The sequence below is a fragment of the Bacillus rossius genome, chromosome 6 (assembly GCF_032445375.1).
Source record: "Bacillus rossius redtenbacheri isolate Brsri chromosome 6, Brsri_v3, whole genome shotgun sequence".
Lineage (NCBI taxonomy): Eukaryota > Metazoa > Arthropoda > Insecta > Phasmatodea > Bacillidae > Bacillus > Bacillus rossius.
This window is the reverse complement of record NC_086334.1, coordinates 11,433,537-11,666,118: the sequence shown is the minus strand read 5'-3', so window position 1 is coordinate 11,666,118 and position 232,582 is coordinate 11,433,537. Positions and strand designations below refer to the sequence as shown.

The window sequence follows — 232,582 nt, the reverse complement described above, 5'->3', positions numbered from 1 at the left end:
GGGCGGCCATGCCAGAAAAATTGCGACACTAAACCGCGACAAACTCGGCCCATCGCTCACAACCAGTAGCGTAGCCAGGATTTGTGTATGGGAGGGGTTAAGAAGCTTGGTTCCTCCCCCCCCCCAACCTCTATTAAAGCGGGTTGGATTTTAAGGTGTAAAATAGTGCTATTTGAGCAGTTTTCGGTACTTAATTTTAAATATTGTAATGGTAAAAATATATATAAATTTTTAATAAAAAAAATTGTTTGAATGATGAAGTAAGAAATTAATTAAAGATATTTTAATCAATCCTAGTGCCTTGTCCACGTCCACTCAAAATCATTAATCATGCTCGAAGCTCGACAATATAAAAACAAATGTTGGGTTTCGGCAGAACTGGCCTATTCCTGGAAACAATTAGCTTTAGCTTGAAGAGTTAACCAGTCACCACCTGCTTATAATTACCGCGCTGGTTAAATACAATAGGTGTAAGATATTTGAAAACTTGGGACCCGTCACGGCGTCACAACCTTATAGCTTCTGCTCGCGACAGGGGTGGGGGAAGGGCAGGAGAATCGGTAGGGCTCGCTTACTCTTCCCCTCCAGTGCAGTGGCCGGTGATAGCAGTAAGACACCCAGGCTTTTAGCTAACCTGCTTTCAGTTAAGAAAAATAATTGGCGCTAAGGGGGGGGGGGGGGTGTGTGTGTGTTAGAATCCCTAACCACCACCACCCCCCCCCCTCCCTCCCTGGCTACGCTCTTGCTCGCAACCACTGGCTCAACTGACTCCAAATCAACAGCTTAGCATACAACAGCAGAGAGCACATCCCCGGTCATTACCAAACAATTGTCTGCATTCCCCGTCGCTTCTCGCGAGGCGGACGGCCGAGGCTCGCTGCGGTGCTCGGTCTTCCCCACGGCTCGCATCTCTCGGCTACATTCGGCCTCACTCGATACCTACGACACTTCCCTGCTCGGGCGATTTCGCTTGTTTTTACCTTCTTTTCTCCAGCATGACCTGTTTTCGTTTAGGCATTTCGTGATTGAATGGCTCCAGAACCGAAGTTGGTAAAACTTTATAGTTAATTCCACTCAACTAGAACCACTCGGTGCTTCACTCACGAGCGACTTTTAAAAGGTTCAAATCACGCAACTCGGTCTATTACTTTTCGGGGTTCACAGCTCTCACTGACTTCAATTCGACGGTCATTACGCCCTGCGAATGTTGACCGGGTGAGTCAAACGTTAACGACCACGAGCAAAGTCTCCTCTACTAAGATACATACATACAGTAGCGGATCCAGAGGGGGGGGGGGGGGGGGCTAAGGGGCTCAAGCCCCCTCCAAAAGCATCTGGGTCCACTATTGTTTTAGTGTTTGCCTTGATAAAGCCTAGCCTCAGCCGGGTCAAGCCCTTCCCAAACCAAAATCCTGGATCCGCCACTGCATACATATACGTACATACTTCAACCATGGAGCTTTTACGTTTTGCGACTTTCAAGCCGTGTGTAATCCTCGTCAGTGGTGACACCCAGCCCGATGTTCGTGTGAAAGACCAGACGGACAGACAGTAGTGAGTGTACGAGACGCGGTGAGGCATGGCGTGTGCTCGGGGCGGGCCGCGGCGGGCTGGGTGGTCGCGCGCGCGACGTGTGTGGCCGGCCCTCTGCTCCTCTGCTCTCTCGCGGCCTTGGACCGCCACTTGCGCCACGCTCCACTCCACTTCCTGCTCAGCCCCGGCCGCGCGGCGGGGGTGCTCCACCCCCCTCCTGCACATCTGTCCGCGTCCCGCTCCTGCGGAGGGCTGTGGCGAATTCGGTTTTTTTTTTTGACGTGTGAAATCTTAGCTCTCGGGTACATGCGGCATCTGGCGGGCGTAATTATTGCGTGACTGCGACGGAAATGCGTAACAGGCAGCAGGGAGAAGCGACCTGAAGTTGGCGCTGGAGGCGCAGCGTGTCAGCGAGCGCGAACATTTCCGTGGCGTTTGAAAAAAAAATGGAGAAAGAGAAAATAAGACAAAGCTGACTACCATTCGTTACGCTAACGGTCGTCTTTAACAGTGCAATGCATTGCCATTTGGATTTTTTTAAATACATTAAAAATACGTTGTGAAATAATGTGTCATAAGCGTGGTACTAAAATACGTGTTTTATTAATACGTACATTGTGATACGATAGGTTAGATGTTATACATCACTGGCAGGTAATTTTTCGATTAACTTCTATGATGTCATGGTGGCTCGTCTAGAATTTTTTTTTGTTGTAGTTGTTGGCCGTTTAAAAAAAAAATTGGTTATAACTGAAATCTTTGGAACTGTCAGTAACTGTTTTCCTCATACAACCATTAGAGAACGCTTTGCACATTACCCAAAATCAGCCCATTTCAACTCCCAACAACCAACAATATATGATCCTCAATGTGAGCGCTCAGTAGACGAGCTAAGGTGATGCGCTGCAGTGGCACTGGAGGCTCGACTACACTGGACAGCCCGCGAGCCGCGACTACACTGGACAGCCTCGTTCCGGACCCGCGCCCGCACCGACACGACACAACGCAACACCGTCCCCCGCGCATTCATTCTCATCCTCGACGAAGCTTCTTCGGAAAGGAATATAAAGCACAGCTCAGGGATAATGTTGTTGCAGTCTAAACAATTTTTTTTTCACACTCAAGTACTTTTAAGACATGAGATTCAGTGAAATTTAAGATTGTGCATAAACGATTTTCTGAAGTCTGAAGACTAAATACAAAAAAAAAAAAAGTTTCATTAGTTGCAGAAGACGACAAATTCAAAAAATAAATAGAAATGTAAATCATTAAAAACAATTTTATTACATGGATCAAGTTTTGTAAATACAATTTTTTCATACAATACATATATATTTTAAATTTAATACACATATGTTACAAAAAATACATCATAAGAAAGACCTTTTGTGCATAACTGAAATAAAATTACAAAAAAAAAAAGTGCAAAAATATTGCTGTGATGCAATAGACATATAATACAATATTCAGTTTATCAGCTCTGCGTGTGATTGTGAGTGCCCAACACATCTAATATCAGGGTAAATAACAATACAAATTTGTACCTTTCATCTGTTCTGTAAAGTAAATGAGTAAGGGGACTTCAGGTAATATGGAATACCATGATTTCTCATCCATCCAGCGGTGCTGCCACGATCCGTCGCCGTAAGCCTCTACTGACGACGTAACGGTCGCATCAGAGAAAAAGTATTACTACTTTTTCAAGAGTTTTTAGTTGGTAGTAAAATAGAGAGTTGTAGATTTTAATGCAATACTCACTCTTTTAAAGCTCTGGCTTCACTTGTTCTAAAAATGTGTGTGGGGCAATATGAAATACTATGTATTCCATAAAACCTGACATAAAAGCAAAGTATCAACCCGAACAAATATTTAACAGTAAGTAATATTACATTTATGCACCAAAAATAATATATATATATATAACTTTTTTTTATTGGTACAATAAAAAACAAAATTTTTGTATGCTTATCAAATATATACATACATATAAATAAGAAAACTTGTGTTTACTTTACTAATATTATATAATATACTAGCTGCAGTATCCGGTGTTGCCCGGGTTGAACAGTGATGTACTGCCGCGAGTTAAAGCAAAATGGATAGCGCTATATGACAGTGTGGTGGAGATAGAGAAATGACACAATTGCTGTTTGTCTATGACCCATGATTTTCTGTTTACTCATGGCGATCGGTTTAGAAGTAGATGCGCTGCAGCGCCATCTAGCGGCGAGTTACAAAAAAATGGATAGCATACATAAATACCATCGCCATGAAAAAACACTTCAATGTGCCAACTTTCATGGTGGTCGATCAAAATGGCGTCTGAGTTTTACGTCATACATACTAACATCCAATTATATATTTATAGATTATATGTAATTAATATAACAAAAAGAGCATATTACTAACAGAATTTTGGAGAAAAAAAATGTTGGGCTTATTACTGAGTTTTTTTAGGTGGTATGCCCAAGAAAAAAAAGACGGAAAGACGTAGCGGAGTGATGGGAAGACGAGGATATGGAGAACGCAATAACAGCTGTCCGTGAGAAAAACAGATTACAAATTAGAATGTAAGCCAAATGGAGGCCATGTTCTATGGGCTTACTGGAAAATACGTTTTCCCGCTAGCATTTAAAATTTGTTCGGAATAATGTAGCACTTCCTTTTGGAAGAGAATATATATTAAAAAAATGGGTGCGATACTTATGTATGCGCGTGAAACGTTATACTTTTTTGGCATCATTAAAAAATAGTTTTTAATTGCATGCAAATAATTAATTACAGTAAAATAATAAAAGGGCTGGAAAAAAATAGTCAACACAGTCAATAAAGTTCAATTTAAATTTGAAAAATTAATAAATAAAATTTAGAGAATAATAAATATATGACAATTTGTACTAAATATTATGATTCTTCATTTTAAATATTTATTATTGATTATTTAATATTTTGAAAGAAAATAAATAAGTTTAATAATATATTTAAAAATTTAATTTTATATTATTCATTTTTTAAATATTTATTATTTTCTTAATTAAATATTTACTTTTCATTTTTATCAAAAAGTTTTTATTAAATTGGTTCATTTATTTTTATAAATATTTATTATTTATTCAATTTAATAATAAATATTAAAAATTAATATTTTAATTTGATGTTCAATTTTAATTTTTATCACAAATTTTATTTTATTATATTAAATAATATTTTCATTTATATCAATAAATAATACATACGAATAGTTAACCTCAATTATATTGGAGCACTTGAAAAAGTATAAAGGCACAATTTTTTTTACTAATATTTACGAATAGGTAGTAAATAATATTATTCAAATTATTCAGTTTAAATCACTACTGAATATAATTTATTAGCACATATATAATTCGCAATTGTATGAAACTAAAACACGTGTTGTGAATGTAGAAACTAGAAACATGTGGATAAATATTATAAATATGAAAACAGTGATAAGAGGCGACGAGCGTGCCAACATGCGCGACTAATAGAGGTTCTATTTCTATTTTGTTGGTAGCTTTTTTTCGAGACTTAATGAGCGATTTAGCGGGCAGCTTCGACCTGTTAATTTTGTGTTACAGTGATGCGCGCGCATCTTAAAATTTCACTCTCATGAAGGGTAATCATTCGTAAGCCGGAAGACACTTCATTTTCAAGCGCTAAAGGGTTCAGAAAAAAAGAGCGACTAATTCTTTGTCATACACGAAAGTGTATTTAAAATAAACAAATACCTGCTAACAAAATCTATAATGAAGAAGAGACTGGTTTGTCTGTTGTACAAAGCAAATCCCACACGTTATTGGTCTTAGGGGAAAAGACAAATAGGGTCGTTAACATCAGCCGAAAGACACTGTGACTGTATGGGTGCTGGGGGTGATTGGTTTATCCATCGTCTAGTAACATTTCCAAGGAATAATATTAGCGATCAACTTCTGAGATGTGCTCCGCAAGTTACTGTGGCTTCATGCCATCCATCTGGTTGGGTTTAGACTAATATTTTTGCTTAATAGTTTTAAGCATATTGTAGCTACCTACTACAAATTCCGTAGCAGAAACACCTGTTCTGTACGACTTGATGGGGATTCAACTCAGAAGAGCAACGTACAGGTATTAAAGTTAGCCAGGGAGAAAAATAGTCTGCTTACCTTTCAGCTAGCAAAATGGCAGCCTCTTGCCGGAACGCTCATGGACTCTTTGAAATCGCACAACAGCAAAGAAAGGTTTTTGAGAGTAAAGACCTTTGATTGCATTTGACAGGATGGAACTTTTTGGACGAGCTAACCTTTAAGTTTAAAGAGGCGGTATTGCTGTAAATGACTTTAGGGTAACGAAATTTTCCCTGTGATTATGCATGATTTCAGTATTGTGTATATTGTTGCTGTCTCATTCACAATTAGTCCCGAGTCTTGTCACCAACACAAGAAAAAGGTCCCACTGAAGATAATGCAAATTATGAGTAAGATATATCTAGAAAAAGGACTAAAATTTGCTCAGTCACTTACTCCGTTTCCTCTACACACTGTTTTGAAAATCCAGTTCCTAATTTTCCTTAGACCACCTTTGAACCCATTCCCAATACATCAAATATGGAAGTTAAGTTCTATATTTCCATATTTCACCACGACTACCTAAAATTGTAACATCTAATAGAGGAAGAAAACCTAGAGCACATTCTCTACTAACCCAGTTACCATACAAAAACCAATTGGAGGCAGCGGTAAAAGCTAAGATGAAGACCAAAAACACTAAACAACAAAGTAACGCCATAAAAGGCAAAAGGTAACAGACGGGAATCTGCTCACAAAATGAAAACATACATAGCATGACAGAGATGCAAAATATCAGAAAACAGAAGTTGAGTCCAAGGTAGAGACTAGTAGCAATACGAATCTTTTCACTCACATGTATAATCTGAACCAGATAATGACGAATCATGTTTACTCTGTGTTGGAAAGTTTTCGTAAGACTGAACCAGGGAAGTCAGGGGTAGATGCATCGACTGTAATGTGGCCCACCAGGGACAGAGAAAGACTGCAAATAGACTCTCTCTCTTCAAGAGAGAGAGAGTGGTGAGAAGGGGAAGAGGGAGAGAAGGAAAGCGGGTGAATGTGGACTTTTGCATCATTCCGTGAAAGAATATTTAGCTTTCTTTCGTAATGTAGCTCTTTCCTAGCAAAATAATGTGTTCTCTGTTGATAAACGTAGTAAATTTTCTTAGCATAGGTATGTATAATCAATACTCAAGAAAGACCAAATAACATCTTAAAATAAAGTTAAATATAAATCAAGTTAAACATATTATTGTTTTGATGTATTAATTTATTACTGCACTATCAATAATGTCTGTGAATTGATTGACAATTTCACAGAATAATACTGTAAATCAATCTTAATTACGAAAGTTTTGTGTTTATGGTCGCTTCAAGAGTTAATTTCCTCTCCCTTTATACTTACATTTACTGAGAGAGCAAATTTTTAAAAATACTGTCTTGTAAGTGTACGTAGACTGAAAATATGTTTTATTTGTCGCGTACATGATTTGTCAATAATTTCACAAAAAGTAAAATGTTAAAAATATTAGAAATATTAATGACCTGGTTAGTAATTACAACAAAAATATTTAATTTTAAATACAAATTAACACTTTTTTTACAAAAATAGTAAACCATAACAGTTACAAAAAACACGGCATTAGTAACTACATATTATAAAGATAAAAATTTAATAAATATATATAACAAAAACTGTTTTAAAATTCACATATATACTTTTACAAACTAAAATATGTACCAGATTAATAAAAATATGTGATATTAATGCTAGGAACAATTTTTGTACCACAATTAAATTATATCTTTTTAATTAGTTATTACCATAAAATCAATATAATCTTCAATGCACTTTCAAAATAAAGCCTGAATAGTTGCTAGTTGAAAATAATACCAAGTTTTACTTTTTAAAAGTACTGAACTGACACTTAAGATCGACTAACAAGCAAGCCTCTAAACCATCAGTTCTCTGACTGTAGTGGCTATAGGCAAGCTGCTTTTTTTAAAAACCACCCTGTGGCTACAACCATTTCATAAACGTTCATGTGGTCGGCCCAAAACCTCCTAGGAAAATCAGCAAGAAATAATAAATAAGGGCCACATGAGGAAAAAAAATTTTTCAAGGAAGCAAGGCGAGGAGAGAATGTCCTATAAGAGAATAATAGGACACAAAGTGACACTTAAACAATGTCCAAAGACAAAGTGCTGGAGGTTATGGCCGAAGTTGGGCGCAGGCCCGATTGGAAGAGAATATGTAGACATATCAAGGATGCATGTTGGCAGTCGTGCAAGCCCAGAATCCAGCGGGTGTGGCAGTGAGCGACCACTATGCCCAGCATGTGTAGAGCGTGCACAGCAAGTCTTAGATGCAGCAAACACATGATCAAGCATGGCAGCGAGCATGCCCAGCATGTGAAGAGATTGGGCCGGGAATCCTAGGTCCAGCAAAATCATGATCAAGCATGGCAGAGAGCGAACTATGCCCAGAATTCAGTGAGCAACCAGTACATTCAGCATGTGATGAACGCACCTGCATTCTCATGCACGTAACGCCCATGATCAAGTGTAACAGTAAGCGAATAATATGCCCAGTGCTTAGAGAGTGTGCTGAAAGGCTTAGGTGCAGCTGGCCCAGGAACTAGATTGCTAGTTACTCGACTAGTCGATGATTATGTGTGAACATATAACTCATATTCTGGTCTCTGGATCTGAAAGATGAGAGTTGCATGTGTTGCCATTATAATACACCTATTGTTAATAAAATATACCATTGTTTAGAAAACAGTTTGTCATGTAGTATAGTATGCAATAGTAGAAAACATCAGTGTAAAAACTAAGGCACTGAAAAACTATTCACATTTAAAACCAAATGTTATATATCTGATTAAAAACAGTAGCCTTGATAAACTTTTAAAATGATAATTTTTTTTATTTCGCTAACCAAACCTAATACAGTTTACAAAATAAGCTAAAAGTCTGGTCTTGAGATATGTACAGACAGATGGTTGGTAGCATCTACTTCCAATTATAAAGTATATATTTAATATTCCTAGCAAACCAATACACACAATAAGTTCTTAAAAATCTAATTTTATTATAAACATATTTTAAAAAATTGGAAATAATTGAAACTATCTAAACGGGGTATGACTCAGGATCACATTTGCTTGACTTGTCATTTGTATATAGCATGCATTATAGGCAATGATTGCCAAGTCTAAAGCCCGGTATAACGCTCCATTTTATTTAATTTTATTGTCATAACTATTATTTTAGTGGTTTTCCTGAAAATTTGTCACAATAGCATTCTTATTTCAGTTTCATCTCAATTTTCTCTACATATATTTACTAAGTATAGTCAAAGAGTGGGAAAGAGTCACCCAAGTATTCATAATTATGATAACTTCCAAAGGCTTTTAACAGATTGAAAATATGAGCCAACCACAATATCAAGACAGCTATCGAATTGTATTTACAGAACAATATCAGCTAATATCAATAAAATTAAAATCATCAACACTAAGTATGTGACAGGTGACACCGAACCTTAAGAGACCATATAAACATCTACTTAATTTATAACGTTGGCTACCGACCAAACAAAATCAAGCTAAGTACTGAATATCACATGTGGCAGATGCTACCATCTTTATGGTTGATATAATATGCTTTGTGGTGTGAGGGCAGCTAACGCTGCTTGAGGTAGATGGGTGAATGTGCGGTTGTTGTCGCCACTGTAGCATTCGCCTCGAGACACACTGCACATTACGACAAACCTGGGGGACGAGTCACTCTACAGGGTACATACGTGTGGCCACAGAGTGTCATAGTGTCGTAAAGACAGCCAGCGGTGCTTGAGGTAGAAGTGCGAGTGTGCAGTTTTCGCTGCTGAAGTATCCGCCCTGAAACACAAAACACATTAACTCCTTACCAGTGGGGCAAGTCATTCAAAACAAGACAACATACTCATACATGGTGCCACACAATCACTTACGTCATAAAGTGCAACCAGCTGTGCTAGGGGTAGCCATTTGTAGTATACAACCTGAGACACTGTTCATTATGACTAACCAGCTGGACTAATTTCCTCCACTTCAAACAAGAAGAGGTTGTCTACACAACACTATAACATTAATTATTAATATTTCAGTACACTGCAACTGAATAGAATGTTGGAAATATGCATACTTGTAATTTTTTATTCCTAAACACAAATACTTTTATAGAGTCTACCTATTACAGGAGAGCTAACACTATGTGATTAACCATTATAGACAATGGATGACTAGTACTACAGAGGTCCTACATAAGGCATATGGAAAATTAATTTTAACTATGCTTACCAAAACTATTTTCATTATTAAGATATATCTATAGTATACAACCCAAAAATGGGGCCAAATACGATGCCTATATATTTATAATTACTTCTATCCCTATAGGTATATGTGCAAAAACAATATTTTTCTTATGTGTGCTTCTAATGCACATTAGGGAACGTATTCTTAGATGCACTATGCCACTCCATCCAAGATGGCATCTTTTTTCAATCCAAGATGGCGAGAGATTATTGGTATGCTCTGTGCGCATACATGAATGAGTCCTAGCAGATGTCAACAAGATGGCGGGGAATATAGCGCATTGCTTGTGCATATTGTGCATGTAAAGGAACGAGTCCCAGCAGACAACAATACGATGAGTCCTCTATTTTTAAATGTGGCATCCTCTGGGAGCGAGATGTGGAATTAAAGATGGCACCAACCATTTTTTTTTTTTTAAATTTAAACATAGCTAGTAGTTATAGCCTTATAGACACACTTTATAGTCCTTATTTATTTATTTACTGTTCAAATGACCTTGTAGTCTAGTGGCTTTCTAACCTCGATGTACTCACGTCTCCTGGATCGAATCCCAGCCACCAACAGGATTTTTGTACAAACACCTGTCTTCGGAAACAAAATGGCGGACGTCAACAAGATGGCGGCCACCAGCAGAAATCTTGTTTGAATACCCACATGCCATTACAACACTGTACCCTTCCCTACCCTCTCAAGGGGGCTCTATTTATCTTTACTGATCATTACCCCTTCCCCCCCAGAGTAGCCCATGTCCTAGGATTCCCCCTCTTCCACTACTAACCTCTACCATTTTATTTACTCCTTGAGATTTTGGATTTTCGATTCCATAACATAAACCTGTAAATATTATGTTAAGCTTTGTTAACTTTTCATTTATGCTCTGTAACAGGATTTTGTAAACAAGCTTTTAATGGCTAAATGGTACGTTTTTTGTGCGGGAATATGTTGTAAATATTACAGTACGCTTGGTATCGCATGCCAAAATACTATAATAATTCTCTGCTTGGAATAAATACAAGAGTAAATGTTAACTATTTTAGGAGCTAGTTGACTATTATACATAGCATAACAGCGGTTTTATTTAACCAATTTCATGATGGTTGAAGGCAAACATACAGATTTTTTCGTATTTCAAATAATTTTAAATCCCTTTGTGTACCAATCTTTGATAGTGCTAGAAACTTGTGTGCCGATTTTTTCTGAGAATAAAATCCAGATTGTTTTTGATCATTTTTAAAAGTAATAACATCTTTATTGACTTAATCTACGACATAGTTAAAATGCATAGCACCTTTACTAGCCAATATTTAGTATGCTTTGCTAACACTTTTAAACCACTCTGAGCTCATAACAGAATGAGTATTTATCTATTCTTCACATGTGACAGTTAAATTTAATACAGTTATTATCTAGTGCTGCACATGTTAGGAGGCTGTTTTTAACCAGGTGTCCAACCAGGTTCTTTTCAACGCCTGCTCCCATGGGGTGTTCTCGATGAGATCTGGCAGCTGCAACTGTCCTGGGTCAAGTGGCAAGACAGCACACCAGCAACAGCAGTGTGAACAAGACCATGTCTGAAGGGAGAGTTCCCATCCCTTGGGCGGTTCCCATGGGAGGCGGAGGCTGAGACTGACCTGGGTCAAGTGACGAGGCAGCACACCAGCACCAGCAGTGTGAACAAGACCATGTCTGAAGGGAGAGTTCCCATCCCTTGGGCGGTTCCCATGGGAGGCGGAGGCTGAGACTGACCTGGGTCAAGTGACGAGGCAGCACACCAGCACCAGCAGTGTGAACAAGACCATGTCTGAAGGGAGAGTTCCCATCCCTTGGGCGGTTCCCATGGGAGGCGGAGGCTGAGACTGACCTGGGTCAAGTGACGAGGCAGCACACCAGCACCAGCAGTGTGAACAAGACCATGTCTGAAGGGAGAGTTCCCATCCCTTGGGCGGTTCCCATGGGAGGCGGAGGCTGAGACTGACCTGGGTCAAGTGACGAGGCAGCACACCAGCACCAGCAGTGTGAACAAGACCATGTCTGAAGGGAGAGTTCCCATCCCTTGGGCGGTTCCCATGGGAGGCGGAGGCTGAGACTGACCTGGGTCAAGTGACGAGGCAGCACACCAGCACCAGCAGTGTGAACAAGACCATGTCTGAAGGGAGAGTTCCCATCCCTTGGGCGGTTCCCATGGGAGGCGGAGGCTGAGACTGACCTGGGTCAAGTGACGAGGCAGCACGCCAGCACCAGCAGTGTGAACAAGACCATGTCTGAAGGGAGAGTTCCCATCCCTTGGGCGGTTCCCATGGGAGGCGGAGGCTGAGACTGACCTGGGTCAAGTGACGAGGCAGCACACCAGCACCAGCAGTGTGAACAAGACCATGTCTGAAGGGAGAGTTCCCATCCCTTGGGCGGTTCCCATGGGAGGCGGAGGCTGAGACTGACCTGGGTCAAGTGACGAGGCAGCACACCAGCACCAGAAGCGCGGACCAGATGGTGGCCGAAGGGCGAGCACCACTTCCTTGGGCGGTCCTCGCAGGCGTCGGCGGCAGAGACTCGGCCTGCTGCTCGTGGTGGAAGCACAGGCGCGCCATGTTGGCTTGGATGCGCGGGCAGTCGTACTCCTCGCGGCCGTCGCAGCGGCAGCTGCCCAGCTTGGCCGCCTTCTCCTGGCGCCGCAGGATGGAGATGCTGTTGTTGCAGCGCGGCGTGCACTTGCGGCCGTGGAACATGGGGCGGCAGAAGCGGTGGTAGTAGTCCAGCGCCGTGGAGCAGAGCGCGTCGGCGGCGCAGATCCACTGTGCCACGTGGCAGCTCACCACAGTTTCATTGCGGGTGGCGACCAGCACTTGCGGTCGGCATATCTCCGCCCGTTGCTTCGAGTCGTGGCACAGGTCGTCCGAGCAGTCGCACTGCAACAACCACACACGCATTATACACCGACCTCCTTCAAGCAGGGCCGGTGCAAGGTAAATTGGCGCCCTAGGCGAAAAACCTTAATCCCCCCCCCCCGCCGGACCCCCCAAATTTTTTTTTTCCTTGCCTCAAAATACATCACGTAAGCTTAAGAGTTTTTCAACAATCATATGTAAGCAGACTTGTGTTTTTTTTTTACTGTTTTTCTTATTACAAATCATAAACAGGTCATCGTGGACTTTAAATAATTTCTTATATCAATATAAACATTCCAAACAGTTACAAAAATCCATTTTCATCTAGTTTGAATAATCGTTAAACATATTATATGAGCTGTTATGTGTCGTGCTGCGCCGCCCCCAGCTACTTGGCGCCCTAGGCGGTTGTCTAGTTCGCCTGTATGGACGTTCCGGCCCTGCCTTCAAGTCATCATCACACCTGACACACCTTCGTTTGACCCTCATACAGGGACAAGCAACGTACATTCACCAAATACTCTCATGAATATTCGGACAATTTTACAAAATTTTCGTAACTTTTCCATTAAAATTTGTCTTAGAAATCATGTGTGCGCCCGGCAACAAAAATTGCTTTAACGGAAATATGTAGAACTTTCTCAACTTTTGACTGTAATGTCCGGGCATAGAAAAAATAGTGTTAAATTTTACATAGCAGATTATGTAAGGTCATGTGAGATTTATTATTGTGGTCTTTGTTTTTAATATAATTTTTAATCTATCAATTTGTACAATTTTATCAAGCATGCACGCTTCTAGCCTTCCTTATCTGACTTTTTATAAAGTTAAAGAGAGATTTACTAAAACTTCATACTCATTATTTCCACTTTGTATTGAATGTAAATTTACCACGCTCTAGTCAGTTTGAAAGTTAAAAATAAATATTGTAACTATAATTCTGCTAACCTTACTTTTCAATTTTGTCAATTTTTTTCTATTTTGCTAACATCTTAAATTTTATGACATCCTTTTTGACGGAGTGAGCGGGTTTGATCACGGGTTTGGTTTAAGAATAATTTAATAAAGTTCAAGCAGGTGGTCACTCACTCGGGAAGCGAGTAGTTTCTACACTGTTACAGCAGTATGTGAAGTTGAAACTTTCCAGGGTTGTCGACGTCGCTGACCTCGATATCTCCGATTAAGATGCTACTCCTTACATTGAAGACTAAATTGGCAATGCTGATCATGCTGTCTGTTAAAAACAGTATCGAGAACATTTTCCTATATAAAAAAAAGACTAAACGAGAAAAGGATCTGGCTGGACACTGTCTTCAGTGAAACATTTCGAACTGAGAATTAGTTTACGCCAATACAGAATTAAATATATAGCCTACCTATACTGTGTCACTAACTTTTGCAAGTTTTGTTGTAGAATAGATTTTACATTATATGTCATTATGAAGTTATGTTTAGTTTTATCCCCAGGACTCCGGATTCCAGGACTCCGGCTTTTTTTTATTGTAAATCAATTTATATGAAGCGAAGTGATTTTACGGATATTTTTAAGGCTAAAAATTACTCAGCATTATTATTTATCGTTTATTTAAAAAAAAAATTATAATTTTTTGATATAAAACGTTTGAACAGAACGTCTGTCGGGTCCGCTAGTGTGTGTGTGTGTGTGTGTGTGTGTGTATAGTGTATATATATTAACTTAGTCAACTTCGGCTAATTTTAAATCAATTTTGAAGATTAAGGTTGCAGGTGATCCAAAATGGCAGCAATGGCGTTACAAGAGATGGCGGACCCCGTCTTCAGCTCCACACTCAAGACTCCAGGGCTCGCATCCCTCGATATATACTACTATAGAGTTTAACGTGTAGACAGTGAGGTCATCAGAGACAACTCACAATAATGACTTACAACATGCACAGGCCATGGCCTATAGTAAAGGAACCATTCCAGCATTCTTATTCTACTTCACCATTGTTTATCGAAATAAGCATACAATTACAGTGCATTTAACTTATATTGCCTCTTCTGTTTTTTTTTCTTTCGCTGAATTGTTTTTGGTATCATTACTTCGTTATAACCGACTTGATTTGATTTGTGTGTAAAACCAAGCCGAGTTGTGGATGTGAATGTGGATCCAGAACGGTTCAGCACCAGTTGCGAGCTGGCTTGGCTCCAGTCCACAGACACGGCCGACAGCTGGTACCATCGGCTACGCGGAGCAGGCCAAGCCAATAAATCACCGTCAAGTGAAGAAAGGACCGGCGACTGTAAGGTCCCGCGAAGAAGGACGGGGGCAGGCTAGGGATCGCCCTCCCATTCTCAAGGAGTGGTGAGGTCTCAGACCCTTCGGAGCAAACAACTATCGCCGTTAGTACGGACGTTACGTGTTAACTTCCTTCAGTAAAACGAAATGGATTTAGGGAAATAGTTCCTACGTACTTCGAAGTATATAAACTTTTTTCTTTGTAATTTAAATGATAAAAACTATTTTTTTTTTACATTTTAATACTTTACTAACACCACGAATCATAATATGAAACGCAAATGTGCCGTTGTAAAACATAAGCTCGGATTCCGTAGTAGTACGTATTTTTGTTGTGTTGTGTGTGTGTCTATGTGTGGAAATTTTCTAGTGATGAGGAGAATGATATGCAACGTTGTTAAATGAGCTACGAAAGAAAAAAAAAACAATGTCTGCCTTTTTGGCATTTGGGAAGTCTAGTATACGCTTACTGAACTTGACAAGAAAGAACTACTTTACTTACCAAAACATTTTTTTTTTTTTTTTTTTTTTGCTGGTGGACGCAACCAATCAAACACAGCGGGTACTTAACAAATTACTAGCTAACGCGAAAAAAAAAAAAAAAAAAAAAAAAAAAAAAGATCGTGTCAGGACTGCTTACCGTGCACCGAGCCAATGTTGGACCTGGCCACAACATACCTTCCAACACCACACAGTCGTGCCCGGTGCAAGAAAACTACATACTTCATTAACTATTTTAGATCATGTATATTGTCAAATAATTTTTTCAGTTTGTAAAATTTTTCGCTACAGTGAGGAATGCAGACTATTTCATTTTACTAAAGGGCTATATAGTTTGTATGGACATATCTTTTAAAAAAAATTGGTTGTCTGTAAAGTCAGTTTACGGACGATAGTTTAACGTGACAACGTCATAACAAAACATTGTAGAAATGATTGCATACTTTTATGAATAAAATTAAATCATTTTTATTGAATTATCACTATTTTGTATGGATACAAAGAAGGGGTGAAATGAAATCTACAATTTAATTGATAAATTTACTTCTATTTGCACCCATTAATTCAAATTACTTTAACGAAGAGATTATTTTAACTATAACTTTTATACATGTTTTCTATTTAACTTGTTCCAATCTGTGTTATTCTGTTAAGGATAGGACGATGATAGGAAAAGTAAGAAACGAATGGGAGTGTTTCAAGTTTAATGTGCCTCGAAAAAGTCAAATAGATGGTTGTTCCAATCGAGTGGAAGAGAGATAGATGCGGCGCAAGCGTACAATGAGCGTAACGGGACACAGCGTGTAACGGGACAATGAGTCATCCTTTTTCGTGCGTGCAGCCTGCGTTCATCGATTTATTAGACGTTGTCACGTCAATAAGTTAAACATTTTAAATACATGATTTCCATCAAAATATAACACAAACGTCTACGGAATATCTAAATCGCCTAACACCTATTGATGCACGAGCACTGACGGACTGTCTCGTGTGGGAGGTGTGCTGACGCACCGTCATGAGCTGCTGGCCCTCCTCGGACGACGTGAGCGCGATGAGCGCCAGCTGGCACGCCTCGGGGCAGAGGGGGGAGTCGCCGTGCAGCACGGCCGAGCAGCCCACCACGTACTTGCTGAGCGCCATGCCGCAGCCGCGGCGGTAGGCGCAGCGCAGCCGGGCCTCCTCGCACGAGACGGCGGCGGCCGGCCGCAGCGCTGACCACAAGCACGCCGCCAGCGACACCAGCGCGAACATCACCTGCGCACACGGACACAGTTGCCGTCACACCGCCTTCATGCCACGTGCTGCACATGCCAATGTTAGGTTTTCCTCCAGTGCTTTTTTGACGTGACGTCTAATAAATCGATGAACGCTGGCTGCACTCACGTTTTTTTTTCCTAACCTAACTATTTACTAAGTGTATTTGGGAGGGGTCTGGGTAGGGAAGACTCTAAGTGCGTCTCAGGCCGAAGCCTATACGCTCTAAGCATGCAGGTTATGAACCATGCAGGAGAGGAAGCATGCATCATGTGCTAGGAGGGGATTGGCCAGCCATGGCAACGTTTTAGCCATGACTAACTCCCCTCACTGACTATTCTAGACTATAACTAGATAAGATGGGCCCAGGTAAAACCTGCATAGACACAGGGAAAACCCTGGGCACTGACATGCGGGATGCAAAATTTCATGCATTAATTACAAGCAGGTTGGTTACAGGAACAGAAGGATGGTTCTGGAAGAAGAGTTGGACAGAGTAGAAATGCTACTATGCAAATGTGCGGGAGCTTGGACATTTTGTCCGCATTTGGTTTTGGTGGCACTGGTTGTTTTGGGGGCGACTTTAGTCGTTTCCCGCCAGGCTGCCAGCCAGCCGAATAGTTGAAGTATTATATTATAACTATACGACCGCAGCGCCCAGGTTGCCCCAGTTGCCGCGGTCGTGTGTGTCGACTCATTGTGCTGCCAGCCTGAGCATGTCAATCATCGGCTAGTCCAATGTTGCATATTTGCGCCGCAGGACGTGGTCAGGCACATGGTCAGACACCTATTATTCAATAGTGAGGCTGCTCACTGAATATATTTTAATCTAAGGGTCAGTAAATGTCAGGACACATGTGTGTAATTCATTAGAGCCCCGCTGGGCCAAAACGCGACGGCTGCACTCACTACGCATGCGTGGCATCTCTCTGGTATGTTGCGGACGGTACAGAGAACTCGGCCGACACGTGGCGGCGTACTGCTCAGGTTTCACCGCGCCATGCTGCAGGGATAGGCGGGTCGCGCCGGTTGGATCACGCCTGCGCATGTCGCCACACACGGCTTCGGGCAGACGACAACATAGCGGGGTTCGAGGTTATTGTTGTGCACCGCGCCACGGGAGTATATTCGCAAGGAAATGGCGTTCTTACAATTACGTATTATTTTAATTACTAGTGTAAATCAGTATATTTAAACAGTGTTGTATGAGTATTTTTTTAGCTGTGTAACTAAATATTTATTGCTGGTATGATACTTTTCATGCTTTAGTTTGACATTGATAATTATTTGTCATGAGTTCTTATTTGATCAACCTAATCACACACCGTATTATAGTTATGAGCCCACGAGCGTGTAAATATTTCGAGTCCAACAGAGAATATTCTAGTTAAAAGAAATTCAAACAAATATCGTGAGTGGAATATTATTAATTTATAACATCTGAAACAATTAATTCCAATATGGCCTCGTGGCTATGCAGTTAGCATCGCTGACTACCAATCGATAGGTTGACTGGTCAAATCCCGGCGGCTGAATTTTTTTTGTACTTGTAAAAATAAATACGGCGCGCACGACACTTCAAAAATAATAAATATATTTGAATTAATAAATGCAAATAAAAGTATATTTATTAATTAAATTGTAGATTTCATTTCACTACTTCTTTGTATCCATACAAAATAGTGATAATTCAATAAAAATGATTCAATTTTATTCATAAAAGTATGCAGAGGTAGATTTTATCATACAAAAGATAGAAAAATTTTTAAAAAATTTCTTCCTCAAAGAATATAATATTTTTAATGCCTAAATGGTTTGGTTGCAAAAACCTATTACGGCTCAGTCTCAGGCCGAATATGATATTTCATTTTTTCTTCTGGATCAACCATTTCATCAATGTTTTGTTATAACGTTGTCACGTTAAACTATCGTCCGTAAACCGACTTTACAGACAACCAATTTTTTTTATAGAGTTTTGTAGTTTTCAACTATTCTTCCCTTTCTGTTCTTGATGAGGAATTTGTTGCTGTTTAGTACAAGCTAATTTCCATTTGGTTAATTTTTTTAGGCTGTTGACCAAACTCTTTGGCGGGAAGGGGGAATGTTGTGACCATTGTAGCAGTCATATTTGGCCGTTAATATTTTACTGTGTATGATTAGTTTTAAGTTTGTTGGTTCTACGTTTTTATTAAATTAAGTTAACTATTTTTGTTAAAAGTAGGATCCAACCTTTGAGTTAAGTGGTTTTAAATGGCTTAAAACTTTCTACAATATCGCAATTTTTTGGATTTATTCTTTGGGCGATTCGGCGAATAGTTCAAGTGGAGTCAGTATTATAAATGGACTTTGTAAATAACAAACAAAAAAAGACTGCTTCATTTCCGACGTAAGTTGAAAAGGGTTTATTTTAAAATATACGCGACTATCGATACCAGAGACTTAAATTTTTTTGAAAATAAATGAGAGTACCTAGTTAAAAATGCATTCTAATCCTAAATGTATTTTTTTTTTCAAGAAAAATTCAATTTTTATTTCTGCTCGGGCCCAGCGTAAGATAATAATTTTTAACATATCATAAATAATATATTTGTATTAACTTATTTCAAGGTATAGTATTAATTATTAATTATATTTGTTTGTTACCGCTGTCCAATGACACCGGAACGAAACACTAGCCAAACGTGTGTGTTTCCAATACTGGACGTGTCTAATCCGCGATGTGCCCGCAAAGTTATACACCGACTTAGAGCGCTTCAACCCTGCGAGTTAGAAGTTACTTCCACGTGGTCCGGAAGTGTTTGTGCTCCGAGCGAGGCTCTAATGGATCCATCTAGAAGCTACGAACCGCTGGGAAGGGGGGGGGGGTATGTGTACCGCCTCGGCTGCAGTAAGGAGGGAGCTGAAGGCTTCGCTGACCCCCACCAGCGAGACCAACACGCCACGCCTCTGCCCGCCTGCCTGTGACGTCATGCTGCCCGAACGCGTCACACTTCGACGCGGAAGCCTTGGTCTGCAGTGGTAAGGTGCCACGCTCCCGGAGCGAGAGACCGTGATTACACAAGACGCTGTTGGGAGTCTTGGTAGTGATCATGCGCGGGTGACGAGTCGGGTCGGACTTGGAGCCAGAGGACTGAAGAGGCGCACGTGGCGCGGCCTACTCCAAGTGGGTGTTGGAACTGTTATGCCCGTGCGATTACAATGTTTCCCCCTTGCTGTGAACTGACGACTGCCGGTGTGTTGCGTCGCATGGATGACATGGCGGTACTCGTACTCCGTACTACATGCGACGGAGCGAGTTGTACTCGTGGCTGTAATTGTAAAGGCGTGTTCGGTTTGTTGGGAACACTTTAAAACCATATTTTTGGTTGTTAAAGAGTTCGTTCACAATCGGCAACTGGGAGTCCTGCCGAGGTTCTCGCTACTCGCAGAGACGGTCGGGAGCGAGTGCGGAACTCGTCCTGGTTGGTTGTTCGCCACGTGTGTTGGGTCGTGGACGGCGGAGCAGCTGCGTGCGAGCCACAAGCGTGGCAGCTGCACCGGGTGTGGCTGGGGACCACGCCTAGTCGCCTGCCTCGCGCCCCTGGGCGCTGCAGCGCGGGTCGCGGAGTCGGTGCATCGCGCATTGGCAAAGCGGGTTGCGGCTTTCTTTTGAAACCCTTTGTTTTGTAGTGGTATTTCTATGATACCACTTTGAAAAAATGTTACTATTCGCAATGTTTCAGCGGTATTGCCAAAATACCTCGCGTGAGTAAGCCTTGTGCTGCTATCTGGCGATCCTAACAAGAACAAGCAACATTGCGGCTGCTTTAATTTTTTCCTTCCGCCACGTCTGCTAAAAGTTACACAATAGATTCTAATTTATTTTAAATATATTTCTGTGTGCCTCAAAGGGTTAATTCGCGTCCAGTTGGCGGGACCGCGTGCAGCATGACGTCACAGGCAGGCGGGCAGAGGCGTGGCGTGTTGGTCTCGCTGGTGGGGGTCAGCGAAGCCTTCAGCTCCCTCCTTACTGCAGCCGAGGCGGTACACATACCCCCCCCCCCCCCCTCCCAGCGGTTCTTAGCTTCTAGATGGATCCATTAGAGCCTCGCTCGGAGCACAAACACTTCCGGACCACGTGGAAGTAACTTCTAACTCGCAGGGTTGAAGCGCTCTAAGTCGGTGTATAACTTTGCGGGCACATCGCGGATTAGACACGTCCAGTATTGGAAACACACACGTTGCTACAAATAATAGTAATTCTCAGGTGGCTGTCGTTTAATGCATTTTTTTTACGCTATTTCATGTTAAAATTATTATGTTTTAAGGATCAGTAAGTTTGTTTGCAATTTTTTCGTTAATTTTGGCAAGCCAATTCAAGTGTATGTGTATTGTGATAATATTGCCCGTTTTCATTTTGGCCCATTTTTTATATTTTACGGCACGGGCAATTTCGATGTTTAAATGTTACGTGATTCCAGCTAATCAGTTCTGGAGTTTTCCCTTGTGAGCCTAAGTATTCATGAAGGCACTTCGGTTTTGTTTTTTGAAATTATGTCTTTTTTACGTCGCAGTACTATTATAATGTTGTTTTGCCATGCTATCTCTGCGCCAATAATTTTGAAATGTGAGGAATCTTTTGTAATTGATTACTCACAGTGAATAGCGGAGGCCATTTTGAAAACTGCGAGTGACACGCGAAACCCATGATGTTAGCTAGATTCTGTTACTATCCTCTATTTGTGTAGTGATAATAATGTGTGATGATATGTTTTTGGCACAGCGCGCCCATTGTTTGTACTTGGGTAGTTGAGTCCCCCAATGTGTCCCAACATTTCAATCTTTCAAGTAAGTAGTTCTGTGTGGATAATTCTGGCTATGAAAAATTTGGCTCATCACCATTTGATGATTTTTATATGCTTTTGAAAACAATTTTTTTTAGTAATAATAAATTATAAAAAAAAGATAGCATTAGACAAGATTTTTAAGCTTAATTATAACCTCTAAATATTCAGTAACTCTACTGTGTTGGTTTACCTGGTTGACACCTAGACGTGGTATTTCGGTAGAAGTGATTTTCAATTTAATTTTAATTTTTGGAAAAATATTGCTTTACCAATCGGGCGTTACACTTGTACTAGCTTGGAGGCAAAGAGCCAAGGTATCGAAAAACTAATCTTGATCATTTTTATTAAAATGAGATTGTTTTTTTCTTCTTCTTTTTTCTTTTCGCTTTGAACCCTTTTAGGAAGTAATAATCCTGTGTCAAATTTAAGTTTGTTTTTCTTCGAGATACTCCCTTTAATAACGCATAGCAGTAGCCACTAGTTATTGCCAACGCATTAGCGCAAGTAGGTGGACTATAGAATATCTATCTATTTGCATAAAATTAAATATTGACAAAACTTATTTTAATATATAACTGAACTGTATTTTCTAGAGCTAAAACAATACAAAATCACCACCCCTTATAGGAATTCAATGATCTTATTATTTATGTAATTTAGTTGCTTCAAACACTTTTTCTAACCAACACATCTATAAGAAAGTCCAAAAATAAATAAAAAATAAATTTTAACGATAGCACAATTTCGTTAAAATAGTGTTCAAAATTTTCATTGATATTTTGATAAAATGTGTGTGCTCATATTGTTTTATCAAATAATGTCTGTTTAAATTATAATTGTAATATTTTGATATCTTCTTCGTTAGAAATACTCACAATAGTACACATAGCACATTAAAATCAATTTAGGTTAAAAAAAAATTACAATTTATATTTTATGAAGGTTACGAAAATATTTGTAGCTTACCTATGCCAAAATCTATTGTATTAAAAAAAGAAAAAGAAACCAAAAATGTATTTTCAAAACAGAATCCAAATGAAATGCAATATTTTATCCTGCCTTGCCATTCCTTATCGAGTTTTTAAAACGGCTATGCAGTGGATAACATTTTCCACAAAACATTATAATTATTTTTTTTCTCTTGGCATTTTTATAACTCTAGAAAAAAATATTTGATGAAAAGGAAACTATATCTAAATATGAGAAACACTATAAATCAAAAACAACGTTTAATACAATAGTACGAAATTGTACTGTAGGCTTTAATTTACTTACTGCCCAGTATTTGCTTTTACAGCGTAATTTTTATTCTTGCTTCAAAAAACACTCGGAACTGAAGTGATAATGTTACACTACACTAGGCAAACGCCAAAAAATCCATAAATTATTACGTATTTCAAAATCACAAGTATCGTGCCGGATATCACAGAAAATAAGCACCTAACGGAGAGAGAGGTTGACAATTTGTTACGGATTTTGACGCCTAAAATGTTTCTCCTTCTCGGCTTTAAGGGGCCCGCCTACCTGGGCACACATACGGTGTGCAGAGCTTCAGGAAAAACAACGCGATTTCACAACTACTCAAGATATCCCAGTGGGGCCTATTTACGAATAGCATTTAAGAGTTCGCTGAGGACCGAAAAGTACTTTTAATTTCGGATTAAGTTTTTAAACTGTATTTTTAGAAGCGTTAAAATGCCTAAAACGCGTGTTTTCAGAGTAATTTTTAGGCATAAAACAATCAGTACAGATTCTTGAAAGCACTTAAGGGGCTTGCATAACACCTTTATCTTCATTTATCCGCCATATAATGTTACGGTCACCGCTCAAATTTCACAGTTATCCTGTGACGACGAGACGAATACGCGCCAGTTCAGAGACTTGCGCTTAGAGGCTATACCGCGCTGGAAGCACCAGCGAGCGTCGCGCTTATCATCCCGCCTCACTAACACACATACACCCCTGACGAGGCGGGCCCCTTAATAGCGCAGGCCTCAAAATTAAGTCACTTGCGCTGGGTTATTTACTGTGTGTTGTTAACTTGACTAGGTGTGCACGCGAACAACAACGTTGGCGAGGAAAAAAAAAATTATGTATATACGTGTACAACAAGTAACCAACGCAAAACATTCTAGTCAATGAACGAAATGAGATGGATCAGAATGAAAACATCCGGTCTGACAGTGTCGACTGCAGCAATAGAACTACTGAATGGCTGACAGTCCTCACCTGTTGCGGCCTCTGGTCGTGTCACATGTCGCACAGCAGACGGCAGCTCGCAACTCCGCACAACTACGACGCGCAACAGCACGCACCAACACGCACATCCACGCTCCTTGGCGGCCGGCTGCCGTTTGGATTGAGTTGTGGCCGGCACGAGATGACAGGCGGCTCGTTCCTCCGCTCCTCCTCCCTTGTCCGCCCCTCCCCCCAACCGTCTCTCTCAGAGTCCTTCTTCATCGCCCCTCAGCGGCGTTGCCAGCTCTCCCCTCCCCCGGACAGAGCGCTGCTGCCACGTCCAGGCCACGGAGAGAGCAATCAGCCGTGGCTCCCGGGTCAACGACTGTCGAATTCAGCCATGTGGGGTTTCTAGTCAGGGGTGTATCCGTGTCAGTGAGGCGACGCTCGCTGGTGGCTTCTAGCGCGGCATCGCCTCTAGGCGCAAAGGCTGTGAACTGACGCGCAGTCTTCTCGTCATCCATAGAACAACTGTCAAATCTTAGATGTGACCGTTACATTATATAGCGGAGAAATGAAGATAAATGCGTAAAGAAAATCCCTTGAGTGCTTTCAAGAATCTGTACCGGTTGTTTTTATGCCCAAAAATTACTTTAAAAACACGCCTGTTTAAAAATTCAATCAGATATAAAAAGTGCTTTTCGGCCCTTAGCGAATTATTAATGATGTTCGTAAACAGACTCCACTCCGATATCTCGAGTAGTTTCCAAATCGCTTTGTTTTTCCTGAAGCTCTGCTCACTGGGTTGGCGGGGTCTTAAGTGTTCATAATTTTGTGATTTTTTTTTCTGATAAGTAAATTTTATAGTGTAGTCATAACTTTTCATATACATAATTATTTAAGTAATTATTTCTAGGTGTGACTTGTTATGTGCTGAGAATTTTAGTTAATTTAAACAAATGATAATTATGATGGCACTTGATTCAAATTCTCGAGCTTGTTACATTTAAGAAATGTTAGCATGTTACAAAGATAACATAAATTTGATTTTCTTCCCCCCTTGAGATCTTTTGAAGCGCCATCCGACACATTGCTGCATTCTGTCGCAAAGCCTTGAGCGTGGTGCGCAATTAAAATAATAATAATAATAATAATAATAATAATAATAATAATAATAATAATAATAATAATAATAATAATAATAACAGTAACAGCAGTGGCAGGTCGTCCGCATAAGATTTGACCGCCATGTTTTCGAATCTACTGATTCACAATAGCGCATGCAACGGTCGTGTGGATGGGAGACAGTTCGTGCAGATAGAAGGGAAATGAACATATTTTATTTCTGTTAAAGACGCAAGACCCAACAACTAATGAGAGTACGGTAGGAAGCCATCTTACCGGGACTAAAGAACTCTTAACAATCATACAGTAGCAAAAAGTGTCGAGATATTACAATGCTCAGTTATAATTATTGCTTTAAAATTTGATCAATGATATTACTGATAAGTCACTAGCAAAACATTGTAAATAAAAATAAAGTGTCATGGTTAGATTGGTTAACTAAAAATTTTATATAACCCTTATTTAGTTATATGTTTAAAACTATGCTCACAAATTGCTGGTCAGATGTCACGGGATAATCATTTGGTAGTTACCCTAGTAGTTACTTACTGACGCTGCCAACAGATGTCGGATACATCGCGATATTTCACTGGTTGAAATTAACAGTAATATTTCAAGTGTGCATGGCCTGCTATGCACATGTTTATGTTGAAATTGTTGACGCAGATTTTTGTACTCGCTGACCTGAACCTTCGAGGACGATACAGAGTCTTAATCGACGTATCGTGTGATCCACGTTTTCCCCCGCCGCGCCGCATCAAGTGGCTGGAGTTTACGGAGAGGTCGAGATGCTTCAGCCCGGGTAGTAGCTGCCACGCGCGAGTGTTTGCACAGAGGCCGCGACTGTTTGTTGTCGCCGAGCCGTGGGTCGCGCTCTTGTTGATACTTGCTCCTTGTGATCTCGCCGCACCACGTCGGCACGGATGAAGGGGCTCTGCCGTCGCGACGCGGCGATGTCTCTGGTCGAGTGCCGACAGCTGGTTCAGTACGGCGACGGTCACTACCACACATTCCAGTCGGCGCGCGCCTCCCACTGGCTTCCACGGCCTCGCGCATGCGCGCGTGTCCCGGGATATACGCCAAGCCGAGAACGGCTCTGGATCAAAAAAAATAAACATGAAATAATAATTACCGATGGTGAGGACTAAGAGGATGGCAGCAAAGAGCCGCCCAAAATGTTGAGACCTACCAGGATCATGGCCCCCACAAGGGTGGGGCTGGGTGGACCCCTGGGTCCAGAGCCCAGCCCTGTTTATTTTCATCTTGGTGTGTGAAATAAATATACATACTCACTATGGTTATTTTAAAGTAAAATAATTTTATAATTAAAGCTTAGTTTCGGACTTATAAAATAGTAACCATAATTTTATCCTGTATCTTCAGGTTAAACAACATCCTAAAAAGATTGTAGGTAAGAAATAACCATGCAATTTTAATTTAGCACGTGACTGTAAAATTGTTTGTGTTAGGGGGGGGGGGGGATGGGGGCGATCCAGGGTCCAGGGCCCGTAATCGAATGTGTGGAGGTCATGACCAGGATGGTAGCAAGGTGTCGCTCATCTGACGGAGTGGACTTACCACGATGTCAGCCAGGAACCGTCTAAGAAGATGCCACCGCCCGTGGTCGAACCCAGGAGTCAGACGTGCGATCGTCGGTCAACATAGTTTCTTATCTGCCCGAGATCAGACGATGAATGCACCATAGAGGTCAAACATGGTTCAGATAGGAACTAGGTAAATCTACACTATGTCGTTGAGCTCTGCTCGTACAGTAAGTAGTCTTATAACTCATTCATGTAAAGGTTAGACAAATAATTTTTTTATATAAAACTATTAATGCTAACTATTTCAATCTTCAATCATCGCTCGGTTAAAAATAACATTCCCATGAATAAACTTTAAAAAATATATGAAAAATATCTCAGACGCTGCGCATCGTAACTTCCGGCATTCCAATAAACGAAACGCCGCATTTTCAAATAAACTCCACCGTCAATAAGAAGTTTCATTTGAACCAATGTATTTTTAAAACGCGGTGTTCGTTGGAAGCGAACGCGAACACGTGAACGAGAGGGGTCTCAGCGACGCGGCGAGCAATATGGCGGTGGAAGGGTGTTCGGGAACATACCATGAACCATAATTTTTTAGTCACTAAATACAAATTTTAACAATTAATTAAGATTATATTTCAAATAAAAAATACTTACAGCTTATCTCGCTGTCATGTACATATTAAAAATATTACTATATTATTATTTTTTGATTCCATAAATTCTAAACAATGACTAGAAATAATAAAGCACTTACTTAGGGAAATAGGTGTTCTTACCTATATCATAATTGTAATTTCGTAATTTAAAAAACAATTCGTGTTGTATGAGCATGAACAGCAGATTAAAAACACAACATCCTAGCTGGAAGCACACAAAACATAAAATTCACAAAAAGAAAATTATCTTTCCTTGTTGACAACAGCAATTTTTTGCTTTTTTTGTCTTTTTTGGGTATTTTTTATTTTTTTATTTTTTAGTTTTTCGTCAACAGAAAAAGTTCTTAACAATGGCGTATGTCCAAAAACTTACATCATATCAAGTACTAAATAAATAGGAACACAAAAGAAAAAAAGATGTACAAGGGTTTTAATGTATTATTGGAGTGTACAGATGAAGTATCCAAGCAGGATGAGGTTGTTCAGCAGTGTTGCCACATGCCACGGCGACTAGCCGCGCCTCAGGGCGAACTTCAGCACCCTGTTGGGCATGATCTCGGTGACGTAGAGCGCGGAGCCATTGGGCGACACCGCCAGGGCGTGCGGATTGCGCAGCGCCTGCAATCACCGCGCGCCATGCCTATTAGCAGGGCCATGCATATTTCGCGGATTCATTCGGTGATAGGCTAGAATTCAAACACATGTACCTCTTAGATAATTTTGCTATTTGGCTTACTGTTCATCTGGACGAATCTCAAACCAGTTACAAACCCTCAACCAAATAAGGATCGAATCACAGAAGACAAACCAGCTGAGACGACTTGCAAGTCGGCAGCCAATTAACTTGCGTTACTTGCCCGAGTGTACAGGGGTATTTGCAGTCTATCCTGAAGGCCATCGAAACCGCGAATTTTGCAGGTGTCTAGCCCATGCCTATATGTAGGGCCATGCATATTTCGCGGAAAAGATTCCGAGAATATTTATAAGTTAAAACACTGTAAAATCGGTCTGTGTTTCGTGACTGGGTGAATTTATTTCAGGTACATGTCGACTATTACAACGCCAATCACAGTAATCTAGTGCGGAAGCAAACGCGTCCTGGGTGGCTCGGTCAAACAAGGCAACGACTTATCTCGCAGACGGCCGCCAATCACAAGGAAGAAACCGCTGCTGAGGGTTATACCTCGTTGCAGTCTAATAGGCGTTCAGATTTATTCGCAAAAAATGCCTGCCCCTACCTATTAGCATAGCTCAAGTCCCTGCTTCTCGTGAAAGGGAGTTGTTAAAACCTCACATCAAGCAATGGGACCTGCAAGTCAGGCTGCCCAGGCACTTGACCACTTCCAGTACCTGCATCGCCTTGGGTGAGAGTGTTAACGCTGGTTACACCTGAACCCAACACTCAACTGCAAAGAAACAACTATATTTACCCAAGTTTCAACATTTAGGGCAAAACTTGCTTGCCCAAATAGGGGGCCTGACCCGAATATTTTATTCAATAACCTATTGGTAGGGACCGGGAAAATTCGCTGGTTCAATGACCTGTAGGATGTACTCCATAGTTCTACGTACACTCGGTCAAATGCCTCCCACTCATTGGCTGCTGTCTTATGAGACGTTCCAGCGTAGCAGCCTGTGATTCGATAAAGCTTTGGTTGGGTGTTTCTCATTGGCCCAGAGTCATCCAGGTGAGTTGTTAACCAATAGCAGAGGCAGCACTGAGGTATAACGATTTGCATTTTAGCCTATCGCGAAATGTATTCGCGAATTTTTCCAGTCTCTACCTATTGGAAAATAATCTTAGTCAAAAAAAAACTCTTAAGAGGTGGCAGAACATTAACAAAAAGATAAAGTATGTTTGATCAGGTTTTATTTTTATCTTTCTCTTAGCAAAAATATACGTATCACAAATATAACTGACTTTACAATACTTATAGTTTTTATCTTGGTAGATTTAAAATCTCAGGTACATAAGATTTGTTTTTGTTACACACATAAAAATATATTTTTTTAACAAGATAAGTAAGAAAATTTAAGACTGTGATGGTAATTACACAAAAATCAAACTAATTCTATTGATAGCCTGTATAAAAAAAGTGGTCAAGAAAACAAATTAATTAAGTACCTATATAATTTATAAATAAGGTTAAGGTATTTGAAGAGCTAAAGTATTTTTCCAGAAACATTGATGGCCACTAAAACAACTTGAAATCTTTAGTGAAAAAGGTACAGAAAAGTGCCGACAGTGCAACATGAAATCTAACTTTATCAGCACCCATTAAAAAAAAATCTCTAAATTTTAACCCACACATCACATAAGAAAAATTCATAGAAAACTTCCATCATTACAACTGAACAAATAACCTCTGAAATACTACTGGCCATTATAGAAAAAATAACTATACATCATCATTATTATTATTAGCTCTCCTTTCAGTGTAACCCCCTCCCCCTTTTTTCTCTCCCCCCCCCCCCTCTCTCTCTCAACGCTGTTTATCGTGTGTTTGCATCATGATTATGTGCCTAACCTGCTCAAAAGCCGAGCATATATAATCTCAATCCCTCTTCCTTCCTCCCATTGCCACTTAAAACCCATGGAAATTAGAACATCTGAGAAGCAACTAAAACCTTCTAGAACATCTTCACAAGTCTGTGGGCACAAGCCCGTTTGCCTAGTCATATCTAGTGAGTACTTATAGTATGTACATTTCTTGGGATTATTGTTTTACTTTATGTCTGGAAATGACGTACAAGCCATAGTTTCACGGAATTTTTAGTGAGCACTTCTAGTAGCTACATATCCTTTGTGGAGTTTTAAACCTCATGTCTGGCACAGACCTACGAGCCAGATCGCTCAATTATAATTAATGAGTACTTCAAGTACATCTCTTTTGGGGAGTAGTTATAATTCACGTCTATCACAGACCTAAACATGAGATTTCCCAGGCATTTTCTATTCTTCTATTCTTCATTTCTGGCACAGACCTGCAAGTGAGCTTGCCCTAGCATCTTCAGTGAGTATTCTAGTAGCTGCATTTCCTTAGGAGAGTTGGTTTAACTCATGACTAGCAAGGGAACTTCAAGTCTGGTTGCCCAGGCATATTCACTAAGCATTCCTAGTACCTACATCTCCTCAGGGAAGTTGGCATAACTAACAACAAAATAAAGCTGTTAGTTTGGACACTATTGTGAATAATACAAGTTTGTCCCACACAGTACCGAACTCATGGGTCGTGGCCGCCACACGGGTGGGGCTGGGTGGACCCCCGGGTACAGGGCCCTGGTCTGGAGGGGCCCCGGGCCCAGCCTAATTTTAATGCTGTCATCATTTGTGTTTGTTTTTTTCGTTTTCTTCTGTTTTGTAAAACTATTGTGTTTGTTTCGTCTTTTCGTTTTGTCGTTTTTTTTTTTGTCTCGTTACAACTGTTATGCTGACTTTTTTTTTGGGTTCAATATTTTTGGGTTCAATATTTTTGTGTTGTCATCATCTGTGGGGGTTTTTCCGTTCTCTTAGTCAATTTTCTTTGTTTTTCTTTGTTTGTTCACCATATTCCTGTTATGGAATATTATGTGGTGTTTATATCCTGTTGACAACAGCAATTTTTTTGCTTAATTTGTGTTTTTGTCTTTTGGGTATATTTTAGTTTTCTTTTACAGACATACATGTGCTTAGCAATGGCGTATGAATAAAAGCTTACATCAAGTCAAATATACAAACACGCTGTGGTTATTTTCAAGTAAAATAATTTTACAAATAAAGCTTAGCGTGAACTCATAAAATAGTAACCATAATTATACCCCGTATTTTCAGGTTAAATAACATTCTAGAGTGTAGGTAATAAATAACCATGCAATTATAATGTAGCACGTGACTGTAAAATTGAGGGGGGGGGGAAGAGTCTCCGATCCTGGGTCCAGGGCCCGTAATCGAAAGTGGGGGCATGACCGGACTTAAAAAAAGGGCTGTACTCACTGTGGAGGTGGGCTGCCAGTGGTCAACAATGCTCTCTGACAGCGGGTCCACGGTGAAGCCTCGCACCGGAATCATGGGCGACGTCGGTCCGTTTACAGCATACACGTAGCTACCTGCACCCACATGACACACTGTTTATACCACTTACTGCAACTACAAGGCTGATATCCCAAGACACAAAAATAATCTTATCAAATTAGTGTATTGTCATCGGTCCTCGATAAAACTACAAAGTTTGAATTAAATCTGGCCGTTTAAAGTGGGTTAAAATCGCACCCAAAGGAGTCGGTTACAAACATACAAACAAACAAACATACAGGTGAATCTAATATAAAGCGTGTAATAAGGATTTATGTGTTGAACATGGTACAGTTAAATAAACAGTTTAAATGCGTTGATTTCTCGCAAATTTGATCGGATTTTACAATCGGGCAAGGAAAAATCAATACTTCGTATACACAGCTTACGGTACAAATTTTTTTATGATACACAGAAGCTTAAGCTCACTCAGCCTCTATGTTCAGTCTGCGATTCAAACTAACAATAACGAATAGCCATTGTTTATTTATCGTAAGATGCAAAGGTTTGCACTTTGAACTAATACTGCCTGTATCAGTCAGTACTTCTGTAGAATTTCCCCAGCCCCAGAGCAGCTAAAGAAATGCAAAGCTCAGCAGTGTAATTCTTTCAGGAAAAAAAAAAATAGTTTAGAAAAAAAAAGAACAAGCCAGTAACTAGTTATCAGTACGTTTAGAAACTGTAGTGACTTAGCTGTAACTTCACAATCCTCTTAGTGTTTTTACGTACTGAAATTTTCGAATGATTAAATTGCTCTTTATATGGTCATGTATTAATTTCTTAGGTTGCTAAAACAGTGCCTTTTAATGTTGTATTGTATACATGCATATATTGTAGACATGCAAAATTCGCGGATTCATTTAGCGATAGGCTATCATCAAAACAACTATACCTTCGTACCGCTTCTGCGATTGGCCTACATTTTATCCGGGGAACTGTGAGCCAATGGGAAACACTAAACCAAAAAGTGCCGAATTTTACGGACAGCCTGGTTGAGACGTCTCACGCGTCAGTAGCCAATGAACAGGTGTCATTTCAACCGAGTATTTAAAGGACTGTGGAGTCTATCCTAGAGGTCAATGAATCCGCGAATTTCGCAGGTCTCTATAAGTATTGATCTGTGCTCCGTCGGACGAGATGCATCCGTTCACGCGGATCCTTGAAAGTTGATATTCGCTGCCGACAACACTGCGGACCGACGATGATAGCTGCGGGACGAGTCGGGAACAAGGGTTCAAGGCACTGCAGTTGGCATCTCGACGACCTCGGGGGAGACAGCCCGCATGACCTCTCGTGGGGAAACTATTCAACCAACACCCCTCGCCGCGGTACAGTCTGCGAGGAAACACCCGATACTCAGTACAGTCCGCAAAGGAACTACCCTTGCTACCGCACAGTCAGTACAGCCCGTGAAGCAACATCCTTCACTTAATACAGTCCGGAACAGAACACATCTTAAACGTGTAGCTTACTTAAAACTTTCGCTGCGGTACTATCGTTAGTTGATAACGTAAGAGTAAATTCAGGGGCGCAACAACTAAATTTCCAAAGGGGGGGCAATATATCTACCTTTTTATAAAGAATCATCGATCCCCCCTATTAAAGTGGGTGGTCCGGGGGTCCTCCCCCGGGAAAATTTGTATTTCAAGGTGGAAAATGGTGCTATTTAAGCAGTTATATTTATCTAAAAATTGATTACACAGCACTTTCTTTGCCCCAGTTTGCCCCCACTTCAAGGTTTCAGAGGGGGGGGGGGCAAAATACCCTTGCCCCCCCCCCTTGTTGTTGCGCCCCTGAGTACATTAGTACATTAGTATCAGTTATAAAAAAAACAATAAGAAACAGCAATGTTCATGGTTTAGAATTCAAATTATACTTTATTTTTGTCTTTTTTTCTAAGCTACTGAATGAACTTGATAAAATATTTATAGTAATAAGATTTGTAGCTATCTTAAACATTATGGTATGAATATAGTTTAAATTCTCCCTAAAGAGGTAAAAGATGGAAAATATGGTTTTACAGTAATCGTATCTGCGAAGCTAACAAAACAAAAGTAAATTTATGGTCATGGATAATAAACATATCAAAACTAGCAATTAACAAATTATAATATTTGTACATGTAGCTAATTTAAATTTGTCACATAATTTACAAATTCTATTATAGTTGATAACTATGGTATAAGTAATCATGACTTAGGAAGTCTACAGAGATAACACCAAAAGCTCACAATAAGATTATTTAAAGGTGGGAAATGCCAAAAGAAAAATTTGACAAAATTGGACCAATGACGTACAATCACATAATTTTATAACTGCCCACCACAGTAACACGTTTACAGAAAAAATTTACAGATATTCACAACCGAACAAGTTAACTCCTCACATGCACATACAGAGTCTTAAACATATATCTCTGTTATATTCTACGTCCTGAACGAGATCAAGACAAGAGGTTCTCAGCTTTAAACTTTATTTTAGCACCAACCCCAAAAGTGCAAATTACAGAATCAAAAAAGAATCAGTGTCAGAAGCACACAGTCGCAGAAAACTAATCAAAGCAGCGAAAATTCAAAGGAAGAAGGAAGTAAGCAAACCCACATGTCGGTATAAAAGATTCTTAAACTATAGTCGACCGAAAATTACTTATTAATCGAATCAGTACTGATATAATTGATGAAATGATACTAGCTTTGACTGAAAAAACGGAAATTGATGGCCACCACAGATTTCATATATCAAGAGTAAAGAAGAGAACATGGTGTTATGACTCGCTCTGAGCACTCTGGCAAGCGGCTTCGAGGCTCGCCCTGAGTCAAACACGGGTTGTCAGCAATTTCAACACCGCCAGCGAAACAGCGACGCGGGTCGCCGCTGCGAGAGAAAAGAGGGACAACACGGAACATCAACACGGACGCGGACAGAAGGATAAAAACGACAGCCCCCGTCGAGAAGGGGCTTCTTCTGGTCACCGGCGACTGGACGGCTGAAGTCGCGACACCGGAACCACGGAGCGCCGTGGTCCTCGGCCGCCGCAGTCCGTCGTCGAGAACCTGCCGCGAGCGCGACCCAGCACAGCGCGGGTAAGGAACCTGCCGAGGTGTGGTAGCGAGGCTCCCCGATCATTGTCGGAATTAGGTGACAGCTAACACTGTAATAGTACGTGACAGTAAATCAAGTCTCTATATTGAATTGTCTTTCATTCTTAGGCTTGATCCTCCTATCACCCTGTCTTGGAAAAGTCAAGAATTGAAATCAACTTATATTTGAATCATAACAAAGTGCTACTGGTGACATTGGCGACGACTGACCGCAGGTAGCGACAGCGAACACCCGCCCCAGGTCGGGCTCCTGCACGGTCACGGCGGGCGGCTCCCTTCTTGAGCGACCCTCCAGACCAGCGCGAGGACACACCACCCTCATGTTCTCCCTGTCGGCGATACACAGCAGGTCCAGGGACTCCACCAGAGCCAGGCTGTGTGGCACATGGAGCGACAGGAACTCTGCAACACAGCACTACAGGGTCTCCAGACCACCCTCATGTTCTCCCTGTCGGCGATACACAGCAGGTCCAGGGACTCCACCAGAGCCAGGCTGTGTGGCACATGGAGCGACAGGAACTCTGCAACACAGCACTACAGGGTCTCCAGACCACCCTCATGTTCTCCCTGTCGGCGATACACAGCAGGTCCAGGGACTCCACCAGAGCCAGGCTGTGTGGCACATGGAGCGACAGGAACTCTGCAACACAGCACTACAGGGTCTCCAGACCACCCTCATGTTCTCCCTGTCGGCGATACACAGCAGGTCCAGGGACTCCACCAGAGCCAGGCTGTGTGGCACATGGAGCGACAGGAACTCTGCAACACAGCACTACAGGGTCTCCAGACCACCCTCATGTTCTCCCTGTCGGCGATACACAGCAGGTCCAGGGACTCCACCAGAGCCAGGCTGTGTGGCACATGGAGCGACAGGAACTCTGCAACACAGCACTACAGGGTCTCCAGACCACCCTCATGTTCTCCCTGTCGGCGATACACAGCAGGTCCAGGGACTCCACCAGAGCCAGGCTGTGTGGCACATGGAGCGACAGGAACTCTGCAACACAGCACTACAGGGTCTCCAGACCACCCTCATGTTCTCCCTGTCGGCGATACACAGCAGGTCCAGGGACTCCACCAGAGCCAGGCTGTGTGGCACATGGAGCGACAGGAACTCTGCAACACAGCACTACAGGGTCTCCAGACCACCCTCATGTTCTCCCTGTCGGCGATACACAGCAGGTCCAGGGACTCCACCAGAGCCAGGCTGTGTGGCACATGGAGCGACAGGAACTCTGCAACACAGCACTACAGGGTCTCCAGACCACCCTCATGTTCTCCCTGTCGGCGATACACAGCAGGTCCAGGGACTCCACCAGAGCCAGGCTGTGTGGCACATGGAGCGACAGGAACTCTGCAACACAGCACTACAGGGTCTCCAGACCACCCTCATGTTCTCCCTGTCGGCGATACACAGCAGGTCCAGGGACTCCACCAGAGCCAGGCTGTGTGGCACATGGAGCGACAGGAACTCTGCAACACAGCACTACAGGGTCTCCAGACCACCCTCATGTTCTCCCTGTCGGCGATACACAGCAGGTCCAGGGACTCCACCAGAGCCAGGCTGTGTGGCACATGGAGCGACAGGAACTCTGCAACACAGCACTACAGGGTCTCCAGACCACCCTCATGTTCTCCCTGTCGGCGATACACAGCAGGTACAGAGAGTCCATGCGCGCACACCATGCAACGAAATTTTCACGGGATGAAAAAAAAAAAAAAAAAAAAGGCTACAAATAAAAATTATATTTTTGCTTTTAAATACTTTACTTTAGTAATTGATATTGAATACTTGTCCATATAATTAAAAACATTTTTTATTGTGATTTATATTGATCCAAATTGTTTTATACTTTTTTTTAGCGTATTTTAAAGTTTAATTACATTCGTGAGTTTGTTTCATTATTTATAATTTATTTTATTTATAAATTACTATATTTTAATAACTATTATATAATAAATAATTAAATTCTTATTTATAAGAAATATCGGTATATTTATTATGTTCTTTATTAATTCAAATTTAACTCAATTATCATTAAATTAAATATTTAATTTTATTCACGTGTTTATGTTAATATGTAATACTGTAAATATATTGTTTTTTTTTTTTGTTTTTTTTACTTCACCAACCCTATTTATAATACTCTCCCATCCTTTTATTTTATTTCTATGAATAATTTGCATGTAAAATTAGAGTTTTTTTTATATTACGCTAAGTAATTATAACTTTTAACACGCATACATAAGCACTCGCACTCATTTTTTAAAAATAAATAGTAAACGTTAAAAATGAGTCCAGGAACATCAGACTTGGATGTAAGCTTTTGGACATACGCCATTGCTAAGCACGTGTATGTCTGTAGAAGAAAACTACAAAAACCCCAAAAGACAAAAACACAAATTAAGCAAAAAATGGCTGTTGTCAACAGGATATAAACACCACATAATATTCCATAACAGAGTCGCACCTGTGTTTTCGTACCATGTGCGTCTCTGCCTGAGGACGGGAGCAGATAGCAGTTCCCGAAACGTCGCTTGTTTTGTTTTGGAAAACTATTGTGTTTGTTTCGTCTTTTCGTTTTGTCGTGTTTTTGTATCGTTTCAACTGTTGTGCTGAATTATTTTGAGTTCAATATTTTTGTGGTGTCATCATTTGTGGGTTGTTTTTTTTCTCGTTATCTTAGTCCATTTTTCTTTGTTTTTCTTTGTTTGTTGACCATATTCCTATTATGGAATATTATGTGGTGTTTATATCCTGTTGACAACAGCAATTTTTTTGCTTAATTTGTGTTTTTGTCTTTTGGGTTTTTTGTAGTTTTCTTCTACAGACATACATGTGCTTAGCAATGGCGTATGTCCAAAAGCTTACATCAAGAACATCAGTGAATATTTCTGACAAAACATTTAATTGGATGTTTTTTTCCCTGCTTATGTTACTGCGGCAATGAGAACTGATTGTCCGGGAATATCTGGTGGAGCGAACACGCAATGAGCAGCCAGAGCCCTCTCACCGGGAGGCTGCGGAACCACGCGCAGCAGGACCCCCTGCGGGCTGAACTCCAGCACGCGCGAGTTGCAGTAGCCGTCGGCGATGAACACGACGCCGCTGGAGGCGACGGCGACGGCGGTCGGCTGGCACAGGTGCCCCAGGCCGCTGCCCGGCTGCAGGCGCTGTCCGAACACCATGGAGGGCGCCACGCCGCCCGGCTCCCACTGCGACATCGCGGAACAACCCTGGTCGAGAAGCCTGCCCGAACACGCACGAATATTCACCTTCGGCCAACCTCGGAATTTGTTTTATTTTTGCGCCGCGAGTTGAAACTTAAATTATAGACATTAACGAATAATTTGCTTATTCAAAATGGTCCGAAGCACGCAGGTGTAGGTTCGGCTCCCGGGAGTTCACTGCCTGTTGTGTTAGGGCTGACTCCCTATGTACGATGGGCATGGCCCGCCTGGCAGGCTTCACCTCCAGTGCCGGTTGTGTTTCTGAAAGACATGGGATTTTGAATTACAAGCTTGCAACCATGCCAGAATACGAATAGGTCTTGACTTAATTCACCTGTAACTTTATACACCGACAGTTCCTCTATATATAACTAGTAGTATAGTAGTAGATATTAGAGATTTGTAAATTAGTAATAAGCCCTAGATACTAAGTAATAGTCATCAAAAATATATATTTCTAAAATAATAATAAAAAACTAAAAAAAAAATAAAAAAAAATTAAAAATATATATATATATTTTTAGTTCTTATTTTAGTTTTATCTTAAGCACTGCACGTCCATCCCTGAGTTGGGTGTTTGCATATTTCGTAACGAAATGCCTAGTTTGTAAGTCATTTATCTTTTTCTGTTTTAGTTTCTTAGTTTTTTAGGTGCTGACTGGCGGCGGAGTGAGTGGTCAGTGCAACCACTCACCACCAGGAGCGCTTGCATCCCTGGTCACTAAATCCAGTCCTGGATAAAAAGCAAAGCGGACTACGAGTCCAAGTTCCCAACCCCCGCATGGTAGACTCTTTTCTACTCTGTCCAACACTTCATCCAGACCATCCTCTGTCTCCTGTAAACTCCTACACGTAATGCATGCCAATTTGCATCCCGCATGAATGTGCCCAGGGTTTTCCCTGTGTCTATGCAGGTTTTACCTGGGCCCAACCTATCTCTAGTTATAGTCTAGATTTAAGAGTGAGGGGAGTTAGTCATGGCGCCAATCGCTGCCATGGCTGGCCAATCCCCTCCTAGCACATGATGCATGCGACCCTCTCCTTGCATGGCTAATCCCAGCATGACTAGGCGTATAGGCTTCGGCCTGAGACGCACCTAGGTCCCTCCCTAACCCGGACCCCTCCAAAATACACTTAGTTTTAGTTAGGTTAGGAAAAAAAAAAAAATAATCGCGCAGGAAAAATGAATTCAAATATTAAAAGTGGTATGTTAGGTTAGCTACATTAAAACACTTTAAAACACTATGGACGGTTAGTTAGGTTAGTATAGCTACATTAAAATAAACAGAGAAATATAAATATATATAAATAAACCCGAGGTTGGCCGAAGGTGAATATTCGGGCGTGTTCGCGGGCAGGGACAGAACTTGATGTAGGTACATCTTAGGCTTCCCTGGCAAGGTCGTGGCAACGGCTTGCCACGTCGTTTTTTTTTATTCTGTTTAGTTTGGTACTATATTTCCACTATTCACTTAGGTTTTTTTTTTTTTGACGCAGTTTGTTTTTAGCTTTGACTTTGTACCTTAAAATTTCCTTAATTTTGCAGAACCGTATTTTTCATTCGTGGCTTTAACGTTGCTGGTTTAGGCTTAGATTATTTGCAAATTTCACTAAAATAAATTCTATAACATTAAGTTGGTTATTTTCTGTATTATAGTCTTTTTTTTAATTTTTAAATGGTGGCAAGAACAGGTAAATACTTGCAGTTATTTTTTTTATTAGTAATGATATTTAATGTTATTTAGAGACAAAAAAATCAGTGAATCAGTGCTTTCATAAATATTTTGTCTGTTGTTTAACTCCCAATTTACATCTCATAAAAACTTTTAAAAAATGGGCTTAAATGCGTTTCTGAGCAAAACTCGAAGTGTGCTAAGCCAGGTCCAAATCGAACAACAGACGATATGAACAGTTTACAGTTTTCAATGAGCAAAAAATACAGTAATTTGTATCTTATTTATAAAAATTCAAATAAACACGTTACAATTTATAGGTATATAGTTATCAGTAAATTATAATCAGATTCGGTGTTACTATATTTTAAGATGTAGTCGGCGGATTATTTGATTCTTGAAGACATTGATAATTACTTTCCGAAATGTTCATTTTAAATACTTTCCTCGTTGAAAATATCCTGGTTACATTGTAATATGGAATTTCAAGGGTTTAATGAATTCAATACAAGATCGAAATACGGTACAAATAAATGTTAAGCAAAGAGCTTGACATCATTTTAAGACGCCGTCACGACAAAAATAAGCTAAGACAGCTGATTATGGGGCTAAGAAGACTTCTTATGTCGTATTAAATGCGCCGAAAAACTTAAATGCTTTACGTAAGTCTAACTTGGCTGTAGGCTAATTCTCTTTGCACGGCGTGATTTGAAAAAAACTGAAATATTTCCAAAAATTTTCACTTTAAAAAAAAAAATTCAGCTTGGAAGAGTTAAAACACGTTAATTGCGTGGATATAATTTTTTTTTTAACTGTTTGTAAATCTAATAAAGTTCGTATAGAAAATACCTCAACACTGCCGAGTAGATATTTCACAAAATTAATAACAGGTTTACATTACTCATAAGATGAAGTCTGTGATCCATGTTTGCTTATAAAAGTACATGTAGGTATGCATTGAAATACGGAATGCGTGGTGGGACAGGCGTGTATACGACGGAGACGTGTTACCTTGAAGACCTGATGAAGCGCGACGTCAGTAAGCCACATGTCACCTCGGGGAGATATCGTTATGCCGTGCGGCATGTAGAACAGACTGCGACCCCAACTGGCCCGCACCGAGCCGTGCTCCGGATCCAGAACCAGCACAGTGTCCACGGGAATGGGGCCTTCAGACACGTGCTGGAAGTGGTTCGTGCTGTTGAAGGAGCTGCGACAACCACACAACCATGTTTAGGCTCGTACTGCCCGTAGAAATCGTGCCTATACGAGAAAACTCGTAAAAGCACAAATTGACTGAGAATCCTCAAGTTGAGGGTGTGACATTTTAGTATGCACCAGAAATGCATTGAAATAATCGCGCATTACACAAAGGAAATTTAGCAGATTAGTAGTATAGGAATGTATGTCCGGCGGCTGGCTTCTGGCTGCGGTGCTGTGTGTCCTTTCCGCCATCTTGGATTTTGACGTCACGGCGGCCATCTTGGACGAGCGTAACGTGACAATATGCGTAACGTGACACTTTTTCGTGCGTGCAGCCGGCGTAACGGGACACAGCGTAACGGGACACAGCGTAACGGGACATAACGTAACGGGACAAGTATATCACGGCGGCCATTTTGGATCCGACATCTTTGATGATGCCATTTTGTTTTCTAGAAAATTCCGGCGATGTGTTTTCCGCCATTTTGAATCATGTCGTCACCGTTGCAATTTTCGTTACGGCAGCCATCTTTAACTTTTTTATTTATTATCCGATTTTAACGAATTTTTTTTAAAATTTATAAAAAAATTAAATTAATAAAATTTTAATAAATTATTAATAAAAAATTACATAAACGACACGGAGCTCGGAGTCCTCGGTTCGAACCCGACGAGGTCAAAAAAAAAATTAAAAATGGCTACCGTTCCTTCCCTCACAGTGGACGCAGACAGACTGTCCCCCACCACTTATGTCAAAGTATACATATCTTCACCTAGTATGACGTCATGTCCGTCATCTTGAAATTTGGACGCCATCTTGGAAATCCGTAATTTTTATGTTAGAAAATCGGGAAAAATTCCAAAATTCATCAAAAAATTAACGTAATAGAATTCTGATTGATTATATCGATGTTCGTCCTTGGTTCGAAACCGGTGAGGGCAAAAAATAAAAAAAAATCAGATCCTTCCTCCACAGAAGCCACCTACAGACTGACCTACCACCACCAATAACTAGGTATTTACCATCAGCTGGTATGACATCATGTCCGCCATCTTGTCTTTGTCCGCTGGAGGGAACCATCTTGTTTTCGTCTGCTAGAGTGTGCTGGAGTCATGTTAGTATAATGTTCTGTTCACCATAACTTTGACCTTGACCTTGGACTTTGACCTTGACCATGAAATTTGACCTTGACCTTGAACTTTGACCTTGACCTTAAACTTTGACCTTGACCTTGAAAATTGACCTTAGCCTTTGACCTTGACCTTGAACTTTGACCTTGACCTTGAACTTTGACCTTGACCTTGAAATTTGACCTTGACCTTGAAATTTGACCTTGACCTTGATGTCCATCACGGATCCGTCATTTTATGTTCAGTACATGTTACCAGGAGCTGCCACATGCTAGTGGTCATTGCCACCATCATGTTTTCGTCTGCTGGAGGACTCCATATTGTGTGTACTCGTCTTACCATCATGATAATTTTTTAATAACATGCTACAGTGCAGTAATCATTTATTATTACTCAGGTGCCCGACATCTTGAAATTCGGCCGACATCTTGAAATCATGTAATTATTTAGTTAGAAATGCGGGAAAAATTCCAATAGTCTCCGTAAAAATCAATTATTAATTTACAAATTGAATCGATGGATCCCTGTCCACGGTTCGATTCTTGACCAGAGACAGTTGTAACTAATTATTAAATAAATGTTAGGTTCTGTTTTCCATAACCTTTCGCGGAGTTAATTAATCATTCACTCTACGAAAAAAAAACTCAAGTCAATATACCGGACCAACGAATTAAATCAGTGCCGATTAGCCTATTATGAAAGTCTAATTTTTCAATAATCTGAATAACATATAAACCGTTCATGTACAAAGCCACACATATAGATCAATTGTCTTCAGTCCATGAGACCGAGTCATGTCATTATCAGACGTATAGGCTAGTCATTTCAGGACCACATGACCTTCGTAATCCATCGTGACATTTTTATACATTCTAAAGGACCAAGTGACCTTGAAAAATATTTTAGTAACACCAAGAGGTTGACGACAGTCGTCGTACCCTCCCAGATACAGAGGCCGTACCTGGCCACCGACGCGGGCCTGAGGGGGCCTATTTTCCCCCCCAGTGAACCCCAGTGTGTGCGACGGCCAGGGACGCACCCGCGTGCGCCCTAGCATGCCAACGAGTGTTTTTTCTATGTGACTTTATCTTTTATTTCAGTGTGTATATATTTGTAAACGATTAAGGGATTTGAATGTGTGTAATTAACTTATTTTATTTATTATTCATTGTGCAAGTTCGCTGTGTAATTAATGTCTCGTGTATGTCTTTGTAAATAATTCAATAACTTTTTCTGAAGTGTTTCGCCGTAGTATGTAATTGCAGCCTGGCGCGCCGCGGGACGGAGCTCTCTCCCACGCCGGCCGATTTTCCCCTCCCTCCCCGCCACCCGCGGGCGCCGGCCCGCGGGCGAGCGGGGAGAGGCAGTCGCGTCCTGGTCTCGAGCGGAGACAGACGTGTTCGTTGCTCCGCGAGCCGCGCACGTTGCGCTCGGGATTGAACGTTCGCTCAGTCCGCAGTCGGTCACGGCAGCTGAGCTGCCACCGCGAATCAGCTTAGCATTGTTAACTTACGAGTCATCGGGAGACGTGTCTAGCGGGCAGTTTCTACAACGCGAACGTGGTGCTACGAGTCTCTGAACTTTTCGCCGTCCACGGAACATTACGTAACGGGCCGCGTATGTACAGCGTTCCGTCTTCGGGCCCTTTCTCACTGGGTCAGCCTAGCATTAATAAACTTTACGATTCGCGCCGAAACGTATTTGAGAACCGCCCCGTCATCAGGGAGTCCGTGTCGCCGTGGTAGGGCACTTGTTCCGCGACGGTTCCGCCAGGCTGCGGCAGGACTTTATAAGCGTTAATAAAAGACGGCTCGTGAAATTCGTTAATGCCGTGTTCTGCTTGCGACAACCTACCAACATTCCTCGCAATCACTTCACTCTCCCTCCAGGTCCCGCCTTTCCCGGTCCCGGCCACGTTGGCCTGGACCCACACCTCTCCGACGAGGGCAGTACGGGCATAACAGGACATTTATTTCAACGGGAAAACGGGGACCTGAAGCCGAGGGACGTCATTTGGCGCCCAACGTGGGGCCGTAAGCATACGCAAGCGCACGCAAGCGCACGCAAGCGCACGCAAGCGCGCAGGTGCAGGACAGAACGGAAGCAGGTGCGGCTGCGCGGCGTGGGAGCGGCTCGAATTCGAGACGTCGCGCCGGCGCGCCGGCGGGAGATAACGCAGCGCGGGAACGGCGCGAACACGAGACGTTTCGGCGAGAGATAGCGCGTCGTGGGGGACAGAAATACAAGACGGCGGTGCAGCGGTATCCCGGACTGAAGATAACGCGCTGGGGAGGATCGTATTGTATTACTGGGGGAGATTGTGTTCACGATCCGCGGATCAGTAGCACAGGAGGACAGGATGGCGTGGAAACAGGCGGGACAAGAAAGATACGATCTAATCAGTTTCGAAACGGACTTGTGTGAGGAGGGAGACTCCGCGAAAATGGACGTAAAGAACGAGGTTTGCGGGTCCGGCGGCGCGGCCGAGGGCGCAAACAGCACGGACAGCACAGTTGAGGACAGTAAACGGGAACAGGGGGACAGGCACGCGGACGCAGATGGGCCGGTAGTGCGGTACGTGAGCACGCAGTTTGAGTTGCCAGAGTTTGCGGGGAGAGACAACGAGGACCCGCGGGAGTTTTTGCGGGAGTGTGAACACCTCCTAAAACTGTACGAAGTGCGACGGGCGGAGTGGACGCCGCGAGTGGCGGGACAGCTCCGCGGCGAGGCAAGGAACTGGTGGTCAATGGCCGGGAGTTTTGATACCGAGTGGGGACATTTTGTGCGCCAAGTCAAAACTAGGTTTGATAACGATCAGGCGCGGGCAATGTGTTTGCGGACATTTTATTGCCGAAACCAGGAGGAGGACGAGAGTGCAGAGCAGTTCATTTACGAGAAGTTACGCATGTTCCGCCGATTGGGGACAAGTGGGGACGTGAGTGCGGCGTTGCCAACCATTGTCGAACAATTGCTGCCAGAGTTTCGCCCCTTCATGAGGACGGCTGCTGGTCGTGACACGGAGGAGTTCGTGGCCCTCGCCCGCGTGATCGAACGTGACATGTCGCAGTGGAGGACGGCACTCAGGGGCGCGAGAGCTCCCCGTGCTCGCTCGGGGCCGCGAGGGGTCACCGTCACAGAGGTCACGGACAGTGACTTGACCGTGGTGAGCTACGCCGGCGGCGCGGGACCGCGCAGGACAACAGACCGCGGTGGCACCAGGGAACGCCCGGAACCAGCTGCGACAGGAGGAGGACGTCACGAGCGGACAGATACGAGAGAGAGGGACGAACGTCCGCCGCGATGCCGTTTTTGCCCGGACGCGTACCATTGGCATCGCCTCTGCCCCACCAGAGCCGCGTGGGAGGAGGCGCGCGAAGGCAACACGTCGCAGGCGGGAAACGCAGGACCGGGGGCGGAGGGACAACTGGGTGCCGCTCCCCGGCCCGCCAGCCACCGGCAGTCCCAGTAACTGACAGAACACGTCGACCACCACCGGCGCCTACCGCACTAACGTCCTGTATGCCGCCGGGAAGCAGGGGACAACGGGACTACTCCTCATCAGCTGTCCCCATGCCGAGGCAACTGCGGGGACAGCTGACTGCCGGCGCCACCACCGCGGCCCTGAGGCCGGGTATACCAGGGCCGGACCAGCCGCCTCGTCGACACGCCGTCGACGGGGTGGACAACCAGAGCGTCAGCGCAGGCATCCCGCCGGCCATCTCCGTGCAGGGACAGCTGACTGCCGGCGCCACCACCGCGGCCCTGAGGCCGGTTATACCAGGGCCGGACCAGCCGCCTCGTCGACACGCCGTCGACGGGGTGGACAATCAGAGCATCAGCGCAGGCGTCCCGCCGGCCATCTCCGGGCAGGGACAGCTGACTGCCGGCGCCACCACCGCGGCCCTGAGGCCGGGTGTACCAGGGCCGGACCAGCCGCCTCGTCGACACGCCGTCGACGGGGTGGACAATCAGAGCATCAGCGCAGGCGTCCCGCCGGCCATCTCCGGGCAGGGACAGCTGACTGCCGGCGCCACCACCGCGGCCCTGAGGCCGGGTGTACCAGGGCCGGACCAGCCGCCTCGTCGACACGCCGTCGACGGGGTGGACAATCAGAGCATCAGCGCAGGCATCCCGCCGACCATCTCCGGGCAGGGACAGCTGACTGCCGGCGCCACCACCGCGGCCCTGAGGCCGGGTATACCAGGGCCGGACCAGCCGCCTCGTCGATACGCCGTCGACGGGGCGGACAACCAGAGCATCAGCGCAGGCATCCCGCCGGCCATCTCCGTGCAGGGACAGCTGACTGCCGGCGCCACCGCCGCGGCCCTGAGGCCGGTTATACCAGGGCCGGACCAGCCGCCTCGTCGACCTGTCGTCGACGAGGTGGACCACCGGAACGTCAACACGTCGGCGCCGGAGCGAGCCGCGGACCTCGCCGCGAGTTCCCCACGCCCGGACGGCCAGGTGGCCGGGGGCGGTGGGGGACAGACGACTGCACAGCTGGGGCAGGTCGGCCCCGAGGAGCCGGAGCTGCTGCGAATTCCTGTCCGCGCTAACGGGCGGGAGATGCTGGCCCTGGTGGACACCGCCGCCAGCCGAACCTACATCGCGGCCCACCTGGTGGGAGCGGAGGCAGTGACACCGCGGAGGGAGCTGGTGCAGCTGGCCACCAGGGATGCCGTCGTTGCAGCAGGGGGCATCACTCAGGTAACAATGAGCATCGTTGGTCACGTTAGCCACGTCGAGGCCTGGGTGGTCCCCGAGCTCCGCGAGGGGCTGATTCTGGGGGTCCCATGGCTGCACGAGGTCGACGCCACCGTGGAAGTACGAGCTGGCCGGATGCACTTCGGCACCCAGGGGCGCTGGACGGTGTACGGCGTGCACCAGGTTCCCCCCAGTCCCCCTCAGTCAGTCATTCGCCTAGAAGACCTTCAGCACGGTGTTCCAGAGGAGTACGTCGATGTCATCAACCATGTCCTCACCTCTCAGGCACAGGTATTTGCGGCCGCGGACCGGCTACGACGGACAAACGTGACGGAGCACCGGATACCGATGGTACCGCACCGCCCTCCCTTTGAGAAGGTATACGGATTTGGCATCCGGGAACGGGAGGCCATACAGACTCAAATTGACGAGATGTTACGTGACGGGGTAGTGGAACCCAGCACCTCCCCGTATAACTCACGGGTGGTGCTGGCCACCAAGAAAGACGGAAGTCTACGCTTTTGCGTAAACTTCAAGGCGATAAACAAACTGACCATTCCCGCCCCGCCCCCGCAGATCAATATCACAGACGCACTGGCAGGACTGGGGGACGCCACTATTTTCACGACACTAGACTTAAAATCAGGCTACTGGCAGGTGCCGGTATGTCTGGAGGACCGCCCTAAGACGGCATTTACGGCACCAGACGGTCGACGTTACCAGTTCTGCGCCATGCCGTTTGGTCTCATGGACGCCCCTGCCACGTTCCAGGCCCTGATGGTACGTGTTCTGGATGGGTACATTGGTGAGTTCGCCAGTGCCTATCTGGACGACGTTATCATCTGGTCCAGGACGTGGGAGGAACACGCGCACCATCTGGCATTGGTGCTAGAACGTATGGCCAGACACGGACTGACGTGCGCCCCAAAGAAATGCCACATTGGGGCCACGGAAATAGAGTTCCTAGGACACATAGTGACGGCGGAGGGGTGCCGCCCCCGACCTGAGCAGTTGGAGCTAATAGAGGGAAAGGGGGCACCGAAGACCAGGAAGCAGCTCCAGAAGCTGCTGGGGCTGCTCAACTGGCTGCGGTCCTTCGTCCCCGACTTCGCCACGGTGACGGCCCCGATGACGGACCTACTGTCGCCGAAGACTAAGTTCCGGTGGACCCCCGCCGCGGACGAGGCCTTGCGACAGGTGAAGCGCCGGTTCAGGAACTGTCACACGCTCTCACGCCTGGTGCCCAGCCGCCCCATCTTCATCCAGACGGATGCGAGTCAGGAGGGGATGGGGGCGGTGTTGTACCAGATGGATGACCGGGGCGAGAGGCGCGTGATCGAGTACGCCAGCGCCAAGTTTGGGCAGGCTGAGCGGAAGTATCACGTGAATGAGCAAGAGTGCCTTGCGGTGGTCTGGGCCCTACAGAGGTACCGTCACCACGTCGAGGGCCGCTCATTCACGCTGAGAACCGACAGCCAATGCCTCCGCTGGTTGGACTCCGCTCAGGGCCGGAAGTCTAAGTTCACTCGGTGGGCCATGCTGATCCAGGAATTCTCGTTCACGGTCGAGCACATTCCTGGACGTGAAAATCAGTTGGCCGACGAGTTGTCCCGGAATCCGGACCCTGAGAATGAGTTCCACGACGACCAGGGCTGGGAGGAAGTGCTCCTCCCTGAGCGTGAGCGCGGGGTAGAGGACTCGGTGCCGCGACCGTGCGCGTTGTATGCGCTGACAAGCCCCACTGCTCCTGCACCTGACGCGCGACCCGAGACTATGACTGACCTGCTGGCGTGGGTCCACGCGGCGCAACTCCGGGACCCCGACACCCGGACCCGACTGACAGAGTGTGGGGAGGGGGTGATACCGGGCTGCCGGAGCCTGAACGGGGTGCTCCAGACCAGGGGGGCTCACAGGTCGAGCGGGTGGCGGACCCACGTGCCGCCCGAGGCCAGGCGCTGGGTCCTGAGCTACCTGCATGACCACCCCCTGGCGGGACACCCGGGCGCGGAGCAGACGCTGCGTGAGGTCAGACGGACGTTCCGCTGGCCTGGTGACGCGGCAGAAGTAAGACGCTACGTGCGGGCCTGCCTGCGTTGCCAGGAGCGGAAGTCCAGGCGACCCGACGGCAAGGAGCAGCAGGTCCCACGACGGCCCCGGAATCCCTTCCACACTGTGGCGGTGGATATTATGGGGCCGTATCCTCGCACGTCCCGTGGTCGGCGATTCATTGTTGTGGTCACGGATGTCTTCACCCGCTGGGCGGAGGCGTTCGCAGTACCAAACGTGAAGGCCGGCACCGTGATTGCCCTGCTCGAGCGCGAGTTCTTCCCGCGATACGGGTACCCCGCGGTCCTGCTGACGGACAACGGGGTGCAGTTCACGGGGAGAAGCTGGCGAGTGTCCTGCGCGGGTTGGGGGGTGGAGCATCACACGACGCCCACCTACCATCCGCGCGCGAATCCGACCGAAAGGCGGAATCAGGACATTAAAACTCAGCTGCGCATCCGGTTGGACGAGGACCACACCAAGTGGGACCTGCACCTGCCGACGCTGCTGTTTTGCCTGCGCCGTCGGACGAACGCGGTCACGGGCCATTCCCCCGCTGAACTGGTGCAGGGCCGGAACCTCGCCCTGCCCGGGGAAGCGCGCGCAACCCCCGACTTGCACAACATGACCACGGACGATCTGCGCGAAGACGCCCGACGTCGCCAAGCTGACTACCTGACTAGACGTACGCCGCAGACGCACCAGCCCCCAGCACGACTAGAGCCTGGCCAGCAGGTGTTTGTTAAGTGTCATCACCTGTCGGCTGGCGAGCGGGGCTTTTGCGCCAGTCTGGCTCCTAAGTGGGCGGGGCCACAGGAGATCGTAGACAGACTGGGCACCACCTCGTACCTCGTGCGTCGCGCCGACGGACGGACAACTAAGGTGCACAGGGACGACATTCGACTGATAGGCGACCCGCACGACGAGTACGACCACGACGACAGCGGACCAGTGGACGGTGACGAGGCCGAGGATGACGTCACCGAAGGTGTACTGGCCGACCTCGGCGCCCCTGTGGTGGTACCGCCGGAGCCGGACCTGGGACGTCGACGGGGACACGCCCACCCCAGGTCACTGCGGGGGGTTGGCAGGGACGTTGACAGGGACGACGACACACGGGACGGGACCGATGACAACGTCGCAGTAGGAGTCCTGGTCGACCTCGATGACCCCGTGGTGACGCCACCGGAACCGGATCAGGGACGTCGACGGGGACACGCCTACCCCGGGTCACGGCGAGTGGCAGGCGAGAACGCTGACGGGGACGGTGACACACGGGACAGGACCGATGACAACGTCGCAGTAGGAGTCCTGGTCGACCTCGGTGACCCCGTGGTGACGCCACCGGAGCCGGATCAGGGACGTCGACGAGGACACGCCCACCCCAAGTCACTGCGGGGGGTTGGCAGGAACGTTGACAGGGACGACGACACACGGGACGGGACCGATGACAACGTCGCAGTAGGAGTCCTGGTCGACCTCGATGACCCCGTGGTGACGCCACCGGAACCGGATCAGGGACGTCGACGGGGACACGCCTACCCCGGGTCACGGCGAGTGGCAGGCGAGAACGCTGACGGGGACGGTGACACACGGGACAGGACCGATGACAACGTCGCAGTAGGAGTCCTGGTCGACCTCGGTGACCCCGTGGTGACGCCACCGGAGCCGGATCAGGGACGTCGACGAGGACACGCCCACCCCAAGTCACTGCGGGGGGTTGGCAGGAACGTTGACAGGGACGACGACACCTGGGGCACGACACATGGACGGGCCCCCACGACGACACCGACTCAGCCTCCTACGGGGGGACAGCAAAAGGGGAACGGTGGTTGGCAGCTGGCAAGAGGGGGCGGGGAACGGACGCCCGTCAGAAGGGGCGGAAGGGGTCCGCGTGGCGCAAGCATGGCAGAGCTGGAGCGCTTTGTGGACCGGGTGCTCCCGCCTGATGACGTCAGCGCCTACGCCAACGACACTGATGGACCGCTCATCGAGGACGTAACACATGACAACACTGCTCAGGGCGACCTGGTCGACCTGAGTGAACCAGTGGTGACGTTGCCGGAGCCTACCCAGAGACGTGGACGGAGGTACGTCCACTCCTGGGAACGGCGGGTGACGGGGACGGACGTGAGCAAGGACGTGACAGACGGGGTAACGGTCCGGCTCCTCAGTGGGGAGGGCGATGTCGACAGGGCCCAGCAGGTGGTCCTGGACTTGCCTTCCGGGGAGCCGAGGATGACCGCTCACGCGGGGAGGGGACCGGCGTTGCGCCGGTCCACGCGTGAGAAGACGGCCCCCCACTACCTCCGGGACTACGAGTGGGGGAGTCAGCGCAAACCCCGCGACGTAAGACAAACGACCGACGGGGGGTTACGCTGCAGCGTGATGCAGCTCCTGCCCCAGTTTGCCCGACCCGGACGGAATGACGTGACGAGCTCCGACGACCAGACAAGTGGCCGGACGCGGACGCAGCTGCCGGTCTAGGTCGGCGTCGGGGGCCAGGACGGCCTCGGGAGAGGGGGGGCATATGACGACAGTCGTCGTACCCTCCCAGATACAGAGGCCGTACCTGGCCACCGACGCGGGCCTGAGGGGGCCTATTTTCCCCCCCAGTGAACCCCAGTGTGTGCGACGGCCAGGGACGCACCCGCGTGCGCCCTAGCATGCCAACGAGTGTTTTTTCTATGTGACTTTATCTTTTATTTCAGTGTGTATATATTTGTAAACGATTAAGGGATTTGAATGTGTGTAATTAACTTATTTTATTTATTATTCATTGTGCAAGTTCGCTGTGTAATTAATGTCTCGTGTATGTCTTTGTAAATAATTCAATAACTTTTTCTGAAGTGTTTCGCCGTAGTATGTAATTGCAGCCTGGCGCGCCGCGGGACGGAGCTCTCTCCCACGCCGGCCGATTTTCCCCTCCCTCCCCGCCACCCGCGGGCGCCGGCCCGCGGGCGAGCGGGGAGAGGCAGTCGCGTCCTGGTCTCGAGCGGAGACAGACGTGTTCGTTGCTCCGCGAGCCGCGCACGTTGCGCTCGGGATTGAACGTTCGCTCAGTCCGCAGTCGGTCACGGCAGCTGAGCTGCCACCGCGAATCAGCTTAGCATTGTTAACTTACGAGTCATCGGGAGACGTGTCTAGCGGGCAGTTTCTACAACGCGAACGTGGTGCTACGAGTCTCTGAACTTTTCGCCGTCCACGGAACATTACGTAACGGGCCGCGTATGTACAGCGTTCCGTCTTCGGGCCCTTTCTCACTGGGTCAGCCTAGCATTAATAAACTTTACGATTCGCGCCGAAACGTATTTGAGAACCGCCCCGTCATCAGGGAGTCCGTGTCGCCGTGGTAGGGCACTTGTTCCGCGACGGTTCCGCCAGGCTGCGGCAGGACTTTATAAGCGTTAATAAAAGACGGCTCGTGAAATTCGTTAATGCCGTGTTCTGCTTGCGACAACCTACCAACATTCCTCGCAATCACTTCACTCTCCCTCCAGGTCCCGCCTTTCCCGGTCCCGGCCACGTTGGCCTGGACCCACACCTCTCCGACGAGGGCAGTACGGGCATAACAGGACATTTATTTCAACGGGAAAACGGGGACCTGAAGCCGAGGGACGTCAAGGTGATAAACTAGTATATATTCAATCACTACATTTTGTACTACGTGCAATCAACAAAAAAGGAAGCACCAACAACGAAAAGGCAGCACCGACAACGAAAAGAAAGCACATTTGGAAGCACTGACAACGAAAAGGCAGCACCGACAACGAAAAGGAAGCACATTTGGAAGCACCGGCAAAGAAAAGGCAGCACCGCCAACGAAAAGGAAGCACATTTGGAAGCACCGACAAAGAAAAGACAGCACTGACAACGAAAAGGAAGCACATTTGGAAGCACCGTCAACGAAAAGGCAGCACCGACAACGAAAAGGAAGCACATTTGGAAGCACCGACAACGAAAAGGCAGCACCGACAACGAAAAGGAAGCACATTTGGAAGCACTGACAACGAAAAGGCAGCACCGACAACGAAAAGGAAGCACATTTGGAAGCACTGACAACGAAAAGGCAGCACCGACAACGAAAAGGAAGCACATTTGGAAGCACCGACAAAGAAAAGGCAGCACCGCCAACGAAAAGGAAGCACATTTGGAAGCACCGACAAAGAAAAGACAGCACTGACAACGAAAAGGAAGCACATTTGGAAGCACCGTCAACGAAAAGGCAGCACCGACAACGAAAAGGAAGCACATTTGGAAGCACTGACAACGAAAAGACAGCACCGACAACGAAAAGGCAGCACATTTGGAAGCACTGACAACGAAAAGGCAGCACAGGCATCGAAAAGGAAGCACATTTGGAAGCACCGACAACGAAAAGGCAGCACCGCCAACGAAAATGCAGCTCATTTGGAAGCACCGACATCGAAAAGGAAGCACCATCAACGAAAAGGCCGCACCATCAACGAAAAGGAAGCACATTTGGAAGCACAAGTTACGAGAACTTAGTCTTAGTTAGAAATCTGTATACAAGAAAAAAAAACATTAAATTTTTATAATTGCAATTATTTATTTCTTTACATTATACAAATACAAGTAAAACAAGCCATTATTATATGTAGCCAGCTTTCCTCAGTTCTTTGAGTATGATTGATATTTCTTTGATGCACGAATAATTTCCTGCACAAAGCGAGTCATGTAGAAGTCTTAGCCGGTCAACCAATATGTTTGGATCGTTCCATGAAGTGTAATCAGTCTCTTCTACCACCATCTTACTTGTTTGATTATTATAAATATTATTTTCTCTGGTGTCTTCCGTTTTAACTCCATCCTCAGGGTTACTTTCATTATCGAGACAATGATCATCACAAGCTTGATCCGATTTATTTAATATATCACGTTGTTTCCATCGTTTCGGTCTCAGGACACCACCACAGTCTTCGATCTTGCCTGCTTTAGTTGCTTCATCACAGTCTATACCTTTGTCAACAGCCGCAGAGTCACTGTAGCAATCACCGTAGAAGGCATCATCTTCACCCAGATTACCGTAAGAATTCGATGTCGATGATGTCGAAGCGTCTTCATCGTCTTCATGCTTCCTTTTTAGGAGTCCATCATTTTTACAAAGTAGGAAAGATCTTTTTGAATTCGGCTGGAATGTATTCTCACTTTTTACGTTAAAGATTCTTCCATTGTCTTCATTCTTCCATAAATCATAATCGTCCTTCAATTTAAGTTCTTTGTCGAGATCGGAAGAACCGCGATCATAATCTCTCCCAAGACAAGGAAAATTATTGTCGTAATGCAGATCACTCTTTCTTAGTCTAGTAGAGCCATCGTTGTCCTCTAGCTTGTACACAGGCTTGACGTTACAAGTTCTGTCATGTCTTTTTAAGCTCTCTCTCCGCGTAAACGACTTGCTACATCGAACACAACTTATCATATTACGTAGTGGATTTTTATCACAGTCATTCTTCTCGTGTTGTCTTCCATTCTTTCTCAAGATAAATTCTTTGCTGCAAAACTTACACCTGTGTCCTTTCGTTACACCATCAGTCACCGAATCAGGATTCATATTAGTTACTGAGACTATGGTCAGATGCAAACTGAATTAATTAAATTAGATACATTACTTAAATATAATTTTTAATATTTCATCTGCAAGAATTAAGTTACATCATACAAAAGAAATTGTTACATGTGGTCTCGATTATTAGCATGTGATGTCGCCACGTGTTGTGTTGAGTCATAATTTATTTAGTTGTTTTATGTGGTATGCGGGAAGCTCACTAACGATCGCAAAACAAGGATGGCTTCGCTAGACATCTAGGAGAAGGAAGTTCATCTTACATGTTAGTGCTCCACGGATGTCTCATGACATATTATTTGACTGAGTAATGGTTGCTTAATTTTTATTTCCACCTGGTAAAAAAATTACAAGTGCTGATTTAGTAACAGATATTCTCGAATTAAATGTAACTCTAAATAACACGTCATGACTCATTAGGTAAAAAATCCGTCATGCAGAGAGCGGTTTCTCATAATAGACAGAAACACTTGAAGAATCCACAGGAATAATCAGGAGTTCATGGAGAAATCCATCATAATATTGAAAAAATAATAGGGAGCACACGGAGAAAACCATCACACGTTTCTTTGTTATCATATAAATACAGAAAAAATATTTAATAATAAAATAAATTAATAAAAAAATTTAAATTGAAAAAAAAATTAAATTGAAAGCAGGAATAATCAGGAGCACACGGAGAAAACCATCATAATATTGACATGGATAATCAGATGCACTCGGAGAAAACCACCACACGTTTTCTTTGATATCATAAAATTACAGGGAAAATTTTTTTTAAAAATAAATAAAAAAAATTCAAAAAAGGAAAAAATTACCAAAATACATAAAATTCTGGCTTGTACTAGAACTCTATCTTTGTTACACAATGAGAAGTTCACAAGCTAGCAGAATCTATTTATGTATTTTGGTAATTTTTTCCTTTTTTGAATTTTTTTTATTTATTTTTAAAAAAATTTTTCCCTGTAATTTTATGATATCAAAGAAAACGTGTGGTGGTTTTCTCCGAGTGCATCTGATTATCCATGTCAATATTATGATGGTTTTCTCCGTGTGCTCCTGATTATTCCTGCTTTCAATTTAATTTTTTTTTCAATTTAAATTTTTTTATTAATTTATTTTATTATTAAATATTTTTTCTGTATTTATATGATAACAAAGAAACGTGTGATGGTTTTCTCCGTGTGCTCCCTATTATTTTTTCAATATTATGATGGATTTCTCCATGAACTCCTGATTATTCCTGTGGATTCTTCAAGTGTTTCTGTCTATTATGAGAAACCGCTCTCTGCATGACGGATTTTTTACCTAATGAGTCATGACGTGTTATTTAGAGTTACATTTAATTCGAGAATATCTGTTACTAAATCAGCACTTGTAATTTTTTTACCAGGTGGAAATAAAAATTAAGCAACCATTACTCAGTCAAATAATATGTCATGAGACATCCGTGGAGCACTAACATGTAAGATGAACTTCCTTCTCCTAGATGTCTAGCGAAGCCATCCTTGTTTTGCGATCGTTAGTGAGCTTCCCGCATACCACATAAAACAACTAAATAAATTATGACTCAACACAACACGTGGCGACATCACATGCTAATAATCGAGACCACATGTAACAATTTCTTTTGTATGATGTAACTTAATTCTTGCAGATGAAATATTAAAAATTATATTTAAGTAATGTATCTAATTTAATTAATTCAGTTTGCATCTGACCATAGTCTCAGTAACTAATATGAATCCTGATTCGGTGACTGATGGTGTAACGAAAGGACACAGGTGTAAGTTTTGCAGCAAAGAATTTATCTTGAGAAAGAATGGAAGACAACACGAGAAGAATGACTGTGATAAAAATCCACTACGTAATATGATAAGTTGTGTTCGATGTAGCAAGTCGTTTACGCGGAGAGAGAGCTTAAAAAGACATGACAGAACTTGTAACGTCAAGCCTGTGTACAAGCTAGAGGACAACGATGGCTCTACTAGACTAAGAAAGAGTGATCTGCATTACGACAATAATTTTCCTTGTCTTGGGAAAGATTATGATCGCGGTTCTTCCGATCTCGACAAAGAACTTAAATTGAAGGACGATTATGATTTATGGAAGAATGAAGACAATGGAAGAATCTTTAACGTAAAAAGTGAGAATACATTCCAGCCGAATTCAAAAAGATCTTTCCTACTTTGTAAAAATGATGGACTCCTAAAAAGGAAGCATGAAGACGATGAAGACGCTTCGACATCATCGACATCGAATTCTTACGGTAATCTGGGTGAAGATGAAGCCTTCTACGGTGATTGCTACAGTGACTCTGCGGCTGTTGACAAAGGTATAGACTGTGATGAAGCAACTAAAGCAGGCAAGATCGAAGACTGTGGTGGTGTCCTGAGACCGAAACGATGGAAACAACGTGATATATTAAATAAATCGGATCAAGCTTGTGATGATCATTGTCTCGATAATGAAAGTAACCCTGAGGATGGAGTTAAAACGGAAGACACCAGAGAAAATAATATTTATAATAATCAAACAAGTAAGATGGTGGTAGAAGAGACTGATTACACTTCATGGAACGATCCAAACATATTGGTTGACCGGCTAAGACTTCTACATGACTCGCTTTGTGCAGGAAATTATTCGTGCATCAAAGAAATATCAATCATACTCAAAGAACTGAGGAAAGCTGGCTACATATAATAATGGCTTGTTTTACTTGTATTTGTATAATGTAAAGAAATAAATAATTGCAATTATAAAAATTTAATGTTTTTTTTTCTTGTATACAGATTTCTAACTAAGACTAAGTTCTCGTAACTTGTGCTTCCAAATGTGCTTCCTTTTCGTTGATGGTGCGGCCTTTTCGTTGATGGTGCTTCCTTTTCGATGTCGGTGCTTCCAAATGAGCTGCATTTTCGTTGGCGGTGCTGCCTTTTCGTTGTCGGTGCTTCCAAATGTGCTTCCTTTTCGATGCCTGTGCTGACTTTTCGTTGTCAGTGCTTCCAAATGTGCTGCCTTTTCGTTGTCGGTGCTGTCTTTTCGTTGTCAGTGCTTCCAAATGTGCTTCCTTTTCGTTGTCGGTGCTGCCTTTTCGTTGACGGTGCTTCCAAATGTGCTTCCTTTTCGTTGTCAGTGCTGTCTTTTCTTTGTCGGTGCTTCCAAATGTGCTTCCTTTTCGTTGGCGGTGCTGCCTTTTCTTTGTCGGTGCTTCCAAATGTGCTTCCTTTTCGTTGTCGGTGCTGCCTTTTCGTTGTCAGTGCTTCCAAATGTGCTTCCTTTTCGTTGTCGGTGCTGCCTTTTCGTTGTCAGTGCTTCCAAATGTGCTTCCTTTTCGTTGTCGGTGCTGCCTTTTCGTTGTCGGTGCTTCCAAATGTGCTTCCTTTTCGTTGTCGGTGCTGCCTTTTCGTTGACGGTGCTTCCAAATGTGCTTCCTTTTCGTTGTCAGTGCTGTCTTTTCTTTGTCGGTGCTTCCAAATGTGCTTCCTTTTCGTTGGCGGTGCTGCCTTTTCTTTGCCGGTGCTTCCAAATGTGCTTCCTTTTCGTTGTCGGTGCTGCCTTTTCGTTGTCAGTGCTTCCAAATGTGCTTTCTTTTCGTTGTCGGTGCTGCCTTTTCGTTGTTGGTGCTTCCTTTTTTGTTGATTGCACGTAGTACAAAATGTAGTGATTGAATATATACTAGTTTATCACCTCTTGGTGTTACTAAAATATTTTTCAAGGTCACTTGGTCCTTTAGAATGTATAAAAATGTCACGATGGATTACGAAGGTCATGTGGTCCTGAAATGACTAGCCTATACGTCTGATAATGACATGACTCGGTCTCATGGACTGAAGACAATTGATCTATATGTGTGGCTTTGTACATGAACGGTTTATATGTTATTCAGATTATTGAAAAATTAGACTTTCATAATAGGCTAATCGGCACTGATTTAATTCGTTGGTCCGGTATATTGACTTGAGTTTTTTTTTCGTAGAGTGAATGATTAATTAACTCCGCGAAAGGTTATGGAAAACAGAACCTAACATTTATTTAATAATTAGTTACAACTGTCTCTGGTCAAGAATCGAACCGTGGACAGGGATCCATCGATTCAATTTGTAAATTAATAATTGATTTTTACGGAGACTATTGGAATTTTTCCCGCATTTCTAACTAAATAATTACATGATTTCAAGATGTCGGCCGAATTTCAAGATGTCGGGCACCTGAGTAATAATAAATGATTACTGCACTGTAGCATGTTATTAAAAAATTATCATGATGGTAAGACGAGTACACACAATATGGAGTCCTCCAGCAGACGAAAACATGATGGTGGCAATGACCACTAGCATGTGGCAGCTCCTGGTAACATGTACTGAACATAAAATGACGGATCCGTGATGGACATCAAGGTCAAGGTCAAATTTCAAGGTCAAGGTCAAATTTCAAGGTCAAGGTCAAAGTTCAAGGTCAAGGTCAAAGTTCAAGGTCAAGGTCAAAGGCTAAGGTCAATTTTCAAGGTCAAGGTCAAAGTTTAAGGTCAAGGTCAAAGTTCAAGGTCAAGGTCAAATTTCAAGGTCAAGGTCAAAGTCCAAGGTCAAGGTCAAAGTTATGGTGAACAGAACATTATACTAACATGACTCCAGCACACTCTAGCAGACGAAAACAAGATGGTTCCCTCCAGCGGACAAAGACAAGATGGCGGACATGATGTCATACCAGCTGATGGTAAATACCTAGTTATTGGTGGTGGTAGGTCAGTCTGTAGGTGGCTTCTGTGGAGGAAGGATCTGATTTTTTTTTATTTTTTGCCCTCACCGGTTTCGAACCAAGGACGAACATCGATATAATCAATCAGAATTCTATTACGTTAATTTTTTGATGAATTTTGGAATTTTTCCCGATTTTCTAACATAAAAATTACGGATTTCCAAGATGGCGTCCAAATTTCAAGATGACGGACATGACGTCATACTACCTGATGGTATATGTGCATTGACATAAGTGGTGGGGGTCATTCTGCTTGCATCCACCGTGGGGGAAGGATTGGTCGTCATTTTATATTTTTTTTTGCCTCTGTCGGGTTCGAACCGAGGACTCCGAGCTCCGTGTCGTTTATGTAATTTTTTATTAATAATTTATTAAAATTTTATTAATTTAATTTTTTTATAAATTTTAAAAAAAAATTCGTTAAAATCGGATAATAAATAAAAAAGTTAAAGATGGCTGCCGTAACGAAAATTGCAACGGTGACGACATGATTCAAAATGGCGGAAAACACATCGCCGGAATTTTCGAGAACACAATGACGTCATAAAAATGTCGGATCCAAAATGGCCGCCATGATATACTTGTCCCGTTACGTTATGTCCCGTTACGCTGTGTCCCGTTACGCTGTGTCCCGTTACGCCGGCTGCACGCACGAAAAAGTGTCACGTTACGCATATTGTCACGTTACGCTCGTCCAAGATGGCCGCCGTGATGTCAAAATCCAAGATGGCGGAAAGGACACACAGCACCGCAGCCAGAAGCCAGCCGCCGGACATACATTCCTATACTACTCAGATTGAAAGTCCAATGCGCATCCATGCAGAAACTGCTATGGCCACGTGCCGAAGAGTTGAAGATGGCGGACCCACGTGTGCATTCTTGCAGCCGTGTACACTAACTTTCGCGAACATCAATGGTCACATTAACGAAGTCTAGCAAATTTACTGCATTTGATATTAAGTAATTTAAAATGATTTGTTATTTAAATTTAAAATTTTTGGTTGGTCGTGCAAGTACCTTATGTCATGCAGAAAGTTGGTGGAAAAATGTATTACATTTATATTGTTGCGCAAAGTATTCATCTGGAATCCCACGCATGTGGCCCACGGTTGAAGATTGTGGGCTTTGTGGGCTGGCCGGAAGGGTTGCCGGAGATGTTTCCTTGAGGTATGCGGGGGAGCTGAATTGTTGCCCCTTGGAAGGGCAGCCCTTCAGGATTTTTCTGGCAAATGGTTTGTTTGTACAGCGACTGGAAGGGCAGCCCATGAGGATTTTTCTAACAGTAGTGTTTTTGAAAGGTTGTCTGAATTGTTGCACCTTGGATGGGCAGCCCTTCAGGATTTTTCTGACAGTGCCTTGTCTTGTCTAGTCTAGTCTAGTCTAGTCTAGTTTAGTCTAGTCTAGTTTACTTTAGTTTAGTTTAGTTTATGTTAGGTTAGGTTATGTTAGGTTGTCACTTTACAAACTAACCCCTGTCAGAAAAATCCTAAGGGCTGCCCATCCAAGGGGCAACAATTCAGACAACCTTTCAAAAACACTACTGTCAGAAAAATCCTGAAGGGCTGCCCTTCCAAGGGTCAGCATTTCAGTCGCCCCAGGGGTGCGACGGAGGAAGGCTGCTCACCTGGCGTCCCACACGCGTGGTCCGCGGTGGAAGATGACGGGCTGGCCGGCGGGGTTGACAGACACGCCGCTCACCTCGCCCAGGTGGGGCAGATCCCGGGGCCAGCCCTCCACGTGTTGGGGTCTGGCTGGAACTGGTGCGATGTCTTCTTCATACTAAAACACGCAACCACGTCCGATGCTCTCTTTTCCTAAAATTGTTGTCTGAAATTTTTTTCCGAACCTCTTGAACACATTTCTCCAAACTTTAAGCCACACATATTTTTGACGTGACAACGTCTAATAAATCGATGAATGCCGGCTGCACGCACGAAAAAGTGTCCCGTTACTCACATTGTCCCGTTACGCTGTGTCCCGTTACCCTCATTGTACGCTTGCGCCGCATCTATCTCTCTTCCAGTCGATTGGAACAACCATCGATTTGACTTTTTCGAGGCACATTAAACTTGAAACACTCCCATTCGTTTCCTACTTTTCCTATCGTCGTCATATCCTTAACAGAATAACACAGATTGGAAGAAGTTAAATAGCGAACATGTATAAAAGTTATAGTTAAAATAATTTCTTTGTTAAAGTAAAAACATATTTGAAATAATGAGTGCAAATAAAAGTAAATTTATCAATTAAATTGTAGATTTCATTTCACTCCTTTGTATCCATACAAAACAGTGATAATTCAATAAAAATGATTCAATTTTATTCATAAAAGTATGCAATCATTTCATCAATGTTTTGCTATGACGTTGTCACGTTAAACTATCGTCCGTAAATTGACTTTACAGACAACCAATTTTTTATCTCTATCCTTTTGATTGTGCTTCCAAATGAGCTTTTTTTATTGTGCTTCCAAAAGGGCCTCCTTTTTTATTGTGCTTCCAAGTGTGCTTACTTAATTTACTGTGCTTCCAAATGTGTTTCCTTTTTTAAAATGTGTTTCCAAATGTGCTTCCTTTTATTTATTGAGCTTCCAAATGTGATTCCTTTTTTTTTAATGTGCTTCCTTTTATGACTGTGCTTTTAAATGTGTTTTTTTTTTTAATGTGCTTCCTTTTCGTTGATTGTGGATCGTTAAAGTTGTACTCAGGACTGATTACTTAATGTTTCGGAGATGCCTGGTCTAAAAGGCCTGACATTGGTAATGCCTGGCCACTTACTGGATGTGGCTGGCCACAAACTGAAAGTGCCTAACCGCCAACTTGGCATGCCTAACTGCCACAAACTGAATGTGTCTGGCCACGGAATAGACATGCCTGGCCACCAAGGCGGCTGACAAGATGGCGGACGTCACGATAGCGGGTAAAGATAAACTAATATGGCAGCAGAGCCCTTTAGCAGATGATGTGTGTACTACACGACACTAGCGCTCCTTGTATCAACAAGAAAACAAGATGGCGGCAGCACTCTATAGACGACGATGTGTGCACTAGCGCTCCTGATAAGTACTGGAAATGTATATGGCGGCAGCGCCCTCTCGCAAGTGACGCTATTAATCCTACATTAAAAAAATATATAAGTCCGATTATGTGTTTTATTTGTATAAACCTTTTTTAAAATTCTCAGTCTGGTAAATGTCTCGATGGCCGTGCGGTCAAAGACATATGTTTTCCATTACAGAGGTTCAAGGTGTCATGGTAGAAGTGGCCAATACCAACAAGCGCCGGCGCGGGGGTGTGTACCAACCAAATGAGCCAATATGTGCGCTTTAATGCAATCGGACGTATTTGGCGGCCGGGCAGTGCGTGACTTTGAGGACTGCAAACTTCCTAAACTCTTTTGCAAACTGGGCTTGCAATGTTGCTCAATGGCACTGAGTTAATGGTGCACGTCTCTTCATCATCTTACAAGGTAAACGAGTCGTCTGAAATGACTATTAGGCCCCCGGCGGAAAAAAAAAAATTACCGCAATCATTGAGAAACTTTTGTCAGTTCCAGAACTTAATTTTTTCAGTGCCAATTTACTACCCACTGCAGAAACATCTATTAAACTTGTGCAACAAACGCCCATTGAAGTACCTACTGTTTATGTGTACGCAAATTTGTAGCTGACGTATTTTTCTTCTGTGCTAAGTTAATGCCTATAAATAGGTGTTATTTGTAGATTAAACATTTGGAGAGAGCTGAAGTTCTGTTGGTTAAGAATTTTTAGCCAAGTTGATAAAAGAGAGGTAAGTTACCGTTTGAAAACGAATAAAGGAACTTAAGTGCAATTGGCGAGTGGACAAACTTATCAGGTTAAGATGAAGGCTCGTCGCATTTTAAAATAGAGCATTTCTTGTGTACACGGGAATTTTTTGGTAACTACAAATTTCATCCAAGATTCAGTACTGTGGATGGGTTATTTGATGGAGAGTCAAGCCATTAATGATTGTGAAGTAATAAGAGATTTGTTGCGTACCCCGTGGCTTTAAAAGTGTTTTAAATTATACTTAAAGCTTTGAACTAGACAATATTTTGAGTGAAATATACGTCTCCAAGGCCATAAGTTCTAAGATGACGTTTTAAATGCTCTATTGAACTGAGTTTGTTGGTAAATAATATAATTTTACCATGAGAAACAATCTAGCCGAATTTGCTGCAATATTGAATTGTTTGAATTTATTTATTCCTGAAAATAAAGATGCTTGATATTTTATGTGCCTATCGTATTGGTAACTATCTAGGCCTAATAAATTTATGTTTTGTTTCAAGGACTGTGATGGAATAGTTTACGTTTAAAATGTGTCACGAGTGTTCATGTGCAGAGTATTTAAACATATAAATAAAGTTGTCAGTTTTCCTAAGTGTCTTTTTTTTGCACGCAAATTAATACTTGCTCTATAAAGGTTAATATTGAGTGCACTTTTACCTTGTTTACTGTTCACGGATTCAATCATTTCCGTTCAGACTAACACTATAGAAATGTGTAAGTGAATGTGTGGCAAATAAATTCGAGACCACCGCGCAATTAGAACACATAGTTATAAAACAGAGTGGCTGCGCAGTGGAGCATTAAAATTGTATAAGTACATACCAATACAGAGTATATTATAGTACCGAGTGGAATGTAAATAAACTTACAGAGTGGCACCCAGACGGTGGAGCCATTTCCGTCATTCATTCACTTAGTAATTGAGAGACACTATGTACCCCTGCTATGGTGCGCCGACCTTCTAAGTGCAGTAGTATGCAGACCGGCCCTAAGGCGTGGGTGTGAATTTGAAAGAAGATATTAGGATTTATAAATTTATAGTACAGAGTTTCAATCAAGAGTTTAAGTTTGGTCGTTGGCGTAAGCTGTAGACCATATAATTAATTTTAAAAAAATACTTATATGATGCGATGTAGCCTGATAGTCAATTTGCATTCGATCTACTGTCAATGAGGAATTTAGAAGAGGAACTTTGAAACTTCGAAACCCTAAACTGCAAGATGGACATGAAACTGAAGAAGAAAGCAAAGATGAATCTGAAGAGGATTAAGAAGAAGAGGAATTTAGAAGATGAACTTTGGAGTTTTCGAAGGTTTTAAGATTATTATTATTATGTATAATCATAATTATTTAATCATATTCATATTCATATCTATAACTATATAAACAAATATATATTTTATTTTATGTTATGTTATGAATTGAGGAGTCCTATGTTTCACTCCTAAGAAGAAAAATAAAGAATTCATTTAAATTATTATTATTTATTTATATATAGTATATATATATATTATTAGTATAGAAGAAAAAGTTAAAACCCAAGAAAAACCCAACACTTATCAGGATAAAGGAAGAACATAATACTTTCTGAATTAAAGAATCTACAAGAATTAATTTCTTCAAGTATACCCCTAGAGGGTTTACATCTTGAAGAGGATCTAGAGAACGAATCTAATTTTCGCCAACATATGGTTGGATAACATCTGTCAATGTCTTTGAAGTGCTGATGAGTGTCAAATGTCATTAAAATTTACGTTTTCTTTTTTGTAGATAGCAGCACACACAGGTTTCATCTGCTGAAATATTGAGCCCAGGCTATCTACACAGCATCGCTTCAAAGCCATAACCTATACTGAAATGATTTCCTCCTCTTAGAAAAAAAGTAAAATTCTCGTCCTTATTAGCAGCAGAGCTGGTGTCACAGTTGTTGCCATGTATCAGTCCCGTGCTTGCGCAGGTCGGGAGGCGACACTGGTCTACGGAGCGAGTGTAAACGACCCATAGATAGTAACGCAGCACGAGTAGAGGCCGCGGGGGACAGTAGCCCCTCGCAGTCCTGGGGCCCACACACTCACCTGGACAAGGCGCTGGTCCCCGGAACACGCCCCCAGCAGGCAGGTCGCGGCCCACAGCAGGCGCCTCGCCGCCATCTTGTGCTGCTGTCCGGCCGACTCGCCGCTCGATAGTGGCGCCGCAACGTCAGAGGCGGAGTTATCGACCCGCCAACTCGCTCGCACCTCCTCCGTCCCGCCCACAGATAAGAGGCTGCTCTATAGCGTGTAGCAACCACAACCACACACCTGCTCTACTGCGGCAACATCCCTTAGCGTTCGACAAGCAGCGTGGCAGTCCGCTCTGCGTGGCTCCAGTATTAGACAGCGAGGTCTGCGCGCAACAATGACTGCTTGACGCGCGGTTCATCCAGCAAGCCCAGCGGCGCATGTGACGTCACCAGAACTCTGTATGTGGTGTAAGGGTTCACCCGAAGAAGTTATGAATGCAGGCTACCCGCGTGGGGATCTGTCGTTACGCTGGTCGCGTGTCGTACTTCTGAATATGTACCGTACTAGACTCAACTCAACTCAACTCGTCGCGGAGAGCTACGAAAGAAACTATGAAAAGTAGGATTTAAAAAAAAACGGATTTTCGATATGGCGGATGTGATTTCACTATTTAAAATGATGGAATCCAAGATGCCGGGTGTGATGTTACCAAGTTTTTTTATTAAAATTTTATTTTAAAATTATTTTTTTTGTTAATGAATTACATGTTTACTCTTGCTGGGAATAGAAATGAGGACTGAAATTGATTAAGTAACGTAACATTTGAATTAAACTTTTTTTTTTAATTTTTTGAGAATTATTTCGGTTTTTTTTTGTTAAAACTTAAAGAAAATTCAAGTTTACGGTCAAGATCATGACCTCGGCGACTTAAAGTGGCTAGTCGATGTGGAATTTAAGACGCTTTTAGGAATTTTAGTTTTTTTTAAGTAAAAATATTTAGAAATTTTCGAAGTTTGGGAAATAAAGCGAGAATTTTTCCCTCAAAACGGTAATTTTTCCCTTGAAATTCTAGGAATTTTGAGGAATCTTTACACCAAAATGGCCGCTGTGAAGTCATGGTGGTCGGTCATTGAACCCACCACACCACCACGACCCAGACCCATGTCCCCGGACCGACATTCATATACTACTCACCTGCTCCTTTGTTGGACGCGACTATTTGTTAATATGGTAAAACGTCGGCCCTTGAACTTAGGTTTGCCCCTCAGCAAAGAAACTGTTTGAGAAGTCAATGTGAAAATATTTAAGAAGTGTTTAAACTAACTGTTTAATGTTTTGTAACATAGAACTTGCAAGTCCCACGAAGTGCTGAACCCGTCTGTGATCAATCATGCTGTGTGGTAATATACCTATTAATGCATTTTATTTTACTGCATCCTAAAACGCTTAACTGAAGTTTTAATGTTTGTAAGCCTTTACAGTAAATTGCAGGTAGTAGGAAAGTGACATAGAATGAAACAACGGCCATGCTAATTATAGTGTTTTTACGTCACGCAACGCCAAGCAATGTCACGTAAGATGGTTCAAGGTTGTGCATTAGCTAATCTTATCGTAAACTTGTGGAACTCAGCTGTAAATTTGTTTAAATACATCAGGAACATTTTTCAATACCACTCTCATTTTGGTAGTACAGAAAAGGACACAGAACTCTCAAAACGACGTTTCTTTTTAATTTTACTAAGAGTGTTGCATACAGGAAATTTAAAAAAAAAAAAATTAGGCCCACCCAAAATTTTTATACTAATTTTATTTAAGTATCTAATATATTGTTAATAAATTAACTTTTTATAATTTAATTGTTTTCAATACCCAGAGTTTTAAGGTTACTCGTTATGTAATACACACATTAACATAAAATGATTGATTCGATGCACAGTTTATGACTTTTATTTACGCTCTAATACAGTCCAGCTTGTATTTAATCTCTGCTATTTCTGTTCATTGCTGATACCACATATCTAAATGGGTTGCGATTAAGTTTGGGTAATACTTTATTTGTATTAAATTTGTCATTGATCTTGATTGAACCTACCTCCAAGCGAGCGTTGCGGATGTGGGCCCTCGTTAAATGCAGTGTAATCAGAGCCTACAGCTTCCCTGTAGAATAATGGGGTATCTCGCCGATCTGTTATCTGATTGCTGGGCGAGTTTGGAGGGTATTGGGAGTGAGTGAATCTCGATACGGTTCAGAGTGCACGTGACTACAAGATTTCCTCGTACACACTATGCACGACTCGGAAATATTCCTTAGGCGTAACGTGCTATCCAAGATGGTTGGTTGTGTTGAGCGACGCTAACGCTCTCTAGCAAAAATGCCACGAACATTGAATATGGCCGACAGTGGTGCTCTCCACCCGATACTTTTTTTTTTTTTTTAATTTTTAAATATGGCGCCCTGTGGCCTACAACGAGAAATAAAGATAGCACCCCCTACCGGGAATATTTGAAACTAAGGAGGCCAACCCTAGCAGACGACACTGCCAATACCAAAGGAGTTAACATAATTTCAAAACACTATTTTAGAGTACATAGTCCTTATTTATTTTATCCAACCTGAACTCTTAGCCTAGTGGCTAAGGTTTCTTGAAATGGATCTTTAAGATTATGGTTCGAACCCGAGTCACCACATGTAAGATTATTTTTTGTACAAAATAAATATCGGCGCTGTTGGCGTAACCTACCTGCAATCCTCGGAACCAAGATGTCGGCCGACAGCAGACAAGATGGCCACCTACTGCAGACAACGTAGGCTCGTCGTAACTCTTCATCACCCCCCCCCCCCCCCGGCCGGCGCGTCCACACAGGCGAACTAGGCAACCGCCTAGGGCGCCAAGTAGCTGGGGGAGGCGCAGCACGACACACTACAGCTGATATAATATGTTTAACGATTATTGAAACTAGATGAAAATGGATTTTTGTAACAGTTCGGAATGTTTATATTGATATAAGTAATTATTTAAAGTCCACGGTGACCTGTTCATGATTTGTAATAAGTAAAAAAGTAAAAAAAAACACAAGACTGCTTACATTTGATCGTTGACAAAATCTTAGGCTTACGTGATGTATTTTGAGGCAAGGAAAAAATTTTTGGGGTGTCCGGGGGGGGGGGGGACATTAAGGTTTTTCGCCTAGGGCGCCAATTTACCTTGCACCGGCCCTGCCCCCCCCCCCCCCCTCATGAAAGAGGAAGTGGTGGGAGGAAAGGTACGCTAAAGCCGAGAAAGCCACGAAATCGTAGTCCCATAAGTAGGAACCGGAAAAATTCGCTGGTTCAATGACCTGTAGGACGTACTCCATAGTTCTACGTACACTCGGTCAAATGCCTCCCACTCATTGGCTGCTGTCTTGTGAGACGTTCCAGCGTAGCAGCCTGTGATTAGATAAAGCTTTGGTTGGGTGTTTCTCATTGGCCCAGAGTCATCCAGGTGAGTTGTTAACCAATAGCAGAGGCAGCACTGAGGTATAACGATTTGCATTTTAGCCTATCGCGAAATGTATTCGCGAATTTTTCCAGTCTCTACCCATAAGAAATGCAATGTGCCCCATTCATACACAACTGTGGAAGCCAAGGCACACCTGGGGTTTAATGTCAGGGTGATTCTGAGATGGGTTGCTATTGCCTTACATGAAAGGACAACACAACACACAGTCCCGGGGCTGGCAAAGAAATGTTAGAACAAGTGTTCGTTCCCCGGCCCGACTGGGAATCGAACCACAGACCCTTGGATGACGAGCCAGAAGCTTTGAGCCGACAGGTCTGGCATGATCGTGTTAGGTAGCGACAGAGTAACAGGCGATTTGCCTAGCGGCGGTTTGCCTAAACATGTATTCGTTACGGCGATTTGCCTAAAGTCATTTCGCCTAAAGGCGTTTTGCCTAACGGCGATTTGCCTAACGGCGTTTTGCCTAACGGCGTTTTGCCTAACGGCGATTTGCCTAACAACGTTTTGCCATCCTAACCTAACCTAGCCTAACCTAAACTAACCTAACCTAAGCTAACCTAACCTAAAGGCGTTTTGCCTATCAGCGGTTTGCCTAACGGCGATTTGCCTAACGGCGATTTGCCTAACGGCGTTTTGCCTAACGGCGATTTGTCTAACAGCGTTTTGCCTAACGGCGTTTTGCCTAACTGCTATTTGGCCAACGGCGTTTTGCCTAACGGCGTTTTGCCTAAACGGCGTTTTGCCTAAAATTAGGCAAAACGCCTTTAGGCAAAACGACACATGCCCTAGCGACACAGTAGCGAGTGTTTGCGACACTGTAACAATATTTATATCGTTTTTACCTTTTCAGCAAAAAATTAAGAAGACAATTTTATTGTTAAAATTTTTATTAATGAAAAATATTGTAAAATAATTGTTTCATATATAATTTTCCTTTATATAAGATGTATGTAAACGAGATTATTAAAAAAAAACATGTTTTAGGATAGTTTTGTATACAGCCAGTAAAAGCTGTATTTAAGAATGTTTCCCGTAGTGCAATGTGTTGTGATACGATGCAACTAGCAACATGTTAGAGCTTATGAATGAATAAATGAATGAATGAATGAATGAATGAATGAATGAGTGGACAAATGAAGGGATAAAAAATGGCCTTAGGGTGTCTTACACTTTGAGGTTTCTAGAGACGTTGAGAGATGACGTGTCGAGATTGGAGCATTGATGGAATGAATAGTGGGTAGAAACAAGAGTACCCCGAGAAAACCCACCGACAAAGCAGTGTCCACCACGTGTCGCCTTGGTCGCTGTGTTGACAGGCGATTGTGTTGTCCACTGTTCCACCGTGGTCCCACAACTACCACGTAACGTGAGTCGAGCAAGAAATGGGATGTCGCACGCGAAATCCAAGAAATCTTTTACGTTTAACAAGAAACCACTTGAATGGTTAAGGTTACAAAATGCATGCGATTTAATAGCTTGTACACTACTTCAGGTGAAAATCAAATAAAAATGTGATCCATGTTCATGAAGTCGTGCAGTGGCATACTTTTTTCTCCAGGAGTAGTTCGTGGGTGTTCGGTACTTGTCGATTGCTATTTCCTCATCCTTTGAAAAAAACATTTCACCCACACCACTGTACTCTCTTTCAGTGTTTCAGTTGTTTTTAATCCTGTTACAAGTGAATATTGGGTTTTTCGCTTCCTCGTCGCAGCACTGTAAAATATTGTTGTTTTGTTCATTCTACAAGATGAATCCATGTAAAGTTGTGTTATTGTTGCATGCTAGCATCCCGCTCCAGCTCGTTCTGTCGACTAAATGTGCCTACACAATGTTTTTGCAACGGCATGATTCTGCACGAACACGGCCTCCCTTCTTGGTAGTGCCCCGCGCCACGCCTTTCCACCCTCTATGACGTACGGTGCAGACAATATGGTTGCTTTTGAAATTTGTGCGTGCATTGTTTACTAATAAAGTGTGTTGCTAACAAGTTGCAACAAGGGATTCTGTATAAAATATATGGGGTCAATCTTCGAAAAACCTCCTAAAATACACACAAATCAATTTAAACACAAACATTTATATTTTATTATGGAAGTTTATATGGTAGTAAAACTGTTTAAAAATTTTACGTATTTCCTGAAGGTTGATATTGTTGGATTGAATGTGCTAGTAAAGCAATAATATATGTATATTGTTTATCCCTTAAATCCTTAAATCTTCGTATTTTCAAATCCCCTATTTATATGACACCTCGAATACAAGGACAATATGTTTAGTACATAATAAATATATTTAACACTATCTAATTATATAAATTAGTTAATAAAATAGTAGGTACTTTTAAGCAAAGTAAGAAATACATACATTCATTAGTTTTTGAAGCATATGCAACATATTATTTAATTTTAAATAATCTCTAAAAAAACACTCATTTCTAATCTCGTACATACCATTGTAAGGGTAAGTAATATGTACAATAATAAGTAGAAACTAGTGATATTAAAACACATACTATGTTAAAAGTTAAAGAGTACGTAACGAGTTATTGTTTCTATGAAGTACTATAACACAACTGCTAACACCAGCCGGCCGCCAAACAGTCAAAACAAGAGTCACATAAAGATATTTGTAACTTCAACGGGTCACACAAATTGAAAGAAACATCCAGTTTGCAATACGCCTGCAGGATGTTGACACGCGCGGCAGATTCGCGAGTTGTTGGCGCACAAGGGCAGGCAGTGGGACTACTCTCATGGGCCTAGATGTAAGCCGACCAGAGAGGTGGCAGCAGCCATGGAAGGGAGCAGCTGCTTGGATCGCGCGCCTCTGACTGCCACCTGCAGCGACCCCCAGCTGCGGTCAGGCTGGGCCCAGATGTATCCCGTGCCTGTCATCGTACAGAAGGCGTTGTAGTAGCGTCCAGGACTCCGGCAGTACGACCACATGGGGCACTTGCAGCGGAACAACAGCTGGAACTCCTCCTTGCAAACCTCGTTCCACCAGCATGTCCTCTGCCAGGCACACAACACGTCAACAAATAAACAGCATGGCAACAAGGGGCAGTTGCAGCGGAACAACAGCTGGAACTCCCCCTTGCAAACCTCGTTCCACCAGCATGTCCTCTGTCAGGCACACAACACGTCAACAAATAAACGGCATGGCAACAAGGGGCAGTTGCAGCGGAACAACAGCTGGAACTCCCCCTTGCAAACCTCGTTCCACCAGCATGTCCTCTGTCAGGCACACAACACGTCAACAAATAAACGACATGGCAACAAGGGGCACTTGCAGCGGAACAACAGCTGGAACTCCTCCTTGCAAACCTCGTTCCACCAGCATGTCCTCTTCCGGCACACAACACGTCAACAAATAAACGGCATGGCAACAAGGGGCAGTTGCAGCAGAACAACAGCTAGAACTCCTCCTTGCAAACCTCGTTACACCAGCATGTATACTGCTGACCACATAACATCACATCAAAAACGAAAACAAATTACCACCATGGAGCACTAATAGTTAACAGTGGAATTCCTCCTTGCAAACCTAGTTTCAGCAGCATGTCTCCTGCCGAAACACAACAAAACACATCAACAACTTAAAAGTTTGATTACAATGAAAAAAGTTGGAACTCTTTCATGGTAACCTTTGTGGGGTTATTATCATCAAATTTTAAATAAGGCAAGTAGAAATATCAACACATTATTTCAACAACATAACACCACACCATATTATATTTTATACACACTACAAAATTCCCGACCGTCCTCGCCACATAGAAGTACACACAGGGCCTGGACAAATATGAATTTTATCGTTTACATGTAGGCCTACACGAATGTTAACACAATAATTTATTATTCAGCAGTCACCAATGGTTTCATAAAAAACAGAATTTTTTTTTTGCACTCCAGTAGACAAACATAACATTACTGATAAAGATTACTTGCTCTGAACGGAATTAACAAAAAAAAATCTTTGTTAATATATTATGTCTTGCTTTTACACAAAAGTCCTTGACTCTAATCAGAAATTAAACTCATATTGATAATAATTAACAATAACTGATCCTGATGTCCTAAGTTTCTTCTACAACAGGGGCTATCAGACATGTAGGCATAAATTCTACACCCCGTTTGATCGAGTCTTTTACTGGTGCTGAAAACCCTCACACCAGAAGATTACTCTCCTTATGTTTTCTGCCTTATAACACTCGCTGCTCCGCGCTTGTTTAGCTCGCCTAGCGAGTTGGCCGTTCTTCTGCATTCACCCTCAATACTGGACAACTCGCAACCCAACTCATACTTGCACATCCTGGTCGCTCCCTTGGGCGGCGTTCCTCTCTATCTGGTGACTCACCCTGAATGACAAGACTCACTGCGAGTGTGAGTCGCCCGTGTAGTTGTCGTCCGCCATTACTGTTATTTCTCCGGCTGGTGCCTGCTCGCTGACCGAGTAAGCGGTGCTCGGTCTCGCCAACCAGGCTGGCTCAAAAGGGATCAGGGGAGAGCGGGTGTGTGATCACACTCGCAGATCCACTAGCCGCACACCTCATACACTTGCTCGACCAATAGGCCGGGTATTCCGACCAAAGCCCCATTCAGTGGATTTATAGTGGCATCCCCCAGCATGCTGTTCTTCGTCGAATCGTCATTGTTTCTCTCCCCCTATCATTAAGGCATATATATTCTGGTGCTCCGTAACGCTTGAAAAGTTTAGCCCCATCAGGAAAGAAGTCTCACTTCAATTTAAAAAAAAAGTTAGTTTATAACGTTTTAAAGTTATGATTTTTAAACATTAATAGTAATCATGTTTACGACATATATTCCAGGGAGGCTTCACTATGCCCAAGTTTTATTTGGCACACCAAAATTTTCTGGTGAATCCTCCAAAAAGTTCACGAATGCGATCATATACAGACGGGTGTATGCTGTCACATGCACGAGTCCGCCAACTTGACGACTTCCGACTCGTGGATATAGATGAAAACAAGAATATTATTTCCCAGCATTCAACAGTAGTGGTAGTGCGGCAACACTGGGAAGCTACGACAAGTGAGCGAGAGTCTTTATGTCGCCCACCCATGTTTTTGGAATTTGAGAATACCGATAATCGCGGAAGGCAGGTTGTTATGAGTGGCAGACACGATAAGACGAGGCTAGCGCACTCAGAATCGCAACCCATGTACCTAACGCTGCGGTTGGCCAAACCTAGTTATTAAAGTTTTCAAACCAATACTAGCTGCTTAAATTTTCAGCCTCACCAATTCCTATAGTGAAAAATTGAGCAGATTTCAGGAATAATAAAGTGGAAGAACCTTTGAACTTGCCAACCTTCTAAACAAGGACTCTAATAAACAGTTATTTCAAAACTACTTGCATGTGTGTATATTACAACCAAACGAAACAAATATGGATGCTGAAGACTAACCTCTGTTAGATATGATTGCACCGATTGGTCACTGAAGGGCCTCTTGACTACAGCACGGCTTTCAACATCGTTACGGTGTATAGTTACAACTACTGCCACCAGAAGCGCCACCTGTACAATGAAAACAGTGGCATAAGATATACAATTTATTTATATGTAGCCTACAAATCTTGTGGCAATTTTTCACTTAATTTATTTTATTCAATTAGACAATTGCAGACACAGAAGAAGAGTGCGAGGGAGGTGCGGGCTATATCCGTTACCCCAAGTTATGAAAAACATGGCAAAATATCAGTGAAGACATAATGCTATTGGAGAAGCCACGTTGCCTATAGGTACTACCGTACACCTTCATGTCGCGTTGTGTTAGTGTTAATAGTTTTTGTGAATACAAATGTATAAATTTTATTTTATTTTATTTTTTTTTTACAAAATAATACCCCGAAAGATGTCCCGTATCCACCACTACATAGAGATACTAATCATTTAACTGGGTACAATTTTTTTTTGCTGACATTAGTGTCATCTGTCGTGCTTCCGGCTGAAGGTACCTTGCAGGACTGAGGTATGTTTACATTGGTTTTATTTGGATGAAGGTAGCGCTCATCGGAAGGGGCAGCCTGCCTGTGTGATGGCTTGGTGCTCTTCTTACTTGATCACCACCGGCTTCTCAGCTCTGTGTCGTCCATTTGGTAGACCGTCGCCTCCCTAACTCAGATCCGGTGAGGCCGGATTATGCTCATGTAGTAAAGGGGCGAAGTTCTGTAAGTGTTAACAACTGTAATTTGCACTGAGGGAGTATTCGCCGGTTTTACTAAAGCAAGAGAAATGCCTAAATAATACTATCGTCCACTGAGTAACAAAAACGACTGAATGACTGGCCATTCCCTGCCATGGCCTTATTTTACATAAGTCCATTCAATCCAGGTGACAATAAAACCCCACTAGCACACAAATTGTGCACGAGTGCGAAGATATATTACAATAGCTCTACGTCTATCAAACAAAAATATATTGAATAAAAAATTTCAACAGTCCTTTTTGGAATAAATTTCATTACACAACTGCAATGCAGATGATACAACCACAGGGACTAACAAATTTTTTCATGACAAAATACTTTACATAACAGTTTTACGTAAAATCCTCCTTAATTATAAATTAACAAACAACCACAGAAAAAAGAAAATATTTGAAGTCATGTTCAAACTTAATTTGTGGAGATCAACTGCGTGAGCACAAATTATACTATTTTTAATACCCGACCATCATGCTATCAGTTTTTGTTTTAATTTGCTGTCCTGTAATGAACTAAACACTAACCACTAGAAATGTAGGGCCTAAATGCAGAACTGTCTGCCTCGCGCAGTGCCGGTGCAAGGTAGGCGAAAAACCTTTATTGCCCCCCCCCCCCCCCCTCGGATACCCCCAAAAAAATTGACCATGCTTCAAAATACATCACGTAAGCCTAATATTCTGTCAACAATCAAATGTATGCAGGCTTGTGTTTTTTTTCTTTTTTACTTATTACAAATCATAAACAGGTCACCGTGGACTTTAAATAATTACTTATATCAATATAAACATTCCAAACTGTTACAAAAATCAATTTTCATCTAGTTCCAATAATCGTTAAACATATTATATGAGCTGTTATGTGTCGTGCTGCGCCGCCCCCAGTTACTTGGCGCCCTAGGCGGTTGCCTATTTCGCGCTCCGGCCAGGCGTGAGGGGTTGACACACGCCCTGTCTCCCTCGCTCAATGACGCGAGGGTGTGGGTGACCTTCCAGGGAGCTGGCAACACTGGAGCCTGCATTCGCCCCCGCTGTCATACTCCCCTCCTCCCTTAATCATACTCACACTTCCTTGTGCTCCAAGCGCGCGTCTTCGTTTCGATTACAAAAAAAAAAAAAAAAAAAACTTGCCATGTCGTAATTTTATAATCAGCCCAACCGACGTTTATAATGAATTCAACTCGATCAAGAGTTTTGTGTTGCTCTTTAAGTGATTAAATGAACAACATAAAATCTATAACACTTTCAATATTGTACAATATTATATCGCCACCTTGAAGTAAAATATTAAAACTTTTAAAGCCATATCACCAAGGTGATCAAAATCTACAACATGGTTTTTATTTGGCACTGTTATCATAAAATTTGTGAAAATCGCGCCAAATTTCTTTTTTGCATTTAAATGCCTATCCGCCTATCCCGCGGTCTGGCTGAATTTTGTTGAAGCTCGGCCTTAATTTTGTCCCAGCAAAACAAACTGCAATAAACTTACAAATCTAGATTTTCAGTTTAAAGATTTGACTTTTTCACATTAAATAAAAATTGGTTTCCAAACACGGTCACTTTACTTAGGTACTTTATAAAAATTCCCGCCGATACTTGGAACATTTTCAACATTTTAAATTATTTACAAAAACAAATTAATTATCTATAAGAACAAAATAAAAATTAAATTAAGGATACTAACCACCTGATGTTTTGGCAATATTAACTCAACTCATTTATTTATCATTAATGCATATGTAAATTTCCGCCATTAAGCATTCACAATAAAATCATTTTGGTAACATTTAGTTCTCATACATACGCTATTACTTTACTTAAGGCCCTAATTACATATCCATAGTTTAAAAATATAACTTTGCTAAAAGTTTAGATTTTTGGCTCTCTACAAAAATAACTAGAATGAATAATTATTTTGAGGCATTGCTAGTTTTACCCCCTCCCCCCCCCCCTCTTTTTTTTCTCTCTCTCACTCCTCTCTCTATATATAATTTCTACTAATTTATTTTATTTTGTTACTGAAAATCAATATATAGAATAATGATATTACAAAAAAAAAGTCCAGAACATATGAAGATAACTTTACAGAAAGACCAGAGCTACTAGTGTTTGTGTGTGTTCATGTGGTCAAATGCCCCGGGAGGAGCAATAAAGGCGACACTTGTGTGCTCAGCATGTGACTCGTGATCTCTATGCGCCTGTTGCAGCGGCGGTCGGCAAATGCTAGGGAAGAGACTTGATGGAGGGGGTGGAAAGGGGGTAATTCATATCAATAAAGCAAGATGTTCATGTTGGATTTGATTTGTGAAAAATATACAATTTGCACACATGATCATGTTCAATAACTTAAATGTTTTAGTAAAAAAAAATGCGTCTTGAGATAACAGTGCCTGGAAATAATATTATTTTTCACGTAAATTACGATCAAGGATAATTTTGTCAAAACTGTAGGTCAGAATCTCTTCAGCACTGTCATGCGCAATACGCCCAACATAGTATAGTTTCAAAAGGGCATAATCTAAAATTTCAATTCATAAACAAAATTATAAATATATACATTTTTTAACGTGCTGAAGCGGGATCAAACCATGCGTGTGACTCGGAGAACATAAACAATCATAACGCATTTCAAATAATTAGAATGAAGATATCGGTAAGCAATCACAAGCGGTTGTCGGGCTCGCACGATCGATCCAGCCCCGCTACTCACCGGAGCCTTCATTCCGGGCAACAATCAAATCCCAACTACGCAGTCAGTTGTCCACCTTTCCTCAGCGCTACACTGCTGCTGCCACCTGCCCTCGTCACTAGCAACACTGCTCTCCCTTAGTGCAGTCACTGTCCACCCTTCCTGCAGCGCCACGATGCACTGCCACTCATGTAGTTTCACGACCCTCCCGAGCAGTTCCTCGCTCGTGCAGTTTCCGTAGCAAAAATTTTTAAATGTAAGAGCGCGGGTAGGAAACGGAAGAAACAATTTCAGGGTATTTCGATACACAAAGAGCACATGATAATTTTTCATGATCTGGAAATAATACAATGCTTTGAAAAAATGTTAGGATATTCTTATTCAGTTCGTGAAAGTAAAGCACACGAGACAGCAGATAAGTTAACTTCAGTATAAAATGTAAATTTAACTCTAAAAATTATAATAGCTAAATTTATGACATATGCTGGAGAAAAATTTTTGCTCTGTGTGTACGGTGTGTGTAAGTCAGTGGCGAATAAAATAATTTTTTTCAGGGGAATAAAAGTGTGTGTGTGTTTGTGTGTGGGAGAGGGGGGGGGGACTATTAGAAGGAAAAAAAATAGAACTTTTTAAATTTGGGCATGTGTTGTGTATTCAAAAAATCTACATTCCTATTGTCTAGCACACAAACACACATGGGCCTTAGAGGTAGCGATATGCAACGTGACTTTTACCACAGTACCGTAACATGCTGTCATCACTGATTTTTTGTATATTTTTTCCCCCCATAACCCCTAAATGCATCTGCCAGTGTAGGCACTGCTGCCGTATGGGCTGTCTCGTGGTTGAAGTATTATGCTCACAGAGCTCTCAAAGGGGAGATTCCTGGCCACGTGGCTGGATACAGCAGTGATTGAGTGAAAGTGGAAGAAATAACTCCAAAACTCATGAATGTAAGTTATAATGCGTCCTGCATCCTGTACATCTCCCACCCAATGGTTTGTCACTGTGTCATGGACGACTGCCTCCGTCATCAGCCGCCAGGAATGGGAACAAATATGTACCCATGAAGGTTAGAAGAGTCGCAATGAACGCGTGCAGCGACCATCGGACTCCGAGCTCTTCCGGCTGCCTGCACGTCAGACCTTCCTGACGACCCGGTAAGGAACAAGGCACTATGTTCCTGTCACGCCCCGAGACGTACGTTTTCTCTGCGGCCCTGTCCGTGGTGCCCAGGACATTATCTTCGAATCAGGGGTACGTCACATTAATACACACTCCAAAATAAAAATAAATTAATTTCAGAATGTGGGAGGGGGGGGGGGGGGGGGGGGGAGGTGTTTCCATTGCCCCTACCGCAACAATGGAGCCACGCTTGTTCTACTTTCTTGAAAAATTCAGTTAAAATATTTCCAGTGTCACTAACAACCATTCACATAAAATTTGATTATTCTTGACGTAATTAACCTAACCTATCTTGTAACCAATTATACAGTATTTTTTTTTATGAAATTTACACTATTACTTTTAATGTAGTTGACTTACCAACTGTTAAAAACTATTTTACAGAATTTAAAATGAAGCAACCGTTCTAACTATACATTACTGCTTGGACAGGTGCTTAGGAGGGGCAGCAGCATTGTAAAGCAATTTAAAGGAAAAGATTTTGGGGCATTGTATGCCCCATGATGGAGTATGCTGCAGCGGTATGGGATCCATGCATGGCAGTGCTTGAGATGGATCTAGGGTGTAGGGAGCAACTAGGTGGGAGAAGGGAAAGTGGAGGAGAATTGATAGAAATTAAAAAAGAGAGTATTTTAACAGCCCAACATAGTTGATAAATAGTAGTGGGAAAGAATGCCCGATGTTTGCTTTCAGATTCTTCCCTTTTGTTGATGGGAATAACAGTTTTTTTTAAATTTATGATTTCAGGTGGAGAGGTAGAAATATAACTACCCCTGCCCCCCTCAAATAGGCCCCTGCAGACAGTAGCGGATCCAGAGGGGGGGCTAAGGGGCTCAAGCCCCCCCCCAAAAGCATCTGGGTCCACTATTGTTTTAGTGTTTGCCTTGATAAAGCCTAGCCTCAGCTGGGTCAAGCCCCTCCCAAACCAAAATCCTGGATCCCCCACTGCCTGCAGATAAAGAAAATGGGGTGGAACATCACAAGTACAGAAGGCAGATGAAAAGGCTAGTGAAAGTGCATCAAGTATTGAGCGGAGTGAGGTGGTGGGGAATCTGGGGCAACAAGTAAAAAGTGAGAACTCTTGTAAAGTTTTTAAGGAGAAAAGGAGAATGTGAATTTGGAAAAATGGAATAATTATATATGACATATAAACAGATAAGGAAATGGTAACATGGAATGAAAAATCACAGTAGTTAGATGGTAAGAATCATGGGAAAGGTGTGGTACAGATTGTAAACAAGGTAGGAACAGGTGAGAGGAAAAGTATTTGTGGGTGAAGAGACAGTGTTGTAAATCATGTTTTGCAAACACACGATAATGAGAGTTTAATGTGGAAAGCCCTAAGTTGCAGAGTAATGGTAGTGTTGGCAAATTTCCTGTCAGGAGTGGCAAAAATGGTAATGTTGATAGTTGCAAGCATTTGAGATTGGTGCAGTATGGGCTGGCAGAGCTGCAGCATTATCTTGAAGACCCTATTGAGAGGTTTTTTGTGACATAATGTTGAATTAGTACCGTACTTACCCGCAGAAGGGTCATCCCTGCGTATGGGTTGCACCTATAATTTTGGGCAAATAAATCAAACATTATCACTGTAAGGGTCGCCTTCGAATAAGGACCGCACCATATATCTGTCTTCACTGGAGTTTCATGGATACAAGTGAAGTCTTTGTGTTCCGGGTCTCAGCTTATTGGCACTTAAGAAATACAGCACTGGTGTTGATCGTCAGTTCGCCTGTTTACTACTGCAGAGTGTGAGGTAGCCAACTTATGCCCACCCTCCCACATTTACATTTTCCAGTTTTAAAAATACCTACAGACAGACAAAGAAGAAGACTACTATTTTTTATACTCTTGTTTCCCTTTTGTCTATTAGTTTTATTTTTTTACCTATCCCTTTGCCACAGAGAACAGGTGGCAAGCTACCCTTTGTCAGTTCTTACTATAAAAACTAGCATTCATGGTTACCTGCATACTTGTGCAAGGCTTGAGGAATATAAAAGGTGTACTTATAAAAACCAACGATGGCTGCAGTTTTGTCACAGAATGTGCAGCTGCAAGCGTGGGAAATCTCGTGCAAAAATAATGATGTTTGGGCACAGTTGCACTATAAACACCTGTCAAGATAGTCATGTTAATTGTTTGGGTACTAGTTTACGGACTTTCAAACTATGAGAGGGAGGTAGAACCGTCAACAATTCCACATGGCCTCACGCACACTTGCTCTCTCTCTGGCCGGTTTATTTTAAGATTTTTCCCCCTCCCCCTCCTCACCTATGCAGTGCAGCAGACACATCACTTACCAATGCCAACTGGGCAGGAGGCAGTTTTCTTGTGTGTTTGGAGCCCTTCTCCTTGGCTGTTCCCCCTTCATGTTGAAGCAGCAGTTGATGTTGAAGTTGTTTAAGAGATGTTCTTTGTAGACCAGAGAGGTCCAGTTTGAAGTTTATGAGGACAGTGTTGAAATGAGTTGTATTATGCATTGATGAAATGGAGATGATGATAGTGGATTTTGGCACATTTGAAAAAAAAAGTTGATAATCTAAAGGTATGAAACTTTAATTCAGCATTTATTTCAAGAATTTTAGAAATTAAATTAGGAGATGAAAATCAAATTGACAATCTACTTCAAATAATGTGTTAAATTTGTGTAAAAACTATTTACTCAATTTGTTTTTCTAAACCAAAACTGTGAAAAATATGATTTTCTCAAGAAAAGGTCACACCGAATTTAATTTAAAAAATTGCAGTTTAATACTGTGTTGCGAGTTGGGAGTGTAGAAGGATCATAAGGGTGGGTGCAACCAAGTACACACGATTTCTTCAGTTACGCAGCAAGTTCAGCACCACGGTGATACACTCTCTTGTGGTGGATCAGAGTTTTGTCCAAAACTGCACACGAGCTTGCTTTTGCCAGTAACAAGAACGCCCTTACACTCTCAAAGCGACGACACAGCAGAGAGTGAACTACTGGGGGGCCTCGCTGCGAGGCTTGATCTGGTTGAAGAGCCGGTCCTTGATCATCTGCGCCATGAGACCGTGGATGAGCTCGATGGTGGTTTTGCAGCTGTCCTTGGTCGCCTTCAGCAGCTTGTCCTCGGTGCGCTTCTCGTGGGGGTCGCTGGCGCCCAGCAGGAAGCCCACGCGCCCCAGGGACGCCAGGGACGCCTCCGACTGCTCCAGCTTGTCGGACAGGTCGAAGATCTGGCACGTGGCGTAGTCGGCGTTGGTGAGCAGGCTGGACGAGCTGAGCGTGTTCACCCAGTACTTGTTCCACAGCGAGTCCAGCAGGCGGCGGTCCAGCGACGACTTGAAGTACGACACCTCCAGCGAGTAGTACTGCTTGCAGTGCACCCCAAAGTCCTCTATCTTGTTGAGCGGGATAGTTTGATACTCTGAGGGCTCCTCATTGGCAGGCTTGTACCCCTGCAACATGACACGCACTTTCCTCACTCCCGTGAGCCAGCACGCTAGCATCGCCAACATTCGAGAAACATATCTACTTTACAATTAATTATGCCTAGAGTACAAACTAAAAAGAAAAAGTGTAAACTCATGTGACTTTAATGTCAACAAACATCAATGTATGACTAAATGTTTGTATATCCATAAACCTATATACAACACATACTTATAAACATTATGCTGAGTTTATCAGGACAAGAGACTTAGCCGAAAGACTATTACTTTCAAACTCAATAATCCAGATGACCGCTACTTGCTGAGGCAGATTCGACAACAGTTTGCAAGTGCAGAGGGAAGAAAAACCAAAATGGTTGGTGATGCATATATCCATATGATGTTAAGAGGAAATGCTGTTGGAAATATTTAAGTATTATTATAAAACCCAAATTGTCACCTCTCCACTTTACCACAAATTATCATGATTAATATCATACCAATAATTAAATAATAAAAATAATTAAAAATAAACACTGACTATAAATTTCAAAATTATAAATTTTATAACATAAAGAACATAAATGGTAGTCCTGATTTATCAGCTTACATGTCGTTCATTGTTTCATTCATATCTGCATACCACCTCAAACTAAACTTCACTCTTTCCAAATCAGATTTAACATCTCCTCCTCTAACATCACACAGCTGCAATCTTGCTCGCTCTCTCCACAAGCATATCTACCTATTCCCTTAACACCCCCACACTCCACTAGCAAATACACTCTACACCAATATTAAATCCTTTCCAAGCATATATAAGCCCCTATTCCATTTACAGTACAACCCTACCCTATAAAACACACTCTAAATTGATATAACAACTTCTTTCCAGACATTAAATAACCCATATAGCTTAATCAAACCACATTTTAGTAAAAACCTCTACTGTGAAATAACTCTCTCCTTACAGTCATATATAACACCTCTATTTACTAGCTAAACACTTTTCCTCTAGATTCCTACCACACTACAATTAAGCACATGACACAGATAACAACAGAATCAGTATCTTGACATAACATTCTAACTTGAGGCAGGTGTGATGCAGAGCTACCAACTGAGGCACACCTTAGGGTAGGTGCGGAATGCTCCAATGCAGACTTTGCCGGCAGATATAGTGCGTACTGGGTCAATGACGATTGCTACGAATGGCTCCTGGAAGTTCTGGTTGAGCATCTGGGTGGAGACGTCGATGCCAGAGAGCCAGCACCCGTATCCCGGGTGGCTGTGGTACCAGCCAATGGCGTTCTCCTGCCGCCCCACCTGTCAAACAACCCTGTGCCTTAACCTTAGGGTAGGTTCCACCCCCCCTGTAACTTAATTTACATGAACTTTATCCTCCGGCTAAACACAGTGCAGCTTCCCACGAGCCGACCCCAGCCCTGGCGCTGTGGATGGCTGAGAGAACTCTGCTTTATGCTTTAACATTGAGCCTGACAGTGTGTGCATGTATTTCATCATAAATATATCGGTGAACTTAATACAAGTATGCTGGCAGTTCATAAACCTAGATTATGCTTCTCTTCAGCTCATACAACACTGCAGATGAACAGTTCCCAAAAGGTGTTCTGCGGAAACTTGGGGTTCCATGGCAGGGACACATAGGTTCCACGAGTCAGGACGAATATCATATAAAGTAGGTACAATTAATGCCAAATAACTTTCTTTGAAGCAGTTGGGGTTCTGCCAAAAGAAAAGTTGATCAGAGGGTTCCCTGGCTGAAAATAATTGGGAACCACTGCCATTGATCACAATGCATAGAAGTTGAGGCTAAGGCCTCATGATAGAGAACTGTATAATTTCTCTAATACAGTAATCAGTAATACAATTTACTGGAGAAGCTTATATGTACATAAAGATTGTTGGAGCTTAACGCCGCTACCCACTTTAAAATCTGGGGTGAAATACATGATTGTCATTATTGATTAAATTTTAAGAACCGGAACCCAACAGAGAACCGGGAAAAACGTAGAACCAACACATCACTACCACCAATACTGCTATGCAGCCTCAATGTAGGCAGTCATGTACTCGTAGTCCTGGGACTGAAGACAGATATGCGTCTCTGTGCCTTCTACAGGCAGTGCACATCACTGGTTAGTGACTTACCTGCTTAGCAGCCTCGATGTAGGCAGTCATGTACTCGTAGGCCTGGGACTGGGCATTGACGCGTGTCTCTGTGCCTTCCACAGGCAATGCGAATGAGTCCATCACGATCATGGTGTTTGCGTCCACCTTGCCCAGAAGCAGCCCCATCACCTCGAGTGTGCCCCCCGAGCGAGCATGCATCACCATCTTGAGCAGGGCCAATGCCGATATGCGGATCTCCTTGAAGAAGTGTGGGCTGCAACGTTACCATCAATCCCACACTTTCACAGCGACAGTGCATTTATTAAACAACAGGAAGCTATTACAAAATGTAACCTAACTAATTTTCAAGTTTTCTCCTAACAAAACATTTATTGTGCGAGTTTTACACTCTGTGATAAGGGTAACCTTCTCTAGCATATGATCTACATAGTCAAATGATTCTACATCAAGGAATACTTAAGGGGGAGAGATGGGTATGACCTACATTTTATTAACATTGATTTTTGTAAATAATCTTGTAGAAGCTTCATAGGACATGTAAAAATTTATATTTTCTTTTTTAAGCAATTCCATCACTTTTTTTTTTAATAATATTTTATTTTCGTAAGACTGGGATTATTTTACAGAAAAATTTTGGTTCTTTTTTTTTAAATACAACCTAAAAAGTATGAATGATATCTGAACTATGCTGCACTGTAGGATTTTTTATAGTAAAAAAAATTTGATTAATTAAGTTTTTTTTATTTTTATGGATGCTAGAATGGCAAATTTCTCATTTTCAAGACCAAATTATTTAGGTAAGTATTTTCACGCTATTTACAGTTTAGATATAATTTTACTAATAAAAAGCACCCTTCACGATTTCTAGATTATAAAACTACAGTGCTTCTTCGTGGGCAGAGGCTACACAATGTGCCACAGCCCTAAAAATTTGACGATTGCTGAAGCAGGAGGAGGCAGTACCAGCAGGCACATCCAGTTGTCCCACCAGTACTTCAATACCACTGTATCAAGATGGCCTGTCAGTACGTTACTGTTAGTGTATCACGCAGGTATTCACCTGCCTAGTATTTTTATATGGGCATTTGAATAATTAATGAAGAATCAGTCATTAATGTCTTAATATCTTAATAATTATAAATGTAATGAATTCATTAATTTTTTTTAGGAAGTTCTGGAGGCTTTCATTTTAAATTTAATTTACTATTTTCCAGACACATTGGTCATTTATAAACATACTTAACCAATGCAACAAGCAGTAATGCAAACTAGCCAAAAATGAAAATAATTTGTTTCTTTAACTGTCACTAATGCTTTATATTATGTTATATTTAAACAGATTTTAACTGAATAAAGTTTTTTTTTTTGATAATTTAGCAAGTATAGAAACTTAATTTTGAGCACTTTATTTTATTTGAATTTACTTATTTTTGGTATAAGTATAATGTATTTCAGGAGCACTACACGACCACACACTTACTCCTTGTCCCACGGCCGGGCGGCCAAGATGTCTTGTTGTTGCTGTCTGTCGTAGCGATACACCTCATCCAGGCTGCTGATAGTCTCCACGTTATTGGCCATCTCCCAGGTGCGCTGGGCAATGGTCGCCTGCGACTCGCTACTGCTGGAAGCCGCCATGTCTGGCGTTCTGCACACACACACTCTTCCTACCAAGATGCTGCAACAATGTTTTCTCATTCCCTTCTCCCTCTGAACCCCCTCTCTTCTATGAAGCTTGTTTACCCCCTCCCCCTTAACCGCCTGAAACTTTCCACTCACCTGCAGCATTCCCCAGCTTAGATATGACCATCACAGCTTCACTGATAATTAAATAGTTTGTCTAATGCGATGCCAGCTTAACTGATTCATCATATTAATCAGCAGTATTCAAAAGTAATTCTGGAACACTGTAACTTTCCACTAAAAATAATAATTTATTCATGCATATTTTACTTCCTGACATGTTTTCCAATCATTGTCTTAGGAGCTTTTTGGGATAATAATAGTTTACTGTAAATTTAACATTTTAAGTTTTTTTTATGTACACATTAAATAAACCGTTCAAACAACTTCACAGTATTGTTAACATAGTTAACCTAACCAATTATTTAAACTATTTTTCACACTTTAAATTTGTAGCTTAGCTAACCACACCTGCTCACAATTAATGGCTTGTTAGGTTGGGTACAATATAAAAAAAACACAAAATAGTGTGAATGGTTGATTAGATTAGCTAATATGTGTGAATGGTTGGTTAGGCTGGCTAAATTTAAAATACTGTAAAATGGTGTTAATGTTCAGTAAAGATAGGTCAGTTACCTACTCTAACTAAGTATCCCCTCTAATTTCTATACTTAAAAATGTTGTCAACCTAACCTAAACAATCATTTAATCCTACAATTTAACAGTGGGCCTATTTATAATGTAGAAAATTTAACTTAAAATGTAAATTACTGGTCATTATTTTTGAAGTATATAGCAGCACACTCTTACAGAATGGTTGGAAAACATGCCAAGTAAGAAATTTTTTTTAAAATTACTTTGATACTGAGCGACTCCACCAGATCCCACAGCTGCCAGCCATCCATGTATTGCAGGGAAACATCCTATTGTTTTTTTTTCTGGCGAGCCCCAATATCTCACGCCAGCGTGAGCCCCTTCAAAGTCATGTGGGCCTCCGGCATGCATGTTAGTAGGTAACTAAGTTTGGTTTGAGCATGGATGGATTTCAGTCGCGGTTTTCATTGTTAAAAGGTCTCATGCATCTTGGCTGTTTGCAAGGTGGGTCACACCCCGAAGTTTGACAGGTCAGATTGAAGGGTACAGGAAAATCAACACAGACAGAAAGAGTGTTGGGAAAATCTAGAGTTGTGAATGGAAAAACTTCATTACATTATTACAGCAGGCAGTGGCGGATCTAGGATTTTGGTTTGGGAGGGGCTTGACCAAGCTGAGGCTAGGCTTTATCAAGGCAAACACTAAAACAATAGTGGACCCAGATGCTTTTGGAGGGGGCTTGAGCCCCTTAGCCAGAGGTGCTCACCCCCCCAAACACTATGACCCCCCCCCCCCCCCCAAATTTTTTTATGCCATTTTATCAATGATTTACTCAATTATTTTATAATATTATACTTTTTTAGTATTATATTTTATCACATATTGCATTAATTAAAACTGATTTTCTAATAATAATTTTGGTCATATCAGGTAATATTTCCATCCTGAACCGACAGATGCCAAACTGCTTTTGTTGAGGAAAGTGCGGGGTTGCCAATTTGATTTACAAGATCCCTTTCAATTATCAAAGAACCAGAAATGTATTTTCACATTAGAAGCTATAATTATGTAAATAATATATACATTTTTCTCGTCTTTTAACCACCCCCCCCCCCCCCCTGAAATTTTAATGACGCAGTCTGCATCATTAGCCCCCCTTGTGGGCACCCCTGCCTTAGCCCCCCCTTTGGATCTGCTACTGACAGCAAGCAGGGTTTGGAAACAGTATGGTGTGTTTGTGCCCAAGCGAAATGGCAGTTCTGAGAGGGTTATACACAGTGATAACATCAGTCCATGCAGATACATCAAACTTCACCCATCACAGATCTGATTATCCGTCTCTTTATTACCATACCCACACTAGCTGCCAGGCTAACTGCTATGTAGACACTCCTAATGCCTACTTCTGCTGCTTAATTAACTTCCCCTTTTCAACAACTGAACAAACAGTACCCAGATACATACTTCCAGCATCCCAGCTTGAGGTGCTGTTCCCAATACCATCTAGCTCAGCCCCCTCTTCTTCCTTTTAGCCTCCCAACCTCCCCCATTCCCTCTTGAAAAACATTTTGAGTGATAATAAAGAAACATTTTTACTGCATAAAAATTTTTATTATTTTTTTGAAACACTGTTGTTATCATCAATTATTAGTTTCTGTAAAGGCGGGAAAGCCAGTAAATAAACAAGATGGCTGAACGGCCTAGTGAAGTACTACTGATCTGTGTTATTTCCTTTCCTAGCATAAGATAACAGTACATGGTGGCAGCGGTAGTTCTTCGGACCTAAAGACGAGTAAGGAACACGTCGTTGTAGCAACCAGAATCGTGGAGAACACTTAAAGAATGGAAAGAGAAGGGGGAGACCAGCAGGCTGGGCGAACGCCTAACCTCCATCCACCAGTTGAAACCAGAATTAATAAGGGACAGAATAGTCGTGGGTATGGCGGATACCAAAACAAGTGAGCAGTTACAGCTGAGGCCAGATTTAACACTGGAGCAAGCGATTCTAGCAGCAAAGCAAGCGGAACTGCAGAGTAGCCATTCTGCGGTGTTATACAAGGAACAGCAGAATCGTCGTGGGGAGGTTCACCGAGTTCAAGTGGACAATAGACATCGCCAAGAGGACAATAGACATCAACAGCCCATTTCCTTTAAGCATCAGTCAACAGCCAGGGGTGAGATCCGGCCCTCAGGTCAGTGCCAGTTTTGCGGTTTGACAGACCACGAGCGTTCTAAGTGTCCAGCAAGAAATGTCAAGACCTTTAAGTGTGATAAAGGCGGTCACTGGGCGGTGGTATGTAAAGCAAGCCAGCCAGGTGGCAGTTCTCAAGTGCGTCTGGTGTCAGAAACAGGCACAGTACCGGAAATGGAGAAAGAATGTTTCTTGGGTAGTTTAGTACTTGGGTCTGGGGGCACCAACAAGTGGACTGCCTCGGTTAGCATCACTAATTTTAAGTCCACAGTAGAATTCCTAATTGACACGGGGGCAGACATAACCTGTGTTCCTCCAGAAACAGTTCCAGAAGAGTTCAGAAAACGGTTGAAACAGTGCACGAAAACTCTTTCAGGACCGGATGGCAGTATGTTGTCAGTTCTGGGGTGGTTGGTTCTGGAACTACAATGTAGCAGTAAAAAATGTATGTCAGAGGTTTATGTAATAGAGGGGTTAAGAACACCTATCTTAGGAAGAAGGTCTTTGATAAGTCTTGAAATTGTTCAGTTCACGGGTGAGCAATGCATGTTATCACAAATATCGGCACCCGATAAAGCAGTATACACTGAAGTACAGGTGTCTAGGGAGTTTCCAGGAGTGATCAAGGGACTAGGGAAAATGAAGGGGGAAGTGAAGTTAGCAGTAAAAAAGAATGCTCAACCTTTTGTACAGTCACTACCAAGGGTGGTGGCTTTGCCCCTATTTGATAAACTCAAAAAGGAGCTGGACAGACTGATTAAATTAGACATCATAGAACAAGTAACTGAGCCAACGGATTGGGTGGCTCCTATTGTGGTTGTTCCCAAGGGTGACTCAGTGCGCATTTGTGGTGATTATTCAGAATTAAATAAATATGTCAGTCGTCCTCATTTTCCAATAACAGGGGTAGAAATCAAGCTAGCACAACTCAAAGGGGCAAGGTTTTTCTCAAAAATTGATTGCAACTCCGGGTTCTACCAAATGGCACTAGACAAAGAAAGTCAGCCTTTAACAACTTTCATCACGCCATTCGGAAGGTATATGTTCAAGAGGCTCCCATTCGGGCTTACAAGTGCACCGGAAAACTTTTCTCTAAAAATTGCTCAGGTGTTAGAGGGTATAGCTGGGGTGGTCTTTCACATGGATGACATATTGGTATTCGGGGCAACTATAAGGGAACACGATAACATTTTGAGACAGGTTTTGGGGAGGCTGGAGACAGAAGGAATCACGCTAAATACCAGCAAGAGTTGTTTCGGGGTCACTAAGGTAAAGTATTTAGGATTTTCGTTGTCGGCGGAGGGTATTCAAATAGACTCTGAAAGAGTCGAGGGTATAAGTAACTTCCCTCAACCTACTACAAAGAATGAACTTCAGCAGTTTTTAGGGCTAGTAAATTTTTCAGCGCAGTTTCTTTCAAACAAATCGCAGGTGTTAGAGCCATTGTTCGTACTTCTAAAAAAAGATGTGGATTTTGTGTGGGAAGAAGCCCAGAAAACGTCATTTAGCAAAATCAAGCAAATGCTTTCCAATGCACCCACCTTGGCCTTTTTTAATCCCAACATGCAGATCATCTTGAGTGCAGATGCCAGCTCTTTTGGGCTGGGGTGCTGTGTTCTTCAGCAATCGGGAGATTTACGCCAGGTTATAGCATATGGTTCGCGTACACTCACAGCAACAGAAAAACGGTACTCGCAGATAGAAAAGGAGGCTCTAGCTTTGACTTGGGGGGCGGAAAAGTTCAGGCAGTACCTGACAGGCATACCCATTATTTTGGAAACTGACCACAAGCCGTTATTACAAATCTTGCATACGAAACCCTTAGATGAGTTGTCACTTAGATTGCAGCGTTTTCGGATCCGCTTAATGCGGTATGACTACACAGTCCAGTATGTGCCAGGAAAAAATTTAGTGGTAGCTGACTCCTTATCCCGTAATCCGGGGAATTCATCCCAGAGGGAACAAGAGCAAGAACTGACACATGAGGTAGAGGCTTTTGTAAGGTACATGATAGAGGCGTGTCCGGTAAAGGATGAATTTTTGCAGGTTATCAGACAAGAACAGGGACGGGACCCCACCTGTAGAAAACTACGGCAATATGCTGAGACAGGATGGCCGGAGAAGAGGGAAGTATCGGAAGAAATGAGGTCATATTATCAGTTCAGGCACGAGATTACGGTAGAAGAGGAGTTGTTAGTGAAAGGTACCCGTCTGGTTATACCACTCCCTCTTCAGCAGAAATGTTTACAGTTCATACATGCAGGACATCAGGGGATAACAAAATGTCGGGAAAGGGCCAAAATGTCGGTGTGGTGGATAGGATTGTCCACGCAGCTAGAGGAACTGTTAAGAAGTTGCCCTAGATGCATAGAGAAAAGGGTGAACCCAAGGGAACCATTATTGCAGGAGCATTTTCCGTCCAGGGCATGGGAGAAAGTGGGGATTGACTTCTTTAAGCAGCAGCGATGGTACATGTTAGTTACTGACTACTACTCGCGTTACTTTGAAATCATACCTATGTCTTCATTGGGGGATGAATTGGTCATCAAGAGTCTCGCGGAAGTCTTTGCAAGGTTTGGTATCCCGAACGTCGTTAGAGCGGACAGTGGATCACAGTTTCTCTCAGAGAAATTCAGAAAATTCAGCTCCTCATACAACTTTAGTATCATCACATCATCTCCACACTATCACCAGTCTAATGGGGAAGTGGAGTCGGCGGTGAAAGTGGCCAAGCAATTAATAAAGAAGAATGAGGATCTTACTTTGGCACTGTTGGCATACCGTACAACGCCATTAGCTAATGGATTCAGCCCAGGCAAATTACTCATGGGACGGCGCTTGCGATCTACCCTTCCGATGATGCCATCTAAGCTATCTAGGCAGATCAACCATGAGCAGGTGGTACAGAAGGAAAAACAGAGACAAATCCAACAGGCGGACAGTTATGACCACAGGCACAAGGCTAGAAAATTACCGGACCTAGTAGTAGGAGAGAGGGTTTGGGTTTCTGATCGCAGAGAGTATGGGGAAATTGAAGCAGTGGGGCAGGAACCCAGATCTTACATAGTGAAATTAGGCCAGCGAAAGTATAGGCGAAACAGAAGGTTTTTAGTGCCAGCACCATTCCCAGGGAAAATTACACAGGCAGAGAAGGGACGAGAAGGGGGGTCGAACATAGAGTTCAAGGAAAATCAGGGGCCGAACATAGAGTTCAAGGAAAATCATAGGGAAGTAGTACAAGAGCAAGAGGGACGAGAAGGGGGGTCAAACATAGAGTTCAAGGAAAATCATAGGGACGTAGTACAAGAGCAAGATAAATCCAGCAGGAGGGACGAAAGGGAAGGAGAAGAGGAGTTTAGAGGATTTGGGGAGGAGGACTTGCAGGGGCTACAGGGTGAGAAATATGGGCCACCCAGAAATTCACAGAATCATGCAAGGGGGTTAATAGAGGATAATTCTGGAGGGATAGAGTTAAGGGAGATGGATGCAAGGACATCAAAAAGACAGAGGAAGCCACCCAGTTGGTTGAGTAATTTTCATTGGAAAGGAGAGAACAGTCTGGACAGCTAAGTAATGTATCAGGTTAAAGCTAAGTAATGTATCAGGTTAATATGTATCAGGTTAATTGTAAAGAGTATTGTGTCATATAAGGGACTGCTTGAGAGGAAGGATGTAAAGGCGGGAAAGCCAGTAAATAAAAGCTAAGTAATGTATCAGGTTAATATGTATCAGGTTAATTGTAAAGAGTATTGTGTCATATAAGGGACTGCTTGAGAGGAAGGATGTAAAGGCGGGAAAGCCAGTAAATAAACAAGATGGCTGAACGGCCTAGTGAAGTACTACTGATCTGTGTTATTTCCTTTCCTAGCATAAGATAACAGTACAGTTTCACAAGCATTATTTTGTCTTGTGTATGGGTAAGGCCCAGTTTATAAAGTACGCAAGACGCAAACATGCATTGCAAGCATTGGCCAACTTTCAACTTCTTTTTTTTTTTTGTTTCTGCCTTTTATACTTGAATTGAAGTAGAAGTTTTCCAAACACAGGGTGTCTACCAGATCTAGTAAATGAAATTCCCTGATTTTTCCAGGTTTTCCAGGTCTAAAACTGAATTTTTCCAGGTTTTCTGTAACACAATTACGACATTCCACAAAACTGAAAAAACTGCATAACAGTACATTTACAGGTTTCAAAATATTTCAACTCACTTAAATTATTAAAAAAAAATACCTTCTTCCAGACGTGGCCAAAGTGACTCAATTGATGGCAAATAAAACATGCTGCTACAAATATTTCACACACTTACTTTTGCAAAAACATAAGTAAAATGAAGCTCCCATCAATTTCGCAGTGACTCAACTTTTGCGTCTATTGCACTTGCTTCAGAACGAGCCAAATCCAACACTCGAGCCTTCTTCAACTGCAATGCCTTGATCTCCTCTTCAACTCTTCTTTTTCTGCCTTCTTGTCTGTAGCTTCCTTTTCTTTTTGTTTTGTTTGCAGGGCTTCCTTACGCCTACAACTAGCATTTATTACATACTGTAACATGGACTTGTTGATATCAACATGCTCTACACCTCCAGAACGTTGAACAAAGTCGTACATCTGTCTTAGTGCGTTCAGTATTTCTTCCTGCAAGTTTTCAGTCAGCAGATTAGAATTCACTGAAAATCCTCTTTCCAATGATGCATTTCCATTGGAAAGTACCAACATCATACTCACAAACTTTAGAAGGCCTGTTTTGGCAGCTACTGTATGGGCCTTAAGGATGAGCATCCACAATTGATCAAAGCGCCAGTCTTCTCGAGAAAAAGACAAGAATCTTCAGAATCTTGCGAGGAACATACCAACTGATATGATCACTCAATGTTATCAGCTTCTAGTCCTTATAGCCACTTGTTTTGAAGACAACATTCTAAACTGTAATTCACACGCTGTTTCCTCACACCCGAATTTAAAGCCACAGACGGACATAAGCAGGAAATTCCCTTGGTAAGTTTGTACTTCAGGGGACTTTTGTCTTGAGTTTTTTTACCATAACCTTTAGACAAGTCCTAACATCATTTTTCAGTAACAGGACAGACTTTAATGGTTCTTTCTCTTTCTTGATGGCATGGCATACTGCATAACCCAACTTGATATTGTTAGCAGTCAATAGATTTTCCTGGTTATCTACATCCAATTGAGATACATTTCGTTTCTCCCTAAAGCTCTTCAGTACCTCTGGTTTCAAAAACTTTCCTGCCAAAGCTAATAAAATGTCTACCAGTGAATCATAGAGAAAAGGTGCCATGGGTGCTTCACTTTGGAACATTGTGAGAAACAATTCCAGCTCTGATGCCAGAGTAGAAGAATGTCAATTTTACTTCTAGAAGATTATCTTCAAGAGCACTTTTCACTATACTGAAAGACACAGATGAAATAGAAACTTCACTAACAAATTTCTTTTCTTTAGGTGGGATAAAGTTTTCATGGCATGCTCAGCAACTGCAGTATTCCATCTGACTGCACAAAATTTCTTGGAAAGTTATTCTAATGTAATCTGCCCTCCTTGCAGGTACATGCATAAACAAATAGTAACTGTGCCTGAAAAAACTAACAACATCCAATTGTATAGCAGAAATTCCAGTTTTGAAAGCACCACGGACCATATGAAGTCCACAGCTACCAATTTCTAGCAACGATGGCGAATCTTCACCAAAAGTGTCTGTGATATGTATTTTCAAAGCTAACAAAAATGCCCAGTTTACGTTGAGGGCATCCATAGATACTTAAAATTAAATGCACCTGTCGGTATAATCCGAACGTGGGAAGCACATGCTGCAGTACGTACATCAGCAGGATAACAGACCAGCTTGAACCAGTTTGTATCACGTGATTTAACGCCACTTCCGAATTTGATGGTAAATAAAAGAAAATGGACGTGGGAACTGTTCGTTATTTTCCATCCAAAAATAAAATAATAGGACGCGATACACTTGATGCTACGTCAATGCAAGCAGATCAATAAACAAAAAACGTTTTGACAACTACAACCTACCAAACAAAAATTCCCTGATTTTTAACAAAATTCCCTGATTTTTCCCTGATTATTCCCTGATTACAATATTCCCTGATTTTTCCAGGTTTTCCAGGTTTTCCAGGGTCAGTAGACACCCTGCAAACAGCACTTTTGAATCAAACTATAGGCAGTTTCATATGTTTTTATAATAAACATAAATTATAAACAGAATCCCAGGAAATATATTTGTTTATACTGTTTTTTTTTTCAATTTCAAGTTGTAAGTTGAGTGACATCTTGCCACTTTTGAACTTAATAAATGACAGTGTTTTTCTTGTGTTGGATGAGTATTGCGTTCTTACGACGTTGCACACTATTGCGTGGTTTATAAACCTGGCCTAAGCAAAGATCTATTTTGTCCGTCCAACTTTTTTTTACCAAACCATCCTTTGTCATTCATCTATCCTGCTTGCTTTAATGCATGCCACACTGCCACCTGCATGACCGAGCCCAGGGTTTTTTCTGTGTCTATGCAGATTTTACCTGTGCCAACCTGGCTAGATTAAGGCTTGAGCTAAGATAGGAGAGTTGGTCATGCAACAGTAAATTTCTGCTGTGGCTGGCCAATCTCTCTTTAAAAAAAAAACTAAAAAAAAAAAAAAACCTCAATTGCATGTGACCTTTTCTGCACAACTGATACTAGCATGATTAGACAGGCCCTGGGCATTCTAGGGCGGCTGCTCAGGGTTCGCCCCATGCTGAAGTACGCAGCAGCAGTGTAGGACCCACATACAGCAGTGCTCGAGAGGAAGCTGGAGGGGGTATGGCGGAGGGTGGGTAGGAGGGTGAAGGGAAGGCGGAGGAGTACTGATAGTGATGAAAAGGAATGTTTAACAGCCCAACAGAGATGATGAAAGAAATGGGGTGGGAGAACCTAAAGGACAGATGGCAGAAGGAAAGGCTAGTTGAGATGTCTCGAAGTGCTGAGCGGTGGGAGAACACTCGGAAGGTCTTAAAGGAACAAAGGAAGGAAAGGGAAAGAAAGCCTATGGTTCTGAGAACGATAGGGGAATGAAATTTATTGGAGGAGTGTGTGTTGGATAGGAATGTAACGCTGTTTAGAAGAAATGAGAGAGGAAAGTAGGGGGAATGCTCGCCACCAGAAAATCAATAAATACTTTAACATCCAGGATAGCTGTACCTACAAAGTCGCCACACAGTGGCGTCAACAGTACACAGTAGCCTACCCTGAAATTAATCTAGCTATACCTAAATGACCTCCATATAGTGTCTGCCAACAGGATAAAGCCTAAGACGCAGATTCCTTTCTGACATATTACAATTAAGCTTTAAATTAGGTTAGGGGGAAAATTATGGCCCATTATTTAACATTGACACCCTGAAATTTTTCAATCACGTAATGATGCAATACAGAAATGTAGTGAAAAACAACAGTGTATTCTCTCTAACCTTAGAAATAGTAAGAAAAACCCTCTTAAATATATCTTAATTTTAAACTAACCAAAAATCTACCGGGCTCACTGTTTCCACTGCTTTCAATTTTCTTCTGACAGTCAATGCAAATATTGTCAATGTTCACTTCTAGTTTCACTCGTTATTCCACTTTGCACTGCCCTGCACTTCTGTGTTCCCAGTTCCTTTGCCGTGTACACAAAACAAGGAGGAAGTGTTTATATATGATAAACTGTTTAGCCAACTGCACAATGTAAAAACTAATTCTCAAAAATAATGTTTCTATCAACGTTGCTGTGCAAATAAACGTAATCCACAGAATACAGAGGGAAACGTAATCTGAACGCTTAATAAATCCTATCTCTCTTGCTAGATTATGCGCCAATCAGCTATATCTATAATTTTAAGAAGTATGCCACGCATGCGCGCTGAGCGAGATAAATTTGTCAGCGGATCAGATTGGTCTGTATATTTAGGTGGACAGGTGGATAATCTTTGATGTAGGCCACGAGCCTGTAATAGAGTCTTTGACGTTGAGTAAAATGGTATCGAACGGTTAAATTGTGTTGCTATTGGCTGTAAAGTTGATCTCGGGGAATCTAAAGACTGATATGTCATTCAATACGATAATACCTTGGATGCCAAATTTATTACAATCGATGGGCCGTGGCGCTTTTCCAGGCTTCACGCGATTGTGTTTGTTATCGGGATGTGTTCCTTTACTCCACGAGGTCGGCGTTCTTCGCAATGTGCAGAGCGCGCGTAGTTTAAAAGTGAGTGGCATACGAACGTGCGGTTCTAGTTCGCAAGCAGCACGCGGGCGTCTGCCGACTGCCGTGACGTTCCCCGCGTGGAAGTCACGTGACGTGAAGCGGCGGACGTCGTTCAGCACGGCCTCGCCTTCGGAACCCCTGACGAAGCTGCAAGCTCAAGATTTGATTCTTCGGCTCACCGATGAGGAACGACGCATTTTGTTATCGGCTTTGCAAGAATTCCATTCTGAAAAAATGAAAGCCGAATTCGAGGGTTGGTCAATTCGTAGTTTATATTAAACATTATGTTAAGTATAGCAGTCAATAATTCTTATTATTTTTTTCAATTAATGATTAGGTATAATTAAGTAGCCACCATTAAGTTTAAGTGGACTTTGTACTTATTATCTGTAAAATTGGTATTTGCTCCTGGACTTTTCTGGGTTAATACTGCTAACTAAATACTACTAAATACTAGATAAAAACTATTTTATTAAGGATTAAAAACAAGTAATTAACTTTGCTCTAATTTTTTTTTTTTTTAATATTTGTCATGGAATTAAAACATTTTATGAGAAGAAATACTAAATTGTCTAAAATACCAATATTACACTCGGATGTCTTGAGCAGTTTTCAAATGGTGTGGTTTCTTTTGAAGCTCTGCATACCGTATGTGTGTCCCTTAACAGAAATAGGTGTTTGGAAAAAAGACTGGGTGGAAAAGAGTGAGAAAGTATCAGATGTAGAGGAAATGCTCATGTTTGTATTTGATTTGTCTCAATGGTTATACATTATACTAGCATTTAGGAATACCCAGGCTAAAATCGGTCCATGCCACTCTGATTTTGGCGACCCATGTTTTCTTAAGATTACAGGAATAATTCTTTACTTCGGTTCATTGCCAGTTCTACCCTATCTCTAAAAAGTAGTTCTATATCAGTGCTGCTTTTCTATTAAAAATCTGTAAAACATTCTAAAATGGTATTACTATCAAAATTGTACCTTTCTTTCTGAAAAAAAAAAAAAAAAATTGTATTTTGCTGCTGGATTCAAAAAAAAACTCCTCAGCATGTGATAAAGTCGAGGAATATTGTGCATTAACAAACAGTAAAAAGAAAAATATTGATATAAAAATTATTAAGATTGTTGTAAAAATAATTAATTTACGTAAGATGTCAATAATTTATGATCACTCTTATTCCTTTCAAACTACTTGAACCGCACATTTTCTCCTAATTTGAAGGCCTGCAAACTCTACTGAATTATCAAGTGGAACTGAAGAACATATTGGTTAAAATATTAGAATTTCTTCGTGAAATCACAAATTTCAGCAGAAATTTTGTAGCTAAAAACATTTGTGCTGACTACCAAAGACAAATCGCAACTAAACTGGCATGGAGTCACACTCACTAATCCTTACAACTACCTACATCTAGAGTTCAGAGTTTGTGGTTCGAAAAAATTTCATTTCTACAATACTTAAATATTCCTTATTTTTTAAATTTAAACCAGTTCTTTCTACTTCTGTATTTTTTCTGTTTATAAAATTTATGCAGCTGGTTTTGGTGGTATTTTATGCCAAGTTTATTTGCTTCCAACCAGTGATTTAAATGGCAGAGGATTAATTTGTTGTAGGTATGACATTATCTGCACTGTTTCCTTTCACTATTATTCAAGAATCTTTACTTTGTTTCGAATAAAAGAAGAAGAAAAAGAGTCCTCAGACTAACGGCATGGTTTCAAAACCAGAAAATAACAATTACAAACTTTTTAACTTTTCTTATCCCTATTTATGCTGAAGAAACAAGGTCAGTTATATTTGGCAAATGCTTATGAAACTATCATAACAAATCACTTGATAAACTTTCAAATCCTGGGAGGTGTAAGTAGTGCCTAGATGCTGTGGGTGACGACAGTTATTGTTGGTAGTTGCAGGTACAGTTTGTTGTGTCTGCGTTGTGTTGCTGACAGGTGATCTGGCTGGGGTGACGTGGAGATCAAGGTTCGGCCGTCCCAGCAAACTGCCTGGCCTGGGAGAAGTAGATGTTACGGGTGCCTACTGCCTTGTTCCTGAAGAGTGGCTCAAGCGTAAATATGGTTGGTTCTTGAAGTACTCTCTCAAATAAATAATTTTTGTCCAACCAATATGTTTTTGTGTTTTATCTATACCCAAATAATTTTTTTTTTATGTTATCAATATAAATTTACCAAAAAATAGTTACTAATGAACTAGAAACAATGTTTGTTGTTAGTCGGTAGGTACAAGTTTATTTCCCCCAATTCAAATAAAGCTGATATATGAAAAAAACACTGACTTGGTTTGAACATGAATATTTTTTTTTATCTAGGCCTACTTAGTACACAAAATTTAAAAGGATTCAGTTCAATTAGATTTTTAGGCAGTTAGATTATTTTGGCTTTTTTTACATACAGTCAGAATAAGAATGATTTTGTAGGTACATTTAAGTCAGTTAATTTTTTTATTATGATTAAAAATGTTTATTTACAAATTTGTTGCAGAAGCCTTTACCTTTACTTTTGTAGAGCACACACTGCATATTTCCACTTCACTTATTATGCTATATTTTTAGTCATTTTTAAAGTCTTGACTTCTAAACCCATTATTTTAAATTTTTAATTCCTAACAATAATTTTTTTTTACCTGAAATTTTGTGTTAAGTCTCATTATCATTTTAAGTTTGATTTACTAAAAGTTTACCACTGTATGATTAAAATTAAATTTTACATTTGATGTTAGTGAAATCAAATTAAACTAACTATAAAATTAAAATTATAATAGCAGATATAATTGACTATAATATAGAACCTTGGGAAATTTTTTTCATGGTTGTAATCAAAACAATGCAGTAAAATATAAATTAATCCTGTCCCACATTAATTCCAATAATTTATTTACAATCACTAAAATGAAAGGATACAAAAAAACCAGCTCACTTGCTTAAAATTCAGAAGACTATTAATGATAACCAGAAATACAATTACACGTTACCTGAGCAGGTGTGTATGGTTGCATGTCTGTGTTCTCCACATGCTAGTGGAGGTAGGCTTGCATCGTGTGCCACTGGCTAAGTAGTTGCTATCTCGCGAGTAGGGGGTAGGTCTGTATCATGTGCCATGAGTTGGTCACTCTCGTAGAACGTGGTATCATGGAAGGGTGTAGGCCTGCATCATTCAGGAGTTGGACACACTCCTGTGGAAGGGCGTAGGTCAGTATCATGTGCCATGAGCTGGTTAGGAAGTGTGTAGGCTTGCAACATGCGCCACCAGCTAGTTGCTCTCAAACGGGAAAGAAGGTAGACCTGAATTATATTCCAAGGGCTGGTTATTTTCTAGTGAAAGGAAGTAGAACTGCAATATGTACTATGAGCTGGACACTTTTCCATTGAAGGGTGTATATAGGTCTGCATCCTATTCCATGGGCTAGGTTCTCTGTCTGTGGATGGGTGTAGACTTGCATTATGTTTCATGGGCTTAGTTATTCCCCTGTGGAAGGGGGTTGGTATGTATCATGTTCCATTAAATGGTTACTTCCTCGTGGAAGTGGGTAGGTCTGCATCACATTCCATTACCTGGTCACGCTTCTGAGGAAGGGGATAGGTCTGCATCATGTGCCATGGGCTGGTTACATTCCTGTGAAAGGGGGTAGGCCTGCTACATTAGCTGGAACTCAACTGTGGAAGGATGTAGGCCTACTTGATGTTCCGTGGGCTGGTTATTCTCTCGTGGAAGGGGATAGAATTGTATTCGTACTATAGTAGGGTTTACTTGGGTTAGAATTTCTAAAAATGGTAGAAGCACCTTACAAAAATATTTTATATATATATAAAGAGAGAGAGAGAGAGGTTATTAATTCTTAGTTTCTTACATCTCCCTTGATTTTTTGCATACCCAGAAAACAATATAAATTAAGCTGCAGGATTGTTGGTGTCTGGGTCAAGGAAACTTTTTGATCCAGATCTGGAAAACCTTGAAAAGTCAGGGAATTTTGGAATTCCAAGCTTGTAGTAACTTGGACTAATGCAAGACTACACAAACAACATGTGGAGCTCTGCCACTACTCCACACCTCGACTGCACACTGATGTTTGCAGCATGTACCTTATGTTGGAATGTACTTGGTGCCAGAGTTTCTCTTGATCTCATTGGTTGCTCTTGTGTTACAGCCGAGGCAGTCCCACCACCTACTGCCAGGGACCTGTGGCAAGGTGAGGCCATTTTTATCCTATCGTACAATTAGGTGCCCCTTTTTCAAAGAATGGGGGTTGAATTTTGCAAAGTAATAAAATTTTAGTTGGTAGTTTTTGTATGTTTATTGGTAGGTACCCAATATACTTTCTTATGCTTGATTTGATTCGATTCAGAGATATTATTAACTATCTAAAATCAATGTTTAACCCTTTTTCATCCCCTTGGGGTTGGAATAATGTAATAATATATAGCCTAGTTTTTAAGTTAGCCAAAGGAAAAAAGTTTCATCAAAATCCATCAAATAGTTTTTTCAATTGATGCTGGAACAGACAGACAAAAATTTTAAAAACTATATTTTTGAGTTGTGATGATGTAAATACCCATTTCCAATAGTTTTTTTTTTGTTTTATTTAATCTAATATACAAAAATTTTACCTTGGACAGTTTTATTATTAGTATGGATAAAAGTTTCAGAAAATATTCCAGTTTCTTTTTAATGCCTTCAATAAAATCCAGCTCTGATTTTACATTTTATGAACTATATTGTCCTGGGTTAAAGTCCTTCTTAAGACTGCGATATTGTGCCATCATCTTTATACTTGTTAACTGTATGGACGAGAAATGTATGTGAGTATTCGCATGTGTGTGAGTGAGAATGCAAGCAGGTACAAAGAGTTCTGATGCGTAATTTGGTGAAGACTGTACATTGTGCCGTGTTCTTGCCTGCTGTAACGTAGTTTTCATTTGTTTGTTCACAGTAAGCATCCACAACGCTGTGCCGTTCGTGGGCTTTGGCTTCCTTGACAACTTCTTCATGATCTTGGCGGTACGTGTGCACTGTATCTTTCTCCCACAATTTCTGCGATACTCCAAACTCTAGTAGCCGCCGGGACCTGGACCGTCTGAGCTCGGCGTGATGGGGCTACCACTTAGCACTGGCTAATACCTAGCAACTCGAGTGCGCAAGCCTCCAAGTTAAGCACTTCAGAGAATCATGAACACATTAATTTTTCAAGTATCATATACATCTGAATATTTTGAGAACCATGATGATCAAGATGGTAGGTTAGAGCAGCATCGTATTGCATTCGTGAAGAAAATGTGTACACTAAGAAAAACTTATTGCCTCACTGCAATGTTTTTGTTTGAACCCATAAGGAATTATGCCATGACTAGAGACCGGAAAAATTTGCAGATTCATTTCGTGATAGGCTGAAATTCAAACATGAGTACAATTCTGCTGGTTCTGCTATTGGCTCGCAGTTTAACTGGAGCTCTCTGGGACCAATGAGAGACTATCGACCAACGAGAATCACAAGCTACCCAGTGGAGACGCCTCACAATTTAGTACCCAATGAACACGCGTGTTTACTTGAGAAGTGCAGAGGATAATGGAGGCTATCCTAGAGGTCATTGAATCCGCAAATTTTTCCGGTCCCTAGCCATGACCACTGAGGAGGGAGAGAGAAACGGTGATTGTTACATCTAGCGTAAAAAAAAAAGGTGTAAATGTTGTTAGTATCAATCATTAAATAATATCACTCTGATATATATCAAAATAAGTCTCATCACATATATCAAAGCAACTACCTATTTTGGTTCACCTACACTTGCGATCGTCAGGAGAGAACTTGTTGTCGTTAGGGGGGGGGGGGGCAGGAGTGGAGGGGGTAGAGGAACATGATGAGTTAGGAAACCTTCTGATCATGTGTGTTATTTTCTCAGTAAAAGTTGAGAAATAATGTCAACTTTAAAGTTGTAACATGTGTCTTATTCATACCACAGAAAAGTAGTGAGAATGAAAATTGTAGGTAGGAGAATGGATAGTCAATCGTTTCGGAAATTTTTTTAATCAAAAAAAGTAATATATTTTTTAATTTTTTTGCCGCCAAAAGTTGTCTCAAGACTATCCATGTTGGATAACTTGGTTTTTTCTTATTGGCATCAATATATATAAATACAAAAATTTATTTACTCCATCTTTTGCAAGGCAAACATATTTTTCTATACCCACTTAGTGGAATATCTGTCTATTTTGTATATTTATCAGTTGTTGGTAACAATTCAGATAAATAAGATAGTAGTATGTATATATAAGTCAACTGTTTGCGTTGTCCTGTGATCATAAAATAATATTCGTTGTCTTAGTGCGGTATAATTTTTTGAGTGCCTGCCACTTGGGAGCTTTGACAGCTGCCAGAACATTAAATGTAACTAAAACAAAATTTTTAATGTCACTATTTCGGTTCTACTTTTATTACCATTTCTCAGTAAAAAATCTGTTTTCAGTTCTAGGTTAACCTCTACCAGAGATTCATTATGCCCTAATAAAGAGTGTGTTTGTATAATGTGACTTATCAGCGCCCTACTTTACAATAAACCGACCAAAAACAAGTCACTTACTCACAGACAGCTCTTTTTCCTGACGTATACTTTTAGTTGAAATCGTTATCCCCGTCTGCTATTGAAAAGAGGGACAAAAAGAGGGTTGGGATCTCAGCACAAAGAACCCTTTTTGTTTACCGTCCAACCCTTCCTGCCAGCATTGTCTTTCCATGTAGGCGGGGCTAGCACAAGTGGATTTGCTAAGAACCGGTGGAACAGAGAACCAGGGCCGAAACATCACTAATAATTACCTATGTGTGACATCAAAATCATGTAAAATGTTGATATGTATGTGTTGCCTCTGGACTCTACTCCAAATCTTTCAAGGAAAATTTCCACGTGCATCCTTCAAGATACCCTGTGTCACATTGTGACAATGCGCTTGTCTGCTAGGCACTGAGCGACTCTGCCTGTGCAGGGCGAGTACATAGAGGCGACCATCGGTAGCCTAGTGGTCATATCCACCATGACGGCAGCGGCACTCGGCAACACCATTTCCGACATTGCGGGCATTGGCTCTGCGTGGTACGTGGAGCGACTTGCGGCACGAGTCGGCATCAGAGCACCCAAGTTGACACCACTGCAGCTGGATCTGCACGTGACTAGGCGCTCCGCGAATCTGGTAGGTGTCCCGGCTCACAGGTACCACTCTGCACCTCCTCCTCACAGCTGCCACTCTGCACTTCCTCACAGCTGCCACTCTGCACTTCCTCCTCACAGCTGCCACTTTGCACTTCTCCTCACAGCTGCCACTCTGCCCTTCCTTCTCACAGCTGCCACTCTGCACTTCCTCCTCACAGCTGCCACTCTGCACTTCCTCCTCACAGCTGCCACTCTGCACTTCCTCCTCACAGCTGCCACTCTGCACTTCCTCCTCACAGCTGCCACTCTGCACCTCCTCCTCACAGCTGCCACTCTGCACCTCCTCCTCACAGCTGCCACTCAGCACTTCCTCCTCACAGCTGCCACTCTGCCCTTCCTTCTCACAGCTGCCACTCTGCACTTCCTCCTCACAGCTGCCACTCTGCACTTCCTCCTCACAGCTGCCACTCTGCACTTCCTCCTCACAGCTGCCACTCTGCACCTCCTCCTCACAGCTGCCACACTGCCCTTCCTTCTCACAGCTGCCACTCTGCACTTCCTCCTCACAGCTGCCACTCTGCACTTCCTTCTCACAGCTGCCACTTTGCACTTCCTCCTCACAGCTGCCACTCTGCACCTCCTCCTCACAGCTGCCACTCAGCACTTCCTCCTCACAGCTGCCACTCTGCACCTTCTCACAGCTGCCACTCTGCACTTCCTCCTCACAGCTGCCACTCTGCACCTCCTCCTCACAGCTGCCACTCAGCACTTCCTCCTCACAGCTGCCACTCTGCACCTCCTCACAGCTGCCACTCTGCACTTCCTCCTCACAGCTGCCACTCTGTATCTACGTCCTCTCAGCTGTAATTCGGCACTTCCTCTTAAGTATTCAATAGATTTATTTCTTAGGCCTCTGACAGTTTGATAAAGTAATTACCACTCCTTAGGATTAGAAATCACATAGGTAATTTACAACGCTCCTCCAGGCACCCGGGATGTTTTAGCAGTCACACAAGCTGGGACAGGTTTGGGACTAGCCCTTCCCATATCACTGAGATTTCCAGATGTAGTCTCGTCACCAGCAATTTGTTCTAGATGTAGTTTCCCGTACAAACGGGCTAATTAAGCACTCGCTAGATTCTATTCAAATCTTCTTCAAGAATGGAAATGTGCAAGGAAGCACACAGATTAAATTTTGTACATAGTATGGCTACTTTATCATGAGAGAGGTTGAGTTCATTAGAAACATAATCTAGAATCTCGTACCCTGGACTGATGTATAAAAAAAATGTGTTTAGTTTTTTTAGGAATACGTTTCTGACAGCTTTGTGAGGAGGGATAATCCTCATGTTGACAATCGTAATTTTGCACATTTTGCTGTAATTGTTAACTCATGTTTCATTAAATCAACCAAATTGAAGCCCTATTCATCCCCAAAAAGAACGGTAGCCATCATTTTTTGACTCTAGCACGGATATTGCTTTAACTTTTTAGTTTTTATGGATATGTTTTAAGAGCCTGTACTTTAGGCTGCACGTATTGCGTTTTTGAAGTCCATGATGCCTATGGACGAGGCATCTGTTCATTCCCAGGTGGAAAACATATGTATATGCAGAGGGGTTAAAGAAACTAGTAGAGCGTTACAAATAGTTCTTGTAACTGAATGGTGACTATGTGGAAATGTGATGTAGACATGCAGTAAACTATAACTTTCAATAAAACTTTTTTTTCCCATTATTTTTTATTTTTATTGACCAAACAATACTTAGTTCCCGGACATGCCTCTAACATTAAGTTTAACTGTTATGTATAATACTGTTTGGGTTTATGAATAGCTTACATTGGGTGCAGGCTTTAAGTTTGCACCAGGATAAACATGGTATAACATTACCCCTATTCAGCCTTATTGAATGTCCTAAAACAATTTACAAAATAATTTTTATTCGGAAGTCTCTGAAGCCCACAAAATGTTCATTAGCACAGACTACGTAGAAGTACACTCAAATCAAACGAATATCTTTGTCAGCAAGTTAACATATAATTTTCTTTACGATGCTGTTTTGTGTTAAATTTTGTAAAGAATAACTATCTAGAGCATATAGTACTAGTTCTGCTAAAACAGAATTGTTACTTGCCATTTTATAAACCAAATACATATTGTTCAGGAAAGTTTTTCGAAATTCAAAAACACATTCTTTAAATGGAATGAAGTCTTTTCCAAATATCATAAAATTTTCATTAAAATACTACACAAATAGTTTTTTTTTTTAATATATATTGTGTATAAAAGAAATCCAGATTATTCGTATTGCCACTTACAGAAACTGCCGAATGGATAAAATCAGTTTTTAAAAGTTACTGAAAATAAAATGTTTTCGGGTTAAACATATGCTGTGAGTGAAGAAGGGAATGAAGGCAATGGAATGGTGCTGGCAAGCAGGCATCATAAATAAGTGCATAAAATACAAATGTGTTAATAATTAATAATAAATAATTGCGCATTCCTTTACTAACTACCACATCTGGTCCAGACGTAGGGTTCCAGCGTGGTGTGTTGTCGCAGGGCCGTGTCATCGGCGTGTCGCTTGGCTGCATCCTGGGCATGTCGCCACTGCTGTTCCTCAGCAAGAGCGGCTCCAGCGATCAGGAGACCATCGCAACCTGAGCAGGACCTCGCCCCTTTCCCCCCTGCGTAGTAACTGTCGCCGGCGATGTTTGTGTGATGCCTCAGGCAAGTCTTCTTCTACGTGCCTTGCAAGGAGGCAACAAACCCGTTGCCACCTTTCACACAAGCATGCAGGCATTGGAGGGGCGGAAAAAAAAACATGGTAAGATTTTATTACTCTTTTCAATATAAGGTGAGGCATTTTTAGCAGGTGCTTCAACAAACATCCGAGACCTTGGCAGCTGGACATTTATATAAGTCCGACAAAATAAATACGATTACACCATTCTAGTCGGGTGACAATATAGAGCTTTCAGTCCGAACGTTTGCTGAAGCACCGGTCAGAAAAGTCTCGCCTTATTGTGAAATGAGCACATACAGTTTTTTTTCCTGCATGTAAGTTATAAAAAATAAAAACCATTCATTGTATGTTGATTTATTCACTTGTTATATATTTGCTTCAGTTTCACCTTTTTTCATTGTCACCAACAGAATTTGTTTTTACCTGCAACTTAGCAAAAGATGATAATGTACAGACAATTGTTCCAACCCAATACATTGCTACCTCCCCCCTCCCTCACCATATGCCTTGTTTATGGGGATGGATCACTAATAGCAGAAGGAATCCTTACACAGAAACTACTGTGGCCAAATTATACATTTAAGCTGAATCTACACAGTACGTGTGTAGAAAAGTAGGATTCTCTTTAAGTGCATTTAACTGTTAATATTGCTTGATTTTTTTTAAGTTGTACATACATAACCCAAGAGAGAGAAAAAATTTAATTGGTACATTTTATGATTTTTGGGTGTTACATGCTTATGCATTTAACAAATAAGTTCCTTTTTGTTGTTTTTCAGAACTGACACAGCAGCCTGTTAAGATTTTTGTATTACATAAGTAGAGTCCCGTAAAAATGGTTTTATTTTTCCTTAAATTTCGTTTTGAAAAAATCAAATTTCGGTTTTATTTCGCTGTTTTGGTTTTTCATGTTTACTTTAACTTTTGAGAATGGTTTTATGACCTACAAGTTTTGCTTGGCTAAATAATAGTGGCACGGCGTATACTCGTATACTGCACTCTAAAGTCAACACTATTGGCAAACACTATTGGCAAATAAAAATTGTAGGCTTGAAACAGCTCGGCACGGCCCGGTGCCGCCTAGCGCGCTGCCTCGGCACGGCCCGGTGTCGCCTAGCGCGCTGCCTCGGCACGGCATGTCTCAACTTAGTATTCTTTTAATATTTCTTGCTGCTGTTCTTTGTCCCGTTGACGCCGTATTCACTTGCTCTGCGGTCGTATTGCATTTGCTGAGAAGTGTAGTTACGGCAGTTAAAGGTCACTGATTTTGCTTATCAATCGGCGTAGTGCCATGTGTTCATGTTTACGAGTAGTAGAGGTGTAAAAGTAACGAAAAAAAGTGTACCCGTATGTATTCGTTACTATAACAATTAGTACTCGTTACTATCGTGTCGCTACGTTACTCGTTACTTCTGATACCGCATAACATGCAATGTTATTTTGCAGCAACGAATCGAGTCGTATTGCGTACGCGTACAGTATGACGTCACGTAAATAATAATAAATAGAATATAAACAATTAACAATATTTGATAATTAACAGTTTTTGTTAACCAAGAAACAATTAAATCTCATTAGAGCGGTTTTATTATCTCTTTTAAGATAAAAACAACAAAAAAAGTGAAAATACGCGATAATAAATAACAAAAACATACATATTTCTAATTTGTAAAAAATACTTTCTTATAAACAGTAAAAAACTTGGACGACAAATTTCCATATTATACTTAATAAACAAACATCGTTCTTTGTAACGTAAATTCATCGAATATGCGCGCGCATGCGTAAAGCATACGAAAAATGCGAGTAACGAAATCCAGCCGTGTGTAACGTTTCGTTACTCGATACTAGATGGCGCACCCGTCACTCAGTCAGTACCGAATACATACGGTTTGCTACACCTACAGCTCTAACGAGTAGGTTGCCAAGCCAGTCAAACGTAGTTGAAAGCATGAGGTTGTTAACTGTTCAACATGAAAGGAAGAATTAAAATTTTATATTTCTCTACAAGATTAATGTGTAAATACAGCGGGTTGAAAATCATGGCAGCTATATTGTGTTGAAAACATCGCCGGTATTTTTTATTAACTTTGTGTTGATGCTCAGGTACATTTTTCTCTTTTTAATTAGTTTATGATTGCAATTACTGCTTTCGTTTCAAATTGTAATGATTACGTGACGGGAATACTGTAAATCATTATTTACTTTCATTACTACAAAGCGGCCATGTTGAAACTTAGAAAAATGGCGATGTGCCGTCAACGTCGTGTTTACTTGTTTTTCGCGATGTCTTGCATGGGTGGTCTAATTCATTATTATCAGTTTTATTTCTCGATGCTGTGCGATTTCGGTGTTTTGTCGCGAATTAAGGTAAATTGCGGTGTTATTTCGCGATATCGCGATTCGCGAAATTTCCGTGTCTCTATACATAAGTAATTTTATTGTTTGCAATTCCTTCTTTATTTTTGCAAAATATTTAAGTATTTTCCTCTTAATGCTTTTTTCACATAAAGGTCGCACCCCTACTTTTTAAAAAACTTGATTTTAGTATAAAATGTCAGACGATTATGTGATAAAACACGGTAAATCTTATAACTAGAGGCACTGGAAAATAGCGTTTATAATGGCTGTTCGTAGCATTTATATCGCTTTAATTTTAATAGACTAGAAAATTCTTACATGATTCTTCTCCCAGTTTATGCGGATGTTGCAAGCTTTGCACATAAGTATGTTAGTGTCACTAACATTGAAATGGTGCGACTTGTATTGTTCTGCACGTGAATGCACGGTAAAAGATTTTGTCCGTCCCATAATGGTAAAAAAAAAAATTAATCTAACTGCATTGCACGCGAACGCGATACAGAAAACCAACTTTAATAACCTTAATTTTATTGTGAATAGCAGCGCAATATTTTAGTTTCACAGATTACCGTTTGTTTTTCGGGTAAGGAAATTAGGAAAACACTATGTACGTTCAACACATGAGCGACACAGGCATAGAGCTACATTGCTGCCATATTTTCCCCCCCGTTAAAGTGCTAACGAATTTGACTGAAGTAGATTTTCGTATTTTTTATTTGTAGTTGCCAAATATAAGCTGCGTGTGTTGTAAACTTAAATAAATGCATTTTTATATTTTAGTTGTCATTAAACAGTAAATAATTTGATTGCTTGTGTTAATATCACACACGCACGCACACGTTGGCAAACATGGCCGCTTCAATGTTTTCACTTTCTTTCCCGTGAAAATAATTATGCATGTAAATAAACGTCTCTCTTAAATCATTTACATCTGTTTGGGTTCGTACGTTACGTTTGCCGTTAACAAAGTTTCCGTGCGATCCTATGCGTATTTAAATTGTGTTTCGTGTTATTTACAAGATTCATAGATTGTGTTGATTGTTTACATGGCTCGCCATCGTCACGGTTTATTAGGTAATCTTCAAACATGGTAAGAATATGCGTAAAATAAAGAATGTTCTTTATTGTATGAGGTTAGTCCGTTAATAATAAGAAATGGTTTATTTAAGACATATAAATGTACTGGAAATTTAAATAGTACTTGAAATTTTAATAATTACTTCTAAAAATGGGATTGTAGTGTTTATTCGTTGGTAAACCATTTTGTCGCTTTTATTCGCGCCTATATCGTTTTTACGATTTTCCAGTGCCTCTACTTAGAACATATCTAATAGATCACTAAGGAGTTGTAGCAACATACCACACAAAATTGTAAATAATTTTGTGTTAACTTTTATATAGCCCAACCATGTTTTTACTTGAAAGAATGTTCTTATGTGGGTCTGTAGCACATATTTTTCTTTTGTTCTGACATTATGTATGGGTAACATGGTGAAGTATGGTTATTACAAAGTGGATAAATTTCTATACCCTTTGGGTTTGTATTGAGGTTTCACTGTAATTGTAATATTTTTTTCTTAGTTTGTTTAAATCATGGCAAGCTAATGTTAACATTATTTTTAGCTGATAAACCTGAAGCTCATATTGGGAGGTGAATTTTATTAGTTCTTTTAATTTTCATATTTGTAAAATCCTATAAAAAGGCAATATTATGATCGCTAATTTTGCCTGGTTGTTATGTACAATAAATTTATGCGTCATCTCACCATGCTTAAGGCTCAAGTTTAAGTCTATCAATGAAAAAGTGAAAGTAAATAAAGATAACTTAGAAAAAATCAATATGTTTAAACTCTACTTCATAATTTCTCTCAGCTAAACTTAGATTTTGGAACATTCAGTGAGGTTGAGCACAGCGGGTTAAGCATTGTGTGTAATGTGCAAAACTTATGTGCATTTGTTTGGATACTGCTTCTGACTGGGTGTTTACATTGTGGTAAGGCCCATAAGGTCCGGTTTTGGCTACAATTTGTTTCCTGTATCACAAATCAGTCATGTGTTCATAAATTGCATTGAATAAACGCATTAAAATAGTAGTATTATATGTTAACCTCTGTTTTTCAACAAAAAAGTAATTTTACACCTTACCATTTATTTTGTTTTTTCCTATAAATTATTAATCTCATACTTGTAAGGAAAACGTTTGTCAAAAAATTGTCTCCTGGGAGGTTATAGGCTAAGATCACATTGTATTTTACATTTACAATCACTAAGAATTTTATGCCAACACTTTGATATTGATTTATTGTAAAGCTACACTTAATGCAGACAATATTTGCTTAACATAGAGGTTCAAACCACCACACTTGTCACTATATCCTCTGACAAACCACACAGAAAAACTAACGTGTATGGAGTAAAACTCAAGCAGTCTATTTTTAGTGTCAGTTTTTTATTACTGCTGTGTTAGATTTTCAGCCCAACCTTGGTCAAAACAAATGTAAGTTAAGAAAATGATAAATTTAATTTCTGTTAAAATCTAAACATATGTATTACTGGACTGTAAAAATTCGAATCTCCTTTCTAGTTTACAAAAATTAAATTCATCTGTTACTGACATCAAAACATTTCTGGATCTATACACTACAGATTTCCAAAATTTCTTCATAATGTTGATTAGTACTGATCATCTGACGTATGGTAGAGAGAAAAACCAGTGTGTTAGACAATGATTTACAATATCAAATGAATGCCAAAGAAGAGGAGCAGCGACAGTCCAGGGGCACAGACAGTGTGCTACACACGAGCCTCGTGTCATGCAACGGAGGCAGCGAGCGACAGTCGAAGGGCGTGCAAACACCTGTCGAGGGATGTCCTACGCAGCCAGCTGTGCAGCACAGGTAGCCATGCCAGCATATCCGCCACTTCGACTGTCTCATTCACAAACAACTGCTCGTCCTGTAGTCTTTTGCAGCAGGAGACAGATTCTGGGATGAAGACACCGGCAGTGCTGTTGGGGTCTTCGTCGCTGGGAGGGTCGCCTGGGCCATGCAGCAGATTGCCGTGTGCGGTGGTAGAGAGTGCGAACTGCCGTGCACCCAGGCTTGTGCCAGGGACACGGCTTGCTATGAGCACAGAGTCCAGCAGCGTCAGCACGCTGGCAGTGCTGTTGGGGTCTTCGTCGCTGGGAGGGTCGCCTGGGCCATGCAGCAGATTGCCGTGTGCGGTGGTAGAGAGTGCGAACTGCCGTGCACCCAGGCTTGTGCCAGGGACACGGCTTGCTATGAGCACAGAGTCCAGCAGCGTCAGCACGCTGGCAGTGCTGTTGGAGTCCTCGTCACTGGGAGGGTCGCCTGGACCATGCAGCAGATCGCAGTGCGCGGTGGTAGACAGTGCAGAGGGCTGTGCACCCAGGCTCGTGCCAGGGACATGGCTTGCTATGAGCACAGAGCCCAGTAGTGTCAGCACGCCAGCAGTGTAGCTGGTGAAGAACACTGTTGACACCTGAAGCAAGCACATTACTTACACTTCCCAATGAATCAACAATGCACAATAAGAGTCTTTCTGATACCTAAATGTTTTTATATGGAAGGTATAAGCGAATATGACTCAACTTGCATAGATTGGCAATCTTAATTATCACATTTTTGTCGCACCTGCTTGTGGGTCGCACACTCGCACCTAATATTTGGGTCATAAAAATCCAATATTTTCACCTTAATGGTCGCCCTCAAATATGAGTCTCACCACATCACAGTTTTCAGTAAAATTAAATAGATACAAGTCTTTTCCGTGTCTCAGCTTAATGGTGTTAGCCTTTTGTCCTCTTTTTGTCTGCTTTCTGTATTACTTTATTACTGTAGGAACAAGTGAGATGACTCTCTCTCTCTCTCTCTCTCCCCCAAATTCCTACAATATTGGCGAGTGCACATGTGTAGTCACAAATAAAATCTGGATTTTGAAAACACTAATTTCCCACACAAATTTCGGGAAAGACACAATTGTATTTTTTCTCGAAAATCGGAATTTTCCTGGTATCTATTATTCCCACAGATATCCCGATGTACCTAAGTCTATCAAGTATTGATTGAAAAAAAAATAAAACCAGATTTCTTGACACTTACTAAACTAAAAGAAGGCAAAGACAAAATCCCATGTCTGGCAAATTAAGGCCTTGTGTCACGACTAAAGCCTTAAATAGGATGTGGTAAAGAGCCTCATGAACAGTGCATAGAATAGGTGCCAAAACTACAGCCATGAAAACGGCACATAGGGAGAGGCGACACTGCAAATGACTTGAAGAAGGGCTGGACCAGACACACAGGAGCCAGTGTGGTAAGGAGAGGTGTCACTACTACAGACTTTGAAGTGGGCAAGAGACACATGGTCCAGCATGATAGGGAGATGTGCCACTAGTGCTGACCTTGAAGAGGGTGTGAGCCACAGAAAGTAGGTCCAACTCGTCCAGCAGTTTGTCGAGGTCGGCATACGTGAACCAGCCCCGGCGCCAGCCCTCACGGTTCGCCACGCCTGCCTCCAGCTTACGCAGTTTCTTCCAGAACGTCTGCTCGCTAACGAACACCTCCCAGTTCTGTTGACAATCCAGTAATTTTCTCACCTTTCCGCTGTGGCGTACTCGGTTTAACAAAACAGGGTGCTGTTTTACGAACAATAAACAGAAATGCAATCAGAATATTGAAAAAAACTTGAATCATTTAGCATATGACCTCCAACCCTATTTAGAATTTTTTCAAGTTATGTTTCTGCAGAATCTGTGTCATAGTATTTTCTGAATGCTCAACTAGGTATTAAAACTAAGGCTTATTAATTTATATTGAATAGAATTGCATGTTCAGCTGTATAACCTAGAAATTTTTTAATTGGGTACAGAAACTTAACACCTTTTTTTTTTTTGAGCGGGGGTATATTATTTTTGGGATTGAATAAAAGTCATAGAAAAATTCTTTAGTTATCAAATGGTCACTTAAAAATATGGTTTTCCCTAATGGACCAAATCATGTGTGTTTTTATTAGTGGTGCACCGATGCGGATACCGATGAATCGTAATCTGCGATTATGGGTACTTACAGATTAATCGTAATCTTAACGATTACTTTGCCGATTATTTACGTCCCGGCGTAATTAAGTAGGTTTTTACCGTGTAATATTTTGTTACACATTTTAGGACGAAATACGGTAATATTTGTATATATTACAAAATTCATCTAACTGTGTCATATCATAATTACAGATATTTCGTTAAGTTTAATAAATCTCATTGCCTCAAACAATAAAAAATGCATTTTTCTTACACGTTTATTTACGTTTCGTCTTTTGTTTAGTGGCCTTGTACATTACGTACAGCCAGAGAAGTAAAATAGATGGCACGCATTCAAAATACCACAAACAGTTGCAGTGGATTCTATGACAATCAATCTTTTCGAGTCATAGTAGCGGTTCAAAATCGTGGTCCCGATACCTTCTAGTTTTTATCACTGCGTTTTACAAACTCGTTATGGGCGTCTTTGGTAACATTATCCGTTTGTTATTTGTATGTGACGTGAAAAGTGAAAAAGTATTTATAATTTTATATATTCAGTCAACATAAATAAAATCACATGTGCTAAAATTGGTTTTTAGTCATTTTTATATAATTATAGTGAGATGGCGAGTAGGGAGAAAAAAAGTGAAGTGTGGAAACATTTTTCTAAAAACTCAAGTGAACAAAATAAAGCAGCATGTTTACATTGTTAAACGGTAATTTCTTGATGCAACCTTATGTGATAGTTGATAATAATGCTAGTTTTCCGCAACAAAAACTTACCCATTGTAAATTACAATTATTAGACTGTAGTTCAAGTTGTTTACAATAGCAAATATTTAAAAAAGAATTTAATTTAATTTCCCCTTTCAATGACTTAATAGTGTATTTTATATATTTTTATACTGTTATTATAACTGTATTCTCAATTTTACCTAATCTTGTTATTAAATTCACATGGGAATAAAAAAATTTTGTGTGCATTATTACACTTAAAAAAATTTATTCATTATAATCGGTAACTGAATCGGTATGTGCCGATTATTGCTCTCAGAATCGGTAATCAGTAAAGTCATATCGGTGCACCACTAGTTTTTATCTAGTATTTTTATTTTGTGCAGTAGTGAGAATAGTTTTGATTGGTGGAGAAAGTGTCGTGACATCAGAATTACCACTCCCATTGGCTGGTGTGTTGGCAATTGATGCATCCCACATTTCTGAGCACCAGACTGCCAATATTTGTACCTTGTGTTCAGAATTTGAAGAGAGCAAAGTGGAATCGAAAGACTGATTAATTGACAAGCCATTCCCTATTAAATAGTGCTACAGTAGAGCTTCATTATAAAGAACACGAAGGGACCAAAATTATGGCAGTTTGTTATAATGAAGTTCTTTATACCGAAATCACAATGATTGCCTGTTTTGGGGTATTGAACATAACTCGATCTTGTTAAAAAACAAAGTAGAAAATCTAATACCAATATGAGTGGTACAAGCATCAATTACTTTAACAGCTATACTTTGGGTAAATATGTATTGTACGGATTAGCGCCAAAAAAAATCGTACAAATATGAAATAACTTTAATTATATGCTATCTTACGTCCTCTTTTCAGAACCGCCTGCGGGGATAAAAAATTCCAATTACTTTTGGAGATATGGAATTTTTTAATATTCATTTTTTGGCGATTTTTTTAAAAAAAAACATTAAAAATCCGAAAATACCTTTATTCTGTGCTCTTTAACTTCCTCTTTTCAATAAACCCGGCGGAGATCAGAAATTCCAAATACTTTAGGAGATATGGAATTTTATAATTTTCATGCTGTGCACTGATGCGTCCCTCAGCGGGAAGCCTACGATTCACACGTCCTTCTGGACATACCCGAATATACTCACGTTGGCAAGCCTTCTTTTCTTAAAATTAGCAAGAATTAATTAAAAATACTTTAAAACATTGTGGATGGTTGGTTATATTAGGTAAGTATAGGTACATTAAAAAAACTGTAAAATCATTTTATGGTTGCTTAGCCAATAACTTTTAATATGTAGCTATCCAGCACTAGGAAACCGTTTACATGATTTCACAGTATTTTTAATGTAGCTATCCTAACCAAATCAACCATCCACAATGTTTTCAAGTATTTATAATGTAGCTAACAATACCTAATTGACCATTAGTTTTCATGAGTTGCATATTTATTTACAATAAACCAAAAAAAAAAAAAAACCGAAGATGCATGATCGGGCGTTTGCCTCTCGTCTGTTGAAAGAAGGCTTGCCAACGTGAGTATTCGGGTATGTCCAGAAGGCTGAGTGAATCGTAGGCTTCCCGCGTTCCCATTGTTGCTTGTTTACAAGTATGATTTTTTTTTTTTCGCGATGTAGTTGACCGACTACATCACGTAAAAAGAAAATTACGTGAGTTCCTACTGTTCATCCTTTTTCCCGGTTTGTTAGGTCAGGTCAGCTACATTATAAATACTTTAAAACTAAACAACCATTAAAATTAATTGTTATTATTTTTAATGTCCGTTCAGTTTCAAAGTATTTATACTGTAGGTGACCTGACCTAATCTACCTTTGTCCTGTTTTGTTAGGTCAGGTCAGTTACATTATAAATACTTAAAACTATACAAGTAAAATTAATTGATATTTTTAATTTCCGTTTATTTTGAAGTATTTATCATGTAACTAACCTTACATAATGGAAAATTTCTGTTATTTATGCATTCACGCACACACGGCAAAATATAAAATGGCGTCTGTTGAATGATTACATAGGGCTTGTATTGCAAAATAAGAACGGCGATATCTCCAAAAGTAATTGGAATTTTTAATCTCCGCAGGCGGTTTTGAAAAGAGGACGTAAAAGAGCATTTAATGAAAGTTATTTCATATTTGTACGATTTTTTTTGGCGCTAATCCGTACAATACATATTTACCATACTTTGGGATCTAGATACATACTACATACATACATACATACATACTAGTATGTATATGTACAATACAGAAATACGTAGGTAAGTTTTTTTGCCAAAGCAGTAAGCCTACCTTTGGAATCAAGACAAGCTGTTTGCAAAAATGCTGTAATAAATCAAAAATATAAAATTTAAAAGTTAGGAATTTTTTTTTACATTTTATTGTCTTCCAAACTGGATCGCTGGGTGAGAATTGTGGATAATGTTGATTTGGAGATACCTAACTTTTTAGCCACATCAGTCTTTTTATTTTCTTTATCTACTGCTTTTAACATTTCAAGTCGTTTCCTAGAAGACATGTTCAGTAGTACGGTTTTTTAAACTATAAAAACAAATGCACCCTACACATGTAAAAATAAGTTATACATGTAGTATAGCCACGTTTCTGGGAAGCCTACAACTCACGTAGTTTCGGTTCCCTGCAAGAATTTGCAAAGATTTCCGAAGTTTTGCGTTTTGGTATTAACGCCCCTTCAGCCGCTAAATCAGAAGATCAAGCATGTTGTGACTAACCTAACACAACCCTTCGATTTTTATAATTTCAATTTTTGAGAGAAATCCGAAATTGCACGAACGTGCTAGCGGTGCTAGGGAACCGAAACTATGTGAGTTGTAGGCTACCGCACGTTTCTCAAACAATAAACAAGAAAACGACCAGAGATGTGTGTGTAGCAATACTTTATGATGTAGCACTTCGCATCGGTTAAACACGTCGTGCGAGCATAGAACAGAGAGTAATGTCAGCGAACACCACAATGCAGTGCTTTAGTCGCTACACTAGTTTTGTGCATTAATTTCAACACTAGTCCATTGCAGTCATCTATGGCGCATATCAAAATTAATAAGATGGCAGTTTGTGGGTGAATGGCGACGATTTTATCCGTTTGTCGTTTACCGTGCCGGGCAGAAAAGTGTTCGTTCAAATGAATATTTATAGAATATTTAAAAAATTTGAACGAGAAAATTCGTACTAGTGAAATTTTTTTACGTTATGTTATATGGACGTCTGACGGGACCAAAGGCATAGTTCGTAGTAATGAATTGTTCGCTCTAATGAAGTTCGTTAAAACGGTGTTTTACTGTATATTCAATTACAACCAAATATATAAATGGTAAAAGCAGGAATTAATTGTCTTTGTGCTCAAGTTTAGAAAACCAAAAACAGTTTAAACAATAGCACTTGGTTCCAGCAGCATTTACATGGGATTGTGAATATGCTCTGATATGTTAAAGCATTGCTGAGTATTGACAGCGGTTTAATATTGAAAAAGGTGTACGGCGAGGCGCTCCGAAGGGGTGGACAGAGTGCAGCTGGAATAACTAGCAGCACAGCATTGTCAGATCTGGACTCACGATGGCTTGCAGGAAGTCGTGCTCTATCCTGTTCAGGTCCTTGAGCGACAGTCCCGTGGCGGCCGCCCACTCGTCGTTGAACACCTCGTCCTCCTCCCCGTCATCGTTCAGGAACTTGCTGGCCACCATCTGCCACACCCAACGCACATCACTCACCCTCATCTTCCTTGAGCTTGGTTCAAATACAATTATCAATACATCATTCTCTTTCAGCTTTCGTTTGAATACAAATTGTTTTTGAAAGACTGGGTTTAGATGTCACTAGCTGTCTTAAATTTTGGAAGGGCCAAGCTCTTGTGACGTGTTGGATGTATGCATAACCAAAGGAAAATTATTTTCCTTAGCAAAGCATTACATTCCTTAGGAAACTGTCAACGATTTCTAACTGGGACCTTTGAAGAAGTTGAGGAAATAAGGAATGTGATAAACCAGGACTCCAGAGCTCCCCAAGTACATATGTGCATATGCAAGGATATTAAGTCACATCTGTACCTTTCTTGCCTGAGTTACATCTTTTTCATTCAAGACATCAGTTTCTAATGCAAAATCGTAAACTCCATATTTTCACATATGGCAGATGTCTGGAATATGTCTACAACCCAAAACAACCTCTGGTCCTTAGTTTTGTGCTTTTGAATAATCTTCCATACACAATAGCTGCGAGGAGGACACAGGCGCAGGTAGCCAGGGTCGCAAGGGTTGAGATGTCTAATAGAATGTTGTATTAAGTTAAAGGTTACCATAGAGACCACGAAGAGCTGCGAAGAGGGCACAGTTCGCAGGTAGCCGGGGTTGCACGAGTTGAGACGCTCCACGTAGAGCAGTGCCAGCACCAGGGAGCACGGCGATGCACAGGAGTTTCGCGAGATGGCGGCAGTATCTGCCAGTGGCAAGTGGTCCAGGCTGTGGCTTTCCTTCACGCGTGTGAACAACTCTGCTGCCAATTCTGCAACAGTGTACCGGGCATGCTGTTCATGTGATTCATTTTATGTACTATCATTCCCTACAATGCTGGTTAGATTTAAGCACTGTTTGCTTTGCGTAACTAAATGTGCATCCTTTTAAAAAAACTTAGCTTATTGATACACATACCCTTCCTATGGCAATTATGCTTGCATTCTCTTTTAAAACGTCTAACTGGTAAATGTGCTGTTTACAAAATATTTTGAAAAAAATTTAAAAATTGTAATTTAATTTTTTTAAAAATTTAATTGTAATCAGTGAGAAAACAATTTCTACAAGCAGGAAGTTTCCTACGGTGCTTTGCCTGCTAGGGACTAAGTTATTATTAATGGAGGTGCTTGGATCGAAAATTTACCCAGAAGAATTACCTGATGAAAAAGTAGATGGCAAGTACAAAAAGGATGAGGTCCTGAAAGATCTCAAAGCAGACCTATGTATGGCACAGAATAGTTGGAGGAAGTTTGCGATGTTACAGCTGTCAAAAAGTGAAGCCATATCCAGTAAAATTGCTAGATGACAGGATGGTATCGCACATGGACAACAGCAGTACATTGTTACCTGTTTAGGACAAATAGGTTTATTGAAGAAGCAGAGTTTAGAGTATAATGCGAATTAGTTGTGCTAAGTGAGGGATAGGTGTACTGATATGCAAAGATGCTGAAAGATTACCTGAAACAGGCAGACTGAACCTGTCTGTGAGAGGCAGCTTCCCGTAGTACAGGCTCTTCTCTATTCGCGACAGAAACCTATCACGGTCGCCCGCAACCTGCAACACACACGCGCACAGGGCTGGTCAAAAGGCATCAGCAATACAAACTGCTTCATCTGAAGAACAGCGATGCCTAGTCATGACTGTGTACTCTATAATTGCTTTTCACAACTGGCAGTATTAATTTATTCATTCGTACTAGTGGTGTATTATTGCTGCAGCTTGGAGATGGACTACTACCTACAGTCTCTCTCCACTGGACCAGCAACACACACTGCACAAACAGTCCAGTACTTAATGCAGAGGAAAATTTATTCATACATTTAGCAGATGTGGGAAATATATGCCAGCATGGCATGAAACCATAACATAGTAACATTGTTTCTATTGGGACAAAGTCTGGGGGTATTCAGTCCCTCCTGTGTCCTCATGCCACGTGGCCACATCACGACTACTCCAGAGACCATGAGTTCATACACGGCCCTCCCCAATAATGAGAACAGGTGCCCGGCACCATCCATCCCACTCAGAATTTGCATCTGTTCATATTCTGTATAAGAATTACAAATTTGTTACACTGCACGAATGGTCATTTAGATTAGGTTAGCTCCAATAAAAATGCTTTAAAATATTGTGGATGGTTGGTTATGTTACTATAGCTCATTAAAAATACTTAAAAATAGTTTTAAGTGGTTACTTAGGAATTTCAATGTAGCATAGCAATCAGTTCACACAAACACGTCCATTCCATTCAGAGACCCAAACAATTCCAAAGTTCACCGAATGTTACCTTAAGTTTAGACATTGTACAAGAAACTTTAGATAACGTGCATATATGATGTCCATTTCATCTTTCCAAGACTTGAGTGAAGGAGAAATTAGACAATAGCCTAGCTACAATTAAAATACTTTAAAAAAAAATAAAAAATAAAAAAAAAAGTGGTCCGTTGATTATGCAAGGTTAGTTACATTATAAATAATGTGAAATCAAGTGAATGGTTGGTTGGGTCATGTTAGCTACATCTTAAATTGGTAATTCATAAACAACCATTCAAACCATTTAACAGTATTTTTAATGCAAGCTATAAAAGGTGATTTATGAACAACCAGTAAGAATTTATCAACACTGTTTAAAGGTAACTAAAGGAACATATTTAGTAATTGAAAACAATATTTTCTGAATTTTATAATTGATTTACATTAAAGCCAGATAATAATAATTTTCACACAATAATTGTTTACTGTCAATATTGATCTTGTATACATTATATTGGGCCAAAAACATTTTGCCATTCCACCATTCAAATTCATTCCATATCACAAAATACGAACAGCCACTTTCCTGATCATTACTAAAATTCCATCCACACATTATTTTGTCTAAACTGTATCATATTAATCCAATATAATTAAACACAACCTTGAATTTTTATGCATGACTACTTCAACCTATACATGTTTTCTATTGTTTTTTCATTACCTAATTATTAATATTACCTAATGAATACCTATTGTGTACTTATTTATGCAATTTATAAAAATTATTCCACTTATTATTCCAATTTTACTTGTACCAAAACTGCCACTATAGCCCCAAAACATTTTTTTTTTTCACGGCACAATTTAGTCTTTTACCATTAACAATATTACATACATACATACATACTATATTTTCCTTCGTTACAAAATTCAAATTTGTTTTCACTTGCCACCTTCTATAAAGTCAAACATTTCGCCTACATTCTTTCCAACCAATAGTAAAGAAAGGTATCGTTAAGTTAACATGACCCAAAACAACTTTTGTATGTTTTTTTATATAATTATTGTTAAACTAACTACTTTTGCAAACACAAATTTTCAAATAAATGTAAGCCTCCTAGTAATTTGCCAGCATTGAAAGGAAAAAGTATAATGAAGTTCGTACGGCTACTTAATGAAGGTTATGCATGCTGATAATTCAATATATTTTAACATACACTTACTTTAAATTTGCTCTTCGACAAATAACGCTTTCTTTTTGCAGCAGCGGAAAATACTGGCATTTTCAAATGTTACTTTACAACCAAAAACACAACAGAACAGCCAAAAAACGAAGAATATCGAAGTTGTAACAAAATTGTTTTCAGTTTTCCACTGAATAAAGACAGGGAGGACCAAAGACTATATAAGGGGAGGACTTCTTAGTCACTTATTGTTGAGTAACCTACTATCAGTGTTGCCAACCATAGCACACACAAATTGAGTACGCTTATCTCTACATTCGAGTTATTTCGGTAAACAGAAATTTCTCTTTTCGGGAACATTAACATACACAAAAAAGTAAGAAAAAAATCTGCTTTAATATAAATATTATTTATTGCAGGGAACATTATGTCAATATGTTAAATGAACAAAATATACAGCACCTAATGTCTTAAAATGTTACAAAAGTTTACTGTGTAATTTTTACTCTAAACATTCATTGTTCAACTAAAACAAATATAAACTCAGCAATAGTAAAATATAATGTCTTATGCTCTAGGCAGTAAGCAAAGTGTCAGCTCCAAGTAACATCGGTCGCTCGTGACAACTAACAAAAAACACCACTTCAAGGGCCGTATTTCAAGACACAAAAATAAAGGTTTAGATGTTGAATATGCAATTCCAGTACCCTAACCATAATCCAAGTGAACGATAGGACACGGCTAGTCCTATATTTTTAGAGTACTGATTTTGGTGTCCTATCTGTTGCCGATTTGATCCATAACTGTATATATATTTTTTCCTTTTTAATGAACTTTAACGGAACTTTTACGATTACAAACCCCCCACCACCCTGGCCGATTCCCTAATATCTTAAAAAACAGCAAACATATATACAGACAAAAATTCCTCGTTTTTTCTTGTACAACCAAAATTAAATATTTTATTACACATTATAATTCCATAGTTTTAAAAAATAAGCTAAAATTACGATGGATTCCACCAAGTACAACTGTTTATAGCCACGCACAAGTCCTCGTTTATTAAAACGGCTGCCGATCTGATAACTTACAGGGGTTGAGTTAGGACACGTTTTGGAAAATGACCCGAGAGTTAGGGTACGGCAGTTGCCCAACAAGGCAGTACATATTCGCTACCTTACTCAACCGTCTTGGAATACGGCCCTAAGACCAACACTCGAATTTTGTAGTGTGTTAATTCACTGCTATAGTCGAAAAGAACATAGCATGACGTATTTTATTACAGCCATCCCATATAACATAGCCTTTATTGTACTACTATAGTTGCCGTCACCCGCGGTCTTGGCTTCGAGACCTGGGCGGGGCCTAGTGGGAAGTGGTGGTGTGTGGGTATGTTCCGGTGGGCGCCAGGCTAGCACAGTCGCTAACCAATGGTTTTGGGCGTGGATACTTTCTGCCCCGGCGTGGCCCAGTAGGCCTTCGGCTGTGATTGAATTTAAGAGGGGGGTTTTCGTAGAGCTAGTTATCCAGTACTGACGTGCCCCAGCCAGAGACCGTAGGTGATGGAGGGCTTTAAGGTGGGGTTTGAAAACCCCCGAGGTGTAGCGGGTTCAGGCGCTACCGAAGAGTTCCTTCTTGTCCGGCTGGTGATTGCCCTGCCTGGAATGTCGTCTGCCTGCCCTCTTGCTGGGCATGAGCGAAGATAGGGGAGAGGGGGGGAGGGAACAGGAGCCTAGAGCGAATACCCCGAAAGGCCACTCGAGAGAGAGAGAGAGAGAGAGAGAGAGAGAATAAAAAAAAACGCTAATCCAATTTTACTGCTGTATTTCCTCAGATTTCTCTGGGGTAAGGATCCCGCCAGGCCAACATTGCTGGAGTAATATATCCCCCAGCCTGGTACAATGGTCAGTGGCATACAGTGGCAAAATACAGTTACCCATAAGATCTCGGCACACTTCCCTAATTTAACAAATACTTTACAACATTACTATATTACACATGAATGCTAATTGGTGCCACAGTTTAATAGAGGCCAAGACACACCATTGTTTAGTCTGTATGTGTATAAATTATACTTGCCATCTATGGGCGCTGGCTGAACTAACATTCCATAGAAGCACCAGGTCGGAGACATGTACAATGTCTTTCAGACAAGGGTCTGTTCCGGAAAGAGGTGGGTTTACTGGCGGGCGGTTGCAAGTCGGGTTTGAATCGGCCTCCGGCCGGACGACGTCATAGTGCTCAGCCACTTTCCACCCCCACCAGAGCCAGGTGGGTGAGACGATAGCTTGTCAGGCCATGCAGCTATGGGCGGGAGTTGCACCGAAGGCTGGTGAGCGTCCTGTGATAGTAATGCCCAGTCCCCATAGCTGGAAGGCACCCTCCAACCAGCATGCACAAGTCGAAAACAATAAGATGACGTCGTACCGACCATGGCCTTTAAGCCCGTGCTCCGCACCGCCAGTACCGTATCCCGTTTTCGGAGCGCGCCCCTTGCCCAGCCGGATTGAGTCAGGCGAGCATCCCGGGCGTGACCACAATAGACAACAAACCTTATTAAAAGTCACCGCGGCCACGGGCCTTAATTAAAATGTCCGTGACTAGGATCGTGTCAGATTAGAAGAAATCCAACTATTACAGCTCACAGTGAGACAATATGTTGATAAATACAGTCGCCAACTTGATGTCACATTTTAAATAATTAAATACATTAAAACTATTGTTAAGCCTTAAGCACCCAATTACCAGGTGCTACATTTTAATTGGGCACCTGGAACATGTTTTAACTGGTAATATAGTAAATTAAATTAATATATGTTTTTTGACGCCGACTCACGAAGAAGAGAAAGTTTCTTTTCCTTACGAGGCGGCCATGTCCGGCAGTCTCGAACCACTCCGCGCCGGGAACATACGTGTGTCCGTGGGCAGCGTCCAAGTTTCTTTCATTTTATTACTTTTTATTCTATACTAAATCTTTAAATTTAAACCTCATTAATTCATAGCTGCCCACGTCGACTCGGAGCGTATTTTACGGAACCGGGCCTATCCCGACCGTCTTCACCGTGATACCGTGCTGCAGACCGTATCACTCACGTAAGTGTTTCGCCTAATTTAGGAGCCCGCACGTAGAGCCCCCCCTGCACCCGTTAATGTTCGGCGCTGGCCGTCTCCAGCGAGCATCGACCCGCGCCCCGCGAGACTGCTGCGGTAACCATTAATGTCGAGTAGCGTTGTTTTTTCTGTGTTAATCGTGTAACGGCTAGACGTCGCCAAGTGTTGGTGAGAGTGTTTTGTAGCGGGACTAGATTAAAGGTAATTCTCACCAACTCGTGTATACTAATTTTCCGGAGTCTCCCGTCCTCCACATGGCCGAGCGGCCTTCACAGTCAAGGGAGAACCATTCAGGGTAGATTCAAGCCGTGTACCTGGCGGGGCACGCGGGGGAAGAGTACCCACGACCCAACATCAACGGCCTAGCAGTCCGCTAGCCTGGCGCCCCTCCGGACAACAAGAGCACCGCGACGCCCGTAGCGCCCGTCAGGTACCCCCCGGGCCTTTCACAGAGGTCGGGTGACGGCAAATGGCGCCCTTGCGTTGGGCATAACTACAGCCGAAAATCAGACAAAGGGGACAGAAGACGGCCATTTTGGACTGGCGCAGTGGAATTTGGGACACAGGAGGGCAGCGACAAAGGGACCACCCGGAAGCGCGCGTCACCGCGCGCGCCGACCCTCGCCAACTTTCACTTTCACCCCCACCCCCCCTCTTTAGGCCTTCAGCGAACATCCTCGCCCGCACACCACCCCCCCCCCCCCCCATCCATCTTCACATCCTCGCGCTCTCCGCTTTGTGCGGCTGTCCGGGCGCTCTCGGCCGCCGCTACACACGGCTATCCACATCCCCCCTTCGCAGTGGCCAGTCTCGGCTCTCCCTTTTGTGCGGCTGTCCGGGCGCCTCTCGGCCAGCAGCCCGAATCAGCGCGCGCGCCAACCCCCCTCACCAATCTTCATTCATCGGGAGTCTGTTTGTAAACAGAGCCACGTGCGCGCACGAAGCGACTGTCAACACCGACGCGCCGCGCGACGCAATGGCAGACAGACTCAAGATGAACACCTGTCGAGTCTGCTACTGGCCACAGGGCAGGGACCTGGTAACGGGGAAAGCGAACCCTCTACAGACATGTAAATGCGCACCGGATTACAACTTGCCGGCAATCAAGGTCGAAGCGCTCATAGAACCGTGGCATGACAGCACGGAGACAGAATTACAGGCGCGAACACCACCGGTGGACCACACACCCCTACCAAGCCGTACCACCCCGGCCATCACCGCCCCCCCAACCACCCACGCCAGCGACTGGAGCTCGCACCCTGGCCGCGCGACGCACGTGCTGGACATCACCGAGGCCAAGTGCGTGTGGCCTGGCCTGGAAGACCTGGCACGAGCCCTGCCGACCCGCAGAGCGACTCTGCCAGAGTTCGCCGGAGCCCCGCACGAGGACCCAGGGGAATTCCTGACGCAGTGCGAGGCGCGCCTGACCGGGTGCCGGACGCACCAATCGGAGTGGGCAGAGCGGGTCAGCGAGCAGCTGCGAGGGACCGCTCGGAGCTGGTGGAGCATGTGGGGCCGGTTTACCATGCCATTGGGCGAGTTTACGGACACGTTCCGACACCGGTTCGACACAGGATCGCCCCTCGTCGAGTGTTCCGCCTCATTCTATGGGGCTCGGCAGAAGGATAGCGAGGCAGTGGAGGCGTTCATCGCCACTAAACTACAATTGTTTCGCCGCATCTCGCCTGGCACCCCCCTGTCCGGGGCACTGCCCATCATCACGGGCTTAGTGAGGGACAAGCTGCAGCCCTTCCTGCGTCGCTGCCACACCGGCGGTGTAGCGGAGTACGTGCAGGAAGCACGCGAGACGGAACGCAACTTCCAGAGAGCCTGCAAGCGCGGCCCGACCACGAGCACCCGAGGGGGTGACAGCCCACCAGAAGCCCGGCGGAACACCGCACTACGGGACTCACCCTCACACCAACACCGAGGACTACGAGCCATCGAGGCGCCGCCAACTTGGCGAGCGGAGCGACCACGGGACGCCGGAGCACGAGAGCAAGTCCCCCTGTGTCGCTTGGGTTGCCCGCGTGGCGAACGTCACTGGCACAGCGAGTGCCCGCGGGGATTCCGGGCGGCGCGACCCGCCACACCGCCGCGCCAGGAGACGCACGTGGTACCACTTCCGCCACAGCGCACCAGCCCGGCCCAGTCGGGAAACGGCCCCGGGGGGGCCGGGATTAGAGCCCCCTCCCCCCGCACAGACCATCAACCCCGCGCCTGGCGGGGTGCGCGCCCTCCCGACCTTGGGACAGCTGGGCCGCCCGCGGGACAACCTGTTCCGCATCCCCGTGGAGGTGAACGGCCGGCCAGCTGCCGCGCTCGTCGACACCGGAGCGAGCGACGTGTTCGTACGCCCCGCGTTCGTGCCCGCAGGTGCGTTGCGTCCGGGCAGCGGCGAGCTGCGCCTGGCTACGACCACACACACCGGGCGGATGCTGGGGCATGCTGAGATTGTGGTGAGTACGCAGGAATTGAACAGTAGTGTGTCCGCAGTAGTCGTGCAAGACTTGTGTGAGGAGGTGGTGCTAGGACTCCCCTGGTTGGTCCAGCAAGATGCGGTCTTGGAGCTAAGACCCCCCCGCCTCAACCTGGGAAGTGCCGAGAGGTACGTGGTGTACGCACTAGGACAGACGCCCCCCCGACAGGACGCGGTGCTGACCCTGGCGGACGTGCGCCACGACGTCCCCCCCTCCTACCAGGCTGAGGTAAACAAGGTCCTCGCCGCCCGACCGGAAGTGTTTGCCGTAGACGGAACCTTGAGGCGGACCACCGTCACCAAACACTGCATCCCCACCCTGACTGATGACCCAGTGTTCGACCCGCCCCGCGGCTACGGGTTTCGCGAGCAGCGAATCATCCGGGAACAGGTGGACGAGATGCTGCACGACGGAGTCATCGAGCCGTCCCACAGCCGGTACAATGCGTGCATTGTGCTGGCCAACAAGAAAGACGGGACAAGCCGATTCTGTGTGGACTTCCGGCCGTTAAATGCCGTGACCGTCAGCGCCCCGCCCCCCCAGATTAGCGTCGAGGCCGCCGTAGCCGGCTTGGGAAGGGCCCAGGTCTTCAGCACCTTAGACCTGAAGTCCGGGTACTGGCAAGTGCCCATACGACGCGGGGACCGGGAGAAGACGGCGTTCACGGTGCCAGACGGACGGAGGTTCCAGTTCAGAGCCATGCCGTTCGGCCTAAAGTGCGCCCCGTCCACCTTTCAGTGCATGATGACCCGTGTGCTGGAGGGCTACATCGGGTAGTTCGCCCTAGCATACCTGGACGACGTCATAGAGTACTCAGACACCTGGGAGGACCACTGCCGCCATCTGGCCTTGGTGATGTAGCGGTTGGCCACAAACCACCTGACAGCCAACCCAGCCAAATGCCATCTCGGAGCCGCCGAGGTCGACTTCCTGGGCCACGTGGTCAACGCGGAGGGTAAACGCCCCCAACTAGGTCACCTCCAGCAGATCGCGATGGCCGAAGTCCCACGCACCCGGAAGCAACTGCAGCGCTTCATAGGGCTGCTGAACTGGATCCGGAACTATATTCCGAATTTTTCACAAATTATCGCGCCTCTGACGGACCTGTTGTCGCCCCAAGTCCGCTACCACTGGGGCTCGCCCGCTCAGACGGCATTCGAGGCCGTCAAGAGCGCGTTCACCCGGTGCCACACACTGGCCCGCATCGACCCCGAGCGCCCACTCGTCCTCCAGACGGACGCAAGCGCCCTGGGAACCGGAGCCGTGCTGTACCAGGTGAACGACCACGGAGAACGGCAGGTGGTGGACTACGCCAGCGCGAAGTTCGGCGTGGTGGAGAGGCGGTACCACAGCAACGAACAGGAGTGCTTGGCGGTGGTGTGGGCCGTGAAGAAATACCGTCCACACCTGGAGGGCAGGCATTTCACCCTCCGCACCGACAACCGCTGCCTCACCTGGCTCCACACCATGCAGGGGAGGAAGGGGAAGCTGATTCGCTGGGCGCTGCTCTTACAGTCGTTCGACTTTACGGTCGAGCACGTGCCAGGCACGGAAAATCAGCTCCCCGACCTGCTCTCGCGCGAGCCAGACGGCAGACGGGAGGTGCTGGACGAGGAGGAGTGGGACGAAATCCTGCCTCCATCCCACACCAGCACGACTGCCGACGGACACCCTACCTGCACCCGCCTCACACTCGGCGTAGAAGGGACCGAAGCCCCTCCCAGTACCGAGGCCGACCTGGAGAAGCGCGTCCTCACGGCCCAGCGCCGCTCGCCGGACGCCGACCGGCGCCACGAGACAGCGCGCGGAGGAGAGCACCCCGCCTGGCAGCTCCGGGGCGACCGGGTCATGAACAGACCGCCGGGGGAAGAGGACGAGTGGAAGACCTACGTCCTACCCGAAGCAAGCGAGGCAACACTGCGATTCTACCACGATCATGACCTCGCCGGACACCCGGGCTCGGACCAGACCCGGAGAGCCGTCTGCCAGTACTACCACTGGCTGGGGGTGAACCGGGATGTCCGGGTCTACGTCCGGGAGTGCGAGATCTGCCAGCGCCGCAAGGCCCGCAGAGGCGACGGCACGCAGCAACAGCAGCCTCGCCAGCCGTCAACACCGTTCCAGACGCTCGCGCTGGACGTGATGGGGCCGTACCCCCGCTCGCCGCGGGGTAAGCGCTTCCTAGTGGTCGTGACCGACATGTTCACCCGCTGGACAGAAGCCTACCCCTGCGGCAACGCACGGGCGGCCACCATCATCGAAGTCCTGATGCGCGAGTTCCTCACTCGGTTCGGCTACCCGGAGTCCGTCTTGACGGACAACAGCAGCCAGTTCCTGGGGGCCCGGTGGAGAGGGTGGTGTCAAGAGGCACACATCATCCACCACACCACACCCTCATACCACCCCAGGGCCAATCCGACCGAGCGCAGGAATCAGGATCTAAAAAATTCAACTGCGGCTCTGCCTAGGGGAGGACCACACCCAGTGGGACCGCCACGTCGCCGACGCACTGTTCTGCGTTCGGCGGCGCGTGAACGCAGCCACTGGGATGACCCCCGCCGAGATGATCCAGGGGCGTAACCTGCCGCTGCCCGGCGAGCTGGCAACACACGGCGTACCGCACCCAGGAGAGCAACCGGAGGAGCGCGACGAGCGACGAACCCAGGAGCACGACGCAGCACGCGCAAGACAAGCCTGCTACAGTCAGGGAATCACGCCCCAGACAGCACGACCCCCGGCACAACTGCGGGCCGGCGATCGGTTGTACGCCCGAGCGTACCCCCTGTCAGCAGCGCCGCGCAATTACTGCGCCGGACTCGCTCCCCGCAGGGAGGGGCCCTACACCGTGACGCGGCGCCTGGGGGCGACATTCTACATGGTGGCCTTGGGTGGCCGCCGCGTGCAGAAGATCCACCGGGACCACCTGCGAGTGGCGGCGACCCCCGGGGAACCACTCCCGGCCGAACCCGAACATGGGTACACGGCAGACGGACCAGACATCCCCCTTGATACACTCCCTCCTGGAGGACTGGAGCAACAGCGAGAGGAAGCCGAGGACACCGCTCCAGACGAGACCGAGTACCTCAGCGACGGGGAACTGGACGCGGACGCACCCCACGACCCCGGCGAGGCACCCTGTCCCGCAGAAACCGCGCCACGAGGGGAGGCCCCCGAGAGCGAGCCGCCCCCGCGGCATGATTCACCTACGGAGACTCACACCACGCCGCGTCGGCGGAGAAGGGGCCGGCCCCGCCACGCCAGGTGCCGGGTGACAGAAGTCGCGGCGGACGACTCCGATGACCCCGCCAGAGCGACCCCTGACCCCTGAACCCATCATATCCGACCCAGACGAGGACGAAGAGGAATCGCCCCCCAGCCCGACCAGAGGTGGTTGGGGGCACGGGGCCTACCTTGCCGACGCAACTTTCCGCGTCACCGTCACACAACCGCGCGAGGAGGGGGCTGGACTGCGGGAGTTCGTCCTGAACACCACCCCGGGGCGGAACTCACCCAGCCCGGCGCTGATACCCGAGCGGGAACGCCAGCCCTACGGACGGCAAGGCCCGACGAGCCCCGCGGAGAGTAGCCCGCGAGAGCGCCCCCGACGGGAACGCCGACCCCCGGCCCACCTGGCCGAGTACGTCCTGGGCAGTCTCGTCACGCCGCCCCACACATCACGCGCCGCGGCGCCGCCTCCCGGCCCAGCTGCCCACGCAGCGACCGAGGCGGCGACCGCCTGTGCCCGCACCTCATGCGCCGCGGCGCCGCCTCCCGGCCCAGCTGCCCACGCAGCGACAGAGGCGGCGTCCGCCTGCGCCAGCACCTCATGCGCCGCGGCGCCGCCTCCCGGCCCAGTTGCCCACGCAGCGACCGAGGCGGCGTCCGCCTGCGCCGACACTCCATGCGCCGCGGCGCCGCCTCCCGGCCCAGCTGCCCACCCAGCGACCGAGGCGGCGTCCGCCTGCGCCAGCACCTCATGCGCCGCGGCGCCGCCTCCCGGCCCAGCTGCCCATGCAGCGACCGAGGCGGCGTCCGCCTGCGCCAGCACTTCATGCGCCGCGGCGCCGCCTCCAGGCCCAGCTGCCCACGCAGCGATTGAGGCGGCGTCCGCCTGCGCCGACACTCCATGCGCCGCGGCGCCGCCTCCCGGCCCAGCAGCCCACGCAGCGACCGAGGCGGCGTCCGCCTGCGCCGACACTCGATGCGCCGCCGCGGCGCCGCCTCCCGGCCCAGCTGCCCACGCAGCGGCCGAGGCGGCGTCCGCCTGCGCCAGCACTTCATGCGCCGCGGCGCCTCCTCCCGGCCCAGCTGCCCACGCAGGGATAGACGCGGCGTCCGCCTGCGCCAGCACTTCATGCGCCGCGGCGCCGCCTCCCGGCCCAGCTGCCCACGCAGCGACCGAGGCGGCGTCCGCCTGCGCCGACACTCCATGCGCCGCGGGCGCTAAGGCGCCACACGCTATGGGATCGCGTGTCGAAGTGTGCCGGCTGAGCTAGAGGGTCGTCTTACCGCGGGAGCGGGAACACGGGGCGGAGACGGGCATCCACTGGGGAGGGGGCATTTGACGTCGTACCGACCATGGCCTTTAAGCCCGTGCTCCGCACCGCCAGTACCGTATCCCGTTTTCGTAGCGCGCCCCTTGCCCAGCTGTATTGAGTCAGGCGAGCGTCCCGGGCGTTACCCCAATAGACAACAAACCTTATTAAAAGTCACCGCGGCCACGGGCCTTAATTAAAATGTCCGTGACTAGGATCGTGTCAGATTAGAAGAAATCCAACTATTACAGCTCACAGTGAGACAATATGTTGATAAATACAGTCGCCAACTTGATGTCACATTTTAAATAATTAAATACATTAAAACTATTGTTAAGCCTTAAGCACCCAATTACCAGGTGCTACATTTTAATTGGGCACCTGGAACATGTTTTAACTGGTAATATAGTAAATTAAATTAATATATGTTTTTTGACGCCGACTCACAAAGAAGAGAAAGTTTCTCTTCCTTGCGAGCCGGCCATGTCCGGCAGTCTCGAACCACTCCGCGCCGGGAACAGACGTGTGTCAGTGGGCAGCGTATAAGTTTCTTTCATTTTATTACTTTTTATTCTATACTAAATCTTTAAATTTAAACCTCATTAATTCATAGCTGCCCACGTCGACTCGGCGCGTATTTTACGGAACCGGGCCTATCCCGACCGTCTTCACCGTGATACCGTGCTGCAGACCGTATCACTCACGTAAGTGTTTCGCCTAATTTAGGAGCCCGCACGTAGAGCCCCCCCTGCACCCGTTAATGTTCGGCGCTGGCCGTCTCCAGCAAGCTTCGACCCGCGCCCCGCGAGACTGCCGCGGTAACCATTAATGTCGAGTAGCGTTGTTTTTTCTGTGTTAATCGTGTAACGGCTAGACGTCGCCAAGTGTTGGTGAGAGTGTTTTGTAGCGGGACTAGATTAAAGTTAATTCTCACCAACTCGTGTATACTAATTTTCCGGAGTCTCCCGTCCTCCACACGGCCGAGCGGCCTTCACAGTCAAGGGAGAACCATTCAGGGTAGATTCAAGCCGTGTACCTGGCGGGGCACGCGGGGGCAGAGTACCCACGACCCAACATCAACGGCCTAGCAGTCCGCTAGCCTGGCGCCCCTCCGGACAACAAGAGCACCGCGACGCCCGTAGCGCCCGTCAGGTACCCCCCGGGCCTTTCACAGAGGTCGGGTGACGGCAAAGAGTTAACATGCAAGTAACTATCGGTGTCATGTGTTGTTTGTCCCTAATTCTCTGTTTAAGTTTCTTATTTAATATATATTGCCAAGTGTGTTTTCTAATGACAGGTTAGCCAATAGTAATAAATGGAGTAGATATGAGAAGAAACATTCTCCATTTAGCCTAATATTTTTTTAACTAATTATTCATATTAAAATTTAACCTTTATTTTTCCTTCCGCCAATTGTTTTTCAATCAAAGAATTCAATGAAAATAATTGCTTGACGCGAACCCCGCTACCTCTATGTGAATTTGCTGTCACCTGACCTCTGTGAAAGGTCCGGGGGGTACCTGACGGGCGCTACGGGCGTCGCGATGCTCTTGTTGTCCGGAGGGGCGCCAGGCTAGCGGGCTGCTAGGCCGTTGGTGTTTGGTCGTGGGTACTCTGCCCCCGCGTGCCCCGCTAGGTACACGGCTTGAATGTAACCTGAATGGCTCTCCCTTGACTGTGAAGGCTGCTCGGCCGTGTGGAGGACGGGAGATTACGGATAATGATCGTATACGAGTTGGTGAGAATACATTTAATTTGGGAGTTTCACCGGGGGTCCATGTGGGTACATGGTACACTCTACAAGTCCGCTCCGCGGTTCAGTCCCGCTACAAAAATTCTCACCAACACTTGGCGACGTCTAGCGGTTACACAGTTAACAAGGAAAAAAACACAACACTACGTGACAATGGTTACCGCGGCAGTCTCGCGGGACGTGGGTCGATGCTCGCTGGAGACGGCCAGCGCTGAAAGTTAACTGGAACAGGGGGGGGGGGGGTTCGATGAGTGGGCTCCTAAGTTCGGCGAAACACTTACGTGAGTGATACGCTACGCAGCGCGGTATCACAATGGAGACTGTCGGGATAGGCCCGGTTCCGCAAAATACGCGCCGAGTCGACGTGGGCAGCGATGAATTAATAAGAGGTTTTAAATTTAAAGATTTAGTACAGAATAAAAATAATCAGTGAAAGAAACTTGGATGCTGCCCACGGACACACGTCTGTTCCCGGCGCGGAGTGGTTGGAGACTGCCGAACATGGCCGCCTCGCAAGGAAGAGAAACTTTCTCTTCTTTGTGAGTCGGCGTCAAAAAACTTATATTAATTGAATTTACTCTATTACCAGTTAAAACATGTTTCAGGTGCCCAATTATAATGTAGCACCTGGTAATTGGGTGCTTAAGGCTTAACAATGGTTTTAATGTATTTAATTATTTAAATTGTGACATCAAGTTGGCGACTGTAAATTTACTAACATATTGTCCCACTGCGAATTGTTTTAGAGGGATTTCTCCTATTCAGACTTGATCATAGTCACGGGAATTTTAATTAAGGCCAGTGGCCGCAGTGACTGTTAATGAGGTTTGTTGTCTGCTCCGTGCGTGGTGTACTCGCCCGGAGTGGCTACGACGCACTTATTACATGTCGGGTAATTATTAATTTCGTACTAATGGCTTTTCCCTTAATTGAATTATGGGTTCGAGCCTCCGGGGTTCCGTACTTTTAAATTTCATTATGTCTGTTGGGGTCACGCCCGAGGCGCTCCCCTGACTCATTCCGGCTGGGCAAAGGGGCGCACTCCGAAAACGGGATACGGTACTGGCGGTGCGGAGCACGGGCTTAACGGCCATGGTCGGTACGACGTCAAATTTAAGTCACTTAAGTATTGTTCGGAATCTCAGGGTAGGTTCGGCCTTGTGGCTAGAGGCAGTGGTTCGACACAGTAGGGCCCCCCGAGCTGTTTCGGCCACTCGGGATGCCAGAAAAGAACAAGAAAATACCGTGAACCAGGTGGGGCAAGAGTCACCCATCTGACTGCCTCAAACGTCACAAGACACAATTACAAAAGAGAACAAGTAAGTAAATAAATAAATAGTGCAGAAATCCATTTGTATAATGTGAACATTAATTAGTACATTTGTTAATACTGAATACATTAGTTAATACTGAAGTGGCATATTCATCATACATTATATAAGGTGCTTTACATAACATTAATACAAACAAGTATAACAGGTCGTAAACTCAATAACAATTTAACATTTAAATTATAAATTATAAAAGACAAAATCATAAAAATGAGTCGCCCCTGTGGACCTGGTAAGGCATAGTAACAATCCAGAAAAAAAAAACGAGATGGCAAATAAAAAAGGGCAGAAGGCCTGAATCATGCAGCCAAGAGGTGGCAAGGCATCAAAAATTAATCAAAACCAGCTCGGCCGCAGGGCGAACAGGGCAAAACAAGTGGGCAAACGAGCAAAAGCGAACATTAAGGCCAAAGGCAATAACAAGGCCCGACAACAGGCAGCAGCGCCTGGAGTGGAAGAGACATAAATAACTCTGAAATGGGCATGGCCCAGCACGCCTGCAGAAATGCCTTACCAGACACAGGGGCGACGGGAACCACGACCGCTGCCGGCTGACAGACGAGTGAAGCGGCCTGCTCACAAACGGTAAACATGTGGGCGGGCGAGTTGATGAAGGGAGAGGGGGGAAGGGGTGGTAAGGAAGATTTAGAAAGCCGGAACGATCTGGAAGGTCGGAGGAGGAGGAGGAAGGAGGGATGGAAAGGGGAGAGGAAGAAAGGGTGGGCTTGGCATGAAAAAGAGGGGAAGGAAGGGAGGAGAAGGAAGAATGGATTGTAAGAAGGGGGGGGGGCGAGCCAAGGACGGGAGGGGAAGGAAGGGAGGAGAGGTGAGAACGGACTAGAAGAATCTGGCCATTCTTCAACCGGCTGATTTCTTATTAAATTATTCCGGCATAGCCCTATACATAGTGCTGCCCATCCTGGCCGTAACGGTTTTCCCGAAACGAATCATCACACACGCAACCACTCACTCAGTGGCGGCTCACGATTTTACTACCCGGTAAGGTCATTCACTTTGGACACGATGCGATGATTACAAAACAAACCCTAACATAACACACTAGAATCCTGAAGAAGATACACTTCACAATTATAATTACGTAGTACACTGGGCTAAGAACATGTAGGCCCGTAACTCCGGCGACTCTACATGAATCTTAGGACTGTTCCAGAAATTGACGCGTTAGTAAGATTGTTTGTTACGTGTTTTGCTTCTGGCTGCCCCGTGTGGGCTGCAACTAATTAGCCTATTGGCTAGGATATCGCGTGAAGCACCGACGTATCATCTCGCAGTTCGTACATAGTACTTACATATCACATCGATCTCTCGTCTTGGAGCTCTGAATAATTAGGTTACATACCACTCGGTAAGTCGTGGCCGACCACGGGACTGGAAGAAAATGTTTACGGAATTATACAACTATTGAGAACTACATATCAGTGAAAATAAGAAATGCTGGTCCCGTGTCGCGCGGAGGCTGCTGGCCTCTGTGAGCTCCGGAAGGATACTGCCGCTCTCACCACGTGTGACCCCCCTCCTCGCCAGCCCTCCCGCACAAAATGCGTGATTTTTGCGGGGAACTGAACTGGCCAGGTTCGGGACAAGGCACATGGTGAAACATGATTTTGAAAGAAATAAAGTGTTAAACAATGACAATAAAGTCTAATATGTTCCTGTAGAAAAATACATAAACATTTGTTGTAGTTCGGTGGAGGGATATGCCACACCCAGCCAGATCCTTCTGCCGACGTGGCACTTGTTACATGGCGTTCGTCCCATTAAACTTTCTACACTCCGGTGCACACGCCTTCGTGAGACGTTGATGAGGCATAGCGGTCTATGCAACATAGAGAAGCATTGGAGGTCGGCGTCATGCTATTTGTTTAGTTTGTGAGTTTAACGTATACATATTTACAGTTTCTTTAATGGGTTTTCCACGAGATGGTGCTGTTTCCCCTTTCTCATGCCGCCCTCCGGTTGTCTTCATCAGGTCGAAGTCCGGAGTGGACGCCATCATGGTTGTACCACTCTCTATGTAAAATCACGGCTCGTGCAGTAGAGACCGATCTACATTTGTTTTTATCTAAGCCATTCACAGGACTGACGAATTCCAATCAGAACTACCTCGTACCCTACCAATATTACCAAGAATTTGACACCAGTCCGGCTGCCTCCCCGTCAAAGCTATCAAATTTTTGCGGAATGGGTCTCAAGGTTTGGGTTCGGCCAAGTCACGGGAGGCAGGGACGTGTCTGTAGAGGTGATCCTTGGGCTGTTTAGGTCACCCAAGACGCCTTACACTACAAATGATACACTCCGCTACATGAAGTGTGTTTTTTGTTACATATCAACCTTTACATTGTGCTATCCATCCCCTGGCCGCGACTGTTCGAGGTTGATGAGCTCTGCGCGTGCACGGATGTTCAGTGATGACCCTGCTTATAATGGTGCGAGGGGGAGTTTGATGGAGAACAATATGTGGTGGACGTTGCTGCTGTGATGGCGCTAGGCGGGCGACGGCTTTTAAGACCTGCGCGGTGACGCACGGCCAGTGGGGGTCATAACTCACGTTCTAGATGAAGCTGCGGAATTGGCGCAAAGTTGACCTCTCAACGTTGCACGAAGACGACCAGCCTCTCCGAGCTCCCGATGGATACTGCCGACTCCGTGTAGCGCGGCGCTACAGCGGGCCTGCTAATTGCGCGCCAACAAAGTAGCTGTAGCTGGTATATGTGCTCATTACTTAGTTTGTCAGCTGTGAAATTTTTAAAATATAATAACTTTTGAGGTGCAAGGGTGTTTATTAATGTAGTATTTTTAAAAACATATTCTCTAAAAAAGTAAATAAATATAAGTTTGATAAGGACAGACATTGTGTGAAGTAGTTTTATACATTTATTGGTCTTAATTAACCCAATAAAAATTAATAAAATGTTGGCTTCAAAAAATTTTTGGCGCAGCTTACTGCCAGTTTTTCATGAACCGAGTAGTTGCTAAAAGAATGTACCTACTGAAAATCAGTCGACCCATTTAGAAAAAGTTTAAGAGTACTTTTTGTAGAGAAAGCTTGACGCCGTCCCCGCTACCTCCGATTATATAGACGTGATTTTGTTAGGTTCGTGTTCTCAGGGAAGGTTCGGCCTTGTGGCTAGAGGTAGGGGTCAACGCAGTAGGGCCCCCCGAGCTGTTGAGGCCACTCGGGACGCCTGAATAATAACACAAAACCTCTTCAGATAGTTGGTGAATTTAATACAGCACAGTCCAATACATGGTGCTGCCCGTTCTGGCCGTAACGGTTTGCCCGACGCGACTAGTCACACGCGCAGCTCACTTCCTCAGTGGCGGCTCACGATTCTTATGCGCGTGAGGGGCAGACTCGTATACGTGACGCGAAAGTTACAAAAGACACTGACATGGCACACGATATTTTGAAGCACAATACACTACACTAATACCTAGCTCTGGATAAACTGGGCTAGCAACACGTAGGCCCGTGTCTCCGGCGACTCTACGTGGTGACTAGGTGTGTCCCAGGGACTGAATCGTTATTAAGTTTGGTGGCGCACTGCCGTACGACGGTGATACATAAGCCCTGACATGACGAATTACACTTAGGCGAACAACTATTCCACTAACACATTACACTTGATAAACTGGGCTAGCAACACGTAGGCCCGTGTCTCCGGCGACTCTACGTGGTGTCTAGGTGTGTCCCAGGGACTGAATCGTTATTAAGTTGGATGGCACGTGTCGCCTGCTGGCTGCCCCGTGCGGGCCAAAACTAAGTAGCCTGTAGGCTAGGTTGGGCGTGAAGCGCCGACGTAAAAACACATACTCTCCCCACAGTACTTACGTATGACGTAAAACACTCATCTCGGAGCACTGATTGAATTAAGTTAAGTACCTCATGGTAAATTTAGGCCGACCGCGGAACTGTACAAAAAGTTGAAAAGAAATTACACTATGGAAAACTACATGTCGGTGAATGCAAAGGTTGAAGGTTCCGCGTTGCGCGCAGGCTGCCGGCCTGGTTGAGCTCTCGAAGGACACTGGCGGTGTCGCCGCGCACGACCCCCCTCCCCCGCCAGCCCTCCCGCGGAAACGTGTGAATTTCGCGGGAAACTGAACCGGCCAGGTTCGGGACAAATCGCACATTGAAACATGATTTTGCAAAGACTTAATTATTAATTAATAAAAAATGTTTAATAAAATCCTTTGGAAAAACATAATTATAACGATTTGTTGTAGTGCGGCGGAAGGATATGCCACACCCGGCCGGATCCTTGCGCCGGTGTAGCACTCGTTGTATGGCGTTCGCCTCGTCGCACGAACTGCACTTTGCTGCGCGCACGGGCGCGTTCGGTGCACACGCTTTTGCGAGACGCTGATGAGGCATAGCGGTCTATGCGACAGAGGAGCATTGGCGGTCGGCGTCAAGCTTAAGTATACATATTTTTAATATTGTATTAATAAGACTTAATTTTTATATTTAATAAAGAGTCCGGCCTTTAAAAGGTTTAGGGCGGATGTGTTTGTCTAGAGGTTTTTTTCTTGGAAACCATCATGGTTGATTACTGTATGTATTGTGTTGCTGTTTCGCATATACAAGTCTTTGGCATATACATAATATGGAAGTTGACCGAGGTTACCCATGAAGGGTAATTAATAGTTGAGCAATTGGGAACATAAGTATCATTTAACGATTTGTTTGTTTATTAGAAAAGTGTAAACATGTTTGTGTGAATTTTCGGTCAATGATTCTATATGTTTGGGTAACAGGTAAGCTTGCTTTTTTTTATGTTAGTTATGTTTTGATAGCTGTTTTCAATCAGCTGTTAAGATGTCAACTATACTTTAAAACTTCGATCATATGTACTAATAGATAGCGTATTGGATATAGCTGTCGTGTTGTTTGTTAATGCTTGGATCTTAATCGACCTTTATTAAGTTACTCGGACGGGAATTTACATAAGAATCAATCATGCTTGATATTTTGTGTTGTATTCGCTTTTTTACAAAAATAAATGTGTTAACAAACAAATGTAGATGTAAATTTCTGATAAAACTTGTTTACAAATAGTCTGAGATATAAGTTATTTACATCCGTGAATGGACTATTCATTCTGTATAGCCTCAAATCCAAAAATATTGTAATCATTGTGTTTGAATGAATACAGTTTTAGTAATATTTCCCATGGTATTGTATTCTTTATTTCAGTTATATCTATTCAGTTATAGAACTTTCGGGAATCGTTTTCTATTCTAAAGCCCTACCTATTCTAGTATTGTACATGATACGGAAGTAATATTTAATATAGTGTCATGTTCTATACTTTAGTCCTACCTATTATAGTATAGGACACAATACCGAAATAATATTTTCCATGGTAGCGTGTTCTATTTTTAGTCCTACATATTCAATTTCAGAACACGATACTGAATATACATTTCCTACAATATCGTGTTATGCACTATAATCCCGCCCTGTTTATTATATTTTGCCATCCAAGTTTTATTATTTAATTATAGAACATGATACAGATATTTTTTTGTACACTTATTTACTTTTATCAACTTTTTTTTTCAAACAATCTTTTTTTTTCCTCACTGCACTACCAAATATTGGCGCTACTTTAGAATTTGCTGTTTCCAATGTTACACACTATATGTTTCTTCATTTAGCAATACAATTTGTTGTCCTTAGCAAACTTCCATTACTTCATACATTTCCCGTATTTTATATCCAACCATTAGTAAGGGCGGTATATTTAGAACTTGATCCGACTTGTTTAGTTAATTAAATACAAGTCACTATTTGTCTTAGCAGTGAATATATTTCTAACCACAAAAATATACTTTTACTACCTAGGTAGATTTTGTTATTTTAAAAAGGATTTGATACCTATTAATGATTTAGTTTCAGTAATGTTTAAACTGTTGGTATGAGTTAAATTAAAGATTAAGGTAGTAAACAATGACCAATGTTCTGAATATGGTTGAATGTATGCAAATTGAGAAATGAGCGGCTTCTTGTAAATACATGAAAAAGTAATTCAATTCCTTTGGCATTTAGTATTACAGTGTGAAAAAAAAAAATAGTGCACCAATGAGTTTGATGTAATTATAGAACTTTTAATATATTAACTATCATGAAAGACTACAATATAACGTATTTAGGTATACTCTTTAATTTTTATAAACTACAGTTTATGATATATGTTTATTGAGTGGTTGAGTTATATCTGATCATTGCTTTGGAGTAGGTGGGTTGAATGATCTTAAGCAAACAAATTGTAGCTAGGGCTAACGTCTAATCTTAAATACATTTTGAATAATAATCTTATTTTTAATTACTTCAGCATCAACCTGATTTTTCAGAATGCTGCACACTTGAACTATTTTGTTTCCACTCCATTCTCCACAAAAGCATTTTGTATACTCAAAATTATACTACCATCTATAGGTCAACTCTTTAGTTTGCAGTTCCTGTAGAAACATAGAATTAATTTAATCCAGCACTTTTTATGATACTTATACTAACTCCATTCTTACACTTTAGTAAGATCAAAATTAGAACATGGTTAATTCAGTTGCAATTACATTAACAAATCAAAAAGAATCAAATTTGAAAATATTCAAAACAAATGTCAAGAACACAATCCTCAACCTAACTTAGCTTCCTTGTCTGAATGCAAAGTATACTTAGATTCCATGTTTGTTAGTACCTAACTCTTACAGTTTTTAACTGAACTGTAAATACCGTCTTTACAATACTGATATAAGAGTACCACATTTTAATAGTTGCTTACATTATACATTTTTTACAAAACACAATAAAAATGTCATCTCACATGAATTAGTAACAAACTTTAATAAATTAGACAAACACATATATTTTTCAGAGTATATATTGTGTTAAAAACAATAAATAAAAAATAAAAACAAATATTTATACAAAATAATTCTTATGTGTAAAATACTTTATTTTTTTTATTTTCAGGTAATATTATAGATTGGTATAGCGTTTATTTTTATTTCCATTGTGCCTCTGTGCTATAAAATTGTATGTTTATTTTCCAGTGCAGGGGCGTAGCCAGGGGGGGTTTTAGGGGTTAACCCCCCCCCCCCCCCCTCCTCAGCACCAAATCTTTAATTAATTTCTTACTCTTCACTCAAACAAATTTCATATTAAAATTAATAAAAATTTTACCATTACAATATTTTAATTTAAGAACCGACAACTGCTAAAATAGCACTATTTTACACCTTAAAATCCAAATTTTCTCGGGGGAGGACCCTCGGACCCCCCGCTGTAATACGCGGGGGGGGGGGGGGGAACCATGCTTCTTAACACCCCCCATACACAAATCCTGGCTACGCCACTGGTCCAGTATATTATGTTTCATAGCATCGGGAAGAACGTGCGTTGTCAGAATGCTTGGCCAGGTGCACGGGTGTTGTGTTGGCAGCACCGGGATGCAGTGCCCAGGCGTGCCCGCGATGCAGCGCGACCAGTTCTCGCTGGGAACTCGCGCCTGCGAGGGCCGCTCCCAGCCCGGCACGGACCGCCTCTTCTCGCATCACAAGCACGCGTCGCACGTGATGGCCAGCCTCGGCGCGCTGCGCGAAGACGCGCGCTTCTGCGACGTGGAGCTGGTGGCGCAAGGCACGGCCGTGAAGGTGAGCTGTGCCCCTCGGCAGCTGGAGAGGCCAGCCGGGGACATTCTTAGCGACGAATTAAAAATAAAAAAATAATTACGTTTTAAGAAATTCTTCTGTGTTTTCAATCGGCAACTTAACCTACAAATTAAAACCTTTCTTTTAATATTTCAAAGCATCTTTCTTATTCAGTGCCCAACTGCACATTAGTAGTTGTTTCAAGTGTTGTTTAGAACTTGGTACTTTTGGATTGCCTTGCCGAGTCAGTCTGAAATGTCACAGATAGTTTAAGAATGAACAATGTAACCTTACCGACGGTCCTTACTATTTTACAGTATTTTTAATGTAACTAATTAACCATTAACACAATTCAAAAGTATATCTAATATAGGTAACCAGTAACTTATTTTAAAAGTATTTTAAATGTCTCTAACCTAACCTAATCAGCTGCCACACTATTATAAAGAATTTTCAATGTAGTTAACTTTACCAAACCATTCTAATTATTTTACGCTATTTTTAATATACCTCCCAAACTAAACCGCTGTTAAAAAGGGTCAGTTACTGGTAAACTACTTCAAGTATCACAGCCCAATGTAACTACTACCCTTCACACTGTTGGAATGAATTTTATTAACAATTTATTATGATCTCTCATCATATTCAGTATTTGGTTAGGTTGGCCCATAATATGTAAATAGCAGCTTTTTATTCCTATTTAGAATTTTCTTATAGCTGTCTTAATTTATTTGATGAAAAGTCATTGGACTGGATTTTACTTAATTTGGCCTACTTATTTGAGTTCACAGATGTTTTTATGTATTTCTCTAGTATTGCTTATTTGTCTTTGTTCGTAAAATGTGCAGTAACTTAATTTTTGATTATCATTTTTGTAGCATGGCCAGTTCTTGGGGTGAGGGCAGGGTGTTGACTGTTGCAATAGTTTCATTCATTGTGTCATCATTGGAGGGACATATATGTATAGGTTGTGTGGGAATTTCTGAAGTACTGTTGCCATGCTTCATGATTGGTTGTTAATTTTCTGTGTAATTTTGTGATTGGGCGGTAAGAGCTCACACCTGCGTTTCCGCCACGGAATGATACGCAGTTGCGTGCTAGCCAAGATAGTAATTGTCTGTACGAGGTACCGATAGGCCGTGTGTTCGGCAGAGGCTCACAAATTATAAAGTTTTATAGTTGAAGAGAGCATTTCACGACTTTGGTCCAGGCGCCACCGTACAAGATCTACCTTTTTTTTTTGGACTTTTTTTCAACTCAAAACTTGATCACAGTCATCAGTGAAGCCCACAACGAGACTTTAAACTTCGTTTTTAGTCGTTGTTCCCAAGGACGGAGTCTTTTGGCGGTACTGTAAGTTCGTGAGTAACCACGGGACATTAGTGTGAACTGTCTTTTAAAGTAATAGCTATCCTTTGGTATTTGCGAACAGTCAACATTTGTGTTGCGTGGAAGTCTGGGAAGAGGTTACACATTTTTCTGTGCTTGTTCCTGTCGAAGTATCTACAATTTTTAGCAAGGCGTATTATGTGCAGTAATCTAGATTTGTTAAGATTTAAATAGTCGAGCCATTTGTCTTCGTCAAGCTGGCATAATGACTTCCTAGCCCATGGCTCTTCCTGGAGTCCAGTAGGTGCGGTAATCTGGTCGTGTTAGTTTGTAATAATCTGCCATGGCCTTCGCCAAGCTTGCTCCTGTGCTCCAGCTGCCCAACTTCTGCGTGATTTGCTGTGTAGCGCCTCGTCTCGCACAGTGTCGCTTGCACACTGCAGTCCCCCAGCAGCCGTGACGTGTGTGCGCAGGCCCACCGCGCAGTGCTGTGTGCCAGCAGTCCGTACTTCCACGCCATGTTCACGGCCGGACTGTCGGAGGAGCAAAAAGACACGGTCGAGCTGCATGCTGTGTCGGCCAGCAGTTTGAAGAGCCTGGTGGAGTTTATTTATACTGGTGAGTATTTATGTAAATGCTTGATAGTAACATAGAGCTTAGTTCTACGTTTGTTAGGATCACAACATTTAAGGCTGAATCAAAGACATAGTATGTTAAGACATGAAATAGAAAGAAAAAATTTACTAATTTTTCCATTCAGTTTTGACTTTCTGGTTACCACTAATGAGCAGCGGAGCCACGGTTTCCGAGCATAGAACAAAATATATTTATCAACCATAAATAAAAACATCCACTGCACTCACTCCTGCTACAATGCCATGGTAAATGGATTTTTATAAACTGTGTAAAATAAGCAAGTTATTAATTTACAGTGACCTACGATTCCTCCGACATGGCGAGATGAGGCAGCTAAAACAAGGTTATCAATACCATAGCTTAATAGAAGAGCTCTCTGCAGCAGATAAAACAAATACCAAACTAAGTCTCTACGTCCCCTCCAGTATACATCACTGTCACCTCTTCCCCCTTCTTAACCCCACACACCTTAGATGATGAAGGTCCTGGGCAAGAGAGGACAAGGCCCCCCGGTAGGGGTGAGGAGGGGGAGGGGAACTTGCCCCACTCAGTAGTTACAATAGGGTGTATTTTTTATAAATATAATTTTATTTTGTGGAGAGAGCTTGTTAACCAATACTCAGGAAAGGTTTTTTTTTTATTTAAGCACCAAGAAGATAAGAAGTGAGGAAGTAGTTGTCTGATATATATGGTAAAGTCACTTTGTTCTCGACGTGATGCTACTCTGGGTGGCAAAACAGGCTGTATCTGCATAAAGGCTTATGTTAATTGCAGTATTCTATAATGGCTTAAGTAATTTTGTGAAGACATGCTGCAACTGCGGGAGGTCGTGCTGGGCTGCTGTGTGAGGTACAGTGCGATTGCTTGCAGGCGAGACCGTCATCAACCAGGACAACGTGCAGGAGCTGATGGTTGCGGCAGACATGCTGCAACTGCGGGAGGTCGTGCTGGGCTGCTGCGAGTACCTGCGGCAGGAGTTGCACTGCTCCAATGCGCTTGGCATATTCAGGTGACCATCTTATAACCACAGTTGTGCTGATGCTATTCATAGCAAAATTACTAAATATGTTCATGAAAAATAACTTCTACATAATTTATTAAAATGTCACAATTCATCCATAATTTTTTTATTTTTTTTTTTAAGGAGTGTTGATTGTTCAGGGTGTTATGCATATTGAATTACAAATCTTGGGGAACGCTGCGACGGCCTATTAAATTGTGGCAGACGTTTACACTTCGTGGTAGATGACACTAACAAGGCTCTGTGCGAGAGGTCTGGGGGAATAAAAATAGTTCACTGACAGTTGTGGAGAGTAAGGACTTCAGATGCAAAATGCAGCTAGTGCATTCATTCTCGGTACTTGGTGTAGCCTGTGTGTGTGCAGCTGAGACTGAACGCCAACATAGTTTAACTTGCTTAAAACTTTCCGCATAATACATTTTCCCACCTTCTTTTTTCTAGTTGCTTGCTGATTTAAAAAACGGCCATGAATCACTTTACTGCCAAAAGTAGCACCAGAAAAACAGTTGTAGATATGGTATCAATTTACTAACTTACATAATTTTTAACTTCTTTGTGTTTAGATTGTGATTTTTACCCCGTAAAGTATTTTTCATAAACTCATAATCAAAAAGTTTGGGGTCACAAATTTCAGAGTTGCATTATTTTCCGGTAAATATAGCAATTTGTTTGTAAATCAACCTTCTTTTTCAATGGACCCCTAGGGTCGAAAATTACTCAGGACTGTGTTGTAGGTTTGCAGAGGCCCACAACTTCACAGAGCTGGCGAGTGAGGCGGAGGCCTTCATCCGCACCCATTTCCCAGGCGTCAGCGGGGAGCAGGAGTTCCTTGACCTGCCCAGGGATCTGGTCGTCAGGTTCCTGGAGTGCGAACACTTGCGAGTGGACTCTGAGTCGCAGGTAAGCAAGAAGGTATCGCAGGTCTGTATGTTTCCATCCGTCTTGCACTTCCCAGGTGACAGCAAGGAGCAGGGGTCTGGTCGTTCAGGTTCCTTGAGTGCGAACACTTGCAAGTGGATTCTGAGTCACAGGTAAGCAAGAAGGTATTGCAGGTTCTCGTCATCCCGAACTTGAATGACACTTTCCATTGCCACCATGTGGCACACATGGATAAAACATAGAAAGAAACAGTGTTGTAGTTTTACGGAACAATATTTATCTTTCCACTCTTTGCTTGTAGTTTTACTTTTAGTTCAATTAATTGCATTTTATTAGTTTTTGTGAGTGTTTGTTGCAAGCTCTTTGCTGTTTTTTTTCTTCGCAGTTTAATTTGCAATTTGTAGGCCAATGTCGGGCGATAAAAAATGTGTATTTAGCGTTCCCTCTGTAAAGTACCGTCCCTGGCCGCAGGTGTTCAGGGCCGCGCTACGCTGGCTTCTGCATGACGTGAGCCAGCGACGAGGCTTTGTGTTCCACATCTTGCCTCTGGTGCGACTGCCACTGCTGTCGATGCGAGAGCTGGAACAAGCCATCGACTCGTGCCAGGACGAGAGCCTGAAGGTGGCCTTGAGCTCCGCTCGTAAGAACATACTCTCGAAGGGCAGCCCGCTGAACTGGAGCGTGGAGCCGCGTCTGGGAGCCAGGAGGGACATCTTCGTGATAGGCGGATCGAAGCGCGAGCTGGTGAGATCGTGGACACGCTCTTGCGAGTGCACCTTCGACTCGGTGGAGCGGTTCGACCCGTACCGGCGCAAGTGGCACGGCGCTGCGCCGATGGGCGTGGGGCGCATCCTGCCCGGCGTGGCGCTGCTGCGGGGGAACATCTTCGCGGTGGGAGGGGAGCTGGACAGCCAGATCCTGGCGGACGTGGAGAGCTACAGTCCACGCGAGGACCGGTGGACGCGGGTGGCCAGCATGGTGGTGCCACGCTGCGAGTTCGGGCTGTGTGCGTTGGAGGACAGACTGTACGCACTGGGGGGCTGGGTGGGCGAGGACATAGGGGCGTCCATCGAGCAGTACGACCCCTGCCTGGACGAGTGGACGCTGCAGAGCTCTATGCCTGAGCCGCGGTTCAGCATGGGTGTCGTCTCTCACCAAGGTGAGTAACCCTCTCACGACGGTCATCATCCTTCTTTCAAGCCCATGTTATTACTGTTCGACACTGGATTAGTGCAAGCCACTCACCTCTTATTCTTTTATCTGACTTATACTGCAGATGAACAGAGAATCAAATACTTGGAGTCAAGTCAAACAAGTAGCTTTTGTTAGGTACGGTTCTAATCGAGTTTATTGTCCTACAGGAGATGAGACTCTTTAGTATTTTTCTACAACCTTAGTTCATATTGAGATATCCAATGATTTAAAATACTTTTTTGGATATGGGCCATTGCTGGTTACATTGCATGGCATAGATAAACCTAAATAACAGCGTTGTAGTGAATGAATGATTATGCAAGAGGCTCGGTGCAGATTTATTACAAACACAAAAATGACCATGACCATACAGGATTCACAACAATCCCTTAATCAAGAATTGGTAGGTATCTGTTTGCTGTACTCAAATGGCTGTTATCAGAATTAATATGCTTTAATACCATTACATAAAACCGTAAGGCTTGCAAAGCTGAATTATTTGTAATCAGTTAAATTCACTCGTGTTCAAATTGATACAATACTCGTTAATGTCACCTTTAAGCGAATTAAATAATATTACTTGGTGTACAACACATCTAGCCATGAAATCAAATTATTTGTATGGAATATATTAAATGAAACATTATTACAAAACTCATGCCTAAAACTAATATAAAAACTGCAGACAAATATTTAAATTACAAGGCTCATGGCTAAAGCCAATACTGAAGTTAATACCATACAAGAGAACGATGTCATTACTGGGCCTAATGGTAAAAACAAAAAAGCTACTTAAATATACTCCAAAATTAATGAAATTAGGTTGACAATACTTAGCAGGTATATGTCATAATTCATTATAAATTGTGATGTAACTTAAGAAAAAAGGTTAGTTGAGACAGTAAATGGTTAACAAAAATTTTTTTTTCCATCAATTTTTCTATTGGTAGACTTGATCAAAGTGGGTGATGCGTAAAACTAAGGTAAGTTATAGAGGTCTCACAAATAATGCCAACCTTAACAACTTCATGGCACAAAACAAGTTAAAGCAAAGAATCGCCAAAATTAAATCAAATATCAAGACATTTTAGTGTGATGACACTGTTATTAAAATATAATTATTAATGTGGCAAATAATTGGATTTTACAATGATAAATAAAAAAATTATAACACTTAGTGGTAGCTACTCCTACCTCCACTCCGCTACCTCTACTATATCTTTCAAACACCAACTATAAGTGGTGTCTGTCTCGAGAAGAGTGGCTCAAGCTAGGACTCGCAAATCAAGGCACAGCTCAAGAACCACAAATGTGTGTAAAACAGGCTGATGCACAGCACAGCCAACAGACAATACTTTATTCATTATTTGGTAGGTTTGTTAACATCCAAGAAACAGTGCAGGGATTAAGATTTTCATTTTACTAATACAATAATCAACTTGTATACAGCAATTAACATGTCGATAACACCAGTGTACTTTTTTTTGGCGGTTGATTGGAAACAGTGATGAATTTGTGAAACACTCAATAAGTGAAAAAAGAGAAATATTAAAAAAAAGTTGATAAAGTTTTTTGAAGTTATTATATATATTTTTGCTTGCTTATTTTATGTTTTTAATTGGTTTCATTTTTTTTAAGGTATTGTTTGCCATATTTTACAAATGCTTGGATACAGGATGTTTCTAGAATGATGCTGAGACTGATGTATGTACTTGTACATGAGGAAAGGAATCTAGTAATGTTCACTTGAACAAGAACTGCAAAGAATCATAGTCCATTGTCTCTTTGGTTTTTTGTTATTGGTCTTAATTGTAAGGTGCTCTGTGGTCTGTGATTGGCTTACAAATCCAAATAGTTAAAGAAGTAAAGGTTGTGGATTCGTAGGTCACCATTGTTCAGTCGTATCTTGGGCACTAACTAAGTAAGATGTGTCGGGTGACATCTTGCCAAAGTTAACATTTATGTAGTTGAGAATTTCATGCCTGTGGTTTGGGTTGTGTTTTGTAACCTTAATTTTGGACATTTGCTTTAATTAGAGGATTCGATCACAGGTGACAGTTCTGATCAGAGTTGCTTTTTTTCGTAAAATTTGGGAGTCATGCCGAGAAGACAGTGGCGCTGCCATTTGTACCGTGAGTTTAAATGACAGCAGGAATTTCATAGCATCTTTTAAAGATTTTAAAAATAAAGATCATATAATTCCTGAGCGACAAACTGTTTTTGTTGAGTAAGAGAAGTTATTATTTTGTGATATTTTGTGGTTTCATTGTATACATTTTTTCCTGGTCATAAGATGGTGGCCGTTGTGAAATATGGATGTTCATATGCTTATTCTACGAGGACTAATTGATCTGTACTGGGTTTGATTATAGAGACTTGAGGTTCATCGATGATATTGCTCCTCTAAATCCAAGTGAGATCTAATCTTGTTGCTTTGTATATTATTGTAAGTAAATTTTACATAAACACTTCGCAGACTATACTTGATAATATTGTCAGAAGATAGTGCTGACTATTCCTTAATTTGAAGTTTGTGTAAATGAATGTACATTAAAACCCTGTTGTTATTACCCCATTTATTACGGCCACCTGTCTATTATGACCACTTTTCGAGGAATTGTAAAAAAAAAAATTTGAAGGAAATCAGCAGAAGATTTATTGGAAGTGTGTTTGGCTGCATTTCCCTTGGCGAGCAATGTACTGAATGTGGTGTCGTGGACACCCCCTCCTCCTGTTCGATCCTCTCCTCTCTCCTTCCCCAGGTAACAGTTCCATGGCACCAGGAGTCTTCCATTTGCCCGGCTCGCTCTTGTTTACTTCTGTTATTACTTGACACCTGAAAATTTCATGATTGTACTTGAAAAATATGATTTTTAATATTTTGAAGTTGAAATGCGACTCCCTCCCCCTCCCTTCCCACCAATATATAATATGAATTCCTCCAAAAATAAGCTCTCGTTTTGTGAATTATGTTTCACGGTTTTATTGGCTCAGAAGATTCATAAATTCCACTTTGCACGCACACAAAATTGCCATGCCCTATAATTAATTAAAAAAATAATATATGCAATTACTTAGTTAATTCATTTTGAATTATTAAGTTGTGGGCTTAGAAAATTCTATGTGATCATCAGCAGGGACCACCATGGTGATCACCATCTCTAGGTCCCATATCACTGAGACAACCAGGTAATTCACTAATACTATTATCATTGATACCAACTTCACCAAGACTACTACAGGCACCACCACAGATACCAACAGAACCACTGCTAGGACAACAACCACCACTGCTGTTATCACCATCACCACAAAAAAACCAATACCACTAAAACTGACCACTACCATGAAAAACAACCTATTCTGAATTCCATGTATAGCAAGTTGCAGGCACAGCTAGTATAGTAACAAATGGAAAATACCGTGTTTTATCGCATAATGGTCGCGCGCGCGTAATCGTCGCAACCATATTTTTGGCCGTCAAAATTGGGATAAAAAAACTTCTCGCGTAAACGTCACATGATGTTTTTGGTCCCGTTAGTAGATGCCAAGCGCTTTGTGTAGGTATCTTTTCCGTATAAAACAATGTATTTTAAAGTAGAAATGTAATATTTATTTGGTCATTACCACTTACTTAATAGATTAACAAAAAATACGAAGTTGTCTGACGTGTAAATTTTCTTTTAAAGACGTTTTTAAATGGTATTTTCTTGATCTGATTGTCTGCGTTACCGCGGCGTACCGCTAATAAAAATGTAGCCAGCGCATCATTCATGTTTGGTTATGTTTCTTCCCGTATAGAGCGCGCGCACGTAGTCGAATATCGATATCTCGCCGATTGGATGCAACGCGCGCTCTTTGTCAGGTGGCTTGCGTTCACGTTAGTTTTGGTTTTTCTATTTAAAGTTGAAGAAATGTTTTTGTTTAAGGAATTATTAATATAGATTGTTGGGCATGCTATTGTATACTCCACCTTTTTTTAAATAAACGTACTTTCCATGAACGGGTTTTGTTTTTATGAATAACTTTACCTAACAATTTTTTTTTTTCCGCACAATCGTCGCACCCCTACTTTTCAAACCTGATTTTAGAATAAAATGTGAGACGATTATACGAGAAAAGACAGTACTGTGTACTAAGTTGGTTAATCTTTGTTTTTTGATTGGGAGCTTTATATTTGCAATCCACAAAACATTGTTTATATTTGCAGTATGAATATGTGAAGTCACAATATTAAACTACAATTGGATTAGTTATTTTTATTACATAAAATACACATATAAACAATACCATTACTGAATATGTATGTATGTTGATTCCTTTCTTGTTATCATAAATGCTTAGAGCTCAGAACCAAATACTGTATGTCTATTTGATTACTACAATTTACACCATTGCCTTCAAAAACTCCATTTCTTACAATGTGGTATCATGAATTAATATTTAGTTTGTAGTAAAGTGTAGTTGATAGGGAAGCCTTCATTTCACACAAACGAGAGAGCCACACCCGAAGTTTCCTGAAGTTCATGCTCACTTTTTTTTTGTTCTATCTCATTGTATAAACCGGTGTGGCATTAAATTTTGCGGTCTATTAGGATAGTTTAGCTACATTATAAATACTTTAAAACATTGCGGATGGTTGGTTGGTTATATTAGGTAAGTATAGTTACATTAAAAATACTGAAAAATAATTTTATGGTTGCTTAGCAAATAACTTTTTAATATGTAGCTATCCAGGGCTAGGAAACCGTTTACATGATTTCACAGTATCTTTAATGTAGCTATCCTAACCAAATCAACCGTCCACAATGTTTTAAAGTATTTATAATGTAGCTAACCTAACCTTTTACAATGAACAAAAAGAAAAACCCGAGGATGCACGATCGAGCGTTTGGCTCTCTCGTCTGTGAAAAGAAGGCTTCCTGTAGTTGATAGGTGATTGTTTTTATTTCCCTGACCAACAGCGCAGTGAAGGTGCTGGTGTTGCTGTCAGTGTGTGTGAGAGGCGCAGGTGACGTTGGGACGGCCCGTGGTGTGCGCAGGGCTGATCTACGTGGTGGGCGGCTGCACGCACGCGCACAGGCAGATGCAAGACCTGCTGAGCTTCAACCCGGTGACAGGAGAGTGGACGACGCTGGCGCCCATGACGGTGTCACGCAGCCAGATGGGCGTTGCTGTGCTGCACGACCACCTGTACGTGGTGGGGGGCCACCGCAACCACCACGAGGTGCTCCAGTGTGTGGAGCGCTACTCCTTTCACCAGGTGCGTGGCACTAGTCCATATGAGGTGCTGATACTCCTTTCACAAGGTGCATGGCACTAGCCCATCTTACATCTCTGCAATGAGGTGCTGATACTCCTTTCACCAGGTGTGTGGCACTAGTCCATATTCATATTACATTTCAGCAATGAGTTGCTGATACTCCTTTCACCAGGTGTGTGATACTAGTCCATATTCATATTACATCTCAGCAATGAGATGCTGATACTCCTTTCACCAGATGTGCGCCACTAGTCCATCTTACATCTCAGTCATCAGGTGCTGATACTCCTTTCACCAGGTGTGTGGCACTAGTCCATATTCATATGCCATCTCAGCAATGAGGTGCTGATACTTCTTTCACCAGGTGTGTGGCACTAGCCCAAATAACATCTCAGCAATGAGGTACTGATACTCCTTTCATCAGGTGTGTGGTACTAGTCCAAACTACAGCTCCACCACGAGTGCTCTTCTCCATTTATTATCATGGATTTTGGCCTATGTAATTAAATTAAAACTTATAAAATTGAAAATTATAAAAAAATATCAAGAATTTGTAAAACCTCATAATCTCTGAAGTTTTTATCTTGTGTAACATTTCCCAGAGCCAAAATATCTTATCCTGCTCTGCTCTGCTCTGCTCTGCTCTGTTCTACTTAATTAACATCAAACAATAATTTGGTCTTTCAGTTTAGTTATAAAGAAAAAGAGGTGTTACTGTCGTACTTGAAAGCATGGCAGCAACTTGATCATACAAAGTTGCATTATGGACTTGCTAGTTTACATGACATGGCCACATCCATTTGTAAAATGGCAACTGCAATTTATCAAAATGTAAGGTTTATGTAATTATACTAATTAATAGTGTCACACCAAAAAAAAAGCCAATGGAACTTGCATTGATTCATTAGTTAAAATCCAGGTAACACAGTAGTTGCACATTCATCCTAATTGTTTCATTACCAAATGCTAATCTGTCAGGAGTTAGTACTGATTGGTGGTTTCGATCTCCAACAGCAACCTGGTTGCAAGCTCTCGCAGTTGATCTGATGCAGTGATGCTGCACGGGCAGACAACCAATGGCTGTGAACTGTGATTGTTAACCAATGAGTAATTGTTTGTTGGGTTCCTCAGTAGAAGTCAGGAATGGAGCTGCAGAGTGTTTGTAAGCTGATCTTAATGAGCTTCTTCACTACGACTACTACTGTTGATGTAAGATCTTGGAAGTGTTATGGCTTCACACTTCATGGGAGTTGTTTGCCATTAGTACAACAGTAAAATGTAAATATTTAGAAAGAAATAGTTTAAATTTTAAATGATAGTCATGGTCCTTGTAAATATCCGTGAATGTCACTTTTTGACATGATAAAGTCATATAAATCAATGAACGCCAGCTGCACGCACAAAAAAGCATGACTCATTGTCACGTTCCGCCTGAGCGGAGCATGCAAGAACTGGCCAACCACCGTGCGAGAAAATCTTCTATAATATCAAACAGGTTAATGCGGGCTTTTTAAAAGCAGCAATTTAAATTTTTTTATTTATTTGTCCAATTTTGTCATTTCAAATTAACAATTTATTGACATTGATTTGATTTCAGTTTATTTCTATAACTAATTGTTCGTGATTATATTTAAACAAATTATTTAAATTAAATTTGCAAAAAATCTGTAAATAATATTTGAAAATTAAAAAGTATGCAATTTTTCATTGTTTTCTTATGACGTCATCACGTATAATTATTGTCCGTAAACCGACTTTACAGACAAACCCCCCCCCCCCCCCCTTTTTTTATTTTTTCGTCAGTCTGATTTCATTTTCAAATATCCGTAAAAACGGGTCATAAACGTTTCTCAGCAATAGCCAATAAGACAACCGTTACCGTCTGCCAGTTCCTTGTAAAGATTGTTTGCGCATGAGCGCGACAATTGGCTTAGCAGTGATGGCGCACATTGCAGAACAAGTGGAGCGAGGTGCCGCCCATGAAGGTGCCACGAGCCAGCCCCGCGGTGGCGGCGGTGGATGGTCTGCTCTACGTCATCGGCGGGGACCAGAACCACGACATCAACTTGTACCGCGCGCACGTCACGGTCGACACCGTCGAGTGCTACGACCCCGCCACGCAGACCTGGGACACGTGTCCTCCACTTCCAGAGAGTCGTAGCGAGGCGGGCGCGGTGGTGGTCTGACGCCTAGCGTCTAGGTTTTTGTTGCACTGTCGTTTTAATTGGTTTAATTTTTATAAAAAATAATTTGCATGAACTCTGAAACTGGGTGTGACTGCAGTTATCTTCTCAATCCAGTCTCAGCTCATGTGTGGCTAATGTTTGTGAATGTCAATGTGGCCACTTTGTGCATATACATGTTCTGCCATTATCCCAGAATAAGAGCAAATGCAGTCTGGAACAAGCCAACTAACAGTTTTATAGACAAAAATATGTAGCAATATTAATATTTGTTTTGTAACCATGTTTCATTTTGTCGCTTTGTATTTTAGTTAGGCTGTGAGTCAGATATGCTATTTTATTTACGTTGTAATATAGCATGTACCTGTTAAGCTTGTAAATATATTATAGTTACTTATCAGTTTGATTACACAAGCAACAAGGCACCTTTGAAGAGCACTTTGCTTTTATGAATAATCAAGGTACCGGTCTTCAAGGATCATGTTATCTTTGAGGCATGCCTGGCAGTCTACAGTCGGGAGTTGTGTCCGTTTCACGTAGATCCATCACACAAAAGCCCTTTTGACATATTGGAAGTTCCCACAAACTACTGTGAGCTGGTGCAACTCCCCTTCTCAACCCACCAGCTGGTGCCCAAACTTCATTTCCTTTTCTTACCATTCCAACCTCAATTTCACCCATACCAAGGGCTGTGGTGCAATAGTTTCAAAGAATTTTTAATTTAAATGTTGCTAAGTTAACTAATTGATAGTCTTTAAATGCAATGCAACTGCACATATTTATTTTAGATTTTGGTTATTTCTTTGAGGAGGGATACAAAGTGAAAGATGCTCTCTTGTTTTCAACAGTTTTCAGGCTATAACACTGTTCTGTTGTTAGGCTTATGTTTGGCTTTGTTAAAGCATAGTTAGAGGCCTGTTCTTTTCGCGAACGCGATTAAACGGCGATAAATGCAAAATCACAGTAAAAATACAGTGTTTACGCGAAATCCCCATAACACAGCGTTATTACACAAAATTTAGTATTAAAACGCGAAGTAGCAGTGTTTTTACGCAAAATTTAAATACTGGGTAAAAGACTTGTCTCGTCACTGGTAAAAAAACACCACAACATGGCCGCCACTGAACATTAGCCATAAATGCACTAAAGCAAACAAAAGCTTACACACGCTCACGTTATAATGTTAAACCCAAAAATATACTATAAAAATACGAAAAACTACGGAGTTTATTTTCCTTTCAGGCATAATGTTTGGATAGATAAGACAAACAAGCGAAGTTTTAAAGCCTACGCACACCGCTCGGGGCACTGACGTCAGCTTGGAACAGCGACACCGGATAAATACAAAAGCAAGCAGATGATTGGGCGAACGGTGTTTGGAACAGCCTTACGTGAGTGGCCATACCACGTCAACCGGGGGGGGGGGGGGCGCTGGCAAATAGTTGGAACAGCGTCGTAATATCAAGCAGAAAGAATTTTAAATTGCTCCACAAAGTGTAAAAATGTAAACAAACATTCATTTTCGAATGGTGTGACGATGATTAGTTGGTCAACAGTGTGTAGTTTTCCAGATTAGTTTATGGGAACGAACTAATTAATAATCAGTGTCTAAATCAAAAGTTTGACATATAAATAAATATATGTAACCTATTTGTTTAGGGTATTCAGTAATGAGTAGGTTCAAGTAAAATTATTTAACTTAAATGATTTCAGATATATTTACAGTAACACACACTTTTTTTCAAGTTTTTTTTGCGCTGCTTTTGTGTTTTTAAGTGAATTTTAACACTGCTTTTGCTAATTTTTTAATTACGAAATCTGAAAATTTTATTTACCGCTTTCAGGGGGCCCTAAGCATAGTACATAATTAAGTGGAATGCCTGCAGTTGATACTGACTGGCTACTATGAATACTTTGTCGCTGTTTGATAAGAAATTTTCCTCTCTAACAGTGGTGTGTCAAAACTATTTTAAATTCCAAAATAGCAGAGCAAACAATTTTTTGGAAACAAAGGATATTAGAGTCCAAATAGAAAAATAAAAGATTTATTTTTTTCAAACAATGAGCACATTTATTTTCTTTAACAAATATGAATCTCAAAATATGGTAGTACACTGGCATGTAAAAGCAAAAGCCATTATATAAACTTTGAAAATTATTAAAAGAAATTTACATAAAATTCTGCTCCACAATATTATACTATTCTTAAAAATAAGCATGCCAGCATGTCATGACATTACATAACGTTTTCCACCAATATAGTAGAATGTAGCATCGTTAAAAATTAAGCGTCATAGAAATGTGTCATTCTCCATTTCTAGCACATCACCACAAAATCCAATAGGCTATTCTTCATCATTCTTAAGGAGAGCCTGCACAAGTTGTGCGCTGTAGGACTTGCACAGCAAATGCCATCTCAAAACTCGCCACACGGTTCATTGGGGAATTCCTAGTTCTCTGCTAACTCTATTGGTTGACTTTCTTGGACTACGAACTAAACTGTCTTCTATTCGTCTAACATCATCATCTGACACACGCAAACAGCTTGGGTTTTTTTATTTTGCAGAGACATCCAGTTTGTTGAAATTGTTTAAATCAACAGTTTATGCTCTTTTCCTAGTTGGTGACGAAATGCTTGCTGCAGTTACAGTGGACTTACTTCTTGCAAACTCAAGAACACAGTAAGCCTTATGCTGCATAGTAGCCAACTTACAACTGACAGTGACAGGAAATGTCTGCCTATTGCCGCCAGTACCCTAACAGCCGTTTATGCAACTATCACTGTCTAAGCAGTGGTACACAAAACTTTTATTTTGTACAGATCGCCAACATGTGCTCTAGCAACCCTTAAATTTCAGACTCAAATTTGCATCTATTCTTATATGTAGCATTTGCCAATATTGATTATATAATAGTCTTCCACCAAAGACAGGTACCGAGGATGTACATAAAAGTAATTAGATGATAATATAAACAAACAAGTAAAAGTAAAAAAACAATGAATCCAATGGTGTGGTGAGAAGCCTGCCTCGGTGGATTAAGCACACAATGGTGACTGGTCAGAGCCTTCGCGCCCATGCTCAATGTTAAAGCACAATTGTACCAATGAATTTTTCAACTTTGATTTATTTGATTACCGTGATAGGAGTGTATGTCAGCTTAATTGTGATGCGTTTTCTGGTACTGTTCCACCACGCAACCAATCAGGGCGCAGCGCGAGGCAATACAGTCGCAGGGTATTGGATGTGGTTCTGTGTCGGGGTCCAGCAAGGACAGCTGGATGTTGTAGTGTCGTGTGTCATCGCTACTCCTCGCCAGGACCAGCTCCCATGCCACACACTCAAACGCCTCCACGGGGTGTGTGCTGGGCAGCACCAGCGCAGTCTGCTGCCAGTGGGTGCGCGGGGCAGCCGGCCCAGTCGACAGCACTCCGCCCTGCCCCGGGAAACGGCACTCGAACCACAGGCACAGACCTTCGAAGCTGCCCTCACGGTTCAAAAGTACCACGCGTCGATCACGCAGACAGTCCAGGTCTGCACACTTTGCCTGGAACAAAAAAACACATGTCGATAAAAATATGTATTCCACTGAAGAGACAACTTCAGTCCAAGACCAAGTCAAGGTGTAGTGCCAACTGTCTGAGGGTGACGGGCTCCGAGGTCTTACCTGCTGCAAGTCCAACTGCCAGATGGTTATGGGCTCTGCCAACAGGTCCTCAGGATGCACGTCAGTAACAAGAGGTTGGGTGCCTCGAGATGAGCGTTCCAGCTCTCCGAAAAGAGACAGGTCAAGACCGTAGAAATCTTCCCGCCAATGAGAATGGTAGCGCGGAAGACTGCAGGGGCAGGCTACCAGCGTTGCCATTTCGGGCAGAATCTTGCCTCCCGGCGCTAGGAAACGGTCTCTGGCGACCAGCACAGAGTCCAGCATGCTCTCGTGCAGCAGGTAGAAGCCCATCCACTCTGATACTATGGCGTCCACCTTCTCTCCTTCAGGCAGCTCTAACTCCTCTACTTTGCTTTGCAGCACCTGCGACACAATGGAAGATGTTGCCTGTTTAGTAAAAGGCTGTCAAGACAAGTACTCTTCCTGGTCTCCAGGTTGCTTAGTAAAATTTTGTGAAATAGTGGTGAAAGAAATTACGAAGTTAAGTTGTTTGGCCACTAGCTAACCTCAGAAATAAGAATAAATATAGGAAAATAGGGAGGTATGAGTAGGAGGGTGGGGAAAAGGTATTCTACTTCACTCTGCTGTAGACCATAAAACCACAATTATTTCCTACCATCCATACACAGATGATGGTGACTGTGGGACAGGTTTGTAATGACTGACCATCACAGTCAAACACAGCTGCATATCTGTTCTTTTACCTGAACGACATGCGACAAGTTGTTGGCTTCCACCAGCCGGCTAGCGACGGACGCAATCCCGGACGCCTCCACTGCATACACCTTCCTCGCACCCGCTTGGGCACACAGCATTGACAAGATTCCTGCAACACGGGTAGTTCCCTTTCTTCCAACGAGCAAGCAAACGACTGTTGCATTCTGCAACGATGCCACTCACACTACTACCAGCGAGACCTTACGAAGGCATGTTGATCTCGCCAGCGATACGGAGTGGGTCGTAAAGCAATGACGCCTGTTTGCATCTATTATATTAAATATTAGGAATGGCCAAATTAAAGATTAACATTTTATGCCAAATTTTTTATAACAAATTAATTCCTTTATTTTTCGTGATTCTTACTGACTGCAACTCTGAGTGGTTTAGAGTTTGGTTCAATCCCAGACATCTGCACATCGGGTAATTATAGGTGAACTTCCCTGATTCTCTCCTGTCTCCTCAACCAGCAGCACTGCAACACATGTATGTTTAAAATAAATTTTTTAAAAAATAAACACCGCTTGTGTTATATTTTCTGATCTTCATAAGCAATGGCATGAAACTATCACCTTCCACTTATTGACAAATCAAATATATCACAGATATTAGATATTTAAACTTTATCAGTAACAACTATGATACAAGAACGAACTTGCTCTTTCACCAATACCTGTTACACAGTATGAACCAACACACAACTTGTCTTATTTGTCTTGGGTTTAATAACTGTCCTGCTCAGTGTTGAAAGATTGCTCAGTGTTGAAAGATTACTCAGTAATCGGCAAACATTCTTCTTGTTGCCTGGTGTCCAGCTGGTTACATTATCAATGAACTGGGATGCATAGTGGCAGGGCCGGTGCAAGGAGTTTTTTCGGCACATGCGAGATCTGGATTTGGCGCATATATATATATATATATATATATATACACACACACACACACACACACACATATTAGTGACTTCATATATTGGTGCAAACGCACATATATATATATACTTATACACACTAGCCTACTGTAGTAATAAAAACAAAGGAAATAAAGACTAAAAATTTATGATACAACTATCTTATTTTATTTACAGTTTCTTGAACAGTCAATAACAAAACAATTAATAAGGTCATCATCATCAACATACTCATAACTTCCTAACTACACTCGTTCATCAGCAGTGTTCTACTTCAGAAAACCTTTCTTTCTTGATTTAGCTTTTGCAAAATCCTTTAAAATCGTATCTGTATCTATTGTGTTCAATATTTCATTTTCAATGGCCAATGTGGCAAGACCACTAAGACGTTCTTGTGAAATGCTAGATCGAAGGTAGTTTTTTATTCTTTTTAGTTTTGAGAAGCTCCTTTCTCCACTGGCCACTGATATTGGTAATGTTAGTAGAATCCTCAACGCGATGAAAACATTTGGAAATATGTCTATTAATCTGTTTGTTGTGAGATAGCTCAGTGTTGTGTGAGGGGAGCTCTCTTCTTGTGACAACATTGGAATTAATATTGATATTTCCTTAAAAAGATCTTCTGCGTTAATGTCTCTTTCATCAGTACTTCGCTCAAACGTTGACAATTTCCTTTGATAGTTTTTTCTTCACCATTTTCTAATTTTTTCAAGTCATAAAGAAATTGGAAATGTTGGCTATGGTTGTGCATAAGATCAAATCTCTCGGACAATGAACTGATGGCTGTATCGAGAATCACAAAAAAGAAATTTATTTTGAAAGAATCTTTTCCTGTCTCTGTCTTAATTGGTTCATCGACACCTTCATACAAAAATTGACGTTTAACCTTTCTTGCCCTTACTACCGTTTCATTAGGAAACTCAGAGCTGATTCCGAGTGTATCAGCCAACTCCTTTGCGTCTGTAACAACATTATTAAATCCATTTTCTGTTCTCAATTTGATCAAAAACGACTTTACGCTTTCAATTAGGGTCATGGCACTCTGCAGGTTGACTTCTTTTGCCTGAAGGGTTTTGCTTACCAAATTTATTTTGAACAAAACCTCATACCATGTGATCAAGCAACAAAGGAACCGAAAATCTGTTATTTTTTTGGCAATACCAGTGGCTGTATTTTTTCCAAAAACATCAATCTTGGCATCAGTAGAGGCTGCGTAAACAGCGTCGTATATTTCATCAATATGGTAGCGCAGAGGTTCAAGAGCGTCAATCCTACTTTCCCATTGGGTTTCACTTAAAGGTTTTACTGTTAAATTTGTTACGTGATGTTTCAATATGTCCCATCTATGGATGGATGCCGAAAAATAGTTATAAATCTCTTGAACGTTACTGAAAAAGTTCACGGCTACAGTACAGGAAAGAGCAGCGTCGTTTACTACTAGGTTTAGTGAGTGACTTCCACAAGGGACAAAGAAGGCTCTTGGGTTGAGGTCTAGGATCCTTTTTTGAACCCCATGTTTTCCCTTCATGTTAGACCCGTTATCATACCCCTGGCCTCGCATGTTGTTTAAAGCTATTCCTCTTTTTGACAACTCATCCAACAAAAGAGCTGTTAGTCCTTCTCCAGATGTATCAAGCGCTTGCAGAAACCCAAGGAAGTATTCTTTGATTATTGCGTTTTCTCCTGGTATAGCGTGAACAAATCTGACTACTAGAGTCATCTGTTCTTGGTGGCTAACGTCAGGTGTACAGTCAAGAATGATGGAATAGTAGGTAGCTTTATGCAATTCACTTAAGATGAATTCATTAACTTTACGAGCAAGTACATCTATGAACTCATTTTGTATCTCTTTGCTTAAATAGTGTACATGAGTTTCTTTCGAAGTTATCCTGCGAAGATGTTCAGAGAGAACAGCGTCAAATCTGGAAATGTGCTCCACTAGTTTCAAAAAGTTTCCGTTATTTTCTTGGAAAATCTTATCATTAGTGCCACGAAAAGCTAATCCTTGAGCTCCAAAGAACTGCACTACAGTAAGAAGTCGCTTCAAAACTTCATACCAATGCTCTGTTTCTGATTTTATGATGCGTTGGTTTTCGTCGTCAATGGTTTTCCCTGACTTCAATCTCTGGGAAAGTTCTCGATAAGAAATGGCAGCTGTTATATGATGAGGTGACTTTTCGTGTTGGCGTAAGAATGTTGACATGTTTTGCCAATCAGAGTAACCCTCTGTTCCAGAAACAGATATAACTTCATTACTGAAGAGTTTACAAAAGAAACAAAATACTGAATTTTTCGATTTTGAGTACACGAGCCATTCTCTGTCGATTTCTTCTCCATTTGACAATTTTTGTTTATAATTGGCAACTGTGAAGCATCTGCCAGATTTATGGTCAACAGGAAATTTAAAATGTTTAACCTGCACAGGGCCTTTCTCGACGAGAACTTGACGGATGTCATCGGTGATTTTAGCCGGCCATTCTCCACAGTCGTCAAGATCGTTCCTGTTTTCCTTGAGATGAAAATCCTGAAAACACATCAACACAGTGGTTAATTTCAGTGGGAACGCAACATAACGGCGTTCCCTTACCTCCCAAGAGTGCCGGAACGCAAGGGAACGCACGTAATTCGTAACTTGTAAAACTACAAATAAAAAAAAGTATATGGTTAGGATCAATTTTAGGCTTTGCTCGCGATCAGGGAGGGAAGTCAGTCATCTCGCCCGCGCTACACAATAACAAAACAAAACCCCCCGCCACTCTATTAAAACAGCTGTTTGTAAATGTTTGTTAGAAGTCTAGTCGGAAACCGAGAGGGTCAAAATCAGCACTTTAAGTATGTGTAATAATATAAAAATTGTTGTGATAATTTTACATCGTTTTTTGATTTGGATTAACATTAATAATAAAGTTAAAAACGAATTTTGAAAAAATAATTTTTGTTCATCCTCCCTTAATGGTGTGCTATAAGCTACGATTTCATGATCGGCTACTTACCAAATATAGAAACAATTGAACAAAAAGCACCTAAAATATATTCAAATTTACCTGCAGTGGATGTTGTTCGATGTTCTCAGATTCAATTTGAACAGTTGGTCTAGATGATTTGGGTAATGGAATAACCAAAGTTTCCTCGGAATCAGAATCCTGAAACACGTGTAACACATGTTGGATACTAAATCATCCCATAGAAAATGCACAACAAAAGTTGAGAAAATTTGTAAGTAAGATGGAGAAAACTTAATTTTTCGTTTAGTTTAAAAGTACAGATAAATATAATAATTGCTCTCTTACCTGCATTGTTTGTTGTTCTGCGGTGTCGTTCTTATGAGACTCAGACTCTACGGAAGAGCCAACTTCAGATCTAACAAAAAATTTACTCATTGCTTTCGCCTGTTTTTCGTTTTCTCTTTCCATGTCCTTTTTTCTTTTTCTATAAAAAGTACCCGTAGGTTTCTTCTTGTCCGCCATGATACCACCACAATAATAATATCAAACTGGACAGTGGCGTGTGCATTCACTTGTCGAGTTGACAGATAGCACTAGCACTGAGACTGAGCGGTGCAGTGAGCAGGCACTTACGGTGGGTCGGGGGCAGCGGGAGGAGGGTGGGGAGGGCTTCACGTTGTGACAGGAAAGCAGGGAAGCACCGCGCGGCGCGCACCACCACCACATGAGTCATCGCCATCGCATCACCACCGATGCTCGCATATTGCTGTATTAGCAAACAGAAACACTCTAGCTTTTATAAAATTATAATCATGTTCATGGCGTTTATTTATTTATAAAACTATTTTGCTCAAATAAATTAAAATTTTTTTGTAATTTTTTTTCCGATAGCTCCGTTGGCGCCACTGCCCGCGTGGCGCCACATGCGGCCGCATGTGCCGCATGGGCCTGGCGCCGGCCCTGCATAGTGGTTTACCTTGACATGTATAAGATGTGATCAAAAAATATAGTAAATGAATTTTTATAGCAACTGCTGACGCAACATCTATTTGAAGCAATTAGCCCAATAGCCTGATCCGTTGAGATAGTCAGTGTCAAGTTTGAACAAGTTGAGACTTGTCAGTCGGCTTCCAGAGCCAAAAGAGTGAGGTCATGTGCACCATATGTCTATCCTATCATGCATTATCGAAGAACTAAACATCTTGAATGATTCAGAGCAAAGAATTTTAAATGATAATTGACAAATGAGAAGAGTGAGTGTAAAATTTGTTCCCAGACTTTGGACTAAGGAACACACAGAAAATTCTGTCAGTTTTCATGGAAGCATTGTCTTGATGCAGATCGGGACTTCATGACCAAAACAATAACTGGAGCTGACAATTAGGTGTATAGCTATGATCCTGAGATGAAAATTCAGAGTTCCCTATGAAAACTAAGTGGCTCTTCTCACCCTAAGAACACCTGTCAAGAAAAGTCAAACGTCACGGTCATACTAATTGTTTTTTTCCCTATAGTTAGCATGCTGCAATCAGAGTTTGTACCACAGAAAAAAACTGTAAACTACAAATATTACTAGGGCGAAATGCAATGTTTGCAAAACAATGTATGGAGAACGAGAAAGAGATCAGAAAAATGGGCTTACTGCTTCTTGCTTCATTACGACAATAAGCCGTGCCGCACCACGCTCCTGAACCGCAAGTTTTTGGCCAAATAAAAGGTTTCTGTCTGTATACATCCTCCTTACTCTCCAGATTTAACACCATGTGACATCTGGCTTTTCCCAAAATAAAAACAGTGCTAGAAGAAAAACATTTTGACACTGAGTGGTGCATGACCCAGCAGCTGAAGACCCTTCCGAAAGAAGCATTCCAATAATTCTTCCAGTCATGGCATCAACGTTAGAATAAGTTCATCGCTAACCAAGGAGAGTAACTTAAAGGTGATTAGTTCAAATTTGAGGTAAGCTTATTACTCTGTTCATAGTAAAATCATTCACCATATTTTTTGATCACATCTCGTATAAAAGAGTAAAAGTTGCAATTTGCAGCCACTGGAACTGGTTTGATTTTTTTTTTTTTAAATACCATTATAATATATGTTTTAAAGGTGACTGAATCTGCTGCAAGTCATTCGACTCCCTTCAATGATCTCAATGTGAAGTGTAAGAATACGTCAAGCAAAGCTTCTGATATTGTCCATTTAAATGTGAAATGTCTACATCTGTGGGGTCGAACCCATAGCTTTGTAGCAACCCTGCACAGATGTTGCTTTTCACGGTTTCACAAGTTCAAACACAAGTAAAATTAAGGAAATAAGCACATGAGCAATGCAATCAACAACAAAAAATGTATGGTAAATAGTATTGTGTGCCTGTTAATAAGGCATTGTGTGAGAAAAAATTATTGACAGATTATCACAAGTAAGCAGTCAATAGTTAAGTGCCACATGAAATGATTGTAGGTCTGCGATTGTGTAGGGCGAAGAAGAGCCGGAGGGAGGTTTGGCACTTTCCTCTATCAAAGTAGACATGGTGAGTAAGACTTGCCCACTCGCTCACAACATGGTTCACATGTGGCTATATTAATTTGTATTCATCCATTAAGTTGGTTTTAATTATTTTTAATTTACTTCTACTCTAATCTTTTACAATAAAACAAAGATTAATTCTATTTTTTTTTTATCAATTCTATTTAAATTTTAAAAAATACCTCAATGGCAAGTGAGTAGCAACCAAATGCCGAAAAAAGTTAATAGTGAGGAGGGAGGGGGGGGGGGGATACACGACCAGTGACTGCGACAAGTTAAAGGAGACTGGATGCAAGCAAGAGGTGACCTGTGCCGGCCCCTACATCCATGACGACACGGCCAACCAGGAAGTCCTTGATGGCGTCGATTGCATGCTTGTAGGCATCGATGCGTGCCGAGTCATCCAGCATCAGTCTGTGTACCTGCAACATGTGGAGCCGTGTTTAGACACCTGCGACTGGCAAGGACCCTGCTGCCCATTCAAAACCGTATCAGTTGACAACTTACAACACTGAATGTGGAGAACTGCCAGATTTCTCACAGAGTTCTCTGATTGTAAGTTAAGCTTGACATTTTATAAAATGACAAATTCACGTCAATGTACATGAGTGTGTGCTTACCGCCAGATCTTCATAGCTTTTGAAATAATCTTCTGGTGGCTCCATAGATGAGAGGAGCACTACCCCGTTCTCTATAACAGCAACAAACAGTGAAAAAAAATTAAATCAAGTTCCAAGTGTTGTGCTTTTGAGGTGTCTTTATTTACCCTGAAAACAGTCTTTCAAATTTTCTACTGGTTTCTGAGAAATTGCTGTCTCAGCTATGCTAATAGAAAATAAAGCACACCATGGCAAGAGCTGTGTAGCTGCACGGTTAACCATCTGTGATGGCCTATGCTCCACGTAACACCGCTGCCACGTACTAAATAATTGGTCTGATCAACTTCGAGTACTTTCCAGTAGACCAGTAGATAATGAATTCATTGTATTTTTAAGCATGGCTTTTACAATTTCAGGGAGTAGGATTAGTATCTTTTTGACAATAATCTTTGCATGGTTACCAAATAATTGATTAATTGTACATGTGAGAATGATGTATGCAGCTACTTCAGAATCTAATGTAAAATAAACTGTGACAATTCATTACTCACAAAAACATGTTTACATTATATTATTCTATTGAAACCTAATAATTTTTCTTAGTCAACGGCATAAGCCTACAACCAGAACTTAAAAAAGGACAGTTCACAATGAATGTAGCTGCACCAATATTGTGCTTAACATCTCATCCTGGGCTTTGTGTAGTAAAATTTATGCTCATTGGAACCTGTCCCAGAAGTGCAGAGAGGAGTACACATAAGTCAAGTCATGGGAATAGTAGTAAAAACCTAACAGGAAAACATTTTAACTATACTCTTATCAACATTTAGTGAATGCATATGGGTTCCATCGGCATTTCTTGTGAGAGTTCGGAAGCAAAGCTAAGATATTCCCGTTCAGTACGATGCACTTTTAGTGGAGCCCTTGGCTAAGGATCCAATAGGTTAGTATTCGGATACAGCTGTAGTTTGTACAAAACAAGCATGTGAGAGATCCCCGCCCAAAACCCCCATTTTTCCGCGCTTGTCCCGTAAAAATGATGGAGTGTTAATTACGTAATTAATATAGTTAAGGTATCGGTATATAAACCCTCCCCAGTTTATAAGTCAAAAACCTAATAATATTCATTTACCTCGCATTAAGCGCCCGAGTCTTAGACCATAGAGCACACCACGTAAAAACTACACCAAAAGCCTCTTAAACTTAAAACCGGATACTTTTCTTGCAAGGGGTATATAATGAGTTTTTGAAATTGCAGAATACAACTCCATTCAACGCAACATTCAACGCTCATAGTAAGAGATGTTACGCAAGGCTTGGATGTTACGTATTGAAGTTGGAAACTATAGCCATATTTTGCGAGCAATGTAACGCTATCTTTAATTTGGACCGATAACTAATAGCAAGAAAAAATACTGGGTAGGAGGTTTATATTCCAAATGTAGCTTTATAATAATGATTTAACTACGAGGCGAAATTCTTGACACTGAAATTAGGAAAGGATACAGATTAAGCATTAATTGCCAGACATTAAGTATTTTCCACCTAATTTTTTAAAATAATTTTAACATTTGATTATGGCGAATGTTTGTTTATATTTGTATTAGCTGCTCTAGTCTGCTTTTACTAACGATTGTAGTTAAAATGTTCATTAAGAAAATGAAATCAAAACATAGCTACTTAATATTGACGCCAACCGTTGGTGCTCATATAATCTGCACAACCCGCTTTGGAACATCAACGCCTCTCCAGAGCGTGTGCGACCCAAACGCACCCTGCGCAGTGCTAGAAAAGTGAGTGTAATTCTACGAACAACAGCCACCACAGACATATCGATTGTCGCACAAGCTGCAATAGATCAGTGTATTTACTGTTAATTTGTTCTTCATTATTACTGTAACAGTTAAACTAGACAATTATTTAACAATATTACCATTCAAATAATTATGTAATATATTGACCATTATCTGTCTTAACACGATTAAATTGAGACCATGGCCTGCATTATTATTACTCTTTTGCAAATGGCACATTTTTGAGGGAAAATGAGATGGGGAGCCGCGCGAAATCCACAGACGCAGGCAATTGACCATTACACCTCAAGCAGACTAGGCGTGTATCGCCCCTCAAGGCCCAACACAATTTGTTATCTGAATTCACAACTGCATTATTGTACCTTTCGAATCCTTCTGCATTTGGCTCTGTAGGCAGTCTGCATGGCCGTCCAGAACTGCCTGGCCCCATAATTAAAATATATGTGCCCTCGTGTGGTACGCAGCATTGAATTATTTCAATTAATATGGTCCGAAAACTTTCGGGGCCCGCATGTCGTGCAATAAAAAACTATTAGTCGTACAATTAAATATATTTGTGGTTAATATATTAAATAAATTAATACAAACTAAAGCTGAGATCATGTCTTGGCCACAGTCACAGTCATTTAGAGTGGTCTGGCAACTTTCTATCCTTCTTCGGTGTGTCTCTTCCACGCAGTGAAGCTCGCGGTGACCTGCGAACTATCGGAGCTAGTAATAGGCGGACCAGCGATTAACATTGTTTTAAATGGGAGTTTAGTATAAAATATGATCTTATTCGTAATTCCATTACAATTTTTAAAATTTTTCCCAGTGTACTATTTTTATCATTCTTTTGGGGGCTTGGTAAATGCCCAACATGTAACAATACCTTAAAATCTTTCTACATTTATTAATAAGTTGAAGTGATGATAGAGAATGCATTGCTCTTGCATTGCACCTGGCTGTAATGAAGGTTGCGCCTTAAAAAGTCAAGTTTTTTCCTTATTCGTTTTTATATCTTTAAATGCATGGGTTAGAAGAATAGCATGGGTTCGATACTAACTAGAACCAATTTTATTTTTACTTTTTCTTTTATTTCTCACTATATTAAACAATTGATTACAGTAATTAAATATTTACGAAAATTATTGCAAGTAATTATCAGCTCTGCTATTAATTTTTTTATCAGAAGAAAAATTAATTTGTTTCCAAATTCTAATTAAATAATGTTTTCATGACAAATCACTGTTGACATGTAGCCAAATGCTGTTTACAACTATAGTGACTGTTATAAACTGTATTGACGTCAGCCGGGGCTACGCCCCATGAGCCTAGTCAGTCTCCGTTTCCTCAACATTCCTCTCCCCTTCCCCGGCATTTGTACCGCCATGTACGTAGTCGTGTGTTTGAATTGCGCGCCACGAACTACCACAAGAGGGCGCTTAGAAGCAGTGCGGCGATCCCTAAAATTGCTATGTTAATATTAATTGTAAGCCTTTTTGTTGTTTTCATCCATCTTCGCCCCAGTGCTGTGTAGTTTACTTGTGTTTCTTTAATTTAAATAAGTTACCTTAAATAACTATAGACGTTGCCCGGGCGGACCCGAACAGGCACGGACTTGGACGAGGATAGGAATGCTTTTATATGAATTATCATTAAATAAGTAAATAGTAACAAACTTTCCATTGTCAGTAATTTTTATATATTTTTAATGTTTATCTGTAATTTACTCAACTTTCGCCGGGGCACGGAGTCGTAGAATACAGTAACGGTAATTGTGTTGGCGCGAAGGGCGCCATGTTGCCACCTGCGAGCGATGAGCTCAGCCCAGTCGATCTTCATCACTGACCGAGAGCAGACGCGCCAGCACCCCGGGGACTTCAACCTTTGTTCTGCACTGACCAAGTAATTCTGTCTCGTTAAGTATTTCTGAATCTCTTTCGCTCGTCATCCTCGGGGCAGCTCTCGGCCAGCGGGCTGTTTAATTAATTAATTGTCTCAGTCGAGTTTTTTCATCACCGTGTAATAAGTATACTTTGCAGCATGGCCACGTGTGTGGACCATGCCTTCACCTAAACCGATTCGTGCCTCAGGCTTTTTAACCGTGTAATGTGTAACGTGTAACGGGCGTGTAGAGAGACGTGTTAGTGAAATTAAATCTGGAGAATAAATATAAAGTGAGTACTTATTTAATCACGTGGTGAGTGAGTCTAGGAGTGTGGCGTGCCCGACGCCTAGAGCGGGCCAGGTCTGGGTAGCTAGGATAGAAAGGGCTGGTAACTCGTCCCCACTTGGGCTACGTCACGCCCTGAGTGAGAGACTCCGCCGGGTCCACGTGCCCTTCCACGTGGTGGCGCCCATAGTTAACATCTCGAAATCACCGGCAATGCGCGATCAGCCCTCAAATGGCGCCCAAGAGCGTGGGGCGAGTTACATCTTCCGCGAAAACCAGACCTGTACGAGCGTGTGAGATAGGCGGTTGTTACGCGGAGCGCGCGGAACTAAAGTTCGCGCTGGAACTATTGTTCGCGCGGAGCGCATAGCGGGACTCTGGCGCGCCGGCCACGTGACCAGCCGGGCGCGCGCTTCCAGGAATTCGCTGCGAGCAGCCAGGTGGCCGCATTCCTCGCGACAACAGCAGCCGGGCCAGGTCAGTGTGTGTGTGTACCGCCATCCGCGTCGCGTCGCGTAGCGAAGGGAAGAGGGGCAATCGACCGGCCTCACCACCACACGACCATGTCGGACAACCACGGACTTGACAAAAATCCGGGCGCGATTAAGGCAAGTGAGTTGTTTCAAAAGAATAGCTTATATTGTGTTATGTGCGCGCGACCGCGCCAGGTGAGCGGGACGGCGATTTCTTCGTGGACGGACACGTGCGTGTGCGTAGGACAGTATGAAGCGCAGCCGAACCACGAGCAGGCAGAACGGGCGGATCAGTTTGAGGCGGGACACGGGAAGTGCACGGATGCGGAGTGTGAGGGCAAGACGCGGGAGGGAGGCTGGTGCCGGAACTGTCGCGCGTTCAAGCACACGGCGTGTCTCGCGAAGTCCGAAATAATCTCCTTTCAAGACGGGTGGTACACGTGCCAGTGGTGCCACCACGTGAGAATAGCGGGCCCGTCAGGCCGCAGCCCGGTGAGAGACGCCGCCGACACACCACGGAGCAGGGTACCTCTCATAGGACACGTGGAGCTACCGGAATTTGCGGGCAGAACCAGCGACGATCCGCGGAGATTTGTACACGCGTGTCGGGAACGCCTGAATCGCTACGGAGTGCCGGAGTGTGAGTGGGCGAACAGGGTGAGCACCGCGCTCAAAGGCGACGCCAAGACGTGGTGGCAGATCGTCCAGGAGTATGACATGCCGTGGACCGAGTTCGCGAGATTGTTCGAGGCCAGATTCGCGGACGTGAAGACAGAGATGAGAGTGCGGACGGAGCTGTATTGTCTCGAGCAAGGCGCGACGGAGGCGGCGGAGGCGTTTATCATGAAAAAAATACGTCTGTACAAGCGGCTGTTTCCCGGAGGAGAACCTACCGGAGTGCTGGAGCGGGTAGTTGAGCTGATGCGCCCGGAATTTCGCCCGTATTTACGCCCGATGACGCGGCGTCCGGCAGAGGAGTTCGTCCAACAGGCGCGCGTCTTAGAGCAGGACCTACGAGCTGTCAGACCGACCAGGATCCACGCCACCCTGAGCACCAAGCAGGAAGACACGACGCCCGCCGACACCAAGGCGCTGGTGCCCTACACGGCGCCCACCCGAGACCAAGCTAGGCGCGACGAACCCGGACCGAGCGGCCACGCGCAGCTGACATGGCGGAGACGGACTACCGGCGGCAGCCCACCACCTCAGTGCCACACGTGTCCACCAGGCACGTTCCATTGGCACGAGAACTGCCCGGTGAGGAACAAGTTCCGGCCTGACTTCGCGGCGCAGCAGCCGTCGGGAAACGGACGGCAGGGGGCGGCGCGCTAAGACAGCCCACCTCCCCCGCCTCACCTAACAACAACAGACCTACGGCGGCGGGGCCTCTCCTGGGTCACGTGGGAGCGGCGGAGGCCGACCTGTTGCGCATTCCGGTGGTTGTCAACGGGCGCGCAGTCCACGCGCTTGTTGACACCGCCGCCAGCCACAACTGTGTGGCGGCACGCGTGATTGGCCGTGACAACTTCGAGTACCACCCGGGCCAACTCCAGCTGGCTACCACGGGGGACGCCTGCTACACCCAGGGCGTCGCGACGCTGGAGGTGGACGTGCGGGACCAACGGTCCGTCACGACGGCGCTGGTGGTGGAGCAGTTACGTGATGACGTCATTCTGGGGCTACCCTGGCTCTACGAGCAGCACGCAGCCATCGACATCCGGGCCGGCTGCGTCCACGTCGGCACCCAGGGGCGGCGGACCATCCACGGGCTGGGTAAGCCTACTCCACCAGCAGTAAACCAGGTCAGTCTCGACAAGTTCCAGCACGGAGTTCCCCCCGAGTTTCGTGCTACCATCCAGCAGGTCCTCGATCATCAGTGTAATGTGTTTGCGTCCGCGGACCCGCTGAAACATACCACCATAGCTGAGCATGCCATCCCGACCCATCCTCACGAGCCAATGTTTATCCCACCCGGTAGCTACGGCCACGTTGGTAAACAGACCATCCTAGACCAGGTTCAGGACATGTTGCATGACGGGATAATTGAGCCTAGCGAAAGTCCGTATAATTTCCAGGTCGTGTTGGCAGAAAAAAAAGACGGGAAACTACGCTTCTGTGTCAATTTCAAACCTATCAATAGAGTGACAATTAATGCCCCACCCCCCCTGCTGAACATGGCCGACACACTTTCAGGCCTGGGTAACGCCAAGATATTTTCTTCCCTCGACCTAAAATCTGGGTATTGGCAGGTGCCGATACGTCCGGCGGACCGACCCAAGACGGCGTTCACAGCCCCAGACGGGCGGAGATTTCAGTTTTGCGCGATGCCATTCGGCCTACAGGACGCCCCCGCTACCTTCCAAGGGATGATGACACGGGTCTTAGACAACTACTCGGGCAAGTTTGCGGCCGCGTATCTGGACGACATAATTGTTTGGTCTCAGACGTGGGAAGAACATGCGCATCATTTAGCATTAGTCTTGGAACGCCTGGCGAGCCATGGTCTGACATGCAATCGCGAAAAATGCCACCTGGGGACCACAGAACTAGATTTCCTGGGCTTAGTGGTTAACGCGGACGGAAACCGACCCACGGAAAAACAGCTGAGTGTAATTATCAACAAGGAGCCCCCACGCACGCGCAAGCAACTGCAAAAGTTCTTGGGGCTAGCCAACTGGCTGCGAGCCTTCGTCCCAGAGTTCTCGGTAGTAGCGGCGCCGATGACAGAACAGCTGTCACCCAAACGTCCGTTCAGGTGGACCGTGGAAGCCCAGAACGCTTTTGACGAGCTAAAACGCAGATTTCAACAGTGCCACTTACTCGCGCGGCTGGACCCAGGCAGACCCCTGATCGTACAAACAGACGCGAGCGAGAAGGGCATCGGGGCCATCCTGTTACAACTCGGCGACGACGGCGAGCCTCGGGTGATTGAATATGCAAGCGCCAAGTTCGGCGACGTCGAGCAGCGGTATAGCGTGAACGAGCGTGAGTGTCTAGGCGTAGTTTGGGCCCTCAGACGCTACCGCCCACACCTGGAGGGGCAGAAATTCGTACTGAGAACTGACAGCCAATGTCTCAAATGGCTGGCCACGATGCAGGGGCGACGTTCGAAGCTGACGCGTTGGGCCATGCTTCTACAGGCCTTAGATTTCGAAGTCGAGCATGTACCGGGAAAACAGAACGAACTAGCGGACGAGCTGTCGCGAGATCCGGACGTCACCGTCACAGCCTGTGACGATGCGGAGTGGGAGGAGCTTTTGCCACCACCCAGCGGGCGCATACCCAGGACCCCGCGCACCCCGACAACCCAAGCCGCATTGTGTGCCCTAAACCTTAACGTCACACCGACATTACCGCCAGGTGCGGAGCTTGATGACTTAGACGCCTACGTGCGAGCGGCCCAACTCACGGACACAGACACACAGGAGATCGTGCGCCGTTGCGGGAGCGGAGAATGTGAAGGCTACCGTGTATTGGACGGGACACTGCAGGCGCGACCTAAGGGGACAGCTGGCCAATGGCGGACGTTCGCGCCAGCCGCCACCCGCCGGGAGGTGTTTGACATGTATCACGTGAACAGGCTAGCCGGACACCCCGGCGCAGACCAGACGCGACGCGATCTGCGGGAACAGTTCTACTGGCCAGGGGTAAACAAGTTTGTACGGGACTGCGTGAGGAGATGTAAACATTGCCAGAGGCACAAGGCGCGCCGCACCGACGGGACAGCCCAGCAGGTACCCAGGCAGCCCACCGAGCCATTCCATACAGTCGCCATAGACCTAATGGGACCATATCCCCGCACGCCCCGAGGGAAAAGATTTTTGTTGGTGGTGACAGACTGCTACACGCGTTGGGTGGAGGCCTACCCCCTGGCGAACATCCGCGCCGGCACCATTGCACGCAGCCTGGAAACGGAGTTTTTTCCTAGGTGGGGGTACCCCCGGGTCCTGTTGTCGGACAATGCCACCCAATTTGTCGGGCGCCGGTGGGCGCAGCTGGGGAGAAAATGGCGGGTAATCCTACACACCACCCCCGTGTACCACCCCCGCGCGAACCCCACGGAACGACGCAACCAAGAGGTGAAGGTTCAACTGCGGTTGAGGCTCGCGGATGACCACGCCCAATGGGACACGCACATCCCGGACGTTCTGTACTGCATCCGGCGACGGGTGAACGCGGCAACCGGCGAAACACCAGCCACCATGGTCCAGGGGCGGAACCTCACCCTCCCCGGGGAGTATCACGTGCGGCAACAACAAACGGACCCGGACGTAGAGAGCCCCGAAGGACGCCTGAGGCGATTGGCCGAGACGCACGATAGGGCGCGACGTAACCAGGCAGCTTACCAAGCACAACGCACACCCGAGACGACCCGCCCGCCCCCTGAACTGAAACCAGGCCAGCTGGTTTACGCGAGGCTCCACCCCCTCTCCTCCGGCCGACGCAACTTCTGCGCCGGCCTGGCGCCAAAGTGGTTTGGCCCGGTGGCGGTGGTCAAGGCGGGGCCCACGGCGGTCGTGATAAAGTTACCCTCAGGCCGGGCCGCGAAATATCACCGGGACGATGTGCGCTTGGCACAGGAAGAGACGGAGGCGGCGGACGAGGCGGAGACGGGGCAGGAAGAGACGGAGGCGGCGGACGAGGCGGAGACGGGGCAGGAAGAGACGGAGGCGGCGGGCGGGGCGGAAGAGACGGGAACGAGACGTGACGGAGCAGGGACGCGGCAGAGAGAGACGGAGGCGGCGGACGAGACAGACGGGAGGGCGGCCGCACAGCTGGTCACGTCCACCCCAACAGACGGGGACGGGTTCAGAGGCTTCCCGGACCTGGGGGCGGGACAGGCGACGCCCCTCGCAGTCACAGATGTCCGGCCGAGGCGGCTGTTCGAAGACTCGGGGAGTGACGTCTCGCCTTTCAGGGGATTTCTCAGGGACACGCCCGGAGTGACGGAGGGCCAGTCGACATCCCAACCACTGATAAGGTGGCCGGAGGAAGTAGAGAGTAGGCCGGGTTCGCCGGACGAGCCATTATGGCCGCTGCATTACTCGTTGGCAGACTCCACGTTCAGGGTGACAGTAACCGAACCGCAGGAAGACGAAACACCGCGGGAAGAGAGGGGAGACCGGGCGTCACAAGACCCAGTTCCGGCTCCGCGATACACGCTACGACCCCGAGGGATCGCGAGGAAGCACAGCTGTTGTTGATAAGGGGGCGACCACGCCCACAGGCGACCCAGCAGAAACGTCGACATGACCGGCTATTCGAGGGGGGGGCAATTGACGTCAGCCGGGGCTACGCCCCATGAGCCTAGTCAGTCTCCGTTTCCTCAACATTCCTCTCCCCTTCCCCGGCATTTGTACCGCCATGTACGTAGTCGTGTGTTTGAATTGCGCGCCACGAACTACCACAAGAGGGCGCTTAGAAGCAGTGCGGCGATCCCTAAAATTGCTATGTTAATATTAATTGTAAGCCTTTTTGTTGTTTTCATCCATCTTCGCCCCAGTGCTGTGTAGTTTACTTGTGTTTCTTTAATTTAAATAAGTTACCTTAAATAACTATAGACGTTGCCCGGGCGGACCCGAACAGGCACGGACTTGGACGAGGATAGGAATGCTTTTATATGAATTATCATTAAATAAGTAAATAGTAACAAACTTTCCATTGTCAGTAATTTTTATATATTTTTAATGTTTATCTGTAATTTACTCAACTTTCGCCGGGGCACGGAGTCGTAGAATACAGTAACGGTAATTGTGTTGGCGCGAAGGGCGCCATGTTGCCACCTGCGAGCGATGAGCTCAGCCCAGTCGATCTTCATCACTGACCGAGAGCAGACGCGCCAGCACCCCGGGGACTTCAACCTTTGTTCTGCACTGACCAAGTAATTCTGTCTCGTTAAGTATTTCTGAATCTCTTTCGCTCGTCATCCTCGGGGCAGCTCTCGGCCAGCGGGCTGTTTAATTAATTAATTGTCTCAGTCGAGTTTTTTCATCACCGTGTAATAAGTATACTTTGCAGCATGGCCACGTGTGTGGACCATGCCTTCACCTAAACCGATTCGTGCCTCAGGCTTTTTAACCGTGTAATGTGTAACGTGTAACGGGCGTGTAGAGAGACGTGTTAGTGAAATTAAATCTGGAGAATAAATATAAAGTGAGTACTTATTTAATCACGTGGTGAGTGAGTCTAGGAGTGTGGCGTGCCCGACGCCTAGAGCGGGCCAGGTCTGGGTAGCTAGGATAGAAAGGGCTGGTAACTCGTCCCCACTTGGGCTACGTCACGCCCTGAGTGAGAGACTCCGCCGGGTCCACGTGCCCTTCCACGTGGTGGCGCCCATAGTTAACATCTCGAAATCACCGGCAATGCGCGATCAGCCCTCAGTATGAAAAATGTATAGTAATGACCGACTATAGGGGATTCGAAACAACTACCAAGACTATGTGCTCTGAATGCACGAAAGAGATAAAGAAAAGGATCGACTGGAGATATCGCAACAAAACGTTACAATTGAAGGACAAAAATTTAAATCACAAACCATGCTTAACAGTATATATAACTCCAAAATGTATTGTTAAACATTTCCTATTTAATTATATTAATTTGACGTCGTCTGGCCGACGACCACCCCAGAGCCCGACCTGCACCCGCCAGTATACGCTCCCGCTAACGGAACACACCCCTGGCCATGGCCCACCCGAGTCAGGCGACCCGAACAGCAATCAAAGACAAAGCCGCGGAAACCTGAGTAGACAAGAGAAGAACCGTACCCATTCCTCCTAAAACATTAAATTAGGATTTTAGCGACAATAAAATCTCTTCCAGACACACCCGTTTGGAGTCTAGCGTAATGAGGTCACGCCTGGCGCGAGAGAGGCCGAGCCTCCCTCAGACGCCATGCCAGTTCGGCAGTTCAGCGCAGCTCATGGACCGGGGCGGACCTACGTCCCACGGAGAGGCAACATCCTTTGTCTACATTGAAAGTAACGTCCGGTAAATATAGACACTAATTAACCAAACCCCCTTTTATTACTTAACCTCTCCGTGAGTACCCGGTCCCTTTTTACGGTCCAGGACCTAATCCGGCCGCATCAACTTAAGGACACCCCGCACCACACTTGGTCAGTGGGGCTGCTCTTCAGCATACGGCACGGGCCGTCTCCCGCAACGTACAGAACTTTGTTTAAGGTCACGCGCACGGCGCTGACCACAAACCCGCAAGGGAACTTGGACAAACTTAATTGCGGTGCGTGTTTCACCACAGTGGGCACAACACCCGCGCCGAGACATTTGCATACGGGATTGGCCGTCTCCAATCGCCCGCCCCTTAATTCAGTGTATTTTTGTATCCCGTATTTTGTACTGCTAACTTACGTTACCCGAGTAACGAGTGCCACGTAACTTGTGCGCGCCCCCTTAATCCAGTGTATTTTTGTATCCCGTGTTTTGTATTGCTAACGTACGTTACCCGAATAACGAGTGCCACGTAACTTGTGCGCACCCCCTTAATTCAGTGTATTTTTGTATCCCGTATTTTGTATTGCTAACTTACGTTACCCGAGTAACGAGTGCCACGTAACCTGTACGCGCCCCCTTAATTCAGTGTATTTTGTGTCCCGCCTTTGTGTTACGAAATTACGTTACCTACGTACCCAGTGAGACGTCTGAGACATAACAGCATCTGAGGCCACGTAACGCGGAACACAAACAATAAGGCGCCACGGAATAACAAGTAAAAACCCCCCGGGGACCTCTGTAGAGTGTTGTATTGTGTACGACTCGCTCCTCTGAATAAAAGGTACGACACCACCACCTCAACTCCACGTCTCTTATTTAAAATCATCTCACGCAACACCACCGCCGGCCCTAGTGGGCCACGCAGGGGCACATACATCCACGACCCCAAATTCACGACTAGAAACGAGCTAGTCTGGCGCCCACCCGGACAACACAGATCAAGAACCGCCTTTTCCCACTAGGAGCCACACCGGGACTCGAGCCCGAGACCCCGGACGACGGCAAATTAACTAAATAAAGCACTTTACTTATTTTAATATATTCATTTAAAATACATACATTTAAATGTTTAAATATATTTAATTTCTCTTATTGTTTAATATTTCGTGAAATAAAAAATTAGAATTTTATAAAATTTAATACCAGAGGGTTTAGTACCTGAGGCTGCATGCTTCATGATTGATGGTGTATCACTACACCACTACTATATTTACAGTGTGACGCCGTCCCCGCTACCTCCTATGATTTTTACGTGATTTTTGCTTGGGTTCGAGATCTCAGGGAGGGTTCGGCCTTGTGGCTAGAGGTAGGGGTTAACGCAGTAGGGCCCCGGAGCTGTTATGGCCACTCGGGACGCCTGAAGAAGAACACAAAGTTTCTGGAAGATACTTGATGAATTTATTACGGCACAGCCCTATACATAGTACTGCCCGTTCTGGCCGTAACGGTAATCCCAAATCGACTAGTCATACGCGCAGCCCACTTCCTCAGTGGCGGCTCACGATTTTAATGCGCGTGAAGGACATACTTTTACACACGATGCGGCGGTTACAAAATAAACTCTAACATGACAAATTATACCTTAACGAACAAACCACTTCACTATTACACGATACTTATTATACTGGGCTATCAGCACGTAGGCCCGTGTCTCCGGCGACTCTACGTGATTCCTAAATGTGTCCCAGGGACTGATTCGTTAGTACGTTTGGTGGCACGATACCGTGCGGCGGTTACAATTAAACTCTAACATGACAAATTATACTTTGACGAACAAACACATCACTATTACATTGACGCCGCCGTCAGTGCTCCCTCTAAGAGCACAGGCCGTTATGTGTCCTCAACACCTGATCAGTGCCGCGCCTCGAACGCGCCCGCGCGCACAACATAGTGCAGTGCCCCGAACGGCGTGACGTCAGTCACGGCCCCCTACGAGTGCAAAGCGCCCGGCCGGGTGTGGCACTGCGCAAGGGTATTAATTATTCATGCATTTAATAAGATAAACAGAAACTAATAAATCTAAAACCATCAATAATTAATGTTAATGTAATAATCATGTTATAAAGGGTTATCATTCACAAAACTGGCCGAAGTCATCTTCCCGCGCTCCGCAGTTTTCCCGCGGAATTTCCCCCCTCCCTGGCCCCGGCGGCCAGGGAGGTTAGTCAGTCGCCATCCAGCACTCGCCCGGGCCGGCAGCCCACGCCCGGGGAGCTTCAACATTCGCGCCAACATCCAGTAACTGCAATAGGTAATTATAGCCAAACCGTTTTTATTTCAGCTCCCCGGTCGGCCCGAATCGGCCGTTCGCGACCCCGCGCGGTCTATTAATAAAATGTGCAGTCCAACCAGGGACTTTTAATATCATACGTAATTAACTAGGTGGCCCATCGTGGCACCTGCGCCTCACGCTGTAACGTCCCACATCGGGACATAGTTCATCGCCCACGCAGGGCGGCACTGCGCCAAACACGATACCAAACATTCAGACGAGTCATTAACTGGGACGTACCACGGCCACGTGTGTGATATCCTACAAGATTCCACCGTGTATGTACCCAGCGTAACGTGGCCCTCGCCACCACGCGGAATAGCCGCCTTTGCATACCCAACTGTGCGGGACTAACCACAGTGATTATAGTGTAATGTGTTATAAGTAAATTCGCGGGACCTGCCGTCCACGCATTTCACGTTGCGTCCACGTATTCTCACATAAGCCGGAATAGGTTCATCGTACGCGGAGCTTAGGTCGACGATGAAGCGGCCAGTTACGTGAGCGTGTGACGTGTAGTTTGTGCAACGGAATAAAACAGCTAACAATACGTGTGTGTTTTATTAATAAGGCGTCCTGGGAGGCCATAACAGCCCGGGGGGCCCTTTATCGACACGTCCCTGCCTGCAGCCACGAGGCCAGGAACTCCGCCCTTGAGATCCAAACTAAATTAAACCGTTTAAATTCACGTAAATTCAGATCAGGCAACGGGGACGGCGTCAACATAACACTTATTATACTGGGCTAGTGGCACGTAGGCCCGTGTCTCCGGCGACTCTACGGGATTCCTAGATGTGTCCCAGAGACTGATTTGTTAGTACGTTTGGTGGCACGTGTCGCCTTCTGGCTGCCCCGTGCGGGCAAAAACTAATTAGCCGGTAAGTTAAGTTGGGGCGTGAAGCACCGACGTAACGTCTCGTAGACTCCCCACAGTACTTACGTAATATGTTGAACACTCATCTTGGAGCACTGATTTAATTAAGTGAAATACCTCATGGAAAATTGAGGCCGACCGCGGAATTGTACGTAAAAGATTAAGAAGAGCTTATACTATTGAAACTACATGTCGGTGAAAACCAAAGTTGATGGTTCCACGTTGCGCGCAGGCTGCCGGCCTCTCCGAGCCTTTGAAGGACACTGCCGGTGTCGCGACGCGCGACCCCCCTCCCCCGTCGGCGCTCCCGCGGAAACGTGTGAATTTCGCGGGAAACTGAACCGGCCAGGTTCGGGACAAAGCGCACAGTGAAACATGATTTTGAAAGGACTGAAATATTAATTGATGAAAATAATGTTTAATAAAAACCTGTGGAAAAATATACATAAATTAATTTGTTGTAGTGCAGCGGAGGGATATGCCACACCCGGCCGGATCCTTCTGCCGACGTAGCACTTGTTGCCTGGCTTTCGCCTCGTCGCACGAACTACACTTTGCTGCGCGCACGAGCGCGTTCGGAGCACACGCCTTTGCGAGACGTTGATGAGGCATAGCGGTCTATGCGACAAAGAGGAGCATTGGCGGTCGGCGTCAAGTGTTTATATTTATATTTTATTGTGTACTTTAAAATCTTCAAAGATTTTTTTTCTCGTGTTCTATGGCCTACTCAAGCACGATATTTCAGGACAATGAAAGGGGCACGTACCTGCTTCTATTCACACAGTTTAAGACAAATTATGTAGCCACGACTCCGATTATACATTTGTTAAAATAAAAGTATTACTAGATTTAAACTCATATTTGAAATAAATGATGATAGACGATTAAAATGTATATATAACGAATATTTTGATCAAATTTTTTTTAACGTTTAAAATATGTTTTCGTATAGGTGATCCCAGTTTATTTGGGATCCTCATTCTGAACACTCCACCTTTTAACTGACCATTGCAGCAAAGTTACAAATTATTGCTATGCATGAAACCCCTAAAGAGCTCTCAAATAAATTTAAAAAAACCTAAACTTTTACCTGCGGTTAAAACAAAACAGATATTAACAAATATTCGCATTTTTATACAAAATCATTTTTAACATTATGTTGATATGGGCTTACCAACAGCGCTGTTAGTTGGCAGGTAATCCGAGTTTCACTTTGTCGACGGAGATTAAAGTAACATGATCATTTCAGATACCCATAGTGATAACCAGCTCATATAATTTCTTTGGTTATTTGTTAGTTGTTTACTTTCTAATTGTTTTGAAATTAAAACTTTGACAAAGAAATTGTTTAAAATTTTTTGAAATTCCATTATGTCCGTGGTTAATAATTTTTTTCTATAAAAAATTATAAGTTATTGTAATGCCTAATCACACAGTGCACACACCCCTGGGACTAAGGGTTGATTTAAGTATTAGTGTACCAGGGTGATGATGAAACGAAATTCTTTTCTGTCAAAATCACATGATGGGCAACGGCGTTCAAGGTATGATTAAAATTAAATTTGATAATTATCTTGGAGTACATCGTGGAAAAAAAAATAAATGGTTGTGAAGGTGTTTAAATTTAACTTAAATTCATGTAACAGGTCGTTTAGGTTAAGATCATCGGCATTGCAATATTTCAAGTATTTTTATGGTAGCCTAGTTTACAGTTTTGGAGAGTTAAAATCAGGAAGGCTGCTGCAGTTGTCCACAATACCGGTGGCAAGTATTTTACTTACTTTGTTCTTTAAATGAGTCATGCAATGGGAAATTTTGATTTAATGCAGTTTTTTTGGATATACGCCATTGCAGTTTTGCACTATTTGTCATGAAGAAAAGTCAAATTTATAAATATAAAAATTCATAGAAAACAAGACTGAATCAGCAATTGTCTGACAAACGGAACCAACAATGAAACTAAACAAGTATTATGGACGACAGCATGGACAAAAAATTTTCAACCTCTTCAGACAGCACAAGAATTCTGTTGAAGGAATTTAGTCACGAAAAATAGTATAACAACACAGACAAACACGGTGGGCTAACAATGACGAGACAGATTAAATGCAAGCTATATATATTTTTGTAGTAATTCCTACGAGAAGTAAAGTTGACATTTGCATTATAGGATTAATATTTTTTTCTGGCACAAAACAAGGGAGGTACGGATAAGGCAGATCCGGCAATTACAGGCCATTTCCCTGACATCCAGTGTAGGGAAGGTAACGGAAAGGGATGGGTAATGGATGACTTAGGGTGGGTGGAGGATAGACAGCATGGTTTCAGGAGAGGGTTTTCATGTGAAATGCAATGGCGGGGTTGTTTGACGATCTGACTTACTGATAACGTCATCCACATACAAAGAGCACATTGAGCACATACACATAGTATTATCAAAATTGAGAAATTCTGGCATGATGATAAAACTTAAGAAGTTGGTGTTTTTTGTCAAGAACCACGCGATTGTGTGTGTGAACAATTTTATCTTTCTCAAAATACACCAGACTCTATAGGAGTATTGTTTGAAATAACTCACTTTGGCTTGTAGTAGATTAATGGTTTGTTTCAGGACATGGGCTCCTGTGAAAATGCTCTTCAACTGAGTGATATCTCGTTCAAACCCACAACGTGTGTAATGCTCGGGCGTGGTGTGTGCAGGTGGGACAGAGCCCAGAGCGGAGGGGGCTACTCCTTGCTGGCGACAGACGAGTCCTCAGGTGACGGAGACCACCTCCCCCTCGAAAGCTTCAGGCAGGAGCTGTGTCTGGAAAAACAGCTACAACCGGGCGACACACTGCAATCTCTTGCTTTGCAGTTCAACTGTTCGGTGCGTATTTTTGCTGCCTTTTCACCACCAGCACTGCCGATGTCTCTCACTGCTTACTCTAGGTCCATTCTGTTCCTTTTGTAGATAAGGATCAATAAGAAGTAACAGTTTCTTGAAATTTTCTCATTCTTAAATATTCATCGTTTTAGTCTACATTTATGACGTCGTGGTCACCACAGTCAGAACACTCAATTTGACTGAGGCATTCAGGGTTTGTTTCCCAGTGAGTAGGACCATGTCTGACATCGCTGTAATACAGTGGGTTTCCTGGTAGTAGTCCCATTTCTCCTGTATATATTAATTATGTTATGTTTCTATAACATTTCATCACCTGTATTTTCTCTTTAGACATCAATGTCCACTAAATATATTAAATATCCATTAGGCATGTGAAGAAATTGTTTCATTTCTGTAATTTCTTTTAATAACTTTGGCATTTTTGTGGAGGCAGTAAACCTGATGCTCTTCAAAATTTAGGGGACTTACTTGTTGTGTGTTTGTTTACCTATTATGGGGAATTACTTCATAAAAGGTGGACTTAAACAAAGCTTGTACTGTAGTTCCCAGTATGTAAGATGACTATCATATAAGCAGCTATTTCTGGAGTTCTGGACCCACGTCCGAAGGAATGACTGTGTGACCAACGTTTCTGCATGCATTTTTGCAGCTTTCTGGTTTGTCACAGAGGTAGTGCTGACTGGTAACCTAAGGCAATACGTACTCCAGGCACACACAGCTTGTGTAATGCAGTTACTTATTTCTCCTTCCTCATGCCACAGTTATGGCTACAGTCAAGAATGGTAGAAAACAGAATCTGACTAACATTTTGCAGAAGATGCTTCTCAATAAAAAAAAATCCAAACATCAGTAGCTGTGCCCATTTATGTTCCAAAACTTTCCTGAAATCTAGTGGAGTAATTGATTCCTTGAAATGCCTTCAAAAAGTGAACTGCTCTTGAACTTTTAAAGAATGCTGATGTAAAATAGCAGTCACCTCATCTTTTAGTCCAAAAGTTTATGTCCATTTGCTGCCCCTGGCTTACCTCATTTAAAAACTGTCAAATAGAACAACCTTGCACAACATCTGAACATTTTGCTCGAAAAATGGTGTTAAACCAAAGACATTAGCATATGCAATTGTCGTGCAATTTTTATTGCAATCATCAGAGTGCATTTGTGTCACACGTTGCATTGCCCATCCATAGTACTTCAGCTTTTGTTATGTAGTAAATTAGCAGATACTTATGAAAACAAGCAGGTTTGGTGATGTTTCAAGAGAATGCATTGGCATGCATCCAACATTTGTAACTGCCATAACAGCAGCAGAATTTGAATGGGAAGTCTGATTGGTAGGATATTCACTAGTTGCAACTGTAATCTCTGTTGCATGTGAAGATGAACTTGTAGCTGAAAAATGCTTGTTATTCAGCAATCTCCAATTTGTATCAAAAAAATTGGAATGACAGACAGTAAACAATTTGAATTCTTTGCGCTCAGGTGTCAGCTTTATATTAAGCATTTGTTAGACGAGTGTCACAAGTGAAACATAAATGGTGTGAGGATTGGCTGATTATGATCACGTTTGGAAGATTTAAAATGTTTGGCATTGAGCTTAAATATGAGGTTGCATGTAGCTTACACAACCAATTCATGTTCCCTTTCTTTAAGGTTGGAATTGAAGTTATTACACTAGTTAATAGTCATGCTAATATAAGTCATAATGGCTTTTCTTTTCTTCTTCTCCTCTGCTATTAATAGATGTGTTATGCCCATGGTATTTCAGTTCGTAATGAGGTATAGTAAATGGCATATTTTAAATAGCATGTACGAACAGACATTAAAGATATCATTCTGAAGCCAGGAAGCAGTGCCTAGTAAACATGTGAGCTAGGACTTGTTAACCATAGCATTCAAGAAATAACGTTTGTGGGATATTGGCTGGTTTCAACTGTGTGCTGAGGCACGGAGCTTGCTGTGCTGATCGAGTTGTGGATATCGTGGACAGCGACACGGACGATGCTGGTTGCAGACGGCCGAGCTGAAGAGAGTCAACCGAATCCTGAAAGAGAACGAGATCTTTGCGCTGCGCGTGGTGAAGATCCCGGCGCGCTGCTACTCGCTGCTGACGGAGCGGCTGCCGGGCGTGCACACGGCCGCCTGCTCCTCGGAGGGTCCCCAGGATGTGTCGACGCAGCTCCACGCCCCCGGCGCTCCCGCACGGGACGTGCAGGCGGCAGGCGACGCCCCCAGCGTGACGTGCCTGGACGGCGCGCCTGAGCCGGAGGAGACGGACGCCTCAGCCGGCGGAGCGCGGCTCAACGGGGCGGACTGGGGCCTGTCCTGGCTCGCGCTGCTGCTGTGTGTCCTGGGGCTAGGCTTCGTTGGCCCGGTGCTGTATGTGCTGTACATCGCCCTTGCCGCGCACAGGAAGAACTGACTGCACGGTGCAGAGACAGCAGCTGCAGACAGTGTACCAGGACTATGTACGTAGCCGAGCAGAGCAGTGCCTTGTCTTCCTTGGTGACTGGAATAACGGTGTGTCTACTGGATTTACCCAAGTGAGCTTTTTTATTACCTGCGTGTTGTGTTGTTTGTATTTAAATATCTTTTAGAATAACTGTACATAAATATTTTGTAAATAGTATTATTGACTTGAAAGTCTCAAGAGCTTGGTAAAATTCCAAAAAAAAAAAAAATATTGGACGTTCAAAAACTGAGTTAAACTTACTGCCCCTAATATTCCCTGTAAAATGTTGGCGGCAAAAAAAATCTATATTAGTCAAGAGGTACGGTTAGGATAAAATAAAAACCAATTTTTAAACACAATTTTATTAGATATCAAAAATGGACTAAGCAATACAAATTCCTTGAAGAAAGAAAATTACAAAGAACTTGTGCTTTTTTTTTTGTAGTGGCTTTAACTTGGCAACACACAAGAACAATAAAGAAATACTTTTGGGACACATTTTTCATAAGGAAGGTTTGCATCAAATAAAAAGATAGAACAGAATACTTTGATGTAACTTTATCAAAGATAGGTACGTATATATATACACGTATGTATTTCCAAAACAACTAAGACAATACTTTATCTTGCTTTACCAACATTTATAGGAAATATCTTGATTTGAAAACCTTGAAAGAATTAAATATAGTACTACAATAATAGAGCTATATGTTTATTATTGAACATTGAAACTTTTGATAGGAATTTATAAAATGTCTGAACAATTATTGTTTCGAGCTGTAATAATCTTTTAACAACCATACAAACACAAAACACACTTATATTTATCCTGCTGAGTCCTAGCCATCTCTCATTCCCACAACTGAAACAAGCTCCTGTTTACACTCACTCGCGTGCCAACACTCCCTCTCTTCCGGCACCGTGGTGTGCGCGTGCGGTCAAGCTTCGGCTAGCCACCACACTAAGCACCAGCGGAATGTTCTGGAGTCTACAATCCATGACGCATTGTGTATCCGTGGTTGTGCACTCAGTCAGCGCGAAGCCTTCTTTTCACAGACGAGAGAGTCAAACGCCCGGTCGTGCATCTTTGCGGGTTTTTTTTTTTTTTTTGTTCATTGTAAATAAATATGGCCCCTTGCAATTTTACGCAACTTGTAATTTTCAGGTAAGGAATTATGCTATTTCTGATTGATTTTTAGAATACTGAATCTTTTGTATCCAACATGTTTATAAAAATTACGAAGGCTCTATACTAATAATCAATTAGGTTAGGTTAGCTACATTATAAATACTTTAAAACATTGTGGACGTTGATTTGGTTAGGATAGCTACATTAAAGATACTGTGATATAATGTAAACGGTTTCCTAGCCCTGGATAGCTACATATTAAATGTTATTTGCTAAGCAACCATAAAATGATTTTACAGTATTTTTAATGTAGCTATACTTACCTAATATAACCAACCATCCACAATGTTTTAAAGTATTTATAATGTAGCTAACCTATCATATGCTTCTTTTGACTCAAAAAAACCAGATACCGTTTTATCTTCATTTACTGAATAATTCTTTAAATTCTTGCTGATTTTAAGAATGACATGGCGCGAACGAAGCAGACGGCTCGTAAATCTACTGGAGGCAAAGCGCCGCGCAAGCAGCTGGCCACCAAGGCGGCTCGCAAGAGCGCGCCGGCCACGGGGGGAGTGAAGAAGCCACATCGCTACCGCCCTGGCACTGTCGCGCTGCAAGAAATCAGGCGCTACCAGAAAAGTACCGAGCTGCTTATCCGCAAGCTGCCCTTCCAGCGCTGGTGCGAGAGATCGCCCAGGACTTCAAGACGGACTTGCGCTTCCAGAGCTCGGCCGTCATGGCGCTGCAGGAGGCCAGCGAGGTCTACCTGGCAGGGCTCTTCGAGGACACCAATTTGTGCGCCATCCACGCCAAGAGGGTCACCATCATGCCCAAGGACATCCAGCTTGCCCGGCGTATCCGTGGCGAGCGTGCTGGAGTTCTCCCCCCCCCCCCCCCCCCCCCAAATAAATACACCTGTTGTACGTAAAAAAAAGAGAGCATGAACTTCGGGGAACTTCGGGTGTGGCTCTCCCGTCTGTGAAATGAAAGCTTCCCCTCAGTCAGGGGCCAAGTCTCACGCATTGATGTGATGCAGCCGATGCCAAAACTTCGAAATGACTATGAATACAAGGTAGGAGAAATCAGTCCGGGTTAGCCTTTCAGTACTTAATATGACAAAAAAATTTTGTTTTTCAAATGGGGAAAAACTTTATTAACCTATCTTCTCGTTTGTTTACACTAATATTTTATAAATCTTGTATGTTCAACCAAGAAATAATTATTGGTATGTGCAAACATATTACAATGTGTTTAACATACGTTTAGCCCTGCCCCCATGTTTTCATTGTTTTCATTGTGTAGGCTCTTTCCTGTTTTTGCCAAACTATGTAGTTGATGTACTGCTTCATTTAGTACCGACCACAAGTTTAAATGAATCAATAGTAAGTTATTTTAATTTTTTGGACAAATTTAAGAAAGTTATGAAGATGATCTTAGGTATATTTTTTGAGATAGTTTCTGAAACACAAAACCATGTTTATTTTGTAAAAACAATCGGTAATTCTGAAGAAAAGCCTTGTTTCAGTTGGATGTGCACATTGCAAAGATTTTTTTCTTAATTTCCTGGCATGTTTTCAAATCATTCTGCAAGATGACATTTTGATACTTCAAATCATTTTATCAAATGGGTAAGTTAGGTATAACCGTGTCCACACAATGTTTTTGTGCAATATTTCCCACGTTGTGCTTCTTTTTATTGAAGGAACTGACCAAAAAATTGACAAGAAATAGTATGCTGTCTTCTCTCTTGGGGAAGGAGACAGGTTTAAACATAGATACATACATACATACATACACACACACACGCACACACACACACACACATACATATATATATATATATATATATATATATATATATATATATATATATGGGGAGGGAAACTACGGTGAAAATGTTAAAAGATTTCTTTTTGTGTCCAAAATTGAAGTTGCTGCCCATACGCAAGATGACCCTCTGCAGGTAAATAGAGAATATTGATTAGCAGAGCAAAAGGTTAAACTATATAATGAAAACATCTCTGAAAAATGAAAAAGAACCATGACTGTTTTTAGCAGTTAAGCAGAGGTAATGCTTATTATTGGATGGATTTAAGTTCATTTTTTTTTTTAATAATAAAACTTCATTTCTTCTAATTTTAAAGATTTTTTTTTTCTGATGTAATTATGGTGCGAAGAAATAGTCCAAATATAGGTCGTCATACCAGAGGTGCAAGCAGAAAAGGTTCACGTCTTAATAATAAAACCGAAGAAACGGAACCAGGTTGTCTAATCGAAGAGAAAGTAATTCTATGAGAATAAATCGAGAAACATCTGCTGAACGTGAGTTAAGTCTTGATCTTGATCGAGATAGACATATGTCACAGAGCCTGAGAATCTTCCATTGAACGTTAAGTTCGTCTTAAGTCATGACATGGATATAGATCTCAGACGATTACCTAGTTTATGGACAAATAAATTACATTCTGCAATGAATTATGATTCTCAAATTGAATACAAATATGATACTGCTTTTAAAGTGAAGGACAAATCAAAAAGGACTAGAGATGAGACGATTTTCATTTGTGACGTACTTATAACAATTTAAATACATAAATAATTCAACATTATACTTATTTTTTCCTAAATATTTGTCTCATTTTATTTATTAGTATATTGCACCCATCACTAATTGAGCAATAAACTGAAGCAGCTTGGTAAGCAATGTGTAAATATTTTATTAATACTAGATACATAGTAAACATTTAATTTTCTACATACAATCATTTAACATTGTGATTTTTATAAAATCTTTAAAACAACATTGAACAAACTTAACAGAAGTATTAAATAGACTAGTCATACACTTGATAAATTTTGAATGCAAAATAGTTGTCTGGCACTGTTGTCAACAGCAGCAATACAATAAATACCAAATCAATTTAAAATAAAACTGGACCAATCTGCAAATTGTTGGGTCGAGCTTAACAGAGTTCAGTAAAAATAAATTTTAGTTAAGATGGAGCAGTTAAAGTTTTTCTTTGGTAATGATTGCACAAGCATGGCATCTTTTTCCTGAAGCACGTGAATGTTTGTGTGAACCGTGCCGTAACTCAGAAAAGGTTTTCTTTTCTCTGTATTATTTTACACTTCTATCTGGCAGCTTTTTCATTTAGATTTATTTGAGAAAACTGTGTTGTTTTTAAGGCTAGAAGGTGGAAGGTTCGTTTGAACGGGTCAGTTTGGTATAAATATATTGTAATTCCATTAATATATATGATTTATTGCATATCTTTAATCTCCCTTGTCTTTATCACCCTCCTGAAAATTGAATTTTTTTTTAAAAATTAGTGTTAAATTAAATACATCCATTGGAAGTAAATTCAAGAAACAAGAGAAGAACTGAAAAATACCTTTTTGGAATTTTTTTTTCTGGAAAAGCTGATATTTTAAAGTAATTTCCTTTAAATAAATTCCAGGGAAATGTTTAACAAAACTGAGAATAAACTATAAAATTTAACACCAAAATGAAAAGTGTAACAACCAGTAAAAGGTTAAATTTTAATTATTTTCCTTTTTTCCTGTTTCTTTTCTTGTTAACAATCATTTTGCCGACATCATAAGCGACAACACTAGACATTTTCTAGTGTCATTCACTGGTTTTCCAAAAACTGGGTGAAATTTAACTAGGTGTTAAATTCATGAGCCTATAAGGTATATAAATAAAGCATTCTTCTTTAAAATACGTATATGATCAAAACTACCTACGTAGATAAAAGACTTATCACTTTCATGATGCTATGTTTGTGCCAAGCAAAAACATAAATTGATTCAGTGGTTAAAAAAAGTTAATATTATATATTACAATTTCTTTTTACAATTTGTTTCTGTTTAAACCTCTATGAAGTGCCACAGGCCATCCATTCCAACAATATTTTTAAGTTTTCCAGCTTTTTTTTACAAAGTTTTGATAAATAGTGAAAAGTTATTTTATGCTTGTTGCTCATGTCAAGTATTTAATTAAAATACAGTAAATGAATAAGTTGAGCTGAAACTACTCATTTCAATTCTTACAGTCTCTGTCCATTTCAAGTTTAAAAATTACATTAACAAAAAATACAAAAAAAAATGCACTAATGTAATTTTTACTACAATAAAATAAATGCATTTTGAGATCATTTCTGGAACAAATAAATATATCACAGCATGTAATTAATTACACAAATACTTGCTCAGATTCTTTAGCATCGAGGTTGACCTACATCATACCAGTGCCGCAAAATTGCAGGCAGAGATACGACGGGACTCAACTCCACCCCAAAAAAATGCTATTTATTTCTGAGCAATCCAATTTTATAAAGCAAAAACACTACAATTTGAGTAAAATTAATTTATCCTAAAATTGTACTGAAAGGATGAGAACAAAGCAGACACAGTAAGTACTAGAAGGTTATTTTCAAATGATGCTCCAACATCCCCAAACAATTCCTCATACGTCATACATATTAACAAGTTCGGAGCAGGTCGAAAGTTCACCATGTCCCTGCAAAGCATTCTGAACAGCCCTAGACATCCCTAACAAAACAAGCAACAAGAATTGATGCGTATGCACCAGTGACTAGCAGCGAAGGAGCCTCCCTAATGGAGCATCCTTTACATTTGAATATATGTCTAAGTTATAGTCGTATGCCCGTGAACTAGACATTGAGCATGCCCCCAAACATGGACGCTACCAGCAAACTGCTCATCCACACAGGACTGCCTAGGATCACTGACTGTCTGGTTTACTACACAGCATCTGTGCTTCTCATGTCAACATAGCTGTAACTATCAGTTTGTCACATCATCGCCACATGCAACTTTTTTTGTGTTGATGAATATGTATTCTATTAAAAATTCTTTTGTAGGGCTGTGAGTTTGTGTGTATTTAATTCTTGGCTTGGACTATTTAATTTTTTCGTACACAGGACTAGTGATATTTGACGTGTCATCGGACTACGAATGAGCTGGTTAAGACGAGTGCCGCAGTGGCCACTAGCTAGGAGCGTTGGTATCGGCTGTGCGGCACATGGACTTCGGACTGCTGAGGAACCGATGGCAAGTGTGTGCAGCGAGCGACTGCTATAAAGGAGGGTGGAGAGAGAGACCACGAGGTTGTAGTTCGGTCTGGTGTGTGCTGAGCCAGGAGCTCTCAGTCTGTCACGCGACTCAGGGTGCAGAGCTGGACCCAGCCAACCGTTGAAGACTGCTAATGTTCACTGGCAAATTACTACTGGTACTCCCTGCTGTAGGAATGTGAAGGTGGCAGACTCCCTTCGAGGTCAAGTGAGTGCCCCATCTGTTTGGTGGTGCAGGACTGCCACAGAATTAATGTTACATTCCCTGTCAGTGCCTTAACGATAGTTCCTTCAAAATAACATTAAATTTAACTGACAGGTTTACGCTGAAAGTCCATCAGGTGCTTGTGATGTAAGTACGTGATTCGAATCATGTCTATTCAATTTTAAAGCATCAGAAAGTGACTATTGTGCGATAAAATAATAGAAAGTCTCAACTAAGTCAACCTATCAACATTTACCTTTCATAAAGAAGCATCAGTAAATAACATAACTCAGAGTTGGCAAGAATTATAGCACTTGCCCTGCAAAGACTCTTTAGAATGATATTTGTAACTGAAATGTAAGTATTTTGATCCATATAAAGTTGATGGTAAATGGGAATGAGACCATCATTGACACAACATGTATCACATCCTCTTCTTAGCATATTATTTATGTGCACCAAGTTAAATGATGTGTAGAAACAGTCACAAACATAAGCCATTTAACAGTTAAGCCTAACAGTTATTTGCAACGTTTCATTTAATTATTACATGGGGAATGTTGTTGGTTGTTAGTAACGATCCCATTTCCTTCCTGCTCTCTGTCACCCATTAGGGTGTTGGTTTATGAGAAGGTATGGTACATAAGCAGCAAACAAAACTTAAGCCCTTCAACATAAACACTGTCAGCTAGGTAATGCTCTTACACAGCCTGTGGTGACTGTTGTGCAGCAGGGAGCTCATATGAGCACACAGCGCCAGCCAGAAGGAACCACACAGCACAGGCGGCGCTCGTACACGGGCTGTGGTGACTGTTGTGCAGCAAGGAGATCATATGAGCACACAGCGCCACCCAGAAGGAACCACGCAGCACAGGTGGTGCTCGTACACGGGCTGTGGTGACTGTTGTGCAGCAGGGAGCTCATATGAGCACACAGCGCCAGCCAGAAGGAACCACGCAGCACAGGTGGCGCTCATACACGGGCTGTGGTGACTGTTGTGCAGCAGGGAGCTCATATGAGCACACAGCACCAGCCAGAAGGAACCACGCAGCACAGGCGGCGCTCGTACACAGGCTGTGGTGACTGTTGTGCAGCAGGGAGCTCATATGAGCACACAGCACCAGCCAGAAGGAACCACGCAGCACAGGCGGCGCTCGTACACGGGCTGTGGTGACTGTTGTGCAGCAGGGAGCTCATATGAGCACACAGCACCAGCCAGAAGGAACCACGCAGCACAGGTGGTGCTCGTACACGGGCTGTGGTGACTGTTGTGCAGCAGGGAGCTCATATGAGCACACAGCGCCAGCCAGATGGAACCACGCAGCACAGGCGGCGCTCGTACACGGGCTGTGGTGACTGTTGTGCAGCAGGGAGCTCATATGAGCACACAGCGCCACCCAGAAGGAACCACGCAGCACAGGAGGTGCTCGTACACGGGCTGTGGTGACTGTTGTGCAGCAGGGAGCTCATATGAGCACACAGCGCCAGCCAGAAGGAACCACGCAGCACAGGTGGCGCTCATACACGGGCTGTGATGACTGTTGTGCAGCAGGGAGCTCATATGAGCACACAGCACCAGCCAGAAGGAACCACGCAGCACAGGCGGCGCTCGTACACAGGCTGTGGTGACTGTTGTGCAGCAGGGAGCTCATATGAGCACACAGCACCAGCCAGAAGGAACCACGCAGCACAGGCGGCGCTCGTACACGGGCTGTGGTGACTGTTGTGCAGCAGGGAGCTCATATGAGCACACAGCACCAGCCAGAAGGAACCACGCAGCACAGGTGGTGCTCGTACACGGGCTGTGGTGACTGTTGTGCAGCAGGGAGCTCATATGAGCACACAGCGCCAGCAAGATGGAACCACGCAGCACAGGCGGCGCTCGTACACGGGCTGTGGTGACTGTTGTGCAGCAGGGAGCTCATATGAGCACACAGCACCAGCCAGAAGGAACCACGCAGCACAGGTGGTGCTCGTACACGGGCTGTGGTGACTGTTGTGCAGCAGGGAGCTCATATGAGCACACAGCGCCAGCCAGATGGAACCACGCAGCACAGGCGGCGCTCGTACACGGGCTGTGGTGGCAGGAGATCTAGGTCATCTTCATCTGGAGACACGTCCAGGGCCTCAATGCTGAAAGTGTCCGTCAATTCTTGCTTTCCATCCTTGATGCGGGCAAGCGGGAAGAAGTTTACATCATCGTCACTGCAAACACAAGTGTACACTCTATTGAATGTGCAACACACACACCAAGTGAACACTAATAATCTATGTGGAGTCGTGTGATCACATAAAATTAAATCATTGCTACACACATCAAGAAATAAAGAACGGAGTTATGAATTTGACACTACTTTAGCACAATAAAATACAAACTATTTAATGGCCACACACACACACACAATATCTTTCAAAGAAAAGGTTGGTTTCCTGAGAAATGCTTCTGGTCTACAGATAAACTGCAGTACATTTGAAGCATTCACTTCCGGCATATTTGGGATGTCTTTTGTGCTGGATATCTAAACTAATAATAAAACTGTTTGCTGTAAAATGTCTGTACATTGAATGAAATTCTAAAAAAGAACTATTATAAATGTATATTTATGCTATTTATAACTCAAAAATATAGTTTTTAATTTTTTTTGTCTGTTCTAGCATAAATTAAAACTACGGAACAGATTTTGATGGATTTTTTTAATCTAGAAAGGGTCCTGGGTAACTTAAATACTACAAGTTATATATAATTACAGAATTCCAGACCTAAAAGGTTGAAAAACGGAAAAAAACATTTTTAGATAATTAATTAGATCTCTAAAAAATACTAAATGGAAAGGTTTGATTTATAAAGTCAGTGACCCGCACGCACGCACGCACGCACGCACCCACCCATGCATGCACGCACATGGACGTGTGTGTGTGTGTGTGTGTAGACCAGATATCTGTGTGCATGGTTTAAATCGTGTAGAATTAATGTAGTGATAAGAATTATTTTAGTGACTAATTTTAAGGTTATATACTGTACAATCACAATGGATAAAACATGTTTAAGTTGCGTAATTTGTAAATAAAACACTAAAACCCAAGCCTTCCTTTATTATAAAACTAATTAACCTGTATTGATACTGTCAATAAAACTTATGTCAAATGACGTTAAAAATTTAGTTTGCTGATAAAAATGGATATTATTTTAATAAAAGTTGGATGTAAAAAAAAATTTATTGAATTATTTATGTTAATTTTAAAATTATTATTCCGGCTAAAATACAAAATGTTTTGTTTAGAAAGTCTACTTTCCCAAAGGATTTTAATAACACTTTATTATTTTTTAAAAAAAAGTCAATAAACTATCTCTATCACACCTATCGCTATGTGTAAGACTTTTGTCCCAATTACAATTAGTTCAGCAGTTACCAGGGATGAAAACAGTTTAAACATTAAAATAATAATTACTGACATAAAGAATTAAAATTATGACCAGTGTTTTTGTAAGTTGAATGTGTACATGGTGGCCACTCACAGTCACCAAAAATATTCCCTGATTTTTCCCTGATTTCCCTGATTAAAAATTCAAAATTTCCCTGATATTTACAATTACCAAAAAAAACATACTTTTGATGAAAAAATATATTATAGAAAGAGATTCCTCATATTTTAGCACCCTGCTGTATTTTCTTCATTATATACATACGGAAGTTCGTTAAATAACAAATACATTTTAAATATGTCACTTTACATTATAGCGTCCCGTTCAATGACATGCAGTCTGTGTTTTGTTTTATGTAATGGGGTATTTCAGTGGCGAGTGCTCAAACATTTTTTTCACACAACTTTTGATAACTGTTCTTTAATTCATTTTTGAAGTGTAACATTTCTAGTTGTGAAACAACTAATGGATAAATCTTCACTGCATTACAATCAGTACTCCCATCTGTAGCTAAAGCAAATGGTCAACTTACTAAAGATTCAACAGTTTCAATTTAGTTTCACCAGCCATATACTCCACTAAGGCAGATGTTTTTGCTCTCGCACAGCTGTATTTCTGTGCAATTTTTGAGTCCGGAAACATAGCTCTATACAAATTACCCGAATGATCGGCTACTGCTATCGGTAGATTGTGTTCTACCAAAAAACTTGTAAACAATAACTCTGCGTTTGTTACTTTCGTTTCTTCAGATGTAGCGAAAAACGACGATATAGATTTATTGCTCGTCACGGCTTTAAAATGTTCTGCATGTTTCTTTGATTCAATATGCCGTCCTCAGTCATCCCTTCCACCATGCGCAATCGAAAAGTCACACGTGCATACATTACAAAAAGCGTGGCGTTCCACAACATTTATGATGACAAGCATGGCCATTCTTTTATATAGTTTGGTCGAAAGTTCTGAAGAATAACGTTCTTTTTTTGACTCAGATACACATTGTTCTGTCACACGCTTCATTTCTACAACCGGCACTGAAGAACACAACACTATCGAACGACATAAAAAGGTTTCACGTCTGTACACACGACAAAAACACTTTGTAAAAAAAATGGCTTTCAACAAAGTAAATAACACAAGACAGGTTAGCCAAAGTACCGTACAAAAATTATCGTGATGTAAGTAGCTAACAGACGAAAAGTCCGAGAATATGTACTAGTTGTATCGTACAACGGACGTAATACCGTACCATTTCTATTACAAAACACAACAATTAATCTACTTATTTAGACAGTACATGCGCACATTTATCAGTTCCGTTATTTGCGCAACCACGTGATGTATTTGAGAACTGCGTTCACGAAACACGCACACCAGAAACGGAATTTTTTTTTCCGTTACCCAGCAGCACAAAGCCTCGTTTCCGTAATAAACCAGCGATGTTCCGTAATTCCGTAATATTGTGTTAAATCCGTAATAATTACGGAAAATCCGTAATGGTTGGCAGGGAAATATACATGACACAAAAAATTCCCGGTTATTAAAAAAATTCCCTGACATTTCCCTGATAATTCCCGATCAACGTGATTTCCCTGATAAATCCCGGTTTTCCCGGTTTTCCCGGTGAGTGGCCACCCTGGTGTAACAACCCAGGCTACTTAGCTCCAATTGGTCTGAAGTGGAAATGCATGTTTCATTAACACTTGCAGTAATAAAGTGGGAGCTGAAATATTATGTTAGTTCCAAACAAATGTTACTGTCCTTTAGTGAAATAATGTCTCTCGGACACAAACCGACATAAACTTATTTTTTTAGCATTTTACGAATATTCACAAGTCATCACCGCTGCAAATTCAAGACCACCAGAACAAAAATAATTTACAAACAAGTCTCACATTTCCTTTTCACCGATTTCAAAACAAACATATTGACTGTTCCCAGGTACTGAAGGATGAATATTAAAATACAGTTCGCAATTTAGTCCCGTGTTGCACAAAAAACTCACACTACAGGCCGAAGGACTCGGTCCTCGGAACAAAGGCAGATCCTCCTTGTTGTTAACTAAATACCTGCGACTGTGGTGAGAAAATTCTAGTAGAAAAGTTCCAACAACCAAAAAAGATTTACTACATCAGTTAGCTCCCGGACCACAGCCGCGAAATACTCTATGCAAACTATCAACCGACGGCGAGGCTGATCTGTCGTACGAACTGCCAGTCGATCAGCGGGCGCTATGTGTCCTATGTCGGAGCACCTTACGGAGCAGCCTCACACACACCAGACGAGGCTGACCTGTCGTCCGACTGCCAGTCGACCAGCGGCTGCTGCTCACGGGCGCTGTTCGACTTGTGCGGAACGGGCAGCCTCTGTATCGGGATCAGGCTGGCATTCTTCTTGTACTCCTGGATCCTCTGAGTCTTCTTGGCTTGCTCTATTCTCTGTTCTGGACACAAGCAGAGTTGCATTAGTGCCCGTCACCCACCCAGCTGAACCACGTTCACGGCTGGACACAACCAACTACTGTGAGCAAGGCTGTCTCGCTGCGAGTTCGAGGTGGGATGGCACCATTAACTACAACTGATTGGTGTCGTCTATTCAACGTTACCAACAGACTAAATGTAATAGCCACTCAGGAAGAAGGACTGCTTAGAAACCTCTGTCTACCTCATCTAGAGAACAAGAAGTGATGCAAAGAGAGGCCACGTTCTAATGATCTCAAAGGTAAATCTTAATGCTGAGCTAATACTTCACTATGGCACTAAAATAACTTCCAAACACAAAACCGCATACTAACTGTGCTGTTACAGAGTAGATGAAAGCAAACTGATAAGGTAAATTAAGCTGACCAGTCAAAAATACTTGAAAATATGTAACAAAAAATTAATTAAATGCTAAAAGAACGACGTACTTAACTGCCTTCAGAAGATGGACAAAATTAAAAGTTTTCTAGTATTTGCATAAATAAGGAACTGAAATCTACTATTATAAATATACAGATTAAGTATTTGGTGGTGACAGGAAACATTCTAATGTTATAAATTTAACAGTAATGGATAAAACCATTTTAATACATACGTATTGTAAGTATGCATTATTTAGTACAAAACAAAATTTTTTACCAATTAAAATTAAATTAACTGCAAATATGTTATCAAGTGGTAGCTGAACACTTCCTCTATGGCATAATGCACAGTAGTGTTCAGAATGCTGAGATGTGGCAACACTGGGCAAGGAACCTTGCAAGTGGCAGACTTTTTGGCAACACCTGTGTTTCTATTACAACTTTCCAGTATTAATGGTTTATTATTTGAATTATTCTTGATTAAAAAAAAAATTAAATGAAATAGCATAATTCATGAGCTTGTTGTACATCTGTGTTCACTGTCGAATTGAAGACATTTGTGTATTATTATTACCCAGTTTAAGTATTTTAACCAAAATGCATAATCAAAAAACATGAACTATACTTGGAATTTTACTACGATTTCACGCAGCATTAGCTTGTACAGGGTTTAATTAGTGTTTAATCAATTTTAAAATAGTAAATATCTGAACACTGACTGAAAACATAGAAACAATAAAAATGACAAAAGAGAAGTTATTCCAGAAAGAAAACAGGGCACTGGGCACACTAGTGCTATTAAAAAACAGAACATTTTAATTTATTTACCGGGAATCTTGTAAAACTGCTATAATTGTTGCGTTAGTTCATTTTTTTTTTTAAATGAAGTTTTTAACATCTATTTCTCACGAGCTTTATGGCTACAAAGATTTCACAGATTTGTTTCACAGTTTCTGATGAGGTGTTAAGTATGTCTTCCTTATGACACAACTGACAGTTTTCCAAACCTTGACGCATGAGAAGCACGTTGGGAACCATTGGCAAGCGCTTGACGAGGACGTACCTAGCTTCTTGTGCAGCTGCTTGATGTTGCGCTGAGGAGTCGCCACGGCCGTGCTACTGCATGAGCTGTCGCTGCCCTGCGCAAGCACACGTCCGCACATCAATGCATTACTGGCTGCCTGCATAATTACTTCTTACAAAGGAGCAGTTTACAGTGCATCTTCATACAATTCTTAAGCAGGTTAGGATTTCCAAGTAAAATGATTACCACACAAATGTTTACAAATATATGGTGAACATATTTCTACACTTTCTCAGAATATTTAATAATATTTCCTTACAACATTATTTCAATCATTGGGTTATTTTTATATGTGTAAAAAGACAAAATAAACACAATACAAAATAAATGCACTTTACACAGGAATGTAACAGAAATTCCTTTTCTGAGAATAATTTCCACATGTTAGGTCTACAAAAGGCTGCTGGAAATTAAAGTGCCAGGACTTCCGACACCATTCCATTGCTGTTTATTTTGGATCATTTGCATCACTTTCATGATCTTTAGACACCCTGCCATAAACGTAAGTCCCTTCACGCTTGATTGTAACTACTCTCCGCAACTTGCCAGCTACCCCAAAGTACAAACTACGTTCATCACACGATAACAGAAAACAACACCAAAAAAGGAATATTTCAAACAGTCTGCATCATATAGTATTCATTCCATCTTGCATGTTCGTGATATTGCACACTTGCATAGCTCACACAGGTCCATATAATCCATTGTTATAATCCAGTGTTAACACAGCATCAAGCAAAGAGTGCATTGAAAGCATTCAGAAAATAAACTATGTCGAAATTTCTCTAAAAGTACTTCTATAGAAAAAATTAATTACAAATGTCTATTTCATTTTTCATTTATTTGAAATTACATTGTGAGCAGTAAAATTATTACAAAAAAAATGTGATTCCTTTATTTTAAAGTCACAAAAGTTCCTTCAATTAAAATTACGGTAGCTATAGGCTATACTAAAAGATAACTGTAGTCATATACTTCTCCCCATAAACTGTATTGTGCAAACTTACAGTTGCACAAAAAATATTGTGTACAACATTAACTAAGCAGCTAAAATAAGGGTACATATTGCAACCCAATTAACCTGCGTGTGCACACATCAGTGTAAACAGATCATGTCATTCTTGCTCGACCTCTGCTTGTGACACTACCAAGCTAAACTCGTTCAACAACTTCTTGTGACAGTACCTAGCTACTCTCACTCAATGTTGACTTGTGACAGTACATAAATACTCTTGTTCCACCTCTGTTTGTGACCAAGCTACTCTTGCTCAACCACTACTTGTTACAGTACCAAGCTACTCTCGCTCAACAAGATCAAAGAACGGCATACCATGAAGAGCTTATCATCCAGTGTTGGCTGCGACCTTGGATCACTTTCGATGCCGCTGTCGTCCACATCGTGTCTCATGGTGGTGGTTGTTCAGCGTCCGACACAATCACCGTGCTGCAACACGCCCCTGTGTGCACGAGCAGTGACAACACTACAGCAGGAGACATTGTACCAAGGGAACCACACTACTATTCCATTTTATTTCATACATTGAAGCTTGCTATTCTTTTTAAGGACAGATGTAATCGGATCCATCTGGCTTCATGATTCATGATTGGCAAGCAAGATTTAGGTATCATTCTAGATTCTAAATTGTTCTTTCACCAACATGTTCAACATTTAATTTCTAGTTCCTGAAGAACATTAGCTTTAATTAAATATGTCACATGTTATGCTACCAAAACTGATTCTATCCTCTCACTTTATTTAACATTAATTAGGTCAAAACTAGAATACTGCTCAGTAATTTGGAACAACATCAATATGTGCGATAATATGAAAATTGAAAATATACAGAATAAATTAATAAATATTATTACATATTCAAAAACAACTTCCTCTACCCAATCTGATATCTCTCTCAAGTCGAAGAGAATTACTTGACTTTATTTTTATTAAAAAATGTTATACTAACAAATTAAACTGTAAATATATACTTGACAACACCGGTTAAAGAGTACCTCCTTTTAACAGTCGTTTAACTTCCACTTTATGTACAGTTAACAGAAATAATGATATTATCTTTAGGCTAATAACCAATTTTAATAAATTTGATAAAGACTTTAATTATTTTCCTTAGTTCCTAATGATCATATGTGTTTTAGTTCTGTATTGTCTAAATTGTAATGTTTGATTTTTGTTTTATTGTCTTTCGTTATGTGTGTTTTGTTTTTATATGTATTATATTGTATTGTTTTGTGTTTTTCATTTATGTTTATTTTTGTGAGTGTATATGTATCTAATTGTGTGCCAAACATTAAAGGCTTTGTCCTGTTGGTTGGCATGTTACAATTACAAATAAATAAATTAAATAAATGATGGAAAGATTACTGAAAACTTAGCATTTTCTATACAAAGTAAAATACTTTTTAACTTAACTAGTGTGTCCAGAAGTAGATAAGAATATGATGCTATGAGCTATCTTCTGAAGCCAATTTTAAATGGCACAATGAAATGGAAAAAAAATTTTGGATTTACCTCATAAAGATATTGTTGTACTCATAATAATTACTGCAATAAAATTTGTGAAATTTAACATTTTTAATTATCACACACTAAACCTAACAAATGTGGAGGACAACAGACTTCTAATAATTACACCAATCAATCTTAAATATTGCTATAAAATGATAGAAATATCAGATTTCAATGATATTAATCACTTCTTAAGAATAATAATTATTGCAATAAATGATAGAGATTATCCACTTTTTTATAATTATCATATGTATAAGCTCAGGATTCATAAGAAAGTATTAATAAAATATTTCAAAAATAACATATTACAGTATTATGACAAAATCAATATTTACAGTTTACATATCCAAAACATGCTCCAATGTAAAGTGACACATTGATACTCTGAAATATACATTTACAAGAAAGAAACAGAGCTGAAGTTAGCTATATCTGCCGGCTCTATCCGGCCGGCCGGGACAGAGCGATAGGGACAACAGCCTATATCGTTCCACGCAACTACAGCAACTTCCAACTGAGTTTTTAAATTTTTACAACAAATTGTGCAAACTTAACGACAGAGCAGTTACATGGCCACCTTCATACATGTGTATACTATCAGTAAAAATTAAATTTAGAGTGAGAACCATCGGACAGGATACAACAAGGCCTCTGAAGGCCTCCAATGTGTGGTATTCATGATGTCTCTAAACAACATTAATTATTTTTGCCCACTTTGGCCACTGGTACCGATAGAGCTGATACATAGGTAACTTCATACAAGTTTAGACTTTCAAATAAAAATAAATTAGTGAGCAAATCATTGTATAGGTTGTCCCAGAAGCCCTGAAGGCCTACAATGAGTGGTTTTCATGGTCTCTCTAAAAAAACATTAACTTTTTTCGCCCACTTTGACCTCTGGTGCTGATAGAGCTGGTACATATTTATTCTTTATTTTAAGTCTATCAATTTAGGAAGTTACCTATGGACCAGCTCTTGGAAATTGCCGTAGTTGCGTGGAATGACTTAGGTTGTTGTTGTCCCAAGCTCTGTATCGGGCGGCCGGATAGAGCTAACTTCTGTTCAGTAATCCTAGCCTACCCCTCCTGCTAAGCACTCAGGTGCTTCTCCACCCCAGTTTTACCCTCTCTCATGTTTTCCACTACCATTACCTTTTCTAGCTCCACCTCTGAGGCCCCGAAGTCGCCGACATACTCCAACACTATGCATATCAGGCTATTTGCAGACGACTGCGTAGTATACATGGATGCTGAGAGGAATGGGCTACAGGATGATCTGAAAAGGCTGGAAGAGTGGGTGGAAAATAATGGCATGAAAATAAATGTGGGTAAGACAAAAGTGGTCAGGTTTACCAGGAAGATTGGGTAAATATGTAGTGTACGGATTATCGTCCAAAAAAATTTTAAAAATCTTAAATAACTTTCATTATATACTCTTTTACGTCCTCTTTTCAGTACAGCCTGCGGAGATAAGAAATTCCAAATACTTTAGGAGATATCAAATTTTTTAATTTTCATATTTGGGCGATATTTGTTAAAAAAAAATTTGAAAATTTGAAAATACTTTTATTTTGTGCTCTTTAACTTCCTCTTTTCATTAAACCAGGCGGAGATAAGAAATGCCAAATACTTTAGGAGAGATATCAAATTTTTTTAATTTTCATCCTGTGCACTCTTGCGGCATTTAACATTGTTGCTTGTTTACAAGTATTTTTTTTTTTTTTGCGACGTAGGTTAACGACTACATCATTTTCTACTAGTGGCAAAGGAATTGTACCCGCCTCTAACTTAGGAGAGTTTTTAACGTTTCAAATTTTAATGTTTTATTTGTTGCGCAAGTAATAAGTAAAAAGAAAATTACGTGAGTTCCTACTGTTCATCCTTTGTCCTGGTTTGTTAGGTCAGGTCAGCTACATTATAAATACTTTAAAACTAAACAACCATTAAAATTAATTTTATTATTTTTAATGTCCATTCAGTTTCAAAGTATTTATAATGTAGCTGACCTGACCTAATCTACCTTTGTCCAGTTTTGTTATGTCAGGTCAGTTACATTATAATTACTTAAAACTATACAAGTAAAATTAATTGATATTATTTTTAATTTCTGTTTACTTTGTGGTATTTATAATGTAACTAACCTTACCTAATGGAAAATTTCTGTTATTTAGGCATTCACGCACACACAACAAAATATAAAATGGCGACGGTCGAATGATTACATAGGTCTTGTATTGCAAAATAAGAACAGCAATATCTCCAAAAGTAATTGGAATTTCTTATCTCTGCAGGCTGTAATGAAAAGAGGACATAAAAGAGCATATAATGAAAGTTATTTCAGATTTTTAAAAAATTTTTTGATGATAATCCGGACACTACGTATTTACCAAAGATTGTCAGGAGGGAATATCGCTGGAGGGGAGACGTGATAAGTGAGGCCACAAGTAGATGGGAAAGCTTAAAGGATAGAAGACAGGAGAGACTAGTCAAGATCTACCAGGTGCTGAGTGGAGTGGAAGGATGGGGAGAGCTGGGGAGACGAGTCAAAATGGGAATGCCTAGAAGTAGGAAGGAAAATACTAGGAATGATTGCACGGGTCTTGTATAGCAAAATAAGAACGGCAATATCTCCTAAAGTATTTGAAATTTCTTATCTCCGCCGGGTTTAATGAAAGGAGGAAGTTAAAGAGCATAGAATAAAAGTATTTTCGGATTTTTAACATTATTTTTCAGAAATACCGCTAAACTACATATTTACCGAAAGGGGAAAAAATGCGATGGTCGTGAGGGCGGTTGGGGAATGGAATAGGCTGGAGGAGTGTGGATCAGTGCGGGGAAAGTAGGGAGAATGCTTGCCACCGGGCACTTCTGTACCCATTTGCAGCTATATAATAATAGTAAATAATAATAATTTCATACGTGGTCAATACGTATTAAATACTGTTTACTGATGTAGCTGTCCTAACCCAACGAGCATTTCTCTTTGCAGGTATCAACATGCATAAAAATCTTATTACAGAAACTTACTACAAACGCATAAGTCTAAGCAATAAATTACTCACATTCATAATTATTTACAACCGCTAACATGCGTACGTATTGTTCGATAAAAATCGTTCATCTGTAAAAATGCTACTGGTTCTGGTATATAAAGAAATATTAAAATTATAGCCTGGCTGACATAACGATTATAACAAGAGGTTTGTTTCGTTCTACTCGCCGTCTCTTTTGCTCCCTAGTTGTGAGAATTTGCAGCAAATTTGCCTAGGAGTTTGTTTTACTCGCTACCTCTTTTGATTCCATAGCCGTTGTAAGAGTTTATAGCAAAAACACCAGGGCCAAAAAGAGTTGAGAACTACATATAGACGAAGAAAATGACTGATTATTTATTTATTATTTACTTTTTTACTGGAACTAAAGCATACACCATGAGAAATATAATATCAATAATTAAATTAGGAAATGTCAGGAGACGGCGTGCTGTGACGTAATAAACTCAACATTGCCATAGCATTCCGTCCAAAACACTGCGGAATTTATATTTGACAAAGTTTGAAGAAATAAACAAGTACGAATTAGAATATCTGTAATTGAAAACAATCACTTTCATTTAAAAATATTAATTTAGAACTGTTTCTAAACAGAAAACACACACTTCATCCCATGTTTTGGGTAACTAACCAATATGATGAAACTATAACTAGAGTTACCAGGGTCGGTGGTCGTCTCTCGGGGCGTGCGCATCTCTCTCGCGGGCTGTTGGCTGGGAGTTCCCTGCGCCCTATTGGGTAACCGAAGGCTGGCAGTGCGTTCGGGATTTGTGTGCGTGCTGGGGACGGCCTAGCAGCGCCAACTGCTACCGACCGCGTCCCGCGGGTGGCGGATACGGGAGCCCAGCCCGAGAGTTGCAATCTCGCTGGGGTGGCTGTGAATAACCAATAGCAGTCCGCGGACCAATAGCCGGCCTGTGGAGTCGTTATTACGGCTATCGGGGTGAAAGGTAGCCTGAATGTAGCTCGGCGCGTGGCAGGAAGCAGCTTCGTCGGTTAAGGCACCGCAGGGGAGCTCCATGTGCTGAAAAAATGCGAAGTGTAGACGAACTGCGGGCTGGAACTTGCGGAGCTGTGAACTGCTGCGCGCGCAACGGAACTGAACAGCATCGGAATTCTGAAGGAAGACATCAGGAACCTTCAGCTGGGGCTGCTGTAGCTGTGGCAGCAGTAGCCTCGAGCGGCGCGACCTTAAACCGTCTCGGGGATTTTGGGTGGCGAGGTTGGTTCCCTCCCCCCACCCTGGCTTGAAAAGTACTGCTGTTGACCTGAAGAAGGAAGATGAAGATGGCGCAACGTCAGGCTGCCTTTCGCTCCGTGCGCCCGCAGTTCAAGCCGGTTTACTGGCTCGTCTGCCCACTTCTGTTTTAACTATGGCTGCCTGGGCAGCTGTGGCTGGGCTGACGAGTGAAGTCGCCCGCCCCTGAGGGCGCTTGCGCCCCTGGTTAATAATAACCCAGGAGTTCCCAAACTTGAAATGCGGGCCGCAAGGCCCAAGCACCCAACTCCAGCATGGTTGATTTTTCAGCCCCTCCAACTCTTCTTACCTGGAACCTTCTTCCCTCTTGTCCAGTAGTTACCTGTTTGCTTAATGCATGTTATTTGATCCCCGCATGAACCGGCCCAGGGTTTTCCCTGTGTCTATGCAGGTTTTACCTGGGTCACATAGCTATCTTTTAAGCTAGGCGACCAATGGGGCGTCAGTCATGGCGCCAATTGCAGCCATGGCTGGCCAGTAAACCCCAATATGCACACGATGCACGCGCCCTTGTCCTGCATGGTTAAAAACCCGCATGGTAGAGTGTATAGGCTTCGGCCTGAGACACACTTAGGTCCTCCCCTAACCTGGACCCTCCCCTTCACACTTAGAATTAACTTAGGCTAGGAAAAAAAAAATTAGAGTTACCAGGGTCACATTTCCCGAGCAAAGTACGAACGACTCCGGCTGAAATTTTCGACGTAAGTGCACAGTGAATAATATTATTTTAAATAATAAAGACAAGTGTTAAAGTTACTTAAATAAAAATTAGTGAATTAATAAATAACAATGGTCGGGATCTGTGTTTGGCGAATAAATACATACACTTCAGATATAGATTAATAAAAGCACATGGTCTGAAAGGTTTAGTTTATGATTTTGAATAGTACTAATCATGCAAATACGTAACTAATATTATTAAATTTACCATCACACGCGGTCCTGCGTCCAAAACCTCGGTTTTAACTCAGTGTGGTAGGTAGGTAGTCTTCAAAGCTAAACATGAGAGAGGGCCCATGTGATACACTTTCAAGACTGCGATAGTACGTCACCTATTATAACTAGTATTGCGGCACTCCCTTGCTCAACTTAAGATGCTGATGCCTAATTAGCTGACGCCAACCGCCGGTGCTCCCTCTGGTTCGCACAGGCCGTTATGCCGCACAACTTACTCTTAAGTGCATCGAACACACCCGAGCGTGATGTCCGCCGAGTGTGTGAAAGTGCGCCGCGACGAACACCAGGGCGATTACAGCGCCCGGCTGGGTTTGGCAATGCCCTAAATTAAATCAGTAATTTTTCTTTTTAAAACAACGAAATTACTAACAATTAAAAGATACTATAACAATGTTAAAATGATGTGCAATTGTTAAATAATCATGTAATGTCAAATATATCATTTAAGTCCAAAACTGGTCGAAGTTGTTTTCCCGCGCTTCACGTGTCTTGGCGCGAGGGCGCCTCGCCAGTTGCCATCGGGAGCGCATGGGGTCGGTCGCTCCGTGAACGCAGAGCCTACAGATTTCGCGCCATGTCCAAGTCATCGCAATAGTGTAAGTTTATTCAAATCCTTTTTCATTAGCTCTGCGCCGACCCCACTCAGTCGTACGTCCTTTCGTGCGACTCTTAACTTAATTTATGTAATCCCAACAGGGATATTCAACGTACTACGTAATTTTCACGTCCTGAGTATAAGGACAGCGTAAATGAGTCGAAGCCAGCTAATCATTATTAAATGATGTCATCGGCTCTTAGCCAGCCTCGTGTGTCGAGTTGTAACTCTTTTATTTACGTATTTACGATTTATTTTATTTAACTTTGTAACATCTAACTTGAAATCTAACCACGTAATAACTGTTCAAAGCCGTAATAAGTGACTGTGACTCTTATTTTCTCAATTAGCCGGGCCTACATACATTTCTGAACATCCGCATCTTGTAGCAGGTTAGATTGCAAATATTGTTAGAACATTCAATTATGTGTTGCTGTTTTACATGTTAACGTTATTAACTACATAAGCCGTTGCAGCATATCAGCTCCGCGATAATTTGCCGCATCCTTTACGTCGATAACAGGCACAGGATAAGTCCTTACCAGTGGCGTAGCGTGGGTGGGGCGGAGGGGGCGGCCCGCCCCGGGCGGCAACCCGCGGGGGCGGGTCGCCGGTGAAGCGGGTTGAGATCTGATCTATGATTCATCCATTACATGTGTCAGACACACTATAATGTTCCATTTTTATCTAAAATTTTTCGCACCAACTATTTTTTAATATTTATTTAAAAGAAAAACTGCGAAATCACTGACAGAGCTCTTTATAAAGTTTGTTTGTTTACATACGAACGGCAACATCGCATCACGCCGCGCCGCCTGGCGCGCGCGAGCCGAGTTGAGCGGCACTCCTTATTATGTTAATTACTCATACAAAATCTTTTGTTTCACGCGTCGGCCCGTGTCGATGGCTCTCTTTCGCACTCATTGAATTTAGTACTACGCATTGTACTGTAAAGTTTGACCTTAACCCAGGGCAAACCAAACAACTTCCGCAAACCGGGACACAGTAAAACTCCTATATTATTATTATTATTATTTATTTATTGTTTACAAAAGTTACAATATTTCTTACATTAGTCTCGCAAAACCTATTCACCTAGGTTTGTCTGCGAGTACGGAGTCACACTCGTACATTAAATCTTATTTTATAATACACTTAAAATTGCTCTAATAGCTGTTTGAACATTGATTATTGTTTAAAAAGTATGGAGTATATTAACATAAATTACATTGAGTTAAGGTACATCTTTTTAAGTTTACGACTGAATTTTGTCCTGCTACTTGAATTTAAAACTTCAATAGGGGATGTTTTGTAAATCTAGTAGTAGTCTAGGAATATATTTTTTTTTTGTTTTTGGATATCTTGATTATTTATGGTACCTGTCATACAAAGAAAACATAATTTTTCATTTAGCTCAAAAATGGCGCCAACGATTTTTCTCAAATTTCTCGTCATTTTATCTTTTAATAACATCTATAACATGGCTTACTCAGTCAGTTTTTACCGGGAAACTCTAAAAAAGGTAGCTGCCATACAAAATCAATTTTGTTTGTAAATTTTCCTATAAGCCCGGCAAACCGCGCCGTCACCAAAACCACTTTTGTTTTGTGATAGATAAAATACTTATTTGAAATTCGAACGTGTCCTCCGGCCAATATTCATGGGAATACATAACTTATTTTACAGGTACAAGAAGAAGACGTACCTGCCGTCGCAGTTGGAAGTAGTTCTGGTCCCACCACAGAGCAGGGTCAAGACGAAGTCGACTCATTAAAAGTACCTCAAGCATCTAGTCATAAGCCTGCAGAAAAAGTGAATGTTGCCAAAGAAGACATAATTGAAATCGTGCCTTCTGCTCCTGCCGAAATCAAAGATGTGAATCTCGACGATGTAGGTTGCTGGCCTTCTCCTATGACCGACGAAGTAAGAACGCTTGTAGTATGTCGCGGATCTGACTCAGTACAGCACATCGATTCCAAATTTGCCGATGTTGTTCGCTCAGGGACTTCAACGAAAGGCGGTACCCGAAAACTAACCAAAGAGTGGTTCTACAAACCATTATCTAACGGCGAAAAGGTTCTCCGAACATGGATGGTGTACTCGCCTTTGAAGCAATCCTTGTATTGTTTTTCTTGCAAGCTGTTTGGCAATTCCGGCTCTAACTTCGCATCTGAAGAAGGATTCAACAAATGGTGGAAGCTAAATCCAAGAATAGGAGACCATGAAAATAGCCTGGGCCATGAACAGAGCTTCTTGAAATGGAAGGAGTTGGAAGTTCGCCTGAACTGTAAAGCAACCATCGATCAGAAACAACAAGAAGTTTTCGAAAGTGAGGAGAAGAAGTGGAGGGATGTACTGTACAGGTTGCTGAATATTATCCAGTTCTTAGCCAAACAGAATCTGGCCTTCAGAGGACATCGAGAAGACATTCGAGGAGATGATAGTGGCAATCGCGGGAACTTTCTGGAGTTAGTGCACCTCCTAGCTAAATACGACCCTCTTCTAATGGAACACCTGACAAAGATAAAGCTGGGAGCAAGAGTCTCAGTTTCGTATCTATCTCCAGAAACCCAGAATGAATTTATAAACTTACTGGGACAGCAAGTTCGATCCACCATCATCCGTCGTATTCAAGAAGCTAAATATTATTGCGTAATCTTCGACAGCACACCAGTCATCTCCCACAATGACCAAATGAGCCAAGTTCTGCGATACGTACATATCGAAGGAGAAAAAGTCGCCGTGGTAGAATCTTTCATTGACTTCTTCGAACCAAAAGGAAAAAATGCAGAAGATCTCAGCAACGATATAATCGCGAAGATAACATTAGACGGACTGGACATACAGAATCTGAGAGGACAGGCTTATGACAATGCTGCCACAATGTCAGGGATCCACAATGGAGTTCAAGCCCGGATTAAAGCACCGAATCCGAAAGCTATATTCGTTGCATGCACAAACCACTCACTAAACTTGGCTGGGGTACACACTGCTTCTGAATCAGTGGATTCCGTGACATTTTTTGGAACTCTGGAGAAGCTGTTTGCCTTCTTTTCCGCATCAACTGTTCGATGGAACGCTTTGGTTGCCGTCACAGGTCAAGCATTAAAACGAGTCACTGAAACGCGCTGGAGCGCTAGACATGTAGCTGTCAAGATGCTTAAAAATAAGTTTGAAGTAGTTCTTGAGGTACTGGAACAATTAACAGATTAATCTCAAACTTCCGAAACAAGATCGGAAGCCAGTCTTCTCCTGACAGCCATGCAGTCATTTAACTTCCTAACTTTTCTTGGCTTTTGGGCTGCAGTGCTACCTGAAGTAGATGACGCACAGATTTACCTGCAGCAACGAGGACTAAGTGTGGATAAGTGTGCTCAGAAACTCTGCGCTTTGAAAACCCTCTTAGTGGAAAGTAGAGACCATTTCGTGCAAGAAGCAATTGACTTTGCTAAGACTCTCTGCGAAAAACTCGGAATCGAACTGAAAACGAGAAGAATTCGCAGGAAAAAACGCATGCATGGCGATGAATCTTCTGAAGATGCAGCTTTGTCTCACGAACAGGAAATCCGTCGAGAGATTACCGCATCATTCGACAAGATCATTCAAGAAATGACGACTCGATTCCAGCAAATTCAAGAAATATCGGACAAGTTCGGATTTTTGATGCCAGCGAAACTTTTGGACAGCAAGTTCGAGTGTGATCTTTCCCATGTATTAGAAGACATCGACAAGGACGAGTTTCAGATGGAGTGGAAGCGTCTTTAGCAGTTTGTTGTTGTTGCCTGTTCTGAATCAGAGGAACATATAAGTGGTAATGGACCACTGGAGCTCCTCCAGTTCATTCAAAAACTGAATCTCGGAATTTCGGTTCCAAATATAGTCATCTTGATTCGTATATATTTGACTTTGGCGATTAGTGTTGCAAGTTGTGAGAGAAGTTTTTCGAAGTTGAAGCTAATAAAAAATTACCTCAGATCTACTATGAGCTCCGCTAGACTATCAAACTTGGCTATATTGTCGATTGAACAAGAATTGGCTGCTAATATTGATTTTGACAAAGTTATTTCTGACTTCGCTGCTCATAAGGCCCGTAGAATCCGCTTGTAAAACCGCTCATCCTATTTTAACTTCAATAAAAGGTACCTCATTGCATGTGAAATTTAATTTTAAGTAAGCACCTATAGAATGGGGGCAGCAAAATGGGTCTCCCGCCCCAGGCGCCGAGATGGCACGCTACGCCACTGGTCCTTACATACAGTTTTGCCATCTATCCTGATCGCGCGCATCGTCTACGAATAGAGACTCTCGTGCAGCGACGGCCAGACAACAGACGTGGCCAGTCCTTGGACAAGCGTGTGTAACGGTTTTTAATAAAGTTCAGTATCGTGTCAATCAGTTTACCATTTATTCCTAAGGCGTCCTGGGTGGCCTTAACAGCCCAGGTAGTTTTCGAACCGCGACACGCTCCTGCCTGCAACCAGGAGGTCGAACCCCCGTTTTTGACCCCTGAGATCATTTTCCGATTAATAATTACTTAAAAACTTAACAGGCAGCGGGAGTGGCGTTGTAGCGTGGACAAGTGAAAACACTAAAAATAATTAAACCACGCATCCCGCAAACAGTGTGCTAGATACTATTAACTGATCAGTCCTGCGGACTGAGTTCAACACACTAATAGAATGATAGTGCAGTAGGTAGGTGTGGGCGCGACAAAATACCCACAGATCTCGGACTAAAGTCGGCTAAGCTGTGCGTAAGCAAACCGCGCACGTGAGGGTCACCCGGCAGTTGAGCTGTAACTGGACAAGTTTGATCTCTTACTGTGGAATGGTTCGTAGTCACGATGGTGAGTGTACACCAAGGCTTCTGCTTAATTACGAAACAGAACAACTCGAACAAAGTGGCAACTTTGAAGTCTATCTCGCGTCATGAGCCGCGTGCGCTCCAGACCGCGGCTGGATGCAGACTGCCGGAGACTGGGAAGGGGCGGGAGCATCCTCTCGCGCTAATTCCATGCACACAAAACTTAACTATTCTTTCATAGACTTACAGGCTAAGAGTCTTAAAGCATTAATTTATAATTAAATGGCATTGAACATTAAATAATAGGTTTTATGATAAACATAATTATTTATGTTATGAATATTTATTGGCTGCGAGAGTCAAACAGAAGATTGCCTGTCACTTGCATGGACTATTCCACTTAATATTACATACTTAAACTTCCCCCATTAAATAGTGTTGACGACATTACCCACAAATAATGGTTGATTTACTGTAATGCTCTGAAGGGGCCACACACATCCTTACACTACACTTTCCTTTCTGGAGTTTTCACCATATTAATACGAAATTAACATTCTTACCATGTGGAGGGGGGGAATGCACTATACACTCCCTACCACCGTCCACAAGCCATGCACAAATGCCGCCAGCGGGGATGGATATTAGCGGGTTGGGGACCAGACTTAGTGACCTTAAGAGGTACGTCACTGTTTTGTTTTTGTCACTGTATGTTCAGTTGAATGCATGGTAAGTCTCTTTGAAAAAGAATGATTGGGCAGTTGTGTCATGAACAGTGGCGTAGCCAGTATTTGTGTATGGGGTTGTTAAGAAGCATTCCCCCCCCCCTCCCCCATGCCTGGATTAAAAAAGGGGGTCTGGGGGTCCTTCCCCGGGAAAATTTGGATTTTAAGGTGTATAATAGTGCTATTTTAGCAGTTTTCAGTACTTAAATTTAAATATTGTAATGGTAAAAATTTTATTAATTTTAATGTGAAATTTGTTTGAGTGATGAATAAGAAATTAATTAAAGATTTGGTGCTAAGGGGTGGGGGTGGGGTGGGTTTGAACCTCTAACCCCCCCCCCCCCTAACCACTGGTTCTGAACACCTTTGGAAATAGATCATTGTGTGGGTGCCAGTTCATGGGACATTTGCAAAGAAGAGATGAAGGTAAAACCATCAACACTGCCATATTGATACATGCACATATACTCTTTCTCACTCTATGGCTGGTTTATTTTTAGAATTTCCATTTTACTCCTCGACTTGCAGCGCAGCAGATACGTCACTTGCCGGCGTCGCGACCGGTCGGGCGGCAGACACGGCACACATACAACTGTGCAGTTCACGGAACTTGAAGCGACTGCTGAGATGTTTTGATTAAACAATTTATACTTATTCGTGGAGTTATATTTATTAAAAACCAAAATAGGTTAGTTACTTACACACAACCACACAGTACAATATTTTTTTAACCCTAACTTCCCATATGGGTTGCAGTACATCTTTTTTAAACTAAAAATCAGAATAAATAATGTGATCCATATGCTGGTAAATACAATATTTCCCCAAGCCACTACTCTACAACACTAACATATTGTTGTAGTGTTAAAATTTAATTTTTTTTTATCTGGTATGTACTTACCTAGTTTCTGTCAGCCACACGTTGGGTCTCACAATGCTAAAATGTGGGCCATAATCCACTTATTTTAATGATAAAATCAGCTTTCTTATAACAACATAAAATGTTGTCTCTAGTTATAACACTTTATATATATAACTAATATATATATATTATTATTCTTGATGTAATATATTAAATGTACAACTCTTATCTCCGAGTGGTAAAGTTGAATACAAAGTTTGCAAAATACAGTATTTATAGAAATTTTAGTATCTGATATCTGAATTCTTGCACTTTGAATACAAACACGTCCACTGAAGAGGAATGTTGAACTAATTTCAAGTGTACAACTTTTGTTTTCAACTTCAAAGAAAATTAGTTCTTTTCAATTAAAATAAAATTAAATGTTCTGTATGATATAAAAAAGTCTAGTCTACAACATATATAAAAATGGTTAAAACCCTCTGTACTTAAAAATAAAAAATATTTTTGACTTTGCCTACACCCGTAAAATATTATAACTATGTATTCATAATTAATAAAGTAATTTAATCTGTATATGGTCTTACAATGACAAGCCTGACAATAAATTATATCTGAGTTAATTATTTCATACAATTCATGGAACAATACATTCCTTTTTTTTAGACATAATGTATGCACCAGCAATGCCGAGATATGTAGTGACACCTAAATGTGAGTTTTTAGGTGTTGTTGGCTGCTTGTATAATTATTTATATTGGGTAGGTTGGTATGTTTAAGTAATTATCATTTGAGTAATAGGTCTGGTTAGGTAAATACAGTGACTTTTTAAATGGTTGGACACGGTGAAAAAAAAAGTATATGACTTATCGCAAAAAGCATTTTTTATTCAGGCTGGACTCTAGAAAACTAAGTAGTGGTGAAGTACCTTAAAGTTGGGGGAAATTGTGGGATTTAGCAAGTAAAAATTGAGTAGATATTAATGTTAATTATTGAAATCACTTTAATTTGTTACATAATTAGAATAATTTTCAGTTCAATGAGTTTTTTTGTTTAAAAAAAAAAAAAGGTGGTCCATAATTTTCTTAAACTTCATGGCCTTCCTCACTATTGGTATTTTGGAATCCAGATGAAATTTTAAAATGCAATTTTAGGGGAAAATCAAGGAACATTACTTGAAATTATTTTTTTTTGTAATTTTTTCATAGGTAAGTCACAACTAATAATTAACCCGGAAAAATTTACTACCCATAGATGGCAATAAAATTTTTTAAAATGTTTTTAGGGCTTAAACTGTTCACTACATATTTTATATAACCTAACTTAACATATTTTTAAATTATATATTGAAAAAAATATCTTCAGGGGCTGTTTCTCAGCTGTCGCAGAATAGTCATTCAATACAAGTTCTATAGATGTTGCACCACATAGTTAATATTTATTTACTAACCTATTAACAGATGATGGCTACATTTCAAAATTTCACCGGCTAACATTGGAATAATCATTCTTAAAATAGTTCTTATTTATAAACATTACCAACTTACATTAACTGGTTTAAAATAACACAGAATAAATTGATTGTGAACCAAGTTCACACAGTTGTGTACAGTAGTATTCATAGCCAGTTGTGCACTCGCCTATGATTTTTCATTGTGGAAGCAGCTATACCACCAACCTACGGTTAGAAAACCACGTACTACGTAGAAACATTTCATAGTTTCCTTGCAATTTTCAGATAAAATTTATCATATAAACCAATGTAAGTTCATTTCTGAAAATCAATTTCACAGTACTACAAGTGTTTAGAAGTCAATACTCAGTATTTTTTTTTAAACTGAAAATCTGCATTTGTGCAAAAAAAATTAATATAATATAAATATTTCTGATACTGCAAATGTGATACATAGGTCCATATCCCGAGATCTAAAAAAAAAAGAAGGAATGGTTGTTGCTTCTAAAGAGAGAGACAATGAGTCAGTAAGTGAGTGAGTGAGTGAAGTGAGTGCATTAAGCAATAAATTTTTAAAAAATGCATAAATAAGAGTGTGATAAATGTTCAAGTATTCTCTAAACAGTTAATTTTACTCAATAATCATGCATTATACATTGCACCAATAAAAAAAAATTGATTTTAAAAGTAGATTATGTTATTATGTTGAGTTAAATTCTTCTTAAATATTTTTAATATGTATAAATGACTAACACTTGCAATGACTGTCACCCAGATCGGACACTACAAGCCTATAAGGTGCAAGCAGCAGTAAATGTGTGCTACTTTTAACTAAAAAACATTATTTGTGTTTCACCTTTTATTTTGCTTTAGGTAACATCTATATAATATATCACTAAAAATCAAAATTAAATTATAAAATGAAAAATTCAAGCATATTCCTGATTTAAATTCAGTAACTGAAAAATCTTTTCTTTCAACTCTAAAATGGAAGAACAAGAGAAACTATAAGCAAACATGGCATCCTTGCTTATAAATGGTTTTCATCGAATCTCCACCAAACTCAACTTGAATTATGGCACAGTTTGGAAGAAGGTACTACGTTTGTAACAGGCTTTAACTCGACCACAAGAAGCTATGCAGATGTGTTGAGGTAGTACTCTCAAGACATCCACCCTCATGGTTGTACTACTGTAATGCAGTGTTACAGACTGGAGGAACACGACAGAGCGAGGACTCAGTAGTCGTAGTCGACCTGGACCACGGCCTCTCCGAAGGCCGGCTTGCGTGGAAACCTGAGTTTGCTGTGGTCCGGGTACTCTGGGTTCTCCACGGCGCCGGGCCCAAACTTCAGCTCCAGGAAGTCACGGATGTTGTTGGGCACCGACACCAGACGCCCCACGAACTGCAGGCTGGCCAGCGGGTGTAGGAAGTGTGCCGGGAACTCGCGGTCCTGCTTGTGGGTCGGGAACCACGAGTCCTTGGTCATGGTGCCGTTGCGCTCGTAGAAAGGGAACAAGTCGACATGGAGGTGGTTCACACGGCTTAACTGCACACGGTAGAAGTCCCCCTCGGTCGCTTTCTCCCACACGAAGCCGTGGTCGTCCACCACCGACGTGCTCTGCGCACGCACCAGCCAGGAGCAGCGCGGCACGTCGTCGCGGTAGATGCCCACGTCCACATCGTAGTCCCAGGGCAAGATGTCGCCCGCGCGCATGGCTCCGAGGAGGCTGCCTCCCTCCAACCAGTAGCGCACCCCGCTGGCCTCGAGGTGTTCGAACACGTGGCGTGCGGTGCGTCTAAGTCCCGCCAGGCAGCACGGAGGAGTCCACTTATCCTCCCACAGGTACTGGGGCATGTCGCCCACCACCGAGCCGAAACATCGCGGAATGTCTCGGTTGCAACCGTACCACTCCACCGAGCCCGTCTCACGCACCACCTTCTTAATGCCCAGTGTGCGGAACATGTGTGCACGCCGCGCCTGTGTCAGCTGCTGAAGCTTCCACTGGGCGTGTGGGGACTGAAACAGTGCGCGGCCGTCTCGCAGCATCGTGCTGCGCAGCAGCCGCACCTGCAACGAGCGAGCCATGTCACCACCACATCGTGTCCTTCCAGATGGTCCGCAATGAACATGGGAGGTGCCATGCTATAGGTGTGTAAACCACTACTGAATATTTGCCTTTCACTCATAATGAACCCAACAGAGTCCTCTACCATGGCTTTATTGGAAACCTGAAACAATAATCTGGACAACATAATGGAAAGAGTGATGCACAGACAATGAAGCTAAATGAATTGTAGCAACCCAGGTTACTGACTCCCACTTTTACAAATGACTTCAGATAATTATCAAAACTCAAATTTTTTCAACTCGAATCCCTTATTATGGAAAAATTTCAAAGATAACTATCTAATCAGTGATGAACAAGGCTAAAAGGAGATTTCAGGAAAACTATTACTTCTTGGAAAGTTCTGAAAATGTAAAATAAGAGATGAAAATGTGTTGCGTGCATAACTAACTCAAAACGGAATACTAGACAATCAAATAATATTTGACTGGCGAGACCCTTTAAAGACCACAATAAAATTGTTACGATTTAGTTAAAATTAGCATGTCAAAAAACTTATTATTAAACTATGTAACAAGTTTTGTTCTATGAGGTTTTGCTGCCCCCCCCCCCCCCGAGCAACAAGGGATTTAAACCTAACGAACACAAAAAACTGTGCTGATTGAGTAACATTTATTAACAATTAAATCAAATACATAAAATTCACAATAACTGTTTGAAACAACACATGTTCTCTTGTTCTTATGTACAATCTTCCTAATATGACCAGGACTCGCTTTCGACGAAATTCTGTTGACAACAGAAAATAAAAACAATTAATAATTAGCATAACAAGCAATTAAAACTTTACAAAAATTGAAAGCCTTCTCCAAAAATACCTGGTAAATATTTAGCTTGAGCCAGAAGCAAATACATATTATAAAAGGCTACCTAAAAGAAAACTGGCTTTTTTGCTTGATGAGCATTAATGTTCAAAACTCTAATGTGACTTGGTCGTGGGAGCCATAGCAATGAAAACAACTTGCCACATTAAATTTTGTTCAAGACAATTACTTAGTTTATAATTCTCTCTAAAGTAAATATACAAGAGAAAAATGTAAGACACACTGGAAACTTATCGCGAGGCAGCGACTGAAAATACAGGTTTGCATAAAATGTATTGGGAACCATTTTTTCCTGACATGACTAGTCACAGCATGATCCTACAGCACAGACTCGGTGGTGGGGGGTGTGACCTTCAACACGCAACAAGGGCCAATCACCTGCGAGCATTCGTTCAGGCTAGATCATGTTTTTAATGGAACCCTGGCTAGTGACTCAGTACAAGCACAAAATGCAGCAAACGATTGAACAACGGTACATCATCAAATTTTGCGTTCAACTGGGGAAATTTTGTACAGAGACATTGGGCATAATTTGCCAAGTGTTCAAGGATAAAAGCATGTCACAAACAGCAGTTTTTAAAAAGCACAGGCTCTTGAAAGATGCCTGAGAGAGTGTGAAGGACGAGCCCCGTGCTAGACGGCTGTCAATATTAAGAACAGACGATAACGTGCAACGTATGCGAGAAGTGCTGGATTCAAACCGTCGGTTAAGTGTGCGCATGGTCGCAGATGAAATTGGCATTGATAAAATGACAGTGCACACCATTACTGAAAATTTGGTGATGCGAAAGATCTGCGTGAAACTCGTCCCGAAGGTGTTGGCGAATGACCAAGAGCAGAGCATGTGTCTGCTTGCAAAGACCTTCTGCAATGCGTTGAAAGCGACCCCGGCCTTTTGGACAAAATAATCACTGGAGACGAAACTTGTCTATTCGAATACAACCCGGGAACAAAGCGGCAAAGTTACTTACGCATCACCTAGTCCAAAAAAGGCTCGAATAAGCAAATCCAGAGTGAAAGCCATGCTCATTGTTTTCTTCGACGCCAAGGGGGTAATCCACCGCGAATTTGTACCTGAGCGGCAAACAGTGAATGGTATTTTTTACCTAGAAGTGCTAAGAAGACTGAAGAGCACGGTCAACCGGGTGAGGCCAGCCATTGCCGGAAATTGGAAATTAAATCACAATTCCCTAACCCCCTTTCAGTCCCGACTTGGCACCAGCAACTTTTTCCTATTCCTAAACGTGAAATCCTCTTTCAAAGCTCACCACCTGGTACCCTTAGTGCTGTCAAAAAAGCTTGAATATGTACTCTTAAGAACCTTTCAGAATCCGCCCTCCAGGGAGCCTTCGAGTTGCGGAACAGCCACTAGCAAAAGTGTGTCAACACTCAAGAGATGTAAATTTGTATACTTTTGAGTCATTGTAGCAACATCTCAAATCTATTTTTCCAAATCTTTTCCCAATACTTTTTATACAAACCCTGTAATAATACACAATGTTGTCCAAGTGCCTCTTCGTACAAATAGAAAAAGAACATGTACATAAAATACTTTTTCTAAATGTTATGCTCATTAATCCCCATCTGAAACTATGGATTTTCGAAAGTGGGCACTCACCTCCAAGTCTTGCAGGAGACGTCCAATCTCTGGTCTGCGGCGATTCGTTTTCCTGCAGAGTAGCACTCTCCTTACCCCATAGCACTCAACTCTGACTTCGTTGGGAGGAACAGCTAGCAGGAGTTCGTCAAGAAGCCCCTCTGGAAGGCTCTACCACTTAGATGAAGGACTGGCCACAATTCTTCTTTCATGACTCCCCAGCGAGCAGTGTAGTCTCCACCTCTGCACACTCATTTACACCTGTCCTGCTTTGCAAACGAAGTAACACTATCATCACCATGTCAACATGACCAAAGGGACATGAGTCCACTGCACGCATTAACATAAAACTCTATCATTGTTATTGTTGATGTTTCTACTACTGTCTGTACCCTGCCTGCACTTGACCAGCCTGCCTTGTTGCTGGCTCGTTACTGCTATTGATCTCTGCACCAACATTCTTGGCTTACTCACTTTCTCACTACACACTCGGCAAGTAAAAGGTGTCACATCGTCAACGAGTCTATTAAGTACCAGGTGCTATTTTGACCACATACTGTACCCAAAATCATTCAGTGAGTTTTTGCAACTTACTCGTTCAGCGGGTACCAACTCACAGGGCGAGTTAAGTAAATCAGTCGTTGAGCGAGTTACCTTCGTACACTGCAGCACTCACTTCCTTCCTCACGGCCGCTGGTGCTAAGTCCAAACTCATTAATAGGTACAATCTCTCTTACCCCAATCTGCAGCTAAGTCCAGCATTGGGCATCATTGCGGATTCAGGCAGCATGGCGGCATGGAGGACAACAGCAGTCAAGGCGGTGACGTAACGTTCTTCTGTGCTTCACTGATTCTCCGCTTCTACTAGCTGTGGTCTTGGAGGAACCTAGCAGCTCGGCGCCCAGAACGAACAGGAACGATAACGCACCGAGCGGCCAGAGAGGTGGAGGGATCGCGAACAGCCTCGCACCGCAACTACTTACTGATCACATGACTGACGCAGGACCTCTTCCTCTGGTAGTTAGGGAACTGGAAATGCTTCGATGTATGGCAGGTGATAAGCACTTAGAAGTTAACAGAATTCAAAGTTGGGAAGGACGTAAAAATGTTGCGGGCAGCAAAATTACACCAGCACCAATTTTATCTCAATGGTGTAGGATCTTGTGTGCTTCACAACAAGTACCCATGTCCCTGACATTCACTGGGCGGCAAACACAATTCCCGGTAACAAATTTAAAACTATCAAGAATTAAATCCAAAATCGCCCAAAACTTCACTGCCAGTCTCAAGAGGTTATTAATCAAAAAGTAAGTTACACAATAGAGAGCAAAATATAAATCAAGAAAATAATAATGGACCTTAAGGGATTTCAAGCTAATATGACACTGAAATTCAATTTATTATCTTGTTTTATTTATTCTTTCAAACTTTTCTTAAACAAAAAAAAACTTTTAATGTGCTAATGACCTGGGTATATGTATATAACAGCTATTTAAAATTACACTAATGAAATAAATAGCCAAATAAGTACTAAGTACTTTAAAATATTTACTCATTGTGTAATATCAGAGTGTATCTTGTAATGTATTGTAATGTATCTTGTAATGATTGTAATGTATCTTGTAATGTAGATTGAAATATCAGACTATACCTCCATAAGAGTTTTTAAAGAGAGCACACAGCACTGCGGAGGACAAGGGTCAAACCCCCTCACGAGGCAGGGGAAGGACGAGTGGATCTTGGTGGGAGTCGTTGCACACGAACCCTGGGAAGCGTTGCACACGGCCCTCAAGTAAGGACAAGGGGCACTCCTGTGCCGCCTATATAAGAGATCTCCTCGGCCAGTTGCGGGAGTTCTCCCGGCAGAGCCGGGAGCAGTAGCCACTAGGGGGATTGTGGTAAAACATCCCATGGCTAATAAGCACCTCTTGGAGCATCGTGGTAAGACAGCTCATTAATGGTGCTCTCCGGAAGTCACGTGGACTTAGGGGAATCGCTGTAATGCATCCCAGGCAGTGTGCGACATCTGTACGCTGTGGAACTGTTTGTCTGTACAAGTCCGTGTCTAAACGTAGGGGAGGCCGGGGTAAAAAGAGAGACAAGGGGTAATAAGAGACAAAAAAAAATTATATTAGATTTATTTCTAATCTATGTCTTCGATAAAATTATGTCATACTCAACAAACTAAGTGAATCTTTCTCAATTATTTTGAAATTTTTCCATTAACAATTTAATGTGAAATTATTTTTTTGAAAATTTATAAAATCTGTGTCTCTTATTACCCTATCAGGGGGAATAAGAGACATACCTTTCACTGTCCACAGAAACACTGTATAAAATGATTGGGGGATATAAGAGACATATTCAGAAAATTCTAAAGCTCCCAATTTTTTGAAATAAAAAATATATGTGCTGGTTCTCAAACTACATTAGAATGAAAAATGCTTTCTGAAAGATGGTTTCTAAAATTCATTTTTGCTAATAACAAATAGCAAACAAGCAATAACCCCCATTTTAAAGGTTCAAAGGAATGTACAGAATCAATACATAAGCTTATCAAATGAAAATCAAAAGTACTTTCGATATTTATTTTTTGTGACAATTCCAAAAACATACTAAAAATAGGGCATTTTGTCATTGAAATACAGAACAGTTTTATTTGAAAAATTATTTTGTACCTTACAGTTAACTATTATAGTGTCAATGATAAGTAAAGAGTAAACAAACATCTAAAAAGATTGTAAACTCTTTTGTAACCTAAACTTAGCTTAGTTTACAATAAAAAGATTCTGTATACTGCATGCCTAATAGGCCTAATGTAACTTGATAAGTCAAATGAAAGTCATATTAAAAGATAGGACCTAGCAATAGAAAATTTAGGCTTATAAAATTAATAGTCTGCCTTTTTTAAAAAACTTTGCACTAAGTTTCCCAGGCCTAGTTTGAGCTTACTTTTTGAAACTTTTATTGAGTTTGCTGTACACCAAACACATTTTTTGTAACTCCCCTCAAGTAACCTGGGAAGGACCATTCCCCTTTAAATTTATGGGTCCGTAGAACATGTATTTAGATGTTATTGTTTGTATATCATCATGAGGAGGCCAATTAAATTCATTAAGTTCTTTTTTCAAGAACTTAACCTTACAAAGTCCTTCATCTGGAAAGTCAATAACTCACCCAATGTACCAGTTCAAATAGTAGTACACAGCATAGTACAGTTCTAGTCTAGGAACAACACTACTTGGATGAAATTCTTCAGGCACATTGTCGTCCGATGAAGAAAATAATTCTTCAAGGCGTAATGGCTAGTCTTCATCCGTTTCAATAGGTAAATCATCACTAAGTTCAGAATCAGAGGATGAATTTGCAGATTTCCGTTTAGGCCTAACTGATTTCTTGCGTACTGTAACCTTAGCCTTTGACTTGTCATTTTCTTGCTTTTTTCCCAATTTCTTCCTTTCTGTCTTCTCATTCTTTTTATTTTGATTTTCCTCAGACTTTCTAATCCTTTCCATGACCTTCACTGATGTCAGGATTTCACCCTTTTGTTCTGAAACTTTCTTCCTCTTTCCTGTTAGGCCTACTTTCGGTGTGGATTTCATTATGTTTTCAGTAAGTTTGTACTGAATGAAACTCTCAAATTTGGTTTGATGTTGCACACGATCTTCTGCTGACCATGACGAACACCCTGGTTGACCTTCTTCTGAAAGTGGAGAAGCCAAAATCTCATCTATGTTGTCTGTTTCTCTTTCTTGTTTAGCAGAATCAAGGACAGTTGAAGTATGGAGAGCTTCAGACACATCTGAATTTGCTGAAGGTCCATTTTGAGAAGCAGGCCAAGGAGTACTTGCAGTTTCCACTGTAGATTTGTGCGTAGGCAAAACAGAAGTTGAAACAGGCGGAGGTCTAGGTGCACTGGGAGATGTCTTTGGTAAAACTCGTGAAGCCTTAGCTTTTTCAATCACATTGAATCTCTGAAGTTTTATGGGGTTATAGGCCTCCTCAGGAAATTTGCTTGCGTCTGTAGAAAAGAGCCCAGTATTAAGAAATCCAAAAATCAAAAGTCTAGGTGGGAAATGTTCGTCCCACAGTCTCTTAATGTTTCTGGAAAACTCTTCTTTGGGTAGCAGAGTGCCAGGGTGAAGTCTGTTCCACTGCACCATCAGAGTATTCCAAGCTCCTTTCAGGGGTTTAAATACTGTCAAATCTAATGGCTGCATGAAATGTGTCATGTTAGGTGGGAGTTTAATCAAGATCACATCATTGTCATAAGCCATTTTAATGAGAGAATAACTCACATGAAATGCAACACCATCAAAGTAAAGGATTACTTTCTTGCCATTGTGATGTTCCTTTGAAGGGATGTGCTTCAGAAACAATTCGGAAAACCAATTTGCGAAAATGGAGCCCTCCATCAATTCTTTTTTTTTTTTTTTGGGCTGTATATGCTGTGCCTGGATAGTCATCATTTGGAATCCAGGTACTCCATACATACCTTCCCGAGAAGATTATGAATGGTGGCATCTTTGTGCCATCTGCTGCTCAACATGCTAGTACAGTGGTGTTTGATTTGCCTGATCCTGCTATATGCTTCGAAACTCTTTTCGTACCTTTCTTAGCTATGACGCGAACTTCGCTGGGATCGTGTAAAAATGCGGTCTCATCACAATTGTAAACATAACTACGTCTGCTTCTGTTATTTTTTCTTTTGCGTACAGTTTCTGGACATCTTGGTAGAAGCCATTCATTCACTACAAAAGGGTCTGCTCCTCTTACACGTTGGTTGCTCAACTGTTTACCTTTTCTGATTCTCAGGTGAGGATGTCTTTTGAAAAATAAATTGAGCCAGTCATAAGATGGTTTACTGTTGTGCCATCTGGTATTCAATTTGCTGTGCTCAACATATTCTTTCACTAACTCCAATGTTTCACTTCTAGTTAACCCTTCCCCATGAACTGCACACACTTCTAAATATTTTGCCATATCTGCTTCTTCATCTTCTGAGATTTCTTGTTTACGCCCGCCTCCAATTTTTTTTTCATGGTTCTTATAATGTTTGCCTAAAGTTGACACAGGAACATTAAATTTTCTGCTGCTGCTCTTATTGGCACTCCTTTCTTTACTTCTAAAATTGCTTTTTTCATGTCCTTAGGGTCAAACTGACACTGAATGTTTTTCATTTTATAATGTCTTGGCATTGTGTAAATTGTCTTTTCACTGTTGTCACTTTTTTCACTTTTACATTGTTAGTTCACTTAGTTTTCTAATAAACAGACCTTAAACAAAAGAAAATAATTCTGACGGGGTAATAAGACACCAGTGTCTATTATTACCCCTACTAAATCTTAAATTGGGGTTATAAGAGACATGCCCAGAATTAGCAAAATAAGAAGGTTTTGAATAACTTCAAAAATTCTATATCAAATGTCACAATCTCAGTCAAAAAGCTATGTACATATCACTTCCAAAAATCTTACGAAATTTACACAATTTTTTTTTTTTTTGTAAAATAGTTGCGAACTTTTAAGTTAAGTTTAAAGTAAACATTTTTTTTCATGTCATTGATGAAGTAAAAATCAACACAATAATTACCAAGCAGGTAAGTAATAATAAATTAAAGATGTTCAAGTAATTTTTTCATATTTTTAAACTTATTTTTATTGATATTTAAGGTGACATTTTGCCCTTGTCTCTTATAACCCCTGTCTCTTAATACCCCGGCCTCCCCTACAGTGTATTTAAGTGAAGTTGTACGAGAACTGTCAATAAAACGACTTCACTACCAGCATAAATTGTCGTATTGTGTTTTTGCACTTAATTATCACACCCCCACACTACCTTCAAGCAAGGATGAACTATATGCATCGTCCCAGCTGCTCGGGATAGTACAATTGTACTAATTATGGCATATTGATAGAAAAAAATTGCATTAGGTAAAACACGGTAAAGCCTTTAAAAATAAACGGAATTTACTATTTTTATTTATTTTGGTTTGTAACATGCTTACCAAGAGCCTAGGTCTTTAGCGGTCGCCATGACACATACAAACATAAAAAAAAACGAAAACAGGAACAAGAGGTAACTGCAAGTACATGGACATTCCTTCTCGTCAGCATCAAAGTAGGCAAGCTCTACCTGAGTTGAAACCACAAAAGGTAGGCACATCCACATTTGGCCAACACACGAAAACAAGCATACAAGATACTTACAGTGACCAAAACTAAAAAAGACTAATACATCAGAAACTTGACAAACACACAATGGAATATAAGAACATAAAATTTAAGGACATATAAATTAGAACATTAATAATCAACAATAATAGTAAAAATACTAATAGGAAAAAATCTCACGGTAGAAAAGTTCGGCACCTCCAGTCCCTACGGTTTGGCTGGGTTGGGACATCAGAGTAGTCCCCTGCACTCCCTTCGTCGAGAGACCGCACACTCCTTCCCCAAGTGCTCCATCCAAACTGCTGCAAGTATTTAAGGTCAGAATTTTAAATATAAGCATACATAGGGTAAAATATCATGTATACGAGGTGTGTTTAAAAAATATTGAAAAAACTTTAGTCTGCAAAAATACACTTATTTATTTGAAACACTAATTCACTTCAAAGTAGTCTCCTTGGTAACGCACATACTACTCCCAGCACTCCCACCATTGCTGGAAACGCTTTTGGAATGCATTTTTTGGAATTGTGAGCAACCGTGACATCACATTTTGCATTATGACTTATCTCGACTCAAATCGGACCTTTTCAGCTGAATTTTCAGCCATGTCGAGTGAGTATAGAGCCGCCTGTCGAACCACAGGAATGTTGTGTTTGGCAATGAAAGCCTGAATCAAATGCGCAGAATGGACGTGTGTGTTATCATGATGGAGCTACCAAGTTTTCGCTGCCCACAGATTCGGTTGTTGGCGCTGCACAGCATCACAAAGGTGATGAAGGACCTCTTAGTAGTAACCTTTGTGATGATTTGGCCTTGTAGTGTGTATTCATGATGCACCACACCACAGGAGACAAAAAACCATTCAACATGACCTTAACGTTGCTGTGCACCTGGCATTTATTCTCTCAGGAATGATGGATGTTGTCACTGTAATGACTGCATCTTGGTTTCTGGGTGGTAACCATAGAACCATGTTTCATCGCCTGTGATCATGGTATTCAAAAGTTTGCTGTCACTGTTTGCATTGTCCAACATGTTCTGTGCGATATCTAGATGTCATTGCTTCTGCCCATTGTTAGCAGCTTCGGTACAAATTTCACGGACTCTCTCCTCATGCCCAAATTCTAAGTCAAAATTGAAATTACCAACTTGATGCAGTGGAAGGTAAATAAAAATTTTAAAAATATATACATGAGACCCTACTGTGTATCCAAACCCAAGCGCCAATACATGACTGGGATTTCTTTCAGCAGTACGGAGGCGCGGAGCACCAACATTTTACGAGCGACACAACATGCATAAAAGGAATTGCCATTATGTATATCAAACATAGTAATTCCTTTAGGTAATACCTAACTAGACCTAGGAATTATTATGTTCAATACACATAATGGCAATACCGTTTCAGATTATGTGCTGTTGCACGTAAAGAGTTGGCACTCCACGCCTCCATACTGATAAAAAAAATCCCTGTCAAGTGTTGACGCTTGGGTAAGTATGTGTGTATATGTGTGTGTGTGTGTGTTTTTTTTTTAATTTTTATTTATCTTCCATTTGCATCAAAATATCCAATTACAAAATATACATATTCTTATATGTGAAAAACCACAGGATCAGCAATGCAATTAAAGTACAAGATGGCGATGGCCACTTCAGTGCATTGGCTATCTATGGTAACATATAAATGGAAATTTCTCAGAAACCAGTAGGAAATTAAAAATGCTGTTTCCAGGGTAAATAAAGAAAGTCTCTAGTTTTTGAAAAAAAGTATTTTCAGAATTTTATTATTTATTGGAAAAGCCGGGCTAAAAGAATATTACAATTTTCGACAGTGCTTGTGGTGGTTTGTACATTTATTACCATAATTAAAATACTTAAAATTACAAAGTAATTTTTATTTAATCTATGATTTTACCGTGCTCTGGACAATTATATTAAAATATTCAAAGTGAGAAAAACCCCTCTATAAAACGATCCAACTTCAAACTGTTTTTTTTTATCAAACTATTATAAGAGAACATGGACTACATAGAACTGGAATTTAACCACAATAATTCCACAGAAAATTTGTTAGTGTGCATGAGAGGGCTATTATATAATATATATAACTTACCTTTAATTTCTTGGCTGATGACTGAATGTAAATTGCCTCTGGAAAAGGAATCATAAAAGGTTCTGGGAGCATCCTCAGTATGTCAGCCTCCAGCAACAATGCTTGTCTGCCTGTGACAGAGTCACAGACATCTTCATCCACATGATTGTACTGCAAAGTCCACTCTTTAACACTAAGAAAGATCTGAAGACATGCTGCTGACATGGAATTTGATGAGGGGACAGATATTATATTATGAGGATGCTTATCCACCTCAGACAGCATAGTGAGTAATAATTCTGTTGTACTAATGTGCACAGAATCAGGTAAAAACAACACATACTTTGTACGAATGTGAAACAGTGGATTTCTTTTCTCAGCTGAAGTATGTAGTTGCACTTGAAGATTTATCATCTTCACATCTTGGCTATCATTTCGCTTCAAATTCAAAGGAGGATAAGGCAAACTATCAACAACTATAAGTATCTTTAGTCTAGGGAAGATGTTCTGCAAAGATTCAATAGTTTCTGCCACGTTGTTTTCGAAAAATTCTATGTCCCGTAACACAATTGTCACGTTTCGATTATTTAAAAAATGTTTGCGAGAATTATTTTTAACTAAGTTCAACTTCACCGATGAGTTTAGTGTTTTCGATTCATGATATGATAATAATTTCCATATATGATGAAGTACAGCCAAATTAACCAGCACAACTATTATCATTAGGAGTCGTGCAATTTTGATTCGCATTATTCAAAACTTAGGCACGGAGCTCTTTCTACTTCAACGCAGAACATTTCAGAAATAAAAAATAATAATATTGATGCTACACTAAAAAAAAACCATAACTTCATGCAATGTTTAATACCTTCATCATTAAGACTGAGTAATTGTGTATATTATACTATTTTCTAATAGACACACTGTTAGTTTCACTCGCAGCCTCTTTTATATCAATAAAAACTCACAGCGAACTTATTCGTTTTAAATGCCGGGAACAGAATATAGCGATTAAATTAAACCCGTGAGGACACTTCACCCAAGATTATCAAAGATCACTTAACTTCACAATACGGATGAGAATTTATTAATGTCGCAGCGACAACCATGTCGCGTGTCAGGATGGTAGCTTGTAACTGCAAGTCGCAGGGCCAGGCAAAGAACACGCGATAGCGACAATGTAATATTACGTCGCTCTTTCCAAGAACAGCACTAGGCGTGTCGCGTGTCGCTGATTAATGAAGCCTTCAGTATATGGTGACATGTCAAGGGCAAATCGCATCTACTGAACAGCGACACGCGACACGACTAGGCATGGCCCTGCTCATAAAGCAATACATGCGCCACATGCCACCGATTTATCATATTGCGTGGGAGAGGCCAGAAATCGAAGTTTCTACAACTTACAAAGTGCATTGTAATTCAGGTGCACCCCACACAGGTGAAGAATCATTTGAATCGATGGCTTGGGTGTGTGTCTTGTTGGATAGAATTTTGCACACTGGCCTGTGTGTGCGCTGGTAGGTTGTGTAATCCTACAAAAGTTACGTGTACCTAATTTGGCGGAGGAGTGAAAGTAGTATGTTTTGGGGACTCCAAGCGCAGGGTTCAGGGTGAGGAGCCGAGGAGCTGCACGCACGAAAAAATGTCACGTTCCGGTCGCCATCTTGAATGAGCGTAACGGGACACAGCGTAATGGGACAAGTAGTTCCGTGACCTTGATCTTGATCCCGGTGGCCATCTTGGATCCGCCATCTTGGATCCGCATTTTGGATGACGACATTTTGTTTTCCGCCATTTTGAATTATGACGTCATCGTTGCAATTTCCGTTATGGTCGCCATCTTTAAAATCTTTATTTATCATCCGAATTTAATGAAACAATTTTTAAAATTTATAAAAAATTTCAATTATTAAATTTGAATAAAAACTATTTAAAAAGCATACTTTTTCGACACGGAGCTCAGAGTCCTCGGTTAGAACCCGGCGAGGGCAAAAAAAAAGAAGATGACCGATCCTTCCCTCACAGTGGACGCTGGCAGACTGGTCCCCACCACTTTGTTAATAGCATATATATCGTCACGTAAAATGACGTCACGTCTGCCATCTTGAAAATCCGTAATTTTTATGATAGAAAATAGGGAAAATTTAAAAAAATCATTAAAAAAATTAATCAAACGAATTAAATAATAAATATCCTTAGAAACACCGTTGCACTTTTCGTGACGACCGCCATCTTAAAAATCCATAATTATAATGTTAGAGATACGAGAAAAATTCCAAAATTAAAAAAAATATTTATTAGAATACCGATTGATTAGTTCGATTCCTGTCCTTGGTTCGAAACTGCTAAGAGCAAAAATACAACAACAGATCCTTCCTCCACAGAAGCCACCTACAGACTGATTTACCACTACCAATACCAAGGTATACAGGTATATACCATCAGCTGGTATGACGACATGTCCGCCATCTTGTCTTCATCTGCTAGAGACCACCATCTTGTTTTCGTCCGCTAGAGTGTACTGATACCATGTTAGTATAATTATCTGGTCACCATACATTTGTCCTCAACTGTTGACATTGAACTTTGACCTTGAACTTTGACCTTGACATTTGACCTTGTCCTTGAACTGTGACCTTGACCTTGAAATTTGACCTTGACCTCAAAATTTGACCTTGACCTTGAAATTTGACCTTGACCTTGAAATTTGACTTTGTCCTTGTCGACCATTATGGATCCAACATTTTATGTTCAGTACATGCTACCAGGAGCTACCTACTGCTGGAGTACACCATCTTGTGTGTGTGTACTCGTCTTATAGAGTACATTTCCATCTGGATTATTTTATTCCAACCCGCTACAGTGCAATAAAAATTTATTACCGGGGTGTTCCTGCCATCTTTAAATTTGGATGCCATCTTGAAATTGTGTAATTATATAGCTAGAAATTCGGGAAAAAATCCAAAATTCATCAAAACAATCACTCATTAATTTACATATTGAATAGCCGGATTCCTGCCCTCGATTCTATACTTGAACCTTGACAAGTGTAACTAAATATAAAATAAATTTAATATTCTGTTTTTCCATTACCTTTCGCTGAGTTTATAAATCATTTTCTCTTCAAAAATAAAACACAAGTCAATGTGCGACAATGTTCGACGAATTAAATACGTTGCCGATAAGCCTAACATGAAAGTCTAGTTTTTCGATAATCTGAATAACCTTGACGTCGTCTGGCCGACGACCACCCCAGAGCCCGACCTGCACCCGCCAGTATACGCTCCCGCTAACGGAACACACCCCTCGCCATGGCCCACCCGAGTCAGGCGACCCGAACAGCAATCAAAGACAAAGCCGCGGAAACCTGAGTAGACAAGAGAAGAACCGTACCCATTCCTCCTAAAACATTAAATTAGGATTTTAGCGACAATAAAATCTCTTCCAG

The 232,582-nt window shown here is 42.3% G+C and overlaps 11 protein-coding genes across 29 annotated transcripts; 3 read left to right on the top strand and 8 right to left on the bottom strand.

Moving 5' to 3' along the window:
* Positions 1 to 8,840: 8,840 nt before the first annotated feature.
* Positions 8,841 to 24,040, bottom strand: LOC134532646 (growth arrest-specific protein 1-like). The gene is made up of 4 exons (XM_063369296.1): positions 23,914 to 24,040; positions 16,616 to 16,858; positions 12,398 to 12,864; positions 8,841 to 9,502 (listed from the first exon to the last, which is right to left on the bottom strand). Exons 2-3 carry the CDS (start codon positions 16,853 to 16,855, stop codon positions 12,403 to 12,405), a joined length of 702 nt encoding a protein of 233 aa, XP_063225366.1. The 5' UTR covers positions 16,856 to 16,858; positions 23,914 to 24,040; the 3' UTR covers positions 8,841 to 9,502; positions 12,398 to 12,402.
* Positions 24,041 to 27,609: 3,569 nt separating this feature from the next.
* Positions 27,610 to 77,013, bottom strand: LOC134532643 (peptidyl-alpha-hydroxyglycine alpha-amidating lyase 2-like). Its single transcript, XM_063369287.1, has 8 exons — positions 76,934 to 77,013; positions 64,568 to 64,762; positions 60,306 to 60,460; positions 40,264 to 40,462; positions 37,363 to 37,564; positions 34,559 to 34,750; positions 31,170 to 31,282; positions 27,610 to 27,814 (listed from the first exon to the last, which is right to left on the bottom strand). The coding sequence occupies exons 1-8, from the start codon at positions 76,943 to 76,945 to the stop codon at positions 27,707 to 27,709; spliced, it is 1,176 nt and encodes a 391-aa protein (XP_063225357.1). The 5' UTR covers positions 76,946 to 77,013; the 3' UTR covers positions 27,610 to 27,706.
* Positions 70,368 to 80,668, bottom strand: LOC134532648 (uncharacterized). The gene is made up of 3 exons (XM_063369298.1): positions 80,398 to 80,668; positions 73,426 to 73,536; positions 70,368 to 71,009 (listed from the first exon to the last, which is right to left on the bottom strand). The coding sequence occupies exons 1-3, from the start codon at positions 80,575 to 80,577 to the stop codon at positions 70,749 to 70,751; spliced, it is 552 nt and encodes a 183-aa protein (XP_063225368.1). The 5' UTR covers positions 80,578 to 80,668; the 3' UTR covers positions 70,368 to 70,748.
* Positions 80,638 to 96,588, bottom strand: LOC134532644 (COP9 signalosome complex subunit 5). Of its 3 annotated transcripts, none has more exons than XM_063369288.1 (5): positions 95,639 to 96,588; positions 85,128 to 85,295; positions 83,666 to 83,900; positions 82,625 to 82,819; positions 80,638 to 81,520 (listed from the first exon to the last, which is right to left on the bottom strand). In XM_063369288.1, the coding sequence occupies exons 2-5, from the start codon at positions 85,283 to 85,285 to the stop codon at positions 81,062 to 81,064; spliced, it is 1,047 nt and encodes a 348-aa protein (XP_063225358.1). In that variant the 5' UTR covers positions 85,286 to 85,295; positions 95,639 to 96,588; the 3' UTR covers positions 80,638 to 81,061. The 3 variants fall into 3 exon arrangements, with proteins under 3 accessions (XP_063225358.1, XP_063225360.1, XP_063225359.1); XM_063369290.1 differs by having other exon boundaries at positions 95,650 to 96,549; XM_063369289.1 differs by having other exon boundaries at positions 95,659 to 95,804.
* On the top strand, positions 95,856 to 111,165 carry LOC134532647 (uncharacterized). The gene is made up of 6 exons (XM_063369297.1): positions 95,856 to 96,615; positions 98,313 to 98,438; positions 100,525 to 100,566; positions 101,308 to 101,375; positions 103,353 to 103,556; positions 106,080 to 111,165. Exons 1-6 carry the CDS (start codon positions 96,201 to 96,203, stop codon positions 106,179 to 106,181), a joined length of 957 nt encoding a protein of 318 aa, XP_063225367.1. The 5' UTR covers positions 95,856 to 96,200; the 3' UTR covers positions 106,182 to 111,165.
* LOC134532642 (protein CNPPD1) lies at positions 110,898 to 121,903 on the bottom strand. Its single transcript, XM_063369286.1, has 6 exons — positions 121,651 to 121,903; positions 119,629 to 119,725; positions 118,737 to 118,942; positions 117,997 to 118,125; positions 113,045 to 113,212; positions 110,898 to 112,125 (listed from the first exon to the last, which is right to left on the bottom strand). Exons 1-6 carry the CDS (start codon positions 121,708 to 121,710, stop codon positions 111,436 to 111,438), a joined length of 1,350 nt encoding a protein of 449 aa, XP_063225356.1. The 5' UTR covers positions 121,711 to 121,903; the 3' UTR covers positions 110,898 to 111,435.
* Positions 121,904 to 139,419: 17,516 nt separating this feature from the next.
* Positions 139,420 to 155,400, top strand: LOC134532636 (actin-binding protein IPP). The gene is made up of 8 exons (XM_063369278.1): positions 139,420 to 139,600; positions 142,291 to 142,501; positions 144,301 to 144,445; positions 145,334 to 145,472; positions 146,219 to 146,384; positions 146,835 to 147,522; positions 152,600 to 152,820; positions 154,776 to 155,400. The coding sequence occupies exons 2-8, from the start codon at positions 142,298 to 142,300 to the stop codon at positions 155,004 to 155,006; spliced, it is 1,794 nt and encodes a 597-aa protein (XP_063225348.1). The 5' UTR covers positions 139,420 to 139,600; positions 142,291 to 142,297; the 3' UTR covers positions 155,007 to 155,400.
* Positions 155,401 to 157,047: 1,647 nt separating this feature from the next.
* LOC134532637 (protein arginine N-methyltransferase 6) lies at positions 157,048 to 167,763 on the bottom strand. Of its 2 annotated transcripts, XM_063369279.1 has the most exons (6): positions 167,499 to 167,763; positions 166,388 to 166,458; positions 166,075 to 166,189; positions 159,374 to 159,495; positions 158,670 to 159,032; positions 157,048 to 158,549 (listed from the first exon to the last, which is right to left on the bottom strand). In XM_063369279.1, the coding sequence occupies exons 1-6, from the start codon at positions 167,503 to 167,505 to the stop codon at positions 158,163 to 158,165; spliced, it is 1,065 nt and encodes a 354-aa protein (XP_063225349.1). In that variant the 5' UTR covers positions 167,506 to 167,763; the 3' UTR covers positions 157,048 to 158,162. The 2 variants fall into 2 exon arrangements, with proteins under 2 accessions (XP_063225349.1, XP_063225350.1); XM_063369280.1 differs by lacking the exons at positions 166,075 to 166,189; positions 166,388 to 166,458; positions 167,499 to 167,763 and adding an exon at positions 159,753 to 159,935.
* Positions 167,764 to 182,229: 14,466 nt separating this feature from the next.
* LOC134532635 (lysM and putative peptidoglycan-binding domain-containing protein 3) lies at positions 182,230 to 187,397 on the top strand. The gene is made up of 3 exons (XM_063369277.1): positions 182,230 to 182,515; positions 183,672 to 183,840; positions 185,870 to 187,397. Exons 1-3 carry the CDS (start codon positions 182,460 to 182,462, stop codon positions 186,275 to 186,277), a joined length of 633 nt encoding a protein of 210 aa, XP_063225347.1. The 5' UTR covers positions 182,230 to 182,459; the 3' UTR covers positions 186,278 to 187,397.
* A 2,735-nt stretch (positions 187,398 to 190,132) lies between these two features.
* Positions 190,133 to 205,892, bottom strand: LOC134532634 (protein FAM219A). Of its 2 annotated transcripts, none has more exons than XM_063369274.1 (5): positions 205,676 to 205,892; positions 201,418 to 201,544; positions 200,067 to 200,142; positions 198,454 to 198,604; positions 190,133 to 194,945 (listed from the first exon to the last, which is right to left on the bottom strand). In XM_063369274.1, exons 2-5 carry the CDS (start codon positions 201,493 to 201,495, stop codon positions 194,753 to 194,755), a joined length of 498 nt encoding a protein of 165 aa, XP_063225344.1. In that variant the 5' UTR covers positions 201,496 to 201,544; positions 205,676 to 205,892; the 3' UTR covers positions 190,133 to 194,752. The 2 variants fall into 2 exon arrangements, with proteins under 2 accessions (XP_063225344.1, XP_063225345.1); XM_063369275.1 differs by having other exon boundaries at positions 201,418 to 201,531; positions 205,676 to 205,886.
* An 11,268-nt stretch (positions 205,893 to 217,160) lies between these two features.
* LOC134532633 (ribitol 5-phosphate transferase FKRP) lies at positions 217,161 to 230,253 on the bottom strand. 15 transcript variants are annotated; one of them, XR_010075163.1, is made up of 4 exons: positions 229,153 to 230,231; positions 227,220 to 227,341; positions 220,888 to 221,132; positions 219,041 to 219,174 (listed from the first exon to the last, which is right to left on the bottom strand). XR_010075163.1 is itself a non-coding variant. In XM_063369262.1 (3 exons), exons 1-3 carry the CDS (start codon positions 229,879 to 229,881, stop codon positions 218,303 to 218,305), a joined length of 936 nt encoding a protein of 311 aa, XP_063225332.1. In that variant the 5' UTR covers positions 229,882 to 230,231; the 3' UTR covers positions 217,161 to 218,302. The 15 variants fall into 15 exon arrangements, 11 of the variants coding, with proteins under 11 accessions (XP_063225332.1, XP_063225334.1, XP_063225335.1 ...); XR_010075162.1 differs by having other exon boundaries at positions 220,888 to 221,109; XM_063369262.1 differs by lacking the exons at positions 219,041 to 219,174; positions 220,888 to 221,132 and adding an exon at positions 217,161 to 218,387.
* Positions 230,254 to 232,582: the final 2,329 nt, after the last annotated feature.

Excerpts from the sequence above, each read along its gene's own strand:
- LOC134532635 (XM_063369277.1), top strand. The coding sequence starts at position 182,460 with ATGATGAAACGAAATTCTTTTCTGTCAAAATCACATGATGGGCAACGG. Across the intron at positions 182,516-183,671 it reads GATGGGCAACGGCGTTCAAG|GTGGGACAGAGCCCAGAGCG; the intron begins GTATGATTAAAA and ends TGGTGTGTGCAG. Across the intron at positions 183,841-185,869 it reads CTTTGCAGTTCAACTGTTCG|ACGGCCGAGCTGAAGAGAGT; the intron begins GTGCGTATTTTT and ends TGCTGGTTGCAG.
- LOC134532647 (XM_063369297.1), top strand. The coding sequence starts at position 96,201 with ATGTCATTCAATACGATAATACCTTGGATGCCAAATTTATTACAATCG. Across the intron at positions 98,439-100,524 it reads GTGGCTCAAGCGTAAATATG|CCGAGGCAGTCCCACCACCT; the intron begins GTTGGTTCTTGA and ends CTTGTGTTACAG. Across the intron at positions 101,376-103,352 it reads ACTTCTTCATGATCTTGGCG|GGCGAGTACATAGAGGCGAC; the intron begins GTACGTGTGCAC and ends CTGCCTGTGCAG.
- LOC134532643 (XM_063369287.1), bottom strand. Across the intron at positions 37,565-40,263 it reads CGCTTCATCAGGTCTTCAAG|TGGGAGCCGGGCGGCGTGGC; the intron begins GTAACACGTCTC and ends GCGATGTCGCAG. Across the intron at positions 31,283-34,558 it reads GTTCGCTGTCGCTACCTGCG|GTAGCTACGTGTATGCTGTA; the intron begins GTCAGTCGTCGC and ends ATGTGGGTGCAG.
- LOC134532648 (XM_063369298.1), bottom strand. The coding sequence starts at position 80,577 with ATGCATAATACAACTCATTTCAACACTGTCCTCATAAACTTCAAACTG. Across the intron at positions 73,537-80,397 it reads CTCCTGCCCAGTTGGCATTG|GTGGCGCTTCTGGTGGCAGT; the intron begins GTAAGTGATGTG and ends TTCATTGTACAG. Across the intron at positions 71,010-73,425 it reads TGCAATCATATCTAACAGAG|AGGACATGCTGGTGGAACGA; the intron begins GTTAGTCTTCAG and ends TGTGCCTGGCAG.
- LOC134532634 (XM_063369274.1), bottom strand. The coding sequence starts at position 201,495 with ATGAGACACGATGTGGACGACAGCGGCATCGAAAGTGATCCAAGGTCG. Across the intron at positions 200,143-201,417 it reads TGGATGATAAGCTCTTCATG|GGCAGCGACAGCTCATGCAG; the intron begins GTATGCCGTTCT and ends GTGCTTGCGCAG. Across the intron at positions 198,605-200,066 it reads GCAGCTGCACAAGAAGCTAG|AACAGAGAATAGAGCAAGCC; the intron begins GTACGTCCTCGT and ends GCTTGTGTCCAG.
- LOC134532642 (XM_063369286.1), bottom strand. The coding sequence starts at position 121,710 with ATGCCAGTATTTTCCGCTGCTGCAAAAAGAAAGCGTTATTTGTCGAAG. Across the intron at positions 113,213-117,996 it reads ACGACTTCCTGCAAGCCATC|AACTGGGAGGTGTTCGTTAG; the intron begins GTGAGTCCAGAT and ends GATTGTCAACAG. Across the intron at positions 112,126-113,044 it reads TGGCTCACACCCTCTTCAAG|GTGTCAACAGTGTTCTTCAC; the intron begins GTCAGCACTAGT and ends TGCTTGCTTCAG.
- LOC134532636 (XM_063369278.1), top strand. The coding sequence starts at position 142,298 with ATGCAGTGCCCAGGCGTGCCCGCGATGCAGCGCGACCAGTTCTCGCTG. Across the intron at positions 146,385-146,834 it reads GAGTGGACTCTGAGTCGCAG|GTGTTCAGGGCCGCGCTACG; the intron begins GTAAGCAAGAAG and ends CCCTGGCCGCAG. Across the intron at positions 152,821-154,775 it reads AGCGCTACTCCTTTCACCAG|AACAAGTGGAGCGAGGTGCC; the intron begins GTGCGTGGCACT and ends CGCACATTGCAG.
- LOC134532646 (XM_063369296.1), bottom strand. The coding sequence starts at position 16,855 with ATGTTCGCGCTGGTGTCGCTGGCGGCGTGCTTGTGGTCAGCGCTGCGG. Across the intron at positions 12,865-16,615 it reads AGGGCCAGCAGCTCATGACG|TGCGACTGCTCGGACGACCT; the intron begins GTGCGTCAGCAC and ends TGGTTGTTGCAG.
- LOC134532633 (XM_063369263.1), bottom strand. The coding sequence starts at position 229,881 with ATGCGAATCAAAATTGCACGACTCCTAATGATAATAGTTGTGCTGGTT. Across the intron at positions 218,388-229,152 it reads CATCAGCCAAGAAATTAAAG|GTGCGGCTGCTGCGCAGCAC; the intron begins GTAAGTTATATA and ends CGCTCGTTGCAG.
- LOC134532644 (XM_063369288.1), bottom strand. The coding sequence starts at position 85,285 with ATGGCGGCTTCCAGCAGTAGCGAGTCGCAGGCGACCATTGCCCAGCGC. Across the intron at positions 82,820-83,665 it reads ACATCGAGGCTGCTAAGCAG|GTGGGGCGGCAGGAGAACGC; the intron begins GTAAGTCACTAA and ends GTTGTTTGACAG. Across the intron at positions 81,521-82,624 it reads CATTCCGCACCTACCCTAAG|GGGTACAAGCCTGCCAATGA; the intron begins GTGTGCCTCAGT and ends GTCATGTTGCAG.
- LOC134532637 (XM_063369279.1), bottom strand. Across the intron at positions 166,190-166,387 it reads AAAGCTATGAAGATCTGGCG|GTACACAGACTGATGCTGGA; the intron begins GTAAGCACACAC and ends CACATGTTGCAG. Across the intron at positions 159,033-159,373 it reads ACTTGTCGCATGTCGTTCAG|GTGCTGCAAAGCAAAGTAGA; the intron begins GTAAAAGAACAG and ends ATTGTGTCGCAG.